Genomic DNA, 234,272 nt, shown 5'->3' on the forward strand with positions numbered 1-234,272 from the left:
GGGCATGGGAGAAGCTTCCAGCAGCCTGTCACAGATGCCACACCTGTAGTCCTCCACTACCAAAATGTTGCCACACAAACCCAACACACCTCTACAAACATATTTTTAGTCCTTTTTACGAAATGAGAAGGAAAAAAAAATCTATTTCTCCCTAATATAAGAGCAAGAAGTCTGTAATAAAAATAGGTCAAAAAAGAAGCATCTGAACTGAGTAAGGAATCTAGCTCTGACTCATGCCATTGGGTCTGAAGACTGATGGTGTTTTTACAGTCTCTAAAATGTAGTAATGTCATCACAGACTCACAGCTTGCTTCTCTCATTGATAATGATGCAATCATTTCTAAATTCACCCAAATGAATGTTAATGTACAAAGTGTTTGTATGTGCAACATATGGAACTATGTTTGCGTGTTCTGGTGACAGGACAGCTGGACTCTTTTCTTATGGTTTATGATATTAGCAGTTGTTGAAAGCATCAGTGAAAAAAATACCCCCTTATGTTATTTATTTCTCTATTTTTTATTTTTCTTATGGATTGTGGTTTGGTGAGTCATCTCCAAAATCCTTGTTTTTTCAGTTGTAGTTCAGTAGATCTCTGTTTAGAAAATGGATTTGTGGTGGAGTGAATTTGGAAAGCAAGAGGTAGCTTGTTCATGATGTCTTGCATGGTCTAATTAGATTCCTGGTTCTATTTAATATTGGAAAGATGTTAGTTTTGTTAGAGGTGACTGTTAGGATGATTGGCATTGATGATGGTCACTCAGAATTAGTGCGAATACTGGTTTCTGGAGAGGGAACACAGTAAATTCGACGTTCTGGTGAGCTGGGGAATGATTTTCTCTTTGTTTCAGCTCTACCCGTACCTCGTGTCAGGTCCGCCCTCGCCCGAAGCTGTGCCGTGGTCCCGGGAGACCCAGTGGGGTCCGGTTGCTCCTGCCCTCGGCGGAGCCCAGGCCAGCGTGAACCCATCACCCTGCTCACACGGCCCTGCCACGTTCCGGCACTGAGATTGTTTTTCTTCATCTCCATCATTTCCCTTCTGCCACGAGCCGCCACCTGCCCAGGGCTCGCCCGGAGCTGCTGAGCGCTGGCGCGGCGGTGCTGTGAGCAGCGGCTGAGCCGCCGGCGGCCTGCAGGGAGCACGAGCAGAGCCAGGCGGGCTGTTCCAGGGATGGAGCAGGGTCACCAGGGTGTCCGAGTTCCCTCTGGGTCCGCTTTTCACCGGGGAACAGCCGCACGAGACATCAGCAGAGCCCGAGCGGCGCGGGCGGCGAGGGGCTGCGCCGCTACTCGCGGCATTACGGCGGGGGGCGGGGTCCGAGCCTGGGGGCGGGTCAAGGGGGCGGGGCCGACGGGAGGCGGGGCTGGAAGGACCGGGGCGCTTCTAGAACGGGCGGCGGGAGCGGCGGTGGCCGGGTGAGCGGGGCGGGCTTGGGGGTACGGCCGGAGCCTGTGTTGGGGCTGGCAGCATCAGGGCTGGGGGTGCAGCCGCAGAGTTGGGGGTGCAGCCGCAGGGTGAGCGGGGCAAGGCTGGGGGTGCAGCCGCAGGGTGAGCGGGGCAGGGCTGGGGGTGCAGCCGCAGCCCGCGCTGCGGGCGGCAGCAGCAGCCCTACACACGCAGTGCCCGCTCCCGCAGCCCCCCGGGACTCGCAGGGGTCCCGCTGCGGGGAGCCGTGAGCGCTGCCCGGCGGCGCGGTCCGGGCGGGTTGAAGGTGGTGCAGCCCTGGCACCTTTGGTTAAATCCTCGTCCGGGTTTCTCGCTCCTCTGCTGAGGGTCGGCAGGTCGGCGAGCAGCAGCCCCTCATTGCTGCCCATGGGCCGGGATTTGGGGACGGCGGCTTGGCACGGGGGGCGGTGGTATCGCAAAACATCAGCGGGTCTTTGAAAGAGCGTTAGAGGTGTCATCGCAAGAATAGTGCAAGAGCTTGTTCCCCTTCTCCGCGCTGTTTGGGTTTGATAGGACTGGCATTCCCGGTTAAATGACTGCCATCTGACTTTGCCAGCTGCATTAACTGGTTGTGCGTGTTTCCTGCCTGCCATAGCTCAGCATGGTGCAGGCGATGTCTTAAGCTTCGTAGAGGTGTTGCAACCCCACTTTTTCTGCTCATGCCTCATTTTATTTTACTCTGAGCTTTCTTTTCAAAAAAAAAAAAACGAAGAAAGCCTGTCCCTTTCTGTCCCTGTACAGTTGTGCAGCTGAGCTGGGTACAAGCCAGGAGAGCACAGGCAGCTGTGTGTGACCTGTACGATGCAGTGACCAAAGCCTCAGTGGAAAAGGCTGTGCAAAGGCAGTGGAGAGCAGCTCGTGTGAAAGCTGGAAGGCACTACCTATGTATTACCACAGCTCAGCAGCTTGGCATGTCATAAGATGGCAAAACATGCCTTTGACTAGACAGGAGTAATTTTATTTCAGAAAACAAAGAATGTCCTTGTAACCTGGAAGCAAGGAGGAGAGAGGATATGTAAATAAAGACTATTTTTGGGACTGACTGACTTTGTGGTGTTTGGTGTTTCTAGCCAATAATCATTCCTCTTCCTCAGTAGCAAAGTAGTGTTCCCCAGAAGACATTTTTGTAACGAAACCTCTTGCTCTTTAATTTTATAGGTGCTCTGTGAGGGTGGAGTGGAGCTGAAAGGCTGCTGTGGCCATCTTTACCAGGGTAATACTTCATTTTTCTGGCATTAAGGACTTGGAAATAATCCCACAGGTATGTTGTGGATATATATAGCAATCAATAACTGCCACTCACATTTCACAAGTAGAAAGAGTTCTCCTGCATTGGTAAATTTGCACTGCTGTGACACTAACAGACAAGAATGTGGCTTCTTGCTAATGCCATAATTTCTTGTGATTCAATTTTTTGATGTGACTAATCATACTTTGGGAAGCAGTGCAGGAATAAAATACTTGAAAGGGAGTAACAGCAGAGGGAGCAGCATTTACCAGTTAGCGTAAGAAATTTTTCACTGGAGGTTTAAGTCAGGAATCCAATCTGTTTATAATTTCCATGCTGTGCACATTGGCAAACTTCCAAAGAAGCAAGCTGTAAACACAGATATTTTTCCTATGACTAGTTCTGATTTTTGTGCATGGTTTTCTATATGTCAGAGAGATGAGAACGTGGAGCTTGGAAGGGGGCATGTTCTAGGGTGATGTCAGAAGAGAATCAAGCCCTTAGATAAAGATAACCCCTGAGATAATGCCTGATTTTAATTAAATTTATTTGAAAGAAACAGCTCCCTGACCGTAGACCTTTTAATATGAAAAGAACCCCGCTTATTTCTGAACAAGAAGATATTTTTAATGCTTTATATGAGCTAATGGTAAGTTATGTTAAGTATGAGGATATACTGAAGTTATGGGCTTTGTACAGTAAAATGCAGTCTAAATATTAATGCTAAAAAAATAAGCTGTAGTGGAAAAAGCCCAGAGTCTTTTTGTGTCCACCAACACTGTGGGATTTGACTGCAGGCTGCTTTATAAAGGCAGAGCTTGCAGTGTAGGATTCAGGTGGATTTGCTGTGCCTTAGACTTGCATCAGTTTTATTCTCTACTGGAGCGTGGAAGAAACATTTTGTTATGGCTTTAAAAAATTACTGGGAACTAATCAAGATAATTATGGCTTCTAAGGTGGTTATAATTTATTTTGTTAAAAGAAATGCCAGCAGTTTTGCATGATTGGGCTGTGTCCTTGTAAATGTTTGCAAATAAACAGCTTTTCCTCATTTTCTTTTGGCTTGCCTTGAGAAACACAAGGCAATCATATTGGTGTTTTTGCTAAGTAATTATAATTGTTTTTAGATGCACATTAAAATGCTTTGTAAAGAAAAGTGGTGATGTTGGCATGGGCTGCTTCAAGCAGTAAAACCAATGTGCTCTGGAGGAAGGGGCTGGGTTGAACCCTGGTGCATCTGAGTTCATGTGGATAATGAATTCCAGCTCTGAATTACTTGTATCAGAGTCTTCAGCCAATGGTGTAGGTTTTCTTTCCTTAGTATTTAATAATTTTTAAAAAGTTTTATAGCTGCTGTCATGTGTTGGGTTAATCTGCAAGACTTGAATTACTGCTGCAAGTGGATGGTTTTATGGCTGCTTTTCTTCGTTGGTACTGAGAGAGACTCCTCCTTGGAAACATCTTGAAAATCTGTTTATAATTAAGCCTGGGTTTTGGCTCTTAATGAGTAAGCAGCCTTGCAGGTTTTTTGTTTATAGCGTTTTCCGCTTAGATATCATTAACCTTATCCACAGCCGTCAGTACTGATAGCAGCTTAATGCCTCCTTTTGAAGCTCCATTGTTCATGGAGGGGAAAGGGATGAAGCCATCTGCAGCACCAGTTCAGTACTGCTTGGTGTGTCTGCAAGCAAGAAGATAGGGTGGAAAGCACCTGTGGCAAAAAAGTGGCATTTGGAGGAGCCACAAACAGACCTGTCTCATCCAACAGTCCAATCTCAAATTGCTATTTGAGGATGGACCAAACTTCAGAGCCTCAGCTGCGTGTGCGCCAAGAACTAACTCATCAGTGGCCTGAGGTGATCTTGAATTAGTGATTTGCTTGTTAGATTTCACTGTGATGTTTAAATGTAGATACATGTGGAACTAGCTGTTTTCAGAGTCATTTCGCAGGTGCCTAACAGCACAGGCAAGCACAGAAGAGGAGACAGGCTGTAACCCTTACTTGTGTCATCAACTTGTATGTTGTATTCCAGTAGCTCAGAAAAATGGTATCTTAATCAGATGTTGACAGTATCTGGTTATGATGCATTGTCTCACAAGCTTTATTCCTCTGCAGCAAATTCTGGATGTGTAAGCATGAACCAAACCAGAGAGTGCTCTGAAAAAGTTTTCCCCCACCTAGTCTTTGGAAAAAGAGGTGACTTTGCTTGAAGCAGTTTCATGGAACCCCAGTTCCCCACTTCCCCTAGAGAGGCCCCATAGCAAAGGGAATGCTGTCACTTTTAAGTGCTGAGTGGAAGAACACTGTTTTTTGGGGTTTTGTTTTTTAGGTTTTTTTGGTTGGGGTTGTTTGGTTGTTTTTTGGTTTTTTGGGGGGGGGTTGTGTTTTTTTTTCCTCCCCCTGGAGTTCATGTGATCAAAAAGAGTGTTCACAAGTAATGCTCTGGTCTCATTTACTACAATTTGTATTCTTTATGTTGTACAGGCTGGTCATATGTTGGTTCCACTTAATTTAAATCTCCTGCATGAGAAGTCTTTGCAAATTTGGAGCTGGATGAAGGACTTGCCTTTTTTTTGTCTCTGTTTTGAGTTAGGCTGTCAGGCAAGTGGTGTACTCTTGTACTATGGTGAACAAAGGAGACTGTAGCATATCAGTTGGATCAGAAGTTGAGTCCTAAAGGCACTGGATGAGTAATAGGTATTTGTTTCTTCTTCTGACCTGAAAAGTCCTCCCTTTTGATTGGGGGCTGGCCTATATTCCCTGTGACTGGATATGAAATTCAGAGTGAATGAGGAACTGAGAACCATGGTAGATGTGCGAGCAACTTCCCTTTAATATGTCAGCTCTCTGTTTTTGTATCTTGTTGATTAAGAAGTTTATAGAAAGCTTATTTCATAAAGAATTCAGTCTAACCTGTGGAGAAAAATTCCATCCTTGTGTATTTTGTCTAGAACCTCTTTTCCTCCTGCCAGTGTTCCCTGAGCCTGACAGAAATCTTTCCATAGGGAGTAATGATTCATTGAGGTCTTATACTGTAAAGGAGTTTAAAAAAAACCCCAACAAACCACAAAGGAAAAAGCCAGCAATATAGGCAGTATTTGTTCTACAGAGACTTGTTGTCTGGCATTTCTGTTTGAATAAAACACACTGGCTTTACAAACATTTGTCTCCATTATTGAGGCATGAGCTGTTCATGCCCTTTCTGCCCCTCTTGCCCTCTTTGTTAGCAGCTCGTTCCGCTGGAGTGGGGTGGGCACACGTACGTGTGGCTGTGCACACACGCTCCTGCCAGCCAAGACTGTGGATATTCAGCCTCCTGTAATTCATTATTTGTGCTGGTTTTCCCAGTAACAGCTGTGAAAAGAATGTGTACAAACAATCTGCAAACCCTGCAGCCAGGTGTCCTGCTTGTTTGAGCAAGAGCTGCTTTCTCTTTTTACTGAGGTCTCTGTTTATTGACTCAAGTAAAACTGAGTAGGATGTTAAAGCTGTTGAGTGTCTGCTATAAAGACAAGCTGGTAGCTGTAGTAAGTGTATTTCTTGGCAGATATCCTGAGCCATGAGAGAACATGGTGAGGAGGTGCAGGAGAATGTTGTGTTGTTTTAACTGGAATATTCACTTGTAATTGTTCTCCCAGGCTTTATGTTGTGCATCCAAAAAAACCACTGCATTAAATGATGGCAGGCTATTCAGATGGACAGATGAGGCTTAATATATCCAAATTAATGTACTTCCCAAGTGCACTTGACTTGCTGGGCCTTCTGCTACATCACTTACTGTGGCTTGTGATGTTGGCAGACCTCTGCATGGCACTATTCACTCAGCTTTACTCATTTCTCAGATTACCCATGTACTAGTTCTTAACTAATTTAAACATGCATTTTGGGAATATGTGGTTTGCAGGAGGGTGAGAAACAAGAGGGAAAGAAGACTTACTATGAGACATTTTCCTGCTTACTCATGCTTGCAAACTGTTGTGGTAAACTATTATGATTCCCTGTGTAGTCTTGTAAAGCAATCAAAAGAATAATTTAAAAATAATCATCTTGCCAGGTGATAATGCACCACAGAGGACAGAGCTATTTCTAATGTTTTTGGTGATGGTGGTGTCACTGAGGATGTGTTTGATGTTTGTGTCTGTGACAGTGGTGAGCCCATCTGAGAGTGAGAGCTTCAGTTGTGCTGTGGGCTTGAAAATCCAAGAAAGAAAGGGCAATATCCACTTGAAATCTTTTGCCTTGTGGCTATTTCATCTTTTGGAGGCAGCTGTGTCGAGTCTAAGGGAACACGTTGGAGTTATTGCAGAATTATCTTGATTCCTTCCTGTTGGCTGCATTGCTTGAAATTTCAGGACGCTCCATGTATTTTCCTTTCCTTTTTCTCCTCCATTCCGCTTTCTCTGGTTGATTCCATTTTGCCCCAATAGATGCATTTTTACTGTCTGTTGAGTTACTGGGTCACACATGGTAATTTTGAGCCACTAGTTTGCCCAGTTACATGGAGTAGGAAAAAGTAATAACTGCTTCCTGAGTTGAGGTGGAGAGTTGTCACTTCCCTTTTGACAGTGTGCAAGGGTGTGCCAAGAGCTCCATGTTTGAGCAGCAGCGCTCCTACGTGAGGCTGGCATGGTGGCTGTTCCTGCTTGGTGGACAGGCAGCTCTGGAGTGAACTGTAGGCTGATTCAAGTGCAGTGCTCCTCACAGATCTGCTGGAGAAGGTGTTCTGGTCATCACTTCTCCCAGGAGGCTCTTCTGTATGCATGAGGTTGCTGCCTTTTTTTTTTATTATGTGCAAAGTCACCAGAACTCATACCATGAGTAACGGGTAACACCTATGGTTTAGAACAGAAGCAGTGGATTGCAGGGTACACCTGCTTCACCTGACCGCATCTGTTCAGACTGGGCTTTTGGAAGTGGAACAATCTGCTTTCAGCATCCATTGCTGGGACTGGGTTTCTAAACTGGCACAGCCTTTGAAATACAGAAGTTATAAGCCTGTGCCCAGAGGCCAGTATGCTGAGATAATGCATCTTGAATAAGCAGAGCTGGAAATTTCACTTTTAACTTTTCCAACCGTTGCTGCCACTTCCACATTACAAAATGTTCTATTTCTCTATTTGGCTTCCTCACTATTTGTGTTTCTAGACAGTTTTTAAATAACTGAGTTTTATAGAATGCTATAAACCCATTTAATTTAGACTCCTATTATTATTATTGGAATATAATACAGTTTTGTGGGTCTCATATTTTCCAGCTCTAGCTATGTCTGACATGGAAGGTGCTGAACTGCTCTTACAAGAGCGCTTGTCACTGTCTCAGTGGACAATATATTGTTTCCCTTACTTTCCTCATGTGGGCTTTCCAGTGTCTTCCATGTAAATCCCAAAGAGTATGAAAAATACCATTTGAGACTGTTAAGTAACAGCTCCTATGGTTGAAGAAGAGTTCTTTTTCAAGCTTTACTAATTAAAATTCAGAGGGTAATTTTCATGAGGGTAAAATGACTGAAGATAAAAATTAGTGCTTTGGCTTGTTTCTCACAAATTAGTTAATTATTTTTATTACTCCTTCTCTTTTTGATTTTTACAGGTTTGAGTTATCTGGAAGATGAAATCCTGGCTGCAGTTGCTGTTCTTCCCTTGTGTTTTCCTGATCTGGCACACAGAGGCAGAGTTCTTCACCTCCATAGGTGTGCAAAGAACCAGTGCATGATGTTGTGATGTGGTTATTATGATTGCTAAAACTGTTAAAATTCTCATCTGAAGCATATGGCTTTCTTCATGTGGCCCTGGCCAACGCTGTCTCTAGTAGGAAAAGCTGCTCTTCTGCAGCATCAGTGCAATTTGTTTGCAGTTGGTTGACTTAGAACACTGAGCAACACGATTCAAGTTTCTCTGGGGCCTCTGTCAGTAAAATATGATGGGGCCTGTCTTCTATTAGGATTTGTGCATCTGTTGTCATCCTGAACAGAGCACACCACCTTGTACTGAAAAGCTTAGTCCTCAATTTGAGTTATAAAAGTAATTCAAGTGGTAAATACGTGAAGTTTTTTTTCACAGCACCTGAAATCTTACGTCCTTTCAAAAAGTTGGAGTTAGGTGTCAGAAGGAAAAATCAGTACCTCCCGTACATTGTGTGTTTTGCTAGGCCTGAGTAAATCCTAAAGCATTTGCATTGTAGTAAATCTGTAAAATAATTTGATTTTTATGACAATTTAGTTCCTGTGCTCTAATAAGACACAACCATGTATGACTGTGGTAGAGCTTCAAATAAGCCAAACGGAGTTTTCTGCTGTTAATTGGTCTAAAGTTTTCCTGTCAAGCTGTTTGGGGACTTCCCCTCCATAAGGGCATTAGAGGCTGATTAACTACCACTGGCTGTCCTCCAGAGTGTCCTTTGAGTCAGTGGAGCTGTTTGTGAATGGCAAAGCTCAGAGCTCCTGGTGGGTTGTTCTGCACCACTGTGTGGAACAGAGTCCTACAGCCAGCCTCCTCACGTGCCCTGCAGCTGCCTGAACAGTATTTAACTACATGTGTATTATTTGCTTCTGATTTTTTTAAGTTAAGTAGCATTTTATAGAAAGCTTCCATGAAGGATCACCTCTTTACGCATACCTATTCCCGAACCTTTCCTAACTCTGAAAATAGCACACCCTGCTGCCTTCTGTCTGCTTAATCATGCCTCATTCATAATTACTTTGGAATGCTGGAACTGTGGTTGCACTTATGAATCTCATCATGTTCTTTCAGTTTGGGCTTTGAAAAGCCAAGTTTGTCATAGCAATTAGGACTGATGTTAGCAATTTCCACTAATGCTAATCAGCAGAGTGTGTGTGTGTGTGTGTGTGTGTGTGTGTGAGTCCAGGAACATTAGTCTGAAATTCCTCTCTGTGTAATGTTAGTTTGTTTCCATAGTTACCCATATTGTAAAGCTGTAATTTAAATGATGCCAGTGAATAGCTAATAATTTGTTAGTGTGACCTAATCTGTATCCATATGTAGAACAGATGCTTTGGCAACCATTTGGGTCTTTTGTTGCTTTGTCTCCATAGCTGTCTGAATGTCAAACCTTCCTTTTAATTGTCATGCATGCACTTGTAATAGCAAAAGTAATTCAGAGGCAATAGTAAGGGTAAGGGCAAAGCTACATGAACTGTTGGAGCTGGGACTTTAAGAGCCCCCTGAAGCATTTGTATGCCAGACCTGTGTGTCTAAGGGCTTTTGTGGTTTACAGGCATTGAAGTGCACACCCTTAATTTGTCTCTTGTTTGTGATGGTTTTAATAGCCCTGGAGCATTTAAGGTTTGTCTTCTGTCCACTTGGGAATTGTTATTTTTTTAGATCTGATGAATATTTGCTCCTACTCTTTTTAGGTCAAATGACAGACCTGATTTATGCGGAGAAGGACTTGGTACAGTCTTTACAGGAATATATCCGAGCAGAAGAGAAAAAGCTCTCTCAGATTAAAAGGTAGGGGTGATTTGTGTAATGAAGGGTCACAAAATGGCTCACTTGTGTTCAATCACACCTTTGTTACCACTCTCTGGTGCTAAATCTTGTTGCTATTTCCGCAATAGATAATCACAGGGAGATGATAGGTACTAACTTGGTTTAATTTATTCCCATGAACCTACAAGGGTCCCTGCTTCAGATATCACTTAGAATTTGCTTCCTTAGAAATGGTGCTCTGGTGGGCTCTCTCCAATTTGCCCTGTCCTTGGACCATCACAGAACTCCCATAGAGAGGATACATCAGAGTCACGTCAGGAGCTGAAATGCCTCTGTGTGCCAGTGCTCTGTGCTGCCTGTTGCTTCATGCCACCAGCCCTGCTTACCAGAGCCAAGTGTGCCAGTGGCATTTACGAGATCTCTGGGTTCCTTCCTGTGGTGGCTTTGCCCTCATGGACAGTTCTCTTGTCCTGTTTTCTTTAGGTGCCAGGCAGGCTGCAGCACATCTCTGATGTTGTCCTGATTGCTTGGATCACTTTAAAGGCTCTTGCTGACAACTGATACTTTGTGTCACTTAGAAGATTGTTAATTCTTATCTAGCCAAAGCAATGTGTACTAGGGTGTGACAGGGGGATGGTGTAAATGAGGTCCAGGTTCAGAAGAGCCAAGTGCCTCTAGAATGAGTTGTGCTTTCCAAAGAACTTCTGAACTCGAGGTTGTATGTGTCAATCTGACCTTCCTTTGGGAGTGTAGGATGAGAATAGAGAGATGGAGTAGTGAAATGGTGGGAATTCCGGTCACATATACACAAAATGTTCTTTTCTTGAAAAGCTGCCCTTTGGAGGCAAAGCAATATCCTTTTCAAGTATTGGTAAAGAGAATATCTGTTCAGTCTATGAATAAACTGGTGTTTTTAAGGCTCATTACAACTGAGATGAGTGCCTGCTGAAATTAGGTTTAAAATACTAAGCAGGGAAATATTTTCCCTTTGAAGGAGACTATTGTAATTTTAAAAACTCCACTTTATCCTTGTGAACTTGAAAAGTTGAAAGCCAGTTTTCACAGTAAAACTGGCAATAATTTGGTCTAGATGTGTAATTTGAATTATTCAAGAAGGAAGATGTGCATTCATAAATTATTCGCAGGCTGAGGTGCACACTTCTCATTCCAGCTGGGCTGAAAAAATGGATATACTGACCAGCAAGTCAGCCTCTGATCCAGAAGGGTACCTGGCACACCCTGTAAATGCATATAAGCTTGTGAAGCGTTTGAATACTGACTGGCTGGAATTGGAAAACCTGGTTCTTCAGGATACAACAAATGGTAAGGAGTTAGAGGGGACTGCTGTTGGGGTGCAGCCTTATGTTCTGGAAAACCACAAACTTGGCTGTGGTTTAAATATTATTGCCAAGTTTGGTTAAAAAGCAGCTAAGGACTTGCCTTATGTGTACTGATTACCCAAGTGAGCAGAACTTGCAACTGAAACACATCTCAGTCAAGACTCAGAAACTGGTTTATTTGGGGGAAGAAGGGAGAATGGGGTATGCTGAAAGCTGTGGTGGTAACTGTTGAGTGTTATGTTCTCTTGTATATAAGCTGCTTCATTTGCTTTCCCAGTCTGTCGCTTCACTTGATTCTCTTGATTGTTTTTTGGCCATGTTGATCAGAGAATAAGATTAAGGATCAAAAGGAGTTCCAAACTGAACTGGTGAAGAAATCTGTATCAGCCCCAGCATTAGAGCTGGCAGATGCTGTACTCTGTCAAAACCAGGATTGTATATGGTTGCTATATCTAAACCTATCCTTATAAACCAAATGCTTCCAGTACTAATCCTTGGGTTTGCATAGTTTTGTCAAGTGTCTGCCTGAATTTGCTTGCATACCTTTTTCAAGTGGAGGTTTATTTTTACTGGACACTTGGAAAGTGAGGGAGGGGTGGTTATGTTTTTCAGGCAGAACACCACATGGTTTCCCTTTCTACTCTGCATATGCTAAAGTTTAGGTGCTTGAAGGTTTTTTCCAGACCAGGCATTTATTGCCTTTTGGAATAGTTATCCTAAATGGAAATAAAATACTCAAGTCTACTGAATATGTCTGTCACTAATTTGTTTTCTAAGGGCTTCTTTTTCCAGTTTGGCTTGCTGTATAACTGGAAATGGTTAGGCTGTTTCCCTTCAGTTGATGGCTTCCTCTTCTGCCCAACCAACCTGCTGTGTAACCCTGATATATTTACCTAGTGCATTTAATTTTATTTCTGAATATCACCTGGTTTTACTTGTCAGTTTACTTGAGGTTTAATTCTCTCACTGAGTAAGGCCCTGCACTAGTGAGGGGATTCTGGATCGGGGTTTCTCTCCCTGGAACTGAGACTTGAAAAGCTGTAATGGTTTTAGAGATTGGAATACAGAGTTGGAGATCATTGACCAGTACTACAACCTAAAATCAGTTGTCTCTGTGGGTATTGCAGGAGATCTCATGAAAGCTATTCAATTTTCCTGTCAGAAAGACATTACAGGAAAATGGAGATCATTAGATTCACACTGTACATCAGTATTTGTGTGGCACAAGAAAACTGAGTAGTTTAGCTATTTATCCTTTATATTTAGTCACGAGCCATATTTCTTGAAAAAGGACAGAAAACAATGTGTTTATAACTTTTGAACCAAATAAGAGGCTTTAAATCTGAATTATTTGAAACTCAATTCTCAAGCCAGACAGATGTTTCCTTTTCTGTGTCAATCTTGTGCTGCTATTTATTCAAGTTCTGGAAGTAACATCTTTCCTTTTTACTGCCAAGGCTTTATTGCAAATCTTACAATCCAGCGCCAGTTTTTTCCAACTGAAGAAGATGAGACTGGAGCAGCAAAGGCTCTGATGCGTCTGCAGGACACCTATAAACTGGATCCTGAAACCCTCTCTTGAGGGAACTTGCCGGGTGAGTGCACCAAGGTCTCCTCAGCTTTAACAGGACAGAAGTGGTAACATCCTCAAACTCTCCCCAAAAGTTCTTTATGAAATGAGGATTAACTGGTCTTGCCATAGAGATGTTTCAGAGAATTTTGAGAGATGTTGGGGGTGTCTGATTATTAGCTGAGTCCTGATGAGTGTTGATGCTGCTTATGAGTCACCTACTGAAACAGGTTATGGTGGCTACCAACATGGTGTTTACAAACTGAGTAGGCTTCATTGGTGTGTGGGTAGATGAGCTGACACAATGTTTTTAGTTGTTACAAGTATTAATAGCCATTGATAATAACTGAATTTTAAGTCTTATCTGTGCATCTTCTGAGCTGAGGCAACTGGAAATCAGTGCAGTCACACTCAACTGGACACCCAGTTTGTTTAAATAAACATCAGCTTGCTTATGCACAAATACAGATTTACAGTTAAGAGAAACAAGCTGGCTGTGCATGTAGTAGGCATGTAGTAGGCATGTAGTAGGCATGTAGTAGGCATGTAGTCAGGCTTCTCTGATCATCTAACAGTGTTAATCTGTAGGTTAGGTGAAATCTGTTAAGATATAAGTCTGTTCTTCCTTTGTCTACAACAGAAAACACAATAGCTTACCACTACAACTTCTGTTAAACCTCTCTTTTTTTCCTGAAGAATGAATTTGAATAAAACTAAGAGTTTACTCTTTAATTCTGATGGTGATGACTTAAGTACTGAACTTAAAATATTGTCAAAGTATTGATTGCTAGAAACATTTTTGGATGATAAGTGTGTATTTACAGACACTTCTCAATGTGTCCCATGTATTTAAGGCAATTGTGTGGATTGCTGAAGGCTATCTTTTTGTCTTTAGGAACAAAGTACAGATCCTCCCTGACAGTTGGGGACTGCTTTGGCATGGGGAAGACAGCCTACAACGATGGGGACTATTACCACACTGTGCTCTGGATGGAGCAGGCCTTAAAGCAGCATGATGAGGGAGAGGATACAACAGTCAGCAAAGTAGAGATCCTAGATTATCTCAGCTATGCTGTTTTCCAGTTTGGGGATTTGCACAGAGCCATGGAGCTCACCAGACGGCTGATATCCCTTGGTAAGGAGAAAGACCACGTTATTTTAGCTGAGAACTGTTGTGGCCCATCCACATTGGTGAGCTGCCTGGAAAGGATATCCTGACAGATGACTTATAATAAGAGTGGGTCCTGGAATAAAAAGTCTATTTATACATGAAATATCTTTAACAAGCTGCCTTATGGTCCATGCTGTTGTTACCCAAGGCCCCAGTGTGTCTGACTGCACTCACTACCTCTGTGCTTTGCTGGAGTGTGCTGAGGTGCTGTGTTAAAGCCTTGCTTGTCTCAAGTGGTGATCAAGGCTACCACACATGCAGGCAGTGCTGCACCTTCTGTAAAGTCCTACTGACTTGACTTATGCCTCTTTATTCCTCAGTGCAGGTATTCTTGGATGCTGGAATACTTTGCCTGAGATCTTACAGTATTTATTTGTGAATATTCAGAACAAACTGAGTTTCTAAAAACTTCATTTTATTTCTGATCTGTTTCTAGCTTTCCCTTGAGTAAACAAGTAAGCTTCCTATCCAGCCTTGCCTACTTCCTGAATTGGGAAGGTCTGTCCTCCTCATTTAGAATTAACATTATCCACGTTAGGTATTTGATGGGGTTTTTGATGAGTTGTGGTTCTTAGTTCAGATATTTGCAGCATCCTGAGAGTGGATGAAGCCTTCATATTGAAAAATATTTATTAGTCTAATTTCCGCAGAACAAGAATTCTTAAATGAAAATCTACAAGAATATGAATATGTATTGAATCTAGCTCCCTCTGCAGTTAGGTTTAGCACTGATAACAGAATGCAAATCCTTATCAGCGGCAAACAGTGGAACACACTTGGCAGTCCCCTCTGAAAGCAGAAGCTTCCTCTGCTCTGGGCTCAGCTTCCCTCTCTGGACACTATTACCCTGTGCTCTGAGTGGTGATGGGAGTGAGCTTTGGGGTTGGTTCCATGAGATGGAAAGTTGGGAAGGCCAGAAGGAAAAGAATCTGTCGTAGGTAGTAGCATCCAGAAACGTGGATGAACAAGGAATTGTTCCTTCATTATCTGGGGTAAAGGTCTGTTGAAGATGTTTATTGAATCATGCCAACATCATTAATAAATCACTAATATGTCCCAAGATGCTAGTGATCCAGGCTCCCTCCCATATAACCCTGTTAGAGCTACAGATGGATGCTGTAGGTGGGCTCAGAGCTCCCCAACCTCAGAGAAGTCTTTGGGACTGAGCACTGTGGCTGGACTCCACCACAGTACTTGGTTAAAGTGTGCTTGTGCAGTGTGGGTGAGGAACATGCTGGAAAGGAGGGGTGCAGCAAGCAGGCTACCTTGGTCTCTGCTTGTGAGCTCTGGTGATCTGCTTATCTTGGGTCAGAAAAGTTGAGAGAAAAGGAGAAATGTGAAGAACAAAAACCTTCTATTCTTTTTCTTGGAATGCAAGTTGTATGATGGGTTTTTCCAGAAAGGATTCTTTTGTATCCTATGTGCACCTCTCCTTTGTGAAAAGAGAAACTTCCCAGAGTTGATTTTCAGTGCAGGCTGAATCCAATGCTTTTGTTTGCCTGATAATGCTGTAGGAAGGGAAGAATTGTTGCTGTCTTGATACAGGGACTTGTTTGTACCAACAGTTACAGAAATCACTGTTTCTGTCTGTTTTTCTCCCAACGAAGACAGCACTCATGAGAGAGCAGGCAGTAATCTGAGGTACTTTGAGAAGCTGCTGGAGAAGGAAAGAGAGGAGGAGGAGAAAGACAAGTCAGTAAACAAGACTGTGACAACCACAGAAGCTGTGGTGCAGAGTGGAGCTTATGAGAGGCCTCTTGACTACTTGCCAGAGCGTGATATCTATGAGGCCCTTTGCAGAGGTGAAGGAGTGAAAATGGTAAGAGACAATTTCCTGGCTCTGCTGCCTTTGTATAAGGGTGGTCAAGCTTGATGTGACATGTTGTGTTTTCCCTTCTGTGAAGCTCTTTTTTTTTTTAAGAGAAATTTAAGTTTGGTTCTGGAGAGGCTGAGATTTGTACCTTATAGCTTGGCTTCTCAATCTTCACCTGTTACACACAAACAGCTCTGAGCTGTACCTCCTAAGGGTTGTTGAAAATTGATTCTCCTGAGTCTGTCTACTCAGCTTTTTCAAAGTTAGCCGTACAGATACGAAAGGAAGCTTTTTCCCCTGCGAGCTGATTGTGCTTTACCACACTCAGGGAATCACATCATTCCTTCCCTTTTGCATCTTAGACATGTTCTTCTGGAGTGAATGTTTTGATCAAGTGATTTCCAGTACCTCTCAACAAACATGGCTTCAATTCTTAGTCCAGGGAAAAAAACAATTTATTTCATCTGTATAGTCTTATTGATAAGAACCAGGCTTTTTTTTACAGCTCACTGCTTGTGTAGTTCCTAATCTGTAACCTGTTATGATTTAATTCCCCTAATGGTTAGTGTTTCGGATGCTGCTTTGTAGTATTTGGAACAGGATGTCTTGTTTTTAATTGCAGTAAATTGCAGAATCACTCTTGTTTACCTCTTGCATCATCTGGTCACCTGATGGCTTTTACAATGTGTGTGGAATGAACGTCATCTTCTTGTCTTGCCTGTTTGAAGTTCAAGGACAGTGTTTGAGCAAACAATGCTTTGTTTGGCATTTTGTTTCAGACACCTCGAAGACAAAAAAGGCTGTTTTGTAGGTACCATGATGGAAACAGAAACCCTCATCTGCTCATAGCGCCCTTTAAAGAAGAAGATGAATGGGACAGCCCTCATATTGTGCGGTACTATGATGTCATGTCTGATGAAGAAATTGAGAAGATTAAACAACTAGCTAAGCCAAGGGTAAGTTTCCCTTTTTCCATCTCACTGATGACTGCTAATTCCATGCTTCAGTCTCTATTAGCAAGGACTAGGCAAAGGATTTGAAAGATCTGGTTTCATACTACAGATGACACACTGCAGCTGTGAGCCTGAAGGGAACGATTTTGAAACTGCCTGGTTAATGTAGGACATAAAGCCCAGGCTCCCAAAGGTATTTATGCATTGTTGCACTTAACTGTGCAAAGTTCTCAGTAAATAGCTTAGAAAGCTTTAAGAAATTAGAGACTAGACTTGAAAAGGTAAATGGCTGACTTAAAATTATAGAAGTAGATGTGCAATATGCCTTAAGTCTGTCTTTTGAACTGGAGCCAGACTTAAATGAAATTTAAAAAGCCCAAATCTCAACAGACGTGGAAAGAAAAAAAAAGTAAGTTGTGCTGGAATAATATCTAGAGGTTTGGGGTTTTTTGTTTGTTTGTGTACCCTGCAATCCACTGCTTCTGTTCTAAACCATAGGTGTTACCCGTTACTCATGGTATGAGTTCTGGTGACTCTGCACATAATAAAAAAAAAAGGCAGCAACCTCATGCAAAGCTAGCAATTACCTGTTTTTTCTGGAGGTGGGATTTCCTGCCTAACTGTCACCTTTCTGGCAAAATGTAGTATGGCAGTGTGATAGTAGTAGATGCCCCCTTAGTTTTTCAGTCAGGTCTGAGCAGAATGTAGAATTGAACAAATCTTTGATTATAGAGGAGTGGTTGATTTTAGCACTCTTCAGGCCACCACTATGAAATATGGTACTAAAATTCCAGTGAAGATTTACCCTTCTGTGAGTATTTCTAAATGTAAGCATAAATAGTCAGAAACAGATTGAAAAACTGATGCTTCCCAAGGTCATTAATAATTTGGGATGTTTGTGAAGCTGATCCCAGCCATGGAAGTGTTGGCTGGACATTCCTGTCTCAGTGAGGATTCTCACCTCCTTAAATGGAGAATTTTTCCTATTACATCATAGTAGAAAACTTCAAGGGCTTCAGATAAAATTGAAGCATTCACGTAGAGCATATCACTTAATCTATTTTATCAAATAAAGCACCATCTAAAGACAGCTTTTTTGGGGGGGTTTTCCTTTTTATTCAAGGTTTTATGGAAAGTCTTAATAATTGGTCTCTGAATTTTGCACATATTACTAATATTAGAGGGATTTTTTTATGTAATCTTTGTAGTGTAGAACTGCAGTCAGTCCCTAGAAGAGTCGGTAAATATTATAGCCTTAAGAGTCAGATGAAAATTGTCAATTTTAAAAAAGCAACCATTTTCTTATGAGTTGTTTTTTCTTAACCTGTGTATAATCCAGCTGCAGGAATAATTTTAAATTCTGCAGTACTACTGAAAGAACGGAAAATGCAAGTCCTGTAATGAGATGGTCCTTAATAAATACAGCTTAATTCTAGCCTAGAAATTTTAGTTAGTGATCAAGAAAGCTTTCAGATAGAACTGGGAAGTGTTATTTAATTCAGGCTCAGAAAGATGACCACTTTTTTTATTGTAAAATGCATTTGAAAGAAATTTTTACTTTTGAGTGCAAGCACTTCAACATTATCTGCAATTTACACTTGCCAATACTTTTTGTAGAGAAAGAACATCTGTATGTGATTGGGAGTAGCTGCAGTTGAGTTGCTTTTTATGCTTGTTTTGCAAAATGCAATCACTCTTATTCCACTTCCAAAAAGTAGATCCAGCTTTTCAGGCAATCCATCAGAACTGGCTGGGGAGGGTCAAGAAAATTCTTAGCTGTATTAATGTGGATAGCATTGAGGCAGGTCCACCATCGTAGTACGAGAACCATATTCCCAAAATTCTTGATGTTACCTGCAAGCCAGGAATGTCAATGTCTGAACAGGCAAGAGTTTGTCATGAAGTGGAGAGCAATGAGTATCTGAGCTCATGCTGCAGGGTTTCAGCAGTGCAGAATTTCAGAAGAAAATAACAGTGGACAGCTTGCTAAACTAAATAGAGTCTGAAACAGTCAGTGAAGCTTCTGACCAATGAAGGGTGTTATGATGCTTTGTGAAAGCAAATGCATCTTACAAGGCTGATTTCTCCACCCTGAGAGAGGAAGCCTCAGGCTTATCAGTTGCTCTTACCAACTGAGATGTAGATTGTGTCTTAAATGGAGAAACCTGCCTATCAGAGCAGATTGGGAATAATATCAAAGTGGCCACGCTTATTTGAGTTCTGATTTATTTAGCTCATATGCTAGGTGCAGAAATCAAGCAAGCATATACAAGCTTGAAAATGGCAGCAGAATGAAAAGTTTGGGAAGGAAAATATATATCCCCAAAGGTATGCTTCACTGCTACAGTAAAGAACAACATTCAGTCAGCTTAGCTCTTCTGTTATAGTTTATACAGGGAAATCTGGAACAAAATAACAGTGAGTCAGAATTACAGCAACAGCTGTGCCAAGAACTCTTGTATAGGACAAGACAGCTGACATGGAGTGTAAAGCTGGCTGGAGACTTTTTTGTGGAAAAATGGAGGAAATAATGACTGCATTCTCTGAAGAAGATGCAAATAAAAAGGCTTTCTATGGCCTATAATTGGGTGGAAGAAAAGAGGTATGATTTAGAGTGTGTGTGGTTGGCAGGAGTTAAATTTAAATGCGGTCTGTCTGACTTTACAGTCAAAGAAAGGAGTGTCCCAGTTCTTGTTCTCAGATGCAAGAATGAAACCTAAGAGAGCTGGTGTATTGTTAGCAGTCATCTGTCACTCTGACACCACAGGAAACTCTCAGTTTTGCCAAGTTCCATTTTTTTTCCTGCAGATCTGGTCTAAGTGTAATGATACTCAGTGTTTAAAATGTGTAGGTGTGCTGTGCTTTTGCAGAGCTACCTTCATAATGTAATAACATCTCAGACTGTCTCAGAACTAGATGTTCCAGGCATCTTTCAGCTGGAAAATTTGAGCAGGGGAATGTTGAGTGTTGTCCTTGGGAGTTTTCTACCACTGGGGATTTGCTTGTCCCATAATTTGCAACTCGTTCTGTAAAAGTTTTCACTTGTTATTTTACATCTGAGAATGAGGTTGGATTTTTAGTCCACGTGAGGAGCAGGCTGATTAAATTCATGGACTATCCAATGATTTTCTCTTTGCCAAGAACTTGGACTTCATATGTTGTTAACTTTTTTGTTGTTCCCTCTCATTAATATTGACTCCAGCTGTTCAAGAAAAGCGCCTTCAAAACCTGTTCAGCAAGCAACTCGTGCATTTAATCGATATCATGGCTTGTGCAGTCCATCAGACTTTTTCCAGGATCAAATGCAGGTGGAATGTACTTGTTTCTGTATGTGTTGTTTTAGCATGAAATCAGATCATATTCTAGGTGGAAGCTCTTTCATCCAGTGAGATATTGAAATTGGACAGATCAGAGGTTGCGTTTGGTAAGATACAAGAAATTTTATGTCCTGTAGCTGATGTGTTTCTTCCCCCTTGGGATTTTTTTTGGCACAGCTGGCACGAGCCACAGTACGTGATCCCAAAACTGGTGTCCTTACAGTGGCCAGCTACAGGGTATCCAAGAGGTAAGCAGGGAGAAGGGCTGAGCTTTAAGATTTTTGTGCTTAACAGCTGTTATTTGCTACCTACTATGTCTGAAAACTTGAACTGCTTTGCATATAACCAAAGCTTCCCCAACAAATGAATGGAAAATGGCTCTTTTAGCCATCTGACAAAGGGCAGAAGAATTCTTCTGCCTTGGGAAATGCAATGTGCTGATTTCTGTTGTAAAATAATGTGTTGCTATCCTTCCCTTAGCTCGTGGTTGGAAGAAGATGATGATCCTGTTGTGGCCAAGGTGAATCAGAGAATGCAGCAGATCACAGGGTTAACAGTGGAAACAGCTGAACTCTTGCAGGTTGGTGCACTGACTTCATCCTGCTGGAATTAGCTGCTGGTTAGGGTGGTCTGGTGCAGGGAGTTGTTTTCCCTGTGTGTGCCAGGCAGAAGAGGGTGGAGGTATGAGAGAAATATAAGCTAACTTCACGCAGGAATCAGAGACCTACCCGTTTGTTCTGCTGCATATTTTTCAAGTCTGCAAAAGCTTATTCTCTGTCCTAGTTCAACATTTCTAAGACCCAAATATTTTTTGTAGTCCTGCTATAGTCTCATATGAATTCAGATCTCTGGATGGCTATTGGGGAGAAGAATGCCAGTAGTACAGCACTGCCAGAATAGCTGTCTGTTAGCCCATTCACTGTTTCTCTCCCTCCGTGCTGCTTGAACTCCTGTTTCAGAGCTGGATTGAAATACTCTTGATTACAGGCTAGCCATAGAAACAAGGTAATTGTGTTGTGATCTGGGAGACACATTACGTACAGCCTCAGAGTAACTAAAACATGTTATGTGATAATAAAGTACGAGAAGAGGTGCTTTTAAGTTAATTTTCTGTGATCCTGGAGAGGCATTGGTATCTAACAGATGATGCATGAGTGGCACAGAGACCAGTTCTGTCCCCTAGGCTGGATCCACAGGGAGTTGCACACATTCATCTGCCTTTCCTTCAGAGGAAGGAAGCAAGAGTGTGGTGAAACTATTGCTGCTGAATGTTAAACAGGCTGTTGTAGTGATAAGTACAAACCCTTGAACTACATAAGGGAAAGAGGACTCAAGTTGTTTCTCACCTGTGTGCCTCAGTTCCGGCAATCTAAAAATAAATTAAGTGTACTATAGATAACAATCTTGCCACAAAGTACTGTTTCTCAGAGCATGCTTTGGATTTCTGAGAGCAAGTGCTGTTCTGCAGCAGTCACTTGCAGTTCAATAGATAATTATGTGCTTCCTTCTTCCATGCTGTAGGTTGCCAACTACGGAATGGGAGGGCAGTATGAGCCACACTTTGATTTTTCTAGGGTAAGATCACACTTGCAATTATTTCTTAACGGGGTGGGGAGGAGGGAACAGTTTGGTCTGGGAGAACTTTTGAAAGTGTTTTCTGTTAGAGCATTTAATATGTAGTCCTGTTGCATGGATGGATTATGAATTCTGAAAAGCCTTTGCACTGATGCTGAAAGTTCAAGAGAATAATGAACAAATCTCCCTGCTTACCTTTGGGACCTTGATTCCTTACACAGTAGAGAGACAATAAAAGTCATGTAGCACTTGAATGTGCTCCTTGCATTGTTCATTTGTGCACTGAGGTCTGCAAGCCCTGGGTTATGAGTCTGTCTTGTTCCATCCTGTTCAGCGATGTTGTCCAAACCCTGCTTTGCTGGGTGCCTTAAAGCATTTTGTAGCAGCTGACTGAGGAGGAGATATCCTTCTACATTCCTCCTGGAAAGTAAACATGGAAATCCTCATGGGTTGTACAGCCCTTCTAGCTGACCCCTGAGAGTGGCTGCTGCACTGGGGTCTGAAAAGAGTTCCCTGGGTTGGTGTCGAGGGCAGTGCTCCAGCACAAGTGGATGTACAGGTGCAAGTGCTGGTCTTTGTGAGGCACTAGAGGGCTCTGCCTGGCAAAGAACAGCTCTGGCTTGCTGTGGGAGAAAAGGAGACTCTTACCAATGACCCTAAACAAGTTCATGGACGTGCTAAGCATACTGAAGAGCTGTGGTGACTGGTGGTAACTACAAATATAAAATCCACGTGGTGCCTTGGTTTTAGTGGTATTTCAGTAGAATCTGGCATAATTCAGATTGTCCCAGTGGTTTTACCTGGTAGGAGGGATTGCTGCAGCCAGAGCACACAACCCAATAATTGAGTGCAGAATTGAAGCCTCCCAACTTAGCACTGTTTAAAAAAGAAAAAACAATTCTAAATTTCAACACTATGGAAGCTTGTATTCGTTAGCTTTGGCCCATTATAAGAATTTTCCTTTTAACATCAAGTCTGCTCAGTTTCCTGAGTTCAGCAAATGCTCTTAAATTCTCTTCAAAGCCTTTGAACTCAAGGACCTCAGGCATCAAATTGGCCACTGTGGACTTTACTTTTGGATTAGCAGCTGGACCAGAGCTCCACTTGGAACATAACCTTGGCTGCACTTGTCAGCTGAGGCAAGGCAGTTTGCAGAGGTTGCCACAGTTCTGGTCTGGTCCTGCAGGCTCTCTGTGCATCATGAACTTTGTATTGAAATAGAGGTGCTGCTGTGTCTCCCCAGCTTCTGATCAGCCTTGAAGCTTTTTGTTCCCTTGCAGCTCTTAACAGAGGCACTTCAGTAGCTGCCTAATAAATCTTGGAGATTTTGTTGGTTGTTCAAGTTAGATTTTTGCTGTTGAAGTTCAGAAATTCACAGTTGGACCTGGGTTTCACAGCAGTGGCACTAAGCAGGGAATTCCCTGTATCTCATTGTTCTTATGTTGGCTTTTTTGGATTGGATTTGGATATGCAAGTCTTGGGGTTTTTATGAACACATTTCAGGAAAGACCGTTTGTTTATTAAAACATGCTTCAAGCAGATTGAACTATGACATCTTAGACGTGGTCACTGGGGTTTTCCATGCTGTTTGTCTTTTTCAATACTGATTTATTTTATTTAAAGGTTGAACATTATTGCTTTTGTGTGTAAAAATGCATTGTGATGTCTCCTGAACGGAACAACTTCCTGACTATTAGCAATGTAAATAAATTTCTAATTGCAATTTTTGAAGGCAAGAAAGACACTGGTATTCTAGATGTTCTTTCTGCTTCTACAGTGGCACCAGTGTGGTCTCAACTTCAACAAATGAAACTCAATGTTTTTTACAGACTAAAGACAATTTGATCTTTTTTGATGTGGTCTTTAGTCCTAGACAGGCAACCACCTGAAACTACTTTATAGTTTTGTCTGCTGTCAAAATATGCATTTACTCTTCTCATGACAGTATTTCTTTGAGTTGCTACATTTACAAGAAACTGTGTTATCTAAAGCCCACTGAAGATTAATTTTTTGTATTCGCATCAGTTATTGACTTTGGATCAGTGCCCAGAACAATAATGGCCTGTTGCTGACCTTACTTGGTTAACATCTGTGCCACAGGCCCCGAAAGCATTGCTTCTATTCTCCCTTCAGAATTGTTCAGTGCAACTTCTCCTTGTCGCATCCAAGTGCTCTGTGCATGCAGTTGTACACCCTGGCTGCAACTTTTGATGCCTTTAACATTACCCTCTATCAGCTGTCCCCTTTCTATTCCAACTCCTTAAATTGGGCTTGAGGCTCTCTGCAGAGCTGCACGTACGTAGCTCTGGTGAGAGCCTGGGTTAAAGTTGTTGTCTGTTGCAGCGACCCTTTGACAGCACACTCAAATCGGAAGGAAATAGGCTAGCGACGTTTCTTAACTATGTAAGTACCTCTGTCTGTCTACTGTCTGGGAGCTTGAAATTTGCAGTTCTTCTCATTTAATTTTATAGAAAGATGAGCCAGATGCTTTCAAGCGGTTAGGGACTGGAAATCGTGTGGCCACTTTTTTAAACTATGTAAGTATGATGATCCTTTATGCATTGAGTGTAACTTTAGCAGCATCTTTTTACAGCTTGTTCAGTTGGTTATTTGTAGAGATTTCCTGGCATCTGGCAGTTGGGGTTTCATTATTCTTGCAAGCATCAGGTGCTGTCCCTTCTGAATTGATAGAATTTTGGTGGTATTTAACCTCAGAGCAGAAAATTTAAATATAGGACCCATCTTCTCCTTTTGGCCACTCTGCTGTGGAATCTTTTAATTAATTGTGTTCCATGGGGGGAGAGGAGCCTTTGGCTTCTTTCTCAGAGGGAAATACTTGGGGTACTCATGCGGTATGCTTTTGGAGAACTTGACTATCAGCCACTTAATGTGAGACAGTCTTACTTTTCCACCACTGTTTGACAGCATGTGATGATGTGGTCTGTCATCCTCTCTCAGCTGTGTGGCAAAGCCAGAGTTGCTCAGTTGCTCAGCACAGCTGCTGCTTCAACAAATGGAGGGAGGCAGAGCTGATAAACTTGGTGTAACCAGGTTCCAAGTTTTGAAGATTTGAAAGATTCATTAGTTGCATGCATTATACTGCCCACAGACCATGTACACTGGAATCCTAAACATAGCTGCTACTGGGAGTAATAGCCTTGTTTTCACAGTAGTCTTCTGACGCTATTTTATCTATCCCTATACCCACTATATGTTTAGGATCACTTCATCTTCTGTGTTTAAGATTTGAGTGATACAGCTTAAATATTTTGTCACAGAATTTGAAACTTGATGGCTGACATTGTATTTTGAGAGTGAAACGCAGCGCAAAACAGAACTGGAAACACTTTCCACTTGATGTGGAGGGGAGGGATTTAATCTTCAAAAAAAGAATTGGAGTGTGATGGGTAGCTGTGAAATACTCTGCTGCGAAGAGATTTTAATTTTAAATTGAGTCAATCTTTATTTTGCTTGCTTCTCAGAATTTTGGATGAGCTTTGATTTAGAAGCAACAGTACACATCTTCTCTGCCAGTTGTACATGGTCAAAGGCAATTTGCCCTTGTTTGTCCAGTGTGAAACACATAACACGCCATACATGTACCAACACCCTTACTAAAAAGAGTAGCTGTGTGGCTAAGATGCGTATTACCTTGCAAGGCTGCATACACACACTTTCTAGTTGGAAGGGGCAAAAACCTGTGCACCTGTGGCATCTGATGCCCTTTGATTGTACCAAGCAGGAGGACACCAGTGTGGTAATAACATCTGCTTTAAACAGAAATCCAAGTTACAATAGGACTTGGGCGTGTATTAATAGTGGTTTTTTAATTTGGTGGGAGCTGGATCTGACTAATTTGTTTCTTTTAATTAGAATCTGACCCAAAGGTTACTGAATTCAGTGGCAAGACATTCTCTTTTTAATGGGAGCATTTCCAGGAACTTTGGTGGGTTTTGAGTCAAGTCTAGAATTTACAATAAATCCATTTTTACTGACGAATACATCAGGGTTAAATTCATTCCAGTGTAGTAGGGCTAATAAGCTTAAAGATACATTGTTTTGTTCAGAGTCACAGAGTTTGTAGCTGTTAAAGCTTTAGCTGCATAAAGCACTTGAAATTGCATAAGACTGCTGGTGAAGAGCGTAGAAAAAGTGCAGAAAGAGAAGTTTTCTAATAGTTTGTGTAGTTTTTGAAGTGGTTGACCAAGATGCATAAACTAAATTATGAAAATGAGTTCCAAAGGCATGGTTTCAATTTATGAGGAAATATGTGGTTTAACAGACGCTTGTTTTCCTAATTGGATCATAAAGTGGAATGAAATTCTTGAAACCAGTGTACTCTGGTTTCAAGTCCTCTCTTTTGTTCTAGCGTATTATTGCAGGTACCCAATTTCTAGTGCCTCTATGAATTAGAGGATGTATAATCTAGAGAATATATATCTAGATATACATCATCTGGACAAAAGCCTTCAGCTGAAATAAAATTCTTCAACAGCAGGTACTGCTTCTTCTGCAGTTTGTGCTGGTTGAAGTCATCTTCCTCATCATCTTCCTCCTTCACCACTTGAAGAGTTGCAAATGGATATCTCAGGCCTTGGGACACTTTAGCTTGTGGGACTGTATAAAAAGCCTCATAAATGTACAGTTTGTGGACTTTGTTTTCTCAGATGAGTGATGTAGAAGCTGGAGGAGCTACAGTTTTCCCAGATTTTGGGGCAGCAATATGGCCCAAGAAGGTAAAGTCTGTTCATGTGTTTGGGTTTATTCCTTGTCTCTCCCTCAGTACAGTCCATGTAAAAGTCAGCTGATGTGACAAATGCGCTTCATTGCAGCTGTAGTGATCTCACAGGCTAAAGGGCATCTCCCTTTGCTGGTAATGTATGAAGCGAACAATTCCTCTGTACAGCTGTCTCTAACAAAGTAAACTTGTATTCAGTAGAATGACTCTGTACTCTGAACATGGCTGAGCTAGGACAGGACTAAGAGTTTTGCATGTGCTGTTGATGGTGACCTGTTAAAGTGCTTCCAGCTGCCTGCAGCTGAATCCATAGGCATCCCCCTCCCCTTGCTTTTAACCTGGTTATATTGACTAGGTCCTGACTAATCCGTATCTGATGTCACTTTTCAGGGAACAGCAGTGTTTTGGTACAATCTCTTCAGAAGTGGTGAGGGGGATTATAGAACAAGACATGCAGCTTGTCCAGTACTAGTAGGGTGTAAATGGGGTAAGTAATACTTCTTTAGAAACAAAACCTGAAGGAAGGCTCATGTATGTAAAGCTGGGGGTATACTGACCTCTTATAAAAGCATTTAATAAGCTGGGTGTTGCTGTTTCAACTACTGGAGCCATTTGGCCATAATGAAATTTGCTGCCATTGATCTCATGAAGTATTAAGCAGCTGCATTGTACAGCTATAGCTTTTCTAGTGAGTTTTTGTGTCAATGGCAGCACAAAGTGTAAGACTGTCGCTGGGTTTGTGTAATGTGTCAGTATCAGAATGACTTGAATTACCACTTGGCTAGAATCAGGTCTATTCCTACAAAGATCTGTCCCCAGTTATAGCTGGAAAAGGATGAGAGTAAATGGGAGTGTTTGGATATTTGGAATTTCGGCTTCCTGCTTAAAGCTTCTCAAGCTTCATTTCATTTGCTCTCATATCTATATCCCCTAGCCTCCAAGGTATTCCCCTGGAGTGCCAGAGCATGCTGACTGTCAGTGATACAAGCCCCAGAATACACTGCTCTGTTAGTGTTGGCTCCAGATTTGTGCATTGGGGAAGATCCTGTCTTCCCCAGCCTTTTGCATATTTCAGTGTATTTTCCCTTGGGTGAGTAGAGAAGTACAAGCATGGATCCTCAAACAGAGATTTTTACCTGAAGTGTCCATCTAGGTTGTGATGATACCCACACTGGGTACATGGTGAAAACTAATTCCAGTTCCCTGTTTCCACAGTTTCAAACAAATGGTTTCATGAAAGAGGAAATGAATTCTTAAGACCTTGTGGGAGAACAGAGGTTGACTGAATTCCAGCCTGCTGCAGACCTTTGTTTCTGTCTCCTTTTCTACTGTTGTATGTTCCAGTTCATTTCTAAGAAATGATCCATCTTTTTCTCCAAGAGTCCTGGCACTTTACTACAAAAGAACAATAAAATATATAACACCTGTGAAAGAAAGTAAATGGCATTGTACACATCCATGTGTTTTGGTTGCAGTTATTTCCACATTTTCCCTGCCTTCCTCCCTACAGTCTCCCTCTGTAGTACTGGTGCAAATGATGCTGTGAGCAATTCTGTTTGTTTGGGTGCTTGGTCTTGTGCCTTTTGTACCTCACAAGATTTAGATGTTAAATATTTCTTTGAACCAAAGTTGATTTTTTAAAAAAAGTTTTGTGTACATGTTGATTTTATTGTATTTCTATGGATCTCAAGTTTTAAAGCAAAAATAAATGTTCTTTCCATGAAGTGGTTCTCTATTTAGAGTTCCTTGATTGGTGCATCAGTGTTTGGTTTTAGGGAACAGTGGGCCCTTACTTTTTTCTCTGAAGGTCTGTTGCCTGTTTCCTGTAGAAAATACGTCATGGTTTTGGACAGTGTTCTGTCTAAAACTCCAGTACATGAGACAGATCTGTTGCATCTTCTAGTGAAACTGGAAAGGTGTAATTTGTGTATTGAAACCGTGATGTGGCCTGGGAGCAGAGAGGCTGCACATTTTGTGCCAGCAGCAATTGTGGTCTGTGTTTTACACTTACAAGAAGCCTTTTCCTGTAGTGTTAACTCTTCTCTTGCAGGGTGCTATTTGTTTTTGACAAGCTATTTATTTGTTATTTATTTATTTATTTGCTATTTATTTGTAACAAGCAGTTACAAAAATTAGAAGCCTTTTAAGAACATTGATAGTCTTGACAATCCCTGGTTCTAAAACCAGATGTCTGCTGATGAAACAGGGTTTTTCCCACAGGAGTACCTGACTTCAGCACCTATGGAAATCAGTAGGATGTTTTGCAAGCAAATCTTAATCTATTTTTGTAGACTGGAGGAGGGTTTTGTCCTGTTCTTTGGACAGGCTGGGAATAATCCTTCCCTGTGATTCTCCTTTGCCCTTTTGCTCTGTTAACATGAGTATTGGCCCTAAGCCAACACATGGAGGACTGAAACAAAGTCCCACTTCTGAATTATTTACAAAGAAATGACAGTTCATTGCTGAAAAAAAGTGCAAAAGTTATGGGGAAATGGGCAAATGTTTCAGAAATGCAGGAACTTGGTTGTCACAGTACAGCTGCTCTGTAACTGGACAGATAAATCTGGCCATAGTAAGAAACCCAGTTTGGCTTTCCTAGTTCAATAAACAAGTCCTTGGGCAAACAATCATCGGTTAGATGTAAACATATATGAGGGACCCTCAGCCAGCCCCATTTGATCCTAATTGCAAACATAATTATCCAGGGAGCTGGGTGGTATTAAAACCCAGACCAATCAGCTCTCTAAACCTGGGAAATTCAAACCCGCTATAAAAAGAGCTGCTGTAATAAACTCTGAGCTGTTTGTTGATGAACCTCAGTGAGTTTGTGTTGTTTCTGTCTCCAGCCAAGGACCCCATATGTAAAACTTGGTGTTAGTACTGGGCTGTTGTACGAATTGACTTTGCAGCCACAGCCTGGCTGTGTGTGGTTTGGGCCTGACTTCATGGGACTATGGATCACTGCAGGTGAACTGAAAGCCAGAACTGGTAATGATTGTACAACCATAAACATGCTTAAAGACATGCTTGGGCAATAGTTAATGTACTAATCCATGGAACTGGCTTGAGAAAGTGAAGGAAACTTCAATTGCACTGAAACATCCACTCGCAGTCGGCATTGTTGTATGATGACCAAGGCTGGTTTGCTTTGTGCTTCTGTATTCCCCTGTGTTGTGCAAAGACTGAGTGAGGTAAGGCTTAAAATAGGTGTTGGGCAGGGTTAGAAACAATTCCCCTGCTGTCCTCTTGCGAGAGGCTCATGGAATGGAGAGCTTTACATGCTGGATATAACAAATGTCATCAATTTATTCCATCAGTATTAATGTGGCTCAGCAGTGCATCTTTATGTGCTCTTATATCTTACATGTGAAGAACTGATTAATTTGAGAGTTATGGCTTCATTTAGATGCAGCATGCACCTGTACTTGCTAAAGCTTTAACTTTTTCTGTTAAACATGCACAACTGGTGGAAGAGAGAGGCCTTCTATAGTCTAGACAGAGACTTGCTGAGCTCAAGTTGTTAATAATGCTGAAATGAGAACCTAGACTTGTGACTAAGCTTTGTGTGGATATTTAGTGCAGGTAGCTATGGAAACTGCAATTTTTTTTCCTATAAGCTTTGAAGACCCAGCACAGCAGAGCTCAATAGCTGCTCTCTAATCTCCCAGGGCCCTCTGCTTGCCATGAATTTTGTGGTTGCTGGCTGGCTGTTCAGAATACCTCATTGTTGACCTCCAGTTTTCTTAGTAAAATGTCTCAGCATAACATAAACTTGGGAAATAAGGAGTTTTGCTTTATAACAAAGTATTCAACATCTGACAGTCTTGCAGGTAGGAAGAAGTGCCTGTGAGCCAAAGCCACAGTCTCTGGTTGGAACACTCTGGGTTTCAGGGGGGAAGGAAGAGGAACGTACTTAGACTTCATCGACGTGGTATGTTTACAGATAAAGTTCACGTCAGGACTCTGGCCAAAAACTGCACATCCAACTTCTGAAATAATGTAGTTGGCTGGGAAATACCATTGTTAACTGTGTGTTATCACAGTGAACTTGTAAAGATAATTTTACTTGCTTGTTTTCTCTGGGAAAAATCCTATTCTGTCTTCTCAGTTGTCTTTGACCTTGCTCCCACCTAAAGTAGGAGGCAATGAGTGTGGATGCAGACCTGCTTGCATGCCAAGATTCTTTTGGTGCTGTATGCAGGATTTGCTTACTGCTAATCTGATCTGAAGCGTAATAGATAATAAATACAATAATTTGAGAGAAAAGAGCATGTGTGGCTTGTGAGATTCAGTAACTTCCCAAGCATATTTGTGTAGTCTGTTGCATTATACACCCTGTTCTGTCTCCTATCATTGTAGAAGATGAACAACATATGGCAGTTAGCCTAAATTTAAGCCTATGGGATAGTTTTAAGACCTAAAATAAAGAAGTTTCAAATGGTCGGGCAAATTAGCCTTTCTGCATATAGGCACAGGAAGTTCCCGCCAGTAGGTTACTGGTAAGGGAGGTACTTAGGTCTTGTTGAGACTGAAATGATTTTTCTCCTAATGATGTATGTTCTTTATTTCACAGGGTTTAAGTACTTAGCACAGACACTGCAGAGGCTGACTCTGGACCAGTGCCTGCAAGTCACTTTGAAGTGCTTTGGACTTTTTCTGGCCACATCTGGTGGAATTAGCTGGAGATGAGGTCTGCAAGATGCCGCCCTGTATGACAGATACTGGTGAAGGCAGACACCATGAGAGCTTTTATGGAAAGGTGGTTTCTTATCTCGCGTAGCTTTGGTAGTCATAGGAAGAACAACCACTCCCAGCCCATGCCACTAATCCACATTCTGGCCTGAAAGCTGCTTAGGTGGATATGTACTGTGTCACTGAGCAGTTGTGCAGCCCTCCAGCTGGGTTGGGAAATCACCCAAGCATTCATGTTCAGCTGAACAGACTCAGTGAAGTGCTTATCATTTTTTTGCCCACGTTAAGAAATTACTTGTCTTTCCTGGTACAGTAGAACAGAATGTGAAAACCATCAATCTAATTACCTTAGATGAAAAAACTGGTATCCAGGCTCAAATGTATAGTGGGAGAGGTGAAAGGGTCTGGCTGGCATGGGCATGGGAAGCTGTGCAAGCCCTGGCAGAGAGCAGTTGACATAATCTGTTCAGAAAGAGGACCACATTTGTGTTATACAAGATGTTACGTGTGGTCGTAGGTCAGAGACAGAAATCTTTACTCAAGTCCTCTTGGTCATAAGACAAACAGCCTGTTTTATTGTTCAGATCCTTCTTATATAGGGAGGTAAAAACTTGCAGATCTAGGCAACTGATTGCTCTGGGTCTTAGCACTGCCCAGCTCCCTGGCCAATGACACATCTGCATTTAGGGTTGGAAGGGATTGGTTGAGGTCTCTGAGTTTAAATCTGTCCTATGATTGTTCATCTAAGGCCATGTTTATCGAACTAGGAGAGCCAAACTGGGTTGCTTATTATAGCAAGATTTATCAGCTATACAGCCAGACTAGCTGTACTGTGACAAGACAGTTCTGTACCTTGGCTGAGCTATGGACTGCTTAAGTCAGGAAGAGGAAGGGTCCTTTTCCAGTGATTCTAACTTGTGTTTGAGATGAGGGTGGTGCATGTGTGTGTAAAAGGCAGCCTAGGATACAGCTGTCCTCCAAGCTTCTTCTTTCTGTTCTTCCTGCACCCTGAGATGGTGCTGGCATGGCTCAGCACAGCAGGGGACCTGGCATTAAAGCAAGGCAGTTCATGCCCAAAACTTTCCTCTGCTTGGTAAGGACTTCCCCAAGGATAGACTTTGTTTGCAAAGCCCTGGAAGAAATGCCCCCCAGGTTTTCTCCACCTTTCAGAGATGGCCATGGGCTTGAGCATGCACATCAGGATATTTCTTCTGAAATTCCTGATGAGATCTTTAGAGAAAGTCAAGGATAAAACCAAACCACTTCACTTGATGTTAAGATCAGCTGGGTCAAAACTCACACAGAGTAAGAATTATTTTTCCTTGAAATCTGTTTTTCTCAACTGTATCAGGAACATGTAGGGAAACCGGGGTCATGGTGCCCTGAGCTGTCCTGGCAGCACCTTGCAGTTTGTGGGCACATATAACTAGAGTGTGACCCAGCATGCTCTTTGCTGGGGGAAAGGAGAGAAAGGGGCCTGGCTGGGGTTTGAATTTCCAGCTGCTGGGGCAGGTGAGCAGTGGCAGCTGCAGGGATATGATGTGCTGGTGGGCAGCTGGGACAGCACAGGCAGCACACCCCGCGGGGGCCATCAAAGCGTAGCACTGAGCCCTGAGCAGTGGCAGAGGTAGAAACAGCAGGGGCCCTGGCAGGCACTGGGTGTCAGGCTAAAGTGTAGCAAAAAACCCAAAGCAGAGGCAAAAAGTGGCCGAGGCAGCAGCAGCTGGGCTCTCCTGCAAGTAGTCGGGAGAAGCTCCCTCGGAGGGGCTTGGGGCCCTGTGTTTTCATCATTCCTTATAGCTTCAGAGGATATTGCTGTCAGTGTCCATATCTACGAAGATGTTGGAAGATTGATATATCACATTGCACATTGAGACCTGATGAACTTTCTAAATTGTCTCTGCTTATCTGGGCTGGGGTGGAGTGACTCACCTGCCAAGGTTCAGCAATCCTGTGACCACATCCATTTGTGGACCTGGACAAAGTCTCCAAGTGATTCATCACCTGGAAGAGGAGCTGACTGATCCTGTCACTTATCCCATCTCCTGCAGAAGATGAATTGGGTCCATGGGGCTCCTTCCTCTGACCCTGGAGCAATTGTGTGTGATTTGGTTGGAGAGTGCCAGCTGCAGTCAGCTGTGAGCATTTCCCACCTGCTCTCCAGGTGTGCACCAGCCCCAACGGCATCATGGAGCCCTCTGTGAAGGGTGCACCACTGCTGCTGCACCACGGGCAGGCTGGCAGCGAGAGCTCACCTCCTCCTGCTACAGTATGGCTTTGCTTGTTTCTGCACTGATTTCCTCTACTTTGAGTAGGCGCAGACAAGTGAAATGTTTCTGACTCAGTGAGGTATGGGAATCTGTGAGCCTTAATATACCATCTGTGGCCTTAGGCTGTCACTTCCTAACAAGTGTTCATTTAGTCATGCTCTCGGCTCTCACTTTGCCCCCACATATGTATTTTGGTGAGAGAAACACTGCAAAATGTGTTCACTCACTCATGCCTGCGGGGTGGAGGCAGTTGCTGGCTGTGCTGTGCCCAGCCTGCAGGATGTTACCCGGCTAATACAGAGCCAAATCTGGCTCTTGCAGGTGAGAGAGTGAGGTAATATTTTGCTGCAGCCAAAAGGTTGTTAGGTAAAAGAATGAAAGTTGTTGATTCTATGTGTTGTTACACATAGATAACTGGATTTGTTCCAGGTAATCTGTTGGGTGTTGCCATGAGCTGGGAGAGGGGCAGGGTTCAAGACCTGACCAAAAGGAAGTGGGACGAGAGGGGAGGGAACACAGAAGTAGGTGCTCGGGAGAGAATGTAATTTCCTGAGTACCCAGTGGATGGGAAAGAGGGCAGGGACCACCCTGGCCACAAAAGAGTATAAAAAATTGCCGTTTTGTTGGAGGGTGTGTGCGCTCTGCTTGGGGGGGAGAGGCACACAGCTGGCTCAGCTGAATCAGTACAAATAGTTTTCTTTTGCTTTGACAACTTTGTCCCCATAGATGGGTAATATGATGTCCCCTTTGTACCCGTAGATGGGTAATGTGACGATTGGCTCTCGCAATTAGAGGATGAATATTGTGTGTATGTTAAGAGAAGTTTTACTGATGTATGGTTGGGGTTATGGGTATGGGTTTATGTATGTTATTGGGGTTTGTTGTTTGGAAGTCCTCTGCTCTCCCCACTCCCCTTCCTCCCCTCTGTGTTGTTGCCACTGGCCAGCCGAGGTCACTGGGGACATGAGGAGGGAGGGCCTGTACATGTGTCCCTTGCACGGGGCAGTTGGGAATGGGGAACGCTTATTGCTAGGGAGGTGTGGCAGGGCAACACCTCACCTCCAATCAAGTTGCAAGGACGCAGTCTCCACCAATGGAGGGTGAAGAAGCTTTGATTGACAGACTCTGGGCGGGGCCAGGGGTGCCTGATGCACCACCCGGGTATAAAAGGCGGAGCAGCCATTTTGTGAGTGAGCCTGTGGCGGCTGGTCAAATGGTCGCAGTGTGCTGCCCTTTTTCCTTTTTTGGGTCATTGTTGTATTTGTTAAGGTTTAATAAACCTTTGAAAAATTTAAAAGTGAAAGGTCATTTCTCACACCATTTAAATTGTATCTAGAAGTTTGCTTCTAACACAGGTGTTCTTCTTTACCCTCCAAGGGCTTAATGTGTTTCCAGCATGGCTTTTTCCAGCTCCTCTAGCAGCTAGGAACACATGTTCTTGTTCTGGATGTGCTGGATCGCACCTTCTCTTGCAGCTCAGCCTCTCACAGGAGTTCCTCCAGCTCAGCTTAGAAGGAGGGAGCTGTTGCAAATTAGCGAAGAGTCTGAGGTAATTGAGCTCTTATTGATGTAGTTTTACTCCTGCCAAAATAAATGACAGAAACCTCTTAGCAAGCCCATTGGCCAGCTGAGGCTCTGCTCACTGACCACCAGTGTCTCCCATGGACACTCCATACACAGAGAACCAGCTGGATACCGTAGCCTGGTCTGACTCATTTTTCGGCGCTGCCGCTATGTGGAAAAGTTGTACTGTGTCACATTCAAGCAAGAGTTTGTACATCATATAGTTAGTTTAAAAGAAACTATTTCTGCATTGACATGTTGCCTAGAAATTCAGACTGCTTAATGACTTGGGTTTGTACCTGAGTAAGACAAACATCTGAATTGTTACACACTCCCAGCTTTGAATCTTCCCTCCCACAAGAGCTTCCCTGTGACTGCACTGCCCGCGACAGAAGAGCACTGACAAAAGAGCTCTTTGAGTCAGAAGCTTTGCACAGGCTGCATTGCTGTGGTTTTCATCTCTGTGTTTTGCTCCGAGTAAATGATAGCTTGGATTTTCAAGACAATTAGCCTGGGTTTATTCACAGGAAACGGCAAGCTGGAGTTGGTTTTGAGGTGGTACAGAGGAAACATTTGTAGAACTTTGGGTGCATTTAAAGGTGGAGGGGAGCAGCCATGGACTGCATCCACAGTGAGCAGAATCACATCTTGTAAGCACCAAGTGACGTTACAGCAATGTGTAATGTGTCCAAGGACTGACCAGAATGTCAGTCTAATGTGCCGAGGACTGACCAGAACCCCATGGCGGCACTGCCAGGAATGGAGTCAGAGCTAATGGAACTTTCTGCATGAATTCAAAGTAATATTCCCATCCTTGTTAGTTGTGATTTGTGGTCCCAGGCAGACAAAGCAGGGAAAGGTGTCAAGGAGAATCACCCCTGTGAGTACCAGACTTTTGTTACTGCAAACAATTTAATGAAGAAATGCCATTTTTATGTTATATCTGGGAAGCCACAAATTTGTGGCAGTCAGATCAGAATATCTGTCAGACCAGGCAGATCAGAAGCTTCTTACTAACCCTTGTGCAAAGGCAGTGCAACATGGGATGTTGCTGCATGACGAAACCACCATCAGGGACTGTATGTTTTCTAAGAAATGCACAGCTCTGGGGCTCGATATACAGATAAAGACGACTGCACCTTCCACAACACAGCACTTCTCAGTGTCAAAACCTGGGTCTGTGGGGTCACTTGTGCAACCAAGGTGATTGGGGGGGTTGGATGACACCCAGCGAGCCCAGCAGGGCTGAGCTGCTACACTTCATGGTTCAGGAGGGGCTCTGTCCTGTGAACTCCCCCAGGGCTGCCCCAGCAGCACTGTGCTAATTCTGCTTTTCTTCTAGATGTTTCTCAGGTTGAATCCCTTATGTGTGCTATACCAAAGAAATGGCCAAGACATCCCTGTCTCAAAGAAAGGATTTACCCAGCCATGCTTGTGTTATCAGAAAAACTTCCTGAGTTATTAATGCATAACAGCCCCAGTTAGCTGCACACTTGACCTATCTAAATTGTGTTTGTAAAGTTACAATGAGTTTGCAGTTTGGGTTTAATCCTATGGGAAAAAATAACTTGGGAGATTCTTCAAAGACAGCACTGTTGAACATTTCCCCTTGACCAGGCTTGACCATGGCTGGCTCTGAAGCCACCCTTGAGATGTCCCCTGCTTGTCCTCTGTCTGTGCCACCAGATCATGCTCAGGCTGCCACGTAGCTGCAAGCGTGGCTCAAGAACTGTGCGGGGAACTTGGAGGCTGATCCTGTACAGCTGGGCCAGCTGCTGGCCAGAGCAACCAGAATAGTGTGAGAAGGAGCATTTGGAGCTTGGGAGGCAGAAATTAATGGAATCATTTGGCTGGAAGGGACCTGGAACAATCATCTAGTCCAACTGCTTGGCCACTCCAGGACTGAATAATTTCCTAGAAACCAACTTTCCTTAATAAACAAAAGCATATTTGTTAAAAAAAAACCAAAAACCAAAAAACCCAAGAAACCAGAAAACGATTTGAAAATATTCCAAGTGTTATTAAAACAAACTCCTTTTTAATAAAGTGCTGAATTCTCACTTGTGAGTGATGCTTGTCCCTTAAGTGCCTTGAGGAGCCTATGCAGTGCTTGGCAGTGGGAGCAGCAGCCAGCTTGTCCTAGTGGCCCCAAGCCACAGCTGGGTGAAAGGACAAAATGATTGTTGTGGATTCCAAAACATAGTTGTGCTCAGTCTACACAGTAAGTTGATGCAATATCCTTTGGAGAGGGGCAGGAGAAACAAGTGACTTTGTTTTCTTGGCGTGTTACCTGGAGTAAATGCAGGATATTTTACACTTCTAGAAGCTTTTATACCTCACAGTGGAGTTTCCCTGAGTGGATGAGGGTGTGGGTGGGATCTGAGGCACCTTGCAGTGAAAGCACGGCTGGGACCTCTGTTATTCAGCACATCAAAGCAAGGCAGAGTGGAGCGAGCCTAAGGAGTCTAACTTCTTTGAGAGCACTGCTCACCTGCCGTGTGGACCCTGTGGTTGGCTTGGTTTGTTACTGACAAAACAATTTTTAACCCTTCTGACAAAAGTAAGTAATTTAGAGACTAAATGGTGTGGGGACATTGGATGGCAAAGGAGCTTTCCACAGGGCTAACAGAGGGATCTCTGCTCTTCTTCAGGAGCTTAGTCCTGTCCTGTCCCACTCCTGCTGTTTGCTGCAGCCTGGTAGCTCTGTTTCTAAGCCAGGCCAGGGTTTACATGTAAAAACTGGAACTAATATTTCATTATAGTGGGGTGGAAATGAAAATGGAATATTACTATCGAGAGCTATTGTTTTGTTAGCACAACAGAGGTCTGCATCAGGTGTGAAACAGCACCTCTACAAACTGCTGGGAGCCTGCCTTGATGCATATTATTAAAGCTGGGCCTGATTGTGGTAGTGTTTTAAGGGAGAGCAACTGTGCAGCCTCTGCAAGTGTCCATCATGGATAAAGCTTTCCACTTGACCATCACCTCCAGGTGTGTAACTACCTGCTGTGGGCATTGTTAAATTGATCAACTAGAGCTTAAAACTGTCTTGCAAATAAATCGTGTTGGCTCTGGGGCTACTGGTTAGTGCTCAGCATGACATTTTTATGCCTTTTCACTTAACTGAAAGGTGCTGCTGTAACTGGAAAGCCACACTGGCAGAAGAGCTGCTTGGTAGGGATGTATTCTCTAGAACTGAGAGGCTCAGTGAGTAACAGCTGGACAAAGGAGGTTTCTGATGATTGATTTGAATCCCAGTGAGATCACTGAATGAGAAGCTCATTTGAGCTCTGGGAAATCATGTTATACTTTCCTCTGGATTGTCAGTCTGCAAACCAGACCTGACACTATGGGCCTGAGCCTGCCCTGCATTCACAGCCTGGCAGAGGATGGGAGCCAGGTGGACACTGCAGTGAGATCCCCTGCTCTCAGCTCTGTGGTCTGGGGAGGCAGGACCCATGCCTGGGATGCAGAGTACCTCATCCAGGGTTGTCCATCCCCAACCTTCCAGCAGCACTCCATTCACATCAAAAACTGAAGTAAGCTCATTTTCATTTCAGTTTATGTGCTTTTGGGGAACGAATTCTGGATGAGGCAGGAAGTGGGGGTGCAGTGATGACCACTGCCTGTGCTCAGCTCCCCCCACATTAACCGCAGCCTTATCTCACCCCTCCATCTCAGGGAGGGAGGTCTCGGTCTATCACACCTCTTTCTGTTTTAATTTCTTTCTTTCCTTTATAACTTTTCTAAAGCTAAAACACCTTTTCAACCTCTTTCGTTACATGCTGTCAATGATCACGGGTAGCTCTGTTCTGAGTAACACCTTGGCAAGCAAAAGGAGGCAATAAGGTAAGCTTATTCCCATGATGGACTTTGGAAATTACCAGATTCATTCAGTAGCCTTGTGGCCACCAGAAAAATGATTTGTACCTCTGGCTCTAGCTGTTGTACTTTTTCCACTATTTATTTGAAATATGTAATTTTTTGAGATCAACATTTAAGTTCAGGAAGAGCAACCATTCTTGTGATACATTTGAATTTGCCAGCAGGTTCTGGGGGAACTGTGACTTTTCAAGGCTAATGTGTCTGAAATTATGTAGAGTGGATCCACACTGACTCAGTAGGGAGGAGGATGAGATGTGCCTCCTACTTTTCTGCAAGCAGGATTGCTCAGTTCAGGAGAGAGGGATGATGATGTTACAGATAGCAGAGAGAGGCAGGGATGGGGCTTTCCCATTCTTTCTGTTATTTGCTCGTGGTAGGTGGTTAAAAGTGCACTCAGGTCCCTCCAGCATTCTGTCCTGCACCAAAGTTTAGATCCTGTTGTGAGGGCAGAGAAGAAACATTTAATTGCAAGTAATAAAAAATTAGAAGTCCTTGCATGTGAAGCGTATCACAGATAAAATAGGCTTCAAGACACGCGAGCCCAGTACTTATGGAAGTTATTAGAACACATATTGTGCTGCTGCCAAGAATATTAGATCCAGATTTCTTTTTTTTCCATTGACTTTGAGAGTACTTAGGGCATTGCACTTGAGAAGTTTCAAAGTCTGGATGAAGATTCAAATAACTTAGGAAATTGTATATAGAGAATTAGGGTTGGTTCAGGATTGTTTCTGACCAAAATCAGATGTGGTTTCTGTAGGTGTTACATCTTTGGGAAATGAATTCTTTCATACCTTTTACATAAGGTTACAGTCATTGATAACCAGGCTTATAGTCTATAGATTGCTGATGTGCTGTTAGCTCAAACAAATTATTTAATACTTGCCATTTCTTCCACTGACTTTTTTTATTATGAGTTTTTAAAATTATTTTCCATTCTGTGCTGTAGTTAGTTCTATTATTGTTATTTCTGTTATTGAAGGGTATGGTTTATTTTAATAAGAATATATTCTTTGCCTGCTCACAGCATTTGTGATTCGAGGATGTGGTTAACAGTGGTTTGTATCTAAAGACAAAAAAAAAAGGGGTTTCAAATATTTCAGCTATGATAAACAGGTACTGTAGCCTCAGTGCCTGGTTTATTTCCCTACTCTGATAAAGTCATGGGAAGAATTTACGTGCTGGAGTTATCTGCCCATGTTTCCTTCGGGTCAAATCCTGTGGGTTAAACTTGTGTGAGTCCTCTCATAACTTCACATTGATGGATGATATCAGGACTCATCCTAAATTATGTGTCTTCTTGTTTCTATAGATGCATTTGCATTAAGTACCGGCTTCATCAGAATGTTTTTTTAAAGCTTTGCCCAGATTTGGTTGTTTTATCAGTATACATACTCTGATACCTGAAGAAACACCAGGGTGCTGGTGTATAATTTTTTTATGCTTGCTTATAAGCTTTCCTCAATTTTTTCATCTCATAAAACATGAGGAATAACTGAGCATGGATTTGACCTTGCGGACTTCATGTGAGAGGGCAACATATATGTACTGGAAACATGAGAAATAAATGCATTCATAAAGGTGTTGAGGAAAATGCTGCTGCTGCCTACCCAATTTGAAAGGTCAGATTCTAATTCTAATCTAGTTTCCTTTTCTGCATTTCCTTGATGCAAGGGCTGCAAGTAGATATATGGAAAAATAAACATTTATGCAGGGAGAGTGACCTGAATTTAAGAGTGGGAATTTAAGAATGAGTAGGTGGCTAGGGGTTTTTTCCTCCTTCTTTATGAACTTGAAAAACCAAATATGAGTCATGATGGGAGTGCTACAGGACTTTCTGATCAAGTCAGTGGAATACTAAACCCAAATGTCATGCTTGGGATTTTAAAAGTAAAACTGAATTAAGGTTAAACTTTGGAGGAGCTGCTGGAGTAGGTGGGTGCTCAGTGTAAAAAATCCAAGTGTATTTCAGCCAACCGGACCTGGCAGTAATAAAAAGATGTTCTCTGGCAAGAGCTCCTCAAAATCATGGACTTCTGCAATATAAATACCTTTCTGATGATAATGTGACTCTTCTGTTTACCATCCCAGTTCAAACACTGACTGGTGTAATATCTCCTATTCTGTAGATTTTTGTGAAACCCTTAGGGTGTGTTTGAACAAGGCCAGCTCCAGAAAATTTTGTGGGCTGATCTGTTCTTTTTCATAAGGTTGGACAGGACCACTCTGGTCATCTCTAGGGTTTGTGAAACTAAACTAAGTGCTCTTCGGTTTCTTTCTGGTTTTTGAACTGAATTGTACTTTGAACAGGGGAAGGAGCTGCATGCCCTCAAGGAAAACCCTGGGGCAAAGGTGAGATCACAGATACAAAACATTAAGCAGTGACTTCGAGAAAGAAACACACCATGCTTAGAACAAATCACTTTTAAACTGGGTATCTTCCAGTATATTTCAAAGTCCTCTGGCAGTTGAAGTGGGGCTGAATGTATGAGCAAATTCATGTATTACTCAGCAGCATCTCTGAGTGGCTGGCCAGGAGTTGGTTGCTTTTACTGTATGTGCTGTGAAGAATTTCAAGACAGCAATTCAGCAGTTTTGTTTCTTTGTGTAGGTCCCATCCTTTCTCACACAACCACAGAAACTCAGGCTGTGTGGATATGGCCCTACAGAACCCTGCTGCAATTCAGATGATGTTGGGATCTCAGATGTTTTCATAGGCTTTGAGCTTTCCCAGTTTACTATTTTGTTTCAGTGTTCAAGGTTCTCTGTGATGTGGGGGTTTCCGGAGTGCTTATCTTGCCTAGGTTGCAAAAAGATGCAGAGAGCTACAGCAAGACCTGTACCACCCCATCACCACTGCTGTTTTAACCTGGAGATGCCTGATGGTTCAGGGCTTGCTGATGATAGAAAACTCCTTATGTTGGGACTGAAGCATGACAATAGGACAGATATTTTCCTCCACATGCCTTATAAATGCTGTGTCTCTTTCTTCCTCATACCACTATTTCATCAGCTGCAAAAATTAGTTCTGATGGTCCCATCTAGATTGGATGTTGGTTAGTGATCCAGGCGTGATGGGAAATGGCGCAAACCTTCTGGCTTTTGTGTCTGTTGAATTCCAAAGTTTACATGTGTGATTAATCATACGGCCATAAAAAGGAATTTCCATGGTTGTTAGTGACTTCAACATCAATCCTTGTCCAAAACTCACCAGCCTTAGGCAGGCTGTGAGTGGGAGTAGTGAAGCTTGTTCAGCAGTAGCAAAGGTCTAAGCACCAAGGTAAGATTCATCAAGCAAATAGATATCTCTCATATTTCAGAGTTAGAAAAACCAATTGATGACTCCATTATGTTTTATCACAGTAGTTTCAAATTTGGGTCCAGCCTTTTTCTGTAGTTAGAAGAGCTATGGATTTTTAACTGATGTCAGCTAGGTTTGTTATTATACAAGCCAGGTGTCTTTTGGTTCAATAGTACGGCAAACTGTAGTTCTAGCTGTACTTAGAGAAGTCTGGATTCCCCCATCTTTTCTAACTGTGAGGACAAAACCCTTGAAATCTGCGGTGCCTCTGAATCACATGGAAACAGGTATCAGCAACCCTTGGGAGACCCATCATCTGTGGCCACCTCCATCTGTTATCTTGGTGTTGTTAGTGCAGACTAGGAGTATTGATATTACCTTGACTAGAATTGGTCTTAACCACTACCTTGAAATAGTGTGCATTTTAAAAAAATTTCTTCCCATTTAAGTCTCTGCCTAAGACTTTTTCAAAAATACAGATATATATATATATTCATAGCAGAAAAACAGCATTTGGCATCCAGTTTGTACCGATTTACACAGAGCTCTGTGAGGCCTTGTGCACGGAATATTATGCCTCTTTCTTAAGGCATGAGATTCAGCACCAGTTTGGATCTAGTCATAACCCGTACAAATTCTGTACAGTGAAAAAATGTGAACAATTCGAAGCAAAATCTGTTCAGCACATTGGGAGAAGACACTGCAGCTGCAGTAGCAGCACATGGAACCTCAAGGTTTATTAAGTTAGGTTCATGTTAAAGCTCATTGTGAAGCAGTGGAAACTAGAAGCATGAATTTTGTTCTGGGGGTTAAAGCACCTGGAATGGTCGATGTTGTGTCTCTTCCACCCTCCTGGGGGTCGTGATGGATCTGTTGGTCTGTGGGTCAGTGTTTGATTTTCTGTTCCTTTCGTGCAATCCCCACACACATACATCATTATACCATAAAACTCTGGTGACATAAGACACTTCACATTTGATAAGTGCATGCAGGCACACAGTTTGGGGTGATCCTGAATGGGGCTGCAGCCGAGCTCCATCCCTGATGGGCTACAGCTGTGTAGGACAGGTGAACAGTATTGAAGGCAAAGGAACATGGAATGCTGGGGTGTAGTGACTGACGGTACCCCTCACAGAGGGTAGAGAGGACACACAGGTGTAATGCATGTAAGATGAAGGGTATAAAAGGCTGTACTGAAAGACAAAGTGCTGATGCTTGGAGCTCTCTTCGGCATCAATTGTACCTTCTCCATCAACTGCACAAAGTAAATGACACTTGGCCATTCTTGTTATACAAAGCTTTAATTGCTGTGTACAGTTTTAATTTTCCTCCTTGCATTAGCCATCAAAAATTAACATTAATTAGCATCAGAATATTTGCATTAATAGGCAAAGACTCTATAACAGCCATATCTCCCCCTCCTCTTCCCAGCCAGCCCCTCACTGCCTGGGCAGCTCTTCCCTAGCCCAGGCCTCGGAGGGATTTCCAGGGGTCATGGCAGTGGCATTTGCCATCCAGGTACAAAACCGACTTGCTTCCCCCAGTGATGCTGCAGTTTGCCTTCTGATTGACCCATCTCAAGAATTCTTGCAGATTCTTTTTAAATGCTGGGAAAGTTGTATTGAACTGCTTGCAGGTCTTGTCGTTGGATGATTTCTAAGACCAAAAAAGAGGTACTGATGCATGAGTTACAGATGCTGCACATTCTGTCTGAGCTGTCCTTCACACCCCCAAAACCATTTCACACAATTCTTAGAAATTGTTAGTCATTAACTATTTCTCTTTGACTTTCACAGTACTGCAGACTTTTCTATGTTGATTTTGGGGGGCAGAGGTCCCAGCACAAACCCAGCTGCAGCGGTGTGGATCACTTGTTGGTTGGATGACAGACCTAGACATGGCTTATTCTGCAGCTGCAATAGATAGAAAGTTGCTGCTTCTCTGTTGCAGGGGATTACCTAAACACAGTTATTATTGGAAATCCAGCCACTGGTCCATGCAAACCCTATTTTTTATCCCCTAATTTCTCTGTCTTTCTCTCTTTTGGATTAAAAAGGCAGATTCTTTCTCTGTAGTATTTCTGATCTGTTTTTTCTGCTATTAATTGTCTTGTTTTCTTCCTGGAGGACAAGCTGTACAGGTCATTATTAACTGTACCTAATAGATAATCTTCGTTACTGCAGGTCTAACTGAGCCATATTGATATTGTCCTTATAAGAATGAATTTGTGCATGGGAAAGAAAGCTTGGAATCCTTCCCTGGGGATGGAGCTGGTTCAAAATTAAAAATGAGTGATAATTTCTTTGATAAAATGTTAGGGTGGTAAAGTACCTGGTTTTAAAAACCCTGGATAAATGGATAATTACAAGAAAATGTTTGAAACTCAAATGAAACAAATAGTTAAAACTTACCTTCAAAATGTCGCACTTTTTTTCTAGCTTTTTCATACCTTCCTCCACTTTTTTCATGCACGTCCGTGTGGCAATCTTTTTTAGTTCCTTAGTAAAGGTTTCAGCGTTATTATGTGCACAGTTTAGATTCTAGGAGAAAAAGGGAAATATATCGTGTTGTAGTTTGCAACAAGAAAGTTTTTCTTTCTTAAAAGAACTGTTAATAAATCATCTTAAATATGCTATTTTTCTCTGCAAATCTAAACTTCTTTCATTCTTTTTAGTATTTCCTTTCCTTCCTTCATACCAGAAGTGTTATAAGGACAGTTTTCATTACTATCATAGCCGGAAACTTTGAAATAAAAAGGGTCCAGTTTCTGTCAGTGGAGGATGTGACCACAATGGGAATTTAATTTGATTCTATCTAAATCAGAGAGTGATTCATTTTGTCTTTGCTTTGGAAGGAGGACACTTAAAAGGAGCTACTTTAAACATTTTCCTTATATTGCCAGTCCTTTGAAGACCAGCCTTTGCAATCACCAACCGAAATTTCTCTGGAAAAATATTTAAAAGAACTGCTAAAAAAATGAAGTAGGGTGTAATTATCTTTAGGAGCAATTAGAATGGTTACTAGCCAGGTTCTCATAATCTATTAAAAGTAGGACATTGCATCAGTGTTTTGGGACGCCACTTACCTCTGCAGTAATTACAGCTTGCTTTAAACATCCTCAGACTTTCTATGCCCCCCCCCAAATTCCCTTTGGAGGATCTAACTGAAAATAATAGAATGGAAGTAGCAGGTTCTTACCTTTATGTGAAGCGGTGTGAGGAACTTCCCCTGGAAACAATAGAAACCTGTTAGTCACAAACTGGAAATCGTCTCAAAAAGTAAATCTGATCTGAAGGAAGCAGGGAAATATTTACATTTGTTTGTCCATTTTCAGCCCCAAGCAAACAAAGCATTTCATCAATTAGCGCGTATTCAGTCTTGTTCAACAGATGAGTCATTTCCTTCTGAGAGAGAAAGTAACTGGACACCCCAGAACTCAACAGTAACAAGAATATGTGAGGATGCATTTTAAAGGGGTTAATTTGGAAGTTTGACCCCTGTTATCTGAAAAGCTGAATTCAAGCTCTTCTCTCTTGGCAGATACAAAGCTGGCTTATATAGAGAAGACAAGTAAGTGCAGGATGTGATTACTATCTTATCTCATTCATAAATCATTCAAATCAGACACCAACAACAACTTGAGCAGTTGAATTATCAGCATATCAGATTTGAGAAACTTCTATGATCAAATTTCTGGTAAATTTCCTAAAGCCTCTAACTTCAGAGCAATGCTTTAATGCAAGAAAAAGTGATGTGTAAGGGCATGAATATTGCAAAAGAACAACAGAATAATCATAAAATCATAGAATGGTTTGGGTTGGAAGGACATTAAGTTCATCTTGTTCCAACCTTCTGCCATGGTCAGGGACGCCTTCCACTAGACCGGGTTGGCCAGAGCTCCATCCAGACTGAACTTGGACACTTCCAGGGATGGGGCAGCCACAGCTTCTCTGGGCAACCTGTGCCAGGGCCTGACCAACCTAACAGGGAAGAATTTCTTCCTAACATCCAATCTAACCCTGTCCTCTGTCAGTTTGAAGCCATTCTCCTTTGTCCTATCAAGGAAAATATCTGAGGAAACTTGTAGTAATGCAGACACGAAGGGGATTGCTTCCCCTCAGATAAGAGTACATCTTATATTGCTGTAAATTTTTGCAGTTCAACAATTTCAGCACCTCTGGAGCTAATATCAGCTAAAGATGGAGCCCATAGGACCTAATTAATCATCGATATCCCCGCAGTGTGACTTGGATGAGCATGTGTGAGCAGGGGGGGCACACACATGTATGGCAGCCTTCCAAATCTGACTACTTTTCTAGAACAAATATCATCTCTTTGATCTGAAAACAATAGTCTGTTTGTTCATTGTAATTAGTAAGTGTGAAAGCTGGATTTTACCCTCCCATAATTAATTTGTATGACAATGCTGCGCAAATCTGCAGTCTCAGGTGGCAACTGCAGCTTCTCCTTCTCATGGGGCAGGGAATGTTTGCTTCTTCATTAATGATACTTGGGCCCTTATGTAGCACTTCGCAAAGGTAATGAGGTGATTTACAGAGGGACATTGTTAGTAAATGACAAGAGGGGCTGCAAGGACAGTACCACTTTGTCTGGTGTTGAGTCAGGGGTGCTGCGGGGTGGGACCCCAGCGTCCCTTAGGAGGGGAGCCAGGGCTCCCCCAGCTTTCAGTGTAACTGCAGCTCTCCCAGCACAATCAGCTCAGAGCAGAGTGAGCACACAAGTGAGTTCTCTTCCAAACATCAAGGTAATGCAGCTCGAAGGACAAAAAAGGGTGATTTGTTCACTCAAAGAAGGGCCATCAAGGGAGCTCTCAGTGTGAAGTTATTTCTGGCCACCAAGGAATGGGAAATCACTCATCATCAGCATTGGTGCCAACCATGCCTGGCAGTGCAATAGGAGGTTTCAAAACCTTCCCCAGGACACCTGGGCTGCCTCACCTTGTTCTGTGCTCAGGAACAGCCCTGGCTCCAGCAGAGACCTGGGAGGAATTGCTTGTTCACTGCCAGAAGCACTGTGCTTGGCGAGTGCTCTTTGGGAAGGGTGAGGGAAGAGCCAAGCTCCCAACAAGAGCACCAAGCTTTGCCAATAACCCTGTCAGCCTGGGCCAGTTGGTATTAGGGTTTCTCCTGAATATTTCCCGTATAGGCCAGTTTCTATTCTAAGTCTATGTTTGATTTTTAGGTATGTAATTTCGTAGGAAATGTCTGACAAAGCACAGATGGGTTTTTCCAGATTTGATTAGGGAAATTTTGTGTTGAGTCAGGGATATGTTTCCTTCTGGATAGTCTTCTAAATAATTATAATAACAACAATACTACTACTAATAATAAAATAATAACATGAATATGAATATTTGAGGATGATGTTCTAAATTCTTTGTCTGAGTATGTTTTGGGTTGTCCCTACTATACAAATTAATCTGCAAGTCTGCATGTTAATCATGGTCACGTTATTCACTGTTCATTTACCTACTTTGCAACCTGGAGAAGTTATGTACATTGCTATGTGAAAGGTTCTTGTAGCAAAAAGCACATGGAAAATGGTTGTCATGGATGTACTTTCCAGCACTGCTTTCATTCAGCTCTCTGATGAGAAACCTGAATCATTCTTTCAAAGGGCAACATTTTAGTATCAAGCTACTCTTGGTCTGTTGTTGTCCAGGCCCCCTCATTTCCCAACCAGACTGTTGGGAGACCAAGTAGCTTTGGGCATCTCTTTTCAGCTGATAACCTGAGGTAGAGTAGGTTAAAACGAGTTACCAAGATGAAAGTTTAAATGTGCTAAATTGGCACACCAAAAGACGCAAAACATGTAAATAATCAATGAAAATGCCTTTGTACTTTCTCCTATGTGATTTTCAATATCTGTTGGTAACACAAGGAAGCCCATTCTGCTCCTCACGTCTGGAGGTAGGAGAAATCAGGGAAGGACAGTCTCCTTTACCTTCTCCCACTTCTGTCTGGATCATTTGCTCCAGGGGAGGCTGTGGGCAAGAGGTTCAACCACTACCTTAATGTGTACAAGGATTTAATAACCAGACCCAGCAGACACAAACCCCTCTGTGGGCTGTATGTTCACCTAAGCCATTAGGGAAAGATTGACACCTTCTAAACCCATTTATCAAATCATTTTTGCACCAGATACCTTTTGGAATAGTGTCACTTCTTTTAACACACGCCTACCTGGAAAACATAGTCTGACTTAATGTCAAATAGCTTTGAAGCTGCTGGAGAGAAGTAGCAAGATGTTATCAATAGGCTCATGTGGCAGCCACAGCTGGTCTGAAGCTGCACAGATGAATTTGGCCATAACAGAACCCAAATTTGGCTAGCCTAGTTCGTCAAAGTGTAGAAGTAAACAAGTCCCTGGATGAGACAATGATAGGTTGGATTTGAACTCAAACTGGGGACCCCATCCCATTCAGTCCTGAATGCAGACATCTGTCTGGCCAGTGAGCTGGGCAGTGCTGAGACCCTGAGCAATTGGGTGATCAATTATGGGAATTTTGAACCCCCTATAGAAGGAGGAGTCCATGAATAAACGTTGGCTGTTGTCTCATGACCTCGGTTGTGTTCAGTCGTGTGCCTGTCTCCAAAACTGTGACCAAACATAGTAGGTTCATGCTCAGACAGCAGCTCTGTGGGCACAGGTTACATCTTTTGGTGGTGCTGCAGTGGCCAGGTGTCGGTGCCAGGCCCTTTGACTCCTGCTCAAAGGCAGCCTTCTCTTAGAAGCTGTGGGGCCTGACAGAGTTGGGTTTTTTCAACTCTTTCTGTAATAAGCGGTGATAATCTGCTCTGCTTTATTAAACCCTTTTTATCTAGAGGTTTTTATAAAAACATGTTTTATACCATAAAGACTCTAAACAGGACTGCTTATGTTTTTAACCAGCTGAAGAGTTTGAAGGACGTTTGCACAGGGAGTTTTGAGAAGCTGGGATAAACAAGCAGAATACCAAATTTTGCGAAGTGGTGAAAATTATTTGACGTTAAAGTCAGAGAGTTTTACACCTAGGAGATGCCCTGGTGAATTTGGCCACTTCAGGGGAACTGAGGCACACAAGCCCGTTTGCCGGTTCATTCAGAAAACAGCTCCTTTCAAGTCTTCATTCACCTTTCTGTGACACCTCTGAACTCTTTAGAGTAATACTGAGAAAAGATGATTAAAAACTTGAGCGAGTAACTCACAGCCCTTCTTTTTATCGTTTTCCTGTGGCTGACCCGGGCGCTGTGGCGGAGGACAGGCCAGGGCTGCCACCTAGAGAGCAGCCACCGCCACTTGCACACGCATCTTTGCAGCCTCTTTTGGAGAGGAAACGCCTGTCAAACCTCAGCAAAGCCGTTTGCATGCAGCCAATGCAGCCAAGGAGGGGTTGCCTGCTCTGGGACCTATCCCAGCCTAAGGGGTTGCCTGGGGGAGATGAATAACAGTGTTAATAATTTTATTTGTGCTTGAGCAAATGATTGTAAAGGCAGTGTCTGGGAGTGTGTGTGTCTGCTGTTCTCCTGCCTGTTCTAAGGGAAACATTATTGTAGCATCATACCAACACAGAATAGTTTGGGTCGGAAGTGACCTTAAAGCTGATTCAGTCCCAGCCTCCTGCCGTGGGCAGGGACACCTTCCACTATCCCAGGTTGCTCCAAGCCCCTTCCAGCCTGGCCTTGGACACTTCCACGGATGGGGCACCCCCAGCTTCTCAGGGCAGCCTGCTGCAGTGTCCCACCCTTTTCCAATCTTCCCACCGTTAGCAATGGTCCACAGCATTTCACATTGTCCTGGCCCATTGCTTTGTCTCCCCCTCAGAAGATTTCTGCTAAAAAATGTGATATATTATTTGGAAGAAAACTTTTTCTATGCTTTCCTCTCTCGTTGCACAGGATCATGGCCTCTTCCCTCCTCAGAAGGTTAACTGTTCCTCTCTTTTGCATTCAGTCCCAAATGAGAGAGCAGCTTTGCATGCGGTGTTAGGATTGTGCTCCAGCTCCCCAAAAATCTTTCAACCTTTGAGCTGGAGGTCAGTACCAACCCTTTCAGACCAGCTTTTCAGCAGGCTCTGTGCCAGTCTGGAGGTGATGGGACAAAAATGTCCCCTTGGGTCCCTTTTGGGTCCTGTCATTACAGGAATTATAAGCTCCATCCCAAGGCACTGATGTACCCAGGGTCACCTTCTTCCTACTCTCTCACTCCCTCACGAGGTGGCTGCTTTGACCTAAAGCCACCAAAAATGTCAGTTTTATTTTTTGCATTCTGTATTTTTGTAGGTATTGGTAAATGTTTTATTCCTGACTGTTTTGGGGTGGCAGAGAGATGATGACTGAACCTATTGCTGGGTTGTGGTTTCTTCCCTGTTCATAAAGTGACTGTTTCTTTCTTCCCACACACTCAAGAAACTCCTCTTAAGGTGTTGTTACAGAAATTGTCTAATTTTTAAAACTTGTGGGTTGCCTTAAGGGATCCCTGCAGATTCCAGCATGGATATCCCTGCCTCTTCAACCTGACTTTTCCTGCAGATAATGTGGTGTTTGGGGTATCCCACAGGCACACCATGGATTGCACAGCCATTGCTCTCTGCTAAATTCTCCCTGAATCATGCGTTTTAGGGAAATTCTTTGGAGGTACTCTGATGCCTACAAAAGTACATAAATATGATGGGCTAGCTTTGGATTGCTCAGAGGGGAAGGTGTGTATCCAACAACCCTGATGTCCCTGTTAGTTTCCCCATCAGAGCTCCAAAAAAGATTTTTTTCTGTCGGCTACATTTTGCTTTCTTCTGCATGGGCGAATCTTCCTGAAATCAGAATATCCAACTGGATGGGAAAGAGGAGATGCTGGAGGGAGATCTCCATCGGTGAAGTGAAAGTGAAAGAAAGAAACTAAATCCTGATGCACTATTTCAGTGCTACTTTTACCCAAATTTGAAAACACCAGTGGTATTAGGTGGTATCTAGACCTAAGGATGGTGATTCTCTACACAATTTTTTTGTCATTCATCTATGGCCTATATGATAAACCTTAAGATTTCTGAATACCCTGCTGACACTGTCCAGACCTCACTGTTAAGAGACATTCATTCAATCAATCAGAATTATTTTTAGATAGAATGTTCCTTGCCATAAATATATATTTATGTTTATACTGTAACATTTGTTCTATAGATAATGCATCAAATATTATGCAGTCTAGATATTTTATATCTAAAACATATGTATCATAATACATATTTTATATATTATACATAATACAACAAACTTTTGTAAATAAAATATCTGTGTGCTTGTGTTATATATGCCACAAAAAAACCAAAACCCTGCCAGTTCTATCTTTGTGCAGGAAATTTATTTTGCATAGATTCTGTTAGAGTTTGGGTACATTTCATAGAGTTCTGCATACAAGTTTCCCAAATACTTAAACATAAAAGATGTACAAGAGCTGTGCACACAACACACAGCTGCAATGAGACTAGTCATGCTTATACCATTTGCAGTTCACATTTTTAACACTTTTAAATGATTGTCACTGCATTTGTGGCATAATAAGGGTCATCAGTTAAAAGAAGTATTTAGGTAGAATTAGAAAAAGTGCATCCTTTTATAAGATTGTCCACTGAAAGTGCCTCAGCCTCCTGGAGGTGAGGTGAAGGTGCAGAGTGACATGGATGGCTCTGTTCCACAGGTTGGCCTTGTTCTGGCTCTCAGGGCACTTGGGTGGTGCAGAGCTGAGCCCTGGGGTTGTGGCTTGGAACAGCACGTTGAAGAAATAGTGTGACAACAACTCCCAAACTCTGGATCCCCAGAGCAGCTCTTCTAAAGCAAATAATTATTGTATTTCTTCATTGTAAAAATAAATAATTTGAGGTTTCTCTAAATAAATAGAATAAATAAATAATAATAAAGATCCAAATAAATAACAACTCTGAATAGCGTTGCTTGAAGAAGGATATGCTAAGCTCAGGTCTTCTGGCAATCTGGACGGGTGCCTCGAACTCCTTTGAAGCTTTTTTTTTTTACTCTGGATCGGCATTTTCACCCAGGAACCTTAAAAAATACACCAAATTCTTGAAAAAATCGTACTCTTCCACTGGCTCCCATTGATGTTCCTTGAGGGCAGAAGGGAGTGAAAAGAATCAGGACATGTAAGTTATATTCTGTTCTCTGACTAGTTTATTTTCTTATTAATTAATTTTAAGACCACAAAGGCTCTCATGAAGACATTGGGGTTTGAATGACTGAGGAATGTGTTACATGTTGCACCTTGTGCAGCTGTTTCTCAGCCAGGGCACCTCCACTTGGTGATGGGCTTTGTCTTAGCAAGGAGACATGTGGAAGAGGTGACCAGAGCAGAAGAGGCACTGGGGCCATGGCCAAGTGCCAGCTACTGGCTGGAAGCTGCTCCCACTGCCACATGACCAGGAGGCAATGGGTGCTTTGGTCAGACACTTGTTCTCAGTGCAGCCAGAAAAAAACACAGAATCCTTCGTGGTCCTCTAAACCAGGAGGAAACAGCGAGCAGGGAATCAGTCCAAACATACCATCCATCCGGTGCATGACTTTCCATAAAGCTTGATTTTCTGCAGGTTCGCAAATATGTCACCTCTGAGGCGCACACTCTCTTTGCTCTTTTCTAGGGCTTCAGTAAATCCTTCCAGATAGGTGGCTGCATTCCCTCCTGCCTCCATCCTGTTGTCCTGGAATTATAAAGTTTAGTAATTTTGTCCTTTCTGTACTGTATTCCTGGCACAGATTACATCACATTAATGCAATCAAAATGCCTGCTACAAGAAATAATCTTGCACAATGATTTGAGTACAAATTTATATAATAATTATTATAGAATTATGTCATAATCTCTAAGGTAGTGAAGCAATTGTGCAATCCAGTGCTTTCCTTCTGCTAAATGTTGATGTTACCTCCAAAAGTTACAGAGTGAGTCTGTGGAGGTGGAACTAGGCATGACTGGGCACCATTTTTTTTTTTATTGCCTCCTTAGTTGACTCAGGCATGGGCAGGCAGTGATTCTCAGGAGAATCTTTAACATTCAGCTTTGCTACCTGGACTTTGCCTCTCCTGAGATTCCCCAGGAAACGCACTGCCGATGCCACTGCTGGCATTGGTCTCTAACAACATGGATGTTTTTTCCCCCAAAAGGCAGGGAAACAGCCTGTTCCCCACTTTCAAATGGCAGTAAGGTACCTGTCTCCATCTGACACTGGAAGACAGTTCTGATTATCTGCCTGTGAAAAGAGAGATAACCAGTGCTGTTTGGGAGCCAGCTGTTCCGCATCACTATACTGAAGGCAGAGCCCCGAGCACTGGTGTTTCAGGAAGTTTGATATCATTTGTTAGATAACTCTGCAGGGAGAAGAGCCCTGATGTGATCTCTCAGCACACATAACCCCACCATGGTGCTCCCAAAAAGCCAAAAGGGTGACTTGGCTGCCATCTAAGACCTGACTTAAAAGCACAACATCATCCTGAATGGTCTATAACAACATCTGCTTTCCCCTTCCCTCTCAAAAAGCAGCTACCCACCCCACAAGCCCATAGCATTGCAAAGTGAACCACAGAGAGATCTTACCAGAAACACGATTTCACTCTTGCCCTGGAAGAGATAGGTAAAAATCACATTAGCAGGTTCCCACTAACGGAGAAAATCAGACGCAGGGCACAGAGAAAATGGACCAACCTTAGGGGTTAGGTTCTGAATGGCTTCGATGGTTTCCTTGAAGAGGGTGCTGTTAGGACAGGCTGTGTGTCTGGGGGCTGGTGCAGAGAACACCAGGCACAGCACTGACAGCATGACCCCAAGCAGGCATAGCATTGTGGCAAAGGGGCTGTTCTCCCTTCCTTGGGCTGGCTAATCTGCCTCCTGCTGCCTTTTATATCTGCCTCTGGTGCAAGGAAGTGAATAATACCTCACCACAAAAAATGCTTAAACTGAAGGCGAGTAATCACCTGTAGAATGGAAGGTGTTAGTTTCTTATCTGATTGAGGAAACTACGCTTCTAAAATAAGGACTCCCCCAGAAGTTCAGTGGGAGCTATGTAATTCAGATATTTGAGCCATTCTGATTTTAAATGTTGAAGCATTTTTATGATTGTCTAATTGTCTAAAGAGTGATTTTCTAATTGTCAAAAGAATGACGCAAAGTAACTAAATGTCTCTTGGATCTTTACATATATATTTGCCTTACTTAAGATTGGAATTACATTAAATCATATGCTCACTAATTAGAGTATCAGTATCGTTAGAGGATTAGTAGATCGTACTTCTACTAATTAGTTCTCTGCCCTTGTTCTGTGTGCTTGTCATTAGAACTCCATGGATTACTCAATGGTACCATGCTCAGACGTAAATGACGATTTCGGGACTCCTCCTGACACCATGTGGGGCCTGTGCTGGGGACAGGGACCAGCCATGGACTGCTGGGGTATCTCAGGGTCTTGGGCGAACAGAAAAGGAGCTCCTCTGCTCTTTTTAAGGAGCATTTGTCCAGTTTCTGTGCTCTCCTGAGGAAGTTTAAACCATTTGGCTGGTATCTCATTTAACTTCATCTGCAGGAAGCTTGGCTGATGGGGTACGTAGCACTGATGATTGATGAGGACACTGATGGAATTGCTCCTCAAGCTGCAGGTGGGCTCTGGGGTAGCCACAGTGGGTCCTGGGTGTGCAGAGCCCTCTCGTATCCTCTAGTCCCCCATCAAGGCTGCCTTTGACCCTGCTGCAAAGCTCCTCTTCACTAGTCCCAAGAGGAATGAATACCATGCCAGGATTACACCTCCAGGACATCAGGTCTTTACTATCCAAAACCTCAGAATGTTATGTTTACACGGTTTTGCTTTAATTTAAATTATGCTATTTCAATCTTGCAGGAGTTTTACTATATAACTGACATTCTTTAACATGCATTAGGTATTCTTGCCCTTAAAAAAACTCAGGTGGCATGTAGCTAGAGAGACAGCTTTGTTTGTGTTTTTCCCCTGAGGCAAGGGCAGGTGATGCCCACACCCAGGTGCCATCCAAGCTGATGAGAGCCCAAATGCTGCTTTTTCCACACTCATGGCATTTTTCCTACTGGTCCCTAAGCTGATGTTTCACAGAACACATAACTTCATTGGTTTCCTTGCATGATATTAATTCAATCAGAAGACACTGTCTTGTTAGCCGCAAACCAGGTTTTGGAGATGCTGCCAGGCTCTCCCTTGAGGAGCCACATTGTTCAGTTTTTTGTTTTCGGTCATTTTGCTAATTGTTTGGTGAGTGAGGCATCTCCCCTACTCCTCTCCACACCTCAGCCTTCAGGAGACTTTGCTGCATGAGCCACCCTGACAGCAGCAGCCAGGTGTGGAGCAGAATGTGCTTGCTTTCCTGTGTGCCCTGGATATGCTGGTGTGGGACCTGGGGTAGTTTTCCTGCCTTGCTGGAGTCACACTGATATTCCCAATGTTTCGCTGTAGTCAGAAGATTGGCTTTACTCCAGAGTTGAGGTTAACTCACTGTGTGTTGCCCTGGTGGGGCAGCATCCATTGGAATACTGTCTCTGCCTTGTGCTATCAAGGTATTTGCATCAGTTCAGGCAGTGGTCTCTCTGGTGCACACTTGGCTTCTTTTTTTTAAAAAAATCCTGTGATTCTTTTTATTCTAATGAGTTCATGAGTAGTGTGGACCCTTTCAGTGAACCTGTGCATTGCACACCTCAGGAAGCAGAATTGCACCTGAGACTCGGGTGTTTGCCCCCCTCTCTGGGCAGTTCAGGACTTTGCCTGTCCCTGGCACTGCTGTGGCCGTGGAGATAAAATGGTCAGATTACAGCATGGTTTAAAGGGAAGGAATGGGTTGTATGTATTGAATCACAGAACCATAGAATGGGTTGGAAAGGACCTTTAAAGGTCAATCTGTTCCAATCCCCAGCAATGACCACTAGACCAGGTTGGTCAGAGCCCCATCTAACCTTACTCTGCATGGATGGCTGTACCTGCTGGTACCATAAACTGTAGCCAAGTTCAAAGTGCAGGGAATTTCTTCCCTCGGAAAAACCAGTAGGAGCTAAGGCTGCAGCTAAACCTGTTGGTGAGCACTGGGGGTTTTGCTTTTATCTCCAAAGTATCTAAAGAAATGAGAGTTCCTACAGAGAAGGCAGAAGGAAAAGCTGTGGGCAGGATGGACTTTTACTGCTGGAAAAAATGAATTATGAAGTTGGGACTCCACCTTTTGATCTTTATTCTTTTTAAAGCCACTAATGACATGCAAATACTTTCTTAGATTGCAGCCAGGGTGGAAAAAAAAAAGAGGCGATAAAACCAGAAAGGAAGATGGAACTTGTGGTCTACTCATGTACGTACATTTACCAGTCGATCTCACACACACCAACTCTTCTGCAAATATTCACTCAGAGGTGATACTACTGTGACCACCCTGCTCCCCTCAAGGTTGTATCAGCGTTGACCTTTCTTTCCCATTCTGTACTGAGGGGATAACTGCTGTAGGAATCTGAGAGAGCTGCAGGGAATTTCCAGCCAGGGCTCATGCAGCAGTTCCTCCATCCAACTCCACCTCCACAAAAACATCCCACAAGGATTAGCGCTGATGAGATAGATCACTGATATGATCTCAGTCCTAGGCAGAGCCACATGTGTTGTCAGACAAGGAATTAAATAAATGAACAGAAAATGGCCCAGCCCATTAGGAATTAACCAAAGGCTTAACATAAAATTAACCAAAAAACTGAAAAGATAATAGAAAATTAACTGAAAACTAACAGAATTGTTCATTTTTCTAAACCTGGAGAGATGGTGTGCTTCAGTTTTATGAGCTGGGCTCTACGTAACTAAAGTAGAAATCCTGATGAGAAGTCTCAGCAATGGTACAGAGACTATTATTCCCCCGTGAAGGATTTGGACAACTTCAGGTTCTTCACCACAAATGTGATCATTATAAAATCGTCACACCCATGTAACTCACCAGGGTGGAAGTTCAGCCAGCTGAAGGGTGACACAAGCTTTTGTGAGGCTTCCTGTCCTGTCAGGGAGAAAGTAAACAGTTGTAAAAGTATTTTTACTAATTTGTGATACTCTATCTCAAAGCTATCTTCTTGCTGTCCTTCTTCTGTGAAAAGATTGATCAGCACCTCCTTTCACTCCTCTGAATATCCCTGTCACACACATGCCAAGTCCATCTCTGCTCATTCTTGCACTACCTTGAAGTGTTTTGATTTCTCCCAGATGTTTGCCCCTGCTACATTTCTGGCTGGCAGATGCACTTGCACACCTCTGAGCAGACCAAACCATCTGGCTTCTCAGCCTTGATGACCTCCCTCTTCCCCTCCTTAGCCCTTTCACTTCGAATTAATGTTGAACAGGGAGGGTGAAATGATTTACAATGTCCTTTGAGCTACAGGATTGACGCTGCATTCCTTGGTCCTGGAAGGAGCTAAGCAGTGTTCTGTCTCTGTGGTCTGCCTCTGCAGCATTCTACCTCTGTGGTCTGCCTCTGCAGAAAGGAGGAAGCCATGCCTCTCCCTGCCTTGCAGAGTGATTTTACATGTTGTTCAGAAGCAGCAGAATTTGAGATCATTGTCGCTGGTGACTGTGCTTGGTTGGGGCATCAGCAGCAGATGTGCGGCTCTGCTCCCCAGCCCAAGGACATTCCTTTTGTGTTTCATGCTCTGGCTGTGGTCACTGGTCTGTGGCCAGCTGTCTGGCCAGTGGGCTGTCATCCTTGGAAAGTGGCCCTTGGAGCATGGGGCCAAGTAAGGATAATTGGAGATCAGAGGCTACATGTTCTGAAATAGGCTCTGGGGAAAGATTTTTTATTTAATCAGAAGGCATTCCCCATGTTTGTATGACTTCTTCTGCAGCTACTCAAAAGAAGTGCCTGTGAGTCACAGAGGCCTGTCCTTCCCTCACAGGACCCGGTGGGGGAATTGTACTGACTCACGAAATCAGAAATTAATCCAAAGCCAACTCATTCTGCACATCTCAACCTCCTGGACCCCTGCTCTCTGCTGCAATCCCTTAGTCTGTCAAGGCTCTGCCAAGGCCTCCCTAGCTGATGGAGGTCGAAAGGGCTCCCTCTGTTTCCTTTAACCTGTTAAAGGGATGCTTTAGGACTCATAGATAGAACTTTTAGTAACTACACAACTTTGGAAAAGCAAGGAAAACCTCCCTCCTTGCTCAGAGAAATGTCTGGGGATGCACAAAAAATTCTCTACTTTCAGGCAAAATTAGAGATAAGTTGTGGATTTCAGAGTTAAATTCTAAGAAGTGAGATGCCTGTTTGATCAGAAAAGATTTCACAGGCAGCCTTGGCACCTCTCCAGCCCCAGTGAGTCACGTTGGTGCTCAGGACAACAAACATTACCTCATGCACGCTTCACCTTCCACAGAAATAGAATAGTTTTCCCTTATTTTTTGAAAGGAATTGTATCTCCAGTTTCTTGTATCTTCCCACACACAGGAGGATATTGCATAGACTTGGGTTTATGGTGTAAAAGCTATTCAAGTTCCCTCAGGACCTGATGCTCTCCCTGGGAGCAGCCTTCACCTTGCACCTCTTGCATCTTTAAGATGGAGCCTGTCACCCATGTGCAGCAGCCTTAGCAATTGTTGATAGGCATCCCAAGAAGGACAACTGTATATTTAATGATGATTCATTGCATGCTCAGTCACTTGTCTGAAATCCAGTGAGTCTGACAGAAACACAGGTGATCAATCCAAGAAATCTGTAATGGGTGTTTTCAAGCCTCACCCACTGACCTAATGAAATTTGGCTCCAGACAGGTGGTGTCCAGAAAGGGACACCTAATTTTTCAGTTTCAAAGACACCATGAATGAAGGAGGAAATTTAAAAAGAGGTTTTCCAAAACCTGTGGGATCATGTTGTGCAGAAAATAGAAGGTTTGTGAATCCTGACAAGTGACTAATCACAGAATCACAGAATGACTAGGCTGGAAGAGACCTCCAAGACCATTGAGTCCAACCCAGCCCTAAATACCTCAACTAAACCATGGCACTGGGTGCCACATCCAGTCTTTTTTCAAACACATCCAGGGATTGTGACTCCACCACCTCCCCGGGCAGACCATTCCAGTAATTTATCACTCTTTCCATAAAAAACTTTTTCCTAATATCCAACCTGTATTTCTATTGGCGCAACTTAAGACTGTGTCCTCTCGTTCTGTCAGCTGCTGCCTGGAGAAAGAGACCGACCCTCACCTGAGCACAGCAATCTTTCAGGGAGTTGTAGAGAGTGATCAGGTCACCTCTGAGTCTCCTTTTCTCCAGGCTAAACAACCCCAGCTCCCTCAGTTGTTCTTCCCAGGGCTTGTGTTCCAAGCCCCTCACCAACCTCGTGGCCTCCTCCGGACGGGCTCAAGTGTCTCAACGTCCTTCCTAAACTGAGGGGCCAGAACTGGACACAGCACTCGAGGTGTGGCCTCACCAGTGCCCAGTAGAGGGGAAGAATGACCTCCCTGCTCCTGCTGGCCACACCATTCCTGAGCCAGGCCAGGTGCCCTTGGCCTTCGTGGCCACCAGGGCACACCCTGGCTCATGTTCAGTCACTGTCACCAGCACCCCCAGGTCCCTTTCTGCCTGGGCACTGTCCAACCACACCATCCCCAGCCTAAAGCATTCCAGGGGGTAATGGTGGGCAAAATGCAGGACTCAGCACTTGGACTTATTAAATATCATCCTGTTGGACTCTGCTGTAGTGGTTTGAAAGCAAAACAAATGAGAGGCTCCAAGTCAGAGATACAATTTAATAGGAAAAAAGGAAAGAAAGTAAAATAAAATAGATGCAATAATACAAAAGACCACTGACAGAGTCAGAATACAACCTGAGCAGAGTGATGGAAGCAGTCCAGGTGAGGTGGTCTTCCTGAAGCAGTGATCCTGTAGAAAGGTCTGGTAGCTCGGGTCCTCTGGGAATCCAGTGGGTAAGCGCCCCTCTGGTGTTCAGAGTCTCAGCTTATATCCAGGCTGGAATGCTTGGTTCCTCCCTCTGGGTGGAGCATCTCACAATGGGATGGTGAGTCATGTGATAAGGCCTGATGGGCCCATTAACAGGAGGTAGTCCAGGAGGGGGTTATCTGTGAGCTGTGTAGCAAAGGTGCTGATGGGCCCATTAACAGAAGATAAGCCAGAGTGGAGGAGGCAGGGAGCACTGCCTCACCTGGTTTCAACAGTTCATGAAGATGGTGATAGAATATACTTCAACCCAGGACATCTGCCCATCCATCCAACCATTCCAGGTCTCTCTGTAGAGCCCTCCTACCTTCCAACAGATCAACACACACTCCCAGCTTAGTGTCATCTGCAGATTTACTAATGAAAGACTCAATATCCTCATCCATGTCATCAATAAAAACACTGAACAGACCTGGCCCCAGCACAGACCCCTGAGGGTCACCACTGGTTCCTGGCCGCCAGCTGGATGCAGCACCATTCCCCACCACTCCCTGGGCCCGGCCATGCAGCCAGTTCCTAACCCAGCAGGGTGCTCCTGTCCAAGCCGTGGGCTGCCAGTTTTTCCAGGAGAAGAGAACCACAGACGAAAAAGCAAGTAAAACATCAACAGAAAATGACTAATTTAATGATTCAAAAAAAGAAAACAGGGGAATTCCCTTGTAGAGAGTAAGCCCAGATCTGGTTGCCGATTGCTACTTGATGGAGCTGAGGCTGCAGTCATAGCGATGGCACCACTATGCTCTGTACACAGCTGAGCAGGGGAGTGATGCCATCACTGACCTCCATTTCTCTCATCCTTAGTGCTAAGAAATTATGGCAAGAGAAGTGGTGCTGGGATGGCAGGGGAACAGCATTTCCATGTTCAAGCTGCTTTCTGTCAGTTCTGCCCTGGCATAAATGAAGGGGATCCTCTGGCAGGGAGCTTGCCTGTGGGCTGGGGCACTGCTGCCCTGCCACATTCCCATGTGCAGCTATTCCAGAATCATCTACAGCCTGGAAAGTGGGACTCTAGGAGAGACACCCCCAGACCAAGCTGAAAAATGTGGCCTTGTGAAGTTGGTGCCTGTATGTTGTGTGTCCCACATGCTCCCAGAGCCCAATGTCTCTTGGCAAACCTTCCCCCAGACTTGCTTGTTGTGGTGGCACAGGACAACTGCCACCATTAAAGATTTGGAGAGCATCCTGCAAGCTGTGGCTGGTCCTACACAGGATGGATGGGCTTCTTTCAGCCTTGGAGAGCTCATCATGGATCTCATAAACACAGGCAGGTCTAGGCTTGTGGAATGCACCCCAAAGGAGCTCGGCAGACTGGAGGGGGTCTGCTCTGCTGTCACTGTGTTGGGAAGATGGGTTTTACTGTGAATAATTTCTTGCTAATCAAATGGGGAATGCTAAATATAACTCACACCTACAACTTCTAAAAGTAGCACATGGCTCTGTGCAGCATACCTTCCCCCGCTGTGCCACCAGCTCACACATCTTGGCCCCCACTGAGGCTCACAGAGCTGCTTTTCCTGCCTTGATGCAAGAAATGCAACAATCATTTTTTAATGGCAAATCTGCTTCCAAAACAAACAAATCTGCAGCAGCCCTCGAAAGTCAAAGTCACAGCTTAACTGAGACATCAAGGCAGGTGTGCTTTGTTGTATCATGATGATGCAAGATGCTTATCAGGGTTGTTGGAGCTGTGATGAAGCTGTTGGGGTTGTCATATTCAGGCAGCTGTGCTCAGCACACTGGTGCTGTCAGTGCTGGTGATAAGACTGTCCCGCCTGCTGAAACCAGGCATTCCCTCCACTGCTGTTTGCACAACAGTTTCTGCTTGGCTGAATGGTATCAAGTTATTTCGGAGCCGGCGCAGGATCAGAGTTGACGGCAGGGCCCTTGGAAACTCCAGCCAAATGGACTTTGCCCTTGCCAGGGCAGGGTGGGGAAGAGGAAGGGCTGTGCCCTGTTTGAGAGCTCTACAGGGTGCTGCTGGCATCATGGCTGGGAGGTCTGTGACCTGCAACCCCACTGCCTTCACCCCACTGCCTGCATCCCACTGCCTTCACCCCACTGCCGGTTCCTGCAAAGCCCCAGAGCTGTCCCACCACGCAGGTGCTTTCCCTGGCAGTCTGCTGCCCTGGGCAACAGCTCCAGCTGTGTTTCCCTGTGGTCAGCCTGTTACATTTGGTCACAGTTTTGGAGACAGGCACACAACTGAACACAACAAAGGTCATGTGACAACAGCCAATGGTTATGCACGGATTCCCCCTTCCATAGGGGGTTCAAAATTCCCACAATTGAACCCCTGATTGCTCGGGGTCTCAGCGCTGTCCAGCTCACTGGCCAGTCAGATGTCTGCATTCAAGACTGAATGGGGTGGGCTGGGCTCCCTGGTTTGAGTTCAAATCCAACCTATCATTGTCTCATCTGGGGACTTGCTTACATCTAGGCTGGTTCAGTTGGGGTTCTGTTACGGACAATTTTATCTGTGCAGCTTCAGACCAGCTGTGGCTGTCACACCAGCCTAATGTTGACTTGGAGTTATTTAATGTTTCACTCTTCCCTCTTGTCTATTAGTCAGAATTTCCTGGACTGCTGTGCCAAGAATGCTGAGCCTGATTAATGTTTCCTCCATAAAATCCTGATATTCGTCTCCTTTCCATACATGTGTGATTCTGAGACTTCCCATTTATCTGAAGGATGAATTTAAAATTTAGTGTAAAACATTTAAATGTAATTTCAAATAATGTATCTGAAATAGTAAACACCTCATTGCTAATGAAAACTTTGAAATACAGGAAGGATTTCTTCAGAGTAGTTCTTATTATTCCTTGAACTGTTCTAGCACTGAATGAGATGGAGTTCAGGAGCAGAGATTTTCCTGACTGTTTAACCTGAGGGAGTTTGGCTGGATATTCGCTCATTTCTCTGGTCTTAGTAAACAGATTCAGAGTTTGGTTTGATTTTGATTTTTCCCAGTTCTTACAAGAATTAAATATAAAACAGTGCACAATGACCTTGCCCATGGAGCCTGGGCAGTTTGTGGTACCCAGGGACAGTCAGGGCACTTGTCCCCATCCAGGGCTAGTGGCTGTGTCCCCACTGTGGAGATTTTTGAGGCTACTGCCCCTGTGTCAGGAGAAGAATTCTCTGTCCAGCCTGACTGGACTCTGCCACATACAGTGTTTTCATGGGGAGGTGCTGTTTGAATGCAAAGCATCTGCTTTTGTTTCAACCATTGGAAGTGTGTTTCTGAAAAATGGGATGTGCTCTGCACCGTGGAAGGAATGAGATGTATGTAGGAGCCAACCCCTGCTGTAGCAAGCCCTGTCCAGGGCCACCATGCTGTCAGCAGGGAAAAACCACATTTTTGGAGGTTTCTGGGAGGCATTCTCTGTCTCCATGGGTGCTTGCCATGGTGGCTGTATGTCTCTGGCTCATTGGGTGTCCATTCCTGCCTCACCTGGGCTGTCCCTCCATCCCAATCCTCTTGGTGAACATGGATACTTCTCAATTTTTCAGGGCTGGGAGCTCTCCACACCAGCGGAGGGGGGGGTGGGGGGGGTGGGGGAGTGGGGGCTGGTTCTCAGCTGTGACAAGTGAAAGTTCTTCTGCTTTCCCAGCACTGCAGATGTGGCAGGGACATGGTGCAGCCAGGTATGAGTTACCCCCGACAAGAGGACACATCTCCTTAAAAGTTCAAGCACAACATGACTCGGTAAAGCTGAGTTCAGGGCCAGGCTGCAGCAGGTTGGGAGGTGATGGGTTAGGTGAGGGCAGACGTGGGCTGCTCACCCTGTTCAGGGGCATCTCCCCTATTGCTGGCAGCGCCTGTTGTGTCCATCCCACTTGGAAATCAAAGAGCTCCCCTGAATAGCACTGAAACCACTCACCCTTCACAAATAAAGGACTCTTAATTATGCAGGAAAATTTGTTTATTTTTGTAAGTGTGCGTTTACATTAACAAAAGGCTGCAAACACTCAGTAACAGATACCTAAGTATAGGCAACACATCACAGGAGTCCTTAAAAACCAGTCCTCGGAGGAACATTCCCCTTCAATACTCTTTGATTAAACATTAACTTTCAGAATCTTAACTGATAGCTTTACATGGGTATGCACTTTGTGAGTACCTGCCATAGCTATGGCTACTTAAACAGTTTGGAAAACAAGTATTGTCTGATTCAGTTCATTAGAATTCAGCTCACATGAGATGTAGAAAACTCCTCGTATCAGCTGAGTAAACTTGGAGGAAAAACAAACAAGACCTCTTCACTTCTATGTTACCCAGTTTGGCTGGATTTGGGTGATGTGGCTCTGCTTCACCAACAATAAAATATTTAGTGGTTGAAGTTACCCCCTGGATCTGAACCCTCAGAGAGGGAGTGGAGGTGGGAGTGCACAACTGGAGTGAATCTTCTCCAGTCCTGGAGCTAGGTCAGGAGCCAAGGGGAAGTGAATGGGCTGGGTGGCACCAATGGCCTCGTCCCTGTCCCACAGACTGATTTTGACCCAGCTCCGAGAGCCCTGGGGCTCTGATTTGGGGCAGTGTGAGAGAAATGTCACAGCCAATCCCAAAGCAGATCCCCAGAGCTCCTCCTCACTCACCATCACACAGCAGTTTCCTAAAGCAAGTACTTCAATACAGCAGCATCACAACAAATATCTCAGTCAAAATAAATAAATAAATAAATAAATAAATAATGAAACCTGCTCTTTCATTATGAAAAACACATAAGTTAAAATACTAAAATTATCTAAAATATTTAAATATTTAAGTGTCCTTTAAAAAAATCAGCATGTTTCAATCATAGTGAACATGACTGCTGTTACAACATCACTTTTTATACACACACACACACACACACACACACACACACACACACACATATATATATATATATATATATATATATATATATATATATATATACACACAACATATCTCTCTCTATATAAATATTCTATGGGCACATTCCTGAGGATAAGTTAATTGAGTCACAGTTTGGTTGCAAAGGAGTTTGGGTTCTCCTTTTCTTCTCAGATTTGCCCTATTTAGGCATTTTGAATTTTCTCAGAGAGCAATCTCAAGAACTTGTCTAGTGTGTCCAGGAAGTCGTCCCATGTTACTTGTGCAGTCTTACATTCCTGATCCAGATCCTTTTTTTTAAAAAAAAAGACAATGTAATTCAACCACATAACTTGGATATCACATTTGAGTCTATGGTATTTGATACCTCAACTGACAAATGGGCTGTAATAGCCCACAGCATGTTTTGGAGAGCTGGGTGACCTGCCCCTGGAGGCTCCAAGGCAGGGTGATGATGTGTAGGTGACAGCTCATCACCTGGCAGCATGCACAGGTGCCCTGAGCCCCCCTGCTGTCCCAGCTTCTACTCTCATTTGAGGTTTTTTTCGTATTATTGTCTTCCTTGCAATTTGGATTACCACAGGAAAAGATGTCAGAGTGTTATCTAAGGAAGAAGGTGGATGTATTTACACCTTTCTTAATCCTATCATTTTCAGAAGAGGTTTCTAGTGTCCACTGCAGCCAGCTCAGTGCTATCCCATCTGCCATGCCCCATCATTGAATAGCCTTTGCTGATTATTTTGCTCTTAAGTACCACAAAGCCAAACTTACTTTGGGGAGGATGTTTTTGTAGGTGTTAAGTCTGGACAGTTTTCTGGCTATGACTTTGCTGTGAATGTCAAGAGCTGTCAAGGTGTTAGCAAAGGTTTTCAGGTGGCTGTGCATGCATCTCTCCACCTGCAGGGACAGGGAAGAGTTATTTCAACAGTTATTTCAATAGTAATAGTTGGTAGCAGATAAATAAAACATCACATCCCAGGAATTTAAATACCTATGAAAAATAATAACCCACAGGAATTAACAGCTGTGTTTTCAACACTAGCCCTGACTCTGTATTCAGCCATTTACTGGACAACAAATTTAGGATATCATAGCGCAATCTGTAATTTTCATTTAAGAACATGCCAGGGTCCAAAAACTCCCAATTGCCTTCAGTAAGTTGCAGGTGCCACTGACATATAAAACTGTACATAGAAAATTTGGATGTCTTCAATTCTGGAGATATTTGTTCCTCAGGGGAAAGGAGAGTCAACCTTTAATCCCCTGCATTAGGGTTTCATATTTTGCTATTGTGTCTCTCTTGAAACTGGAACAGAATTGTCTCAATGAAATAAAAGCAATTATTGCTACTGATGTGAATTTTCAACTTTTCTCCCTGAAACTAAGAGGGACTGATGCCATTTGTCGTCTGTTCTCTTGTAATAGGTGATGGGCTGCTATTTCTCACTGGTACTCCTCATGTCCTCCATAAAAAGCTCATTTTTCCACTGGATTTCAGGAAAATACAGGTCAGTGAAATGAATGGGTCTGTATAGGATATAGACTAAACAGTCTGTTCTAAAACTAAGGGATCAGAGTGAATTTGTGAGGCTTCCAAGAAGATGCTGGTGCACATCTAAGACCTTTGCTAACTGAGAGAACTACTGAAGCATTTTAGCACTGGCAGCAGTTTTCTGTAGGTTCTTGCCAAATCTTTTCATTTCCCTAGGTTTGTAAAGTTATCTTATTGCTATTAGAATTCTGAAGGGGGAAAGAAATTTGGGAATTTTAGACAATAATTTAAAATAGAAGTATGTGGTTTCTTACCGTAGCATTCACAGTTACAAGGCTGGGAACCTGCTCAAGAGAAAAGGAAGTTAGTAACTTCAGAATAGAACCTGGAATAGAAGGGCAGCTAGGGAGAAGTTGTTCAAAATTAAGGAACTTACTGCACTTAAATTTAGTTTCTTCATATCTTGGAGAAGTTCTCGAATGATCAATCCCACCAAAGTCCTGGAGCGCTCCTCCTGCAGTTGTGCTGAGCTGCCCAGCACCCCCAGACCCAGCAGGGCCACAACCTGGACCAGCATTTTGAGAGTCAGCTCTGCTCCTCAGCTGGGTAAACTGTGTGTGGCTCTGCCTTGGGCTCCTTTTATATACACAGTGCTGCAGGAAATGATTAATATCTCACCACAAACATGCTCTTGCTAAAGAGGAGGAGGGGAAGAGTTACCTGGAGAATGGAATTGCTAGTTATTCAAATGAGTAAGAGTCTATATACTTTGTGCATCGTAAGCAATTTTATGGACTGTCTACCTGAACCCCTTTGCAATATTGATTTCCAAGGCAAAATATACAACCCTTTAGTGTGGATAAAGTGTGCACAGGTGTCTGTATCCATATTAGAGTATGTATTCATAGACTAGACATACACATATATAGAAAAATGTGTACACAATTGTGGATGCTGGAAAACTATATCTTGCTTTATATTAGTTTCTCAGCACTTCCAAAAATTTCAAGATATTTTAAAGAAAAGGTACAGGTTTTCTCAGAAAACTAGGGTTACAGTTCTCACTATCGGTAGATTTTTAAGATTTATAATAAAAATATCAAAAGTATCAAGTAGAGTTTCTACAGGGAATTCTGCCTAATTCAGGAAATATATCACAACCTGACAGAGTCAGGACTGAGATCTCAAGGTGTTGGTGCTCTTAGGAAAGGCACTGTGGCCTCAGGATAGATTTTTCAGCTGTCTGTGGAGAAAACAAACTGAATAGTAACTGAGAAATTTTGCAATCACACTTTGTGTAATATGGGTAGAGCTGCACAGGACAAGATAATTATGAATATTAAGTGGAGAAATTTGGTAAAGAATGATTCAGAAGTCTGCTGACCTGTGAATATTAAAAAAAAAATCAGATTTCATAAGAACAGCTGTCCCTTGGGTTGTATTAAGGGAAGGTCGCCATGGATGCTGCAGCCCTGGGAAAGAGAGGTTAGATCAGCTTTACTCTGGACAACGGCTGTGTCATCTCACACTGACTTGGCCTGGGGCTACAAGTGAGGATGGGAACCAAGCTGTAGTTTTCCATGTTCTGTTTAAGGTATGAATAAAGAGTTTCCAAATCACTGTTACCAGGATATTCATTCACTCTTGGATTACTGAGGATGCAGTTGTGGGTGCTGAATGAGGTTGTAGCCATATCCTGGAACCATAAAAGGAACCCTCTGTTCAGTATTTTCCCCATACCTAACACACTTTCAGAGCCAGTAGTAGAAGTACACAGTCTGTCTTCCAGAAATTTTGTTAGATTGTACTTTTCTCTTTAATACAGTATTGCTGATGAAAATCCTGGCTAATACTGGACCCAGACCAGATCCTTACAGCCAAGGCTAGGTACGATCTTACAAGCTGATGATTAATTGCTTGTACAGTGATATATTTAATGCCGTCATTTCAGTTCTTTTCACTTAGTTTGCTTATGAAAATATGCTGTAGTCTTGGACAAAAATACCAATAAATGTTTTTCTACTAACCAAAGCAGAAATCCAAGGAGCAAACTATTTTTAACAAATGTTACGTACAATGTGATCTGCTTTACTCTCTGTGTGTTTGTTATTGCTCTCTAGGAATGAAAGAAGTTCTAAAATCAGATTGTCCTGAGCATGCTGTGCCATTATTCTGGATGGACCATGCTGAGTGATGTTCAGGGAAGGCAACACTCCCTCAGCCTATGTGCAAGTGCTTTATCACCTTCAGCTCAGGGAGCTTGATGCTCCCTTTTGTTTTCAATTCTGTTTGGTCAAGTATGTCCAGATCACACACAGTTTTGCATTTTTCCATCTTTCAGATGCATTTTGTTAAATTCACTGAACACATTCCTCTCCTGAAAAGTCAACCCTATGACAACAATCTCCTTTTTTTCCAGTTGTATTATGAGAGCCCTTGAACCATGACAAACACAGATGACACTGTGAATTTGGATAGTCTTTAGAAGATGTGAAGTAAGAGGGGAAAGGAAAAAGCATATCTCATACATGAGTGTTATATCAGATCACATCAGCAGCAGGCTTTCTCCCAGCTACCTCTGTTTTCTGCCTATCTATTTGGTTCATCTCAGGGGTAGTTTCCAGCAGTGACCCATAGTTTCCTCATCATTTTACTAGTATTTCAGCTGTGCTTAAATCCTTCCACATTCCATTAATAAACGATGACATTTCTCTGGTAATTCCCAACTTATTAGTACAGCTGTCAGGGTCATGCATATTTCAAGATTAGTTTTTACCATCCTGGACATACTTTCAGGCCCAGGCAGGGGACATGATGTGCAGGCGAGGGCTGGAGAATGGCTGAAACCAACTAACAAGTGTAAAATGTATTAGTAAGAAAACTTCAAATACAGCAAGTGATTTACAACAGGCGATCATAAAGCAGTTACTCATGAAATTGGTTACATCCTGCAATCAGGGCACTTGCCAGAAACAACAGAAGCCAGTGTTAAAATCCAAAACGATAGCCTGAGATAAATGCCAGGACTATGACTTTTACACTTACTTTATTGGATTCAGTCCAGAGCATTAGAGTAAGTAAATAGCTGTGCTGAGGAGGTTATGGAAAAATAGTGTAGCTGTCTGGTGTTAACATCATCACTCTGAGGCAGGATTTTTTTGGAAAAGACTTTTACGAGACGCTTTGTTATGTTTGCAGCCGTGTGCAGGACAGAATAAGCATCTGTCGTCTTACATCACCACAGCTTGCTTGTACATCCCACACAGAGTGTGCACATTTATAAAATGGGAAGCAGTAAGAAAATAAGTTAGAAGAAGAGAAAAAAAGACAAAAATCTGCACCAGAGAAACCTAGCTGATGTTTGTGATCCTTCAGTGATGCTTGGCTACTCTGTGTGTGTGTGTGTTGCCTCCCTAATTATTTAATTTGCCTCCCTAATTATTGCACTTTATGGCTTGTCTTTCCAAGAGCACATCGCAAGGATTGTCCTTGGTTTATGATTTTAGAAGTTCATTATTACTCTTTTCTTCTTATTATTATTATATCTGGGTCAGGAAACTGCCTGTGAAAACTCCATTGTTCTCCCTCAATTTGATAGGAAATCACCCACAATGATGAGATGTTTCATCCTCTGAAGAAAATGTCTTCAAACATTTCAACATTTTAGTCCCCAGCCTGTCACGCCAGAAGCTCAGCAATCCCTTCACCCTTACCCACATCAAAGAACAGTTTAACTGTTAGCAACAATGTCACCCCAGATCTATACTGACTACTTTAAAATGTTCCATTCCTAGAAACATTCAGGGCCAGGCTGACCCGGGTGCTGAGCTACCTGCTCTGATTGAAGATGTCCCTGCCTATTGCAGGGGGTTTGGAATAGATGAGTTTTAAAGGTCCCTTCCAACACAAATTATTCTATGATTATATGAAAGCTCATAAATCACCTTATTTTTAGTAGAAAAGACTGATAGAGAACTGGTTCCCAGATCCTCCCACTGCTCAGGCTGAACTGAATCCTCTATAAGCAGCTCCTCAGCTTTTGACTGGTCCCCGGCTGTGTTTATCTTCCTCCACTCCCAGAAATTCCCACAGTCCTCTGGGTTTTCCAGGATTGTTAGCAGTCATCCATAGTCACACTGCAGAGAGCCTTAGGAGCTCAAAAATTAATTGCATCGTATCCTGCAGACTTGGCTACAGTTAGTTTATTTAAATAGTTTCTGTGCAGGGATATTTTTATGAAGACAACGCTTGTGTTTTGTTGACCAAATCTCCTACATACATCCTGGTTTACAGAGTCTTTGCTCCAAATTTCTGCAATCAATGAGTAATAACAGCTGTGTTTGTGGCAAAGGAAGACCTTCAAAAAGACAACCCAGTTACAGAGGGCTACATAGTCAGCAAACAGGTTATCCTCTACAGAGACGTATCAGAGTCTGGCTCACTCCATATTCTGTATCTGTACTTAAAGAAAGTCTCCCCAAAGCCTTAAACTTCAAACTATGAGGAGCATTTCACAAAATCATTAGCATTGAATCACTGTGACAGTTCTCTCAATCTGTGAAACAACAAATTCCTTCCAAATAATGTACAAGTCTGTTCTAAGAAACCTGCAAATGCCCTTTCCAGGAAACAGGGCACCTCTGGCAAATTAGCTGTGTTGACCTATATTGGAGAGTGGAGTAGAGGAAGATTTATGTACGGTGGCAATTTCGTCAGCCTGTGGGTTATTTCTGTTTGCTCAGAGGTGCCTGAAGGTGCCCAAAGTTCAAGAAGTTCTTTTGGTCATGGAGAACCGTGCTAGAGGACATGGTGGGAGGAAGGATGCCCTCTGTTCTGGCTCCAAACAGAATCTCATGTTAATGGGATGGATTTAATTTCTCTTAATGGACCATATTGCACTAACCTTGTGCTGTTAGTATAGTAAATACTAAAAAAAACCTGTATGTTTCAGGCCACAATCCAAGTTGCAAGTGAGCCCACACCCACAGGCTTCATTGTTGTTCAATACATGCAGTCACATAGAGAAGTGTTTGATTTCTTCAGTCGTGATGAGATTACTGGAAACCAGGTGGTGAAACATGGGTGAATGAACTGCTCTATTGGAAGACACTGAATTACTCTCACACTCAGCTTCCCACTAAACTGAGCTGAAAAAGTAATTATTTTGGGGATGCCCACTCTGGAATGGGCTTGTGCAAAATCATACATTTATTCCATGCTCAGTAATCTCGATTTATTTATTCTTCTTCTTTTTTTTTTTTTTGTTTTGTTTTGTTTTGTTTTGTTTTTTGTTTTTTGAAACGTGTATATATTTGCCATCATATACAATTTTCTCCTGGCACTATCAAGACCAACTATTGGGTGATCTTGATTAAATAATTATGTTAGTTACATTTACTCAATCAAATTCCTTAGGGAATAACGGAGTAGAATCATAGAATCATGGTATGGTTTGGGTAGGAAGGAACCTTAAAGATTATCTCACTTCCCCATTGGTCGGGAACCATGGGCAGAATAAGAGAAATATTTGTGTCAGAAAGTTAATGTATTTCATCTAGGTTTTATTTCCTGTTTCTTATGGAAGTTTTACAGATGTTTTCTCATAAAAACCACAAGTGCAGATAGCAAGTGCTTTCTTGTGCCATTAGTAAACTCTTTGTGAGATCAAATGAGGACACCAGAGATGCAATGGTATGATGAGAGCTTTAACTTCCGATTCTGATATGCATGTAAATTCTCGCTCCTGTGAAATGCACCTCTGCAAATGTTGCTCAGAGTCATGTGAAGAATTCTAGATTTTAGAAGAGGTTTTGGGGTTTGTCAGAGTGATGTGAAAATGCAACGATTGAGTCTCCTGATGGGCTACAGCCTGGATGCTCCCTCTGTTTTCCATCCAACCATCTACTGCAGTCAGACATGTCTAGGCAGATTCATTTGGACGGTAACAACAAAAGCCATAACATCAGGTGTATTGGATGGATCTTGATCTTCCCAATGGATAAATGTGTCCTCCTGTGTAGATAACCTCATAGCCCTTTGGGATCCCATTGCTCCAGAATGGAGCCCAAAATGGGCATTCTAGGTTCTTGTGCTGTTTGCTGCCATGTGGCCAAGAAGTAACTCAAGACATTTTGTGATAATCTATGCAGTGAGTAGAAGAACTATTTATCTCTGCTTTTCTGGTTTTGCTTCTTTTTTTCTTTTCTTATTTTCAAACCCGCAAAGAATTTGGTGCATTTGGCAATAGCTGTGACAAAATGGGAAATGCAGTGGGAGTTTACATTTATAAATACTTTCATGACATCAGCTTGAGATGGCTGCACCAGCGCTATGTGAATGAGAGACTTTAGCAGAAAGAGAGGAACATAAGCCAGAAACCATACATCCAGAAACATAAATCAGGGGAGGTCCATGAAGTTGACCTGTCACACAAGAATGATTTAAGTACAGCAAGTAGTTTGGGATATTTTGCGTAAAAAATGCAAAGCAGAATTGAAAGTATTGATGAGAATCTGATGGTCATCAGGCTCCTGTCAACGATGAGAGAAAAAATCAGCGAGTTTTCTTCCATGCTCCCTCTGATGTGGCAGAAAGCCTTAGGCATGCCAGGTGGCAGTGGGAAGGACTGGAAACTCTTCTTCCCAGATGTGATGAGTTGATGGTGCTCACAAGTCATGTGGTGGTTTCTGTTTCGGAGGAAAAATGCCACCCATACACAGTAACTGCAAAGACAAAAAATAATTTTTACAAGTAGTTGTGGATTTATAGATTAATATCTTCCATGAAATGGGCCTTCAAACCTCAAGAAAGGAATTATCATCACAAAGCCACAGCTGTTGATAAGATCCTTGTAGCCAAAGGTTTTACCTGGGCATTTTTTACAGGTTTGTCTGGGATAAAAATGACCTGGTAAAAGACTTCACAAATCCAACTTCTTGTCTATGAATCCTTTTACCACTTTTTATACCTTATTGCAAGTAAAAACAAAGTTGAACACTGAGAAGCTTATCTTAAAGGTGTTTTGCAACTAAATAATTCTGTAATTCCTAAGAAACAAAATCTTAAAATGTAGTTTGCTTATGTGACCATCTATTAGTCTCCTTACATCGCGTTTTCAAACTTTATTTATTTAGATTTTGCCTATTTTTTCCCATGAAAAATTGGTTGAATCTCTGTTTTGCTTGGGGTGGCAGTTTTTCTGTAGCATTTCTAACTTTTAAGTCACTGTTTTGCAAGCTTAATAATCCTTTCAAGTAATTTTTTCCTATGTAATTTTGGAGTTTCTTTTACCAAGTAAACGAAACCCCAAAATCCCAGGCAATGTACCTTTTGCAGTCATCGTGACACCAGCATGGTCAAGAACTCAGTGAATTGCACTGTATAAGGCCATAGAGATTTCAACCAAAAAGTCATTTCATGTTTTCAGTCTCACTAGATATCTTTATATACTAGGTCCTATTTTTAGAACCTACTGACATCTTCAAGATGAGTCAGCATCCCAGTCAACACGGAAAAATTTGTCTTGGTGATTAAACATTGATATGTCTGTTTAGAAAAGAAACTGACAGCTAACACATGAGGCTTCCCACAAAAGGCAAAAGACGCATCTTTTGGAATTGCACTAGGAACGAGCAGCACCTCCAGCTTGGTGCAACCAGTGGGATTCAGTGCATGGAAGAATACCTATGTCTGTGTGGGAGCTGGTGGTGCAGCCCAGCTCCTCATTGGCAAAAGTGCTGAGAGTCATAGGTTAAAGGGCCCAATATGGAGCTTGTAGAGCAAAGTGTCCCAAGGCACTTTGTGGCTCCCCAGCAGCTGCAGAAAACCCTGCTTGGAAGATTACTCACATCCTTTGCAAGTTTCTGACCTCTCTAGATCAGCTGAGAGGAACATCAATGTTTAGAATTGCTATACTATTTTTAAACAAACAAGAAGAGAGACCATTTATTTCTAACTCATTTCAAACAACCAGGGTGTTTTCTTCTCTGTGTCTCCCAGATTGCTTTCCCCACAGAGCTATGGAGAGGGCAGCACACAGCCCATACCCAGCAGTGCACACTGAGCAGGCTGGAGAGCCCTGGCAGCATCCCCATGGCTGCAAGCAAACTGATGTGACAACACAGAGGTGAGAAATCAAATATGTATCAATGTCAGTTTGTTCTGTTCAGGGAAAAAAAAAGGGGGGGAATTTTCAGTGAGGATTTCAGTCTGGTTTTCCACACCTGAGTACTAAGGAATAGGTCTTTAGATCTCATTTGATTGTCTAATAAACTACTGCATTCCAATGCCTCCTACCCTTGGTGAAAGAGAAGTAGGTTCTGGGAGTAAGTGTGCTACTTCAAAGCAACCAGCAGACAGTGCCTTTACCATCATTATCCAGAAGTGCCACAGGCAGCACAACGTGCCTTTTGCTTCAGTACTGCTGGCTGGCAGTTCCAGATGCTCCTGCTCTGCTCCTCTGGAGGGAAGAAGGAAACATTGCTCTCCAAGGAATGGTTTGATCTGTATTAGGAAAATATCTTGAAGTCTGTTGTGTGCTTAAGGGTAGCTGCTTTAACATTCAAGAGATGTTTATGAAATACTGACATAAATGGAAAACAAAATGGAAAGCAGAGCACTTTGCTATGGAGAGCATCGAGTGCTTCCACATGGCGGTGACCTGGGAGTTACCACTCTGGGGTATAAAGAGTTTAGCTCAACAGAAGCATCCCTCATGTCATTAAAAAAGCCAACTCACTCTCTGTTGTACCTACTTGGGTTATGTTTTCTGGGTGCATATCTTTGCTTACCAATACTGGGGGTTTTGTGCCATCTTCCTGCCCAATCACTCATCTTTGTGAGATCCTACTATGATGCCTCATACTCAAGTTCAGAGAGTACTTGGCATCACTCCACTCCTTCTCAGATTTCATCCACCTCCTTTTTTAGAGGATATTAAGCAATGCTGGTCTTTGCTACTGTTAATTCTGGCTTTAAATGCTGCTGCTGAAACATGGTCCTGTGAGCAATTGTTTCATGCAATAGCATTTCCCTTTGACTGAAGTGATCCAAACCCCTCATCACTTTGGTTTTATTTATGGCCCCTTTTTGCACATTCAGTCCTTCATCCATTCATTGAGACTGGGATCTGTTTCCCTTACAACCATTTTATTAGACCATTCAGTCTATTTTACTCCCTTTCAAGAAATAATATTTGATTCAAAATAATAATGAAAAATCTACTATTTAACAGCTACTTTTGCTGTTACCTTGGTAAACAGTGAGTTTTTCTTGTGCAACAAACTCAGTGCTGATCCTCTCACAGTACTTTTAAAAGACCATATTAAGGTTCAGATCTGATATTCATACCTCTTTTACCTTTGTTTTTGAATGGTTTCCTAAATTCTTTACCTTGCTATTATAAAAATTTCATGACCAATCAATTCTATCTTTTAATTAAACTAGCACAAATAGGCAGCTGGCAGATGATCACAGCAAGAAGGCAAACAAAATCAAAAGCCCTGACAGGCTGGGCTAAAGGGCTTTTTCTCTGCAACGTTAATGCTTGTTTAAAAGATGTTCCATTTGAGTGCAAGCTAATAGAAAATAATGAATAAACATGTGAGAGGATAGATAGTAATAAAAAGTTTTATAAAGGCATTTCAGCTTGCACTCTCAATGGGGATATTTCAGCAGCTCTTCAACTTCTGATGCTTTTACTGGAGTTGACTCTCTCCCAAATGTCTGAATGAGCTTCTGACAGCAGATGGCATCTTCCTCAAAACCAGAAATCAAAAAGGAATTGCTACAGGGGAAAACAAGGTGGAAAGTTCATTGCCCTGCTCTGCCAGTCTGCTGCTGTTGATAAGGTCACATCGTGGATCAATGGCAAAATTTGGCCATGAGGACTCTCTCTGCTCACACAGGCTGGTGAAGCACAGTGCTTTATTGGAGCACTTACAGCTCAAAAAAGCCCGGATGCTTTTTAAATCATAGGGTTGACACTTCAGTGGCTCACCAGCAGGAACAGTCAGTTGCTTTGCAGCCAGTGCACAATATCACCACCCACACAACTCTGCCGTGAACAGGTCAGCATTCAGCTGCCTCCAGCCAAAATCTGTGGCAAAATTATTTAATATACATTAGATATCACTTAAAACCCCACCTAAAGTTGAGGAGTTCTGAGCTTTTGGATATGCTCAGATCTTGGCTTTGCCCTTTACTTTAGAGGTGTGGCTCACGAGCTGCACGCTGAACCACAATACCTGTATTTGTCCATTATCCAAAGTGAAGAGCTTTTGTCTAAAGAATGCTCAAAGGTCATTACAGTGTATGTTTATATCTATATAAAGAGGTTGAAGCTTTGCTTCCAGTCAGATGGAGGTGTAACATAATTTTCTGCAGCAGCATTAAGCTTTTCTGGCCACAGCAGAAGTGTGACCAGAGCTTGCTCCGCTTTATTGATGGGATCATTTTGGATTTGAGCTGTATGTCCTCTAAACCAGAAGAGGTTAAGTGAATATCACTTATTTTCTTAATATGATTTCAGCATAGCAGGCATGAAGGGTTATGGGATTAAATTATTTCTGTTGAACTCTGATACCTTCATTTGTTCCATAACAACCATAATAGAACTACTGGTTTTCTCCGTTCTTATTGTAATGTAGGGAAAGCGGGTCTGGGATTTGATTTTTTTCTAAAACCCCTCTATTTACTTTGTCTTTGCAACTGGGCCAGCAGCAGAGCAGCAGTAGCACCTGTGCACTCTTTGCATAACCCCACCAGAAGCAGTTCAGAGTTAATGGTAATAAACGGATGTAAACAGAAAACCAAAAGAACAAACTAGGTCATAATACCACTTCTAATCTAATGCCTGTTGGTATTTCTGTATCCTCAAAATGAAATATTCTATTTTTCTTTGTTCTTTTCACAGTTAATCAACTGAGTTTTCCAATGAATAGTTGAGTAGGGGTCTTGTCTCCAGACTTTTCCTTACAGCCATGAAGATTTTGGCACTGAGGTCATTGATCGCAGCCAGCAGTGATGCATAACTGGAGTTTTCTGTTCAGAGGAGGCTTAGATTGGCTATTAGGAAACATTTCTTCAGACAATGGAAGAAACTGCCCAGGACAGTGGTGGAGTCCCCATCCCTGGAGGGATTTGAAAGGTGGAGTTGTGGCACATGTTGAGGACACGGCTTAGTGGTGAGCTTGATTATCTCAAAAGCATTTACTAACTTGAAGGGTTCTGTTAGTCCAGTGCAGAATGGACTTAATTATCTTCTCTTCCACAGGTAGGAGAAGATAAAATGGCAGAAGAGGAGGCCGGTGATGAAGCAGAAGACAGGGAAGGAACAACTGCAGCTTCTAGGGTAACACATTAATCAGTGTCGCTATCTCTAATGTTGGCAGTAATCTGGAACACAGTAGAGCGTTCCTTAGAACCTCCAGTTATTTAACGGGGCAAAGAACAGGTTTGTTGGTAAATAACGATCTTTGCTGAGCTGCCGCTGTCCGTGGTGCTGGAGGTGTCGCCGGAGCCCCGGGGACCAGCCGCTCCCCGGCCGCGATCGTCTCGTTTATCTGTCTTTGAAAACACGCGGGCAGGGGAGGGCCTCGAGCTTCCTGTGTGGTGTCAGGACTGGGAGCGCTCGCAGTAGCTGCGAAAAAAGTGAAAGGTGCCTCCAGGGCTAGATAGAAAAATTATTATTCTTCCTCAGGCATGTTACTGCATTCCAGGTCTAAAAGAACTGTCTTCATTTTCATAAAGTGTACTGAAAAAATACCTTAACCCTCCCCATATATATTTACTATATTATTTGTCATAAATCTGTCAGCAGCAATTTTAGAAAGTTAAAGTTGAGTAACTAACTCAGCTGAGATGCCCAGCCAACCACTTTAAAGTAATTTTCTTCCAGAATATCATAATACAGTAAAACAACTACCTAAATGGCAGGAAAGCCTGTTCACACCCTTCTAGTTGTGGGGAAATCCAACCATGAGACGGGGAAACCACAGACTTTGCAAATTTCACTGCTATCAAAAAGAATTTCTTCTAAATTGATGACTTGTCAAAACCTTTTCATGCTCTTAGACTTGATAAATTGGATGACTGTAGTAGGTAAAATTTGGCTGGATGGTCACACTCAAAGAGTGTTGGTAACAATGGGTTGAACTGAAATCCAAAGAAATGATAAATGAGAAGACTCGATGTGTAAATACAACCTTCAAAGCAAGGTAAATTAAAAAACAAAACCAAAACAAACAGGAGCAGAAAGCAAGGAGCTTTCAACATTAACAAAGGGAAGGGGAGCTTCTGCTCACATTCAAATAGATATTTTGGACCTGAGCGTGTTGTGGTTTGATATGAGACAAGCTCACTTGACAATATAAAGCTCCAAAGAAACACTGAAAAATGATGGAAACAATTCGAACATTTTTGTGATCAACACAAAAGGAAAGTTGAAATCGCATCCTGAATAGATATGATCTTTATTTAGCAGATTCTTGCATTGATTCCACCAATAAATGCTGAGTTTCACAAGGAAAGGCTGATATTTTAAACATTTTAGTTCTGCAATGAAACAATAAAGAGAAGACAAGGTTATAATTATAAGAAACCAGAAGAGTAGACTGTGCTGCTACTGGAATGTGAGGGAGTGCTGAGTCACTCTGCACTAGGTGCTGCCATAGTAACTATTTACCAGCTGGTTGGGAATGAGGACAGACTGAAAGATTTGAAATGAAAATCATGTAAATCCCAGCTTGAAATGTATTTCATAGGTTTTTAAAAATATTTAAGAAAATGGAACACTTCTGAAGGTTTTTTTTTTTTATTAGTGTTGCTTGGGGCAAGCAGATTATATTGGACTACTGAATAGACACATAAATGTATTCAAGCAAGAAATAAACGGATTTCTTCCCAGCTAGGCTAATGTTACTGTATCTAATTGTGAGAGCAAGTAGGAACTGCTTTGTATTCATTAGGAGGTGATAGAGCGCCTGTTCTCTATAATCCAGCCTAGGCTGTGATGCAAACAGAAATCAGAGTCCTGGTAGTAACAGCTTCTGGGGTGGATCGGAAAACTTAACATACTTTAGAGAGGTGTAAGCTCAGATTCCTTGGTCAGTTTTTTTCCTGATGTTGCTCTCTGCTCTGACTATTGGGAAGGTCACTGCTGGTGGTGGCTTTAATTTCTTGGTGGCTGAAGGTCCCCTGCAGGAGAGATTGCTCTGGTGTGGTAGTGATTTGGGGCACTTCTGTGAATCATAAGATTCTTGGTGATTTCCTAGAATGGAAAATTTCAGCATCATTATGACAGGTGTCTGTCACTATGTCACCCCCAAAGGCAGAACATCCATTACTAGTATACCAGTAAGTGAGAGCACTTAAACTGTTGTTGAGGTGTGGACAATTTCAGAAAACTGTAGGTGGGCCTTTTGATAATCACTTTAGCCAAATTTGCCTTGGACTGTAGTTACAGAGAAACAGAAAGCTAGCAAAAGTTTTAAAGTCAAGAATTAGAGGAAGGTTTATGAGAACTCTGCAGAGAGGCAGGAAGTTTGTGGTGAAACACAGGAAGTCGCCTTTTTTTTAATCTGTGTAGAGCTTGGAGGAGCTGCTGCAGGAGATGCTGAGGTCAGGAAACTCTGCTTTGCAGAGCACAGGCAGACACCTTGCGGCTCCCCAAAGCAAGGGCATGGAGGTCCAGGTGGGATTTGTCATGCCAATGATCTTCACTCCTATGGTAGATGAACAAAAGGTGTTTCCAGGAGTCATTGTGCAACTGCATGCAGAGATCTGTTTCCATAAATCTTAGTGAAGTTTTGGGAGCTGGTACTCTTTGGTCAGTTTCTTCTGATCCCTCAACTTCCCTAATGAGGTATTATTTAAAAATACTCATCTCCTCAAAGATCAAGACATCCTGAATCATAAACCATTTTGGGTTGGAAGGGACCTTTAAAGATCATCTAGTACAACTCCTCTGTGGTAAGTGGGGAGATCTTCAACTAGATGAAATTCCTCAGGGTCTTTTCCCACCTGGCCTTGAATATTTCTAGGACAATTTGTTTTGTCATATCAGTTGGCTTCAGTATTGTGATTTCCAGCTAACAGGTTTCAGGAATCCAGAAGCCAGGCTCAGTTAATGACACTTGCAGTTCAGGGAGAAGTCTGGGCTTGCTTAGACACAGGAACTGTAGGATCTAGGTAGTCTGCAGAAGATGAGACATGCTAACACAAAATTGACCACAGAGAAGGAGATAAAAATTGGTGTAGGAACTGGTTTTCGTTCTCAAGAAAGGGAAGGCTGTAGGAATAGGCTACAAATCTTCTTAAGTAAAATAGATTGTGCAGTGTTTAATCTATAATCTATCTCACTCTTAAGCAAAATAGATGGCAGTAGAAATGATTTTGCCAACTCCTATTTTATTGCTGTTATATTTGATTTTATCGCACTTGAAGGTGTAGCTGAAGTCCCAATTGCTTTAGAGGCATTTACTATGGGACGTGCAGTCTGGTGAGGCAGATACAGTTCTCTTTGGTTTCCAGCTCATTTGTTAGAGTGCTTGATGATGGTTTTCCACCTTGAGACTGTGATCTTGAAAGACAAAGAGCCCTTGACTAAAATGGACATGACAATTTTATAACAGCTTTCAGGAGTGGGCAGTGATGACTCTAATACGAATTACATCAAGTTTTATCAGCAGCAGAGCTTCTGTACACAGGAAATTTTTTTAAGTCCTTCTCATATTGAATCAGAAGGAAACCACATGGTGAAAATTTTTTGCCATGGACTAGAAATTCTTCATTTTCATATGCTTCATTTTCGCCTTTAAGAAAACCGAAAGCTTTTATCTGCAAAGAAAATGTGTGTCCTTCATAGCTGTAATCATACCTGAACTAGTGCTAATTCCTGGTACAAGCAGAGAATTTTATTGGTGTATCTTGGCCCATGTTCCCAAAGAGTTAAACAGCTGCATATCACAGCTCGGAACAGGCAGTTCTGCCTGCTATGCAGACCTGCCATGTTAGTGACTCAAACGGCTGAATAAAAAGACAGCTGAATAAAAAGACAGGGTCTCTTCTACCCTTTGGCACTCCCATCCTGTTTATTCCACTGGCACTCTGATTCCCAGAGGGGCGCAAGACGTGTTCTCACCACTGGTGCAGCCCTTTTAACACCTTCTTCTGCAAAGCCCTCCATGTATCATAGAACTGAGACATCATTTTTTTACAACTAGCTTGTTCAGGGAACAGTCAAGAACACAAATCTGCTCTTCTCTCTTCTCCCCATGTATTTAGTATCACACACAGATTGCCTCTTTTTTTTTTTTTTTTTCTTTCTTCGTTTATGTAGCCACGAGCTGAATGATGATGAGATGTCTAGAGGCAATGCCGAGCTGCCTCTGCTGATGAAGCTGGGTGTGTTTCAGCGTCTCTGATGGTCTTTAGTACCGCTGTTGTGCAGGTCACGGGCCAGCTGCAATTCCACCGGCCAAAAGTGAAAATAAAGCCATAAAGGAGTAAGCTTCTCCCCCTCGCTCCCCTCGCCGCCGCTCATGGATCCGAGAGGACAGGGATGCTCTGACGAGCATCCACGCACCACCGGCAGCATAGCCCCTTTTGGGAGGGATCTGGAGGGCTCAGCAGCATGGGGAGAGGAGGAGGGCTGCTAAAAACACCGCCCTCCGCCGGGGGAGCGGCGGGGAGTGTGCGGGGCGCGGCGGGCCGGGCCGGCGGGGTGCGCAGTGAGCGCCGCAGTGCGCGGAGCGGGGCGCAGGGGCCGCGCCGCAGGGATGCTCGCCCCGCTCCTGGGCTCCGCGGGCTCCGGCTGGCTGCTGCTGGGTGAGTGCTCCCCCGACCCGCCTCGGCAGCGGGGGTTTGTCCTTCTCCCCGCCCCTCTCCCTGGATCCCGGCTCCTTTCTCCGCAGCGGGTGGGGACACGCTCCCCGCCTTGGCACGGTGCTATTGGCCCGAACCCTCCGAAGCGGCCTGTGGGCCAGTGGTCCGGCTCCCCATGGCCCTCCCTGCTCCGGAATAAAGGGTATTCCAAGCTCTTTAAAGGGAAGAGGCAGGCGGGAGTGGCACTTTGCATGGGGATGGGATTGATGCTCGGCGTGATGCGTGCGGCGGAGAGCCGGCACCATGAGCCGCTATGGCAGTGGTGCAGAGAGCTCAGCGGGATGCATTACATAATATCTCTCAAATAGTCCTGCTGGTTTGTTCCACCAGTCCATCTCTGGTAAATTTGTTGGGGCACTTTGTAGCGGGCATGTGAAATAGGGTGGCGCGCTTGCAGGGGTGTGTGCGTGTTAAGAGCTGTTGGGCAGAGGGTGATGCTGGATCCCATTGTTTTGTGGGCAGGCAGTGACGATTCCAAGTGGGTCTGCATTAGGAAATTCTTGCAAGCCTGAAACAGGAGGATTTCTGTAAGGTATTTAAAGGTTCATCTTGAATTGATCTGCTGTGCTGATTTGAAATTGAGTCCTTTGAATCTGTGTGAAGTGTCTTTTCTAAAGAAAGGTAATGTTCAATGTCTGTGCTATTTCTCCCTTTATGTATCAAAGAGCTTCCCAATAGACAGACAGACTTCCAAGGAGAAGTGCAAAGGGGAAAATTATTTTAAAAGACAACATCTTAGCATCATTAGTTAAATGTTCTGAGGGGAGTGTTGATAATGGAAAAGAGTGTTATTATTTATGTTCATGCCTACTTGCTATTTTTGATTATGAAAAAGGATTTTTCACACTGCAAAAAATGGAACCTAAAATTGCTAGCCTGATTTTTGCCTCTGAAAATATCCTGGTGGATCTCATTAAAGGCAGCGGCCTTACAGCTGCTTATATCAGCAGCTTGAATCAGGTGCTTTAGAACTGTAGCAAAACTCATGCAGTGAAATATGGCCCAGAAGGAATTACATGGCTAAAACAGAAAGGAGGACTTTGCTGGGAAGCTGTGGGCAAATGTTTGTTACTGTATTTTGGGCCCCAAGGCCCCAGGGACTGCCCTGAGCCACATCACTGTTTGCACCAGGCTTGTTTATGACAACAGGAGGAGAACAGGACCCATTGGGAACAGGTCTCCTGTGGAAGCTCCTACCCTCAGTCCTCCAAATCCACCCTGCAGTACTGATCTCTGTGTTTCACATCTCAGGCTTTCTGCTGTGTCCCAGCTCCTCTCTCTTGTGCATGTGGCTATCCCAAAGTGTGTGTCTGGGGCCTCACTTAACGCTGTGCTCACTATATTTTAGTGTGGACATGACTTTAGCCCAATATTTCTGTCTGCAGAACAGGTGCCCTCAGAAGACAGATGTGCTGTTATTGCCTTCTGCAGTGGCACTGAGATGTGTGCCACCACAGGTCATCTCTGGAGGATGGATCCCACCAGAGAGCCAATGGCTCTGCCTGACCTGGCAGTGTGGCACCTGCTCAGCCCTGGAGCAGCAGCTGTTGCTCTCATCTCTGGTTTTGGTTTTCTGGTGGCCCCATCCAATCAGTCACCACTTCATGTTGCCAAGGAGTCACCATGGCTGTGCTGATTTACTGAACAAGGGGCTCCTTGGCCATTGCAGCCCAGTGAAGCATTCTTCTTTAATTCAAATTAATTTCTGGTGCCATTAGAAAAGTTTTAACAAGTTGAGAACAGGTCTATAATGTTCATCTCAATGAGATAATGGTAGAAGTCAGTGAAAGACAAAGCCAATTATTTCCTACTGTGTAGTGTTGGATGGTCTGATGGATGCATAAAGTGGTATAATAAACCAAGCACACACTAATGACCAATTCCCCTAGGGATTTGAACATTGCTGGTTTGGTTGAAATTGTCCAAGAATTCACCTTACCCCTTGAATCTCTGGGATTTCCTACTTTTACTCTTCTGCTCTTCTCTTTCCTGTGGCTGCAACCATGAGCCTCTTGCCTGCCCTGTCAGTCCTGCCTTACAGAAAGGAAGTCTTTGTTCTCTTGCCTCCTGGCAGCAGCTGGAGGCCAGGCAGGCACCTGCATTCATGTGTGGAGGCACAAGAAGGGAAATCTACCATCACAGCGTCCCTTCCCACCAGCACCAGTGCATCTCCAAATATTTCTCCATGCATATTTGCAAAGGGGTGGGAGGTTCATCTGGGGTCACAATAGACTTGTACAATCCCACCACTCCTGATCCTCATGCTGTGACACAGGAGTCCTTGGTGATGTTTTGTGTACAGAGCAGATGCCCAAGGCTGCTCAGCCCAGCCTGTGGAGTGCCAAGTGCTGCACCAGAGGCAAAACCTGTGGTGTTGGTTGAGGTATATTTAGTTGCTTTTATTCTCCATCCCTCTATTACTGCTCCATTTGAACATTTGCTAGATACTATCAAAAGGAAAGAGTAGATGCATTTGGATTTCCCTTCTCCCTCAAAGGAAAGGACAGGACATAGCAACGCTTCTCTGCTGCTCTGGACTAATCTGGACATATGATTCTTGTCTCCACAACAGAACTATAGATATCACTATTATATTCAAGTAATAAAAAAAAGAGAGAAACTTTGAAGACAGATGGTAAACTGAATTAACTGAATATCCTCAGAAATAAGAAAGCTGACTTGGGAGTGAGCCAGAAACAAAGAAATACAACATTACATCAGTAAGGGTATAATTGCCCTTTTGATGTCACCAAACAATGCAGAGCACCAGAGGGTTTAAATGTTTCATTGTGAGTACATCTCTGAGAGCACTTTGGGAGAAATACCATCTTCTTCCTTCATCACTGCACGGTTGCAATCAGCACCTGGATATCTTCTAGGTAACTGGAGTGAGATGGAAAGAGATAGTGGGTAACGTGATGCAGGCAGTTACCTTTTGATGGGTTCACAGGCATCTGGGGCAGCTCTTTCCCCATGGCTTTGTTCTTGACTTCGCTACATTATTTCTTTATATAGACCCAAATAAAATAACTTAATCACCCTCCTTCTGATCAGAAATCAACATGAAAGAAAAACATCTGTTAATTTATTCTTTTATTTTTAAGTGCTCTGCATACGTTCATTGGGGATGGGCCAATACAAGTAATGAGGTTTTTTCCATCACTACTATTTCTGTCTCTTGTGCTACTATGTGAAGCCAAAGCCCTGCAGGTCCTTGGCACTGGGGACCCATCTGTCCCTGCTGTTGTCCCCGCAGGGCTGCGGGTGCTGGGAGCAGAGACAGCTCGGAGGAGGGGCAGTGCAGACCTCTGCTCCTGCAGCTCACGGGTCTTGTCCTTCTGGAGTAGGTACTGGTGACCCAAACTGCTTCATCCTCTCACCTCTTTTCCCACCGAACAGGAGGATTTACAGAGCTTGGGAACTCAGATACCCTCTAATCCTGTGAAACCACTCAAATAGAGTGGGAAAAGGTGTATCAGAGAGCAGGTGACTATAAAATATATATATAAATATGCTTGAAATATACATGTAAAATCCATGAATCCCCAGCTGGAACCCTCATGCTCCCTTCCAAATTCTCCTGCATTTTGCTGTGCGCAATGATTGGCTCTCCAGGAGCTTTTCTTCCCAGATATGCTGATTCAGAGTCTTTGCAAAGGCTTTTTGGAGACTTCAAGGAACTGAGTGTTGATTCCGTACAGCATGATACAGGGAAATGTTTTGCTGGGCTTGGATTGATTGTACAGTGTGCCACCAGGACTTATTGATGACCAGTCATTTGCTGTGTCAAAGCCTCCTTGCACCATAAACATTGTCACAAAGCCTCCAAGGTGACCTGAGGCTGGTGGGAAGGTGGGAGAGGAAGCAGACATGGGGCTTTGCCTCATTCTGCTTCTTCCTATGCACTCTGTATATAGGTGAAGTTATAAATATTTTACCATCCTGCTGGAGACTGCATTATGAAAAACACTGTAGCTGGTGGTGAGAAAGTAAGACACTGGGATGAGTGGGGATTTTTAGTCAGGAAAGTGTCAAAGCCACAAGGGTATTCCAGCACCTGTGAGCTGGTCCCCAGCTCCCTGCTGCAGCCATGTTTCAGCATCCTCTACTCACTGCTCGGGCTTTTGCAAGCAGTGATGTAGCTGCTTCAGCTACAGTGTGTAGCAGATACTTTGGAAAAGCATGGCTGAAAATGCAGCCCCTTCTTATCATGGTTGAATCCACAGCAAGGTTTTGGCAAGACCCCATGGTGATTCCCCCACAAGCCTTGAATTAGTCCCTCAAGCTCCTTTGTCAGCCACACAGGGTTTTTTTCTGTCTTCTGGGTTGTGTGGGATATTCCACTCTCATAAACATGGAAAGAAGCTAAATCCAACCAACCTGTCCAAGTCATTTTCTTCCACACCACAGGAAGAAAGCGTCACTTGTCAAAAGAAAGTGTGGCATTCAGTGGAAATCGCTGTTTCTCTAGGAAAGCCCCAGTTCAGGGAGGAAAAATCCTTTTATTCAGACCTGTGTGCCATGGTGTTGCAAGACTGCAGCTCACATTTCCATTTGCTCAACAAAGCGGCATCAGTGGTGTAGATAAAATCTCAGAGACACCACATGAGAACTGCAGTGAGGAGTTTCCACTAAGCTCTGCGCAGTCACGCTGCAAAATCCGTGCTGGATGAGGTGGCCTCTTAGAGAGTAACAGGCTCCAAAGGCATCTGGGGGTTTTTAGGTGACTTTTCTCTCTGAGGTCAAGTGTGTCACTTGGCCCAGGAGCAGCAATTCCAAAAGCTGGGTTATTTGGAAAAACAACCCTAGCAAAGGGTCTTTTGTCCACTGTTTGCCTGTGGCAGAGGTGGATGGTTACCTGTGTAAATCCATCATTAGTGGCCAGATTCTAAGGGACCCTTCACTGCTTTCACTGCTGAGGGTTTTGATGATGGCAAGAAGGAGGGAAGCATCAGTCCCACACCTGGGAACAGACACTTGGATGCTCCACCTGGCCACCTGAATTTGTGTTTTGACCACTCAGTAAGGACTGCCACACCAATGCTATCAGCCAGATCAGTCACTGCAATGGGACTTTTTGCTCTGCCAGAGGAGGTTTAGGTTAGGTATTAGGAAAAATTTCCTCATAAAGGAGGTGGTCAGACATTGGAACAGGTTGCCCAGGGAAGTATGGGAGTTGTCGTCCCCAGAAGTGGTCAAAAAACACGTAGATGTGGTGCTTGGGGATGTAGTTTAGTGGTGGGCTTGGCAGTGCTGGACTAACCATAGGACTCAATGATCTTTGAGGGCTTTTCCAACTATCATGATTCTGTAATTTTTAAGATACAATTTTGGGTCAAGAAGCAGAAGCACTGAGGTGGTAGGGACCTGATGTGTGGGTGCCGTGTCAGCTGATCCTTCCACAGAAGTATAACTCCCTACTGTGAGCATACTTCCGTTTGGGAAAGTTCTAGAAACTACAGAACCTTCCAAGTTTCCTCTGAGATTTGCTTATGACTAATGCAGATCCTGTTTATTTGGATGCCAACATGATGTCTCAGCCAAGCTATTTGTTTTCCCCCCTTCCTCTCTGGGAGAGCTGCCCATGTGTCAGATCTCTGCCCCATCCTGTCTGCTCCTGGGGCTGTGCCCCCTCTTCAGCCTGGTATCTTTTGCCTTTGGAAAGGGTGGGTTTTTCCTGCTGCTGAGAGCATGGGCAGTGTGCATGGATGGGTGCAGAAGGCACTCCAGCTCATTTTAGGCTGCTGCTTGACCTGCTGTTGGATGAAAAATTGCACAGCCTTCACTTCCTTTCCTGGGCAAACCACTGTGCTTGTTCATGGCTGAAATCAAGGGGCTGAAATGACCTTTCCTTCTTCCTCCAGGCATTAGGAAATTGAGGCTGAATTGCCCTGATGCACAAGGTAGAGCAACCCCTGAGCTATGCCCACCATGCGGGCCAGTGATGGTGCCCAGGGAGGGACAGGTTCTCAGTTACAGCCACCTCAGGGAAGTGCCTGCATTTACCTCTGTGTGGTAAGGGTCAGAGCCCCGCTCCTCTCTGCCTCCAGAGCAACAAGCAACTCCTTTACAAGGGCTATGAAATCCCTAAAATCAGCTTCAGGAGCCACACTGACATCGCTGTGACCACTGGGGTGTCCCACTCACTGCTAAATAGCCCCAGCCAAAAACTACAGCGGGGAAAGCACTGAGATGTTTGCTAAGCTGGCATTCTTTATTTTTTTTCCCCATCTCCAAGGGCAAGTATGAGCTGGCCGGCACAGGAACCAGCACTGAGATTGCTAAATTGATTCACTCTTTTTTCCTCTCTTTGAAAAATTATCTAGGAAACAATCATTCTGCTGTTGATTGAAGTGAGCTGGAAGCAATCTAAGCACTGAAATTACAGAAGATGTGAATGATGCAGTCTTAATGTCTTTTCTGCAGAAAACCGTACTTAGTTATAAGAAGTGGAGAAAATATTATTTATTGTTGTAAGATTCTTCGCAATGATGGAGAAAAAAATATATTTGAACCCCATTTGAAATGTAAAATATACTGTATTTAGTATCTCAAATTGCCGGAGCTTAGGATTTTTTCCTTTTTTTTTTTTTTCAAAAGAAAAATGGAATTTTGTCCCATTTGATGCCCAAGAGATGATAACGACCGATACTTAAGAGAACAAAAGATGTGGATGGAAGGAGGAGGAAGGGGAAGGGTGCAGCTGGCTACTCTCTTAGCTGAGGGGTTTTCCCTTGGGAAGGGCAGAGAAACCTGAGATTTTGGCTGAGGATTAATGGGCTGGGCTCGGCTCCTTGTTCTCGGATTGGAGGTGAGATGACTGGGCTGAGACTGCTGTGGGAAGACTTAGCCACCACCAGAGTTCTGAAACTGAAGGAAAAACAAAACCCCTCCAACAGCATTTTTAATGTCAGATAGTCAAGGCATTACTTTATTCTGGCCAGGGTATTGTTCTGGCCAGGATGTACCACAGAAATCCACACATAGCCCAGGTGTTCAGAGAGAATCACTCCATGACACATGTTTTTGCAGGATTTCCCCCAAACTTTATACAGTCAAAACCCATAGAGATGCGATGTTTCAAAGTTCATTAGTCTAGTGTTGAGCAACCCCCAGTACTGAGTTTTCCATTGAATCCAAATTTCTTTGTCTCCGATGTTAATTAGGTCTTCACTCTTCAATTTTCTTATCAGTCCTTTCCGGACTAGATGTCTTCAACTTTGCAAGAGGTGGCATGTGAGGGTAGATGTTCCCAGATGGCCACTGATGTTCCGTTGATATTTCGTTGATGGCTTTTTATCTTTCTGGGTATCTTTGGGCTACTCACACTCAGTTGGTATGTTAAGCCCATCTGCTTAGAGTGATGTTACGTCTCTGAAAAAAAAAATATAGAAAATTCCTTTCTCCAGGCAAAATGATACCTAGCTAGAGAGACAAAATAAAAATTTAAAACTTATATTGTTTCCAACAGTTCAGTGTTTTACTACTTCTCCTGTGGTGGGTGAGCCTTTGCTTGTAAGAGCAGCTGTTGAACCGGGACCTTATCAACACTGACCTCACTGGAAAAGGGCCCTCACCATCCACTGGGGTGCCCCGGGGGAAAACCAGAGGGAGCTTCTCTGAGGGAGCTTCTCGCAGCTGCTTGTGGAACCTGGCTGCTGCTGCACAGCGCTGCTGTCTTCTGCCACTACTTCAGGTTTTGCACGACACTTTAACCAGATACCCGTGTCTGCCAGAGCCCCCGCGATTCCTGCTGTGGCTGAGGAGTTTCTGCTACGCTTTGTTTGCCCCCGCGGGGTGTGGTCCCTGTGCCGTTCCAGCCCCGCTCCGGTTCCGCCATCCTGAGGGCCCGGCCGCCCCGGGGGGTGCAGGGGAAGCCCCTTTTCCCGCCCGCCCGCCATTGCCCACGGGCAGACAGGGCCCCGCCCGCGCCACAGCGCCCCCTGCAGCCGCGGGGGAACCAGTGCACCGCCCTGCCCGGCCCGGAGCCCCCAGCGCCCCTGGCGGCCGTGACCGGAACTGCACCCGAGGGGAACGGCCGCACAGCGCAGGGAAGGCTCCCGGTGGGTTTCTGCTTTGGTTTGTTGTTGGTACCATTGTTGTCCTCTCTTTGCCTTGTTATACACACAGATACCAGCGAAGTGCTGCTATTCCTTTTCCCACATCTTTGCCTGAAATCCCCGTATTCTCAAAGTTATAATAATTTGGAGGCAAGGGGGCTGCATTTTCCATTCCAAGGGGGGGTTACTGCCTTCCTTGGCAGACACCTGTCTTTCCAACCAAGACACCAACACAGCTCAGTTTTAGGTAAAACTGCTCTCCATAACTCCAGGTAATCTCATTCAGAATTATCTTCAGGAAAATGTTCAAATAGCTCCTTGGATCTGAGAGCAGCTTGTGGCTAGCCTGTGAACACCAGCTTGTGAAAGGTCACCCAAGTTGTGCCAGTGTGTCCTGATGTCCCCTGAACCTGTGCTCACTGTGGGTGTCCCTTGTGCACCCACTCACGTTGCTACAGGGCAGGAACACCCGCCACTAAACCAGGTTGCTCCAAGCCCTGTCCACCCTGGTCTTGAACACTTCCAGGGATGGGACAGAAACAGCTTTGCTGTGCAGCCTGTGCCAGGGGCTCACCACCTTCATAGGGAACCAGGGTTTTGAGGTGCCGGGGGAGCCATCCCCAGTGACCTCCTCCCTCTGTCTGCTTGGAATACCCTGCTTTCTTTCTGCCTGAAAAGTGTCTTTTTGTGCCGCTGCCTCCTCCAGCCTGAATCTCCTGCAGCTGAGAGGCTGCTGAGGGTGGTGTGATGCACTGACCTGCCAACAGCAATTCAGGGCTGTGTTTCTTTTCAGAGAAGGCATTTGCATATCCTCTGTTCACTTTATTTGGTTAAATATATTTGAAAAGGCAAAAGCTCTGGGTCATTGAGACTGCAGAATGAGCTGTCTGGGGGCCTCCTCCATCTTAACCCTTTTGGAACCTTGCTCCAGCATCCTGCAGACTTAAAATGTCCAGAAAAAGATTTTATGGTGGCTGTTTTTGCAGCAGGTATGGGGAAGGAGGCTGGAGACAGGGAAAGCCCTGACAGAAGTCAGCAAAAATGTGCCATCTACCTTTGAACTGGAAATGCATTTGTGTGCAGCCACAGACTGACTTGCAGAGGGTTCACAAAATTTAGCGCAGACAGAAATGTCTTCAGGATGACTTGAAAGTACCTGTGAAAACAGGAGAGCAAAAGCAAGTTACAGCAGTGTCAGGCACAGAAAGGTTCAGGGTGCCTCAGGGTGTGAGATCAGCAAAGGGAACTTTCTGAAAACAAAAATAGGAATAACTAATTGCTGCTTTAGTTAACAAAATAAATAAAAAACCCTGAAGCAACAACAAAGATTCTGAAACATAAACCGTGTGTTTAAAAAGCATTCAAACAATGTAACTGCTTGTTATTAGTGTCAGGAGAAAAAAAAATATTTCAGTGAAGTGTTTAATTTGGAATATTTAAGGACATCTCAAATCATAGCCCAACCACAGATTTCTCAAAAACCCTCCATGAAATGATGCCAAATCCCCTCTTTCCCCTCATTTTCTAGCACAGTGCTAGGCTCTTGCAGCCAGGGGAACGGAAACTGGGTGTGGGATGTGTTTGGGGTCTCTGGCTGGTGGATGCCAGCCCTGCCGACATGCCGGGCTGCAGGAGAGATCCCTTTGGACTGGGCCCGGACACAGCCCCTGCACCTCACTGTGTGCTGCACCTACCACACTCAGCTGCAATGTGCAGACTGTGCTTCTGGATGCCTGTAAAGTGTTTTGAGGATGACAGCTGGGAAGAGATGCATAAGCAATAAATTCATCATCTTGGGTTTATTTTTGTTACCATGCCATCAGTTGGCATCCCTGTGGTGTAAGGAAATTGAGGGCTGGAAGGAGAGGAGGTAGAAACTTGCCCAGTAACATAATATTAATGTTCCTAATTTTTGAATTAATCCTCTGTTTGTGCTGTATGCTTCTTTCCTGCTGCTTTTCAGCAGCAGTCAAAAATATAGGCTGTATAAACATAAAAGCATAATATCAGACCAGAAGATATAGAAAAGAAAAGAAAACCACTAAAAAGAAACACAATGGAGTAAAGTTCCCCTTTCTTACATATTATTTGAATTAGTGGCTGTTTTTTATTCTCCTTAAAGCATGATTTTCCATGGCTGGGCCTTCAGGAATGTAGAGATACTGTTGGCAGATTTCTGTTCTGTAACTGAAGCTATCAGTCTGGTTTATGGGAATGTCCTGAAAACCATAGCAGCAGCTTGGGGGTTTTTTTTTCGAGTTATCCGCAGAATTTTGAAGGGCAAAGTGGAACTCTTCCATAGAGCAATGGAATCTCCCAGGCTATCTCAGCTCTGTGTGGTTTTCTGGTGGAACAGCCTCATTTAGCTGCTCTGATGACTCTACATAGAGTCATAGAATAGTGTGTGTTGGAGAGAACCTTTAAAGTTCATCTATTTTAACCCTCCTACAATGAGTAGACATCTTCAATGAGACCAGGTTGCACCAAGTCCTGTCCAACCTCACCCTGAATGTTTTCAGGGCTGAGGTACCCACAGCTGCTCTGGGCAACCTGTGCCAGTGTGTCATCACCTTCCTCATAAAAAAATAATTCCTTATATCTAGTGCGAATTGACCCTCTTTTAGTTTAAAACCATTAAACCGTGTCCTATCCTGTATTCTCTTGGCTATAAGCAGCAATGTTTGAAATTCATCCTTAATCTGTGTTTCTCATTAATTTTGATAGAGTATAAAAGCATAGAGATTCCATAGGTTACTCTCTTTTATAGGACTCTTTAACTTTGTGTTTGGCTGGGAGCATTAAAAGCACTGTGATTTACTGATGTATCTTTTTTTTTTTTCCTGGATGGGTCAGGTCGTAGCCAAATCCCATAGAAGTCCTTTGAAATATTTCCACTGATATTACTGGTAGGTGGGTCTCACTGGGCTTTAGACTGAGTACAAAAAGTGAAGTCTAATTTCCTTTGTACTAGTATAAACATCTCTGCTACTTAATGCTCCAAGGGCCAGTTTGGAGCAGATTTCTACAGAAGCAAAAGTCATCCACATCCTGATTTGAAGCTTGAAGAGTTTTGTGGCTCCTATTGCAAAGATGGGGCTCTGGATTCTCAGCATCTCTGTGCTCAGCCCCACCAGCCCTCAGCTTTCTGTTCTGCAGGGCATGGCTCACACATCTGCAGGACGATCTGAAAACAGACTTGAACTGTTCTCTGTACTCCCATGCCAAAAGATCTCATAGCAAATCCCTGTTTATGGAGAACTGCGTGCTTTCTCTTGGCTGTGAGTCCATAAAATGAGGTTGTCTTTCCATAAAGCCCTGTCCCCATCACTTTGCCCTGCAAATTACTTGGCAGAAAATTCTGGGGCAGGGTAAAGCTTTTATTCAGTGTATTACTTTGAGTATGCTTACATCGTTTTTCCCTTAAGGTAGGCAGCCCACATCCAGCTTCTTCTCTTTGTTCTCCCTCAAATATCTCCAGTGGTTGTTTCAGAGAGTGAGTCCAGATATGTACGTGCAATGAAAGCAAGACAAGAGAAAGAGAATTACAGCTCAGGGTATTTACAGAGGAGGTAAAAGGGTCAGACTCTACCATGAAACGTTTTACTCAATCTCACCATCTTTGCTGAGGGTATATTGCCCATGGTGAGCTTAATCTTGGTAGGGAAGACCAGCCCTTACCAGCAGGAGCTTGAAAGAAGAGCTCCATAGCACAGTATGTTGTTTTAAATCCAGTATTCACGTGAAATCAGGATTCCCACATCCCCTTTAAGGCATTTCATCATGAGCACAGATATGCTGAGACTGTGGGCTACTGGCACTGAAACTCCCAGCCAGCCCAGGGCTGTTCACACACCTGAAATATTTTCCTGACTACAAAGATTCTGTCAATCTGTGGCTCATAAGGAACAAAGGGGCAGGAATCCGAGTTGATGAATATTTCTGAGGTCCCATTAAGCCAGCACTGTGATGCTGATTTGGACCTGCAGACCATTCAGTCTAATGCTTCCTGCCCTACCCTGGCACTTCAATGAATTAAGCCTGATTGCAGAACACCCCCCCACCTGACCCAAAGGAGTAATATTTGACAATCTTGCCTGAAATCTCATTAAATAGTCTCTTCATTCATGGGTGTTAAGTTCTTTGAGAATTCTCCATTATGAATTCCAATATCACAAGTAAAATTTAGGACAGGTCAGACAGAAACTTCATTAACTATGGTAATAGTGAGTCTTCAGACAGCTTCTCTCCCTCTGCTCCCCCCTTTTCTGCTAAAGCGGTTGTGGAGATCCAGCCAGGAAAAAAAGGAGTTGAGGAAAACAATAATTTCAGTGTTAATAATGCCAGATATTCAGCCTCTGGAAAAGCAGACCCCTCATATGCCTTCCTAACAACCAGAGTCCTAAGCAGGAATCGAACAGTAAAAAATGAGCAGTAAATAATGTGATGATATGGAGCAAGGACTCCCAGGGGCCCAGGGGTGGCACACCCGTGTTATCTTTGCTCAGGAACAGGGAGTTGGAAGCTATCAGACACTGTTGGTTTTCAGTTGAAAGGAATGTTCTTGTAGTTAAGAGAGTATTTCAGCCAGATCTCTCAAATGTAAATGCTAATAATTTACCATGACAAATGAATTTCAAAGTTCTGGTCTTGTTATTTGGAGTGTAAATTAGCAAAACCTTCTCTGGGCTGAAACACCAAGGTATTGGGTTTTTTTCTTTCAATATATACAGCAGTATAAGGATGATGTTGACAATAGTTACTATCTTACTATTTTATTGATTTAGGGGATTTGTATTTATTCTACTCGATCATCACAGAATGTTTTGGGTTGGGAGGGTCCCTTAAGGTCATCCAGTTCCAATCCCTCTGCCATGGACAGGGACACCTACCACTATCCCAGGTTGCACCAAGCCCCATCCAACCGGGTCTTGGACATCCAGGGGTGGAGCATACCCAGCTTCTCAGGACAGCCTGCTCCAGTGTCTCACCACCCTCACAGGGAAGAATTTCTTTCCAATATCTAATGTAACCCTGCTCCGTGTCAGTGTGAAGCCATTACCCTTTGTCCTGTCACCATCTGCCCATTTAAATGTCTGCCTATATCTGACCTATGAAGTTTACAGTTCAGGGGACCTGAACTGCTGGCACAGACTTTCTCAGTGTCAGAAACTTTATTTTATGATGACTTTTCCCAAAAAAAAAAAAAAAAAAAAAAAAAAAAAAAAAAAAAAAAAAAAAAAGAGCCGTTTCTAATTTTAAACCGCGCATTTGCAGGAAGGTTTTACACTTTTACACCCAAAAAGCCTTGCTTCGAGTCTGTAAATCCTCCAGTAGGACAGATATGTGCGAAAATACTGCAATATTCAGGAGCGGAGAGGGTGGGTTTCTCCTCTCTGGAAGGCGGCTCCCATGGCCGGGATGTGGAAGCTCAAGGGTTACAGCGGGCATCGCTGCTGCTGCTGCGCTAATACAGCCTAAGCCGATATTAGCCAAGCTTAACTTCTTTCAGGCGTTTGCAGATGCGAGGGGGAGGGCGGTCCCGGAGTCAGCAGTTCTGTGCGGGGAGCGGGAGGGCACAGCCCCGGCCATGAGCTGAGCGGGCTCCGCGGGCACCGGCGGATGGTGAGTCCCGCCCGGGGTTCGTTGTTATTCCTGCGGTGCGTGCGAGGAGCCCGGGGGGGTCCGAGCGCCATCCGGGAGCTGCGTCCGGGCAAGGCTCGGGTGGGTCTGCGAGGACCCCGGGGCTTCCAGACGGGACCCCCATCCCGAGGCCTCCGGGCGGGTCCCGAGGGGCCCGCAGGCTCCACCGGAGCCGGCCTCCGGCACTCCGAGCAGAGCAGGGTGGCCAGAAGCAGCGGAGAGCTGCTGTGCGGAGGGACCCCAGTGCTGCTGGGGTGGGTGGGCTCGTGTCGCGGGGGGAATGCAGGAGGGGCCGGGGGCCGGGGTCTCTGGCACGTGGCTTTGGCAATTTCCCCTTGTTGCGGGTGTTTCCAGCAGCCTTAGTGGGGGGAAAAGCTCCTGCCCTCCTCTGGCTGGAGTTCGCAGCGCTGGAGGGGATGGCCCCGGAGGTCCCGCGTGGGCTGCGGGGCTCCAGAGCGCGGGGTGACAGCCCTGGGGCCCGCAGCCCCTACCTGCACCCCGGGATCAGCCGGGAGGGCAGCCCTACCTGCAGCCAGCCGGGCGTGGGGGCAAGTTCGCTGGGATGCAGAGATGGAGCCCGGCGTCTCGGGCTTCCCTGGAGGACTCTGCCTCTCTTAGTTCACTGCCCCAAACTCTTGACCCTGCGTATCGGGGCTTGTTGCCCACAGCAGGAGCTCTGTGGAGCCCGGTACACCTGTTTAGTTGTGGTTGACCTTGAATCCTGTGTTGAGTTTTGGGCCCCTCACTCCATGAAAGACATTAAGGTGCTGGAGTGTGTCTAGAGAAGGGCAAGGGAGCTGAGCAAGGATGTGGAGCACAAGACTGATAAGGAGCAGCCGGGGGAGCTCAGCCTGCAGAAAAGGAGGCTCAGGAGGGACCTTATCACTCTACAAAGGAAGTCGAAGCTAGGTGGGGAGGTTGGTCTCCTCCCAAGTAACAAATGAAAGAATGACCTCAAAGATGAAATGACCTCAAGGTGTGCCAGGGAAAGTTTAGGTCGGATATTAAGAACAATTTCTTCACCAGAAGAATTTTTCAGCCTGGAAGAGGCTGCCCAGGAGAATGGTGTAGTCGCCATTCGTGGAGGGATTTAACAAACGTGTAGATATGGCACTTTGGGACATGGTTTAGTGGCAAGCCTGGCAGTTCTGGGGGAATAGTTAGACTCTATAATCTGAGAGGGCTATCCCAACCCAAATAACTCTGGGATTCTGTGACATCCTGCTGGTTTCTAGGTTTCTGTGTCTCAACTTTCAGCCGCCCAGACTTCAGTGTAGGCTCTGTGCAATGTATGTCTCTGCCTGAGGGATCTCCCGGAGCTGGTGACAAAACTTGCCTTTGCCAAAGCCAAGTAGCGGTGGTAGGTTGCAAGCATTCAGTGTACTGCGTCATGTTGTTCCTAAATCCATTCTGTGCATTCACTTTCCTCAAACATGGAACCATGAGCATGCTCCATCCACATGGGAAGAGCCTGCTGCTGTGTTGGCTGTGAGAGCTCATGGGGGGTGCACCTTGGTGTCAGAGACAGAACATGAAAACCTTCTCTGAAGCCATGAAATCCCCTATCTGGTCATAGCGTGGTTTCTTGCTTGCTGTATTGTGTATGTGCCTGTTGCTCGTGCGTCTCATCCTTTGGCATGCTGCGGACAGAGAGGGTTGGGGATGTGAAGAGAATGGGAGGATGCTTTCAGTAGTTTTGGGGAGCCTCCTGGAAGGTGGAGAGTCCCTGCCTGCCCCTGGAGGTGTACCATGTGGTGGGTCAGGCATGGCCCCGGGTACAGCTGCAGAGGTGGCTGTGTGCACTGTGTGACCCCCTCAGAAAACCTCCTGCACCTGGGCAGTGAGAGTGTCCCTAACGCCGTGACCCTTTCTGCAGTGATCACTCCACTCTGGTTTTACTGATATCCTGCAAGGGAGAAACATCAAGTCGTGTTCCTTTAAAAGCACGGTGATACTCTCGTGCACACAAGAGATTATTTTGAGAAGCTCTGGCTCTTTGCAGGCAGCGTGCTTCAGTTCTGACTGGAGGCTACTGGCACAGGGCCCAGGCAGGCAGAGGGCACGGCAGGAGCCGGCAGGTTTGTGCAGCGGGCAGGGCTGCTGCATCACGCTGCTCCTGCCCTGACTGCTGCCCCTGCTGCTGTCCCCCACCTGCACTGGGAGGGGGGAGCTGCTTTCCTTTGTGTTTTTGGCACACGGCCTGCCTCTTTATTTTCTTGCCCCTTCCCGCACTGCGAGGTTGCCAAATAAGCCTTGAACAACTTTAAAAGCTGCCTTCAGTTTCTGGTTTGTTTCGGGATAAAACCTGGAGCGGATTCAGGCAGTCACGTTCTGTGTGCACAGGGTCTGGATAAAACTCTGCCTTCTCCATGTGTACTTAACCTATGGTATCCCCTCACTCCTTCCCAACTGTGCAGACAGGGTCCTTTAGAAAAGCACTACAACTACGGGACCAGGTTGGACGGACTCCTGAGCAATCTGACCTAGTGAAGGGCATCTCTGCCCCTTGTGTGGGGGATGGCTGGATGATCTTCAATGTCTCTTCCAACCCATTTGTGATTCCATGAACTTGCAGGGCACTTTCTTGGTAATTAACCTGGTCTAATTACAGTCAGCCTACACTAAGAGAGGGATACAACTATATTTGTTATAGTTAGTGACACTACTGTTACTTTTTTTGTAAGCTTCCCTTTTCAATGTCATCTTGTTTCAGTTTCCAGAGTGACAGTTGTAATACTCTCTTCATGGGCATGTGTTTGACACAGAGCTGGCAGAGCCTTTCAGTCCTCTCTTTTTTCATATGGTTTTGCTTTAACTGCAATGGCAGGTCAGTAAGTATTGGAGCTCTTCAAGTTGTAGGATTGGCATAAAGAGAATTGCTTTTTATAATAATAAAGGTAGTGTTTAGCTAGGATATGGCCCAAACTGTGAGGTCTCTCTCTACATCTGCTGCAGAAAATGAAAATCCGTGATGTGATAATGCACAGGCAGCCTCCTGCAGACAGCAACAGGCCAAGTTTCCAGGATCTTCATGGCTGGAGACAATGCCAGCTGCAGTCTGGCCTGCTTAGCCCTGCTGTGAACACTTGCTACATAACTGTTGATATTGCAGAAGGCAACACAAAATTGAAGCTTGACCAAGTAAGTGTTTTGGTCCAGTCTGAGCTGTCAGAGAGACAATGCAGGCTAACAGCTGGCTTGGAAGTGGTATTCAGAACATTCCTGTTCTTCCCTGTCCTCTGCAGGACTAACTCTAGGAATGCCACTGGGTCATGTCTTGAGCATTATGGAAGATTTTCTGTTATGAGCTTGTTTAGTTTTCTGTGTCACTTTGGAGGAAGCACGCCCAATGCTTGCCTGAATGCCATTGGCTGGCAGGATCCTCAGAGTGTTATTCAGAAACCACTTTATTCTGGTACTGCTGCCAAAAGAAACGGCAGCAATGATCCCAAAAAGGTTTGCAGCTGGATCAGTACTCCTGCACTGGTGCACAAATATTTGTGCTGATGCCTGGGAAAGGCAGGGTGGGTGTGGGAGTGATGGAAGGGGCAGATGGCCAGGAGGATTCCTTGCTCCTGGCAGGCCTGGAATACAGTGGGGCATTCCCAGGCTGTGTGGGCTCCACCAAGTTGTGCTCCAGGCAGGGGGGCAGGTGGGTGTGTGGTGGGTCAGGGAGTCATGCAGGGAGGACATGACCCCACCCTGGCACCAGGATGTCATCTGATCGTGCCAGGTGGGGATTTGCTTGTAAAGTAATTACTTTTTCCTGTACTGTAGCAACAGTTATTTCTGTGCCCCAAGGGCCCCTCATTGCCCAATCCAGCAGTGGTGTGACAGGGGTCATCCATCCTACCCTGCCAGAAGCCAGCAGGAATCAGACCTGTGCATTTTGTGCATGCAGCAGGACAGCAACCAGGGCCAGGGCTGTCCCTTCAACTGTCCCTGTATCATTGTGACCAGTCTCACACAGTGACCCTCCAGATGCAGCCAGAGGCAGGGTGTGAATGGTCATGGAGAGCTGGGAACTGGCCGTGCAGGGACTTGCCTGCATGTGTGTCCTTGTCTGGCAGTGACCTGCTGTGGGGACAGCAGAGCCGGCCCTCAACAGCCAGGGCAATGCATGCTTGTGGTACCAGCTTCTTCCCTGCCTGGCATTGTACCCAAAATCTCCTCGCCTCCACCCAGCCATGGGCTAGGGGCTTTGTAGAGTGAGATCACCACAGAGGGCCTGGCTATGGCATGTTCATGTGGAGAGACTGAAAATGAGCCGGGCAGTGAGCTGAGGAGGGGAGTACATCCCTCCTGGGTGCATTGAAGGATAAGTCCCTTTGTGGTCCCTGCACCTCTGCACTGATACTGCTGCAGAGCCTTCAGGTGACTGGGCTTCTTAGCTGGACCAGGGCCTCTACAGACAGTTCTAAGGTTTATTTAAATTCATTATTTAAAGGCAAACATCAAAACTTCCCCTGGCAACAAGCCATCAAGCTCTTTGCAAAGCACCTTCACATCTCCACTCTGCCAAGCCAGCTGTCGGGGTGCAGCTCCCTTCTCCCTTTCCATTAACTGCTTCTCTTTGTACTCTGCCCCAGATAACTATTTTTATGCCATTCTTTAAGCTGTTTGTTTGCTACCTGACACAGTGTATTCAGGAATCATATAGTATATGGGACAATCAAGCATCAATGTCAGTAAAAAATGAAAAAAGCCAAACCCCAACCCAACAAACCTCATTCTTCACAAGAACTGAAGTCGACAATTGCTTATGGGTACTTCTGGGAAGGGGGGAGCTTTGCAGATCTTCTGTGAGCAGTGTCCAGAACGAAGCCCCAGCCCTGCAGAAGCAGCCCCATGATGCACTGTCAGGATCCAGCCCTGTGAGACAATGCCAGCAGCTCATGGCACTTCAGCATGAGCCCAGAAAACATGTGCAGGGTTCACTGCCACCTGCAAGCTTTGCCATAAGACTGAGTGGCAACTTCTCTCCTGCTTTAGTCACCTCAATGGGATGCCCCTGTGGACTATGCTGCCTGTGAGTCAGGGAAGCAGACAGGGGGTTCAGGCTCTGGTTTCCCCAGATGGAACTTTGCAGTCCCTGTGCTGATTTTGATGCAGTTGTGTGAGCAGGCCCCGGAGAACTGAAGACAGCCAGAAAGCCCCACAACTTTGGTGGTTTGCTTTTCCTTCTGGCTGGGTTATGTTTTAGCTTGGAGGAGTGGCCTGAGCTCACTTGGGATGAGCACACAGAGGCTACACTGGCATAAAGGGAACAAGATGAATATGATGAGGGGGATAGTGGGTGCAAAAATATCCCATGTAGGTTTTCCCATCTGAACTCCGTCCTCTGTAACCACAGGCTGAAATTTTAGCCTGGACAATGAAACCTCATGAGTCTGGTTCATGCTGGTGCTGGGAGCTTTTTTGTTACTGTGCCATAGGCAACTGACAGACCTCAGAGACAGCAGAACTGTTGAGCTTTTCCCTTTTGGTAGGAAACTTGAAGTGCTTGCACGGGCTTCCTGATGCTTTGTTATCCAGAGGAGTGGCAGATTTGGAGCAGATTCCCAGTCAGGGCTTTTCCATATGTGTGAGTCATAGTGGCTTCTGAGGGCTGCTACACCGCTCTGCTCAGGGGTGCAAAAGGTATTTTTAGGTCGGTCCACGTTTGAGCTGTGCTGAGTGGATGAGAAGGTGTGGGATGGAGGATGAAGCTTTCCACGAGGATTTGGTATCAGTGGATGAAGACGGACCTGGGATGCAGAGAGATGAGGATGAGTTGGTGGACCATGCATGGCTCTGAGCAAGAGGCATTACCAGACAGCTGGGGGCTGGATTTTGCTCTCTGAATGATCTCAAATGTCTAAAGTAAGATCTCTACATAGCACTGAATTATTTATTGGATAATTTCTCTAGGCAAGGGACCAGTATGCTGTAGATATTTTAGATACTTTAAATACTTCTATTTACGTGTGATTACTGGTCTCTTTCAGGACACTGAGCTCCTTGTTAGCATTTTTCCCTTTTTAGTGGATGCTTGCAAAGACCTTGTGTTTTGCAAGTACATTTCCCAGCAGTGCAGAGCAGGAGGGAGCGGAGTGCTGCTCCTCTGGTTACCTGAGATTCCCATCCTTTGTCTGTGCCCTGCCTTTGGGGTTGGGGTGGTCAGGAAGGTGGATGGGAGCTGGAGGGTCATCAAAGCCCCTGAGCCCAGTGCTGTGGTCTGCCATTAACTCCATCCCCAGGAACCATGGGGAGAGGTGGTGCCATGGTCACACCCCAGCTGTTAATGCACCAGCTACTACTTAGAGGTTTTTAAGGAGTGAGATGTTTCTACAGTAATGCTAGGGGCACATGGTTATTATGCAATTAGTGCTGTTAATCATCAGTCACCCAGAGCAGGGGGAAATGCTATTTTTTATATATAATTTATATATATATGCACATGCACCCACAAGCATTTACATCCATGCATGCAGATATATAATTGCATGTGTGTAAATACCATATATATAAATGGGACCCAGTACTTTAGCAGCCTTTTCTCTGAGACATTTTTTCTGTCCTGAGTGAAACTGCCTGTCTCTCCTAAAAAAATAATACACCACTGGGCCAAGTTTATGCCACAGCCCCAAGTGCATGCTGCTGCTGCTGAACTGGTCTCTTTCATCCATCCCTGTGCTCTCCCCACTCACTCAGTCACCAGAGGACACAGGAAGGCAGGGCTGGCCTCCTTGCCATGAAGTTTATTTGCCTTATTCTTCTCCTGCAGATCCAAGGCTTGACCTGGATGCAAAGCCTTTTTCCATTGAGGATAACTCTGCCTTGCTGAGTGGGAGGGAGGGCACTGGGAGAGGGTGAGTGGGAGGCAGGGGCATGGGGTCAGTCCCTGATGGCATTGCTGCAGCCCCACGTCTGCTCCCATGCCCCAGACCCTGAGTTTGGGGTGCACCAGCCCCCAGCTGACTCTGCTGGCACGAAAGCAATTTGAGCTGAAGAGGCTTAGGTGCTATTGAAACCCTGTTCTTTAATAGTCATGTTGGCAAAAGGCCAGCTTCACAGATTGAATGGATCTGATGCTCAAAGGAAAGGGAGAAGGATATTCTTTGTTAGTAAAAATAGAATATAAAAGTTATAAACTGCTTTTATAACATTTCTTGATCATGGGATGCTTCTCCAGTATCTGCTCCCCAGGGAAATGCCACAGGCTCACAGGCACCATGTGCCTGTCCTCCCTTATTTGCTATCCAACACCTCTTATGTTGCCTGAGCACTGGCATAATAAGCCAAAATAAGAAATTTTATCTCTAAACCAGTTCTTTTCTTTCCCCCTCTTTTTTTCCCCCTTCCCAATTATAACTCATTGAGTAATAGTGGAACCACAGTCAGTGATGCCTTGGCTTTGAGTCCTGTATTATTATTTGACCCTGCGAAGAATTATGTGATCTAAGTAAAACACAGTAATTGTGGTTGTGCACTGGAGAGGCAATTATTTTGCTCAGTGGGTAAATTTAAGCACCTGTAAGAGTTCAGTTTGGTCTGGTTTTGGTAGGTAGGGGGCATTTTTTTAATTGAAAACGCAGTTTTTATGAAAATACACTGTCCCAAAAATCAAAGCAGTGATACATCATGTGGAGGCTGTGGGAGATGGCTTAGGGTGACATGTCTGAAGGTGAGAGACATTAAATGGAGAAAAGGGCTATAGTGAGATTGGTCACTTTAGAGGAGCAAAAGCAGGTATCGTTTCAGAAAGTTTTAAGTAGTATTAGCCTTGGCTTGATCAATAATCCTGGTAATAGCTGAATCCCATGTGTGTCTGATTAACCCTTGCAGAGTACAGAGGGTCCCTGTACATGCATCCGAGTTTGTGTGGTGGGTCAGGGCTGTGGGGTCGCCCCTGGCCAGGCTGCTCTGGAGGGATGCAGGACAAGCAGTGAAATGTTTGGGGTCACTGTTTTGGTGATGTGTTTATACCACAATTGCATGTGTGGGACAGAAGCTGTTAGGTGTCCTGCAAAACTATGTGAGCCAAGTATTGCATGTCTCCTGCTTAATTTTGGGGCTGCTTACTGGATTGCCAGTGGTTCCTTCATCGTTTCAGATACTTCTGGGGTTCCTGTTTTCCCCTTTACATTTATCACACCCTATACTCTTTCTCAAGCAGGTTGCAAGCTTGCAGACTGCCTGGCTTCCTGTCTCACAGCAGGGAGTTGTGCTGTAAGGTTTTCAGTAGCACGCTGTAATGCCCAACAAATACATAATGGCATTTTCTCTCTGGAATTAACACTGGCTTTGTCCTGCTGTAAAGAAAGCGTGGCATTACCATTTCCAAAAACACTATAGTGTAAAATTATTAAAACAGAATAAATTGATCTGATCTCAAACTAGTTGAAAATAGAAAGGTGGCCAAGTGCCATGAGTTTTCTATCTTTTCCTGTTTAAGTAAAACAAATGAGAAAAAAAATCTCCAGGTTTGGATTAAACTGGGTACTGCATTTGTGGCTGAGGCACAGCACAGCCTGTGGTAGGAGATCTCATTAGGTCACTTGTTCCTATAAAATCTAGAGAAATGTGACCCCAGCCTGCTGGAGAGTGGTCAGTGTCCCCCTTCCTCACCTGAGCCAAATCCAACCCACACTGGTTTCAGAATGAGAACTGAAGGCTCATCCAGCTTCTCATCCTCTGTGCCCACACAGGGAAAACTTGTGGAGCCGCAGAGCAGAGGCTGACTTGGCATCACCTCTCTGGTTTTAATTACAGCAGTGATTAGGAATTCAAAGCCTGTGGTGTCCCAGGAGCTCCCTGGCCAAGTTGCAGAAGGTCAGAGGTACCTGAGCTGCATTTAATGGCAGAGGCTTCTCCCAGGGTTGATGTCCCACAGCATGCCTACATGGAGTTTGAGGAAAAAGGAAAAACAAAAATGATTATATTCTGCAAGCAATACACAACATCCCTCCTCTGCCTGCATGGCTGTGGCAGCCTCTCTGCATGTTTTCATAAAGGTGTTAATTATTGCAACAGCTTTAATTTAAATAAACAAATGGTCTCCACTGATGCAGTCTGACTAATAGCTTTATGTGTCTCTGGGAATGCTGATGCTCCCTTTCTCCTTGGCAAATGGAAACTCTCTTGTAGTGACATAGTCATGATTTGAGTGCCATTCGTGATTTGAATCCCTATTGCCAAGTCCCCTGAGCCCTCAGTACAGAGCACTAGGCATGTTTTTGTTCTGCACAGGAAGGTGACGGAGAGTGGTCCAAGTTTTGCTGGATACTTCTTTGTGCAAATCTTCTGCCACTGACCCCATTTCCAGAAAACAACTATAAATCTCAAGGTCTGGGCTCTGCAGAACTGAACATGAGAAAAGAGTTCAAAAAGCTTGTGGTGTTTCGTGAAACACTACTAAATCTGCCTGTCTATATTGAGATGTTTCAGATCCTGTAAATTCTGTTTCCTCAGTGAAATGAGTGAGCAGCCAGTGCCGTAGCCAAGGACACGGATCCATGGTGACTGCGGGATATTCCAGCTTGCTCTGAGAGAAGTGGAGGGTCTGTGGGCCCTGAGCCATTGCATGTCACTGGTTCTGCTTTGTAGTTCCCCACTGCAAACAGTTAATTCTCTCAGACATATTGAAAAGCTGCTTATTTGGGTTTGGTTTTGTTCTGTGAAGTCTAATGTAAATAGCCTTTTTTGGGGCTTGAATAAAGGGATGGTGATGAGACACTTTGCCCATTTGCCAGGGTGGAAATGAATCAGCCACCTCTCCCCCATTCCACTGTGAGTACAGGGGGGCAGGAGGATATGCATGCCCCAAGAGGAGTTGTTCTTCCCAAGCAGGCGCTGATGGAATGGTAGGAAGGATGTGATTGCGTGGTCACACAGGACCAGTAAAATTTTAATTGCATTAGGCACACACCAGTATCTGAGGCTGTTCCCACACTGGCTTATGTCACTGAACTCCATTGACTGGAGTTACAGAATCACTTCCAGCAGAAAAAGATGAAAACGAAATCATACAAGAGAGCCATTTGTTACCAAAATAAATAAATAAGCCCTGTTCTGGGGATGATTGCTGGGAACACAGGCTGGTGGGTGACCTGGAGCCCAGTATTACTGCTGGCTGCCCCAAGGCTGCAGGAGCCCTGCTCAGCCCAGACCCAGGCTGGGAAGTTCCCCTGTGCTGTGCTCTCTTGGCACTTCTCCAGCACTTCTTCCTTCCTTCCTCCAAACCACTTTTTTTCTGTCCTAACTTGCATATTTGTTTCTCTTCTCTTTGCCATGGGAATATTTTAGAAATCCGGCGATGTGAAGTGCTATTTGGAATAAATGGAAATGTCAGCATTTCCATGTGCCACATACATAGATGCCATGCTCTGCTCACTGGCACCCAGGGCTGCTTGCTTGTGGGGAACATGAACTGCAGCAGGCTGGTAGATCCACTTCAGGCAACAGAAATGGGGCCAAGACGTAGCAGAAATGGGGCACAAAGGTAACAGAAATGTAGAGAAGGGGTGCGGACAGCATCCTGCTGCTGCTCCTGGGCCTGAGGTGACAGCAGCAGCTGCTTGCTGTGCACTCTGGAGTGTAACACTGCCTTGCTGATGGGTAACCCAGCCCAACCGTGCTGGGTTTAAATTGCTATTTTTTATTTTCCTCATCACATGAGAAATGTACTCCGAGAGCATGTGGCCATGAGGTGCTCAGCTGCTTGTCTTGACTTGTCAGAGGAGGCTGTGATCCAGGTACCGCTGATCCCTCTTTCTGTAGGTATAGGGAGGGAGTGAGGCAGTTCTCTCTGATCATCCCAAAAACACCTGGGCCCCTTTCCTGGCCACCATCCCTGGGCACGTTGGCTGCTCTGAGCAGATCAAGTGTGGACTCATCACCAATAACTTCGGGATGCAAAACTCAGGATTAACTATTGCAAAAGGCAACTTGTGAGGGCTCTGCAGTGCCAAAATGAGTGTGAACAGAAATTGCAGCCCTGAATCTCATGACCCTTCTGTTGATGCTGTGAGCTCTAGGTGTCCGTGGATGCCAGTGACCCAGACAGATGTAAAGTCCTGCTCCTGCTTCCACCCAGGCAACCCCTGCAGCTGAGCAGGGCAGAAGCAGGACAGGATCATATGGCTGTAGCCAAGCATCTCCCCCTGGCAGTGCTGTTCCCACAGGCACCTTCCCTGCTTTCCACTTTCACCTTAACTATAGATTGATACAAAACAGCACTTACAGGCTGCTGTTCAGGGAGTAATTCCCAGGATTTCAGTGTAACCAGCAAATTGGGTGGCTGCTTTTGGTGGGACAGGCTGTTTCTGGGAGCAGACGGTCTTAATTGGGACTTGCTGAAATGCTTTTGCACAAATAGGCAATTCTTCAGTCAATTAATAGCTCCCTTGCTAAGCTCTCCCAGTTTTTGTAGTAAAAACGTGTTTGTCAGGCTGCTTTTCATGGTCTAGTGTTGAGAAATACTGAGGGGAGAAATCAGTACTCTGTCTCAGTTCACAGAATCATTTTATCCCAGAATGGTTTGGTTTGAAAGGGACCCTAAAGCTCATCCAGTTTCAACTGCCCTGCCATGACCAGGGACTCCTTCCATTATACCAGGTTCCTCCAAGCTCCATCCAGCCTGTCCTTGAACACTTTCAGGGATGGGGCATCCACAGCTTCTCTGGGCGAGCTGGGCCTGAGCTTCACCACCCTCACAGTTCATCCTAGCATCACTGCAGCTGCACAGTCAGTATTTTATCACATGGAGATTCCTGAAAAGATGCTCAAATCTCCGGAGAAAATTGCCTCCTGTGTGGGTATTTCCCAGTAACATCATCTGGATGTGATTACTGGAGGGGTTCAACCATTCTTAAAGAGGCTGGTCATGATCCCAGAGGGTTTGTACAGTCGGGAGTTCTCCGGGAGCAGAGGTGACTGTGGGATGTTGGGCCAGCATCAGGGAGCAGCGTGGGGCCAGAGGGACATTTGGGCCAGAGCTCTCAGGGGGAAATGGATGACCCTGAACATGGGGTCTGTGTCACTGTCTCCTTCCTGCTGCCCTCACCATTTCAAAATCCAAAAGTGAGTGAGGTTAATTGTTTGTTATGTTGTTTTCTTCTCTAGTGCAAACTTAAAAAACCTTCTCCAGAGCCTTGTGCAAGGGGTTCCCCCCGTTCACCACCTGGCCTGTGCCAGCCCCAATGCTCACTTGGCACAAACACAGAAGGCTACTAGAGGATAGTCCTGACACTCAGGACTTCAGGATAGTGCAGCCCAGACACTGTTCCCAGGAGAAAAAAAGCAGGTTTGTGCTAGTGGTGCTGTTGTGTGAGAAGTCCTGGCCCCCTCATGGAAGTGAAGCCATGTAGCTCCACAAGCTGGAGCACGGCCAGAGGGCAAGAGGGAAGGGGCTGCCTGGGCTCATGTGGCTGAAAAACTTTTTTAAGACCTTGACTCTTGTAAAGTTATAAATAGAGCTGTGGGAAACCTTAACTGTTTGGATTCCCCTGGGGCAGCACCTGCTTGGCTCATCCCTCAGAGGGCTGGCCGACACTGGAGACTCCCCAGTGAGGAGTTGATACGGGGCTGTCCCTGTAAACAGGAGTTATTTAAAATGTTCCTTGTGTACTAAACTCCCAAACACGAGTCCCCTGAGGACAGCCTGACCTCTCGCTCTGGGGCAGTGAGCCACCTGCCTGGCTCCTTCTCTCTGGTGGCTGTTTCTGTATGTGCAAAAGGGAAGAAAAGCAAGGCAACCTGCTGCGGCAGAGTCTAGATCGATGCCCGATCCACACCGTGACCTTGCCTTTCCCAGGAGGAGCTCCCACTCTGTGAACCCAGCACAACTGTCTGTGCAGTCCTGCTCAGAGAAGGCAGAGAAAGCTCCTGGCAGCCCAGAGGGGTCATCACTGGATCCCAGAGCTTGTCCCAGCATCTCTCACTCCAGATAACTGCAACTGCACCACCTCCTGTACATTGGTACTTGGCTGTGCTTAGGGAGTGAGCTGTCTGTTCCTGCTCACCCTGCTGTGGATGCTTCCTCCTTTCTTCCTTCTCTTCCATGGATGCTGTTTTGCTCAGTTAGGGTGGCTATGGGCAGGCTCAGCAGAGCAGGCTGTCTGTGATGGCTGATGAGGCAAAGCACGTTCTCCCCTTCCCACAGACCCGTGCTGCCTCTGCCCACCCGCACCCGACCTCCCCCGACCTGACCCGTCCCTCTGGCTCTTGCAGAGTTTGCCGTTTCGCTGGTGGAGAAGATGCAGGCCCAGGAGATCCTGCGGAGCCTGCGGCTGCCCGAGTTCGATGACCTCAGCCAGTTCTTCCGCAACCTGCCGGCCACGGCGCTGGTGGGCATCGGCGCCTTCGCCGCCGTGGTGGCATACTGGTTTGCCAGCCGGCCCCGCGCCGTCAAGCCGCCCTGCGACCTGCGCATGCAGTCGGAAGAAGTCGAGGTGAGGCCGCGGCAACCCCCGCTGGCTTTCCCCAAGATTCGCATGCCTGGGAGTCATAGAATGACACGTGTCAGGTTTGGGTTGCAAGGGAACTTAAAGGTCGTCTCGTTCCAGCCTCCTGCTGTGGGCACTAGACCAGGCTGCTCCAAGCTCCATCCAGCCTGGCCTTTAACACTTGCAGGGATGGGGCAGCGACAGCTTCTCTGGGCAACCTGTGCCAGGGCCCCACCACCCTCACAGGAGAGAATCTCTTGCTAACATCTAACTTAAACCTACTTTATTTCAGTATGAAGCCACTACCTCTTGTTCTGTCACTATGTGCCCTTGTAAAAAGTCCCTTTCCGGCTCTCTTGTAGGCTCCCTTCATTAAGGTCTCTCCAGAGCCTTCTCTTTTTCAGGCTGAACAACCCCAACTCTCTCAGCATTTCCTCGTAGGGTAGGTTGCCCATCCCTCTAATCACCTTCATGGCCTGCTCTGGACTTGTTTCTACAGATGTACGTCCACAGGGGATGCCAGGAAGGCTATTCTGTTGTTGTTGTTTTGGTAGTTCCTCAACCTCGTCCTGAAATCAACCGTGAAATGCACTGTGCCAGGGATCACTTCACCCCTTAATTCACCTTTCTCTGTAAACTAAAAAACTAGAAGACAGCATGTTATTCTCTTAGATTTTCAGTAGAATTTTGGTCTTATCTTTGCTTAACCATCCATGGCCAAAAACTAGAGGCACTGCCCTTGCATGGGAGAAACAACTGAAAGGCAACAGCTGATGAGACAAGATCACCTGGCACTCTTCATGTGTGCCCATGGCTGAGCTGGGTGCTGCAAACTTGGTAAAAGTAAGAAAAAGTAAACCTGAATCCATGCTTAGAGGCTGAGGAGTTATTCATTGTTATGCTTGCAAAAGGCTTTAATGATGCAGCTCTGTTTTAAAGAACAGAAATATTTCTGTATATTGTCTCCGCTTATTTTTAATATATGAAAGTGGGATGAGAATTTTTAAAGCCTTTTGTGATGTTCCCTCTAAGATGTCACTGTCTTTAATTCCAACAACTTTTTAAAAGGGTGGGAGGAATTTAGATTTTTCAAGATAGTTTTTCCCTGTGGTTAGGGCTTTAGTTAGACTTTTTTCTGGCTCCCAGTGCAGTCCTGGTTTGGTCATTCTCACCCTGGTGGTCCACTCCTAAAACACCTCTGCCGAGCTCATGGCAGTGGGGGCTGGCCTCTGCTTTAGTCTGTCCTTCATGTTGGCCTGGATATCCTTGTGGTGCTCATGATGCTAATCCTGGAGACCTGTGGAGCCCAGAGCAGTTGCTTTCCCCAGCACATCCCCACTCCATTACTTCCAGATCCGTAATTCCTTATTAAATTGCTTGGGGAAATATCAGTGATCTCAGTGACAGTGAGCTGGGTCAAGTGCTCCTCTATGACCAGGGGGTTCTCTGTATCCCTGAGGTGCTGAGGTCAATGTCCCCCCTCTCACATCCCTTTGGGTCTTGGGGCAGGTGGTGGTCACAGAGGTCTTGCTGGCATTTGGGAAGCGTGCTGCTTTGTGGTGGGGGTTTCCCCATTCCCCACCCCTTGAGCAGTGCTGATGGCAGTGTCTTCTCGTGCCACCTCCCATCACACAGGGCCTGGCTGGGGCGCGCCGCTCGGTGATCGGGGACAGCCCGCAGCTGCTGACGCACTACTACGATGATGCCAGGACCATGTACGAGGTCTTCAGGAGGGGATTCAGCATCTCTGGTGAGAGCACAGTGGTGAGGAGGCCTAGGAGCAGAAGTTGGGAGAGGTGGGGACCAGGCTATGCAGATGTTCTTACCCCGTGGTCAATGGCATCGTCACAGAGCTCTCACACACTTGAGAGACGTCCCTTCCCACTCCAAAAAGCCATGATGACTCTTCCCTGCTCTATCATAACTCTTTCTGTGTCTGCTCTTTATGGTGTCCTGCCTCATTGGATACAACAATGTCATGGTCAGATTATTATTTTTGGTACCATAAAAAACCCCAGTGGAACTGCACATATTCTACACCATAAGACAGGGGTAAATAAAGAGCTCAGTATGTATATGGAGGAATGGATTTCTGCAAGTAGGTACCGTTAGCAAATTATTCAAACTTTTCAAATTTTCATCCAGTTACACACTGCTGTGTGTTGTCACCTTCCTCCAGAGTAGCCTGGGCTAAATATAGTAGTTTTCACCTTTTTAAAAGCAAAAGGCAGCACAAGTAGTGGGAGCTGGTGTTTAGGATGAGTGTCCTTATCAGACACTAATGCTTATGTAACCTTTGGAGAAGTGTCTTTTAATGAGGCTTTTTGGGGCAAACTGCTGCTGTCAGTGGGGGGGGTGGGACTGAAGCCTTTTTGTGGGATCTCAGCAGCTCATCTCCCATCAGATGCATTTCTGTGTGTAATTTGCTGGAGATTGCTGTGAGAACCAACCCAATAACTATGGACTTACTCCTGGAGGGCTCTCCCACATCGTGGCCCCATGTGTTAACTCCTGGCACTGCCACCCCATAACTCATCATCTCTGCTTGTGTCTTGCAGAGAATGGCCCCTGCCTGGGGTTCAGGAAGCCCAAGCAGCCCTACCAGTGGCTGTCCTACAAGGAGGTGAGCTGAAGGTGACACCCATGTGCATCCTCTTTCCCTGTCCAGCACAAGAAGGGATGTTGGGGTGTCTGCACGTTAGACCAGGAGGTTGTTCATGCACCGTGTGATGCTTCCTGGTGTCCCCAGCCAGGCACATCCAGGTGTTACATGGGTGTGTCAGATTTTGGGGGCTGGCTCCGTGCCATGAGCCCGCTCCTCAAAGCAACACTGATGCAGTCTGGAGCTGTGGGGATACACTGACCTCATCAACTGCTAGTCAGCTAATGATGGTTCACGATAACATAAAAATCAAACTTTTAGATAGGAAATACAATAATTTGTGAGCCTTCCTGTAAGTCTTTGCTTAATTTGGTATTGTTTATATTCCTCTTTTTTGATGTATTTTTTCCTCTCCAAATTCCAGGTGGCTGAAAGAGCAGAAGCTCTGGGTTCAGGCCTTTTGCAGCAGGGCTGCAAGCCATCCACGAAGCAGTTCATTGGTGTCTTTGCTCAAAACCGTCCAGAGGTGAGATTTTATGTCCAACGTAATACTGTATTAATAATGCTCCCGACCTGTCAGCTTGTTCTCAAGTTATATCTGCTCTCATGGCCCCTTCTCACCTTTGTGCTTCCATGTTCTCCTGCAGTGGATCATCTCTGAGCTGGCTTGCTACACCTATTCCATGGTGGTGGTTCCCCTGTATGACACCTTAGGTCCTGGAGCCATTCGGTACATTGTCAACACAGGTAAAATCCGAACTGATGTCATCTTCTCAGTTTTGTTGCTCAGAATGGTTCATTTTCTGCTTCTAAAAGACAGAGGATCATAGAATCCTAGAATGGTTTGAGTTGGAAGGGACCTTAAAGCTCATCTGGTTCCAACTCCTCTTCATTGGCAGGAGCACATTTCATTACAGTTGTGTATAGCCATGGATAAGGGCGGCTCCGGATATGGGAATTACTCCATGGCCACCCACTCCTGTGCTGCTTGATATTTTGCCTCCTAGATTTTTTAATCCATGTGGGGACCAATTTTAATATTTTGAACTCAATCCCAGAATAATTGTAAATGTCAGCTACAGCTTTGGCATTGGTTTAGGATAGCTGAGATTGCATTTTCTCCTTGTTTTTCAAGAGGACCATGTGTTGTTGTATGCTGGGATTTCTGGTGTAGCCTGGAGTGACTATCAGAACTGATACAGTGTTAGCTATGAGCCAGTCTTGCATTAAAAAAAGATTTACTGCAAACAGCTTGTTTGGCGGTTTTTCTTGCAGCTGACATTTCCACAGTCATTTGTGACAAACCTGAAAAAGCCAGGATACTCCTTGACCATGTGGAGAGGAGAGAAACACCAGGCCTGAGCTCTATCATCCTGATGGACCCATTTGAGAATGAGCTGGCAGAGAGAGGGAAGCGCTGTGGGGTCCGCATCCAGACCATGCAGGAGGTGGAGGTGAGTTTCCTCTCCCTCTCCTTTTACATTTTTTTGTAATATCTGTAAAAAGAAGGTACAGCGTACAGAGACTTGTGAATTGCACGCCAGGTTCAGTGTCTGGAGAGCACAAAGGAGCAGCTTGTGCCTGATAATACTGATGCTTGGTGCACTTGCCTCTTGGTGTTACTCCTTGTTGATCGCAGAGCCAACATTTCAGTTCGTTATCCTCACACACACTATCAGCTGCTGTTTAAGCATGGGAAGGGGGTTATTATTTGAGACACTGTGATACAGTGTTACTGCTAAGTAAAACTTCACAACAGAAAGGCCTTGGAAAAATCAAGGCTCAGGCCTGTTACCTTGGCTAAGTAGGAGACCACTGTGGGAAAGAGACTCAGCTGAATTAGGGGTAGGAAAACAAGTTGTATAATCATCAGGTATTCACACTGTGGTGTAACTGGTTGTTTGAATTATGTTTGTTACGCTTTCTAACTATGTAACTGATACTGGGCTAACTGCTTTAAAAGGCCTGGGTTTTGCAATAAAGGGCTCTTATTTGCTCCTGCCCGGGGACTCTGCGTCACTGCGGACCCACACCCACACTACATGTAAGCCTACTGCCTCACACTTGTTTGGCACACCCTGGATGCAGCCCAACCAACCCAAACACTACTTGAAATCCAAGGAAGGCACTGCAGTTAAGGCAAGAAACTCAGAAAAATGAAGATGGCCTCAGTGCCAGCTAGGAATTTGTATGCTTTAGCTCACACTCTCCTTTAGTGGTTTGCAGATTATTAACAAGTGGGTTACACTGCAGGAATTAAAGTGGAAATCACTTTTGTTACTTTATTCTCTTTCAGGACTGTGGCCGTGAGAATCGACATGTGCCTGTGGTGAGTGCTGGCATGTTGCTTTTCCCTCTTACAACTGCAGCAGAAGGGACTTTAAAGCTCATCTCGTTACAACCTCCTGTCGTGGGCAGGGACTCCTTACGTGGGTGCTTAGTTGCTCCGAGTCCTGTCCAATCTGGCCTTGAACATTTTCAGGAATGGGTCAGCCACAGCTTCTCTGGGCAACCTGTGCCAGGGCTTCACCACCCCCATAGGGAACAATGTGCAGTATTTGCTTTATTCCCTCTACCTGGAACACTTAATTGAGGTAGCTCATCCTGCTATGAACATGTTAATGGGATAGTAATTAAATGCCATTGCTAAGATACCCTAATTCCACTACCTTACCCTGGAGGCACTGGGGGAATGTCTCTGTACCCTTCACTTTCTGCTGGGGCTCCTATAGTTCAGAAACACTACTTGGCAGTATTTATATGGGATATTGTGGGAAAATTGCTTTGATATTTTTCACTGGCTGCTCATATTTGTACAAAACTCTCAAAAGCAGCTTCCAGTATTCAAGCTGTTTATTTAGTCATTCAAAACAGTGCACGTATGGGGTGGTGCTGAGAATACAGAGAGGCTGCTGGAAATGGGAAACAATCAGCAGCTTTGGAATCTTGTCCCCTGTTGTGGAGTTCTTTCCAGAACTGATCTGGAAATTGATGAATTATCTCAAGTTGTCCCACCCATCTACAGATATAGGTGGTGACTTGGACAATACTAAGTCCAAGTGAGACAAACATAAAGCCTGCCCTTAGTGCAGCTGGAGTATAAAGGGAGGAATAGAGTCTGCATCAAGTGAAGAAATCTGGTTATATATGCTGAGGGGAATGATAACTTTTTATGTCAGAGCAAAAACATAACTGGTTTGATCTTTAGGTTTCTACAACGCCAACAGTCTCTACCAGAGACACGTCTGCATTTGACTGATGTGATTTTCTTAATCTCCTTTTGTATTTCTAGCCTCCCCGACCAGAAGATCTGTCAATTGTCTGTTTTACTAGTGGCACTACAGGTAAAAGAGGCATTTTAATCTTGAAATGTTATAATATCTTACAAAATTAATTATTAATCCCACCTCAATACATGCAAACTTGCTGTTATACTGATCTGGCAATGATATTTCTAGGCATTTTTAGTATTTAAGAATATATAGGTTTATGTACTTCTGTAGATTGCAAATTAAAAATAACAATATATTTATTTTTCAATTGAATTCTCTGACAAACAGTTTGGCAGTATGATTTTCCAGTTTCCTGAAAATACACCCATGTGTCTGCTTCCCATTTTGCTGTGTAGTTGTGAAGCACTTGGTTGATTGGTATTTATCAAGTGTTTAAAAAAACCCGCCAAAACCCTAAAATGTGGTTCCACAGCTTTCTGTTCTCTGTATCCTGAGCGCATTGATGTCTCCAGCCTCACTAAGGTTCTTGTCACCTCTGTCTCCTCTTGTGTGGTGCTCCTGACACCAAGTGCTGGGGAGGTTCAGGATGAGCCTGGGCAGCCCGTGGTGCTGGTACTCAGTGTGCTGCTGGCCTCTTGGAGAAAATAATTTTCCTGCCTGTTCTTAGCAGAAGCAGTGCTTTCTCCTCTCTCCAGACCCTGGTCTTCATCAGCTTGCAGAAATTTCCTACTCTTGAGAACTCAGCCTCTGTAACATCTCCCTGAAAGCTGTAGGGGCAGATGCACAAGGCATCACTGCTTGGGAAACTGCTTTTACACTTGTCTGTGGGGAAGGTCCCTGCTCCAGGGACTGCTGGAGAAGCTCTTCAGATCCACCTGTGCTCTTGGGACTGCCTAATGCTTGGTCCTACACCAAAGCATCCTCAGTTTGGTCTCAGCAGAAGATGCTAGGAGCTGCTGGTTCTTCTCCGACAGCGGGTCAGGCTGAGCACGAGGGAACACCTTCATCCTCCACCTCCCAGAAATGACTTGTGCTTCAGACCAGGTAGGCAACTGCTGGATCAACTCCAAGTACAGGCTCAAGATGTATTAAAAGGGTTTGGGTATTTTACCTTCATGCATGATCCTTAGTTTTGAGATCTGCACTTCAGACTGCCCAGGGCAGAGCACTGAGGGAAAGGAGCCTGTGACTCTGTTCTGTTCCAATACTGGGAATTCCTAAATGGGAAAGACTGAACTCAGTGCTGGACATGAACATTACAGCCATGTACAGAGTGAGTGCAAAGTGGCCGGGCACAAATGGGAACAGTAGGAAACTGAAGGAGCCATGCCATGGATACAGCAGGGCACAGTGTGGTTGTGTGACTGTTCAAGTGCAGAGCAATTATTTTTTCAAGTCACGGTATTGTTGATATTTTTATTTTTAAATAAAAAATTCTGCATAGAGAAGGTTTCTTTTGATTTTCGTTTTTCAATTTGCAGATGCAATCGTGGGCCGGTTTCTGATTTTGTGCTTTTCTTAGAAACGTGCCCAGTTACAGAAATAGGACAACCAGGAAGTTAATTTCCCTTCTCCATCCAAACCAGAGATTTCCAATTTTGCAAATCATCTCGAACTGAACCCTCTCATAACAATGCTTTGTGATGCATGAGCCCATCCTCTGCTGCTGCAGGACTTTGCACATCACTCTCTGCCTTTTCCAAAGGTTGCATCAACACTCTGGTCTGTTTTCAACATTGTGCTTTGATGTAAGAATTTTATATAGCCCAGGTAATTTTTAGTGACTAAATTTAGAATTTTCTTCCAAAGGATATGTTCTCTAGGGCTCTTCCAATTCCAAAGGACTTCAAATATTTTTGTATGTTGCGAAAAAATCTCAGCTGAAAATTGTAGAATTGGAAAGAATTCCCCAGGAGCAGACTTTAACACTTGTTTTATTTGATAGGACCAGAAGCCCCAATGCCTCCCCAGGGAGAAAAGAGAGGCTGAGGTTGCTGATCTTGGATGACAAGACCAACTTCCATGGTTGTGCCAAGAAGCCATCAGCACTTGGGAACGGGCCAAAGGCGCATAGATATCCCCAAACTGTCAGGATACGATTTTTCATGTTGGCTACTCCAGAGAAATCAACTGTCATTCCCTCAAGGATCCATTGGTAACCAGGTGGATAAAAATTGCTTCCCAGTGGTTTCTCCTAGCCTGACAGTGCCTGTTCCTTTTTGCCAGAACTTCCCAGGGGAGGAGAGTGGTTGCATCCCAGAAAACTGGTGGATTACATCATCAAGTTAGTGCTGGAGCACTTGAAAGACCCATTTGGCAATGTGGAAAAGGTTCTTCTAGTCTTTTAAAGGTTCTACTATTGCTTATAAGAACTGTCAAACAAGCTTGGCACCAAGATAAGGAGGAATTGACATTCCTGGGCTATTAATGGATTGCAAGGTATCCATTCTGTAACAGGACACTCACTGGGTCTGTCTTTGTGAGGAAATTCAAACAAGAACAGTGTTACAGAAATGGCATTGATTTTTTTAAATACAAAAGCAGCATCCCTGCCAACCTTCTTCTCTCAAAATGGTAATTCTGGGAAAGGGCTCATAGAAAGGGGCATCTATTTTGCTAGGTCAACTCTTAGAACTACTAAGGAAGGTTAAAGTTTACAGGAGTCCCCCAACCCATAAAGCTGCAGCTGTCCCATAACAGCATGGCTTGTTCTGGATTTCTTCTGATGGAGGCTCTCCTGGCTCCAGCCCTGCTGCTCTGCTTAGACACCATTCCCACTGCAGCCTGTCCAGGATGTTGAGCCCATGTGAGAGGGATGCAGAGGAAGGAGTCAGGATGTTAACACTGCTTCCAGGCATGGCAGAGATACTGAATCTGCATTCAAGTCAGAGGTGGTGTGAGTAAATGAGTCAAACATCTGAGAAATCTCACAGAATCATGGAATAGTTTGGATTGGAAGAGACCTTTAAAGCATGTCTAGTTCCAATTCCAAGCCATAGCAAGGGACACTTTCACCTAGACTGGTTTGCTCAAAGCCCTACCCAGCCTGGCACTGAACACCTGAAATCCTCCAAAAAGCAAGTCTGAAGAATTTTATCAAGGTGCAGAGACCAGATGTGCGCCAGAGGGCACAGTTTAGAGTTTCCAAACCAGTACTGAGCACATCCTCTCCACTGGTGCCTGAGCTGTGCAATGCTGCAGGAGCACAGCTGCTTCTAGAACTGCAGGGGCTGAGCACACGTGTTTGGCTGGATAACAAGTCAATAACACAAGTGATTTTTGAGTGGTGGTGTGTATGTACAACTGACACCTGTTCATGGACTTTTCTTGGAGCCTGGATCCGTGCACGCACCCAGCTGTGAGAAGAACCTGCCAGGCTGATTTGGCACCAGTGAGCCTGCTGATTCAACATGTTAGGATGGGAGTGCCTGCGCCTGGCAAAGCTGTCAGCTTCACCCCTGAGACCAAACCAGCCTCCTGTGCACCATGTTCATCTGCAAGTGTTTGGGACTGAGTTGCTCAAGGCACTTGGAGCAGCAAATAGGGATTTTCAGTGTAATATATTGTGTTAAAAATATCCTGCTCTACTGCAATAAATGTATGCAACAATTGCTATTGCTGTTTGTGCCTGCCTTTAATTATTTGGGAGGTTGAGTAGGAGTTATGGTGATGGTGGTGTGCTGGCAGGGCAAAGGGCTGAGTGTGCCCATGTCTGTGCCCATGCTCAAACTGTTCTGAAATGAGAGGATTAAACATACTTTCCTGTGCTGAAACATATTCACAAAGCACCACAGTCTTCCTAATCTGAGGAAGGCAGAATGAAATTCTGGCTGATTTACAATTTTGTTACATTAACTGCAGGAGCTTTACCAGCCTGCTTGTGCCCACTGTGGTGGGGACACTGGGCAGCTGCAGGTAAAGCTCCTCTGATCTGCCTTCACATGGAGCAGCAGAAACTACGTGGCAGTGGTGTGATCGAATTAAAACAATCTGCTTAAAAACATAGTGGAGAAAAAGAGGCTGGCCCTGTAATCTTTATTTGAGCTGAGCTACACCTTCTTTTCAAAACTAAAGCCTTGGAGGGTGATAAAAAGGGACAGTGCTGTGACAGGAAGACCTGCAGGGCCCTCCGTGCCACTTTTTTCTGAACATGGAGGTTACAGCCTGTGTATTTGCTGCTTAACAAACACTGTGTTTTGATGTCCAAACAGATAGGAAATGCAAGAGGTGTACCATAGTCAGCAGAGAAAGGAGTGTAAAAAGGCAAATTTTGATGGTGCTGAGGTACCTGCTGGTGGTGGATGAAATGCTGCAAGGGCGGTGCCCAGCTCTGGAACACAACACAGGGGCTTTGCTGGCTCCCTAATGGTTTTAGGGCTGTCTTCAAGACACCTCTGCTGCTGCTACTATTCATGCCTTCCCTTAATTGCAGTCTCAAAGGGTCTTGTAGCCTAAATTTTACCTGCACTGCTCTCTGCATTTCTCATGTTATCCAGAGTACTGGCTAAGTAAGAGTATAACAGCCTTTTAAACCATGTTTCTTGGTGTTCAAGATCGTTCTTAGTCAAAATCTGGATGAAATAAATCCTCCCAGGAGAGGCTGGAACAGCCATCCAAGTCTGATGGCTGTGCTCGTTGAGTGGCTCCATCTGAGCACTCTCAGAAATTGCAGTTAGGCTATTTTTGCTGGAACCTGTTTTCCAGAGTCTCCAAGAGAAATATTTCTGTTTGCAGTATCATTTTATTCAGTTTTAAATATTGCAGTAAGTGTTCTGGGTGCATATTAATGCACTGAAATGGTGGTGAAAGCTAGATACATTTTAAAATTGAAGACGTGAACATAATATTTTAACCATTTCTTGTTTTGTTCTTTTGTTAAGTTTTTGAAAGTTACCTTCTGGCTTATCTTTTAAACTCCCTCTCTGTTTCCTTTCAGGAAATCCCAAAGGTGCTATGCTGACCCATGGAAACGTGGTGGCGGATTTTTCAGGCTTTCTGAAAGTGACGGAGGTGATTACCCTGAGCTAGAAAACATTGCCAGGTGCAGAGTGTGTGGGTTAAGCTGTGGCCCTGCATGGGCTGGAAGTATGCTCTTGCAGATAAAAGATGACATTTTTCCTGCTCAGAGGGCCAAATCCATGGGAATGGAGCAAGGCTGACTCTACAGTACTGGAGGGCATTAAATCCTCTTTCCAGCCCTGGCTCCCAGGCTCTGTAGGGCACTAAGGGCTTCTGAGAAACAATGCTGACTTCTGTAAATCAATTCATTAACTCTTTTTGAAGAACTAGGAGAGCACACAAGCCCTGTGCAGTTGCAACTGGCGCTTGAAGAGGAGTTCAAGCTCTTCTTCTGCTCTTTTGTGTCCCATTGTGCCCAAAAATGTCGTCATTTATTTGAAACATCTCTGCATACAAAATGTGTGTGTATAAATACATATATTTATATGAACATACATGATTTTTTACAAGAATGGTTAATGGTTCATTTCACTGATATTCCAGTATATCTCAGTTTTTGTTATATGTATTTTGAATAGAGCATAGCATAGTGCTGGCCAAGTGCATTTATAATATGTTTCATACAACATGTAAAGTCATGTTTAGAAACAATATAGGAAGCAGATTCGTTTACCATGACATAGTAAGAATTTCATACACCTTAAATAGAACAAATATAAATAACCTAATTTCTGGTAGTGAACAGGCAATTCTATAAGGTAGTTACCTGCACACAGGATGGATAATTGGTTACCTCATACCCCTTAGTGGTCTTATTGTTGATATTGAGGTTACTTCAGTGTTATTACTTTATCTTTGAATTTTCTGAGATTTCCAGTGTAAAGAAACTCAGACATGTGATGTAAGAAATCCCACTGAACGTGTTCCAATGTTTGCAGGACTGTGCCTCCACAGTGTGCAGGATGAAATGCCAGTGCTGCAGTGAGGGCTCCTCAGCAGGGAGCTCTTCATGGCTTCAGTGGCAGCAAGAGGGACAAATGAAAGCTGAGGCATAGAGAGGCCTGAGCTTCAAAGGGCAGGAATGTTTATTTTGAAAGAGCACTAATTTAGAGCTGAGTGAACTTGGCATCTTCCAAGACTGGTGCATAAGATTTAGTGTTTGCTGACAGCAGTGGGACCCTGACTAATCTCAAAGGTATCAGATTGAGACCCAAGTCTGGTGTGATTGTAAATTTGATATCTCCAGTCACCAGAGTATTGCTGGCAGAGGGTAAATGCCTGTAGCTGATCCACAAGATTTGGCTAGTCTGACCACAGTAATGAAATAGAGCAAAGTGTGAAACACTTGAAAGTATAAATTAAAGAAATAAAATGAGAAGTTCTGTGGGTTTGTTGTTTTTAAGTTCTTGTGGCAGTTTTGCTTAGTTCAGTGATTTTTACAAACCAAACATATTTTCAAGTGAGTCCAGAGCTTTATTATAAGGTTGTTCTCAAATACCATGAAGCTGTTTGCATTTTTACGTTTAACTGGGCAACTGTGCCAAATGTGAATTGCTATTCAATGGCATAATTTTGGTCTGATTTAAAACCAGATTATTTTGTCTGGGCCCTTACAGCAGTAATGAAACAAAACAAAACAAAACAAAAAACCCTGGTTGATATTAAAGGTTTCGCATTACTGTGCTTGCAGAAAATGAAGCCAAATTGCAATAATGTATAAATAGATCTGCAGGCCCTAATGGCTTCATTCAGACTGACAGACACAATAATATGAAATGGGATGCTGAGAACACCCACATGGTCAATGATGTTTGACTTTGGTAGGTGATGGCTGGGAGGCCATACCCAAATCAGACCAGCCTAGATTTAACTTCAATAAAATATCTCCTGAGGGATGAACTCCTGTATCTGCCTCCACTGTATCCCAGGTCATGGGCTATTGATTCCTTCTGAGCAGAGGAGGTGCAAATGGGTATAAACTGTTAATACTGTGAGCTGATAGATTTTTATATCCATTTTCCACTAACCACTGGCCTTGATGTAAATTATTGGGTAGTCAACCTCTCAGTTTTTATAATCCATAATATTACAGCAAGCTGTACCCTAGGAAATGCAGGTAGAAAGGTTATTTGCTTTTGGGGAATGGGTTAGGTAAGGTTCCTGGGCCTTTGTTTATTCCAGCCTTCAAGAGACAGCTCAAAACTTGGCAAAATCAAGACTTTTGCCACTTTTTTAAAAAAAATAATTTGTCCGACCTTCTCTTTCCCCTATCTGGGGGATAGTCATAATGTCATTAAAATCATATTTTAATCACTTAAAATGACAATAAACACTAACAGAAGTAATTAGTTTTTGAAGCCTAAGATTAAATCATTAGTTTCCCAACACATTCTGATTCAAATCAATGATTAACCAAAGGAAAAGAAAAAATATTGCTAATTTTGACTCTAGTAACACTGTAATTCTTGAATGGGCTGTATGCAAAGTCAAAGTGCTGCTCCTGCAGTGCCCTGCTGGTGTCCAGGAGGCTCCTGCAGGTTAGCACTGGGATCCTGGGGGCTCCTGCAGGTTTGCACCAGGATCCTGCTGTCTGCGCACAGCTGAGAGCACAGATCAGGGTCTCGGCACCTCCTGGTAGAAAGCAGTGAATAAAAATTGGATTCTCCGTCAGGGTGAGCCTCCATTCCCAGCGTGAGCTGCGTGGATACAATCTGCCTTCTGCCAAGGAGAGCCCTCTCCATTGCCCTGTGTGTACATCTCCGTGCTCTTTACTCCTCCTGCTAACTGAGCTCCATGATGCTGTGGCTTTAACGCTTCCCTGTGTCTGCCGCTCCCTCCTCTCTTGACAATCTTTACCCTTTTGCTCCTCTGGTGCCATTTTTCTTTTTATTATTTTATGACTTTCTTGTTGTCTTCCTGTCAGTGTTTCTTTCCTTTCTGTCTCCCATGCCCTTCACCTGCAGAAAGTGATCTTTCCGAGACAGGACGATGTGCTCATCTCCTTCCTGCCTCTGGCTCACATGTTTGAAAGAGTTATACAGGTAAGAAACCTGCCTGAACTGACGAGGCCTTGTGGGGCTCCTTGTGTTTTCTTCCAGAGTCAGTGGTCTCCTACTTGTGAGGATGTACACATTTCCTATTTGCCTTTAGCACACATGTTTGAGAGAATGGTACAGGTAAGGTCACGGTGTCAGTGGAAATCATCTTTTTTCCACGCCACCAACAAAAAAATAAAATAAAATGAATAAAATACTAAATAACCAGCGATATCTCGTAGCACTAAAAAGGCTTGTACTCCAGAAGTGCCATGTGCATAACACCAGAGCCAAGGTCTCAGTGACATGGCTGTGAGTCCAGAGCGAGGCCAGGAGAGTTTCCCAAGTTCTCCAGCTTACACCTGGCTCAGGGACTGAAAAATAGCCCTTCAGCAATGAGACAGATTGATTGCTCATTCAGCTCATGGCTACTGCTACCTGAGCATTTCTGGGACAGCTTTTCAAAGCACTCTTGGATGAGGTACCATGTGAGTCAAGATAATTTCATGCCATTTTCTACATCAGCTAAAATGATTTTATTGCATAAATATCATGATCTGCATAAAAATCTCCAATCTGGCAGACACTGAAAAAGAGGAAACTGAGATCATGGTGTGAGACACGTGATCCTCCTGGCAGGCAGCATGCAGTGGGCATTCACTGGAGCGTGTGTCCTCTGGGAATTATGGCAGATCCGAGCACTAGGTCTTGCCAGCCAACAGAACTGACTCCATGTCTCTTTGGGAAAAAAAAAATGGGGTGATGATTTGTGCCGCAGTTGGTGAGCTAGGCAAGTCAGGTGAGACAGCCACATCAAGTCTCCCAGCCTGAGAAACTGCAAACTTAAAATGGATCCAGAATGTGAAGATTGGATCTGGATCCATTTGCAACTCTGTGCTTTCTCAGGGAGGCCTGTTACAGGCTGAAAGCATACTTTCTGAGTCAGGCAAGCATCTCAACATAAACCTCCCACTTCTTAGCAACATCTGTGCCAGAAGTAATATATTTTTTCTGTAAAATCTCACAAATTGGAAGTAAAAGCCCATGAAGGATTTGGAGAATTACAGCATAGCTTTTCTCCACCTGCAAGGCAACTTGGTCAGTGTGCCAGCACTGTTCTGGCAAACAAAAATATAATTATTCTATATTCATCTGGGGCAGAAAGAAATTAGAAAAATTGAAAATGCTTTCATTTCACAGGATGTTGCTGTACTGAAAGGGACAGCCTCCAAAGGATGTCCAGGTTTATCCTCCTGTCTGAAATGGCTCATTATTATAAAGATCTTTTCAAAAGGGCTAAAAAGTCATTTTCAAAAGCATTCTGAGCAGCAAGCACTGCATCAGTGTCCCTAGTTTTAGCCAACATTATTCATTGCTGTAATTTACAGTTAAAATCATACAGATACATTCTTTAGAGCTAAAAATTTCTAGTTGTTATTTTCAATTCCCAGTGAGCACACTGGTTATATTTTCTTTTAAAAATTCATGTCCAGTGTAAATCACAGATTCAGCAGTGTGATTTTCATTAAACCTACATCACATGTGTAAAATTCCTGTGGTTTCAGCTGATGGAGACAGTCTCTAACTGCCTGACAGAGCAGTGAGAGCAATTTGGTTAGTATTGCAGATTTTTAGGGGCAACACAAGAGACATGGATGTCTCTTAAGGAATTTTCAACTTATTTAGTTATCTAAGGAAGACAAGTCCACAAAAGGGAGCTGAAGTTTTCAGTCTACTCAGGAAGGCTGGGCTCAGCTCTGGCATCACAGGCACTTGCTGAGGACGCTTTCTCCTCCATGCACTGTAAAACCATGGGAGAAGTGCTGGTCTCCAAATGTTCTTCAGTGAGAAAATGCCAGTTTGACCCAGTCTGTGATGGCTTCTTGGCAGGGTTACTGGTTACTGGTAACCAGCTGCCAGCTGGCTCATGGCCAGCAACACCTCTGCCCCATCCCAAATATTGAGCTCCATTCTGATCTGAGGAAAACATCTTGCTTTGTTTTCAAGTACAGGGCTTCTGGATTTGTAGTTTCCATACAAGTCAAGCACCTTTTATGAAGTGGGCTTCTATTTCTGGGATACAGGATCAGGCACTGTATTGCTAACGTAGTTTATATTGTTGTATTTAAACAAAACTAAAGTATTAACATCTAAAAATTGGATGCTGCTCCGTGTCTTGTGATGTTTCTTACTTTGTATTTCTGTATTGATGATAAGTCCTCATGCTGTGAGCTGCTGTGGGAGGGCTGGGCTTTAGGAAAGTTCTGATCCAGACTCTGACCATAACTGGGGCTTCTCCATCCCCATATGCAGGGGATGAAGGGAAATCCCTTTCGAAAACTTTGATTCCTTGTTCTTCCAGAACAAGTAGCAAATCTGACAGATGCTGAATTGCCAGTACTGAAAAATGCCGGGAACTATCTGGATATTTCTATTCAGTGCAAAATTTATTGTTACTTTATTGTATTTCCAAAGTCCCATTTTTGCCATATTGGAGAGTTGAAATTCAGAAAAGGTGCCTCTGCTCTTGGGAGGAATGCTTTGCTTTGGGAATTGAAAGCAAAGGGGTTACTACAAGTGTTCCTCTTTCTCCCCATCAGTCTGTAGTGTACTGCCACGGAGGGCGAATTGGCTTCTTCCAAGGAGATATTCGCCTCCTGTCTGATGATATGAAGGCACTGCGGCCGACCATCTTCCCCGTCGTGCCACGGCTGTTGAACAGAATGTATGACAAGGTTAGTTGGAGTTTGATTTCACTCTTTGTGGAACAATGGAGTTTATGTCCCTTGACTACGCATGTGGAAGAATTCCCTTAGTCATGGAGATTTCTCAAGCAGATAACACTATTTCCGCCGTGCTGCAGACACATTCTCACTGTGTGTAAGGGATACAGCTCCTTCAGTGTGTAAGTCTGTGTTGTGACTTACACAGACTGCAGACACAGCTATCATGTGTGAATATGAAATCCTTCTGTATTAGCCTCCTACCCTGTTCTCACTAAGCTCACCAGTGACATTTCTAGAGATGTGGGATTTTTTCATCACAGAAACATCATTCAAATCTGGCTGCACAAGGAGCTCTTGTGCCCTTCAACCAGATTTGAAAATAAATGTCTCGTTCTGGTGGAAACAACAGCTGGAAATCAGAAATTTCAAAAACCCTTTGGGGATTTAGGCAGTGTAAATGTGACAGTGGCTTTTGGATTTAGAAATCTTTAAAACTAAGGTGAAGGTATTGCAAGGTATTTAAGATGGGCACGTCTGGTCATCATGTTTAATCTGTTTGACCAGCTGGGAATATTTATTCCTCAGAAGACTTACCTGCTAGAGACAAGCTTAAGCACAAGCTACTGATTTAATTTTTCCCCAAGGTCAGGGCTTCTGTGCTTTATTAGGGGGACAGGCACTGGGGGTTTCTCATTTGTTGAGGTGGAGTTCGTGCTGGTGCCTGATTAAGTTCAGGTAAATGCAGCTCCCACCACCACATCAGCCACCATTGACACCTGATCATGTTGCTCATTCCCTGTTGCTCAGGTTGACTGAATTTCACTGAACCCTATCACAGAAATTACATAGTAAGAGCAGCCCTGTCAATCTAGTCAAAGCCTGCACCACCACCCTGTCTTTTCCTCCCAAAGGAACCACATGTACAATAGGGAATGGAGTGAAACACATCATTCCTTTTTTCCCCACTAACAAACCCCAGCGTAGCCTTGTTTACCTGTGCTGCAAATGTAACTGTACCCACCTGGCTGGGTGGGTGTTATGGGGAGAACAGGTGTCGATGTGCTCTCTCTTCCTGTGACACCTCGTCTGCCATCCTGTGCTCCCGCAGATCTTCAGCCAGGCTGACACATCCCTCAAACGCTGGATCCTGGAATTTGCGGCGAGACGGAAAAAGGCTGAAGTTCGAAACGGCATCATTAGAAATGACAGTTTGTGGGATAAACTGTTCTTTAATAAAATACAGGTAAGTGATTCAAGAGGTGAGTCTGAAGTCAAAAAATTCATGTTTCTTCTAGCAATGACTGGTTTTCTGACAAGGGAGTTTCAGACAGTAGGAAAAATTTATTCATGGAGAGGGTCGTCGAGCATTGGAACAGGCTGCCCCGGGGCAGTGATAGAGTTATCACCCCTGAAAGTATTAAAAAAGGGCGTGGATGTGGCACTTGAGGATGTGGTTTAGTGGTGAAGATGGTGCTGGGTTGATGGTTGGACTTGATGATCTTAGAGGTCTTTTCCAGCCTTAACAATTCTGATTCTATGATTTCTTAAAGTCAGTGTAGTTCACTTGCCTGATGATGAACTGTGGGCAATCACTACTCACTAGTGAACAACAGACTGGAAAATAGAACAGAAAAAGGCAGCTGAGCAGTTTGTTGCTCTGTGAATTTTGCCATATTTGTTTGTTTGTTTGTTCTTGTTTTTAAATACCATGCACAATATCAAAATTTCAGTTCTCTCAGGGATAACTTTCCAGAGGGAAATGGAGAAAGACAAGGCAGCCTAAGATGACATTTGCCACATCCCTTTTCAGAAGCACCAAGAAATCACTAATTTATGGAATAGTGCCAAAATTTTTTTGCAGCTCTTAGATAGAAACTGTGCCCCTGCAGGTGAGGAAAGGTATCTAGGGACAAAATTCAGGAAGGTAGTCATGAAAAGAGGAGTCATTGATCAAAGAGATGCTGCTCCAAAGTTTTCTGCAAAATCTCAAAAAATAGGATTGGATTTAGGGTTGGGTTTCAATTGGGCATATTCAAACCTGCTTTTCCTCCCAGGAAAAGAATGAGGTTGTTAAAAAAAATGCACACATGAATCATGGTCTAGCAACCGTGAGGAAAGAAATCAGAATACCCTTCTGTTTGCTGCACATTTCAGTAAAAAAGAGATTAAATTGGCTTTAAACCAGTCTTTTTGGGCTCTGTACTACTCCAAGAGGCTTTAATTACTTAATTTTTTTTAATTGGATGACTTATCTGGAGACATGCCACTTTATTTTTAACTAAAGAAACTGACTGTACTTGTGGTCTGTGGATTAGTTGTCCTCAGTGTGCAAAGATAGCAGAGTTCACCCAGCCGGGAGTGAGGCAGGCTGCATATTGATGCAAGGACTGGCGAGACAGGCAGACTCAGTCAGCAGTTGTTTTCTTTTGTGCTGGATTTTCTTTTTTACTTTTAGAAGAAAGAAAAGGAAATGAGGGAGGAGGAGAAAGAAGTAAAATGGGACACAGGAATTGATGTAATACCCTCCAGAAATATTTGAAGGTCATCTGCCTTAAAAAAGGGACAACATAATTTTAGAGGGCTTGGGAGGCAATTCATTAAAACCGATGAGGTGTAAATAAGCAAAGAAGACTGGATGGGGGAAGAGGCTGTTTTTCCCAGCAGTTCCCAGATCCAGGTCTGCAGCCTGCCCAGGCACAGCTTTTGCAGGAGTCCAGGCTGAGCAGCACATCCTGCCAGGGACATGGGCACTCCTGTCTCTGTGCACTGAATGGGCTTTTATCCCTCAGGAAAGCTTCAGAGCTAGTTCGTATTTCCATACATGGCCACATCACAGAACCACAGAATGGCTGGGTTTGAAGGGTCCTTGAAGATCATCTAATTCTGACCCCTTGCCATAGGCAGGAAATCCTGCACATCTGTCCTAGAGAGAGCCTTTTGTTCAAGCTCATGGTTTTGCCATCTGCAGTAGCTTCTGATGCTTTCTTTTGTTTCCTCCTGCTACCAAACAGGCAAGTCTTGGGGGGTGTGTCCGCATGATAGTGACAGGCGCTGCCCCTGCCTCCCCGACTGTGCTGGGCTTCCTCCGCGCTGCCCTCGGATGCCAGGTGGGTTTGTGTGGCTCTGCAGGGGTGTCCATCCACTGTTAGCAAGGGAACACGTGGTATTGAAGAAAGGAGATGTGTTAGACCCTCAGAACTGCATTTAGGACAGCTGTACCAGGATGGATCCAACAGCAGCAGGGCCTGGGGCAGCCATGGAGTCCTGGTACACCCAGAGCTCAGTGAGGTGCGAACAGCCCTGGGATGGCAGTAACAGGCAAGAGATGATTTCACTCTGGACATCCCCCCGAAAAACCCCACAGGCTCATCCCACCCACCTCTCAGCACCAAATTGAGTATGTGCAATTAAATGTGTTTGTGCAAGTGCTGAGAACTTCATTACATGAGTTTTATTCTATATATAAATGGAAAGACCTGATCTTCAGATGTCAGCCTAACCCACTTGACATGTCCACTGCATTATTTCTCTGTGATAGGAAGCCCAGGGCAACTGAAAGGTCTCATTTGAGAGTCTAAAATTAGTCAGGAAAAGAAAAGGGTGGATTTTCAAAATGTCACACAAAAATACCATTTTTCCTCACTAATAAGTTCCTCTCGTAGTGTAGCATATGTCCTGACTCAAAGGCTAAGTGCTCAACTCATCTTCTCCCTATTTTCAACAATACACAGACATGATCTTTCCTAGTATGTAAGTGGAATTTTGTACACAGTAGAAGCCAGGGACAGTGTTCCCATGGCAAATGGGCACCCACCCATTGCAACTGCAGGCTCTGCGCACAGGACTGTGCAACAGAGGGCAATGCCTTGGATTTTAGTTTGTAATAGCGAAATCTTTTATGATCTTGTAAAGATACCTGTCTCTTTGTCAGGTTTATGAAGGCTATGGCCAAACAGAATGCACAGCTGGATGCACCTTTACAACTCCAGGTGACTGGACATCAGGTAATTATTTTCTTCCACCATTTGAAGAAATAAAAGAAATGCACATTCCTTTAGGAAATTATGGACTGTAACATAAAGGCCAGGCTGGATGGGGCTTGGAGAAACCTGATCTAGTTGAAGGAGTTCCTGCCCATGGCAGGGGGTTGGAATGAGATGAATTTTAATGTCCCTTCCAACCCAAACCACTCTATGCTATTTCAGAATAGGTTTTATGTTCAAAGAGGAGGTGTTGGTATTTAGTTTTAATAGTGCAAAACCTTAATTAAGGAAGCTATTTCTGCACACAGACACAGCTCCTGCAAGAACATCCAATGTATCTACAACTATGCAAGTAACTAATGATAAAATGCTAATTATTGTTTATAGGAGAGATGACAAGTGACTTGATAACTTTGATTTCCAGGTCATGTAGGAGCCCCTTTGCCCTGTAACTTAATCAGATTGAAGGATGTGGAAGAACTGAATTATTTTGCTTCCAAAGGAGAAGGAGAGGTAGCAAATCACATTTTTATATCAAATTCTCACTAGTTAACACTGTATGAAGTAGTTTATAGAAGCATTTTACCTTTGTAGGGTGCATGGTTGCTAATGTGTTACATACTGCAATCAGGAAAGGAAAATGGCAGTTTAACAATAGAGCAGCAAAGAACTAATGAAAAAGGAGCTGTGGCAGTACTTCCAGCCTGATTCCTTGAACTGCTAAGACTGAATTAATTAGTTCAGCTAAGATTTCTACATTGCTGTGATTTCTATACTACACAAAAATTAAACTTATTGAAATAATTTTGTTATTTTTAACTGCAAATGGAATGCAAATCAATTCAAACAAATCAGTTTTGCAAACCCTACTTCGTATTTCCATTAGCTTGAAAAAAATCCATAGATAGTTTAATAACCCAATCTATTTTAGTTTCATGGAGCACAGTCATTAAAATATTTCAAATTTTGTGAGTTACTACTTAACTTGTACTTGTAGCAGAGTAAAAAAATAATTCATCATCACCCCTGGCTGTTTTGCAGATCTGTGTGAAAGGACCCAATGTGTTTAAAGGTTATTTGAAAGATGAAGAGAGGACAGCTGAGGCGCTGGACCAGGAGGGCTGGCTTCACACAGGAGACATTGGAAAATGGTTACCTGTGCGTACTGGACACACACAGAGTCCTTATGGCAATTGTATTATCCCATGCAAATTTTCAAGCACTGAACTTAGGTCCCCAGGCAGGTCTATCTTTACAAAGGATTAAGTTTATATTTGGCAGAATAAGCTCGATATGTCAGTGAAGCATTTGAAAGCACAACAGGCAATTGAAAGCTCTGTTAAAGACAGACTGCTTGCTGAGTTTCTGTGGTTAAGTAACTTCTCTGGGAATTCTTATTTCTTTCTCCTAACAGAATGGGACCCTTAAAATTATTGATCGGAAAAAGCATATATTTAAACTTGCTCAGGGAGAATATATTGCACCAGAGAAGATAGAGAATATCTACATCCGCAGCGACCCTGTTGCTCAGATCTATGTCCATGGAGACAGCCTGCAGGTACAAACCAAGCTTTCAGAAAATCTTACCTTACTCTTTGTAGTTAGAAGACAGAGAGCTGGGCATGAATGAAGGGAAAATGTGAGTGGATCACGCCACACTGTCTGCCTCCTGCTTCAGAGCTGGCTGACAGCCAGGCAGGAACTGAGCTGCTGGTGTGACCCTGAGCAGCTTAGAAAATGCTGTGGCCAAGGATCAAGCCTTTAAGTTGGCTTTGTTGTCACTCTTTGGGTCTCCAATGCTGTCCTTTGCCACCCTGCCTGTGGTAAGCCAGGCAAAGGCAAAGCCACTGTTGTCCCCACACTGCCTGCCCATTCTGACCAATCTTGTTCTGTTAATTTGCACATTTATACACACCTACAGTTTTTGAAACCATGGCAATTCATTGTCTGCATTCAAGGCTCATAAGCATGAGCCTTCCCTTGGCATCAGAGTTTGCTGGGACTTGCAGGGCCATGTGAGTTATTAATGTCCAAAAGGAGCACAAACCCAACTGAGGGTATTAAAACTGCTAATGTACATGCACAGTCACATAAAACCTTTTATCTGAGAAAAAGGCACAGACATCAGAATGTACTTCAGGATGATATGTTAGCAAATTATTGACATAATTAAACAAGAAATTGTGAACATGCAGAAATTCAGCTGACTTGTGTATTCACTTCAGTGTAGAGCCTGGGATATGGTTCAGCTTTCACCTGCAGCTCTCTTTCTCCTTTACCTACAGGCCTTCCTGGTGGGAATTGTGGTGCCCGATTCTGAAGTTATGCCAGGTTGGGCAAAGAAAAGAGGGTTTGAAGGAACATATGCAGAACTCTGTAAAAATAAGGTTTGTATCTGCAGTACAGACTTTTTTTTTTTTTTCCTGTAGCATTCTGTGTGCACAATACTGTGTCCAGGAATGACAATTTCAGTGACAAGAATTATTTCCTCACTGAACATTCAGCAGGGTTGACCTGGATCCAGTGATATGTGTTGATTGGTGGTACTGACCTCTGCCAGCTCTGGTGGGCGGCAAGAGTCTGTCTTGCAGAGAACAACAGTACAGCAGGAGGAGAAGTTGTGTTTGCTTAGATTTCTTAAATAAAACAACTAAATAAGACTTACCGCTGGTCTTCTGTGGTGACCAGCAACAGAACCAGAGGGAAGGGCCTGAAGTTGTGTTGGAGGAGATTTAGGTTGGATATTAGGAAAAGATTTTTCTCAGAGAGAGTTGCTGAGTGCTGGAACAGGCTCCCAAGGGTACTGGTCACACTATAAAGTCTGACAGAGCTCAAAGAGCATTTGGACAACATTCTCAGGCACATGGTGTGACTCTTGGAGCTGTTCTGTGCAGGGCTGGGAGTTGGATTCCACGATCCTTGTGGGTCCCTTCCAGCTCACGACATTCTGTGCTTCTATAAAAAGGATCCCAGTGTTAAACACATGCTCTCTGATACTGAGGAACTGCATTGGATCACATCAGTGAATACGGATGCCACTGAACCATCCCTGTGTCCCTGTGGTGTCTGTGGGCAATGATTCTACACTGAAGTCTGGCAGATGGCTAGAGAACTGTAAATTTAACAGCTATGCCACATAGCTGGTTTGAAAATAGAACCTTACTTTTCATACCAAGGAGACACTTAACATCACCACACATAAATGTAATGTTTATATGCTACAGTAGAATTTTGGTAATTACATATTAACTGTTAGTAAGGCACTTGAACTTTAGTCAGAAACGCTTTTTTTGGTGAACAGTGAGCATTAATTGCATGTAAGGTTCACTGTGGTAGCTCATGAGGAATTTCTGTGTTTTAACGCAGGAACTGCAGCAAGCGATAATGGAAGACATGGTACGGTTAGGGAAGGAGAGTGGGCTTCACTCCTTCGAGCAGGTAAAACGAAACACATCATTCAATGTGGTCAGACAGGCAATTTGTCTGTGTAGAAGAGGGATTTGTCAGCATTTATGATGTTAGTACAAATCTTCGCTGCAGCTGTGCATGATGTTTTTGGAAAAAGCTTTATTGCTGGCAAGGGGTATTTATTCCTCTGGAAAAATGTATTTGCTGTGATTCTGCTTCCCACCCATGTTTGAAATTTGAATTAAATTTAGTGAAAGTTTTGGGTGCAGAGGTCAAAATTTAAATCAGGGACATGGATAATCTCCAGACTGACAACCAGAGGTCAAGATAAACATCTGTAGGAGTCTGACTTTTCTGCCACTGAAAGCTCTGTTAGAAATTGGGTCACTAACTAGTACTCTTATACCTGACCTTGAAATGCTGCTGGTTTCTTTATTTTCAGTCTGGGCATTGTTTCTTTCCTGCTTGTGTAAATATTTCTGCAATATAGCTACAAACACTTCAGAAGGGGACATCTGAAATCAACCATGGATTACATAGCATTAAAAACACAGAAAAATTATCCACCCCATTTTAAAATGTCTAATGCTTATTTCTGTTTAAAAAATGAACATCTTTATCATAACATATAATTAGCCAGGGCCTTTTTGCTTTTGTTTAGACTGTTTCTGGGTGATAATTCTAATAAGTAGTTCACCATATTGGAGTGGAGCAGAAGCATCGTTAAACATAACCCTGTTATTCCTAATTTCTCAGTTACCTATGCAAATGAAATGATAGCAAAAAGAAATTTATTTAAAAATAATTCAGTACAAAGCATAGTTTTATTGCACAAATTTCTGCGCTAATAAGTCTTGTTTGCCTCTGCCATGGTCTTCACAGTATGCAAGAAAAATCCTCAAGTAATCGATTCCACCAGCAGTTTTCAATGAATAAAGTATAAAGTAGTGAGGAAAGCTTTGTCATCTTTCTAAAAAATGGAATAAAATAATAATAGAATTGAATAAAAAATAAATGATACAATTTTCAAAATTAAAGGGCTTCAAAACTTCATCTCTGTTGCAATATGTAATCTTAAAACCAAACTTTGAGCCAGATACTGTGGCTAAGGTTTGCATGGGATGGGATCCTCTGTTTATGGGGTTACTCTCTGTCATCCATGTCCTTGTCTGCAGCTTGGATCTCTGTCTTGGGAATGACAAGTGTGGCTTCTATAACCATCAGTTTCCAGGACCTGAAAGCTAGTGTAGCAAACGGGGGAGCATTAATAGTGTGAACACTGATTTATGAAGAATTGCATGGGGGCAGGACCTGGACCATGATGTTTGCAGGGAAAAATGAATCACATATCTAAGGAATAGAAAATGGATTTGCAGCCTATATCGCTGCAACTCCCAGCCAAACAAACTGCAAAGCAGTCTGGCCTGAGGAATCACAAAAGCAGCAGATGGCTGGGGAATTTTGTCTTAAATCGGTGGACTCTGACCAGTCACGCAGCAGTTTTCTGCTTTCTCCCACACCAGCACGGGAAGGAAAAGCTCACTCCCATCTGTGCTGCCAGGCTCCCCACTGTGCTCAGAGCCACTGCCTCAAACAAGGGCAGCCTTGTGAAATGCCATTTGCACAGGCTAAAAGATTGGTATCACTTTAATTAGCCAAAGCTGATCTTCATGTACACGCTTTGTGCCTGCAAAGCTTCATGATAATTTTGCAAGACTGAATCAGTGCTGTTTACTTTTGCAGTGGGGTCGAGGTTTCCCAGCACAACTCCCTGCCCTTGCCCTCTCCCCCACTGCCTTTCAGCTGTGTGAAACTGCAGTGTGACGATATCACACTGTCTCTTGTGTGCTGCCTCACTGTGCTCTGGCCTTGCTTTCATACAGAGAAGAAGTTTATGTGCTCATTCTCTTGGAGACCTCCCTTCTGTGTGCAGGGGACGGAAATCCTGGGGACTCAGCAGAAGAGTGCCCTGGATTTGAGGCACCACTGGAGGGAAGCACAGCAAAAAAGTTAATGTTTATTCAGTGCGATGCCTGTAACCTTTGCTATAAATATATTCCTCTTTTATTTTAGGTCAAAGCCATTTATATTCACTCTGATATGTTCTCAGTGCAAAACGGTTTGTTGACACCAACGTTAAAGGCTAAGAGACCAGAACTGAGAGATTACTTCAAAAAACAAATAGAAGAGCTATATTCAAGCATCTCCATCTGAAACCATGGGAAGAATCTTCTGAGTAATGGACTTCATAGCAATATTAGAATAATACTCAAAAAGTACAGAGCCAGAACGACACTGCTGAAATGGATAAGCATCTGAAACTTACATTTGAGCCTTTCATTTTTCTAGGATTTCATCACTAACCATATTTTCCCTTCTTTTTGCCATCAGGTGTGATACAATTTCTTTTTTACTTTAGGTACACAGTAAGGCACTACTAAAAGTTATGCTAAATTACCACAAAATATGCAGAAATTTCAATTTATGGCCAAGTAAATTATGGAAGCGTATCTTATAAATAACTACAAACATTTCTAATTAAAATAGGGAAAATTTCAGGTATGTCTGTTGATATTTGATTGTATATAACCTAATATATTAGAAACTAAAATAATAAATAATTCAATAATGTGGTCTACCTCAAATAATCAGTGATTGATGGTGAAAGTAAAAGTCTATTTTCTCTGATTTGGAACTTCAAGCTGGATATTGGTTTATATGTAGTAAGTGATAGTTTTAAAATTTTTCAGGACATGAATGGCATTGATTTGATTTAATTATTGATGACTTAACAACCAGAACAGAAATAGGAAGGAATTTCCCACTATTTGTACTTAATAGACCTATTAGTATATTGCATCTAATGGATTAATGTTACCTTAAAATTACAAGAACAGGGTAGGAAGCAATAGCACAGAATTCCCTCTATCTCCTTTTCATCCAAACACAGTTTATCCATGGTATGCAGAACCTGCATTAGGGCTCCTTTGGTCCAGTGCACGCACAGACATCTGAACTGCTCAAACTGAAAAGGTTGCAAAAGCATTGCTGGCTCTGTGGTGGCTTTAGGTGGGAGTTCACGATAATCCATATGCTCCCAATCCCTAATTTATTATTTCACATGCTGCTAATACTGCGTAGTCCAGCTGGACTAACCCCCTTTCAGAAACAGTGCTAAAGAAATGGAGCACAAGGAATAAGCTGTGATTCTGGATGGGGCTTAGCAAAATGAAAGGGTTTGGGAAAAGATCAGCCTGAGGTGCAGCAGTTGAGGGCAGCCTTTGTCTGGCCATGCAAGGGGAAGGAATACTGCCCCCAACGACTCATGGGCATGGGCTATAGGCTGTGTTAGCCGTTGCTGTGCAGGGTGTCACCGTGTGGCAGAATAGGGGACGTGGTGGCAGAAAAGCCTGTTACGGGAACGTCTTTATGGTCTGGAAGCATCAAGTCCCATTGGCATCACTTCCAATGGCCTCTCTGGAATAACCAGCAAGTTGTCTGGATAAAACCTTAGATTTCTGTGGTCATCAGAAAGGGTATAAGCCTGACAAGGAGTAGGAACAGACTCTAGAGCTCCCTCTTGGTACAAAGCATGGTACAAGGCAAAGAGAAAACTGTCGTGTCAAGTTGCTTGAATACTTGGACTGTCGATGGCTTCTTTCTGCTAAACAGGGTCCTAAATATCTGTGTATTTTACTAGCTGATGTTTGTCGCACCAGTGCATACTAGCATGGAGCTGTGCCTGCTAGATTTTTGCTAGGACAGTGGAAGCACACTTACTTTCTCTCTTGTAGTGGAATCCACTGTAGATTTTTGAAGCTAAAAGTTTCAATTTTTAATCTGAACAGTATCTTATTTTCTCTCTGAAGTTCTGTTGCATGCTTCCAAATGAAATAAATCAAATGAATAAGTTAGTGTTATATGAAGACTGATGTATTCCAGTGATTTCAGAATAAAATGATAAATAGGAAACCATATCAGTAACATAATGACTCAAACAATGTGGCAGTTTGATTTATCAAATGTGCGTTTGATCCCTTTGTGCACCTGATTCCTCATTTGATTTCAGTGCAATGACTCATATCAGTCCAAAAAAAGTAAAGAAATATCTGAGATCTGATGGGATCATCATTTTTCACCAATGTATGCAGCAATAGCATCCCTGGGGGATTTGATTGCACCACATCTATGGATATTTTAGGGATTAGTGCATAAAATCTGGCTCTTTAGGTCAAGTCATAAAGGATTTTTATCTCAGTGGAGTTTACTTAATATCCTTTTTGTATCAGCCAAAAGACAGTCATTACATACACAACCTTCAAAGCAATGGAGAATTAAATTCAGTACAATTTCCTGTCCATTTTAATGCAACAGTTTAAAAATAAAAAACCCCAAACCCTAGTCATCCAAGGAAGTAGAGACAAGCTATTTTTCACTGATTTTTTCTATTTTTTCTTTTTTATTTTTTTGCCACTTGAATTTAATTTACTTTTCTCCTAAGATGATTTCAGGCTTTTTGAGACAATTAAACTCTGTGCAAGTATAGAAGATCCCAATATGAGTTTATTTACAGCTTAGATGGCTGGTTTTTTTTATATATATAATGCTGAATAATACATCTCTATTCTTCTTTTGGTGTTTGATGCAAAATGTCAGATGCACTAGAGCCAAATACATGAACACCAAAAGAATAAGAAAGAAAAAATGCAGACATGGCCATACTTGGATGATGCAAAATCTGAGTTGGTTTTTGTCACACCGTAAGTGTGAATGCCTTCAGTACTTGTGAAAAATTATATAAATAAACAAAAAGCTCTCTTTTATATTTGTATAATCAGATTTTCCTCTGCAGGTCACTCTCTTGCCAAAATCATAATGATGCTGTAAGAGATTAACACTTGAAAAAGAGACATGCGTAAGGCATGATCTAGGCTCAATCCTGCTTCTCTTCAAATTCCAGGAATACTTATTTTGTATTGAGCTTTCTTAAACTGAAACACTTCTTGTGACCACCAAGGAAAAATCCCAAGGGCTGTCCAATAACCAGGTGGGGATTTTTTATTTTGTTTTGTGGTTTTTCTTTTTTCGTTTGTTTGTTCGGTTTGGGTTTTGTTTTTTTTTTAACCTCAAGATAACTAATTACAAAATTAGTTTCTATTATTCATCTTAAAGAGTGGCCACTCTTTTTGCAGACAGTTTTACAGTTGCAGTACTGAATTCTTGGACACATTAAACATGGGAGGTTCTTCTGGGTCTGGTGCTATGCCCTGTGGAATCACTGGAAGACTCTCTTAAATATAAAAAATCACAATAAAATACATTTTTCAGGAAGAGACTCTTGTTTAGTTATACACTTTGTATGTTCTTTGCTTGATATATTGGACAGAAAAAAAATCTGTTCTGCCAAAATGCACAAAGTGTGACCAGAAACGAGACCAGAGTCTTTAACCCCATTTGGGCAGGAAATACATGGAATAATTCTGTCCTGAAAGGCACATTTGCAGGTTAAAATGCTTGATGCACATCAGATGAGATAGAGATGATGAGTTTTTATTGATAAGGTACCATTTTGCAATCTACCCTCACTGTTAGTCAGTATCTATCAGCAACAGCAAAGTCCAGTCTCATTTCTGCCATGAATATAAAATTCTCATGTGTAACAAAATAATCTGACCTTAACCTCTGAAATGAAAAAATTAACTTAGTTGGGGTTTTTTGTTTTGGGTTGTGTTTTTTTGTTTTGTCTTTTTTTTTTTTTTTTTACATGTGTTAAAAGCACAAACTGCTGATCTATATGTAAATAAATGCTACAAATGAATGTAAAATGGGAAAGAATATACTATTTTTGCATGGTAATAGGTTACTTAAAGACCTCTTGATGCCTTAGAAAAAGATTGAAAAAGCATTTTATTTAGAGGCAATTCTATTGGCATACCTTTTGTATCTTTAGTTCACTTTGGTTTTCTCCAAGGGAAAAAAAATCAGATTTAAATCATTGTTTCTTCTTGGAATTGATGTTCCTCAGTATTTTGCACATTTGGTGGTTTCTATACCGCCTTTGTGCCTGTGAAACCGTGAAGCTTTTCAGAGAAGAAATCTGGATGCCTGTAGCCCACAAGTGAAAAAGTTTTAGATCCCTTGAATTCATCCAAAGAAAAATGTTTTCTGGGGCATCTGGAGTCTCTTTAAGCCCTTCATTTTAGCTTTTTGTTATGTATTTTAGTAAAGTAAAAGCAGCCAACAAATGAGGCATTTTGGTAAGTGTTGCCTATTGTATTTTCAACTGAAAGTGAAGGGGGGTAAAATTTAACATATACATTTGTGTAAAAAAATTCCTAACTTATTAAAAATTTTTCAGTTTTGGTATATTAGCATGTATATCAAAAGAGTCATCTATGGAAACTTTTGTAAAGAACTAAACTCTCACCTTTCTCAAAACTTCTCGTAAGATTTTCTCGTGGACTGACAGAATAAAAGCTCTTTTATAAAATCTGTTGTTCCTCCAGCACTTTGTCTTCACCATCGGTATGAAGTCATTCGGAATGTGTGCCTAAACTAAATGTATTGTAAAAACAAGAAATAATGTAAAATAAAATAACGACCAAAACCATCCTGGGACATGAGATTGATTTTGGCAATCTCCTATGAAAACAAATTGTTGCAAAGTTCTCTGAAGATGCAGCAGTCTTTCTGTAATCGTTTTTTTTTTTCCTTTAAATTTTAAATCAATAATAATATAACGAAATGTATATGCTTGTTTAATATAAATTGACAATTGGGAATGCATAGTATTTTTTCAGACTGTGTCTAAACAAATAAAGTTTCAAAGCATTCGGGCTCTATTCGGGTTTTTGTGTGCACTTGTATCTCCCTTCACTTCGACATCCAGAAACTCTTGGAAGTGCCCAAAGCCAGCTTGGATGAGTCTTGGAACAACCGGGTGTAGCAGGAGGCTTGGAACAGGATTTGGGGTCCCTCCAACCCAAATCATTCTATGATCCTATACGCTCTAAGTTTTCAGGTGACGAAGCAACGAGATTCCTCCTCTCTACAAAGTGAAGCTGACACACGGGGTGGAACCAGTAAGAGGGGTTATTACACCCACGATTTATTTACTCCATTTTCATGCAGGAGTTTTTCCCCTGCGGGCGCTGGCACAGGCTCCCCGGGCAGCGCTCCCGCCCGGCTCGGACGGGCCGCGGGCACAGCCCACCCTGCCCACAGCGCGCCCCTCGCCCCCTCCGGCCGCGCATGCGGGCTGGGGGCGCAGCCCACCCTGCCCACAGCGCGCCCCTCACGGCGGCCGCCCCCTCCGGCCGCGCATGCGGGCTGGGGGCGCAGCCCACCCTGCTCACAGCCCACCCTGCCCACAGCGCGCCCCTCGCCCCCTCCGGCCGCGCATGCGGGCTGGAGGCGCAGCCCACCCTGCTCACAGCCCACCCTGCCCACAGCGCGCCCCTCACGGCGGCCGCCCCCTCCGGCCGCGCATGCGGGCTGGGGGCGCGGGGGCGGCGCCGCCGCCTCAGGGGCCGCGGTGGCTGCGGGCCCGGGTCGTCATGGAGCCGGACCGTGGGCCCCGCGCCCCCCGCGCCGGGACGGCTCCGCGGAAGGTTCCGCGGAAGGGGCGCCGCGCCTCCCCTCTGCCGGGAACAGCCGCTCTCCCGGGCAGCCGGGCCGGTGCCTCCCAGATGTGCCGGCGGCGCCTGTTCGGCAGCGCGGAGCCTCGCGGGCCCGAGCCCGCCTGTAAGCGCCTCCCCCGGGGCGGGGGGTGCGGGAGCTGGGCCGGTAGCGGCGGGAAAGGGTGGGGGAACGGGGACGCTGCGCTGGGCTTTGTCCGGTGTGTTCTCGTGGGTAGAGATGCTGGGCAGGGTAATCGGGCCAAGGTTTTTACCAATAGCGTCCTCGGTGTTCCCCCAAAGGTTTGTTCCTCACACATATGCCCAGCGCAGCGGGTCCTGTGTGAGGTTGGGAAGTGTTGTTATCCATGTCCCTCACGGCTTGGAAAAAGCAGACTGCTCTTTTGGAAACAGGAGTGTTACTTCTATTTTGGCTGCTAGTTAGCAATAGGAAGGATTTTTCCTTCTCTAAATGCGTCCCCTCCATTTAATCGAGTTGGAAGGGGGTACTGAAAAATGGCCAGACAAAAGCCTTGCTTACCTCTGAGAAAATACTTTAAGTATTGCTTCAAGTCGTTCCTCAAAAGGAGCTGCCTTATTGAACGCAGTGCAGCAGATCCAAGCTGAGAATTTGAGATCTGTTAAGAAAAAAATGCAGTTCAAGGGAAAGGATGAGGATCAAGTGAAGGCTGACAGAGTATGTGGAAGACCAGTGTGGGATTTCTTGATCTTGGGCTGATCTTGGTAATTTAAAAGTAAAGGCTTGCTTTTAGAGTGTGCAGTGAACATTTGTTGTTGGCTTGCTCCTGCTCTGCTGGCTCCTGCTCTTTTATGTATTTAGTGCTCCTTCGCACAGGACTGGCTGCAACCAGCTGCCTAGAGGTCTTCCATATACTTGAAAAAAAAGAAGGAAAAGGATTAGTCCTGCCCATATATCATCCTGTCCTGAATTCCCAGGAAGCTTCAGCCAAAGGGCTCTGTGTGGCCCTGGGGAAATGCAGTGGCTCAGACCCAGGTTTTAGTGTGGGGATCCTTTGTGGTCATAAAAGTGTAACTCTAGAAAGTTTGGCTGTTTCTAGCTCTTGGATAATAAAAGTAAAGCACAAAGCTAAATGACTTACAAAATTAGTTTTAGGGGAAGAAAACACGTCTCTGAAATTTGCTGGTTACTGATTAATTGTGTCATTAATGCCATTTGGGATTATATACAGTGAGGACCAGTTTACGTAGACATCCTTGATACTCCTAATAAACTCCATTTAAAACTGATTTGTACTCTTAACTACTTTGAATCAAGGTAAAGGTTGCTTCCAAGGTGGTGGGTTTTTTTTCCTTTTAATCAACAGGTTTCTAAAATGGGAGAAGTATTTCTTTAAGTCTGCTGTTTGTTTTGTCTTGATATACTGCTGAAGAAAGCAAATTCAGATTTTACATTGTTTGTGATAATAGGGTCAAAAAGTGTTAGGAGTGTAGAAGGTGGGAACAACTAAAGGTTCCTTGGTAGAAATAACAATCTAAATTCTAATGTTGAAATTATCATTACTGAATGGAATATTTATTCTCTAGGCCTGAAGAAAAAGTTTAGTGGGAAAAACCTACCAAAGATTAAAGAAAAAGTTGAATATACTGAAGAGAGCTCTTCATGCAACCAAAGGTCAGCTAGAACTCATTCAAACACCATTGTTAAGACTTGCTAGTAAATTATATTGTTTTGCCTTGTGAGATGGCTCTTGGAATGATGCAGTCTGAATTATCAGTGCACTCATGTTTGTCAGATTATTTATTGACACCCCATAAAGACATTTTGGAGTTGTTGCTTTTATCTAAAACAGTGTAGCTCTGTGCTTGAACTTGGCTTTGGTTTTCAATAGCAGCAATCAAGTGACTGCCAGAGAAACAACGGACTTCAAGATAAAAGAAGAGGAACCAGAAGAAAGCAGTGTACCACTGAAGGTGAAAATGCTATCTTGCTTTTTATCTACTAGTGATGGAGGATAAATCAGAGAAATGTGACACTTAAATTCTTTCTCTATTCAGATAAAATTTCCTATGAGTTATGTCTGTGTGTGCCCAGACATTTTTCAGGCTGAACTTGGTCATGTATTTTGGATTACATTTTCTGTGTCTTTGGCCAGAATAAAAGCTGTTGGAGCTACTGGTAGCATGAGAAAACATCAATACCAATTATCCTGGACAAGGCAAGGCTGTAGGAATTATGTTGTAGAAGAGATCTCAGTAAATTGTGATTCCAGAGAATTGCTCACTTCTAGGCCAGGTACAGACCTTTGACAGGTCACGGATGCGCTTTCTTGTGTTATTAAAACTGGAACAAAGCGATTGGAGATGATGGTGCAGAAGTGTTACAGGACAGTTAATACTGCAGTGGCAAGAGAATAGTGAACCAGGTGTGTTTGAACTGAAATCTGCTGCAGCAAAGGGCACAGGTGATACTGGTATAAAATTATTCTTCTTTAAAATGTTAGCTGCCAATTATTTACATTTCCTACAAAATGCCTAGTTTTGTAGAATCTGCTGCCTACACATCATAGATGTTTGTATTTACAGAAATGGTGTAGGATTCTGAAAGTGAGGACTGGGTGTCTGAAAAATAAAATCCAAAGACAACAAAATTCATTACTCCACCTCTGTTGTGCATAAGTTCAGTTGATGGCATTATGTCTTCAATGGCAGTCTAATCCAGCAAAGACTACAGGATCAAATGATGGGATATTCATCATGAATTTTAGAGCTGTAGGATTGCAGATTTGTTAATGTATGTGCATGAAAAACCCTGCTACAAATTACACTGTGAATAGCATGCTTAAGTGTTTAAGTGCTAGACAGTGAGTTTTCTCAGCATCTGCTAATGTAGGATGATATTTAAATGCCTTTCTTTGTCTACATTCCGTTTTCTCAGGTTGTTTGTATTGGTCTTTTAATTTTAGGAATCCATAATAATGAACTTTGAAAGTAGAGGTAGTTCGAAGAATGCTGAAGTGACTTCAAGTGAGTATAATGGCAATACATTATATTATTAAATGTATTTTATATCGATATTAAACTAAATGTAAAATTCATGATATAATTTTATTTCTGTAAAAGTACCGGTCTTGTACTGTGCTGGTGTTGTACTGGTTCTGGCTGTGTGATACTAGAAAGTGAAGATTTTGATACCACTGGCTGAACTTCTGCCTCTGATTGCAGCCTGGGCTCACGTGAATTGGTTGTAGGCAGCACAGACCCACAGCAACTGAGACAGTCTCAAGCCCAACCTGTTGGAAACCACATGATCTTGGTTTTTTCATTGACGGAACTAGTTGTGGACATGAGTTGTTCAATTTACTCAAACCTGAATTTCTAAAAGCTTGTGACCTATTTAAGAATTACCCTACTAGAGGCTAAATTCTTCAGGTATGTTTTGTGAGCCTTGGGCAAAGAAGGTCTCGTCTCTTGGCTTCTGGTAGTGTATGGAAGTAAACAAAGGATGCCCTTTGTTTGCTTCTTTAACTGTATTATGACTTATTATAAGATTCTGACATGACAATATTTAGCTCATCACAGGAATGAAACTCCGATAAGGAAATCCTGATGGTTTGTACAAGACGATAGATTTTTTTAGCCACCTTTCTTGTCTCTTTCTCTAGGTACAGAAATTACTCTTCCCACAGGTGTTTCCACCTTTCTCATAGAGTGTTTAGATGAAGATTCAGCTGCAGATTTTACAGCTGCTAGCGACAGCCTGAAGACTTATTCATCCCCTGAAACATTCAGAGATGATGATTTGGGTGAGAGTTTTGGGTGACTTTGTCTCAGTTTTATTTGATGTAGAAAATGTGGGGAGACTGTCTACAATAGAAAGACTAGCAGCCTCCCTTGGTGTGACTCACCAGGTTACATTTCTGCTTAACATGGAATCTGTGTATCTATCCTCTCATCTGGTGTGAATCAGGTCCTTGTGTAATTTGAATCCCACTTTAAACCTAAAGTGCTCACTGTTGACACAGGCTGTTTATTGGGAATGACCCACAAATGTGTGTTCAGTTGAATTCTTTCCAAACTTCTCTGCAGCTGTTTGAGCCAAGACAGTGCTTTAATTTTGCTTTTTAGTTCCTGTCCTGCAAATGTGATTGCTTTCAGTTTGGTGACAAATTTAATAACTCAGTGAATTACAGCGTAAGAAATCTGCACTTATATTTTTTATGTCCAGAAAGATGCAATTTTTACTCTGTGGACCTTGGCAAGTACAAAAACTCTACTCTCCTGGATTCCAGCAACGCAGTGACCATAGATAAGATACCACAGATCTCAAATCTGTCAGCAATATTAGGTAATTCTTTCCTACAATATTTCAGGATACGAACATAAAGAATTTTCACTCTGGTGTGAGGGACCTGTATGAAATATGTAATGATCATTTTATGTAAGGTCTTTCTGCATAGTGGAGAGCAGCTCCCTGGTCTGTGTTTGCTTCTAATATTGTGCTTTATAAGTCAGTTTGCACTAAGAAATTGTCTGTTCTAAGCTGGCACAGCTTCTTCATTTAAAGTTTAGCTTTCATGTTTTGGGTTTTTTTTAGAACCTGCACCAGAGGATTTTCCAGACCGATGCAATAGAAGGTAATTGCTACAGCAGACTCTTTGATGCACCTCAGTGTTCAGACTCTTCTGAGAGATACCTGAAAGAAAGGCCAGTACAAATAAGCCTCTGCTCCTGCAAACACATCTGTGGAGTTTCAGCTACCTGTGTCCTCACTAACATTGATATTGGTCGAATTTATCCCTTTTCGCTCAACCTATATTTTCCAAGGATTTTCTTAATAATAGTTTGGTTTTTTTAAATGTTAACATTCATTCAGTATAGTTGTTCTTTTCTTTTTTTCCTCTTCTAGAAAGAGACCATCAGCTTATTATTACACTTCTTCAGCATCAAGCATTTCAGCTACACTGGCAGGTGAAATATGACCTGAAGCAGTTTTTCTAGCTGTGAGAGCAGAATATTCTACCCAAACTTAAATGATTGCACAGTATCTAAACCAGGCTTCTACTGTGTCATTTGTCTTCCAGCACAGACTAAACTCAATTGAGTCTAGAAGGGAAACTGTAAATTGAAAAATGATCTCAGCAAATAAGACTTGGGTCTAATTAATGTTTTAGGAGAAGAAAACAAAAACAACCAACCAACTAAAGTTTCAGACCCTGCATTTTTCAATTTAATCACCCATGATGCTCAATGAAAATTGACATTTTATTACCTTACCCAGGAACACAACTGTTTGTGTCATGCTCTTTACTTGAGCTTATTTCATATCAGCTTCATAAATACATTGAGTCCCTGATGTAACTACACTTCTGATCTGTGACCGATACAGTTCTGTTTGTGGCCCAGGTACCGGAATTTCCTCCTGCTTAATTTGGAGTGTAATGGCAGCAGAAGTTGCCACTGATAAAGACTGCTGTGATGATGCAGGTCTCTGGTCCCACAGTATTTATCCAGGTGTAAATAGCCAGGTGAACATAAGATTAATAAGCAGCCTGTTTATGGAATGGGAGAGGAGTAAAGCAGTCCTGATGGTGGGGAGAAGGAGATGAGGGTTATATTGGAAAGAAGTGCTGTGTTCACATGGGTGGCTTTGGTATTATCCCTATTGGAAAACCATCCTGTAAGACATGGGGTGGAGAGTAGCTGTGGTCTTTGTCTCAAAGTTAATTAATGTGTTGGACATCTATCACAGGAAAAAAACTCTGTAAAATAACAGCTGCAAGAGAGAGAACTCCAGACCTAAAAAGTGGTATGCGCTGTTCTTCACCGTTAGGACCGGAAAGCAAGGTGAAAGATTCTTAATAAATCAACAAGGCTGTAACACAAATGATTTGCTCCTTGTATGGGTGGAAAACTCCACCTAGAGGAATAGCAGTTCCTGCTACACTTGTAAAGCAGCGTTTGCAGCCAGGGCAGAGTGAAGATGTAGCTTGCATCTTCCTCTCAATAGAGGAATAATCATGGATGTCCCCAACCTCACTCTTTCTCAGACTGGCTGTGTCAGTGGTACTGAAATGGGTTATGTAAAGCTTGACTATGACAGGGGGACTTTGTTTTTTTTTTAGTGCTTACCAGGCTATAGATTCACTTTGTAACACAAAATGTAATTATTTCACTATTTAGCATGATAATCAAACACCTAAAGCCAAAAGGTCAAAGAAAAGAGCAAGCTGTTTGAATCCCTTAGAAGAAGGTTCCTCATCATTTAGGCAGCTTGATGCTCCAGAAAACACATCTGCCAGATCAAAAGGGTTCACAACAGTTCTGCCAACAAAACCGACAGATGCTGTGGTGGTGAGTATTCCCATTGTGCCCCACTGATTAACGCTGGCATGGAAGTGGGAGTTGTGAGTCCTGACTGAAGTTACAGTTAAATAGGAGAAGTGGCACATCTGAAATGTCAGTGCTGCAGTAAACTAATTCTTCGTCTTAATTTTGGAGAGCATAAGACCAAAAAACCTCTGAGTGACAGGAATTCTGTACTTAAATCTGAAGAACTAGTAGTAATTCTTAATGGAGTTCCTGAAGTATTGTGTACTTACAGGAGAATACTGTAAGAGTAATAATAAACAGCAAAGACTTTGAAACTGATACTGAGTTCTTCTCTGTTTTTGTTCAGCAAATGACTTCCACCATGCTAATCATGGAGGAAAATAAAGTCCTAAACAATCCTGGTCATGCTCTGCCTCTAGAGCTAGATGTGAGTGTCTATCTGGTTTTTTTTTTTTTTGAATTATTAAAACCAAAGAAATCATTGCTTGTGGTACATTCCATTTCTGCCTATATATATTACACTGCAAATTGCACAACAAACCAATAAATTCTGGACAATTAAAAAAACCCAAACAGCCCAATCCAGGAATTTGTTTTGTATTTTTGCAAATGTAATGTAAAACCAGCACTAGTTTCCTTTCTTGCACAAACCCTTTGATTCAAAATTGATATCTAAATGCTAGTTTGAGTTTTTTGGCAGTACAGGTAGTACAGTTCTGCCACTTGTCTCTTCACACTTGAGCTAGTGCATAGTTAGACAATAGGTTAATAAATAGCTAGATTAATAAATCAAGAACACCAGGGTCTTGCTGAATCCCTAAATATTTTTTATTTAAGCAGTAGAATGTCGTTTGCATGAGCCAACAAGCATTGGCCAATCTGAATTGCTTTCTGTTATTTAACTGGGCAGTTATTCATGTATATTTTGTTTTTTGACGGAGCTGTAGCTCAGCTTGTCGCCGGTGTGTAAAGCCTCACCTGGGGAAGACCTGTTCCTGAATACCACAGGTCCATTTGTAAATTCAGAAGAAATTGTTCCTGCATCTTTGAGCTCAGAAAAAGAAATTGTTCCCCAAAGTCCAGAAGAAAATGATATTTTAAAGGTTCTGATTTTATTGCACCTCTTAAATCCAGTTTTATCATGATAATTTTTACTGTACTGTGTATTTAATCCTTACAGTATCAAAACTGCTAAAGAGAATCTTTAAAGCTTTGATGCTTTTTATCACCCTTTCCAGTAGCATGTTGAGTGTACACAAGTAGTCTTAAATGTTTTCTAGTGACATGCCTTGAAATCTGCTTGTAATTTCTAATTTCCCTAGAAGAAAGCTAAAAGAACATTTCTTCAGTGGGAATAGTTGTGTGAATGAAATGTCATTAATCTTTTCAGCCTCTGTGTGACAGACAAGAAATCTGCTCCATCATTAGACTCTCACCAGGCCAGAGGCCTTCCCAGCTCCAGCAAGTTCCAGTTAAGGTGAAGAAGTTCTTTCTTCCCAAAGGAGTGCCTGAAGGTAAAGGAGTGTATAAACTTGGTTCACTGTGCAGAGGCTAACTGGTTAGTTGAGTGTTTAAAGGTTGTTGGGCTTTTTTTAAAAGTCTGAATATTTAGAAAAATCGCAAGGCTAAAAAGAGTGGAAGATGCAGAAAACTTCAACTCTCTGGCTCAATACTGTTCTTGTGCAATAGTACTTTATTAAAATCCCACTAACGTTTTCTCCTCCAAGGATCTTTAGCACAGGAATTAATACAGTCATAGGCTACTTCAGAATTAAGGCTTTAGGATTATTCTGTACTTTATTTCTAGGGTACGTCTGAGTTGAATTTGGTATTCACTACCACCCCTCCACTAAACTAGTTCAAGTTATCAGTAATGTTTTCCTTTAAAAATTATCAGTTTCTCATAAGGTTTCTGTTCTTTTCTCCTGAAACCCTTAACATAGGGAAAGCTCCTTTCTTCACTTCCTAGGTTTTTGTTAAACCAAAATGACAACTGTGAACAAAACTGTCTCATCACTTAACGCAGAGGCAAAAGCCCCTCCCTTTCCCATCTCTCATGAAGTTTCTTGGTGTACCACTGGATGGCACATGTCTTCCAAAGTTTAAAGTAGTTCTTCTCCAAGTTTCCTGACAGTTGTGTGTCATTTATTCTGTTTAAATTCAGTACAGAGATAAGTGTGGCAGCTTTCAAAAATACTGAATACACAAAAATTTCCATTTGCAGTCTCTTATGTCCAAATGTCTTCTGTAGCAATGGGGAACAAAGAGACACGAACTCCCTTATGCATGCGAAGGAAATCACTTTATTGTAGAAAACATTCCCCTTTTATACCTTCAACTTCCACTGAACATAACCAGAATTTTAACAGAAGAAGGGCACCCATTGGCTGCTCATCTGCAGCCTGCTGTCCACATGCAGCACCCAATCAGCCTCCCACTCACATGCTGTCCATGTGTTCCTCTTCATAACTGCCTCTCACCCCCCAGCTGACCCCTAACCATCCAGCCTGTAGCTGTGCCCTCTTACAGGGCTTTCTGCTAAACATAAGCTTTAATAACTTTAACAATTACAAACCCATATCCCACAGTTTTCCTACTTTATTACCAGTTCTATGCAGGATCTAAAATGCAGCAAAGTGCTTGTAAGTGTGTGTGTATGTATTAATTAATGACACTCATCCGATGCTTCCGTACAGATCAAAGAACTGGGATGCTGGGTCATGTACCCAGGCAAATTGTGGTAATACAGAACACAGGTTATACTTGATGGGCAAGTGAATCAGAAATCAGCAAGTTGTGTTGTCAGAACAAAAGTTTGGTTTTCTTACTCCTTTTCTAGAGGGTCCTGGTATCGGGAATCAGATCCCACTGTGGTGGGGGGTTTATGCTGGATGTTTTGTTCTCTGCTCAAGGAGTCTTTCAGATGATGCTGGTTTTCATTAGGAATGTATATATACTCAAAACTATGGTTCTCACTGGCAAATAAGACCTGCAAGATCCACATTCTTCCAGACAAATGCTAGCATTGGATATATCTAGTGAACATCTGACCAGCTGGTCAGATCATTGACCTGTCTCTTACATGTAAAAATATACCACTTTATTGATAATTATTTATCACTTTTTTTCCTCCCAGATACTATTACAAGTACCAAAAATTGGATCTACTGTAAACAGAGATAAGATTTCTGGCTCTCAGCAGGAGTTAACAGAAGAACTGACTGTCTTGCTGCTGTGGCAGTATGTTGAAACAGAACTCCTAACTAGTAAATAATGGTTGTATTTTTTTTTTTAATCTATGTTGTTTAAAATGTATGTGTTTATTATGTGTTCCAGTAAGCTAGTAAATACTCAAATACTTTATATTAAATTACTTTGTACGGCAGCTAGATCCTGTTCTGGGCATTATTCTCTGAAGATTCCATAAAGATGATTCTTCAGTTTGTTTAGATTTTTATAAAGCGTGACTGAAGAACAGCAGACAATATTGCTTTAACGAAATTACTTTTGGCTCTCTCTGTGTCAAGATTCCTAGTTTTCTCTAGTAGCATTAGCATCTAAAGATGTGACCTCTGTTTAAGTGTTGACATTGGCTATGAAGGTAACTCTGTGTCCTGGGAGTGGCTGTGGAAGCATTCATGTACACTAGGGGACCCAGAAGAGTATTAAACTCCTTGAATGCTTTGGTCTGCAGAATTTTGGAGGTACAGGACTGTGTGCTCTGCTGTTATTTGATTTCTGAACACGAATACAGGTCATCTTCATCCCATCATCACTGTGAACTGGCTCTTAATGATCAGCACTGTCACCATTCTGGGCACATTCACTCCCCAGCCACTGCCATCTCAGGGTCCTTCCTGTTTAATCTCAGGTATTTTGTAATATCACATCTCTCAGTCATTGTTTTTTCTAGTGGCTTCAGGCTTAGAGAAAGTAAATGCCTTACATGAACACAATGGTGGGAAAAACCCTTTTGTAGTTGAACTGTTGAACTGACCTGGATTTTCAGGTTACTGCTCACACTGTGTCCCCACAAGTCAAATTTGCAGTGCTTCCGGCTCAGCTTGTGGATGGTTAATTCATAAATGTTGTTTTTAATGTGCTGAATGTCTCAGAAAACACTGTCAAGAACATGTTTTTTTCCACTTGAATTATTGCACATTAAAGTAATTTGGACCCCTACAGTGTTCTCACTACAACATCCTTTACTCAGATTTGATCTGAACAAAAAAGAGGTTTTTCAGTGTTTTAAAATGCTTGTATGGCTTTCAAAAGTCTGAATTTGTTTCTCAGTGTTATCATCCTGGAAAATAGTTCTCTATTTCCAAAAAGAGCATGACAAGAAGACATACATAATCCACAACTATAGTTTGACTGCATTTGAAAACCTGCGAAAGTTCAAACCCTGATCTTTTCCCCATTGCTCTGGGGTAGAAGGAAGTGCAAATAATTGCTGCTGGATTAGTCTGTGAACAAGTATTATATAAACATTCTAAATGGCTCAAGGTTAAAAATTATGCCATTAAGCTATTTTTCTTTTAAGCATAAGTAGAATGCGTTCTGCCAGTAACTCCTTGGAGTCCTGTCGGGTATGCTTTTAATTATCAATATCCTTGTTCTTGCAAATACTAAGTCACTAGTAATTATGCAAGAATCTAGAGCCCCTAGGAGACAGAGGTGAGCTCCTTGATATAGCTTTAAGCAAAATTGAAAGTTACATATTTAGTAAGTTGTGTTTATGATTATTCAAGTAAAGGATGGTCCAGAATGAAGATATGTTTATTGTAAGGGTGTTCTGGAAGTCATAGGAGAAAACACTTATTTTGCCCCAGGCCATTTGATAGTGTTATACAAAGAGACTAATACTGGCAAACTAATTGGAAAGTACAAGACAGGAAAATATGTTCTGTAACTGTGGAATTGGCAGTAGCAGCCTGAATATTGCTGGGGCTTGCTTTTGTTTTTCTTGATGTGATGGGGCTGTATAGGAGGACAGAAATATCACGAACCACAATCTCTTGTCCTTCCCTTCAGTTATGAAAGCACTGCTTCTTATCATCTTTTGTCTGACTCTTAGAGAAAGTGTAATTAATTACCAGGCTAGCTCTTTGCCCCAGGGAAGGAAATTCATTTTGAGGCTGCAACAATCTCTTCTCTTGTTCTGCTGTTCTCAAAGGAAAGGCATTTTCCCATAGTTTGGTTTTCAGCTGAAAAATTACTAAATAAAATTTCATTCAGAGTGGAAACTGGCTCTTCCATATTGGTAGATAAAGGTTATGGGTCATGGCCAGTTAATGGGTAGGACAGAGGAGGTTATTTGTGCAGTGGTTCAGGAGAAGAATCTGTTCAGTGTCACCAGGGCTGCTCTGTCACATCCCAGACATGATGAAGTCTTAATGGCTTGAATGAAATTGCTTCCAGCAAGTCAGTCCATGCAAGAACTCTGATAATCCTTTATCACCAGGAATTGTGCATGGCAGATGCATGTTGAGTAAATGTATTCTACATAAATCTGTAAGAGTTTTTTCATTAACACTGTTCAGTTATTCTTGTTATCTGCAGTGCTGTTGTAGGAGACTTTGACTTCAAGTGCTCAGAGATGGTGAGAGATGTTTCTTGTACTGGAGTGCTACGAAGGTACATGTATAGGCCGGTGGAGGATAAAGCCTTACATGCAAAGGGTTCTGGTTTGGTTCATAATCTTTAGACAGAAAAGAGATGTCTGGGGCCCAAATCAAAATATGTTGAATGTACACATAAGTTCACTTACATTTAAAGGGGCTCCATCAGCTTGAATTGTAAGGCACTTGAGCTTAGCTAAATCTTCATTGCTCTAAGTTGTTAAACTGCTGAAAGCTGAGTTACATATCCTGACCAAAATTCTATCATTTTGTTTTGTTCCCTGAGGACTCCATCTTTGAGACCGTATTTATGTGCTCCTCTTGAAGCCAGGAGGCTTCCAAATGGTGAAAGGATGTGAAGATTGGTCATGTACAAATCTGTGGAAAGTATGTGTGTCTTTTATACAGAACAAGGTGGAAAAGATGTATGTAAACATTAGTTCCTGTTTTGTGTCAGAATTGTCTACAACTTCTGGTAGATGGAAAATAAAGTTCCTGCAGATGGGTAATTGTGAAGAATCGTTATGTAGATACATTACACATGCGCTAAATTATGCCTTAAAAATAATCTGTTTAATTTAATCTTACATCACACGTTGTTTTAGCTTAATTCCATTTTCCAGGGAAAGCAGATGAGTCAGTCAGTTTTGTCAGTCCTTAATTAAACTTCCTAGCAGGGTTGTATCTGAACAGTGAGACACTGAAGGAGACTATTAGCTGTTACCAGGGTTTCTATTTCACTTAAGTATTACTAGTAAAGAATTTTGTAAAAAGGCATAGATCTTTTTGATTTTACAAAACCTATCACACTTTTTTTTTTTTTAATTTGTTTTGGAATCAGTTGCTGGGCTTTATGTTCTAAATAGTCTTTTGTGGATGGATGCTTTACCTGTAATGATGGCTTCCTCTGCCATCAAATACACGCGTTCCGCCTTCCCGGTAGGTTTTGACTCCAGTGCATCTGAGCTGAGCCTTTCTGCTACAGCTGTAGGAGAATCGCTTCGTGTACCTGGAAGGAGAGCGGGCAGGATCTGGATTTTCGAGGTTTAGGGTAAAAGACGTCACCTTTCTCTGGTGCACCCCTGCACGCCGAGTCCCGAAGGCGCTGAGTACAGCCACAAGAGGGATCTGATGCCTCGATCGTGACCTCCTCTCGCCTTCCTGGGGCTCCTGCCTTTAACTTCCGTCCGAAGAAGGAAAACACAACAGCGGCGCGTTGTCGCCGCCCCCGGGGGATTCCTCGGCCCTGCCCCCGGCTGAGCCCCGCCGGGAGCGGGCGCTTTTCCCGCACAGGCTGCGGCCGCCGGAGCCGCCGAGGCAGGTGAAAGGAGGAACTCCGAGCCGCCCCCCGGCCAGCGCTCCCCGCGGCGTCTGCGGGGCTCCGCTCCTCACGTGGGCCCGCCCACGGGGCCCGCCCCGCCCGCCGGCCGGCCGGCCCCCGCTCCCTCCGTCCCTCCCCTCGCTCCCTCCTCCCCTCCTGGCAGCGCCGGGTGACTAATTTCTGTCATATGACTGTGACACCGAATGGAGCGGGGCGGGCGGAACTAGCCGCGACGAAGGGACGGCGCTGCGCGGAGCCCAGCGCCTCGGCGCCGGGGGCAGCGGCAGCGCCCCAAAATGCCGCCCACCCTCTTCCAGAAGCTCTTCAACAAGAAGCATGGGCTGATCTCCCCGGCCAGAGACGCCCGCGACGACTGTGTCTTCAGGTAACCGGGACGGGGCCGCGCTCCTCCCCTGCCCCAAACTTCTGCTCCGAGTTCCTCGCTCCCTCCGCCGCCCGGAGGACGCGAGGGCTGGCAGACCCTTCCCTGGCCCGTCGGCAGCTCCTCGGCGACGTGATCCGCTCTCCCCAGCCCCGGGGGATCCGTCCGCCGTGGGAGCCCCGGGGCCGCCCCGGCCGGGCCCCTCCGGCGGGCGCGGGGCGGGAGCCCCCCGGGACCGCCACGTCGGGGCCGCTGCGGTGCCTCCGCTCGGCTGCCTCCCCACCGGGGCCGCCGCTCCCAGCGCCGGGCCGTGCCTCGCCCCCAGCCCGCGGGTGCCTCCCCTTCCCCGGCGTGTGTGAGGCCCCGGCCCCCGCGGGCCCCTCCGCGGATGCTGCGGCCGGGGGAGGGCGACGGGCGGGCAGGTCCCCGGGGAGCAGCCTCAGGAACGGCGAGAGAACGTGAAGTTTTGGCCAAGAGAGGAGGGGGGCTTCTAGTGGAATCCGTCGTGCTCTGACCGCAGCCGCGCTGGATCGGCCGAGCGGGGCCAAGCTGAGCGCGGGGAGCAGGGCAGGGGCCCCGGGGCAGCCCGAGGGGCCGTGTGGGCTCGCACGGCCCGGGCCGCTGCCCGTGGGGGCCGGAGCGGGGACAGGCTGCGTTCGGCTGCTCTGCGGGGCCTGGGGCTTCCCCGGGGCTGCCGCGGGCTGGTTTGCTTGGAAACAGGTAGCTTTTGTGCCGTTCCACGCGTGAATAATGGCCACGCTCGAAAGCGATGCCCGTGTCTGCGTCCTGGCAAAGAGAGGACCCGCAATATCGCTTTAAAGTGAGGTTTGCTACCTGGATGCAAATAAAATCTGCCTCATTAGTAAGAGTTACGCGCTTCTTGAAGCATTTCTAACAGTGTTGTGAAGCTCTCCTCCCACCCGCTGCCCTGAAATTTACTGCCTGCAAATATTCAGCCCTTGTGTTGCTCTGTAAAGGAACATGTCACTGATGAGCTTAGTTTTCTGTGGTGAGATACCGCTTTTAGCTGCAGTATTTCACAGTTTAGATGGATAATAGTGTATCTGCAGTTACCTAAGTGCAAGGGTTTTCAAATAATATTGATTGGACAAAAAATATTGATGAGTCCTCAAAGAGTCAAGACGTACTCCTGGACATTACCTGGAGCTCACACAGCTTTTGAAGACACTGATCCATAACTGCTTTCACACCTCTCTGATATTCACTGTAGAGTAAATCCTTGTTTTTAATGATCTTTTCTAAGAAACAAAATGTTTTAATGATGTAAATGTCATCTTATTTTCCAAATCATCTTAATACTGGACTAGAGCCCGTGGTGGGGAAGGGAAGGGGTACTAGGAGAGCTCTGTATAGTTGTCTTGCCTTTTTGCCTTGCCTTGATGGTTTTGTCTGGAGATTGGTGGTTCATGCAACAGCTGCAGTGCAGACCTGGGGCAGAAATGTGAGAATCAACCCATGTGGAAAGGAGGAGAGCAAATACATGGCAAGGTCTGTGCTTCCCTCATCACCTGTATCATTCTGTGCCAAACTGGGTCTGAAATTTAGAGTGCACTTTCGTTTTGTGATATGAACCGACAGCTGGTAACGGGTGAATTTGCAGTTGGGATTTTTTGGTGGACCCACAGGTAAAATTTGCAGGGGGAGGCTGATGAGGCTCTGGGGAGGGTAGGAGATCTAGCTCTGACTTAGGAGAGCCAAGTAGTATTTTTGAAGATTAATAGAGATGCTCTCTAGGCATATTGCCTAATGGCTGCATTCATTTTCCAAAGGGGGCTAAGTTTGCAGCTAAGATCACAACTTGTTAGGATTATCAATTCCCAGTGAAACTTTCAGATAATACACAAAATAAGGACTGTTATTTATGACTGCTGAGTCTTTGGAGACTAGAAAAAAGCACTTCAGAGTTTAGACTGTTGGTGGTTCCAGTGAACACGAATGCAACAGCTTCATCAGTTCCATTGGGGCAGGGTGATGTTTTATGGATTGATACATTATACCTGTTTACAGTCTAAATAACACAGCATTTCCCAAATATTCTGAGCACTGTTATTTCTGTCTGTCTTCACTTTGAAAACTCAGGTCTCTTATTGCAGTGACTGTATAACTACCATAAAAATGTATAAATTCTTTTACTATATTTTGTGAATAATATCTACTTGGAGAGAAGAGCCCAATTACTCTGGTAATGACATCAGGATAGAGGAACATTTAAGGATGATTTTACCACTCTTTTTTTTTTTTTATTATGAAGATATTTTGCATTTCAGTCAGGCTTATTATGAAAATTCACCAGTTCTATTTATCTGGCCTTACACTGTTTCAAAAATAAAACAATACTTTTCAGGGGAAACATTTTGTTTAGCTGTTGATTTGTTTGTGGTGGGCTTTAAATTTTATTTTGTTTAATTTGTTTTTCCTGCCGAGAATCTCTTTCTGTGCTGTGGGTGTGTGAAATTTTGTGAGCCTAAGTCTAGCTAGACTCTGTAAAACCCTTCAGGTCTAGGTGCTGGAGAAATTAAGAGGTTTAGTAATGGGAACAGTAAGATGGCTACTGTAAAATATTTGCTGAGGTGCCAGTTTGCCATTTATATATATGTATTTTAATATATGTGCAGTTTATTTTACTGAAGAAACTTTAGGAAATCACAGTAGATCCACTGTTTGTTAGTTTTTTAGATCTTCCATATTCCACAGCTGTTGGCAGACTTGGCCCTTAGACTGAAATCTCTTGCTACAGCTTGACATTCACATGGTGAGCAAGAATATTCAAATTTTAGTGGTAAAATCTGTTTACAAGAAACACAGAAACACCTGCAAGTATTCTAGGAGGGAATAGTCAAGCCCTTATATTCCAAGATGTAGAGTACCTGCTGTCTACTGCAAATAATACTCACGTGAGTGGATTTTCCCTAAGGGTAACTCTTACTATAAATAGGATCTCTTGACCATATTGTAACGTCTGGCACTGGCCGCTCCTGGTGACTGGAGAGCTCAGCCCAGGCTCAGGCTGTTACAGTTATTAGGGAAATAAAATTTCAGGTGAGCTAGAACTTTAGAATCAAAGTATTCCTGTTGTAAAAATACATAAAGGTGTTCACGTGAGCTGTAAGCTGTATGTGTCTAAAATGGAGATACACTTTAAAACAGTAAATAAATGCACCCTGTTCCACTAAGATGGAAATAATCTTACTAAAACTTCCTTAAATTAAGCAGAAGCAGCCATGCATTTCTGCTGTATATTATATGGGCACACAAAACATTCCAGTGCACATTTACATTACTGACTGTTACAGATAGTGATTTTTAGGTGTCTTTCCTGGCTTTCCAGGGATCCACTTCAGCCCTTTGGAGAAAAGGAAGCTGGTAAGTCACTGGAAACTCAACCAGCTTTTTATTCTTCAGAATGGGCTCAGTAGATTGAGCCTGAAGCTCAGTAAATTACTGAGAGGGCTGAGGCTTTATATTCTTGTCAGGATGTGTGGGCAGTATTTCCAATGGTAAATACAGCTGCAAGGACTGCAGCAGAGTTTCTGCAGGAGAGTGTGTTGGGGTCCTGATTGTACTTGGAGCACTATTAGCATGTGGCAGAGGGAGAGGGATTGTCTTGTGACACTGAACTATGAGACTTGTACGTTTTGGGGCTCTATATAGGAGGGAAACTCGGTGAGGATTTTTTCCATCTTTATGTGTAAAGTTCAAATACTTGTTCCCTTCTGTCTCTAGACATCCTGCCTGCCTAGCTGGTGGATAGAGGGATTATTAATCAGGAGTTCTTTTTACACTACAGCTCAATAAAAGCTTCTGTGTCTCTTTTTTTATTTTAATCTAGGTTCTAAAGAACCACCTCACCCCGAGGGGCATTCCACTGATATTTGCAAACTCTGTTTTGCTTTTGTTAAAGCACCTGTTGTAGAGGTACAGCTGTGTGGTAATGGAACAGAGCCCCTTCCAGTTTCAGGTCTTACCAATGGTGTGGGTTATCTTTGGGCACATTCTTCCTTTAGGGCTTTGCTTTGGTTATCTAGGTATTTTTGAGAACGAGTGCTTTTTTCAAGCTGGGAGATACAAGAATAAATTGAAATGTTTTTCATGATGGAGAAAGCAATTTTTGGTTGTTCTGGACATGTGCTTTCTTGGGGTCTTCTAGTAATATGTGCTGCTACTTTGTTGAGAGGATAGTTTGCCAGGTTCCTGAGATAAGAAAGGCCTCAGGCTGACTGCAGAGTAGTATTTCCTGAAGCATTCCACATCAGCCCAGACTCTTTCTGTTCTCTGTGGCAGTGACTTTAAATGGTATCCTGAGATTTGTTTCCTTGCACATAATTTTTGGCAGCGCCATTCATCTAGGGAATTACAATAAACCTAGAGTTGTAAATGGGTAGCTTGGTACAAAGATGCTTCATGAGCCAGTTCTTCTGCAGAGCTATTGCACAGTAAAAATGGTACGTGCTTTCTAACAAAGGCATAATTGCTTCTTGAAAGAGGCTAATTTCTTGAAATAAAGTGCAAAGAGACTCAGAGACATTTATTAATGTGTAGCCAGAGACTACTACAGCTTTTTAAAGTGGAGACTGGAGTAAGGTGAAGGAGGAATATGAAAGTTATTCTTACATTGGTATTTCCAGTCAAAAGTTTTACCCACAGAACTTTTTTCTCCGGAGCAGGTAGCTTTGTGTACAGCTTGGCTGAGCCCAGGAAAGTGGATCTCTTGCCAAATTGTGTCAGTTCTTGGGAGCAACGCAGCCAGCAAATTCCTGATCCTAATAGTTCTGCACAAGGCTTTTTAAAGTTGTTCCTCAGCAGTGCATCAGGCCAGCCTGACCAAAACCTGATATTAATGAAACAGCATGTTTTGATGTTTGTTCATTTCTGGCATTCTGCAAGGTTCTTTGTCAATATTTGTAAAACTCCTGGAATTTCACCACCTCAAAGTCTATCCTCCAAAAGAGCATTAGCTGGACCTCCTTTTGTAATAGGTCCAACTTTTTATCTTTTCCCATTATCTGATGCATTTAAAAAGCTTTTGTGCCATAATTTTTAAGACTACTCAAATTCTTAAACATCTGAAATGTTACTGTGCTTTTATTAAGCTAATTTCTGCCCTTTAATGTCCTTACGAGTTTTGCTTTTTCATAAAAATCCATCTCTCCTGTAATCTCTGGAAGGGTATGGTTTTGGCTTTTTCGTTGCATTCATTAGCTTGAGTGCACCAAGTTTTAATAAATACTTCACTTTGATTTATGCACAGTTTTCTCTATACTATGATGACTTTAGCTTGTGTTTTGAAATATATTGCTGTTTTTTTAAAGTACTTCTTCTTGCCAAAATCTGTTTTGCATTTCCTGTCATGTAAGTTTTCATGTACCTTCCAGTGCTTAAAATCAATTTTCGTGTTGGAAAAAGAGACATACAAGTGACAAGATTCCACTGAGCACCTCTGGAGCTTGGAAATAGTTTTGACAAACTCTTTTGAAAGGGCTACTCTCCAAGCCCTCCTTGCCACCATTCTCTAGGTCTCCCAGATGCTTCTCCAGGTAGGAATGTCGTGCTCCTAAAACACCCAGCACGTCCTTGAAAATTAGGTGTTAGCCCTGAACAAAGCAATGCTGCAAGCTGGGTCTGTACAGTGACTGAAGGAGCTGATAATCAGAGGGTTGGCAGTCTGTCCAGTGATTATTTACTTAAATTATCACCACATCTGAAGGAATTAACTTGGATTGATATTCCCAGCATGCTAGGTGCATGTGAGTGCAGAGAATGATGAAATAATTTGAAAACCGTTGGGGTGCTTGTGTCTGCCTGGCTTTGTGCCTTGGAAAGTTTTTCCCTGCTCGGGTGGGACCTCTGCCTAGCCCTTGCTTCACCTTAGCTTCTTCCCGTCACCAATGGAATAGGGAACAATAAGAGTGGAGTGAAAAAGCCCTCTGCTCATTTTTTCTCTCGTTTTTTAGAAGGAGTTAAAGCTCATTACAAAACGAGTTGACAGGTGAAAGGTCACCCTTAGTGCCTTTCCTGCTGGCATATCCTGTGGTGGCTGGGAGCTCATGGTGACTTGAGAATTTGGCATCACGAGGTTGCCCTGCCTGTCCTGGCCATCACGAGGTCAGCGCTGTCAGTGCGCACTTGGCTTCCTCCCAGCCTGCAGCATCGCTTCCTCCCCGTGGGGCGGCCTGGGTTGTCTGGGGATAGCTGCAGTCTTTTGCCTCACTGAGCAAAGGGAGGCCCTTGGAACAGTCGCTTTCTTGGTTCCCCTCCCTGCATTTCAACTCCTTCCTCTGAATTAGAAATCTTTCTGAGGAGAGGTTGGAGTGAGTGAATCATGTACATACAGTTACACTCAAGTGGAAATGTTTCACACTTGGGTTATGCTGGCAAGTACTGTAAGAAGGTGTTTCTACAAATCCTTGGGTTCTGTTCCTTCCTTCTCCTGCTGCAGGTGAGATCATGAGGCATGAGGATGTACCAAGAGCATGGGATGTATGTAGCTGCTTGTGCACTGGGATGTCTTCTCCTTTTCTGAAACAATTCCACCATTTGTTTTCGGGTGACTGAGGGTGTGTTTACATGTCTCATGTTACAAGCCTTGTTGACTTGGGATGGTCAGGTCATCTGGTTGACTGATAGATTGTCCTTGTGTTTTCAAAGGGCTTTATCCCTTGCTCTCTGTATGCTCTGTGTATGCTTCGAGTTAGCGTGTGCTCATGGTGACAGCTTGGATGAATCCAGGCTTCTGTTCTGGAATAAACTGGACCAGTGTGACTTGGAGCCTGAAACTTGTGTTGTAATTTTGGCTGAATGCTGTAGGTGACCACTTCAGCAGTGTGTTTTACAAGTGGAAAGTAACACATGTGGTGGTTTCATGCTCAGTGGTTGTGTTCCCTCCCAGTGCTACATCTGAAGTTGGATGTCTGCAGGATCACATGTTTGTGAGTAACGTTAGGAAAAATGCAAAGCTCAGTTGCAGCAGCGAATCCACAGCGTGGCTGTGCTGGGCTTCCAGAATCAGCCAAGAGCAGAATTTGTCTCTGAGGACTTGAAAAATTTTGCATTTGTGGTGTTAGACGGAGAACCTTCATCTGTAAAATATCTGCTGGAGGAAAAAAGTTAAGCTCATTAAAAACAGGAAATAATTTTATTAATCAGCAATTGGTTTGCTAATGCCCCGGCTGCTCCACCTTACCGTGAGTAGCAGCAGAATTAATATATGGGAAATATTCAAATATGGGAAATATATTTGCACAAAATCCATGTGATTCTGTTGTGCCTAAGGAATGTGACCATAAACACTACATTCAATCATTAATTTCTAATAGTACCTTCCCCAAAATGTTCTGCTTCATAGACATGTGAGTGGTTATTGTGTAGTCTTTGTATTGAAAAGGATTTATTTATTTTTACAACAGTGCATGGTTAACAATGTTGCTTAGTGCTCACTGAAGCTTTTACTTCAGTTGATTCTGCACATTTGTGTAAACAATCTTTTTCTTTTCTGAAACTGATACCTTCTGGAGATGCTATTATTCAGAACACAATGTGTTGCAGAGAAACTTGTTCAAACACGTGAATTGTGGAATGAAGTACTCCATGAACTACATATAGAGTATTAACAATGCATATATGTGAGATGCATCTGCAGGTCAAATGTGCTTGCAATAAAGCTTTTGGTGTGTGCCTCACTCTCAGCACCTTTAAATGTTTTTTCCCTTGCTCCAGCTAAAATGTCAGCAAAACATAAAATTCGTAATAGTACCAGCAACCTTCTAGTCTTTCAGTTTGTGTGATATAGAGCTGGGAAGAAATGGAAACCAAATTACAGTTCTCTTCCATCTGTTTTAGTTGATAAATGTAGAAACTTTGAATGCAGTTCAGCCCTGACTTTAGATCCTGGCCTTGTGCCTGCTTAAGCCAGAACAGTATCTTCACCCCAGTTCCTGTGTCATTTCCCACTTAGAGGGAGAGAAGGTAAATTGTTTGAGCAGTGCCCAAAGGAACTGTTACTTTGCTATATGCCTTCTTATTTTGTTTTATTTTAGCCTCAGGAGCTGTGGAAATGGTGGCTCACACAGTGCAGTGCTTGGCCTTGCACTCCCCTCAGTAATTTCTAAACCTTTTGATGGATTTCTGTCGTGTCTGGTGGAGAGTGTGAGAATAGAAGTTTGAGTGAGCTGAGTTTCTCTAACTTTAGTGAAGGGGCTGTGTGTGCTGTTGGGTGTCTCCTGCCCGTTGGTACCTGTGAAGCTCTGAGCTGGCTGCACTTTGTCCATTCCTGTTTCCAGTGGCTATGTCCCTGGGGACAGCCAGAGTACGGGAGTTGGAAGAAGACAGTAGTCATGTGGTTCCATAGTTTGCCTAGCATAGTTTGCAGGGAACAGCTGTAGTGGTGACATCAAGAAAGGCCAGTCCTGGACTACTGTGAATACCAGAATATCAAAACCTCTGTTAGCTAAATTATTCTGCTTTCTGAAGAGTATTAAGGCACGCACTGTTTGCTACCTACCCATGTTTCTCTTGTCTCATGCATGTCCAGGGTTAAAATCAGGCCTCCAAAGCCTGTGTGCTCAGCACTTAGTTTGTCATGTTTGTGGGTAATTATGGAAAACTTCAGTCAGGCAGAAGGAAGCACATCACATGTGAGCAGTTAAATGGAAATGAATGAGATTCTTGACGAGCATACTTACACTCTCCCCGCGCTGCCCCTGTGAAGCCTTACCTAGAAAATGTTCTTTCTCCAATGCCTTTTGGAGAGGTGGCTGAATGGTTTGTTTACTCCTTTTCATGAAACTTGATACCAGAAATTTGTAGCGAAAACCTGTGTTAGTTCAGGTGTTAGTGAAGAATGGCTGCAGATGATGAGCTGTGTGGTGGGGTGTGCAGGGAACAGGCTGTGGAACTTGGCTGAAGCGTGTGCTCCTTCTCAGAAGCTTGTTCTAGTTGAATGACATTATCTGAACATCTGAGAAGCTGTTAGGGAAGAAGTCTGCCAGAATTTTCTTGTTCCTACAGGAAAAATAACAGTATTACCCCTTAAGACAGAGTTAAAGAAATGCCTCAAATGTCAGGACAGTGAATTGGCTTACAGTGCTAACTGTTGTTTCTATTTAAAGGCAGCCCAAACTCTGACATAGAACTTAAATAGTCAGACAGAAAAAAGTGGTTGGTTTTTTCAGTACTTAAACGTATTTCAGCTGCTGTGAGTTACTGGAAATTACTCTATTTGCTCAGTAGAAAAGGAAATTGTTCTACTGACAGCATGGAGAACTAAGAAGCTGTGAAAATGAGCGTGATGGTTTCTTGACTGGGTATATTTACTAGTCGTACAGGAGATGCTATCATGAACTGCTGACCTCTTTTTTTTCCAAAACAAACATAATAAAAACGTGTAGCATTTAAAAAAAAAAGAAAAAAAGAAATTTTAACTTCTTTTCAGACTATAACAGATTTTTATCTTTGTATAAAGAAATGTTTATCAAACTTTTTTCAGATAAGCAAAAATACCACTTTGTAATAAGACTAATTTATTTTACTTTCTTCAAATTTTAATAGGTTTTTTTTTTCCCTAGTATCTTTTCTGCAGTTATCAATAAATGAATAATTTCGGTTAGCTTGAATATGTAGCTACTTTAAAATGCGTCATCAGATTTTCAATTGAAGAATGCTCAGAAACTGCTAGGTAGCTTATATTTGTGTGTTGTGAAAGGCTTTTTCTCACATTGGGGTCAGAAGATAAGACACCAGGTATTAAGGGGTTTTGTTTGCTTGTTTGGGATTTTGTTGGGTTTTTCCCCCACCTGGGTTTAGTAAACTAAACTCATTTAAACACTGGTCTTTTCTATTAGTAGCTAGCAGGACAAATAAGCTGAATTGCACTCAAGAGGTGACATTAGTCTGTGCCCACATTGGAGAAAATACCCATGCAAGATAATGTAAGATTCAGTAATGGCAGTTGTTCTCATCTGTATAGATAGAGAAGGCAGAGGAGAAGAAAATATACAGGGAACGGGGAGTTTGACAAGAAATTGTTTTTTATATGAAAACTAAAATAAAGAGAAACTTAAACATTAAGGCAAATACCAAATACCCAGTTCTGTGAAGTCCTCAGCATCCTCATGGGGTTGGAAGGCTTTCAGCGCCAAAGCCTTGAGCTTTGCTGAAGGATGTTCATGCTGGAAGAAAAGAGATCACAAGAACAGGAAAGACCTCGCTGTTAGATCTGTGTCATGTACGCATACATTTGTCTGTGTCACACAAAATACATGTGTCTGTATATTTGAAAATATACCCAGGTGCCTTCATTTGCTGTCACGGCTCTGTGTATGCAAGCACCTGTCTCAACCCACAGTAATCAGGTTACCACGAAGCAGAAACTTGCCTGCCTTGCTCAGCTGCTGTCTGTGAGAGAAGGACTTCGGTGCTTCCCCCAGCAGTGAGACAAATAAATTCATTACCTGTGTGCACTGTGTAGACAAGCCTAAATTGCTACAATGCCACACTGGGGAAACTCCTTTGCTTCTTAGCTTGGAACCAGGATGCTAAGATTTTTGGGGGCTAATAGATGCTGTATAAATACAAGCATTTTGGAGTTGGCCTGTGTTCAGAAGGTTACAAAGGTACCTGTGCAAGTGTAGTTGGAAACAGTTATGTGATGCTGCTGTGAATACATACGTACATTTTACAGGATATAATGGTTTCGTGGGCATGGTGCTATTCAGCTGAAGGTTGGACTTGATGATCTTGGAGGACTTTTCCAGCCTTAGTGATTCTGTGATTCATTTTGCTTGAGATTTTTTGTTCCTTTTTAGTGTTCTCCCTCATTGTCACTGTCCCTGTTTGGTGCTCTGCCTTGGGAATTTTTATTTACACACATGCACTGACACAAAAAAGAAGAAGAAGAAGAGAATTAAAGCCTGTCTCGCTTTCCATTCCATTCTTCTGCTCTTTTCTTAGTGTTGTCCTGTCTGAAGCCTGCAGTGCTGCCTCTCCTTTCTGGAGGGTTGCCCTGGGTGCTGTGCTGTCCCTTCCTCCTCCTGTCACAAGCAGTGGGGTGCATCCTGTTTGGGGTTACTGTTGTGTCACATCAAGTGACATGCATGAGCAGGAGAAGGGGAAAGAGAAACGAAGAGCGAAGGGAGCAATTACTTTGCCAACAGCGCCTTTAGAAAGACCATGAAAAAACAACCCAACAAAACAAACCAGTCCAAAATGTCCTGGTGGCATTGACAGCTATTGCTGTCCAGCACATGAGCCTTTCTTTCCTCTTGATGCAATGGAATAAATAGCTTTGTGTGTTTTGCTCTGGCTGGTTCACAGTAGATTACCTGCAGCACTAGGCTTCTTTGGGTTCCACATTTTAAGGATGCTCATGTGAACAGACTGAAATCTGCTGGCAAGCTGTGGTGGCTGGGAGTGTCTGGAATTATATTCACATCAATTCTGTTACTACCAGCAAAGTGGGATTTATTGAACAAACACTAAGTATACATATATATCTTGATTAAGTACAGCCTCTCCCAGTAGAACAACGTAGGGTTTATCAAGAGATTCTGTTGATTCTGTCGGGCAGAGCTGGTTTGGACTGTGTGTTCCAGCTCAGTTCTGTGATAAGGAAGGTGTGTGTTTGGAGTGAGTTTCAGTGCTGATACCCAGGGAGGGCATGCTGAGCTGAACCTGCAGTTTTCTTTATCGGAGACAAAGATTTTAGCAGCAAGAAAAGCTCTGAGGCATGTAAGGGCTAAGTTCAGCTGATGCTCGAAGCTGCCATGTATGCCATGTCAGAGAACTGCTGACCTGCTTGGATGTTCATAAATCCCTGGGCCCAGATGGGATCCACCCCAGGGTGATGAGGGAGCTGGCAGATGAGCTTGCAAAGCCCCTGTCCATCATTTACCAACCCTGGCTCACTGGTGAGGTTCTAGATGACTGGAAGATGGCCAGTGTGACATCCATTCACAAAAAGGGTGGGAAGGAGGATCCTGGTAATTACAGGCCAGTTAGCCTGACCAGTACCTGGTAAAGTACTGGAGCAGTTTACATTGAGTGCCATCATGCAGCACTTACAGGATGGCCAGGGTATCAGACCCAGACAGCATGACTTTAGGAGGAGTAGGTCATGTTTGACCAACCTGGTCTCCTTTTATGACCAGGTGACCTGCCTGGTGGATGCAGGAGGGGCTGTGGATGTTGTCTGTTTGGACTCCAGCAGGGCCTTTGACACTGTCTCCCACAGCACGCTCCTGGATAAGCTGGCAGCCCGGGGCTTGGACAGGAGCACTCTGCTGGGTTAGGAACTGGCTGCATGGCCAGGCCCAGAGAGTGTTGGGGAATGGTGCTGCAATCCAGCTGGCAACCAGAAACCAGTGGTGACCCTCAGGGGTCTGTGCTGGGGCCAGGTCTGTTCAGTGTTTTTATTGATGACATGGATGAGGATATTGAGTCTTTCATTAGTAAATCTGCAGATGACACTAAGCTGGGAGTGTATGTTGATCTGTTGGAAGGTAGGAGGGCTCTGCAGAGAGATCTGGAACAGTTGGATGGATGGGCAGGGTCCAATACGATGGTGTTTAGTAAGTCCAAGTGCCAAGTCCTGCATTTTGGCCACAATAACCCCTGCAACATTATAGACTGGGGGCACTGGTGACAGTGTCTGAACGTGAGCCAGGGTGTGCCCTGGTGGCCACGAAAGCCAATGGTATCCTGGCCTGAATCAGGAATGGTGTGACCAGCAGGAGCAGGCAGGTCATTCTTCCCCTGTACTGGGCACTGGTGAGGCCACACCTTGAGTGCTGTGACCAGTTCTGGCCCCTCAGTTTAGGAAGGACTTTGAGATGCTTGAGCCCATCCAGAGAAGACAACGAGGCTTGGAACACAAGCCCTGTGAGGAACAACTGAGAGAGCTGGGGTTGTTTAGCCTGGAGAAAAGGAGACTCAGAGGTGACCTGATCACTCTCTACAACTCCCTGAAAGATTGCTGTGCTCAGGTGAGGGTCGGTCTCTTTCTCCAGGCAGCAGCTGACAGAACGAGAGGATACAGTCTTGAGCTGTTCCAAGGGAAATATAGGTTGGATATTAGGAAAAAAGTTTTTTACAGAAAAGGTGATAAATTACTGGGATGGTCTGCCCGGGGAGGTGGTGGAGTTGCAGTGCCTGAATGTGTTTGGAAAAAGACTGGATGTGGCACTCGGTGCCATGGTTTAGTTGAGGCGTTTAGGGCAGGGTTGGACTCACTGATCTTGGAGGTCTCTTCCAACCCAGTGGTTCTGTGATTCTGTATCTGTCATGTGGGGTTCTCAGTAATACTTGACTCATTCAGTCTTTCTACTGTGGAAAATCCCTCTAGATGGATAGTTGTGTTGAGGAGCTTGGGCAATGGCCAGTCCTGCACTGTATTTTCCATTCCTGCCATTCTTGGAAACCCAAAACCGTGAGCATGTAATGATACTTAGAAAACTGAAGGGGATGGCGGAAAGCCTCAGGGTACAGAGCTCCCTGTGGCAGTGAGCAAAGCACAATGGAGCAAAACCCAGTAGAGCACTTTGTTAAGTTTAGTTTAAAGGTTGAGCAGGCCTTGGCTGATAGCTAAATGCATTTTTACGTGTTCTTCTGCTATGAGGAACCAAAGCATTTGGGACCTCACAGTTAAGGTGCATTTGCTTGAAGGTGCCAGGCTGCTCCAATATTCTGATATGGGGGGGGGGGGGGGGGGGCAGGTTTCCAATTTTAATGAAGTTGTGGCTTGTTCAAGCATCTGAATTTTATTTGTCCTTATGAGTTACATAAAAGTGAAGTCAACCAATGTCTTTAGTGTCTGCTCTATATAAATCTACCTGAAATAGTTTCAGGTCACCTTTACATGCTTAATTTGGAAAACAGTTGAGCAGCATGACTCTTGCCTTGGAGAATTAAGCAGTCTAGGCTCCTCACAGTAGTCTTGGGGCTCTTGCAATATCTGCACAAATCAAGATCTCATCCCTTCTGCAAGTTAAGTAGGGGCCTGTTTGACTCGTAGAGCCAGTGAGGGAGGGATGTTCAGTGCATGGGTTGGAGCCAAGTTAGAAAAGTCTTCCCTCCTGGAAAGCACCTGTAGGATAGGTCCAGTCCACCTAGATATTTGTTAGTGTTACTTGGTAGATCTGTGAAATCATTCCGAATTGTTTCTGGTTCAGAACCTGGCAACAGTCTTGAAATGCAATGTACTTTATAGTTAGAGATTTTGAGGGTTATCTTAAGGGATGGGTTAGAGTCTTCTGGGCTTATGGCAGCAGGTAACCACTCTGTGTGCAGAAAGATTGCAGTGGAACTGAGATGGGGTTTTGGTGAAAGCTGATGGGGGCAATAAGACTGAGCCAGCACTGTGCTTAGGCACGTGCTCTAAGTCTGTAAGCAGTCTGACTGCTCCCAATGAACCTGATGATGTGCTTAGCACTAGGCATGTGTTTTAAATAAGTGCTAAAATGTACACGAATGAGGAGGGTGAGACTACAAGCACACAATGCTTAAAATCAAAGGTTTAGGGGGTTGTATTCTTCAGGAAAAAAAGCTTTTGGCATTTAATGCATTTCAGTGACATACTGAGCTTAAATGTCGCCTTCATTGAAAAAATGATCATCATCTATTGGTAAATGACCTGGTAACATAGCAAGCTTAGGTTCACTGTAGTCCTCTACAGCCCCAGGCTTTGGGCTGAGAGCAGCATCTTGGCATTATCCCTACATCAAACCTTGTTTGAACTGAGTACATATAAATAATTGTCTGCCAGCTTTTCCTATTACAAACATACACAGTTTGTGAAATTGGTTTACCATGTCCTGAAAATTTCTTTGATATTTTTAAAGCCTGTTGCTATGGGAACCAGACCCCATAACAGAGAAGCTTTTTGCTGCTAAGGAGGCCAAGAAATTAACAACAGGAATAAAGCCACGGAAAAATAGCTTGTATTCTTTTTCCAAAAGCAAACAAACAAACCCCAGAAGAAAGCCTGATATCCTGAAGCAGCTTGGACCTGGATTACCAGATGGAAGGGGATACTCTGCTCTCAGGGCTTCAGAGCCTGGCCAGGGAGCTCACCCTATGGACACTTGCACTGGTCCTGACTCTTATACGTGAGAATGATCAGGGAATTCACAAGCATCTTTCTCTGAAATAATTCATATGGAAAGGTTGAAATGATGTGATGGATTGGTTTATGGGCAAGAAAACACAAGTTTTGCTTCTCAGAACTGGATGTCCCCTTTGTGCTTTGCTAATACAGAAACTGGCAGAACAGGCATTACTTTGACGTTGAGGCTTGCAGCCCTGTTTCCTTGTGTCTCATGACTGAGTGAATCAACACCTAATTAAACAGTCACATGAGGGACAGAGTAAAATGCTGTTCAGGCACTGATCCCTGTGAATCTTTGGAGAATAACTACTTACCTCTGTTTTCCTCCTTTTCCAAGGAACCCTGAACAGCTGCAGCTCTGCCTTTTTTTTTTCTTTTTCTTTTTTTTTCCCAGAGAAAAGAATAGCACGTAGACCTCAGCTAAAGCAATGCTGCCTATGCAGATAAATGAGATCTGGGGTAGGGGGAAGGAAGACCAGCGAGTCCTCAACATAATCTTGAGGAATTGGATTGATTTGAGTTCGTGCTGGGAATGATTTAGCTGAAAGCCTTGTGCATTTGACACTCCTGGAAATTTAACTGAGAATGTGAACACTGAGCAAAGAAGTTGGGACTGATCTGTGTGCTTTCTTGGTATTTTTAATGTTAGCTGTAATTTTACCACTTGTAGCTCATTATGAAGGTCCATAACAATTGCTTTCCATCTCTGAGTGACAAATACTTGCGTGGAGATTTATTAGGCTCTCAATTATCACTCGGTCACAAGCGCAGCCACCTTAATCAATTACAGGACCGTGGCCTACAGCCAAGGAATGCTCCAAGCCCCATGCTGCCTTGTCTGCTCTGGATGACTTTCACCACCAAAGCCATATTTTTTCCTCTTATAAAACTCACAAAACAAGTATTACAGGATGTTTTAGTCAGCATAAGCAGATGTCTCCCTGCACCCCGACACAGCAGAGGCTCCCGGGTCGCACACAGGGCTGTGCAGCAGGTGCCAGTGCCTGCAGCTGGAGGTTTTGTGACTGTCATGTGCTGGCACTGGAGGCACCAATGGTTTGGGCTCTCCATGGGGTGGCATTTCCAGGCTGGAGGTATCCTGGCTGCCTGCAGCCAGGCCAGGGGGTTTCATGGTGGAAAAAGCAGGGTCTGGGCAGATGCCCTGGCAGGGGCTCACTATCTTCTGGCACGCTGGGCACAGCATCACCCACCCTGGTACAGCTCACAGGTTAAAAAGCATGACATAAAAAAATTGCAGCTGTTTACAGTCTAGTCTTTAAGCCTTCAAAAATATATTTATTTTTAGACGTACGTGTCTGATTTTAAAAAAAGCTTATTTAGATGTGTTTGCTTGGTGCAAGAATCAGCTGACGTGTCAGGCATAGCTCGAGCACACCAGCAGTTCAGTTATGCACCTTGCAGCTTTTATTTTAATGTCTCCTGAAGTAACATATTGAAAACCTCAGTTTTCAGTGGTGCAAAAAGAATAAAACTGTCAAAGTCCTTATGGTTTCTGGGAAGTGCTTGAAAATAAAAGCCTTAAAGATACTCTAAGCTGAAGGTAAATACAGGGAACTGAATATTTGTCTATTAAAAAAATGAAAATGTTAGGAGTATTCAGCCAAAGTACCCTTATTCCATCAGGAATCTTTCTAGGGTTTATTATTATTATTATTAATATTAGGGTTGCTAACAATAGTGGAGCCTTAGTGATTTCTCTGTCTTCATTTTCATGACGAAAGAGGTCTTGCAGTCAACCTTGACTCTCATTTGTCTTCTCTCTTCATTGTCTCATCTACTACTATTCACAGTTTCCAAAATAAAAAGCATCAATTCACCATTAAGTTCCCTAAGCAAACTTTGCAGTTGATAAATCCGAGCTTGTGAGCTTGATTTTATTTTGTCAAGCTAGTTTTGTGTGCGGATTTAAAGATTGTTGAACCTTTTGCGACATCTCCAGAACTACACAGCATAAAGGAGGGAACACAGGCTGCCCCCCACAACCCTCCTCTGCTGCATTACATAATTCTGGGGGATTTTAGGAGAGTCTTTATTTCCAACAACTATGCTATTTCCAACTATGTTCATCAAAAGCAATTTGTATTGGAACTTTTTTCTCCCCAACTTTTCATTAAACGCACACAATGCTGAGCTATTTACACTTTAATAGCTACAGTAGAAGAGTCTGCTCTGCACACCCGAGTGTGCACAATAAAATAACTGTTTGGCAGGGGGAAAATGCCCTGTTGTCTTGCAGTACCAGTTGGTATTATGGAGGTTTGTTCGGTGTCTTATAGTAGATTGCGATTGGAAATGCAGTACAAAATGAACACCAATGTTTCAGAAGCCTAACCATGCATCAGATTTTTACTTTGATAGTAATTTTTCTTCAGCATTTTTATCATGACATGAAAAATTACTACAGTGGATAGTCAATCTGCTGAGATCTCCACATTCTTAAAAGAGAGATGATTGTCTCATATCCTACCCTCCAAGAATGCTTATAGGCAGATTTGTAGTTGCTGATGCTCCTTTACAATGCTGGTAGAGACAGTTTATTCCACTTTATTAGTCATGAGACCTTGTGCTGGTAGTGACAATCATGTGATCCTGTGTATGGAGAGTTTATAAACTTGTTTTTCTTTTTTTTTTAATCTCATATCAAAAGCACTTTTTCCAGCATTTAACAATCTGGTTTCTTTTAAAGAATGGAGGGCCAAGGTTTTGAGACTCCTGAGGGCTGTTTGCAGTGGTCTTTCTCATCATTTGGACTCCTGCTGACCTTTGGCTGGGCTTGTGTTTGTGTGTGCAGGTTTGTGTATGTGCTCCAGGTATATATGGAAGGTTCATGCTTTAACATCTCCATTCTTCCTCTCCACCAGTGAGGATTTTTCTTTTTTCAGGGATACAAAAATTCACACAGAAAGCACATTTTTTTTAGAAGTCTAGCTCAGTGGTAATCCTACCAAGGCAAGTATTTTGTAGAGAAATAGTATCCAAATATTTCTAGTCCGATTTCAAATAAATCCTAATTGGTTTTCTCTCTTTTCGTCTAGTGTGGCTTCCAGCTCCTACCTTCATGCATTACTAAGCAATAAACATTTCTTGGCTCACTCGCTGGCTCTTTGTTGTGTGCGTTTACAGTATGTTTGAGGGAAGCTTCCTCCAGAAGAAGGACTGAAAAAACTTGTTAAGGCAGTGAAGACCAAAAATTAATAATTTCATTAGTCTTTTAGCCTGTGGTTGGGACAAACTCTGTTGTCTGCTTAGTTTAAAATCAGATGATTTATACCCAAAAGGTCTGTATGAGCCTTTGCAGTAGTTTAAAGTGTTTTCAGAAATGCCTTTGGATAGAGTGAATGAAGTGATTATTTTTGGTGCTGTTTGGTTTTGAAGGTTGTTTTGGCTTCTGTGTGTTTAAGAACATGCCCCAGCCCCGGCTGGGCATGGGGGTCTGCAGAGGGTCCATTGGGCTCTGGGCTGCTGGATGTAGTTGAACACCATCACCTACACCTTTCCCATCTGCAGCTGGGTAGAGGTGCATGGATACTGAAGTATCTCCCTGGCAGGTGATGGGCTGTGGCAGGAGATTTTGATAACTTTTTTTTTTTTTTTTTTGAACGTAAGTGTTCTTCTGAAGCAAAGTAATATTACCAGCTTTGTTTTTCAAGCTCAAATTTTAGGCACACTAAAAAGGAAAGCCTTCGCCCTTTTAAAGAGAGGCCTGGATGTACACCTAGAGAAGAGGATAGTGCATATCTCATGTTAAAGATGCTCCAGTGTATTCTTGGATATGGGAGTGGTGTATAAACAAACACTGAATATCTGAATTCCTTCCTCAAGCAATATTCACTGATCTGGCTAAAGCACTGTTTACTCTCTGTACAATTTGAGTCTGTCTCTATTTGCAGAGAAATTCCTTCCAGTATTTTTCCTGGTCAGTTGTTGGATGGAGGCTGGGTCAGCTTTCAAAGCACTTCTTTTAATATGCATCGGGTTACCCTGAGGTAAAATGGAAACCTTAGATGTTACTCCTGTAAATAAATGTTTACATAATACATGGCACTTCTCAGCATTGCATGTGTAAGAAAAAAGGTCACTTTTGACATCAGTAACCTTTAGAGAGTGGGGCCTTTGCCACACAGGTAAAGAAAGTTACTGTGCACTGCACATTCCTACACTAGATCAAGAAGGTAGGTAGTAGTCAGATGTTACTGCTTTTATCTCCCAAAGCTTGGCATTTTAAGCTTTAAAGGCAAGATTTGGGCTTAAGGCATGAGCCCTGTAACCAGCACATGCCCAGTTTTGCTCATGTGGGTAATTACATTGACATCCCTGGCACTAGTCATATATTAAAAGCCAAGTCTATAATGTATGTGTTTGCTGCATCACGGCCTCAGCTCTTCCTTTCTAAATGAGAAACTTCCTGTAAAGCATGGTAAGAAAAGATAATGGCTTTATCTCTCTTTCGTTTTGCTGCTTTTGTGTCAAAACACGTGTCCAGCACCAAACATAAAAATATTACCATCCTATAAAACAGCAACAAAACCATTGTAGTGGCAAGTGATTAAAGATTTCTCCCTGAATTTAACCCACAAGATGTGCAGCAGAACAGGGAGCTTCATGTTCTGCTTTGGAATCCATTCCAGATGATGAGCACCATCTGACCTCTTGGGATTGTATGGTCTTGGAACCAAAGCCCATGAACAGGTGCACCAGTTCACCCACTCTGTGATACAGGGGAACCATCGATAGCATTGGCTTGTGGGATGCAGTGGAACAGGAGATCCTGATGATAAATCTATTTTTGCTGCTTATGTATTTAAAATATTGGCAAAACTTGCAGGTTTTCAGACACTGGGAAAAAAAATGAAGTAGGAACTTGAGTTTTGTCCGAAGATCATACAGAATTAGTAGTATGAGTGATTAGCCCCATCCCCATGCCTGTGACAAGACTAGGTGGCTTTTAATGTGCACTGCGCTTTTGAATGCCCAGTTCCTTTTTCCCTTCCCTGTCCATCTGTCTCATTCCTCCCCCACAGTTTAGAGATAAAAGTTTGTCAAGTAGTTCTTTGCTATTTAATGTTCGCTAAAACGCACTTCGCTGTTGTGATGTCTGGGTACCCTTCCTAGCATGACCCGGGTTACCGCCAGAGCACAATCGGGAAGCCTTGTTTACAGCCACCCGGGTTGGTCGGGTTTTCTTTGAGCGCATTATTTTGCGTATTTAATTTTTTCCCCGTCTACGGCCATCCAATTGTCTTGCACGTCCCCGCTTCTTCCCGTGTAATATTAATGAGCCCTCGCGGAGCACACAGTGCGCTCTTTGTTCCTGCGGGGGAGGGGGAGCGGGGCCGGGCGGGATGCGGGAGTCGCGCCGCAGAGGCAGCAGCGAGCGGGGGCGGCCGGGGGCTGCTCGTTGCCCTTCCCGCCGAGCCCCGGCCTGGAGGAGCGCTCCCAAGCCGCCGTGTGAGGGAGGGCCGGGGCGCGGGGTGTCGCCGGGGCTGGCGGCCGCAGGTGGCCCGCGGTGACAGCTGTGTCACATGATGGCTGTCGGCGCGGGCTCGGCCACCCGCGCGCCCGGGCTCCGCCGGGAGCATCCCGCCGCTCCCAGGAATGTGAGGGCTGGGGGTGCCGGCTGCGAGGAGGCCGCCGTGCTTCGCCCCCCCGTCCCCCGCCGAGCGGGCTGAATTCCCGGCGGCCGCGGCGCGGAGGTGCCGGCCGGCGGCCGCGGGTGCCCCGGGACTCGGTGATGAGACGGAGCCGGGAGGCGGATGGATGGCACTGACGGGTGCGGGCCGGCGCTGCCAGGGCAGCGCTTGGCTTCGCCGTGAATTACACTGATCTGCTCTGCAGCAAGCCCTGGAAGAGACGAGGGAGCGGAGAAGACGGGCGCTCTTTCCTCGAGCAGAAATCCCAGGCTGTGCAGAATTGCGGGGCAGGATTTGGGTTATGAAACTCCGGGGCAGTGCAAACGCAGCCTGGTGCGAACCCCGACACTGCTGTCCTTAAGGTGGTTTCTGTGCTCCTGTTGCTAGGATTAAGGCTTTTGCATTGCAGCATGGAGAGTCTTTTGTTTGAGTTAAATTCAGACCTCTTGATATGTCACCTGACAGTCTTGTGGTTTTGGATGAATATGGCTCATTGCTATTATTAACCTGAGTTGGCAGCCAGGCACAACAGGAGTTTATAGGGATTTTGAAAACTGGAACTGCTCGGGGGACAAAGATGCTTCCCAGGTATGGTCACTGCACAGTTCTTGGGATCATTTTAATTATTTGAAAGCTTATTATTTTCCCTGTGATGAAAATACTTCTTTTCCAGAGATGTGACTCTTCTAGAGATTTTTTTAAATGATTCTTACTATAATTTTATGCTAAAGGGCGCAATGTTTTTTGCCTGAATTGATTCTATCTTGTAACTTTGCAAAGGGAAGTGCAGTCAGCTTGAATAATGTAATTTTGTTCAGTGCTAGTGGATTTAACTGAAAGGAGCTGTGTCTCTTTTGTGTGTGGTTTTAGTTACAACATATTTCAAAACTTGTGTGTGTATGTGCAAATATTTGCATGCATGCATGTAAATAAATCAGCTAAAACCTGAACAGGTACTTTTTGAAATGACATAAGTGAACTAGTCCCAAAAATATTTTATGAAATTATTAATAGTGATTGTAAATTCTGCAAGATGTGTGAATTGCAAAGTTATTCAACATACTACACAGCTTTAACAAAACCTTCTCAGCAATGTATTTTCAGTATAACACTCTGGATTATGATTACTGTGTTGACTAGGCTGCACCTAACCTGTCAATATTATATCTTTTTGCTTGTGGAAAAGCATCTGGCTCATGTATTGGACTTTAGAGTATAAATTAGATATCTTAATGAGAGTCAAGTGACTCTCATTAGAAGGGAGAAAAAAATGAAAACAAACCAAAGTCAACTTCATGTACAGATAAAGAATTGGATAGAGCCAAGGAGCTTGGCAGCCGGTTAAATTCAGGTCCAAATTTGTTATACCTGTGAAATACCTGGCTGACGCACTTTGTTCCTGGTGTACAATATGTACTTAGCATAAGCAGCGCAAGTTTCCTGGAGCTCAAGAAGTGCATCTATTCCAGGTGAGGATTGCTAAGCTGGTAAATAACGAGACCAGCTTAGCGATTGAGCAGGGAGCTGTCCTCCACAGTGCTGCTGTGCCTGTGGACATGTCACCCTCTTTCAAGGGATGAAAAAGCAGGGGGCTTGGATTTATTTTTCTGTATTTTAAAGAAACATTATTTCCATGGGATAAACCTGAAACATGTCACCACTGCAGGCAGTCAAAGGTGGTTGGTGGTTGTCCCTGTGACGATCTACCATCTGCCTGTTCTTCCATGCCACCCAGACCCCAGGTCCCTCAAGTTCTGTGAAACCGCAGCTGAGGTCACGGTGGCAGAGGGCAGAGTCACTCGGGACGCTGGGTGAGCTCCTTCGCAATCCACCCTCGCGGGCTCCCTCCTGCCCTGGCCCAGGCACAGATGCTGCTTTTCTGTGCAGAATCAGCAAGTGTTCGCCGCCACAGTCACATAGCCCTGACATGACCTCAGCTCTTGTAAAGACAAGTATCTTGCAACGTTTTTTTTAAGGATAGGCCCCGTGGTTTCTCTGCTTCAGGGAACTTTCTTCCTCTGTGCAGCCTTATGGTTGTGTTATGTCACCAGCACTTAAACGGAATCTTCCTCTTAAAATGCCAGCTTTGCAAATCAGCCATTCACCCTGGATCATCGTTGTCTTGTAAATCCTGAGGAAGTTCTTTTTTGTTTCAGGTGCTGTTGTTAAAGAAATAAATAACCTGCCCATGCCTCTAAGAGCAAATGGTCTTCCAAAGCATCAAGCATCATTAACATACATTACAGTTCTGTTTTCATTGCTTCTGAATTAGTTGTGATCTTTCAGAATGGTCTATGCAGCTGTTTTGTGCAAAAATGGTCAAATAATAAGTGAATTAAGAAGATAGTAATGTACCCTCCGCATTAATCCTGTATACTCAACTTTTGGTGTATCTTCTCAAAACCAAAAGAAAAAGGTATCTAACAACAGATAGTAGAATTCTGCAGAGGTGTTTGGGCAAGAGAAGGGAATTCCTGGTTGGAAAAGACACCTCAGGGCTGAGAGGAGTATGATAGGATGGTTGGACTAAGCATGGACCGTTTTCCTTCTGGTCTTGATCACCCTTACTGTTGCTGACAGTTACTTGATCACCCTTACCTGTAGCAGAGCGACTGCAGGATCCTATATACTGGGCAGTTTAGGTACAGGTGAGTGTGCTTTGATGTGCATCTGCATCTGAAATCCCAGTGCACTCAGTGGAACAGCCTCCTATTTACAATGTTAGCTCTTCATGACAGATGCAGCCTCTGTCAAAAGCTTGTGTAGAAGTTGGCTGTGTCTGAGCATCACTGCTACAAGGATAATACCTGGAGAATCATCTGCAGGTGCTGGAGGTAAGCTCTGGAATCCCTGTGCCTCCATTCTGATGCTCGTTTGGCAGGAGTGAAGGAAGATGTTTCCTTCCTCCAGAGCCTGCAAGGGGAGCATGGGCAAGGTGGGCCTGTCTGCTCTGCTGGGCGGTTCCTGTCACCCTTTAAAAAGGTGCTAACATGAAAACCATGCAGAACAGATAAGCTGGCATAAACTATAAATATCATTTGCGTAGATGCATTTAAAAATAGTTCCAAGTGATTCATCACCAGGCAATTTTTATAACTATGGGTAACATGATGTAGGAAAACAATAGTTTGACTGATAGTTTCAACTTACTTTTTACATGTTTAGTCCTATTCTGATTTTGAGCAACTTTACTTTTTAGAAAACTCTTTTCCAGTTCCTACGTGCTTAATATCTTGATCATTTTGCTTCAGTTGCTTTACTTTAAGATTTCTAAAGTATCTGTTTTTATTAAAAAGTAACCAGATACTATCTAAGCCATGTTAATATAAACAGTTTTTAAAGTAAAGTCACAGCCAGGAGGGAAGATAATACTAAGCTAAAGCTTTAATGTTATGAAGAAGTTTTGTTCATGTTCTAGGTGGAAATGAGGAGGAAGGAATGTACTGGGATTCAATTACGGGGGAAAATCCTGTATTTTAATTGTTGGAGTGGTAATGAAGGATTTCTCTGTCTCATGTGTCATCTATTAAAACTTGCACAGAGTGAGATAATACCAATTTACGGCCATTCAGTTCTTGCTGAGAAATGTTGATGGTGGCAATAAACTCCAGGAACACAAGAAAATTCACCCTTAGAGAGCAGTTGGAATTCTGGATTGCTATGAATCTCTATAATAGAGGTGTCAGGAAGCATGGAATGGATTTGTAAATGTAAGCTACAGGTAATGTTCCTGGTGATTGAAGATAAAAAGGGCAGAAAAGCAGAAAGGATGAAAAAAAGGAAGAGCTGAACAACAGTAGGGCTTAAGTGTGAATATACATTAAAATACCACTTTTCAGATCTTGATCTCATTGTTGCTAGTGTCTAATAATTCCATCTTTATTCATACAGAATTTTCCCTTTCTCTCCCAAAGAATTCCTTTTCTTTTGCACTCTTGTACTTGCATGAGTGTCTGTGCAGGGGCATTGGATCGGATGCCCTCCAGAAGACCCTTCCAGCCTCAACCAGTCTGTCATGGTGTGAGAGCTGGATTTTGTTTTTGAAACATCCCATACAGCATTTACAGGTCAACGGATTTCTACTCCATATAGTTATTTTTGAATATCTCATTCTAGAGGAATACCCACTTGTGTAGTGGAGATCTCCACAGGAGCAGTGTTCTGCTCAGAAGGAATTTGTTTATCACCAGTTTCTCTTTTGCTCCATGCCCGAACTCACAGCACTGTGTGGCAAAGTCACAAACAATTCTACTGGTGAAAGGTATTTTGGGTTTTCTTGGTGGTGGTTTTTGTGTTTTTGTGGGTGGTTTGTTTTTTTTTTGTCCTGGGTTAATTTTGGGGTTTTTCTTTAGACCTCATCACTTTCAAGGAAAAATCAAAGAATGGCAGATAGGTCATGTAGGAGAAAGTCCTCATCTCATTAAGAAACTGTCATTTCCAGAGCAGTGTGGGAAATGGAGACTCACCTTTCATTAACATTGCTAGAACATTTGATTCCACGTCTCCTGATTTTCCTGTAGGAATCTCAAGAAAACATCAGTTAAATGTCAAAGTTAGTTTCCATTTATAAACAGAACTAATTATATTCAGAAGATCTAGGTCAGTTTTCATCTGCCTGAAGAGGAGCGCTGGAGTGCTGCCCTGTTGTATTTGTTTTGAGAATGCCTCTTGCATGTAGGAATTTTATGTTTCTGGGGATAATCTATTCAGATATCAAGCTTAACGGTATTTTAAATCTGCTAACAACAAATGCAAAGCTCTGTGTCCTGCTTCCTTCTCGCTGGTGGGGGTGAGTTGGAGGTGCCAGGCTGCCTTCTGTTTACTGTCTGTCTGAATGAACTTTCCCCCAGCTCTCTGAAAGGCTCTTCTGGTTTGGGAAGTGGCCCGCTATTGCCAGGGAATGTTTTTGCAAGGCTGAAATGTGCTTAAGGATGCTATTATGTAACAGAGATAGTGCTTCTTTGGAATTATCACAAATTATGATGGATAATAGCTACTAAATGCTTGTCTAGAGAAAGTTAAAATGTCATGTGAAGAAGCTGAGAAGTAAACAAGCTCTTGTTAACTTCATCGAATATGTTTCTGAATACAGCAAGAGTTTTATATTTAGCTTTCTCTCCTCTTAGTGTGTAATCTGCTCTTGGAGCTTTTTATAAGTAGACTTTCCTAAGATCTGGAACAGCTATTGCCTTCTTTGCCAGTAATTTCAAAGTCAAATATCAAAAGTACTAGGTAATGGAAGACATGCTTTGTCTGAGTGTGAAGGAAATTCAAACGTGTTGCAAGGGTGGAGCAAGCAATAGCATCCTTTTGGCAAGCAATTCATTATTATTGTCACACAGTTTCTTTATAGGAACCACAGTGGCCTATCTGGAAAAAATGTTCGTTTCTGGACTAAATGTATGGAGGCTGTTCCTCCAGGAAGAAGCCAGTTTATCCAGCAGTCCTCCTCTCTTCTAGCCAAAGTCATGCTCTTCCCAGTTACCATCCCAGCTCTAGTGCCTTTTGTGCCTTTCAGTTGCTAACACCCCAGGCATGTGTCAGACTAGGGATTTTTGATTTATTACGTTTTCTGAAGTGCAAGATGGGGTTAAATAGGAGAGCCTCCAGTAAGTGTGAGCTTGGCTCTGGGTTTGTCACTGCGCTTGGGTCTTGGTTCAGAATTTGCTCCGTTTGGTGTCTGCACCTTGTGTGGGCATTTTGTGCTGCAGGTAACTCTTGGCCTTAGGTGCCCAAATGAGAGGGTGCGTGGCTCTTTGCCTCCAAATCTAGACATAAAGTTATTTCAGCTCAAGTTGCTCAAGGTTTTTTTTCTTGTAATAAGTTGATTTGGACATTTGTTGCACACCATCTTCTCTGCAGCTTCCGTTTTTCTCTCTTGTTGCTAAATGGTGGGGATGGGCAGATTAGGAAATAGATTCCATCTCAGGAGAGTAACTGTATGTCTTGATGCTTAGTTTCACCTCATTGGGACTACACTAGCTCTAAGACTTCTGTACCTAAACTGAGCAGCCTTAAAAACTTCTGATAGGTGATGATGGCTTTGGTGTTCAAATGGATTTTCTGCTGTTACAGGACTTGTTGGACACATAAAGTGTGGGTGCAGAGCAGGAAACCCTTTGGATGCTGAGTTAGAAGAGAGAAAAATTTACTGTTGTCTTGGTGTCTAACATGCCAGGTTTAACCCATGTTATGGGTCTACATTGAAATGCATGTACATCTTCCTGCAGATTGGGAATCTGTATCCTTCATTAGTGGCTTGTTCCACTGCCTTGTTTCTGGCTTCTTGAGGTTCATGCTTACACTACTTGCCTAAAAGCCAAGAGTAAGGAAGACAGAATTTCACTTGATCTAGGAAATGGCTTGCAAACTATCTGAAAGATGATTCATGGTGGTTTCATGGATACAGCCGGTATCTTGTTTCCTGTCTTCCAAGAACTGAGATGGTGTCAGTGAAAATGGATTCCCAAGCCAATGGATGACAATGTTTGCTGGGCTTTAAAGTGATGGCTGGCTTTTTAAAATGAAAATTTTAAGAAGATGGTGATTACAAAGCACCCTTAAAGGGAAGATTATGGAATGGTTTCCAAGCCTGATCCCCTCAAGTTCTCCCTTTGAGACCTCCTCTGGAGCAGTGGGACTAGGGAGGGTTCTGAGGCTTCAGGAAAGCTCCTTCCCTTGGAAACTAGTTTGGGAATAGGTGTGTTAGGAATGCTTTGTGTGGTTTGCTGACCATGCCCTTGAGTCACAGTGGCTAATGTGGAGAGAATCAGGTGGTTCTCCCAAACCACCCTGTGATTATTCGTCTTGGGGGTTTTTTGTGTCTTTAAACACAAAAACTAAGTTCTGTGATGTTGATTTTAGATAGCTGGAACTTGAAGAAAATATATCACAATACAGAGCACAAGGTCTATTAATGCTGCACACATTATTTTGTGCAGTTGTAGAGGATTGGTGCAGTTGATGACAGTGTAATTTGGCACATGTAGGGGAAAGGAAAGAAAACAAAGGGCGTAGTTCTGGCTACAGGATCAAAGGGTTTGATGAAATGGCATTGAATTTGCTTGACTCCATGTTTTAATCAAGTTGTATATACAGATAATGTAGAAAGAGCAGTATAATAAAGAGTTGTGGTAATTGATCCTTCTGCTCTTTTCTTTTTTAATTAAAGCTGGCCTTTGCCGGAGTTTGACCCAAGTCAGATCCGACTGATCGTGTATCAGGACTGTGAAAGAAGAGGACGGAATGTCTTATTTGATTCCAGTGCTAAAAGAAAAATAGAGGATGTTTCAGTGTCGGTGAGTATTTTGCTAATTTACATGTTTATAGTTGTATTTTTTCAAATGGCCAAATTGATAAATTGCATGTATTCTGTTTTGTTCACATTGACATTTAAACATTGGTTATATGCAGGGCTACATTTAAATGCCTGTTAAGTTGCAAATTATTCAGGCTTCAGTGGTTTCACTCTTACCAACTTTAAATACTATAGCGATCTCTTTATTCTGGGATTTATCTACTTTCTGCACTTTCAGTGAGAAGGATTCCTTCCTGGGGCTGCAGCAGGCAAGGCTGGGATTGAAACAGGGCATGAACTGGGATTTGTTGATCTGGTTTTTCCCATGGTGGGGTCTGGATTCTTAATCAGAAGGGCCCCCCAGCCCCATGTCCTCTTGTGTCCTGTTTGCTTAACTTCTGCCAATTGTTGTTTGTATGCTTTGCTGACAGTTTTTTCACACAAAGTTACTTGAAAACTCTTGTTTTCCTTTTGGCATGGTTTGCATGGTAATCTATTAATTGAAACTGTAATGGATGCGGTCAGATGAGGATACTTCCTTCTAAGGGCTCTGGCCAGAAGATTAATTTCTGGCCACAGTGCTACTGAAAGTGGTGGTGTGAAGCTGGACAACTTATTTTGTTGCTTTGAACTTCCTTCTCACCATTTCTAAAAACATTCACAAACCATTTAATTCACACTATGCAAGCAGAAAGCATGGTGTGAATTGAAATTAATGATTCCAGCTGCTTTTACCTATGGGACTTAGGGAGGTCCTTCTGTAGGCAGGAGTACACAAAATAACAAGTTACCCCCGAGCCCTGGATTTCCTGTTGAGTATTGGAGTACAGCAAGAAGATTTTTCATCCAGTTTCCCAAACTCTTCCAGCCTGTTGCCAGCCTGATGCTCTTAACCCTCCTCTAATGTGCTGTGTCCAATACTCAGACCCTGGAGTCTGTGTCTTACCAGGCACAAACTTCAGGTTTCTCCAGTGCTTACTCGAGTGCTTTTATAGCCATGAATCAAGATCCCAATTTCCTTGTTTTTATAGGGAATTTGTAAAATAAAACAAGTTTCACAAATGTTAAAAAATTGAATCTTTATTTCATTTAAACTTGTTAGAATGGTTCTATTAGTTCCTGTTCTTCCTGATGTTCTTGCCAGGAAAACAGGTTTTTGAAGAGATGAGATCTTTAGAAGTGGTTTAGTGGTATGAATTGCTGGCTGTGCTTATCACTATTACTTCATTAATAAAAATAACTTACAGTATAAATCCTCTCGCCAGATTTAAATTACTTTCTTTAAAGTCTAAAACCTCTTTCAGATGTGTCCTTGTACACTGAACTTGCAGACTTCACTGTTTTGGGTTACTTCATAAAACTCATTGACTGTGGCATCTCAACAGCAACAGGATAAATGGCTGATAATGGAGCTGATATGGTTCCATATTAATCTTTCCTTTTTCTTTGCTAAGGGGGAGGGAAACACTGTAGTCACCATCTCCACATGAGACTAGTGGAGGAAAACTGGGCATTTCCAGGGCATTTGAAGTACTCAGAAGTCATGTCTAGGAACTTGATATATTTATTTTTCATAATATTATGATTCTTCAAAAGAGAATATATTGAAGCATTTGTTTGCCATGTACCTGCTTTCTGCAGCATTCAGATAATGCCATGTCAGGCAAAACTTTTCTCATAAAACAAAGGTTTGCGGGTAAAAACATGCAGAGTCTTCGGCTTGGCTAAGTGTTGGCTCAGTATGGGCTTGTGCAGTTAGCAGGATGTACTGGCCATTTTCAAGGAATTGCATTGTTCGTTTTTCTTGCTCCTTATCATGATTTTCATTAGCAAAGACACACCCTGCCTATACAAAGCCAGATCTTGGCTCTAAGCACATTCCAAGGCACTCTTGCCCTTTTGCAGCCAGCCATGTGTGGGCTGGGCAGTCTCCCTTCTGAAAGGGTATCTGTTTGGCACCCCACAAAAAGCAAGGCTTTCTGCATCTCTTCTCCCTCATCCCCCATTTCCTAACGTGACTTACACCTCTGTATCTATGTATAACACTGGGGAGACATCTGCAAGAGTGTCTGGCAGTGGCCTGACTGTTTTGGTTCAAGTCAAATCAGTCAAACACGGAGGATCAAGAGGGTTTCACTTTGCTTTATTGTGCTGTGCTCTTCAGTTCCCATTTTCTGTTGTTTATGAGACATGAAGGCAATTATAACTTAAGAGTTGTATGCCTGCAGCAAGGTGAGATGTATTTTGGTCTGTTTTATATATATGATCCCTACATATGTCAAAAGTTGTGTGTGGTGGGCTGAGGTTGACCATGGCTCAGGCATTTGAATTCTCTAAGGGAAGGTGTGGTTATAAAATTAAAGGAGCATCAGAGAAAACCTTTGCAGACACAGATGTTTCAAGAAATAAACCAGTAAGCTCTGGCTTTTTGATCAGTGAATACTCCTGTGTTTGTGCTCACACCAAGCTGGGCTCTCATTTTTAGTAAAGCATTATTGGGTTCATCTTACCTGTGAGGGAAATGTGGCTATAACACAAATGAGGACCTTATGTCTTTTCAGTGGATAATAAATCAGCCTCCTCATATCTTCAGTAAAGGTAAATACTAAGTAGACAAGAATTTGGGGAGCGTTTTGCACGGCGGGGCACTGAAGGCGGTCAAGAGTTTGCAGTGTGGCCATGACAATATTTTAGTTGCTCAGGAGAAGTCCTGATTCCCCCAGCCCTGCTGGAGTTAAACTTGGTGAGGGAGCTGAGCAGCAGTCTGGTGACGGAGGGCTGGCCCTGGCCGCTATTCCCAACACCGGGAATGTTGGCCCAAGGCTGTGCCAGGCGGAGATCAGCCTCAGGCAGCTGTGGGCACTTCGCATGTGGGAGGCAGAGAGATCCCCTTTGTCAGTCCTATACCTTTTTTGGTGCTAAGCAGGAGAGGTCCTTCCCCAGCTTTCAGGGGATGGGCTATTGATCCGCTGGGCTCTGGAAGCACAGGGGAAAGGCTGCTGTCTCCCAAGCAGAAACTTGTCTGAGTTCTGCCAGGGTACCCCAAAAAGAGAGTGGCTGCCCCTTCCAGCCTTGTGGCACTAGGTCATGAGCAAATGCATCAGAATAGGCATTTGCACATTGAATGTACCAGGGCAGTGTGTGGTATGAGGAAGAGGCATTACTGATGCTTTTGCTCAGCAGCCTCTGTCCCTACTCCGACATCCACATCCCTTGGATTTTTGGGTATCAAGGAACTTCTATGGGCAAGCTTGTGAGTTTGAGCCCCTGTCTCCTCTGGAGAGTTATTTTTTTCATTCCTCATAGCAGTAAGTGTCTAATTTCTAATGAGACTCTGTTACTTGATGTGCAGGTGATAGTGTTACAACCTATGACTGGTTTCTGCTGTTAGATTCTTTTCAGTGCTCCTCTGCTCCTTTTGCCCTCACACCTCTCCTGCCCTCTGCTCCCAGGTGCCACCAGCCCCACTCTCCTCCCTGTGCCCTGGGCTATACCGAGTTCCTGAGCCAGGAGCTGTGTGTGAACACAGGTGTGCTCCTCAAAAAGCTGTGGTACCAGGCCTCCTTTGAATTTCAAATTAGCACAACAGGCAGCTCCTTTTCCTCCTTCAGGTGCAGCAGCCAGGTGGCCCAGCCAGTGCTGGGCTGTCAGCCTCAGCTCTGCCTTTCCCTGTGCTTGCCTTCCCAACCTTGACACTGCATCCACACTCACTTTATGCTAAGGCTGGCTTGTGTTTTCCTGTGTGGTGCAGGAATTACGTCCCCATAACTGCCAGTGTGCAAAGGCCAGCTGAATGATGAGGAGTTCACCTCCAAGGGCTGGTAATTGATTGGGATAAGGATGCCACAGGAGTGGTGCCATGAGGGATGAGTGGGGAGTGAAGTAAAGAAGAAGCTGAAAAGGGGAACCTTGGAGCAGGCAAACTGAGTTCTGACTCAGAGACTGTCTCATTTTAATGCTTTTTTTTCCTTTTTGTATTGTCCTGTGGGGATTTATGACAAGACAGTGGTTAACATTGAGGATCTGGCTGGAGAGAGGTGCTGATGGGACGTGTAAGAGCTAAAAGATTTCCTGAGCTTGAAGATCAGCCTAGAGGAAGTTTTGAAGTACAGGGAGGAAGGAGAGGTGTCACAAGGGACCGTAAGGAAGAGAAGAGAGGGGGAAAAAAGGAAGGACCCAAACTGCATTGTGCTGAGCAGAGATCTAGAGTTTGGGCATGTGATAGGAAAGGGGGAAAGACAAGGAATCAGGGAAGGGCAGTGGCTTGTTGCCAGGACATAGAGGCAGAAGAAGGTTTTCAGAAATAGCATTTGTTTTGGTTTTCTGAAGAAATGAAAGAGAGCTGGGATGCAGAATTTGAGATGTAGAGGTGGAAAGTGAACTTCAGTTTGGAGAATGGAGAATTCACTTCTTCCACTAGTTGTCTTTATCTTTGAGTAATTTCACTAAAAGGTCATATGATACTTGATCTCCTTCAGCAGCAATTTCTTCTACTCTGAATGTCGTATTTATCCCAAAGTGAAGAAATGGCATGCTGTTTGAAACAAGCCAGGATTAGCCACGTGTTCTAATGTACTTCAGCACTGGATAAATGTTGAACAGCAAATTGCTTTGAGGGATTAGTAATTGGATAGTGAGCCTTTTGCTTTTAGGTGAGTTGTGTGAAATGGAGACTCTGGACTCTGGCTCTCAGGACAGGTTTCCAGTGAGCGAAGCAGAGCAGATGGATGAAGCTGTAAGCACAAAGATCAAGTCCCACCTTCTTTAGCTCTGCTTATTCTCTCTAAACAGACGTGGAAAAATACTAGTGGAGTAGGGGAGCAAGGGGTTGTCTTGACTTCTTTCACTGACCTCTGTGTAATAGAGGAACTCGACAGCTCTAGAAATAAAGGGAGGACTTGGCAACTGCATTTTAAGAAAAATATCTGGATTTTTACATGAGCACTTGAAAGTGGGGAATGAGTGCCTATTCAGGTTATTCCTGTGTCTTAGGTAGATACAAACATTTCATTGCACGTACAGACTAACTCATTAATACAGAAAAAGAGTTAATTTATCTGTTTTGAAATTTTTTTTCTTCTGGAAAGCCTGTTTTGAAAATGAGGAACAGAGCTCTTGAAGAGTACCAACTTTGCTTGGAAATAGAAATTTCTCTATCACTGCCACCACAGTGGTATTTGAACACCTGCTGTTGCAGAGTGGTAAAAAAGAGTAAAGCATATGATGACATTTCTCTTCCCTTCTGTCACTCACTCACAGCCCTAATGCACCTCCAGAGAGTCTGATTTAGTTCAACACACCAGGCTCCTTACAACTTTCTTGTTATCTCCAAAGCAAAACCTGCCCAGCAGAAATTCCTCTTCCTATTCACAGCACTGGGCCTGTTTTTCCCACTTGCCGAGGAGAATAGAGACTTTGTGTCAAAGAGTTAAAAGTCTTTGCTGACAGATGTGGAGAAAAGAGACTCCAGAAGAGGAACTGAGGAAGAAAACGACTTTGTACCCTGTACCCTATAAAGACATTTTACTCTTTTCTTCAGAACTACCTGATATGTCCCCAAGACTTTCAGCAAACGATGACCTCTAATGTCAGAGCTGGGACTGCCAGAAGTCTTTGGAGCTGGGTGGTATCTGCAGTGAGCTGGCAGGGAGAGAACAGAGTGTGACCCCAGCAGGGAGAGCAGCGTGGCAGCCAGGAGGGAGCTGCCCGCGGCATCCTTCCAGCAGATGTTCTGCTCTCCAGCAAAACCAGGCATTTCAGAGCACCCCAGCACCACCCTGCCCAGGGACTGGATTTGATGCAACTGTGTTCAGTTGGGAAGAAAATTCATAGCTTTGGAACATTCATGTGTACAGTTGTTAAATAATTAGGTTACTTTCTTTTATTTTTGGAAACCTGGCTTGAATGTCTTTGGAATATTATGTGGGAATGCAAGTAATCCCACTCCTTTGATGCATAATATCTTGAGATTTGTAGCATCTAGAATTTCATTGACATTTGGAGTCAGAAATTGCAGAGGAGAGGGTCACTGCGAGTACTTGATCTCTTTGTCCAATGAGTTCATCTGAAGCACATGCTAAGTTTGTGAAAGAGCGAACTCCAAAATTCATCAGTGATCTGCATTTTAGGAGGGATTTACTGTTCACAAGGTTCTGAAAAGTGGGAGCTGAAAAACTGTGACCTCATTTAAAGACTCCTTGCAGGAGTTTTGGTTCATTAAACTCCACTGCAAAGACCAAACAGCCATCTTCCTGGTTTGCTATTTAAATTAGGCAACTATTACTTCAAGCTATGTGACCACCCAGTGGATCTGGGAAAAGCTGCTGTGCAGAAAAATGCAGTGATAATGAGAATAAATGATGTAAAAGTAATTAATTTGAAAACTCACCCTATTCTTTTTATTGCACAGAACTTTATTTTCTCTTGTAAAGTCAGTAAATGCATTTCTACAGTCTCAAGGAAGCTTAGTTATAATTGTAACATTTTAGAAGGAACTTTCAACATCTGATGGAAAATGCAAGCTGAAATGTGGTTTGCCTGCAAAAGCTGCTGTAACCCTGTGGATTGTGTGTGGTTTTATCACATGATGCTTGCCTAGCCTAGGACATTGTTGTTTGTGTCAGAGATAAAATGCAATTCTAGTTCACGAGCTCCTACTGAAGTCATATGATGATCATTCACATGTTCCAGCCATTGTGCACTGTGCTCAAGCCACAGATCCTCAGTAGCCATTAGCAAATCTACATATTGCAGGATTTCAACGAGCTCTCCACTATGTCGAAAGGAGAGGACATTGCTGTGTGTCAGGAAAGCAAAGGGCTGGGGGAAAGTGAACATTTCCCTCCCCTCTGCCGCAGAATTACTAATTTCTCTGCACATTTTTCCTTGAGGCTTCCTGTGGCAGCAGCTCTCTAAGGGAGCAGCAGTGAAGGCTGCCACGTGGGGCTTTATAATCTTGGCCATTTTCTGCTGCTTTGCTAAACCTCACCCACAGTTAGGGCCAAATTTAAGTCACCTGTCCCTAAAAAAGTAACCTGGACAACCTAGGACAGAGGCATGGGACTCCCTTCCCTCCACAGCAGTAAGGCCAGTCATCTTTTTGAACAGCCATTGCCGATTATTCAGCAGTCATGGAGTTACTAATGTGTGCCTTGGCTATTTTACACTTTTCTTTATGCCTGTTCCTTAAAGGTGGAGACAGGGTCATGGTTTTGGATGAAGGGGAAGCTTGTGCCAGGGAGCTGTGAGGTGAAGCTGTGACATATAACAGCAATTCTGTGTTCCCATCTGTCCCTTAAACCTTGCTTTCAGCAGGGTTTGCTTCCAGCTTGCTCTTCCTGGTTTGGTGATTGTGTAGGGAATGGTAATTAAGGAAGTCTTAGGGCAGAGTTAGTGTGGAATTTTGAGCAGTGTAGACTGTTTCTGTCTCCTAGTGCTGCCCACCAGCAGATGTAAATAATGCCAACCTTACGTGGGTGTGCTGAAGTGTAATGAGTGTGTGAAAAATACATTGAGATCTTTAGGTGAAGAGGGTTGGCAATGCCAATGCTGGTGTAAACTGCATTAACTTGGTGGATGCTGATTCTGCTTGGGATGCTGGGATTCTCAAGGGGAATCACAAATGTTTTTAAATAGTGAATGAAACATAGTGAAGCATCTCCCATGCCAGTGATCAATGATTCTCTGTAGAGTGATGTAGAGTGGACACAGATGTAGAGTGGACACAGATCCTGCCCATCCTGTACATCAGTTCCAGCTCCATCTGGGCCCTCTAAACTCTGTTCTCTGCTGTGCTTTCTGTCTGAATCTCTATCAGAATTGACCTTTTGGATTGATTCTCCAAAATTTTGTGAATCTTTTCTGTTTTTTTCTGTAACACTGTGTGTTTCAGCTTTGTCCATTTCCAGCCTCACAATTCCCTCATACCGAAAACGTAAGGAATGTGTCACCTCTGTGCCACTCTTGAGAAAGACTAGGGGGCTTAGACAGAGCTAGGGAGAGATCTGTGAAAAACAGGGTATTTTCACTCTACTTGCTCTTGTAACATGAACCTCCTGAATTCTGTGTTATTCCTTCTTGATAATTAATGGTGAGCTGGCCCCTCCTGTGTGCTTACACTCCTGTGTCGTCTCCACTCTGGCGGGCACAGGGAGTAAGGTGGACATTGCCATCCTTCCTTTAAATTCTTTGGTATCATCCTCCCTCCTAATCCTGGGTCTGAAAAAGTCTACTTAGGAAGATGGGGTTGTAGTGACCTGTTGGCCCCTGGCTAACTGGAAGTAAAAGAGCTCAGCTTTCCTTTGGACAGCCAAGCTGCAAGATACGGGATAGATGTTTTATTACCCGTTTCCTGGGGCATGAGCCTTTCAGCTGTTAAATATCTAACTTAAACAGTGAAGTACAATGATGCTAACAGTGATTTCAGGTCATGGGTCTTAGTGCATCACATGTGTTGTCTTTGTTTCAGAAACTCTGCAGTGATGCTCAAGTGAGAGTTTTTGGGAAATGTTGCCAACTAAAGCCTGGAGGAGACAGCTCTTCTTCCTTGGATAGTTCAATCAATTCATCCTCCTCGTTCTCTGATCCAAAAGAGCAATGCCCAAAATACCAGGTGAGTCGCTTTCTTTTTTTTTTTTTTTCCATAACACATGTCAAAGGCTAACAGCAGGTGAGGCATGACTGTTTTAAAAACTTGAAATGAGAGCCTAGCAGTGGAGAGCAGTTTTCAGTCAGAACCTAGACCTTGGTTATGACTCAGGAATGTTTAACACTGTAGCTTTGGGTATTTTCAAGTCTGAAACCAACCAGCTGCTTCTCTCAGGATGTGTCTTGAATGGCAGCGATTTCTCTAGGGCATTTGTTCCTTTTTGTGACCCAGGTGATAACACATGTTTGGTGTGATCAGACTAGGCACAATTGTCTTGGTCTAGGTGAAGTAGTTTATTTTATTGACAAATGCCAGGGAAATAACAGAGAGACACATTGTCTGTAGGGATAGTCTGTGTTACAGTTTTATAAGGGATTCAGTGCACTTGAGTTCCATTTTATATAAGAGATTTTGGCCATGAGAGTAGCTAGAGTCATCTGACACGGATATATTTTTGTCATCTCTCCTTCCACAGATCACAAGTGTTTTATATTAAGCCGCCCTAAAATAGAACTAAGCCCTTTTCACTCTTTGTAATGAAGTAATTGTGTGTTTGAGGGATGCTGCTATCTCCACAACCTGCTCTGGAGTACAATACTACTGATGTCTTAATCTCCCATAGATAGAAATGAAGAACCTTCCAGTGCTGACTTTCCTACTGTCACGTTAACTCCTGCTATATTTGGCAAGCTGTGTATTCTTGTTTTCTCTTTCTCATCACACTCTTTTCCACAGTTTGGGTAAGGTGGCTGAAGATCTGTTTTCCGTTCCTCCCTTCCTGGCAGGGCATTTAACTGCGGTTATGAAAGGAAGAGACGTTCCTGTCAGCAGCTCCCTTCCAGCACAAAGCAACCTCCTTTGTGCACTGTGTGCCCGAGAAAAAACCATGCCCCCACTACCCAGAAACTGTCTCTCCTCCAGAGCAGGCTCTGTGCAAACAATGCTCAGTGTTACTAAAGAAAATAAGTTTCAGTGTTTGGCATGAGTGTATATTTTAGAGCTGTGGAAAGTTTTGCCTTTGAAGTCCCCATTTCCTCATGTGTATCACTCACTCAAAATCTCACTGGGTTGAACTGGAATCACAGTGGCTATGTGACTCTGCCACAGCCTTTCAGCTGAAGTTGGTCTTCCACAGCGTATTTATTGTAAACTATATACTGCATTCATCAGACTCCTTCCAGGCTTCCCCAGCAAGTGAGCAGAGAGACAAAAATGCAAGAATTCTTTAATGTACAAAAAAATCGGGTATGCAGAAGGGCCAAAGTTTGTCCAGACTTCACTCAGCTTGGCATTTCCTATGTTCTAACTGCTGTGTCTGTAACCTCAGAGGTTACTTATTGGATTTGCAGTATTTATCTCTTGTTTGTTTTTTATAAGGGTATAAAATGGAAGTTTAAATAATATAATACTGTGAGATTTTTAAAATACTGTTTTATGTTTTCTTGTTGAAATACACTTTGATTATATATGAACAACTTTATTTGCAAGAGGAAATACAGGGGTTTTGTTCCAGGCTTCCATATTTGTAGTTATGTCCCATATTTAACATTTATTTTCTTATTGCATTTTTAATTTACAGATATACCTAGTTATTGACAGGACAATATGTACAATAAGGGGAGTATTAAAAGCTGTAAATGTGTTCAGAAATTAATTTCCAAATCATGCAAATGATACTACCTCTAATATACTAATGTGCAATCACAAACACTTGTGTATATTTTATGATCAGTTTTTATGGGAGCTCTAAATTGTGACCTGAGGAGTTAGTTTGTGTCCAGGCTGTCAGTGCCGCAGGTTGTGCCCTTTTTGCCAGATGCTCCTTGGCTACTTTTTGTTTGAGTTTTTAATATTTAACCCCTTTCCCCAGTCGGTTGCACTCTGCTTTGGTCTTGAGTGATCTGTATTTTGCAGCATTAGAGGCCCAAAGGGTTGAGCTGTAACAGTGTTTCCACACTAAAAGCATTAAATCTCTATCTTTGGTTATGCATGGTAAAATTATTGTTATTAAGTGGAGATGAAATGCCAGACTGAACAGGCCATGGGCTCATCTTATCACGTTCTTTGCCTTCAGCAGGGCTTGTCTGTCTTTCAGAGGAAAGGGAAACCCCTATAATTAAATTTGAAAGCAGATGATTTTCACTTAATTTGGTTGTCTGGCAAAGAAAATCAATACTTTAAGATAAAATATTTTTACTGAGCTTTAGAATTATATTTTCACAACAGCAGAAAGCTGAACTCAAAACCCACCATCAAGGGCTTGACATTTAATCAGAATTGTGTCCTTCATTTGGAGATCTGCAACAGATTTAAAAACAACAATCATAGTGTGAGGCTGTACTAATTTGCAGTGTTCTTAAGTCAGGATTTTGTGATGCTGGCAAACCTGTTATTTCCTGGAGTCGTTAACATCTATGCTGAGATTTCCTTGGAGCTGCTGGGTCATACTGACTGCTTTTAAATTCCAGTTTTTCCAGTACTGCCTACAGTGCACCTGAGCAGTGGGATGTCCTGGGAGGCAGAGGTGGAAATTTCACTGAGGCCCAGCTAATGATCAGCTTTTGCCCTGTCATTGAACACTTACAAACCTTGGAGCTGTACCCTCATTTTTACAGTTGTGGATTCTGCTTTCAGTCATCCCCTCTCCTTGCAGGGATAGATTTCAGAGGTTAAAAGTATCATCAGCTTAATTGACAGTGCTTGAAAAGAGCTAAAAATTGAGGTATGTTGTAAATGTGTTGCCTTTTGGCTGATGAGCATTTCCTTATTGCTGCCCTTTTTCTGTGGGCTGGTGTGAGCAGAAACACTGAGTGGGATGTTCACAGCTATTCTTGCTCCTGGTAGGGGTCTGTGGTGGGGACACCCTGTCCTTGGTTGTGCTTCAGACTCACTGTCTGACACTGGCACAGGTTGCCCCGAGAACAGGAACTGTGGCTGCCCTACCCCTGGAAATGTTCAAGGCCAGGCTGGACTGGGCTTGGAGCAACCTGGGATAGTGGAAGGTATCCGTGCCCATGGCAGGGGGTGGAACCGGATGAGCTTCAAGGTCCCTTCCAACCCAAACCATTCTGTCATTCTGTATTTCAGTCCTGTGTAGAATACATGGTTGTTCAGGATACTGGCAGTTCAGAGCTTGGATAAGGAATATGGAGATGCATCTTACATGGATGAGCATCTTCCAGCAGGGTTGTTTCTGTGTGTGGTTTAAGGGATCTTTTAGAGGGATTACTCCAGGGAATGGAGTAATTACATGCTATCACACACCTTGAAGGAAATATGTTGCTCTTTTGCACAGTGCCAAACTTCCTCACCTGAGAACTGGCTGAGCTCTGTTAGTGACTGATCACCACATTTTAAATTATTCAGGGCAAGGTGCAAGTGGAGACCCAGCACTAATACTCTGCTGGCCTAGAGGTGAAACAGCCCTGGACAAAGGGACAGTAATCACAGTCATTGGAAATACACAAATAGGAAGTCTGTCAGCAGAGCAGTTGTCTCCAGTTGATTGCCCTGAGTAATTTTTTAATTTTAGGGTTTTGTTTGCAAAATTTGCCCCAGCCTCTGATGCAGCATAGTGACATTGCTCCTTGGTATTTAGCCTGTGTGCCTTACAGCAAGCTCCTGCCACCAGAGAAGCAGGAATTGCACCACTTTAGCCTGGCATCATGATGCTGCAGCTCTTTCCTGGTGCCATCACAGAAGCACGAGGGAGAGATTCATCCCATATAATATATCATCCATGGATAAGTTATGAATACATCTTTGTCAAGTAAACATTGGTCCAGTTTGGCTCCATTGTAGTCTAACGTCTCCAGGGAACTGGTGATTCTTCTTGTCAAGGAGGAACAAGGTTTAGGCTTAATTCAGTATGGTGTATTAACACATTCTTAAAAGTTTAGTCCCCTGGCTCAGGGATGTTGGAGTCTGCTTCCTCTCACCCAGGTGGGCATGTTCAACAGTGTTCCAGCAAGATATTTTGCATATTTATCTTTTAAATAAGGAACATTTTCTCTCTTGTATGTTGCCTTAGTGGAACTGTGCCTCTAAATGCTTGAAACTAAATGTTGGTGTTTTTTTTTTTTTTCACAGGGTTCTCGGTGCTCCTCAGATGCCAACATGCTTGGAGAGATGATGTTTGGCTCTGTGGCCATGAGCTACAAGGGCTCCACATTGAAAATTCATCAGATCCGGTAAGATGAACTTTTTGCTGCTGGTGTTTTCAGAAGACTCACCCCTTAGTGCTGATAAATAATGAATTGAACGGCGCAAGTGCAGAGTAAAAGGGATTTCTGTGTTTGCTTTAAAGTCAGTCTGATGTCATTTTTGAAATAAAAGGCTGTTTTGTCGTGCTAAGGTCAATAAAATCTGGAGGGCTGTGAAATGGAAGGCAAAGGCTGTCTTGGCACTGACTGCCATCTTCCCTCCTGTTCCCCAGCTCCCCTCCCCAGCTCATGCTCAGCAAGGTGTTCACGGCTCGCACGGGAAGCAGCATCTACGGCAGTCTGAACACGTGAGTCCTCTGCACTTTGTAGCTATTGCACAGGAGCAGATGAATGTAAGAACACACAGGACTTTCTCTGGAGCCCCCAGATTCTTTCTCTAAACAAATAACTCCTTGCTACATCCTTTCAGTAGTGTCCTCGCCTTTCCCTCATGGCTGTCTTCACCTCAGTTGGCCCTAAGGGAATGAATGAACCATTCCTTCCATGCTGGGATGGTGAAGCTTGATATTGTAAGGTACAAAAAGGGGGATTCAGTCCAAGATGAAGAAAAAGGTGTTACAAAAATATCTGGCTTCAGAGGGTTCCATGTTAAGTTTTCTGTTATTAAGTGGCCCACCTGAGGATGTGGCTTGGGGTGTGAAAGCTTTTTCTAGTGGAAGCCTGTGTTCTTACCTCATAGGTCCATTTTGGCTATGATGAACAAGCTCTCTATTCTACTGAAATGCAAATCACTTGTTTTGTTGTATGTGTTGTGTTTGTTACAGGTTGCAGGATAGTCTTGAGTTCATTAATCAAGACAGCAATACATTAAAGCCTGACCACAGTACAATTATGAATGGACTTCTTGGGAATATAGGTAATTTCAAACAGATTTTATTTGCTGATACCTTTAATTGAGTAATCATAGATTCTAGAATATGCAAATACTTTAAATAGAATAAAATTTTTAAAAAGCTAAAGATGTAACAGAAAATTAATGCTGATAGAGCTTGGAGGAGAATAAATTGGACTGTTCAGGACTTAGCAGTCATTCAGTATACACAGCTGCATATGTGTATATAAAATACATTACAGAAATATTTATATATACCTAAGTTCAAATACAGAAAATGTTGGAAAATAACATTCTGTCGAAATTCCTGAACAGCGTATCTCTGATCAGGCAGCCTGGCTCAGTTCCCTGGTTTTACTGTCATTAATAATTCTCATTCTGCCCTGTACTCTGCCCACCTGAGCACGTGTCCTGTACGAGTCTCAGTTAACCTTGCACAGCTGCGCTGGAGCTTTGGATCAGATTAGACAGAATATCCTTGTGCTCTCTCCTCTGGGTGACCATGGGAGCTAAGCAGTCTTGAGAAACCATCTGGCACCCTCAGTTCTCAGCTTCCCTGGAAGAGCTGTGGGTGGAGGCTCCATGAATGTTAGATAACAAAGGTCTTGGCTTTTCCTTTTGGGGACATTAGAGTTGATAGGACTGGACTTCAGGGCTTGGTTGTCCAGCGTAGCAGCCTGATCTATGGCTCTACAGCACATCCTCCCTTTCCCTTCATTTTGATTGTTGACTTTCCAAGCAAATGCCTGTTGTAGGTGGTATAAGGGGCTTGTTTTCACAACTGCTTTCCAGGATATTGCTGCATGTAAAATAGGCTTTTATAGGGTTGGAAGTAAGGAGTATATTTGATGACTGTGTTACTCTTAAATGGATTTCTGACTCTGATGTGGTCCTTGGGGGTGTTTCCTGCTTTCCTTCACACTGGCTTTGGTAAGACTGTGCCCAAACATGGGCTTAAATGCCTCTCAAGCTCATTAGCTGTATACCTCATTAAAATAATTTGCAGTAGTCCATTGGTAAGGAAAACCAATTAAGGTTGTAAGAACCTATTATCTGTTAAAGGCTTCCTGAATTCACTAAGTCAGGAAAGTTAAAAAGATGGCATCTTTCTTAATATTCAGTAGTCCTTTCAGACTTCAGTTGTGATTTTCACAGTCAGTGAGGTCCCTGATCTAAGAGGGAGGAGATCACCTTCATCTACTGTTAGGGTTTGCTGTGGCTTGTGCTTGGCAGAAGTTTGCTGTATCATTAGAGTGATCTAAACTGATATGATAGAGTGATCTAACTGATAACGCAGCTCTTAGGCATGGAGTGATTCAGGTGTAGCCAGTGCCACCTGTTCACCCGTGTCCAGCTGTGAGGCGACTCTGGTGACTGCCCCTGAACTGAGCAGGAGGTGTGGGCACCTTGGAGCAAGGGTGTGTGGCAAGAGGCACAAGGCTGCCAGCAAGAAGAGGATGCTGAAGTTTTCTTTGTGATTGAGCTGCACAAGTTTTCAACAGTGTTTGTTTACAGTTCCCGTTTGGGCACAGAGGGAACCCTGGGTAAAGTAGGGAGAGGAGTTAATCTGTAACTGCAGCATTTCTAACAACAGGGCTCAGCAGCAGAGACTGCTTCTGACTCACATGTGACAGGAGGAGGGTCTCCGTGTTTTGGCTGGGAATTGTTTACAAGGTGCTTTTCTCAGATGTGCTGGTTAAAAAAAAAACAAAACAAAGCAACCCTGGTCATGTGTTCCTTTAATGGCTGGAGTCCTAAGAGGATGGAAGGGAGCTTTGAGGTGCAGCCTTTGTGTTTTTTATAATCAGAAAACTTGGAGTGAGCATTGGCTTCAAATTTAAGAGAGGGACTGGCAATTAACTCTTTAAAAATACTTACGTTTTTTTTTCTGGCTTTGTGTACAGTCAATACACTGTTTCACTGGTGTATCTATAATCCAGTATTACTTCTAAAATGAACTACTGATACTGCTAACATTTATTTTTTTATGTGATCATTTCACTCAACTTATGTACTGACTATTCTCAGAACTACTTCAGCCTATAATCTTCTGTTGGTTCTACTAAGATGAATTCCTGCCTTCTTTCTCCCCCTTCCTCCTTCTCTTCAGAAGCCGTGTTCCCAGCCACCCCACCAGTGTGGATTTTAAAACAAACATTATACTCTGTGATGAATCTCCTGTTTGTGGACAAGTCGGGCTTTAAGCCTGCATAAATTAATCATTTTTCAACCTTTAAATAATAAAAAAAAGCCCTTTTGAGAAACCCCATCCTTGTATGGGAGACAGTGGAAAGCTGGATCTATTATTTTAATCTGTAAATACTGTATAGCCCAGCTGTGAGACTCATCCTCGCATCAGCGTTCTGGTGAAACCTCAGAGCTGTTCTCTTGCCTGTGTTACTCTGCATTTATGTTGGCACAAACCTTCTCCCTGCCCTGGCCCCCTCCCTATGGACTGTTCTGCTTTACTAACCTCATTCTCTGATGTGTATTTTACGTTTTGCCATGTAGGTCTTTCCCAGCTTTGCAGCCCCAGGCGGGCATTCTCAGAGCAAGGTCCGCTCCGCCTCATCCGGAGCGCCTCTTTCTTTGCAGGTTTGCTGTGTGCTGTGTGCTGTGCTGTGGGGCTAGTCTAGCTGGGGTGACAAACTGTGTGGATCTGTAGTTTAGCCCTGCAAATAAGATCTCATCTTTAAAAAAAGAAAAAAAATGGGCAGTGGCGTTTGCTCCCTTACCTTGCCAGATACATTCTGTAAATCCCCAGAGGACGTAAGGCATTTAATAGTCCTTTTTGGGATTGTCCGTGTTGTTTTGTTTTGGAAACTTAAATATTTAAATATGGAATTAATATTTATGGGGATAATATTTCACAATGATGTCAAGCTATTTTGATCTGGATTGGTTTCAACCAAACTGTAAAAATCAGAGCTAAATTTGATTCGTTCAAAATGCACATTTCTTGCTTTTAGTGGCTGGGTCTTATTTCCATGGCTGAGTAGCTTTATTTCACACACATATTTGTAAAATATATCACATTTAAAGACAATTGAGCCTGACACACCTTTGATCTTGTCTGTATGCAGACTGTGAATCTGGACAGCTTACAGCTTAGTTGAACAACCAATGCACTGCTCACAATTTAAAAATAGCAATTTCTTCAAGACAACATTCAAAATTCTTTTAAAAATGAATATATAATACCTGAGAAAGCTGGTATAAGAATGAAGTTGTGTTTATTTTGAGTTTTGGTGGGGTTTTGTCTATACACTGAGTACTACAAACGTGACCAACATCCTCTTGGTACAATAAAATTTTATTGAAAATTATCTGTGGAAAGAAACAAAGTCCTGGTTTTACTAAAAAAGGTGTGTGGACTTGAGAAAAACACATACAGGCTTCTTAGGTAAGTGTTTTGGTTTGTTCAGCTAAGCAGCCTTTCTTGGTGATGGCCTTGTGCAGTGCTGTTGATCTGAATTAATGAGCATGTTTTTGTTTCATTAATTACATGGAGATCTGCAAACAAGAAAGGAACTGTACATCCCCCTGCTAATTGGTATTCCTTGTTTTACAGTTCATAGCAACCCTATGGATATGCCTGGGAGGGAGCAGAATGAGGACAGAGACAGCGGTATAGCAAGATCTGGTAATGGCAGTTCCATGTGTTAACCCTATAAACTCCAAAAGTATTCAGTAGTATTTGTCATGGGATCCCTGCACATCATGTAGTAGTGCTGAAATGGGATTGTTCTGGTTTGCTCTAAGTGACATTAATGACGCCTCTCTGTACATGTCCAGATGGTGCAGGTGTTGAGGGTGTGTGTTGGGCACCTCACAGTGACCTGACAGCAGTGGCTTTTATTAAAACAAGCTGCAAATATGCAAAGCAGATTAAATACTGAAATGAGCTTGCAGTACTTTTAAACAATGCTTGCTGTCATCTCCTTTCCAAATCCAAGAGGCCAGGTTTGGACGGGGCTTGGAGCAACCTGGTCTAGTGAAAGGTGTCCCTGCCCATGGCAGGGGATGGAATGAGATGAGCTTTAAGGTCCCTTCTGACCCAAATCATTATGTGATTATATGTTCCTATAATGGTCATTTTAAAACACAAATTGGCCTCAACAACCCCCCTTTCCTCCCTCCTAAATCAGGATTTTGGACACTTGGGTTAGGATTGTAAAAGCTGTTAAAGGATGTGATCAACATTACTCCTTTCCTCAAGGAATTAATTTCCTGATACCCAGGTTGCTGAGCAAGGTGCATCCTGTGCATTGCCTATTACGTAAATCAGCAGGACTGTCCCACCCTTGTCGTGCCTGTATGGCTTGTTAATGTCATTATAAACTGGTTATTTTTATATTAGAAACATAGATAAGCAAAAGAGAAGGCACTTGAGAAGCAACACCAGTCTATCTTGAGGGACTTCGCTGAGTTGCTGGTGTTATATTCCAAATGCCCTTTCTTCTAGAGAGATTGTTATTCCTCTTTTTCTTGCAGCATCTCTTAGCAGTCTGCTCATCACTCCGTTTCCATCTCCGGGCTCCTCGTTTAACAAGAGCTGTGCCAGCAGCTACCAGCGGCGTTGGCGTCGCAGCCAGACGACCAGCTTGGAGAACGGGGTCTTCCCTCGCTGGTGAGCTGAAATGCTGCCTGCTGCCCTTACACTGCTGTCAGCTTGATTCTGCTCCTGCATATATATGTACATCTGCTCTCGCTGATGCTTTTGGTGGGGTATTTACAGAGGTGTAAGTCAGGCTGATCTTTTTTAGTCTCTGCTTTCCTCGTGGCATTCGTTGTTTTTTCACTAACTGGGAAGCGTTCAGCAACATGTAAATCTGTAGGCTGTATTTTTGAGGATAAGAAGCCCTAAAATCCTACTCAAAACACAAATTCTTGGCAGGAATGGGAGAGAACTAGAATACCATATTCTGATCCTACAAACACTTTGAATCTGGTTCCAGACTTTTGTGATTGCAGAATCAATTAATAGCTGTTTAATTGCTGTAAAAAAAATCACAAAGGGGTTGTTAGCAAAGATGATGATTTGACAATACATGCAATCAAAAGGTGTTTGTTGAAGCTAAATGTTGAAGAACTGAATAACACAGGAAACCAAGGTACAACTTTACGCAGTGGATTACATTAACTTTCCCTTTTGTTCATGCTCCAAGGTCCATGGATGAAAGCTTCAACTTGTCAGATGACAGCTCCGGTCCAAACCCAGGAATTGTTAGGAAGAAAAAGATAGCAATTGGGGTTATTTTTTCACTCTCAAGAGATGAAGATGAAAACAACAAGTTTAATGAGTTCTTTTTTTCACACTTCCCTCTTTTTGAGAGTCACATGAACAAACTGAAGAGCGCAATAGAACAGGTAAACACAGTTGCTTTGGCTTCTTACACTTGCACTGCTGTGTGTTCTCCTAGCCCTGACAGATTAATTTCTAACTCCTGGTGCTAGTTACAAAAGTGGGATCAACTTGATGTTGGGTGTGGGCGTTGCATCACTGCAGTTAAAACTCTGACCCCTTTTATGCCTTGAATGGTGAAAAGCACAAAAGAGGCAGAAGCTGTCTTCCCTCAGACGGGAAAGTTGGCACTTGGACCATTCACTTTATCACTTAAAAAGTTATTTGCATGACCAGTTGAATGAAAGATAAAGTCAAACACATGACTTGGTTTTCCATTTTCTGTGCTTCTGTAGCTCTGTGTTACTTATCTGTTTAATGATTGTTTTCAAGGCCATGAAAATGAGTCGGAGATCAGCTGATGCCAGCCAGCGGAGTTTGGCATATAACAGAATTGTGGATGCCCTAAATGAGTTCAGGTGAGCCCTGTGTCTCTTATCTTTTCTGTCTCTTTCTTCAAAAGCACTTGAGCCTATTTTAAAAGGATCTTCTTAGTGCAGGATAAGTACCTTAAAATGTCAAAAGTTAGTAGAGAGAAAGACCGGTGATACCAAGCCATTCTAATGTGTCTGAGTTTTTGGATTTTTCCAGGTGTGTGTCCATCAGTCCTGTGTGAACAGGACACAGATGTTTAAGGTTTTCTGTGCCTTAGGTGATAGGGAAGCTCCCAGTGACCTCTTAAACGGTCTTTTGTGGCCTGTCAAGAGGGGGAAAAGCATTGCAAAGCCCTGTTAGGGAAACCCTCCTCTAGTGTGTATTGTCCTGATGTGTGAGCAAAGCTCATCCCTCTCTAAGCTGTGCTCTAAAGGCATTTCAGAAAAACAGCTAGGAAGAGGGAGAGCTGTCTTTTCCCACAGTAAAATGCAGTGCTGTAATCTCTGGCTATTGGTGCCTGCAGAGCCTTTCTGTTCAACAGTTATTATACAAAGTAACACAGATAAGCACATCCCTGGCATTTAGCTGTATTTTCTTTCCATAGTTGAAGTCATGGGGAGGGAGTTAAGATGAAATCCGTCTGTTTTGAGTGATTCATCTCCTCTCAGATGGGAGTGGCAGGGTGCTTCCCTTTACAACCACTGTAGAGCTGCTTTTTAAAGACTTTATTGAAGACAGCGCTCTGATGTTATAAAAAGAAATTTCTGACATCAGGATGTATCTTACTAAACAGAGAAGGATCCTGAGTGCTCACCTAGTTTTCTACAATTCCACTTTCTACCTGAACGCCATGGATTAGGTAGCGCTGCAGGACGAAGGCACAGTGTATTTTGAGTTTTTTTAGAAGCTCACCTCCAGGCAGTCACAAGGAAAGGCAAAGGAAATGTCCTGTAGGGACAGAAGGCAGAAAAGAGGGAGCACGTGGGCCTGCGGTGAGGGGTGGATGGGATGAGCTGTGCCAAGAGAGGGAGCAGAGGGAGCTCATGACTGCTGGGAGCCACTGATCCTGCCCAGGGGCCTGAGACGAGTTCAGCAACTCGGAGCAGCCACAATGATTCCTCCACTCCCACAGCTCTGCTCTGCCTCTCCTCCCAGGTCTCTTCCTGAGCCATTTCTGTGCCTTCCCACCCTCTGTTAACACCAGCTCCCCAGCTGTTTTCCAAACCTTCCCCCCACAACATTCCCTCTCAAGATACATGCAGCAGACTTTGTCCTTTCTCCTTTGTCCTTCCAAGTTAAACAGTTCCAGAGGGCTGGGGAGGGGCACCTATCCCAAGTCAAAAGTAGGAAAAAAAACCCCTGAAAACCCAGGTCAAATCCCCTGTGCTGGTTTTTCCTCCTGGAGGGACTGTGAGCAGTGCTGAGCTGGGATGGGTGAGGAAGGCTGCTGTGGTCAGGCTGAGGAAGAAAGCACTGTCCCAGCGGACATGGACGGATTGGCAGTGGCTGCACACCAGGAGCTGGGATCATTCCCATGACGTGGCCATTGCATAACCAGCACTTGGAGCATGTAACCACCAGTTTTATGCAGAGGTTTCCATGGTGATATAAATATTACTCTTTAATAGTGTAATGAAGTAAATTAAATCCAGTTTAATTTCATAGAAATGGATTTCCTGGGGCAGCAGCCTTTGGCAGTTTTGGGCTTTGTTGGGGTTTTTTAAGGGATTGCATTCTGAGGTGGGCAACAGCTGGTGCCCCCAGTCTAGGCAGGGTCCTTGTGCCCCTGTGACATGCAAGAGCATGTTTCATCATCATTTCTATGACATGCAAGGCCCCCTTGCTTTTTAAAGCAATGCAGGATGTGTCTGGTAAGAAGAGAGAGGTATATTTAAATACCAAAGGCTGGAAACAAAGATGCTTTGGCACAGGTTCAGCAAACCCATTTAGGACACTATTATCTCTTTAGGTGTCTGCTTTCCCACTGAAGTCACGGGGAAGTCAGGAGACGAGTCCTTTGGTGAACCTGAGACTTATGTTGATTCCTGTCCTCTTAGCAAATTGTGCTGGAGGGAAGAAGGGTGCTGACTTCAGTGGGTTGGCCATTCTAAAATGTAATCCTGTTGCTGGTTTAACTCATTGCAGTCTGGTTGGTTTTAAGAAGAATATTTTGTTTGTTTTTCTTTAAAACCCCCAGATTTTCAGAGGTGCTCAAGAGTAGCTGATGTGCAGTTGTCTGGTGATTAGAATAACCTCAGGTCAGTGGGCATGGGGGGGTGTGCTGCCCTGCTGATCAGGGAAGGTAGCATGCCACCCCAGAGTCCCTCTCTGCAGGGAAGGGGCTGTGGCTGTAGGTCACTCCACTGCCTGCAGAAAGGGAGCTGGGTCAGCAGGCATTTACCTGCTGGTAGTGAAAGGAGAGAAGTCAGCAAAAGAAGGGCCTTCCTTTACTCTTTTTGTCTTATCTAGGGAATAACAAAGCTGCCTTCTCTCAAAGGCCCAGGCTGCTTCTACAAATGGAGGCTGTTGATAAATTTGCCATCAGTTTGGTGCCCAGCTCCAGGCCTATCCTTGCATCATTAGTCACTTTACAGCAATTTTTAATTTTCTAAAGCACTGATGGGTTTAGCTATTAACACTTGACTTAGAGGCTTAGAACTCTCTGTGGATGTCAGCTGTGCAGACACATGACTTATGAAATAAGCTACAGTACTTGCATAAAGATTTCGGCTCCCCTGGTCCCTGAAGCCAACGCAGCATATTGATAACACAGATTATGCATCTGACTAATACCTGTGTGGCACAAATGCAGGCTGGCAAGGAAACACTGATCTCAGGGCCTGGGGAAACACCTCTTTGCTTTCTGGCAGACAGATTTGATCCTATTTTCTGCCAGTAATTTTTAAGCAGCTTATGCTGCTGTGAACTGAGTGGTGCGTTGTGCTCAGTGGTGCCAGCATGGGCACTGAGTTGTGGGGGAGCCCTGCTCCTGCATTCCCTGCAGTGGGGATTGCCTTTGTTTTGTTGTTCCTTTTTAAGGAAAAATCATCTTTGGAAGGAAGGAATGAGGATAGGGAACAAATGCCTGTGAATTAAGCTTTATATACCACTGATTATTTTCTTTCTTTGCCATTATGTTGTGGCTCCTAAATAGCAGAGCAGCTCTGGGGGCACAGTGCTGAGGGTCAGAGTGTTTTCCTTGGGGAGGAAGGGGGCTGCAGCAGGATACTTTAATCCATGAGGAGCTGTCTGGCTCGTTAGGTTTGTACAGCACCAGGGAAAGATGTCTTGGACTGATAATAAAAATCGGTACTGAAATCAAGGTCAGAGGCCAGGGTGGTTTGGGGGTGAGGGTGAAGCAGGCAGCAGCTGTGCCGTGGTGTCTGTGGGAGCAGGGCTGCTCACTGTGGTGCCAGCTGTGCCCACGGGGCAGGCAGACCCCAGAGGAATTGGGGTGGGGTTTGCTCAGGGCTTCCTTTTCACTTGGCCAGGCTGGGCTTCAGTGGCTCTCAGACCCTGTGAGATGTGAAGGTGTTTCCTGAGGGGTTCCTCTGGCCCCTGTGCTCGATGCTGCACTTCTGGGGCCAAGGTGCCTGGAAGCTCCAGGCTGGAGTTCAGCCTCCCAGAGGCGTTTCCAAATATAAACCAATTTAAATGTACTGGAACCCTCAAAAGAGTGGAGTCTCTCATTAGCTGAGCTTTCCCTCACACGCTGCTGTGTGTGTGGGGAGGGAGGGGAGGGAGTACTGCTGCAGATGGCCAGGAGGAGAGGGGCCAGTTGGGTTTTTAATGATTGTTATTTTTAAAATCCAGTTAACATCCCTGTACTGTTTGAGGAGGGTTTCTTCGTGTTGGTTTTTTGTTTTGTTTTCGTTTTTGCCCTTTGCTGTCTGGCAGGAGAGCACTTCCCTGGGTGTTTGAAGAGCTGGGAAGCAGTTAATCCTTGCCCTTGGTCTCTGTGCCATTGCTGCCTTCGCTGGCATGGAGGGTTCCCTGCACTGCAGTCACATGCCTGCTGGCCACCTGCCAGGGCAATCTGATCTGGCTTGGAGGAAACACTATCAGCTGCAGATGCAGCCAGGGTTACCAGAATAGTAAATAACGAATCACAAGACTCGGGCTATCTTTTCAACGAAAACAAGTATTTTAATATGTTGGTTTTAGTTTAGAAGTAGTTTCTTTTTTCAAAACAACCGAGCTGCAAAAGGCTTGGCTTGGGTTAGTTTGCATAGGATGGAGAAATAAGCTGTATTTTATGTTAAATTGGCTGTTTATCTTCAGCTTCTCAGATCAGCTGTATCTGGGGGGTGTAAGTTTTCATACTTGTTTTGAGCTTTGAAACTCCTTGAGTTTGAGATCCCTGAACTTGAGGTTTGGGGTTTTTTTGTGCCTCCTTACCATGCACTCCAGTTAATGGGCTGTGAACAGAAAGCTTGCCCCTAATAACCCCCCCCCCCCCCCAGTCCCAGCTTGTCCCTGGGGAGGAATGAAATCCCAGTACCCCAAGACTGTCTGTGCTGCTGGGGCCCTCTGGTGCCCCAAGGCAGTGCTGGTGTCCCTGGCTATGTGCCCCACTCATGTCTAGGCAGCAGAACTTGTGCCCAGGTCTGTCACCAGGCTGGGCTTTCCTCCCAGGACAGGACCAGCAGCAGAGGGTAACATGGAGCAGCTGCTCCAAAGTGACCCAGCAGACAGCAAAGCCTCTGGGGGCTGGGGAGTGCAGAGGTAACTCAGCTGGCCCCCTCTGCAGCACACTGACTGTTTTGTGGTGCTCTCATCGTGCTTCTGGCAGTGGAGGATTTGAAGGTCTAACCTTTGAAGAAGACAGGGTTGATTCTGACTGTTGCGAGCATGAGCACAGAGAACGGATTTTGTATTTGACGAAAACTGGTAGAAGTAAGGCAGAGAATGCCACTGCCCCCTCACCTTCTTTTTGGAGCAGCTCTGGTGACTGTGGTCAGCTTTGCTGTCCTTTGGGGAGCAGCTCTGGGGTCACCACCCAGCTCCTCTGTGCCCAGGAACTGCAGTAACTGGGGGTGACTCCCCCCTCTCCGGGGAGCCCCTGCCCCAGGGCTGTGCTGCTGCTGACGTGCAGCTCTCGCTTCCTGGGAGTTTCACTTTAAACACGAGACCATGGAACATTTGGCAGCTGCTGCTCCAGTGTGTTTGCCTGCCTGGTGTGCACAGCTTTGCTTCTGAAACTGTCCATAAATTTTGAGACCACTATATCCAGAGAAGATGTTTATAAATCAGGGATGGTGCTAGGGATAATGAGATAATGTACATCTTTGCCTTTTAAAACAAAAATACTTTGCCTAGAAAAAGTAGTGCATTAGGTGGAGAGAAACCTGAATTGATCGGTCATTTCCCATGTCCTTTTAGGATTTTTCAGGCTTACATTTTTACTGTGTTAAAAATACAACTTCCCATAGCATCATAATGTGGGCTTTGTACTTCAAACAAAACTATAACTTGTTTATATTTTAGAGTTTAACAGTAATCTGAGGGATTTTAATCTGGTGTTTTATTGCAGAGCCAATTTGTAATCATACATTTACTGTCCTCTGTAGAGTCAAAAATGATGTGCTGTGTGTGTAATAGGTACAGCCACAGGGTCACTTTGACTCTCATACTCTCTATTTAAAGCTAAAGATGTGAACTGGTTCCCTGCTCTACACACCCACACTTGGGTAGGTTTGGCCAGGAGATACACCAAGTTTTTAAAGCAAGGAGGAAGTTAAGGTATTTTTATATGTCTGATACATATAATCTTGTCCTAGTCATAAATAAAGCAGAAGTTTGTTTGAAATGAAATTAGGAACAAGCAGGGAGATAACAGCAAGAAGAAATCATCCATTCCTTCTGCGTTCAGAACAGGGCAGCTCTTGAATTGTGATAGGGAATGTTGCTGTGTTTGGGATCAGGTCAGGTGGATGCAGGAGGAACCTGTGAGGTAAAGGATAAATTCATCCTATTTAATGAACAACATGGTTTGGATAATGGTTGCTGAGAGAAATTTTGTTTCTGATGGAAATGATAGCTGGATCTAAATGTTGCACAGAATTCTTTTAAGTTGGGATTTCTACTTTTTTTCCTCGTTTGGGTTTGGTTTTGGGGCTTGTTGGGTTTTTTGGTTGGTTTTGTTTGGTCGGTTTTTTCTTTAACCTCCTGGACTTTTTGGTTTTCTTTTCTAGAACAACTATTTGCAACCTCTACACGATGCCACGGATTGGGGAGCCTGTCTGGCTCACCATGATGTCTGGGACACCAGAGAAGAACCAGCTATGCCATCGCTTCATGAAGGAGTTCACTTTCTTGATGGAAAATGCTTCTAAAAATCAGTATGGTGGATTTTAGTTTCTAAATTACATATGTGATTGTGCCTTTTTATTTCAAACCAGTTTTTAAATCAGTTGTTAAAATTCTGATAATCAAAGAAACAAAAGGCCATCCATAAATACCTTCTTTTTGAAACAAGTAAGAAATTATCTCATTAAATTCCTGCTTCCCCACAATCCTCTAAATCTTGGTAGAGGCTGAACATCTGAAACGTGTCCATAGGAAGTGTGTGATGTGTGTGGAGGTCTGGAAGGGGGTGAAGATACCTTACAAAATGCATTAACCTACCTTTCAGAATCAGTTATCATATGACAAGCAGGATTAGACATTCAGGAAGAGCTGTGTCTGTAATACTGTCAGACCACACATTGCTCTCAAACCTTAAATCATTTTAAAATGCCACTAAAGAACTGCTGTGCTCATTAGTGCTCACTCACCTCTCTGGCCTCAGGCCCCAGCTGTGAGCAGATGCTGAAAATTCATCCATAGTCACAAGTCTTAAGGGTTTGGGATCTGCTTGGAGCACAGGGGCCACAGAGTGCCACTGCTTTCTTACAGTGAATGAAATAAATTGGTTTTGAGATGTTTTCAAACATAAAACTTGCAAAATAGGAAGTCTCATAATTATGGCTAAACTGAGTGAGATGCCACAAAGTTAAAATATTTCATTTTACTTTAGATAGGTGTTCTAAAAAAGAACACCTATTTAAAAGTTCTTTGCAAGGGTGGGAGGGAGGGTCCAGCCACCCTTTCTCTCACCAAGGAACCAAGACTGAAGGGATGACCTCTGCGGATTTTGTCAGGCTCTTTCTTTAATCCTTGATCCATGTAGGCTAGAGCTGCTGTCAGTTTAACATCTTGAATGTGTGTCTGGAAAAAAAAAAACAATGTTGAACATTTTGCTTTCAGGTTTTTACCAGCCTTGCTGACTGCAGTGCTGACTAACCACCTGGCCTGGGTCCCCACTGTCATGCCCAATGGCCAGCCACCCATAAGAATCTTCCTGGAGAAGCATTCTTCCCAGAGTGTGGACATGCTGGCCAAAACTCATCCCTACAACCCCCTGTGGGCTCAGCTAGGTATGTGGCAAATTCCTCTAAACCCCCAGCAGCTTCACATAAATGGGGGTGCATGAGGTGGGGTTTATGATGCTTGTTACTCCTCTCCCAGGTTATTTATTTTTTAATACAAAATGAGACAAAAGTCTGTTTCAAGCTTAGTGGTGGTCACTGTATTTTTTTAAGCTCCAAGTTTTTAAGGTATTATCCAGTATAAAATGTTAGCCAAAAAGTAAAGCCCTGTTTAGTCATCTATGTTGGGTCCCTTAAGGCCACCTGCTCTGGTGCTGGTGGAGGATTCCAGGCCTCCTCTGGTCCTCCTCCTCCTGTAAGGAAAACCTGCTTTTATTTTTTGGGATGCCACTATCACTAAACCTCATTCTGGAAAGAGAAGATCAAGAAAATTCATCTTTTGATCAAAAGTGAATATACTTGTAATACAATGGGGTGATGCAGAACAGGAAGTCATAGCTTGGCAACCCCCAGGGAAGGTCTCAGAGCGCAGTCCGCGGTGTAACCGGTGACACTGTCTGATAAATGCCCAGTAGAGAAGAGCAGGTCAGATTGTCCTGCTCTGCACACACACTCATGGAATTTGATTAGGGGAGGGAAGGAAGGTTTTGGGAGGTTGTCCTGTTCTTGTACAGGTGGAATGGCCAGGGTGTTGGCAAGAAAACCTGATTTCAGGCCTCATGTGACTTGAGGGACCCATTGTGGTTAGTGTGGGCTTCAAAAGGACTCCTTGTCCCCTCACCCCCGCAGTCATGCGGTGCCCTAATACCTCCAGAACACACAGGCACAGGCACTTCCCCAGGTGACTCAAGTACAGCCACAACACCCCATCCAACCCACAGCAGAACTCAAGGGGGGCAAGAGAAGGAGGCTGGCTTCAGCCATGCACCTGCCGTGGTCACTTTTTGTCCTCGTTCCTGGCATAGGTTTGTTCCCTTCACAGCTTTCTGTTGTGGGTAAAAGTCCAGCCTAGTTTCCAGACTCTCCAGGGTAATTGGGCACAGATGCCTCCTCTCTCCCATGGCTGTATAAGGATCCCAGGAGATGAGCCTCCAAAGCTGGAGTGAGGTGGTGTGAATGCTCCCTGATGTGTGAGATCAGATCCCTGACCAGTGGCTCACCTTACAGATGATACCAACAGCACCTTTGAGATTCTCTTACAGAAAACAAAATACAGCATAGCTGTTGTAATTCTACTGCTTTAGTATTTCTCTCTTGTAGACCTGGTCCTTGAAAACTGGCCCAACAGCTGGCTGTTAGAAGAACAAGTTATTGCAAAGATGTCAAATAATTGTGTGTTTCATCCTGTCCTAGGTGACCTGTACGGGGCCATCGGATCACCTGTGAGATTAGCGAAAACAGTCGTGGTTGGCAAAAGACATGACCTGGTCCAGAGGTTGCTTTATTTCCTCACTTACTTCATCAGATGCTCTGAACTTCAAGAGACACACCTTCTGGAAAATGGGGAAGATGAGGCCATCGTGATGCCTGGCACTGTTATCACTACCACGCTGGAGAAGGGAGAAGTGGAAGAGTCTGAGTATGTGCTTGTCACAATGCACAAGAACAGGGGCAACTTGCTTCCCACTGAGTCTGAAGAGACGAGAGCTCCCAACTGCAACTGTAAATATTGCAAATGCCCCATTTCCCTCGCACAGAACATAGAAGGTGTTGCACAGCAAGAGAGAGAAGACCTGCAAAGCACTCCTAAGGTAGAGCTGGAATCTTCTTCAGATGAGAACAGAACCATCGTTCCTGAGGATGGCCAGGAAGATGCTGTGGATGTGACACAACCAAGGCCCTGTCTGGACACCAAACTAGAGACTCTGGTGTGCACAGGGTCAGCTTCTCCTGAGAAATGCATGGGGACAGAATCCTGTTTGGTGCCAGCAGGCAGCCCGTGGAGGAGCGAGGAGGCCCTGGAGGCGGGCAGCCAGGCGGGAGGCGGGACGAGGAGCGCCGGGATCGCTGTGGAGAAGAAGCCGCCCGACAAGCTCTTCATGGACGCGTTCCCGTGCGGCGCCGCCGAGGCACAAACAAAGGTGACTTTCCTCATCGGAGACTCCATGTCACCTGATTCAGACATCGAACTGAGAAGTCAGGCAGTAGTGGAACAAATTGCCAGGCATCACAGCCCGCCAGCAGCGGAGGCAGGAGTGTCTGCTGATCAGAACTGTGAAGCTAAACAAACTGTTGAGGACCAAAATAGAGACTGTGGGACAGCTGAACCCTTTCCTCAAGTTGCTAGTGTGCACCAGAGCTGGAACCCAAACCCATACAGTGCTGAGAGCATGAGTCTGTTTGATGAATATTTCACTGATGACAGTTCAGTTGAAACCCGGACTGCTGATGATATTCCAGGGCAAGCAGCTACGAACCTTCTTGCTCACAACAGTAGTTTAGAATTTTCTAAAAAGCTGTGTACAAAGGCTTGCAAACCACCTAGTGAATTTTGTAAATTTATGGACTCTGTTCGACAAGAGACCTACAAAAACTGCTTTAATGAGCAGGACCAAAGAGAGAAAATCTCTATTCGCGTCCCCCATGGGGACAGAGAAAACGTAGAGAAAAAAGTTGCCCCGGGAATTGATTGGGACATTCCAAGAAATGAGAGTTCAGACAGTGCCCTGGGTGACAGCGAAAGTGAGGATACAGGCCATGATCTAACTAGACTGGGCAGTAACTACTATGGAGGAGAGCAAGAAGATTGGGCAGAGGAATATGAGATTCCCTTCCCTGGGTAAGTACTGTTCAGCACTAACAGAGCCTAAAAAAGATTGAGCCTCTTCTCATGTCACGTATTTGGAGGACTGTAGCCTAACTTGGCATCAGGGGGTGGAAAAGTGTCTCTTGAGCTTGCTGGTTGTTGAGGAATATTGAGAGATCAGTGGTCTGGAAAAAAATACTAATGGTGTATTGTGATCTTGGCGTGTATTCTCTGCTTCCATGATAAGCTGACTGCAAACTTTTTTAAAAGTGCTTGACTTCAAGTTAGAAGAGGTGAAAAAAAATAGAAATGCAACCTCTGTAAGCTGAATTTGCTGTTTACTGTTGTACATCTCTTTGATACGCCTTTCTTGCAGGTCAAAGTTAGTTGAAGTCAACTCTGTCCAGCCCAGTATTGCCAATTTTGGAAGATCCTTACTAGGAGGCTACTGTTCATCTTACGTCCCTGACTTTGTTTTGCAAGGAATAGGAAGTGATGAAAAGCTGAGGCACTGTTTGGTGTCAGATTTGTCTCATGCTGTGCAGGTAATTAAGCTATATTTGGTAAATGCATTTCTCACAGTAGGGAAAGATAAATGTTTGTGAAGGTACAAACCTGCTGGAAGTGGAAATATTTCCTGTCGCTGCTCCTGTCAGATTTCTCCAGTCCCAGGTCACCAATTTTTTCTCCTCTCTCAATTAATCTGAAAAACGTGGACATTTCACTGCAAATCCGGAGCACAAAAGATCAGACTCCCACTGAAGCCAGCTGGGAGGCTTGTGCCCTGGGAAGATGGATCTCAGTGCTAAGCTGTAGCATTGTCTCCTGTAGGCTTGGCAGCTGATGGTTGTGTCCCCACAGGACAGAGTTACGTTAAACAAGCCCATATGCTGAGGTTGTGCCTCTCTTCCTGGGCACAGAGTCCTTCTGCAGGGGTGCAGGAGCTCCCATTGCTCCCTCCTCTGTCCCTGCACGTCTGACCAACGTGCTGCTGCTGGTGTGGCTGGATGTGTTCTCCATCACAAATGCTCGGTGTTTTGGAGACATTGTGCCTTCTTTAGGATGGTAGTCCATGTGTCTTCACTGGAAAAGGAGAAACCAATGTAAAGATAATGGTCTGAAGGGAACTCATGCTTCTGACATGTTGGAGGATCATCTCTTCACAACAGTTTTTCCCTGGATGAACTGGGGCATGACTAGGAAGTGTGGTGTTGCCTCCCCCTTTTAGCAGGAAAGAAGTACAGAGCAGGCTGTCAGCGAAAGTGTGACATCTGCTCCCATCTAGTTTATTCCCCAGAGAATAAGGAAAACCAGACTGGTGTTTTTCCAGGCAGCCACTTCCCTGAGACCTTCCAAAAAGTCCCCTTTTCCCTACTTCTCACTTTACAATGTACATTAGACCTGCAGCCCTTCTCTGCATGCTTGTCCCCCCCTACCTTGTGCCCAGCCTGACAGGGGATGAGTTTTGCTCCCTGAGTGGTTGTTCCAGGGGCTTGTTTAAGCTGTTTGGGAAATGTTACTGAATTTCAGGTGAGAGAGGCAGCAATGTAAGGCACCTGCTGCTGTGGCACAGATGTGCCTTGAAATAACAGCCCGAGAGAGATTTTTATGCTAATCTTCAGGTAGAACAGTAACTGCATCCCAGTGCCTGTGTGAAGCCCTTGCTCACTCTTTGGAAGCAGATAATTGCTAACAGTTCAGCCTAGAAAATTTATTAGGGAAGGACAGTGGGTTTCCAAATACTCCCTTTTTGGAACCCTTTTTCGTGGCTTTGGAGAGGTGGAACACCAGCAGGGGGGAATGGCAAGGCACAGGCTTGGTTCCTGACTCCCTCTGCTGGCCTCCCGTGAAGGAAAACCAGTGACAGCTGGGAATAATCTGGCCTCGTTAACACAGCCGTGCTAAACAGCAACTTGGATTTTTGGTGCTTTCGGTTTTAGGAGTTTAAAATACACTTTAGATATGTCAGAACTCTTTATATCAAATACCAAAAGATGTAACTGTCAGCCAGTGACACGCTGTAAAGCCTGTGAGAAAAGATAAAATAGCCACCATCCTTCTAAGACTGTGCCTTGCTCACAAAACCCCTCTGGTTTAAATGGATGGAATGGCGTGTGGGCAGATGTATTTTAGGTGAAGCACTGTCTGGGATGCTCTCCTGCTATCCAGCAATGCTGTCCTGCTCTCCAGGATGGTGAAGTTTTGTGAAAGGACTGCTGTCATTTGTCATTCTCAGGGTTCTGCTCTTCATTTTTTGTTCCTAGCACCCTGTTCTGGACGAGCCCATTGCAGAAGCTGTCTGCATTATTGCAGACACGGACAAATGGACGGTGCAAGTGGCCAGTAGCCAGAGAAGAATGATTGAGAATAAACTAGGAAAAGAAGTGTTAGTCTCCAGTCTCGTCTCCAACCTGCTTCATTCCACTCTGCAGCTTTACAAGCATAATTTATCTCCAAACTTTGTAAGTCTTAATGGAAATCATGAAGGTGATGGTTTTGAAACACCCTTTAACTTCACAGGTTAAAGATGTGTAAGGCTCTGCCTAGTGTTTGTATTCATAGCCAGTGCCACTTCTGGTGTAGCTGTTTGTGATGCCTATTGAAATGCCATTCTAATCAAAACAGCTGCCTCATTAATTTTGATTTAACATGTAATCAAAGGCTTCTGCTCAAAAATGAAAGCCCTGCCAGTGAATATCTCACCTAGACACGACCACGGAACAGTGAACAGGGGTATGGGATGTGTGCTTTCTGGTTTGGTTCTGTCCTCTCCCTGACACAACTCCCTTTGCTTTTTAGTGTGTGATGCACCTGGAAGATCGGCTGCAGGAGCTCTACTTCAAAAGCAAGATGCTGTCTGAGTATCTGAAGGGCCAGATGAGAGTCCATGTCAAGGAGCTGGGCGTGGTGCTGGGGTACGGTCACAAACTTCTCCCAGCAGTGTTACCCTGGGTGTCCTGGTGCCACACTCTCCACCTGGGCTTGTTCCTAAGCACAGCAATATGGATTCCTAAATGGGACCAGAACTCCTAAGTTACTCATGGCTTCAGGCTTCTCCTTAGCCATTGCTCAATGACAAGGATCCCCCAGCGTTTCTGTCTTCCCTGTGGGCAGGAAGATGGGCTCAGCACTCCGGAGCTTATCAAACTCCCTTCTTAGCTGAACATGGGGCACCTGATTCCTCCAGGCTGACTTTCCCTACATGGCAGGAAACACTCTCTGTGTCATGTAAGGCACATAATACCTCTCTGTGGGTGTGGGGCATGGGCAGAGGAGCTATTTCAGGGGTGTTTATAGGAAGGCTCTGAGTATGTTTTGCTGCAGAGGAGTACAGGGTGAGCAGGAAGGCACACAGAGCACGTGTGGTGCTGGACATGGCAGCTTTAGCTGGTCCTCTGCTCCTGTGCTGTGTCCCCCAGCTATTACTCCCTTTACTCTGAGGTTAGGCAGGAATTATGCTTCCCCCATCTGCTTCCTCTGCAGTTTGTTGGCCCTGTTAAAAACACACCAGACAGGTGGGAGCTGCGGCAGTGCTGACACTGTGGGAGCAGGCACATCTGGGGGGGTGGGAGGAACAGTCTGGCAGCTGCAGTGTGTAGCCCATGGCCCCAGCGCTGGGGCTTGAGCAGCAGTGTGGGTTCTGACACGTGTTCAGCCCAGTGACGTTTCAGGTTGGATTAAACATGGCTCTTCTGCTTCCCTTCAGGATTGAATCCAGCGACCTCCCCTTGCTGGCAGCTGTAGCGAGCACTCACTCTCCGTACGTTGCCCAGATCCTGCTTTAAAATGCCAGAGGCCGCAGACTTTGACTTTTTGCCTCTCTGGAAGCAAAGTGGAAGACAACTTGTTCTGGCTCCTTTCTCTTTGCAGCAAGTAAAACAAACTGCTAGTTGAGCTGCAGCACCTCCATATATGACTGCACAGTGTGCAAACAGTTGGAGACTTCTCCTCTCCCACTTGGCCATTTATAAAAAAGGATAAAGAAAGGAAAGAGGAAAACTGAGTAAGCCCAAGATTGCCACCACAGAAAAGTGGAGATTTTAGCAAAGCTGAAGAGATGCATTTTTAGCAGTTTCTGCCATGATGGCTGGCTGTGACTTATACTGGGGAATGGAGGAAGAACTGCTCTGGGAGATACGTGATGCCATCACCCCTTACAAACTGAACAAGAGAGCAGCTGCCTTCAGCCAGGCTTCAGCTGATGAGGATCACGTTAGGATCTGTAATTCTCAAGCTGCAATGATTTGTAAACGACTTCTACTTTTACACATCATAGCCCAATTCTGAATACTTCCCAGAGGAAGAACGGGGCAGGGGCCTGGTTTGTTTTTTTTTTTTTTTTTTTTTAAGAAGCTTATTAATAACAGTCAGCTGCAGAATTTATTTATGATCTTTCTCCTGGGAAGAGGAAATAGTGGGGGACAGAGGGCGACAGGGGGAACGGAGGAAGAGGCCAACAGACAAACTAGCGATGGAGATTCTTGGCTGGATGCTGTAACCAGTATTAAGTGTTTATAATGTTTAAATGTTGCTTTATACTAAATGATGCTTTTCTTCCTCAACGTAATCAAAATGTTAAAAACAAAAATAATCTAAAGAGAACGTTGGCTGAAATTTCCCCGTGGGTTCCCCAGAATGACATGACAATTACCTCTAACTTTTTTATGATCTATAAAATCTTGGACCATCATATTCTTTTTACAGCAGTCAGTCAGCTATTGAAATAATGAACTAGAAATAATTGTACCAAAGCACTGGGGACAAAACAAGTAGACTATTACCCTTAATTGCTCAGGTAACTAATTGATACATTTTTTAAAACCGTTCTACAAAAAAAAAAAAATGAACATTGATTACACCATAGTGTAGTAATATCCAAATTATTTTTTGACAAATATACCCTTGCTGCAGATGACTCTAATCCCTTTTCTACTCACTTGTGTAATTACCAGCAGGAAATGTTGTTTATTTTATTCTCAGCATTTCTCTTTTACTCAGCCATCACTGGTTTGTCATTGTATATACAATAGCTGTACGAGTAGCTGATGGACCCAACCTGGTGTAAGTAATGTAAATAGACAGTGGGAGGTGGATTATGTTTTCGAAGGCTCTACTACCTCAGTTTAACTGGACACTTCATTCTAGGCTTTGCTTTGCATATTTGTCCTAGCAGCCAATTAATGTTGCAGATTTTTAGCTTCTGTTTTCATCTGTTAGGTTTAGTATATTGAAATCCATGGATTATCCACACAAGTAGGAGACACATATTCACTTGGTCGCTAAACTCTATAAAATTTCTACAAATACGTCATTCTGTAATCATCTTTTCAATAGTACAGCACGCCTGCAATTGTTGTTTGCAGAGTTACTTTAAGTACAAATCTCTTTTAACCATTTGATAAACTTGAAAAAAATAGGAGAGATCCCTGCCCCACCTCTGTCCGTGACAGAACTCTCCTCCCTTCCTAATCTGGGGCCAGGATTCACCGGGAGTAGTTTTTCAGTACTACTTAAAATCTGTCACCTAAAACTCTGTTCCAGGGAGATCTACGTGGCAAACCCACTCCTCCCTTCCATGTAGGACTGAGTCTACATCAGGAAGTGACCCCAACATTAATACAGGCAGTGTCATTGGAAACTCTTTTGTATATAAAATCTGATGCTGACTGCTGCAGGGGAAAACCTCGTGTTTAATATGTGATCCAAGGATTTGTTTCTCCCATTTTTCAGATGTCCTTTCCTTGCCACACAGTTATATTACATCTGGCTTTTGGAATGAGCACAAAACAGGGGCCCAGTTGTGTAAACACATTTCTAATGAAATATAGGATTGCACTCAGAACATGGATGTTTAACTCTTTGCTAGGATATGTGGCGTAGGCAGTAGTTAGGATACCATGTCGTGCACAGACTGGCAGCAGTGACCTGGCGGTGTCTGTGCTGCTGGGGCTGGCAGAGGAGGGTTCCTGCCTGTGCCTTGGGAGGTTCCACGGGTGAGTTCACCCACAGCAGGTGCCCAGAGAGCTGGGCAGCTGCACCCTCACCCCGGCATCCGCCGGCACTGTGCTCATAACGATCCTCACAGGAGAATACCGCTCCTCGTTATTGCACAGATTGTTGGGGTCGCTTTGAAATGGGTTTGACTCTCCAGAAAGGCCCTTGCACGGCTTGCAGTGAGTGTGAACACGAGAGGAGAAGGAGGTGGCTGTTGGCTGGCACCTTCTCTGCTGCCCTGTGCCCAGCACCGCCCGGTGGTGGCGGCATTAATGGTGTGTTCACTCAGTCCCAGGCGGAGCAGCCACAGATGCAGCGTCCTCGTCATCCTCCCGCAGTGGCAGTCCCTCCCGGCAGGGCAGCACCCTCCCCACCTCCCAGCACTAGTGTGGGCAGAACACAACCAAAGCCCCCGTGTGATGGGAAGTTTTCCTGTGAGTTAACTTTTTGGGTACGTGAACAATGTGGTACGTACGTCTGTTCGTTAAATAATACGAAAAGGGATTTTTACAGGATATAGCATTGACTTTTTAAATGTATCACGATTCTTTTATGTGAATAGAAGACTAATGTTTTGATTTCTTTTTTCCACTATTCCCAATCTCCATTATTAACATGTCTTAATTTTCTGGCTGAAACCTAAGTGTACTAGGCACACAAATTAGCAAATTTGATTTTGTTGCAATTGGCAAACACTGGGCTGCTAAGAACAAAAAACTGTTAAAAAGAACAGATTTTACACCTTGCATATGTTTTCCCTCTTAGTTCTTAGAGATGTTTTATGACAATTTTTTTCTTTCTCTAAATTATTTAGATGGTGGTACTTGTAAAATGCTGGGTAAAATGTACATACTTGTTATCTCTTCTGTTTTTGTATATATTTCCCAAGATGTGCTCTTGTATTATAATAACCATTCCCAATTTTAGGGGAAATTTGTGCAATAAATACAGTATGTCAGTTTAGTTGTGGTACCTTTTGTGTCCTTTTTTTGACACATGCAATGAGTCTGTGGGTGAGTAAGCCATCTCACATTTGACACCTGTCTCCTCTCAGATGCCCATTTTGAGGCATTGATTCTGGCACTTGGCAGTGCTGCAGCCATTTAATTTGGGGTCTTGTAAGGAATTAATTGGTTCAGATAGGAATTTGTGATTGAACTTGCTGTCCCTTCAGGTGTGAATGTTGTTGGCCCCCTGAAGGCAATAGTGAGATGGGAGGGAGGTTCTGATCCTCTCTCCCTGTGCTTGACTTTGTGTGAGGTGAACAAACATAAGCAGAAAGCCATTGTCCTCCAGTGGTTCATACATTCATTCCTAAAGTGACCTGCAAAGAATTTTGTCACACAAGTGTTTGCCATTGTGTTTGTCATAGTATTTGTGCCCATCTGCCTGAGTACAATCCCTTTTCTGTCTCTCTGGGCTGCTGCACAGGAATGAAGGTTATTCGGGAGTCTGTGTAAGGTTTTATTAAGTCTGAGTTCAAATTGTGATAACAGTGCTGCCAAGAAAAGTGACGTAATAATCATACAACAGGAGAAACAATTAGGAAGATGTAGCAGAGTGTACAAATGAGGCTTTGGAGCATCTGGGTTAAATAAGGTCCTGGGTTCTCAAAGAATGGAAAAAGTACAAGCAGAAGACAGAACCCTTTGCGCAAAGCAGCTGCATCTTCTATTTCTGGTAAATGCTCTGTGGTTTCCTGCCCTGGTGCATACCTGCCCCAGGTGCCCCTGCCACATGCAGGGTGCAGGATGAGCTGAGGGACGAGCTGAGGTCAGTGTCCCCAAGCCCTGTCTTGCAGTGACCAGCTGCTGGGTAGGGAACACTGCGGGTCCCACATCCAGCACAGCCAGACAGCACAGGAGCCTTCTAGGATTTCCACTGGCACCTGCCAAGTCCTGTCCTGTAAAAGGATGCCCGAGATGGGAGTGTTTGGAAGAATGGAATCTGTCCTCTCTCAGAGGAATGAAAGTCACAGCAACTGACTCTTGGGTGCTTAATCTGGTCCTGTAACACCACCACGAGGCTTCCCTGTGTGCAGGGATGGATTGCTCTGACTCTGCCTTCTCTGTTGGCATCCCAAGTCACACTGGATCAATGGCTCAGGGCTCTGTGTGGGCGAGTCAACAAAAGCAATTAACACAGGATCCCTTGCCTTTTCACACTGGTAACACAGGGGGTTATTGCTGGCCTGGTGTACTTGTTCCATGAAGGATTCACAAGGCAGAGCCTGCAGTCCCACAGCAGCACTGAAGGTGTCAAGCAAGCAACTCCAGCAGAATCTGCAGCAGGAGATGCTCAGCTTTAGCTGGGAGCTCTGCCATGGAACACCAGAGATGTGCACTGTGCACTACCAGACCTCCTACAGGACTTCTTTGGCCGAGTGCACCTGACGGAGGGCAGAGAATTTTGTGTTACCAGAGGGGATGGTCATGGGGTGTCCTCCTGATGGGGATGGCAAGAGTAGCTGGAGTCATGTGTCTGCGTGGGTGTTTGGCAGCGATGATGTGAGCAGTAAATTCAGCAGTATAATCACTGCAGCATCCAGAAAATGCTGATGTTAATGCCCAGAATTGATTTCCTTTTAAACTTTCCTGCTAGACTGGGAGATAGCACTTGCTAGCCAATATTTTTAATGTATTGATATTCCTTTTCTGTAATTCCCTTAGTTTTCTTGAAACAAAAGCGAGAGCTAATTCACTTAGCTGGGGCAAAGACAGGAACGAATCCACAGGCACTCGAGTACCATGGCGTCTCTCATCTCCCACACTATTCCCAGGGGTCTGCAGAAGAGGATATGATATTTTTTGTGTGGCTTAGAGCAGAGTAACCACAGGACAATTTCTGGATCCAGGGGTGGGAAGCAGTTCAGTGTGTTGGTTGCACAAAAGCACAGAGCTCCTAACAGCTCTCTGCTGAACTGCTGTTGCTTTCTTCTCTCTTAAACATTTATTGTTAAAAAATAGTGGCCTTGTAGTTGGAGGTAAAAGCAAGCAGAGAGCCTGAAGATACACATACCTTCTGTGTCTCCGTGCTGCAAGGAACATCTCTGTTTATGTGCTGCAGCATGCACATTCTGTTCCAGCCATGCCCTCATTTATTTTGTAGTACAGGAGCAGTTACAGGCTTTGCACACCACCCCTGCAGCCTTCTTGTCTTCCCTGTGTACAATAGGATCACCTTCGCTGTTGCTGCAGGCAGATCTAAATACACCAGTGCTTTGGGTTTTGGAAAGCGTTGCTGGTGCTGGCTGGAGATGCTTCTTTACTGGAAGCAGCGCTTTTCTGTTTTGACTGCCAAAGAAACACAAGTTCAGATCCTATGGGATCTGTCCAAGCTTTTGGAGCAGAACCTGATTCCCCAGCAGCAGCGGCTTTGCTTTGCGAGTCCTGTGGCAGAGGAGCTGGAAGTTAAATCATCTGTGCCCAGGGTGTCTGGGAGCTCTCCCAGAGGGGTGGGTAATTTCTCTGTTGCTGTAGTCAGTGGGAAGGAACAGACATTGCAGGACAGGCAGCTCAGCACCGAAAGTGCCAACATGGAGCATCCCGTGGGGCTGGGGGTCCCCACAGGAACCTGGTGGAACAGCTGGCATAAGGAGTCGTGTTGGAGAAGTGCTGTGACTCTCCTTCCACCGAGGGACCTCTGCAGGGCAGCATTTTCTGCCTCAGCAATCCCTGCTGGCCTGCAAGGCTGGACAGTTGTGTGGCCTCTGGAAGTGAGCAGCTTCATGTGAGCCATCACCTAAATGTCACCCGCCTGGGTCTCGCTCAGGCTCTCTGCTCCCTGGCAGCCTGTCTCCTCCTAGAAGCATAGTAGCAGGAAGCAGCATGTTACTCCCATGTATTTGTTTATTTTCATGACCAAAAATATTTGTGCAGCGGCAGAATTCGATTTCCAAATCTCTGCGTGTTCCAGCTGTTTGTTCCCAGCTGCTCCGAGGGTGGGGATCACTGCCTGAGCTCCTGCCTTCAGCTGTGCTCCCGAGATCCAGCTGCAGCAGGGCCCGGAGAGCTCCTCATGCCCGGCACTGCTAGTTACGGTACAAGAAGGTGCAGGAGGAAAGGCAGGCGACGGCAAGTAGCTGGTCCTGTGGTTTGGGGCGTCCGCGGTTAGGAAAGGTACCTAAAGCACACCAGGGGTGGTTTGCGGTGAGGCATCCGGCAGCACCTCCCACGTCCTGCACGACCTCGGAGGACACCGCGGTGACACCTGCCCATCCCCGGCAGTGCACGTCAGCTAAACGCCAGCGCTGGGCGCTGCCCGTGCCCGCTGCCTGTTGCTCAAAGGCTCCGAGGGTTGAGCAATGCCCGCGGTGGCCGCAGCCGTGTGGGCAGGGCAGTTTGTGCAGCCGGGTCCGGCCCGCGGGCACCCGGGGAGTGCCGCCGTGCGCTGCGGGCCGAACAACCGGCGCAGGTGGTTTGCGGGGCGAGCCCCGCCGCGGGGCTGCCTCCTGCCGGCACCGACTCGGGCGCGCACGCTCGCTTTGTGTCTAGCCAGGTGTCCCCAGAGCTCCATCCCGGAGCCCTGCAGTACAGCCAGGCGGCCGTCTGGGTGCTCAGACACCTGCGAGGGCGAGGGACCGTGACCCGGGGCAGGGCTGCGCAGCCGGGCGGCGCGGATGAGCCATCCCGGCCCAGCCAGCAGTGCTCATTGCAACATCCCAGAGGAAGTATTTGGGCCGTAGGCTCGTCCCGGATTTCCAAAGCAGCGCAGGAGATAAGCACGTGCCTTTTTCTTGTGACACAGCTGCTCTGCCTCTGCCCCAGCTTTGGGCAGGCCCCCGGCTGTGAGAGGATCGCCCAGTCCGAGTGCTGGTGGGGACTCCCGGCATGATTCACCTCTCCCTCCACCTTCGTGCCTTCCGCTTGCTGTTGTTTTCCTTAGGGACCGGCAACCCATCACCTTCGGTAGCAGTTCTTCCGTAGACAAAGACACTTCTCAGAAGTGAAATTCTAGATCAAGAAAAATCGTAAGGAAGAACAAGACAGGGGTGGCAGTATGGAAACGTCCGGCTCTGGCTCTTCTTTTTCGCCCCGCAAAATCAGAGCCTTGTGCGAACGGGAGGGAGCCACTTCCTCTGCGGCGGGTCCCAGGGGAGCACGGGGGAGCCCTGCGGCGCTGCAGTGCAGACGTCAGGGCCATCCCTGGGCCGCTGCCTTTTAGCCCGTAATAACTTTGTTATTTGCTGGTATTTTTTGGTTTGAAGATTGCATCTATCCTGCGCTTTCTAAAATGCTTTGAGAGAGGAACTCTCTCCAACCACCGTGCCTTTGCCTACTCCTGTTGTTCAGTTTCTAGCACTAACCAGAGCGTCTGTTTAATCTGGAACTTGCTTTTCCTTCGTCATTAACTCCTTAGGATGAGCTTTGATTCCACTGGTTGGATGGACCCTTCTTTTTTCTTATGGAAAAACACTAAGGAGGAATGGGGGGTCGTGCAGATCACGTGCAGCCCTGCACGGGCAATTGCAATTGGAGCAATTGCAACCACTGCTGCTGTCATCATCATTTCCCGTATGAGCAGGATGGGCTGAAGTTGTAGCTCTGGGACACGTGAATGTGTCACTGGTGGCTGGCACTGCTGGGGCTGGGTGGGAGAGCTGAAGGAGGAGTTTGTCCTAGGCTCTTAATGGAAAACAAACGTTTTCCTTAAGTAGCACTGCAAATGAAGGCAGTGTTTCTTATGGAAGTGCACATAGCTGGGCTGAGGAAGAAGGGTGAGAACATTTCCTTGAGAAATGAACTTCTTACTTCCCAAAGGCTCATTTATTTAGTTTTCTTGGCTAATCAGATGAATTTCTAGAATATTTTCACATGTCACCAAAATGAAAAGTGGTTTATAAACGGCTTGGAGAGTGCAGTGGTGAGGACGCCTGGAGGCAGAGCCCAAGTCTGTGCAGGGGTGACCCCAGCAAGTCCCTTGGCCAGTTCCCAGTGCTGACACAGGGCCACTAGTGGGACGTCTCCTGAGTAAACACCCTCATTTGGGACCTTTGAGGTGGCAATGGCAAGAAGTCACCATTCTAAAAAGGTGTCTATAAACAGTGACTTTAGGGCAGAGGGTACCGGTGGGTTTATGTGATTGATTTTCCTGCCAGGGATGCTTTTCACTTTGGAGAACTTCAATCTGTTGGAAAGACCATGTTCAGTATTTCTCCTATGGTTATTTCTATAATTACTTCAAAATTACAGCCATGAGCAATTACAGTTTTCAATAGCTTATTGAGTGCACCAAATCCTAAGAAATTAACTACCACATTTTCAAGGAGTAGATTTATTAATAGCAGCTGTAACTAGGGATCTTGTCTAATTTTTATCAGTACCAGAAGACATGAAAAAATAAGGGATCCTGTTTTCATGCACTAACAATAAGACTGATAAAATTTGTGCGAGATATTCTGGGCGAACAAAAAAATTACAGCTGTGTTCCTTGTGCTGCAGTAATTAATGATCACGCACTTTATTGTCCAAAGCTGTTTTTCTTGTACAGTTTAACTAAAGGTCTTGATCTCTGTCATTTCACATGACATTGTTCTAAGGCTGGTTAGGTTGTAAAAGCCATCAGCCTGAAGGAGAATTTTATTTTTCAAAGTACAGCTTAACTCTCCAGACTATTTCTTAAATTATAGGTTAGTGAAAAGCAGGCCCTTCCCATGGAAACAGAGTTCTTTAAGAACTGTAGACCTCAACTGATTTAGTATTAAAATCAAGGGCTCTGTCTTGGGCTGGTAAGAACCCCCATTGCTCCTGGCAACGGCAGCTCTTCACAGCTGTGAATTCAGACACACATTTTTCAGGGGAAAATAATCCTTAACCTAAATACAACTTTTCAGATATTTTGAGGCTGACCTTTGCTTCCTTGTCTGTTTTTTCCCAGGTTGGCTGGCTGGGAAGCTGCTGACCCCGCTGGATTGCAAGCTCCTACAGCAGCTCATCCTTCCAGTGAAGGAATCATGGGCTCTGCTGGAGCCCATGCCGGGTTTGTCCAGTGCAAGTCATTCGTCTCAGAAATATGGGGTGAATTCCCATTTTTTCAGGATGGGAACAGCAGAGGCAGGTTTGGAGGAAATGTCTTCCATCAGAAGTGTCTGTCCTCTGCCTTCATCACTTACAATCAAAGCATGAAAGCTCATTAGGCGTGATCTGGATATTTCCTGTTCAGGCTGTCAACTAAAGAGGCAGCTGAGCAGCATTGCTGGAGCATGTAGTGGTCTCATTATCTCAGCAAGGGAAACACTCTGCAACAGAACCCTCACCCCCTCCTTGCCCACGGTGTTTAAACTAAATGGTTGTAAACAAAAAGAGGCTCAATTTACAATTAAGAAGTTTTCTGCAGTGAGGGTGGTGAGGCCCTGGCACAGGATGCCCAGAAAAGCTGTCTCTGCCCCATCCCTGGAAGTGTTCAAGGGGAGGTTGGATGGGGCTTGGAGCAGCCTGGGCTAGTGAAAGGTGTCCCTGCCCATGGCAGAGGGGTGGAAGAAGATGACCTCTAAAGGTTCCTTCTAACCCAAACCATTCTGTGATCCTGTTATTCTATAAGTTACTGACAGCTTAATCTGCTGGACCGCCATCCCTGCACTCCAGGTTTGGGGTGTCCCTGACACCTGTCTCCACTCACAGTCTTGCCAGACTCCAGGACGTGGCTTTACTGGTGATTCCCACCCTGGGCCCAAAGTGCTGCTGCAGAGCTTTGCCCTCTCAGTTTCTTACTGCAACACTCCTCTTGCCAATTTTGATTGCAGATCCTTTACCATGTGTGTGCACATCCTTCTTTAGACCACAACTGGAAAATGCTCTGGGGTGGTTCCTGCTCAAGGCCTCCTTAACTGCAAACCCACAAACTGTTTCCATTTCTCTTGGTACCTTCTTCAAAAGCGCGGCACTTTCGTAATACTCTCCTAGCTGAGACCCAATGATAGTTCACAAAGTAGCAACTACTACAGCAATGGTTCATATAAAAGAAAACACTTCTACTGCAAAGGCAATTTTGCCTTGGATGAAGATGGCAATGAAATACAACTGTTCCAATGCAATGGACTCCCATGGAAAATGTCTGCCACTGGCAGAAGTGCTGGGAAAAAAAAGTAAGTCACTAAAGCAGTTTGAAAAAAGGTAGTGGGATATCTGCTGGTACCATCCATGGCCTTTAGCATACTGGTATGGCACTGAGAGTATCCCTGACACGCAGATGGGAGGTAAGGGCACTTGGAGGGCAGCTCCACTCAGCTTTCTAGAAAAGTCAAATGTTGCCGGCTCCACTTGTGCAGTCACTTCATATGCAGCTAATGAAAATTTTATTTCCTTGACAAGATTGTTTTCGGTGTCAGGGTTTTTCTGGAAGTCAGTGTGCTTCCCATGGACCAAGCAGGTTACTGCAGGAATTTCACTGTGTTTCCCTTTTTAATGGAAATTGCAAATACATTTCCAGACGCAGCTCTGGAAACACCCCGATGGCAGCCTTCATCACCTCTTCAGTGTTTTGGACTAGGGAATGCTTGTGTCTCAGCTTTCACCTACATGGAGTGAAATGCCTAAAAATCTTACGAAATTGCATCTGCCTTAATGTCATCACTGCTATCCTACCTAATAAATATTTTCCTAAAAAAACCTCAGTCTCTCTCTCTCTGAGGAAGAAGATTACTTCCATGGGGGTAAGCAATCATAGGTAAGTGGTATTTGTGCACTTGGGTGACATCTGTTTTATTGGGCGGAGCTCTCAGCTGTGCACTCAATAACTTGCATCATCCTCTGATTCATACAATCATCTGACCTTCATCTAACTGCTGCTCTGCTTTTATTTCCTTTTCTCCCTACAAATTACAGTAAAGGAAATTCTTCCTGTGCTCCATACACAGTGCTTCCTTTCATTCAAGGTTTGGTTGTGCTTTTAGCATTTAAAAAAACAACCAGTACAACCATCTACTGGAAAAGCACAGGATGAAATATCATGTCCCTCTCCCCTCACATTTACCCCCCCACAGACTACACGCACTCCAGGAGTTGCTGTACTTTGGACACAGCCTCCCCTCCTGGATGAAATCCCAGCTGGGAGAGGCCGCAGCCCCTCAGGGTGGGATGATGGGGTTTGCACTGAGGGTTCCTCCCTGTTTGGTGTATGGAAAAGTGAGCAAGTCTTCCAGGAGGAGTCTAACTCTGCTGGCTCTGTCTGGTGCTGTACCTTCAGCTCCTGCTCTGCCTCGGTGAGGACATTCCTCTGGGTACACAATTGTGTCCAGCCCTTGCAGCTGAGGAAGGACACCCATCTCCCTGGATGTCTCAACTTTCTGAAGCATGAAGGTAAAAGAGAGTCTGGTGGTCTCTGAGCAGGACCGTCTCAGCTGTCTGATGCAGGAGAGCTTCTGGGTGGTTGGAAGAGGCCACTACAGGCTTTGGGATACTGTTAGGAATCAATATCCCTTGACACAGAATTACTGTATGTTATCAAGGGCAGGGTCTGCAGAAGGAAAGGGAGGAAAACCACATCGAGTGGAAGAAGAGTCATCTGCAGATCTTTCTAAAGTTAAAAATAGCTAGGATTGTGTCTGAAGAAGACAGTTTGTTCTGTTATGCTGCTGTCATCATGTGAGCAGGCTGTATGCTTCTGCATTTGAAGACTGAAACTGACATGGTGACAACAGGGACTTTCTGGAAATTCCTCATGCCTGAGATTTAATGGTTTCAGTGAGTTTTCTGATATCATCTTATCCATATAGTTGCGCTTGGATGATGGGAACGAAACATGTCATTAGCTCTGTAGGGTCATTAAAAGTCAGAGAAGAGATCACATGGAATCATAAGGATGCATGTAATCCTGTGAAGACAGATGATAAAAGCAACCGCCCCTGACAGCAAGTGCTTCAAGGCGAGGGAACCCAGTTTAAGAGCATGGAGGAGCTGAGCTGTTGCTATCTCATGTCAGCAGGAGCTGTTTATCCCCTCTTCATCAAAAAAATTAGACTGACAGCTGTGAGATATGACTAAAACCAGAGGATGACACAGGGAATTTTGGCCTTCATAACTTTGCAATGACTTCACCAAGCATTCCTGGCTCCCAGGCCTGGACTGAGTCTACTAAACTGTGCAACATTTCTTCGGAATCAAATTATAGTTTATACACACGCACAAAAACACAAATACAGAGACCTGTATCTTCCTACAAACACACCAAATGTCTGCAAACAATGGAAAGCTGATCTGATGCTGGCTGAATCATCACTGTGGTTGAAGCTACAATAGCAAAGCCCACGGTTGCAAAGAATCTTGACACCAGCAGCAAGAGAACAGTAAGAAATGCAAGGCTTCCCCAGCCTTGGTCTCAATTCAAATGCTGTAATATTTCTTGTAGGATTTCACAAATAAGTAACATGTATTTGATTGCATAAAGCAGTGAAATTGCCTGTCAGGCATTTATTCACAGTTTCTTAATCTAGATGATTGCCAGTTAAGAAAAAGTCTAGACCGTTGGCCTGTTCTTTGGCAGAAGAGAAGTTTTTTATTATTTTTCCACATGCTCGGAGAATTACTCCATTTACTTAAAAAAGGGGAAGGACTGAAATCCTATTTACTCTAATTTTTATCATATTTAAACTGGCTGCTTTCTGTAGGCATGCCCTGTTCTTTTACCAGCTCAACATTGTTGGCCAAAGTGTTGTCCAGTAACAAATGCCCCAGATACACAGAATGGTCACATTGAGTTATGCAAGCGTTTGGCTTTTTGCCTCTGAAAATAGCTACTCAGTAGAAAAATACAAATCCCATTGCATGTTCTCTCTGGGTTATAACAGGTCACAGACACAAAATCTTCACTTGTTTGTGAAATCTTCTTGCAGCTTATAGTTGTACAACTTTTAACATCCCCCCAAAATTATTGGGAATAAGATATGTTTTGGGAATAAGAGAAATTGGCAAAACTGATAGCAAATTACTGGTGGACAGTTTCCCATGCCGAGATTGTTCTTTCTTTTTGTTACTTAAGTCTTCATCTTTATCTGTGCCCAGCCCATTCTTTTACCCACCTTCCACTTTCTAATGGTTTTGGCATGATGTTACCGACAACAAATGAAGAAAATCTTTCAGTTGAAGCTGTAACCTGATTACAGCAACAAAGAACATGGAAATGGAGCAGTCACCAGACTCCAGATTGCCTCCTGTCAGGGCAGGTTTCCCCCGCCACCCCCATCTTTAATTTTTTCAGGCTTGAGCATAGATATCTGTATACTCTTTCTGGATACCTCCAATATCTAGACAGGTCCATATGCTCTTTTGGGTTTTGCCAACAAAGCGCTGGGGCTGGAATCACATATCTGTAGGTTGTGTGTAGTAAAAATAAAGTGGCAGAAGACACACAAAAAAATTGATACAAGAGCCTGTTTCAGACAGAGCTGTTCCATTGCGGAGTGTGTAGCAAGCCACCAACTTGTGGCTTGGAGCAAAGCAGCTGGGGTTTACATGTCATTTTGTAACTATTTTAAATGTTTTTTGCAGTTCTTATTGTGTTTTATCAGACTCTGCTGATAATGTTGTACACTACACCATGCCTGAGGTAGTTTGGATGCTCCAGCGATTTGGCAGGAGTCTTTGCTTTCCTCATCCCATTCACTCACACTTATCAGGGCTTGGTAACTCCATCAGGGTGCTGGCAGGCCCTGGACGGACCCTTTCAAGTTACTCAGCAGTGGCAAGGAGGAGAAATGCCCCTCTTCATACCTGTTGTTCCCATATGGACAAGGAAGAGCAACAAGAAAGATGAGGACATACACGTCAGTGTCACTGGACAGCCAGTGTCCTTTCAACACAAACAGCTTTCGCTGTTCTCCCTGGTAACTTTCAGAGAGTGCATCGATGCCTGTCTTTGTGTTCACAGAAACCTTAGTAAAGGAATAGCAAATAACCCAATTCACTGTTTTCTTTTCAGACTCTTCCTGACTCCATAAGCACTGGCCAAGGATTATGTGACACAAAGGTCAGGGTGACATGTTCCCAACACATTGTGCATCCTAAAGCATAAAATATTTGTTACTTCAGAATTTCCACCTGTCTTTAATGAAGCCTTTCTGGTGGACGAGCCACAAATTGCCCTTAGCTGGGAGATGTGTCCTTCAATAGGGACTAAGACTTAGGAAACTGTTACTGCCTCCAGCTGAGCTATGGCTCAGGCTGCTCTTGGGAGCAGCTGGGGCTTGTCATTCCCTCTCTTTGCATGTTAATAAAACCTTAAAATCTTTCAGTCTTAAGGCTCACTGAATTCCCAGGCCATTCATACCAGCACTCAGCACATTAGAGAACATCACAGATGTGTGACAGTGAACATGAAAAGCAAGGAAAATTGCCACTGAAGGTAAAACATAAGTAAAGTGTTCCATCCCCTCATTTAAAAGGTGCCAGGCTCTCCATTTGTTTCCATTTTGTTGATAAAGGCTGAAAAGTAAGTGTTTGACTGCCACAAGGAGATCTGCAATTGCTTATGTGTACGTGGCTTCCGCTCTTCAGGAAAAAATCTATATATGGAATGAAAGCCCTTCAGGAAAAATCTGAACTAGATTTTTTTTAGAAGGAAAGATGTGTTAGTCTTGAGTTAAAAAGAAGAAAGATGGGGGTTTAGTTTTAAAAAACTAGGTACTAAATTAACATTATTATAACATACCAGAAAGACAATGATCTCACAGTTTTGTTTCTTCTTTTCTACTTTTACCATTATTTGAACTGAAGCTCTGGAAATATGGAAATAGTGGGGAATTTTGCTTCAGAAGGAGCAGAATGAGTGCTACAGTATTTGGACCATTTCATTCTTGCTCTTGATTTTGCAAAAATCCCAGTTTTTCAGGGACTTCATTATCAGAATAAGTATATATGGTAAAACTGTCTGAAGAGGTTCTTCCCATTGGGCATCCCAGAATATTTTGTTTTCCTCTAGTCAGGCAGAGAATTAATTTGTGTATCCTCCTTGTGGTATGTAAACCACATACTTAGCTAGTAGTTGTTGCCAAAGATATGCACGAATGTCCAAAGGGATTTTTTTTTCCAAAGCTAAGAAATTAAAACCAATAGCTTAAGAGCTGGATTGGAGAATGAGAGGAAGGAAATGTCCAGGCTGTAATAGAACTCACAGGACACTAAATACATAGAACACATAAAACTACAAGTTAAAAATAATTCAGTGCATGATGATTATGAATCTTTTGCACTGGGAGAGGTGAGGAAGTTGAATTTTACCCTGAGGAATCTGGGATGTGCACATGGTGGTAAAAGGCATCTTTGGGAGTGTCAGTGAAGCAGAACAATTGGGGGAACATACTGGGAGGAGGTGATGTACTCTGTAACTCAGCTGTTCTTCCCAAATTCACAGATGCTTGAAGCAGAATCATTTAGTCTCCTGGGACTGCAACTCATCCGTATTAATAGCAAAGCACCTCTGATTCCTTCATGATACAGATACTGTTAGTTTGCAATTAAAAAACTTTGCAGTAAGTGATGATGCTTTACTTGCACAGGGATACTATCCAGATAAAGGGGAAGCAAATTTTCCCCTCTGCATGGACAATAGGCATCCTGCTTGGCCACATCCCTTAATCCCAGCCCTGAAATTACTCACTTGTGAAAGCCTTTTAATTGTGTTTAGGTATGTCAGCTTTACCACGTGGAGACATTGGCTGTAACACCAGTAAGCAGAGAGGATCATGACACTCGTTTCCATTGTTCTCCAGATATCTGGGAAAACAAACCCTATGGCTGAAATAGCCTCTGAAATAATTGCAGCTATTAGAGCCATTACCTACCCAAATTCAGGTACTTTTGGAGTTAGGGAAGTCTTGTTTCATGGGTCAGTTGAGCCAAGCAATTAAATTGGAATGGTGGCGTTGGTTCCTATGGGATATTTCTGGCTCCCTCATTGCTCCTGTGCCTGGCTGTAGGCGGTGTTCAGTATGGGAATTTGTTTGCAAAAGAAAAAGGAATTTTTAGGCTACTAACTTTATTCCCATGGTGTGTCCGCTTCTGCGTTATGTTTGTTGTAGGACTGTTGAACAACTGGGATCGGTGGTAAAATGAGTTCCCTTCTAAAAACCAAGAATAGGCCTTAAATTTTTTCAGAACCATGAGAACTGTGACTGCGCAGATTTCACCAAAATCTGGGGTTTTCTTGCTAGTTGTTAATTAATTTTTTTTTTCCAGACACCTGCACTTGGGGAGTGTTGACTAATTTTTTACATGATCTTTAAATACAAACTGAGCTGGTAAAGCTCTTGATTTGCTATTACATCTCTGATTTAAAAAAAGGAAAAAAGAAGAGAAAACAACTATCTCCTAATAGAGCAGGATTCATTCTTCAGTTCTTTTCTTCTCCTTAGTTACTCAGGAGTAAAAGTCAGGAGGACTTTTTCTCTATCTTTTCCATTTGGTTCCTGGCAGGGAATATCTGAAGATTCCCACACCACTGGAAATAATATTTTATGTACTAAAGTTGAAAAAGGATAACATGTCCTGCCAAATAACTAGTACAAACTTCTGACCTTTGGAACAATAATAGACATGGTATTTGGAAATCTTACATTTACAACAGAAGCCTCAAAGAGAAGAAAAAAAAAAAGAAAGAAAATGAGTTTTGATAGACTTTATGAGACTGAAACGTGTGTCTTTCCTGTCAGTTTTTTGGAGCATCTCATATTCTCTCTGTTGTGCATGCAGTGTAATGACTGGGATGTTAAGAGTAGCTGCTCTTTAAATCCTGCCTGTCCGTCCCATGGTTGTTGTGTCTGCAGTGATACCAGGCACAGCATCACAACGCTCTGCACTGGAGGAAATGCCATATTTCCTCAGCTCTTTTGGTTATTTTAAAGAAAACAGTAGAAATACTATCAAACAAAGTGGAAGGGACAATCAAGTCCTTGAGTACAAAAAAGGTAATTGTACCATAAAGGGCAAATGGTAAAGAGAACGGGAAGGGGTAGCCGAAGAAATGGCAAGAACAAAACCACTCTTGGTTATTAGGAGAAAAAGAGGAAAAAGCAAGACGGCAAACGCAAGTTGTGTGCCTGCAAAGCTTTGATCTCATAAATTTACAGAATCGGACTTGCAATAGGAAGGAAAATCTTGCTCTGCGTGTTTGGTATGTGGTTGCTTCCTCTTGTCCCCGAAAGGCCGTCAGGACCAGGAATTCGGGGCTTGGAAGAAGCCTGTGAAACCCCACAGGAGTGCCGAGCGGCGGCGGAACCTCCCCGGTATTTAATGCCCAGCTCTGTATTCGGCGGGTCCGGGGGGAACCGGCACCGTGCCCGCCTCACTGCGCACCGCCAGCATCGGGCCACTCCTCCAGAAGCGACCTGAGCCGAAGGCTTGGAGAAGCTCGGCAATCACGGAGGTCAACATTCTATGAACTGTGGTGTGAGGGAGAAGGGGAACGCAGGCAAGTTAATGAGGAGCGGCGCCACGAAACCATGCTAGCTGTTATGCCTGCACGGGCACCCTGATCCCAAGTGCTGCAGAAACTGCTTTATTTCGGATGCAGATTACTGAAGAAAACGCCTGATGTCGGGTGTGCAGGCAGCACAAAAGCAACCTTCGCAACAAGCCCGCAGCCTCCTGAGGGCCTGGAAACGGCGCGCCCACAACGCGCACGCGCGCGGCCCCGCCCAACCCTCGCGAGCCTTCGGCCCGCGCCGCCCGCCGGCCCCGCCCCCTGCACGCCCCGCGGCGCGTGTGGGGCGGTGCTCGCAGCAGCCCCGCCCATCCGCCTGCGTCCCGCCCCTCGCTCTCCCTGCTGATTCTCTGGG

General features: G+C 43.9%; 4 protein-coding genes and 2 long non-coding RNA genes across 12 annotated transcripts; 4 read left to right on the plus strand and 2 right to left on the minus strand.

The window, feature by feature from the left end:
• Positions 1–1,349: 1,349 nt before the first annotated feature.
• Positions 1,350–28,325, plus strand: P4HA2 (prolyl 4-hydroxylase subunit alpha 2). The gene is given in 16 exon segments (XM_066197110.1): positions 1,350–1,416; positions 2,606–2,708; positions 8,266–8,365; positions 10,049–10,145; positions 11,296–11,447; positions 12,922–13,059; positions 13,930–14,169; positions 15,813–16,024; positions 16,798–16,974; positions 20,466–20,536; positions 20,769–20,868; positions 21,810–21,863; positions 24,207–24,266; positions 26,531–26,599; positions 26,992–27,088; positions 27,817–28,325. Coding segments are annotated over 14 exon segments (1,620 nt in total). The 5' UTR covers positions 1,350–1,416; positions 2,606–2,708; positions 8,266–8,283; the 3' UTR covers positions 27,888–28,325.
• Positions 28,326–43,598: 15,273 nt separating this feature from the next.
• Positions 43,599–45,802, minus strand: LOC136297416 (uncharacterized). Its single transcript, XR_010723157.1, has 4 exons — positions 45,627–45,802; positions 45,511–45,540; positions 44,724–44,852; positions 43,599–43,968 (listed from the first exon to the last, which is right to left on the minus strand). It is a non-coding gene; the product is annotated as an uncharacterized lncRNA (long non-coding RNA).
• Positions 45,803–93,916: 48,114 nt separating this feature from the next.
• ACSL6 (acyl-CoA synthetase long chain family member 6) lies at positions 93,917–140,442 on the plus strand. The gene is made up of 21 exons (XM_066197558.1): positions 93,917–95,965; positions 109,440–109,660; positions 111,290–111,404; positions 112,213–112,277; positions 112,681–112,782; positions 112,904–113,003; positions 113,532–113,710; positions 114,553–114,585; positions 115,549–115,600; positions 120,426–120,499; positions 123,412–123,489; positions 126,084–126,218; positions 127,318–127,452; positions 129,221–129,316; positions 130,141–130,213; positions 130,617–130,705; positions 131,234–131,350; positions 131,607–131,750; positions 132,478–132,579; positions 133,559–133,630; positions 135,674–140,442. Exons 1-21 carry the CDS (start codon positions 95,929–95,931, stop codon positions 135,812–135,814), a joined length of 2,160 nt encoding a protein of 719 aa, XP_066053655.1. The 5' UTR covers positions 93,917–95,928; the 3' UTR covers positions 135,815–140,442.
• A 645-nt stretch (positions 140,443–141,087) lies between these two features.
• On the plus strand, positions 141,088–150,917 carry MEIKIN (meiotic kinetochore factor). Of its 6 annotated transcripts, none has more exons than XM_066197168.1 (14): positions 141,088–141,343; positions 142,783–142,870; positions 143,091–143,169; positions 144,162–144,222; positions 144,861–145,001; positions 145,424–145,543; positions 145,793–145,832; positions 146,105–146,166; positions 146,948–147,042; positions 147,379–147,549; positions 147,875–147,955; positions 148,476–148,631; positions 148,919–149,042; positions 150,665–150,917. In XM_066197168.1, the coding sequence occupies exons 1-14, from the start codon at positions 141,088–141,090 to the stop codon at positions 150,709–150,711; spliced, it is 1,521 nt and encodes a 506-aa protein (XP_066053265.1). In that variant the 3' UTR covers positions 150,712–150,917. The 6 variants fall into 6 exon arrangements, with proteins under 6 accessions (XP_066053265.1, XP_066053266.1, XP_066053267.1 ...); XM_066197169.1 differs by having other exon boundaries at positions 141,110–141,343; positions 143,088–143,169; XM_066197170.1 differs by having other exon boundaries at positions 141,110–141,343; positions 143,088–143,169; positions 144,885–145,001.
• Positions 150,918–154,675: 3,758 nt separating this feature from the next.
• FNIP1 (folliculin interacting protein 1) lies at positions 154,676–219,469 on the plus strand. 2 transcript variants are annotated; one of them, XM_066197053.1, is made up of 18 exons: positions 154,676–154,855; positions 182,790–182,916; positions 191,383–191,526; positions 195,652–195,752; positions 195,998–196,072; positions 196,550–196,641; positions 199,129–199,212; positions 200,189–200,260; positions 201,112–201,247; positions 201,786–201,987; positions 202,355–202,440; positions 208,591–208,737; positions 209,645–209,814; positions 211,120–212,545; positions 212,889–213,057; positions 214,777–214,974; positions 215,312–215,427; positions 216,219–219,469. In XM_066197053.1, exons 1-18 carry the CDS (start codon positions 154,767–154,769, stop codon positions 216,295–216,297), a joined length of 3,513 nt encoding a protein of 1,170 aa, XP_066053150.1. In that variant the 5' UTR covers positions 154,676–154,766; the 3' UTR covers positions 216,298–219,469. The 2 variants fall into 2 exon arrangements, with proteins under 2 accessions (XP_066053150.1, XP_066053151.1); XM_066197054.1 differs by lacking the exon at positions 199,129–199,212.
• Positions 209,519–213,995, minus strand: LOC136297254 (uncharacterized). Its single transcript, XR_010723117.1, has 3 exons — positions 213,949–213,995; positions 213,128–213,595; positions 209,519–209,605 (listed from the first exon to the last, which is right to left on the minus strand). It is a non-coding gene; the product is annotated as an uncharacterized lncRNA (long non-coding RNA).
• Positions 219,470–234,272: the final 14,803 nt, after the last annotated feature.

Source organism: Chamaea fasciata, unplaced genomic scaffold (genome assembly GCF_029207755.1).
Source record: "Chamaea fasciata isolate MVZ Bird 193981 ecotype frontalis unplaced genomic scaffold, bChaFas1.0.hap1 SCAF_15, whole genome shotgun sequence".
NCBI classification, from domain to species: domain Eukaryota; kingdom Metazoa; phylum Chordata; class Aves; order Passeriformes; family Sylviidae; genus Chamaea; species Chamaea fasciata.

Bases quoted from the DNA above. Each gene is read 5' to 3' on its own strand.
- FNIP1 (XM_066197053.1), top strand. From the start codon at position 154,767: ATGCCGCCCACCCTCTTCCAGAAGCTCTTCAACAAGAAGCATGGGCTG. The intron at 154,856-182,789 runs GTAACCGGGACG...TTTTAATTAAAG, and splicing joins CGCGACGACTGTGTCTTCAG to CTGGCCTTTGCCGGAGTTTG. The intron at 202,441-208,590 runs GTGAGCCCTGTG...TTTCTTTTCTAG, and splicing joins GATGCCCTAAATGAGTTCAG to AACAACTATTTGCAACCTCT.
- ACSL6 (XM_066197558.1), top strand. From the start codon at position 95,929: ATGTGCGAAAATACTGCAATATTCAGGAGCGGAGAGG. The intron at 114,586-115,548 runs GTGAGTGCTGGC...TTGTATTTCTAG, and splicing joins AGAATCGACATGTGCCTGTG to CCTCCCCGACCAGAAGATCT. The intron at 130,706-131,233 runs GTAGCAAATCAC...GCTGTTTTGCAG, and splicing joins CTTCCAAAGGAGAAGGAGAG to ATCTGTGTGAAAGGACCCAA.
- MEIKIN (XM_066197168.1), top strand. From the start codon at position 141,088: ATGCGGGCTGGGGGCGCGGGGGCGGCGCCGCCGCCTCAGGGGCCGCGG. The intron at 141,344-142,782 runs GTAAGCGCCTCC...TTTATTCTCTAG, and splicing joins TCGCGGGCCCGAGCCCGCCT to GCCTGAAGAAAAAGTTTAGT. The intron at 143,170-144,161 runs GTGAAAATGCTA...TTTTAATTTTAG, and splicing joins AAAGCAGTGTACCACTGAAG to GAATCCATAATAATGAACTT.